The sequence below is a fragment of the Triticum urartu genome, chromosome 5A (assembly GCF_056163025.1).
Source record: "Triticum urartu cultivar PI428250 chromosome 5A, HENAU_Tu73, whole genome shotgun sequence".
Lineage (NCBI taxonomy): Eukaryota > Viridiplantae > Streptophyta > Magnoliopsida > Poales > Poaceae > Triticum > Triticum urartu.
Genome location: NC_141877.1, coordinates 51,081,378 through 51,369,735, shown reverse-complemented (window position 1 = coordinate 51,369,735; position 288,358 = coordinate 51,081,378). Strand labels below are relative to the sequence as shown.

Here is a 288,358-nt window from a genome sequence, read left to right as displayed (position 1 = left end):
TCAAAACTTCAGAAACATAATATACTGGGCGCTGAACTTTAAAGGCTTTCCCTTCTTCTTCCCGCTCGACCGTAAGTACTGTATTGACAACTTGTCTAGTGGCTGCAATGTAAAGCAGCAAAGGCTCCTTGCTGATTGGGGCAGCAAGCACCGGCTGGGTGGAAAGCAGGGCTTTTAGCTCTGCAAATGCTGCATCAGCTTTAGGGGTCCACTTGAACTTGTCTGACTTCTTCATCAGTCGGTAAAGGGGCAATACTTTTTCACCGAGGCGAGAAATGAATCGACTTAAAGCGGCCAAGCAACCAGTAAGCTTCTGGACATCGTGCACACGCACAGGACGTTTCATTCGGAGTATAGTACCAACTTTCTCTGGGTTGGCGTCGATTCCTCGTTCGGAAACGAGAAAACCGAGTAACTTTCCACCTGGAACTCCGAATGTGCACTTTGATGGATTAAGCTTGATATCATACCTTCTAAGGTTGGCAAAAGTTTCAGCAAGGTCAGTCAGCAGGTCGGAACCTTTCCGTGACTTGACCACAATATCATCCATGTACACTTCCACATTCTGACTGATTTGAGTGAGCAAACACTTCTGAATCATCCTCATGAACGTGGCTCCGGCATTCTTCAGGCCGAATGGCATGGTAACATAACAGAAGCATCTAAATGGAGTGATGAAAGCTATTTTGATCTCGTCGGGTCCATACAGACGGATCTGATGGTACCCGGAATAGGCGTCTAAAAAAGATAGGCGCTCACACCCCGCGGTCGAGTCGACTATCTGGTCGATGCGGGGGAGAGGAAAATGATCTTTCGGGCAGGCCCGATTGATATGTTTGAAGTCAATGCACATGCGAAGCAAGTTGTCCTTCTTGGGGACCATGACAACATTGGCGAGCTACTCGGAGTGGTAAATCTCTCGGATGAACTCAGCTGCTAAGAGTCGAGCTACCTCCTCACCAATGGCCTTTCTCTTCTGGACAGCGGACCGTCGAAGATGTTCCTTGACAGGTTTTATCTTTGGGTCAACTCGTAGGCGATGCTCAGCCAGCCCCCTGGGAACACCTGGCATGTCAGAAGGCTTCCATGCAAAGATGTCCCATTTCTCACGGAGGAACTGGATGAGCGCTTCTTCCTATTTAGAGTCGAGGGTTGTTGAGATATGAGTCGGAGCAGCATTGGGATCGGTCGGGTGAATATGAATCGGATTTGTTTCACCGGACGACTGGAACGCTAACTCCGTAGCGGGCTTCTTGGCTCACAACAAATCACTCGGGTCTGCAGTTTTCTGGTATTCCTGCAGCTCCTCCACTGCCATCTGAGCATCGGTGATTTTTGAGCCTTTCTGAAAACACTCTTCCGCTTTCTTCTGATTGCCGGTGACAGTGATCACACCTTTGGGGCCAGGCATCTTCAATTTGAGGTATACATAACATGGTCGAGCCATGAAACATGCATATGCTGGCCTCCCCAGAATAGCGTGATAAGCACTCTAAAAATCTACGACTTCAAACGTCAACTTTTCTTTGCGGAAATTCTTGGAGTCACCAAAAACTACATCGAGAGAAATCTAACCGAGTGACTCAGCCTTCTTTCCAGGAATGACTCCATGGAAACTCATGTTACTGGTACTGAGTCTGGACATCGGAATGCCCATCCCTTTCAATGTTTCTGCATATAATATGTTCAGGCCACTGCCGCCATCCATCAGAACCTTAGTCAACCGAGTGCCTTCGACAACTGGGTCGACCACCAGCGCCTGCCTCCCAGGGGTGGCTATGTGCGTCGGGTGATCAGACTGGTCAAATGTAATGGCAGTCTGAGACCATTTCGAATAGCTGGGTGTCGCCGGAGCGACCATGTTCACTTCTCGATTGATAACTTTCAATCAACTTTTGCTTTCAACATCAGCAAAAATCATCAGGGTGGAATTGACCTGGGGGTATCCATCATCACTATCCTCTTTGTCCTCAACTTTGTCCGACTCCTTTTCCTTCTCTTTGGGCGGTTTCCCCTGGAACTGCTGAATCAAGAGCCGGCACTGTCGAGTGGTATGCTTCGGGTAGATGAACTTACCTTCTTCATCTTTCTTTGTGTGAATGTGACATGGCAAATCCAAAACATCATTTCCGTCTTGGTCTTTCACTTTCTTGGGTTCCAGGGCCCCTTGGGCTTCCCCTTAAACTTTCCTTGAGTCATAGCGAAGGCTTCTCCAGGAGCAGCTGGCTTGGCTTTCTGCTTGGGCTTCCGACTGGAATTCCGTCCGCCGGTTTCGTGGGCGACTGATTTGTGCTTGCCACTCCGGAGTCTATCCTCTTCTTCACCATTAGCATATTTGGTGGCAATTTCCATCATTCGACTCAGAGACATGTCTCCGGTTCGACTGGATTTCAGGTTCAACTCTTTGTACTTAACGCCTTCCTTGAAGGCACAAACTGCTTGGTGATCAGACACGTTCTCCACCGTGTGATGCAACATGCTCCATCTCTGAATGTAATCCCTCAAAGTTTCATTTGTCTTCTGCACACAAGATTGTAACTCTGTCAACCCTGCTGGTTGTTTGCATGTTCCTTCAAACATTCTGACAAACACTCGGGCGAGATCTTCCCAAGTGTAAATGCTGCTGGGTGCTAACTGATTCAGCCACGCTCTGGCCGAGCCCTCCAACATCAAAGGCAGGTGTTTCATGGCCACTTCATCGTTTCCGCCGCTGATCTGAACAGCCACTCGGTAGTCGTCAAGCCAAGTGTCAGGCTTGGACTCACCAGTGAACTTGCTGACTCCAGTCGCCAACCTGAAGTTGGGAGGAATCACTGCGGCCCTGATGGCCCTGCTAAAACACTCTAGACCTGATACATGCACTCTGCTGCTGGTGGGCGCATCTCTGTCATGACCTTCTCGGTGAGCTCTGTTCCTGTCGACCAGACCTTGAACGAGAATGGATCTCGCGTCAAAGCCTGGTTCCCTGGGGTCAACTGGAATTCTTCGCCCACCGCTGTGAGGGTGCCTGTCATCCCGCTGTCGAGGCACGTGTGATCCACTCCTCGGGGGAGGGGTTGGCACTCGACGACGATCATCATGATCGAGTCGGTGATCATACTGCTCACGGTTTCTGTACTGATCATGTCGGTCTCCCCATCCCTCACGCCTTGGGGCGATCTTGGGCTGTGAGCCGACTGAACTATATCAACAACAGATCTGCTATGGATCCTATTTCGCGACTGAGATACAGCTGTATTTTGGTCGCCTGCTGCCCGGAGTAACGCCCTGATCTACAACAAGCCTCCACCAGCCTCTGATTGGGAAGGCTGAATTGACTCTGCTATACGGGCCGCAGCTGCTAAATTCTGAATCGGAGTTCGATATACCTGAGGAGGTGGAAAGAGCTGTCGTCGACTGGACTCTGGGACCCGCTGTCGAGCACGCTCGTCGAGTGCGCGCTGGAGGTTATCCAGTCGAGTGCGCTCGGCCAAGTTGGCCAGGTGCACCTCTTCCAAGGCCTGAGCCTCGGGATTTTCTCCAATGATAGGAGTGTGAAGTGCATCCATGTTGCGGCGGCGAAGATCTTCCCTCTGCTGAGAGGAGAGGGGCTCGGGGCGGTACTCTTCATGGATGCACGACGGTTCGCCTCCGCCATCGCCACCGTCCTCGGCGGGGAAACCTGGGAGACTGCGAGGTCCATCGACCATCAGGACTTCCGCCGTGGGGTCACTGCTGTCGTACTCGGACGCAGTCTCTATGGAGCGAGTCGACAGATCGAACAAGCCGTAGAGATATTCGTCGGGCTCGATTGCCGCGACTTGGGGGGTGGCCGACTGGCGAGCCACAGCGTGCCTCACCCATCGCTGGAGCCTCGACCGACTGGAACGCTTGCGCCGGTGGGCAGCGGGGAGCGAGGACGTCACAAAGGCCGACCGATACTGAGTCGACGACTGTCGTAGGAGGACGTCGCGGACGCATGCGCGAAAGTGCGTTGCCCCGCAGACGGGAAGCGCGTCGACAGCGAGCGGAGCCTCCTGAAGCCAAGCGGAGTCGTCGGCGATGAACACGAGCACGCCGAGACGGATCTCGCGGCCCTCAGCCAAACCTCCGCCTGAAACCATGATGATGAGAATCGGAAAAATTGCAACTTCTCCAACAAGTCGCTAAGACACCTGCCCCACGGTGGGCGCCAACTGTCGTGGTTCTAAGTTTGACAGTAGTGTAGGGCGTAGGAATGGAGAGGCAAGATCCTAGCTATGGAGTAGTTGTACACACGAGTTTTACGAGTTCAGGCCCTTCTCGGAGGAAGTAATAGCCCTACGTCTCGGAGCCCAGAGGCGGTCGACTAGATTATGTGTATGAGGATTACAGGGGTGCGAACCCTTTACACTGAGGAGGGGGTGGCTTATATAGAGTGCGCCAGACCCCTCCGGCCCTCAGTTATGCAGGGTTTAAAGTACATTAAGGTGGGAGTTACTGGTAACGCCACCAATAAAGTGCCATGATGGCCATAAAGACTACTTAAAGACCGACCGTTTGCACGCAGAGTGACTTTAGACCTTCCGGCCGTCGAGTGATGAACTTCATGGTCGAGTGATGGGATTCATGGTCGAGTGCCTCCAAGCCCGTCGAGTGAGACACTATATAGTCGATTGAAAAGTAATTCTTCCTTGAACGTCTTCTGGTGTTGGGGTGATGTCCTTGGGTAGGCCATTTAATTTAGTTCTATGACCCTACCCTAGGTACATATCTTCATCAGGCGCCCCCCCCCTCCCTAGTGCAATTCGGACCAGCCCATGGGGAGGGGTGCGGCCACCCTTTGGGGCCTTTCTCTCCTTTCCCGTATGGCCCATTAAAGCCCAATACGAATTCCCATAACTCTCCGGTACTCCGAAAAATACCCGAATCACTTGGAACCTTTCCGATGTCCAAATATAGTCGTCCAATATATCGATCTTTACGTCTCGACCATTTTGAGACTCCTCGTTATGTCCCCGATCTCATCCGGGACTCCGAACTACCTTCGGTACATCAAATCACATAAACTCATAATATAACCGTCATCAAAACTTTAAGCGTGCGGACCCTACGGGTTCGAGAACTATGTAGACATGACTTGAGACAATCTCCATTCAATAACCAATAGCGGAACCTGGATGCTCATATTGGCTCCCACGTATTCTACGAAGATCTTTATCGGTCAAACCGCATAACAACATACGTTGTTCCCTTTCTCATCGGTATGTTAGTTGCACGAGATTCGATCGTCGGTATCTCAATACCTAGTTCAATATCGTTACCGGCAAGTCTCTTTACTCGTTCTGTAATACATCATCCCGCAACTAACTCATTAGTTGCAATGCTTGCAAGGCTTATAGTGATGTGCATTACCGAGTGGGCCCAGAGATACCTCTCCGACAATCGGAGTGACAAATCCTAATCCGAAATACGCCAACCCAACAAATACCTTCGGAGACACCTGTAGAGCACCTTTATAATCACCCAGTTACGTTGTGACATTTGGTAGCACACAAAGTGTTCCTCCGGTAAACGGGAGTTGCATAATCTCATAGTCATAGGAACATGTATAAGTCATGAAGAAAGCAATAGCAACATACTAAACGATCGTGTGCTAAGCTAACGGAATGGGTCAAGTCAGACACATCATTCTCCTAATGATGTGATCCCGTTAATCAAATGACAACTCATGTCTATGGCTAGGAAACATAACCATCTTTGATCAACGAGCTAGTCAAGTAGAGGCATACTAGTGACACATTGTTTTGTCTATGTATTCACACATGTACTAAGTTTTCGGTTAATACAATTCTAGCATGAATAATAAACATTTATCATGATATAAGGAAATAAATAATAACATTTATTATTGCCTCTAGGGCATATTTCCTTCAGTCTCACACTTGCACTAGAGTCAATAATCTAGTTGACATCACCATGTGATTCAACATCGATAGTTCACATCTTTATGTGGCTAACACCCATAGTTCACATCGACATGTGACCAATACCCAATGAGTTTACTAGAGTCAGCAATCTAGTTCACATTGCTATGTGATTAATACCCAAAGAGTATTATGGTGTGATCATGTTTTGCTTGTGAGATAATTTTTAGTCAACGGGTCTGCCAAATTCAGATCCGTATGTATTTTGCAAATTTCTATGTAAACAATGCTCCGCACGGAGCTACTCTAGCTAATTGCTCCCACTTTCAATATGTATCTAGATCGAGACTTAGGGTCATCCAGATATGTGTCAAAACTTGCATCGACGTAACTCTTTACGACGAACCTTTTGTCACCTCCATAATCGAGAAACATATCCTTATTCCACTGAGGATAATTTTGACCGCTGTTCAGTGATCTACTCCTAGATCACTATTGTACTCCCTCGCTAAACTCGGTGTAGGGTATACAATAGATCTGGTACACAGCATGCCACACTTTATAGAACCTATGGCTGAGGCATAGGGAATGACTTTCATTCTCTTTCTATCGTCTGCCGTGGTCGGGCTTTGAGTCTTACTCAATTTCACACCTTGTAACACAGGCAAGAACTCTTTCTTTGACTGTTCCATTTTGAACTACTTCAAAATCTTGTCAAGTTATGTATTCATTGAAAAAACTTATCAAGCGTCTTGATCTATCTCTATAGATCTTGATGCTCAATATGTAAGCAGCTTTACCGAGGTCTTTCTTTGAAAAACTCCTTTCAAACACTCCTTTATGCTTTGTAGAATAATTCTACATTTTTTACGATCAACAATATGTCATACACATATACTTATCAGAATTGATGTAGTGCTCCCACTCACTTTCTGGTAAATACAGGCTTCATCGTAAGTCTGTATAAAACTATATGCTTTGATCAACTTATCAAAGCGTATGTTCCAACTCCGAGATGCTTGCACCAGTCCATAGATGGATCGCTGGAGCTTGCATATTTTGTTAGCACCTTTAGGATTGACAAAACCTTTTGGTTGCATCATATACAACTCTTCTTTAAAAAAAGACATTAAGGAATGCAGTTTTGTTTATCCATTTGCCAGATTTCATAAATGCGGCAATTGCTAACATGATTCGGACAGACTTAAGCATAGATACGAGTGAGCAAATCTCATCGTAGTCAACACCTTGAACTTGTCGAAAAACCTTTTGCAACAATTCTAGCTTTGTAGATAGTAACACTACTATCAGCGTCCGTCTTCCTCTTGAAAATCCATTTAATCTCAATGGCTCACCGATCAACGGGCAAGTCAATCAAAGTCCGTACTTTGTTCTCATACATGGATCCCATCTCAGATTTCATGGCCTCAAGCCATTTTACGGAATATGGGCTCATCATCGCTTCCTCATAGTTCGTAGGTTCGTCATGGTCAAGTAACATGACCTCCAGAACAGGATTACTGTACCACTCTGGTGCGGATCTCACTCTGGTTTACCTACGAGGTTCGGTAGTAACTTGATCTGAAGTTACATGATCATCATCATTAGCTTCCTCACTAATTGGTGTAGTAGTCATAGGAACAGATTTCTGCGATGAACTACTTTCCAATAGGGGAGCAGGTACAGCTACCTCATCAAGTTCTACTTTCCTCCCACTCACTTCTTTCGAGAGAAACTCCTTCTCCAGAAAGATTCCGAATTTAGCAACAAAAGTCTTGCCTTCGGATCTGTGATAGAAGGTGTACCCAACCGTCTCCTTTGGGTATCCTATGAAGACACATTTCTCCGATTTGGGTTCAAGCTTATCAGGATGAAACTTTTTCACATAAGCATCGTAGCCCCAAATTTTAAGAAACGACAACTTTTGGTTTCTTGCCAAACCAAAGTTCATAAGGTGACGTATCAACGGATTTAGATGGTTCCCTATTTAACGTGAATACAGCTGTCTCTAATGCATAACCCCAAAACTATAGTGGTAAATCGGTAAGAAACATCATAGATCGCACCATATCTAATAAAGTACGGTTATGACGACCGGACACACCATTATGCTGTGGTGTTCCAGGTGGCACGAATTTTTGAAACTATTCCACATTGTTTTAATTGAAGACCAAACTCGTAACTCAAATATTTGTCTCCGCGATCAGATCGTAGAAACTTTATTTTCTTGTCACGATGATTTTCCACTTCACTCTGAAATTCTTTGAACTTTTCAAATGTTTCAGACTTATGCTTCATCAAGTAGATATACCCATATCTGCTCATATCATCCGTGAAGGTCAGAAAATAATGATACCCACTGCGAGCCTTAACACTCATCAGATTGCATACATCAGTATGTATTATTTCCAACAAGTCAATTGCTCGCTCCATTGTTCAGGAGAACGGAGTCTTAGTCATCTTGCCCATAAGGCATGGTTCGCAAGCATCAAGTGATTCATAATCAAGTAATTTCCAAAATCCCATCAGCATGGAGTTTCTTCATGCGCTTTACATCAATATGACCTAAACGGCAGTGCCACAAATAAGTTGCACTATCATTATTAACTTTGCATCTTTTGGCTTCAATATTATGAATATGTATATCATTACGATCGAGATCCAACAAACCATTTTCGTTGGTGTGTATGACCATAGAAGGTTTTATTCATGTAAACAGAACAACAATTGTTCTCTAACTTAAATGAATAACCGTATTGCAATAAACATGATCGAATCATATTCATGCTCAACGCAAACACCAAATAACACTTATTTAGGTTCAACACTAATCCCAAAAGTATAGGGAGTGTGCGATGATGATCATATCAATCCTGGAACCACTTCCAACACACATCGTCCTTCACCCTTAACTAGTCTCTGTTTATTCTGCAACTCCTGTTTTAAGTTACTACTCTTAGCAACTAAACTAGTGTCAAATACTGAGGGGTTGCTATAAACACTAGTAAAGTACACATCAATAACATGTATATCAAATATACTTTTGTTCACTTTGCCATCCTTCTTATCCGCCAATTATTTGGGGTAGTTCTTCTTCCACTGACCAGTCCTTTTGCAGTAGAAGCACTCAGTCTCAGGCTTAGGTCCAAAATTTGGGCTTCTTCACTTGAGCAGCACCTTGCTTGTCGTTCTTCTTGAAGTTCCCCTTCTTCCCTTTGCCCTTTTCTTGAAACTAGTGGTCTCGTCAACCATCAACACTTGATGTTTTTCTTGATTTCTACCTTCGTCGATTTCAGCATTACGAAGAGCTTGGGAATTGTTTCTGTTATCCCTTGCATATTATAGTTCATCACGAAGTTCTACTAACTTGGTGATGGTGACTAGAGAATTCTGTCAATCACTATTTTATCTGGAAGATTAACTCCCACTTGATTCAAGCGATTGTAGTACCCAGACAATCTGAGCGCATGCTCACTAGCTGAGCTATTCTCCTCCATCTTTTAGCTATAGAACTTCTTGGAGACTTCATATCTCTCAACTCGGGTATTTGCTTGAAATATTAACTTCAACTCCTGGAACATCTCATATGGTCCATGACGTTCAAAATGTCTTTGAAATCCCGATTCTAAGTCGTTAAGCATGGTGCACTAAACTATCAAGTAGTCATCATATTGAGCTAGCCAAACGTTCATAATGTCTGCATCTGCTCCTGCAATAGGTCTGCCACCTAGCGGTGCATCAAGGACATAATTCTTCTGTGCAGCAATGAGGATAAACCTCAGATCACGGATCCAATCCGCATCATTGCTACTAACATCTTTCAACTTAGTTTTCTCTAGGAACATATCAAAAATAAAACAGGGGAGCTAAACGTGAGCTATTGATCTACAACATAGATATGCTAATACTACCAGGACTAAGTTCATGATAAATTTAAGTTCAATTAATCATATTACTTAAGAACTCCCACTTAGATAGACATTCCTCTAATCCTCTAAGTGATCACGTGATCCAAATCAACTAAACCATGTCCGATCATCACGTGAGATGGAGTAGTTTCAATGGTGAACATCACTATGTTGATCATATCTACTATATGATTCACACTCGACCTTTCGGTCTCTGTGTTCCGAGGCCATATCTTTATATACGCTAGGCTCGTCAAGTTTTAACCCGAGTATTCTGCGTGTGCAAAACTGGCTTGCACCCGTTGTAGATGGACGTAGAGCTTATCACACCCGATCATCACATGGTGTCTGGGCACGACGAACTTTGGCAACGGTGCATACTCAGGGAGAACACTTTTATCTTGAAATTTAGTGAGAGATCATCTTATAATGCTACCGTCAATAAAAGCAAGATAAGATGCATAAAAGATAAACATCACATGGAATCAATATAAGTGATATGATATGGCCATCATCATCTTGTGCTTGTGATCTCCATCTCCGAAACACCGTCATGATCACCATCGTCACCGGCGCGATACCTTGATCTCCATCGTAGCATCGTTGTCGTCTCGCCAATCTTATGCTTCAACGATTATCGCTACCGCTTAGTGATAAAGTAAAGCATTGCAGGGCGATTGCATTGCATACAATAAAGCGACAACCATATGGCTCCTGCCAGTTGCCGATAACTCGGTTACAAAACATGATCATCTCGTACAATAAAATTTAGCATCATGTCTTGACCATATCACATCACAACATGCCCTGCAAAAACAAGTTAGACGTCCTCTACTTTGTTGTTGCAAGTTTTACGTGGCTGCTATGGGCTTAGCAAGAACCGTTCTTACCTACACATCAAAACCACAACGATAGTTTGTCAAGTTGGTGCTGTTTTAACCTTCGCAAGGACCGGGCGTAGCCACACTCGGATCAACTAAATTGAGAGAGACAGACACCCGCCAGTCACCTTTAAGCAACGAGTGCTCGCAACGGTGAAACCAGTCTCGCGTAAGCGTACGCGTAATGTCGGTCCGGGCCGCTTCATCTCACAATACCGCCGAACCAAAGTATGACATGCTGGTAAGCAGTATGACTTATATCGCCCACAACTCACTTGTGTTCTACTCGTGCATATAACATCAAAGCATAAAACCTAGCTCGGATGCCACTTTTGGGGAACGTAGTAATTTCAAAAAAATTCCTACGCACACGCAAGATCATGGTGATGCATAGCAACGAGAGGGGAGAGTGCTGTCTATGTACCCTCGTAGACCGGCAACGGAAGCGTTGACACAACGTAGAGGAAGTAGTCGTACGTCTTCCCGATCCGACCGATCCAAGTACCGAACGTACGGCACCTCCGAGTTCAGCACACGTTCAGCTCGATGACGTCCCTCGAAACTCCGATCCAGCCGAGTGTTGAGGGAGAGTTTCGTCAGCACAATGGTGTGGTGATGATAATGATGTTCTACCGACGCAGGGCTTTGCCTAAGCACCGCTACGATATTATCGAGGTGGATTATGGTGGAGGGGGGCACCGCACACGGCTAAGAGATCCAAGGGATCAATTGTTGTGTCTATGGGGTGCCCCCCTGCCCCCGTATATAATGGAGCAAAGGGGGTGGTTCCCGGCCAAGGGAGAGGCGCACCAAGGACTCCTCCTTTCCTTGTTGGAGTAGGAGAAGGGAAGGGACAAGGAGAAAGAAGGAAGGGGGCGCCACCCCTCCCTAGTCCAATTCGGACCAGCCCATGGGGAGGGGTGCGGCCACCCTTTGGGGCCTTTCTCTCCTTTCCCGTATGGCCCATTAAGGCCCAATACGAATTCCCGTAACTCTCCGGTACTCCGAAAAATACCCGAATCACTCGGAACCTTTCCGATGTCCGAATGTAGTCGTCCAATATATCGATCTTTACGTATCGACCATTTAGAGACTCCTCGTCATGTCCCCGATCTCATCCGAGACTCCGAACTACCTTCGGTACATCAAATCACATAAACTCATATTATAACCGTCATCAAAACTTTAAGCGTGTGGACCCTATGGGTTCGAGAACTATGTAGACATGACTTGAGACAATCTCCGGTCAATAACCAATAGCGGAACCTGGATGCTCATATTGGCTCCCACATATTCTACGAAGATCTTTCTCGATCAAACCGCATAACAACATATGTTGTTCCCTTTGTCATCGGTATGTTACTTGCCCGAGATTCGATCGTCGGTATCTCAATACCTAGTTCAATCTTGTTAAAGCCAAGTCTCTTTACTCGTTATGTAATACATCATCCCACAACTAACTCATTAGTTGCAATGCTTGCAAGGCTTATAGTGATGTGCATTACCGAGTGGGCCCAGAGATACCTCTCCGACAATCGGAGTGACAAATCCTAATCCGAAATACGCCAACCCAACAAATACCTTCGGAGACACCTGTAGAGCACCTTTATAATCACCCAGTTACGTTGTGACATTTGGTAGCACACAAAGTGTTCCTACGGTAAACGGGAGTTGCATAATCTCATAGTCATAGGAACATGTATAAGTCATGAAGAAAGCAATAGCAACATACTAAACGATCGTGTGCTAAGCTAACGGAATGGGTCAAGTCAATCACATCATTCTCCTAATGATGTGATCCCGTTAATCAAATGACAACTCATGTCTATGGCTAGGAAACATAATCATCTTTGATCAACGAGCTAGTCAAGTAGAGGCATACTAGTGACACATTGTTTTGTCTATGTATTCACACATGTACTAAGTTTCCGGTTAATACAATTCGAGCATGAATAATAAACATTTATCATGATATAAGGAAATAAATAATAACATTTATTATTGCCTCTAGGGCATATTTCCTTCACATAGTTAGTACCTAGATGGCTTCTTCTCTCTTTTTGGATCTCAATACAATGTTCTCCCCCTCTCTCATGGAGATCTAATCGATGTAATCTTCTTTTTGCGGTGTGTTTGTTGAGACCGATGAATTGTGGGTCTATGATCAAGTCTATCTATGAACAATATTTGAATCTTCTCTGAATTCTTTTATGTATGATTGGTTATCTTTGCAAGTCTCTTCGAATTATCAGTTTGGTTTGGCCTACTAGATTGATTTTTCTTGCAATGGGAGAAGTGCTTAGCTTTGGGTTCAATCTTGCGGTGTCCTTTCCCAGTGACAGCAGGGGCAGCAAGGCACATATTGTATTGTTGCCATCGAGGATAACAAGATGGGGTTTTTATCATATTGCATGAATTTATCCCTCTACATCATGTCATCTTGCTTAAGGCGTTACTCTGTTTTCTTGAACTTAATACTCTAGATGCATGCTGGATAGCAGTCGATGTGTGGAGTAATAGTAGTAGATGCAGGCAGGAGTCGGTCTACTTGTCTCGGATGTGATGCCTATATACATGATCATACCTAGATATTCTCATAACTATGCTTAATTATGTCAATTGCTCAACAGTAATTCGTTCACCCACCGTAAAATACTTATGCTTTTGAGAGAAGCCACTAGTGAAATCTATGGCCCCGGGGTCTATTCTCATCATATTAATCTTCCATCACTTTATTATAGCTTTGCTATTTTACTTCGCTTTTACTTTACTTTGCATCTTTATCATAAAAATACCAAAAACATTATCCTATCATATCTATCAGATCTCACTCTCGTAAGTGACCGTGAAGGGATTGACAACCCCTTATCGCGTTGGTTGCGAGGATTTATTTGTATTGTGCAGGTACAAGGTACTCGCGCGTAGCCTCCTACTGGATTGATACCTTGGTTCTCAAAAACTGAGGGAAATACTTATGCTACTGTGCTGCATCACCCTTTCCTCTTCAAGGAAATCCAACGCAGTGCTCAAGAGGTAGCATCGTACTCCCCTCCGCGTGGGAAACAACTGCCGAGTCTTCCCTGCCTCCGTGTCATTCCCTTCCTAGGCCTCGCCACCGTCCACCGCCCTGGTGCTCTCGGCGTAGCCTGGTCAACGTGGTCAACGACCGACATGCATCTGAAGTGGACTGTACGTGGAGAGGCTGACAGCTGGGTCCACGGCCGCACGCAAGGAAATGCCTCCTTATTATGCGCAAAATAATGATTCTTTCACCTGACATCTGGGACCCACCGAAAGGGCCTCTGTATTTCGCGAAAAAAACATTACCGCCGCTGACAGCTTGGACCCACCAGCTATATATTCGCATGCAAGGAAGTGCCTCCTTATTATGCACAAAAAATGAATACTCCCCCTGCTAGCTGGGACTCAGTATAGTGGAAGGCTGACTTGTGGGCCTACTAAGTTGACGGGGATGGAGGGCTTTGTCAACTTAGTCAATATGCACGATTCTAGGACCATACGATGTCCATCCAACGGCCGTAGTGCTTCTTCCACCTCTGGTCTTCTTGCTCCAGCCGCCCAAACCAGCGCCGGTCGTGCCTCGTGCTCCTGCCTCCCGTGGCCGGCTGCGATGTGGCTGAGGCCTCACCGCCCCCTACTAATCCCACCGCTGGCCAGGCCATCCCTCTACTCACCCACACCCCCTGTTATTCTGCGGTGACGGCAGCCTCACACCGCAGCGAACCTGTGAACCCTCATACTCCTCTACGCGTGGGCATCCACTGCCGCGTCTTCCCCGGCTCCGCGTCGTCCCCTTCCTAGGCCTCGCCGTCGTCCACCGCCCTGGTGCTCTCGACGCGGCGTGGTCAAGGAACGGCTTCCATCGGACGTGGACTGTACGTGGAGAGGCTGACAGCTGGGTCCACGGCCGCAGCAAGGAAGTACCTCCTTATTATGTGCAAAATAATTATTCCTCCACCTGATAGCGGGGATCCACCAGACGGGCCACCGTATTTCGCGAAAAAAACGTTCCCCCTGACTGCTGGGACCTACCAGCTACATCTTCGCACGCAAGGAAGTGCGTCCGGGCAAAAAAAACGATTCGCCCCCTGACTGCTGCGACCCACCAGCTACATCTTCGCACGCAAGGAAGTGTGTGACAGTCGGGACCCACCTGGTCGAAGCGTACGTAGCGTTGTCATTCTGGTCGCGAACATGTACGTACATACTGGTCGATGTAAAGGTGCACACGTGTCATAGTAGAGGCGCGCACATAGCATGTACACGTACGTATAGCGGCCAGTGTGCAAGAAAGAAAATACGGCCACGTACGTACATACAGGCAGGGTTTCGAATTCCTACTCGCGCATACATACGGCCAGGGCTCGTGTACATGGCTGGGTCCGAACGGAGAAACAGCATCATCGTCGTGTTCATGGGGAGCCAACCGGCTGGGTCAAAACGGAATGCGTCGTCGTGTTCATCGGGAGGGCTTGGACGAAACAGTCGATGGAAACGAGGCATGTCGTACCGCAGAATGGAGGAAACAGCCTTGTGTTTGACCGGCCACGTTCGAAACGGGATCCTGTTCATCGGGAGGGGTCTGGCGTACCGCAAAATGGAGGAAACGTACCTCCTACGGTCGAAACAGGGGTCCTGTTTATCGGGAGGGGTGTGGCGTACCGCAAAACGGAGGAAACGGACTTGTGTTGGAGCGCTACGGTCAAAATGGGGGTCCTGTTCATCGGGAGGGGTGTGGCATACCGCAAAACGGGACTCCATGGGATACTGTTCATCTCCACAGATGACCCCCTCCAGCCTCCACGGGCTACTGTTCATCCACCGTCGACCTCCTCCAGCCTCCACCTGCGACTGTTCATCCACGGGCTCCTGTTCATCCAGCCTCCACCGCGCGCTACTCCACCGGCTACTGTTCAACCAGCCCTCTCCACGGGCTCCTGTTCAACCACCCCTCCACAGGCTACTGTTCATCCTGCCCTCCACCGTCTACTGTTCATCCTACCCTCCACGGGGTGGTCCTGTTCATCCAGCCCTCCACGGGGTCCTGTTCATCTAGCCCCAACCGGCTCGATCGATCGGGGTACTGTTCATCCAGAGGCAACACCACGGGGTCTTGTTCATCCACCCCCTTCGGGAACTGTTCATCCAACCCCCCTCCCTGCAACGCTCACTGTTCATCCAGATGCAGCATCGATCGGCTTCAGTTAGCAGCAGTAGCGAAGGAATCGCTCGATCGGGTTCAGTTAACAGCCATCGATCGATCGCTCGGGTTCAGTAATGCGTAGCCTGCAGTTCAATCGCTCGGGTTCAGTTAGAGCCCAACGCCTCGCACACACGTGCGTACGTACGAGAGAAACGCGCATCGCTTGGCCCACGACCACCCACCGTAACTGGGGACTCCCCGATATTTTCCGCGCCCTCGCTTCAACCACGGTTTTTTCCGTCATGGATGGCCCAAAGAATGTCATGCAGCTGACAAAAAGCCCATTTTCTATCATGATTTTTTGTCATATAAATAGGACCCCACCACATCTATGATGATACCGGGTTTTGTCACAATTATCGTCATAGAAGTGTCATAAGTATGACAAAAAAAAATTCGTTCGGCCCAAAATGTCACGGATGTGTCTTTTTTTTGTAGTGATACTTATTGCAAAAATATATTAGTTATCGAAACGAAGTACTACGCGCATGCTCATAGGGGGATAGATTGGTAGGAAAAGACCATTGCTCGTCCCCGACCGCCACTCATAAGGAAGACAATCAATAAATAAATCATGCTCCGACTTCATCACATAACGGTTCACCATACGTGCATGCTACGGGAATCACAAACTTTAGAACAAGTATTTCTAAAATTCACAACTACTCAACTAGCATGACTCTATATCACCATCTTCATATTTCAAAACAATTATCAAGTATCAAACTTCTCTTAGTATTCAATGCACTTTATAGTTTTTATCTTGGATGCCTATCATATTAGGACTAATTTTATAACCAAAGCAAATTACCATGTTGTTCTAAGGACTCTCAAAATAATATAAGTGAAGCATGAGAGATCAATAATTTCTATAAAATAAAACTACCACCGTGCTCTAAAAGATATAAGTGAAGCACTTGAGCAAAAACTATATAGCTCAAAAGATATAAGTGAAGCACATTGAGTATTCTAACAAATTCCGAATCATGTGTGTCTCTCTCAAAAGGTGTGTACAACAAGGATGATTGTGGTGAACTAAAAAGCAAAGACACAAATCATACAAGACGCTCCAAGCAAAACACATATCATGTGGTGAATAAAAATATAGCTCCAAGTAAAGTTACCGATGGACGAAGACAAAAGAGGGGATGCCTTCCGGGGCATCCCCAAGCTTAGGCTTTTGGGCTGTCCTTAGATTTTACCTTGGGGTGCCCTGGGCATCCCCAAGCTTAGGCTATTGCCACCCCTTGTTTCATAATCCATCAAATCTTTACGCAAAACTTGAAAACTTCACAACACAAAACTTAACAGAAAATCTCGTGAGCTCCGTTTGCGGAAAAAAAACACCACTTCAAGGTACTGTAATGAACTCATTCTTTATTTATATTGGTGTCAAACCTACTGTATTTCAACTTTTCTATAGTTCATAAGCTCCATTACTACCCATAGATTCATTAAAATAAGCAAACAACACACGAAAAACAAAATCTGTCAAAAACAGAACAGTCTGTAGTAATCTGTAACTAACACAAACTTCTGGAACTCCAAATATTCTAAAATAAATTGCTGGACGTGAGGAATTTATCTATTAATCATCTTCAAAAATAATCAACTAAATATCTTTCTCCAGTAAAAAGTTGAAGCTAATCTCGTGAGAGCTAAAGTTTCTGTTTTTTTACAGCAAGATCAAAAAGACTTTACCCAAGTCTTCCTAAAGGTTCTACTTGGCACAAACACTAATTGAAACACAAAAACACATCTAACCAGAATCTAGATGGATTATTTATTCCTAAATAGACCCAAAAAGCAAAAAACTAAAATAAAATTGGGTTGCCTCCCAACAAGCGCTATCATTTAACGCCCCTTGCTAGGCATAAAAGCGAGGATAGATCTAGGTATTGCCATCTTTGGTAGGCAATTCTTTAATAAGACACCTATAACCCCTAGGAGTTTCTTCCTTTTTATTAATTATCAAACTTCTAGGCACGAAATCGAGAAAATAATTTGTAGCAAAAGGTTCCTTAAGGATAGCAAGAAAGTTGGGGTGAACACTTATGGATTTGAGGTCCGCATTTCCCTTATTAGAAGTTTCACCCTTATTTTTAGGAACATACATCAATTTGGCAATCTTAGAATTAGAAGGAGTGTTTTTCACAGAAGAAAAGGCCGACCCTAGGTTGGTAATAATATCCTCCATTTTATCAATTCTAGTGGAATCTTGATCTATCTGTTCATTAACCGTAGGTTCCTTTTCTTTAAAAAAATTAAGAGCAACTCCTACCTTAGATCCGTATTGGGTAATTTGGTTGTGGATCTTGCTATAAAAATTTTCAATCAACTCTACAGTGGCAACCTTATTTTCAATAATTTCAAGCCATTGCATCACATGTTCCAAAGTTAAAATAGTTCCATTAACCAAAAGAGGTGATGGGCCGAACAAATCTATCATAGCATTATAAGAATCAAAAGCATGGCTACCCAAGAAATTCCCTCCAGTAATGGTATCAAGAATATATCTATTACAAGGAGTGATGCCTACATAAAAATTGCGAAGAAGAACGTAAGTAGATTGCTTCCTAGTAGATCTATTTTGCGCATTGAAAATTCTATACCAAGCATCTTTTAGATTTTCTTCCTCCCTTTGTTTAAAATTAAGAACTTCATTCTCGGGAGACAAAGGAGTAGATAAAGGACTAGCCATAACGAGGAAGCAAGCGGAAAAGAGGCGAACGGAAAAGAGGGCGAAATAAAACGGCAAGGGTGAAGTGAGGGAGAGGAAAACGAGAGGCAAATGGCAAATAATGTAATGCGAGGGATAAGAATTTGTGATGGGTGCTTGGTATGTGTTGACTTGTGCGTAGACTCCCCGGCAACGGCGCCAAAAATGGCTCGTTGTCGGGAGATCAAATCTTGACTTGACTTGGTGCACACCTCCCCGGCAACGGCGCCAGAAATCCTTCTTGCTACCTCTTGAGCATTGCATTGGTTTTCCCTTGAAGAGGAAAGGGTGATGCAGCAAAGTAGCGTAAGTATTTCCCTCAGCTTTTGAGAATCAAGGTATCAATCCAGTAGGAGGCCACACGCAAGTCCCTTGTACCTACACAAACAAATAAGAACCTTGCAACCAACACGATAAAGGGGTTGTCAATCCCTTCACGGCCACTTGCAAAAGTGAGATCTGATAGAGATGATAAGATAATATTTTTGGTATTTTTATGATAAAGATTAAAAGTAAATATTGCAAAGTAAACAAAGATAGAAATAGCTTGTTGTTGGGAGATTAATATGATGGAAAATAGACCCGGGGCCATAGGTTTCACTAGTGGCTTCTCTCAAGATAGGGTAAGTATTACAGTGCCAACACATTACTTGTCCGGCTGCAGGAAGCATTACATAGTACAAGGCGGCAAGTCCTCGGGTCGACTGGTCGAACCCGGTGCCAGGCGGACAAACGAAATAACACATTCATAGGCATAATACTTATCATATAGAAAAAAGAGGGCAGTCCCCGAGCTCTTCTCGGGGGACCCGGAGTCTTTGTACTTAATACAAAAGTTGGCGTGGTACATACTACATCAACTGTAAAACCTTCGGAGGAGATTTGCATTCCATGGTCGCTCTGTCTCCTTGCCGGAGTCGTCTCTTTTGCGTGCTCGAGGCTTCTGAGCATCGATCAGGTAGTAGGAGTCCTTGCCCAACACCTTGCTGATGATGAAGGGGCCTTCCCAAGGTGCCGAGAGCTTGTGTTGGCTCGCTGTTCGCTGGATCAGCCGGAGCACAAGGTCTCCCTCTTGGAAGGATCTTGGCTTGACCTTCCGGTTGTAGTATCGGCGCGGGCTCTGCTGGTAGATGGTGGACCGGCTGAGTACCAACAGCCGGCCCTCTTCCAGCAGATCGACGCCGTCTTCTCATGCTTCTTTTTCCTCCTCTTCGGTGTACATGGTGACTCGAGGGGAGTCGAAATCTATGTTCGTCGGGATGATGACTTTGGCACTGTAGACGAGGAAGAAAGGCGTGAAGCCAGTTGACTTGTTCGGAGTTGTGCGTAGACTCCAGAGGACGGCCGGCAGCTCGTCGAGCCAACAGCCGGCCGACCGCTCCAGAGGCTCGACCAGTCGGGGCTTGATGTCGAACAAAATGAGGCCGTTTGCTCGCTTCACCTGGCCGTTTGACTGCGGATGGGCAATGGACACTAGGTCTAGTCAGATGCCCTGTGTCGCGCAGAAACGGGCCAAGGCGCCTTTGGCAAAGTTTGTGCCGTTGTCGGTGATGATGTTGTGTGGTATGCCATACCGGATGGTGATGTCGGAGATGAAGGTCACATCAGTCGGACCGTTCAACTTCTTAATTGGCTTTGCTTCTATCCACTTGGTGAACTTGTCCACCGCGACAAGTAGATGAGTCATGCCGCCGCGTGCTGTCTTAAATGGTCCCACCATATCCAGCTCCCAGACAGCGAAGGGCCAAGCAATGGGGATGGTCTTGAGTGCAGAAGCCGGCCGATGTGGCTTGGAGCGGAACTTCTGGCACCCTTTGCATTTCTGGACCAAGTCTTTGGCGTCTTCTAGAGCAGTCGGCCAGAAAAAACCATGGAGGAAAACTTTGGCCACAAGTGCTCTTGAAGCGGCGTGGTGACCACACTCACCTTGATGGATATCTTTGAGGATTGCTTGGCCTTGCTCTGGCTCCACGCAGCTCTGGTAAACACCAGTGACACTGCGCCTCACGAGTTCTCTGTTGACGATGGTGTATGTTGCTACCCGATGTTGCACTTGCCGGGCCGAGATCTCGTCAGTCGGCAGCTCTTTGTTCACCAGAAAGTTGAGGATGGGCTGAGCCTAGGAAGGTGCTGCAATTTCTTCGACTGCTAGGACTGCTACTTGCACGAGGGCGGTTGGGCCGGGAGGCGGCGGGTTGGAGTCGGCTGCCGTTTGCTGAGTCGATGAAGTCCCCGAGCCGACTGCTGAAGTCCCCGGGCTGGGTGCGATTGCTGCAGTCCCCGAGTCACCTGCCGAGTTCCCCATGCCGGCTGCTGGGGTCCTCAAGTCGGATCCGACTGCTTCAGGAGGAGCCGGCACAAAGATGGAATCCGACTCTGGCGATGGCTTGACAGACAGCTTGAGGAGGCGTTGCAGGGCGACGCCGGCTGGTATTGCTTGCCGGGTAGAGCCGATTCGCGCCAAGGCGTCAGCTTGCTCATTGTCATTTCTTGACACATGGAGGAACTTGCACCCTTCAAAGTATCCACTAAGTTTCTCAACGAGGAAGCGGTAGCTGGCCATATTTGCATCCTTGGCGTCCCAGTCGCCAAACGACTGTTGGACCACCAAGTCGAAATCACCATAGCACAGGATCCGGCGAATGCCGAGTTCCTTGGCAAGCTGAAGCCCGTGAATGAGTGCTTCGTATTCAGCAATGTTGTTGGAGGCGGCAAAATGGATTTGCAGCACATATCTGAGCTTGTCGCCTTTGGGAGAGGTGAGGACGATGTCGGCTCCCAAACTGGTGCACATCTTGGAACCATCAAAGTGCATTCACCAATGGGTGGAGTCTGGCGCTGGCGGCAGGCACTGGGTCTTGGCCCAGTCGACGAGGAAGTCGGCCAGTGCTTGTGACTTGATGGCGGCGCGAGGTTGGTAGTAGATGGTGTAGGGGGCCAAATCTATAGCCCATTTGGCAACTCGGCCTAAAGCATCCCGGCTTCCAATGATCTCGGCAAGTGGGGCAGTGCAAACCACAGTGATTTGGTGCTCTTGAAAATGTGGCTTCAGTTTCTTGGCGGCAAAGTGCACGCCGTAGCACATCTTCTGGGAGTGGGAGTAGTTCTGCTTGGAGGCGGACAACACTTCACTCATGTAATACACCGACCTCTGGACTGGTAATGCTTTGCCTTCTTCCTTGCGCTCCACAACTATGACTGTGCTGACCACCTGACTGGTAGCGGCGATATAGAGGAGCATGGGCTCCTTAGGAGTCGGAGCCTCCAAGACAGGCGGATTGGTCAACATCTTCTTTAGCTGGAGAAAAGCTTCATCCGCCTTGTCGTTCCACTCGAAAAAGTGGTCTTCTTCATGAGCTGGTACAGGGGAAGAGCCTTCTCACCCAGCCGACTGATGAAATGGCTGATGGATGCCAAGCAGCCGGTGAATTTTTGCACGTCCGGCAGTCAGGTGGGCACCTCCATCCTCTCGATGGCCTTGATCTTCACAGGGTTGCACTCTATGCCACGCTCTGAGACCAGGAAGCCAAGAAGCTGGCCGGCTAGTACTCCAAAGACGCATTTCTCCGGGTTGAGCTTGATCTGGAATCGGCGCAATTTTTCAAAGGTCTCCTTGAGGTCTTCTAGCAGCGTTCCATGCTTCTCCGTCTTCACCACAACATTGTCCACATAGACGTGGGCGTTTCTGCCGAGTTGCTTGAGGAGACACTTCTGCATGCAACGCTGAAACGTGGCGCCGGCATTTCTCAAGCCGAACGTCATGGTCAGGTAACAAAAGGCTCCGAATGGCGTGATGAAGGTGGTCTTCAGCCTGTCGGCCGGGTTCAGCTTGATCTGATGATACCCTGAGTATGCATCCAAAAAACTCAACAGCTCGCATCCAGCTGTGGAGTCTATCACTTCGTAGATTCTTGGTAACGCAAAGGGGTCTTTGGGGTAAGCTTGTTTGAGGCTGTATAATCAATACACATCTGCCACTGCTTGTTCTTCTTCAGCACTAGGACTAGGTTGGCTAACCATTCTGGAAAGAACACCTCCATGATGAAGCCGGCTACTAGAAGCCAGGCTATCTCTTCTCCAACAACTCTTCTCTTCTCATCCGACAGGCGGCGCAAGGGTTGCCTGACTGGCTTGGCATCAGACCGGACATGTAGCTTGTGCTCGACGAAATCCGTCGGAACACCCGGCATGTCCTTGGGAGACCATGCAAAGATGTCCCGATTCTCACAGAGGAAATCAACGAGCTCGCTTTCCTATTTGCTGTCAAGGTTTGCACCTATGATAGCATGCCTCTCCGGGTGCTCCGGGTCCAAGGGTATCTTCTTCGTTTCTTTCGCCGGCTTGAACGAGCCCTCGGCTTCCGACTCCTTGGGGTTGGGCTACATCTCCGGCTGCTTGGCTGCCATTGCCACAACCCGGTCCAGGAGCCGCTTCACGGCCGCGATCACGAGGGACTCGGCTAGTCGGCTGCTGTGTGCTACACAGGCGGACGACTTCTTGTAGTCCCCGGTTATGGTTAGGATTCACTTGGTGCTTGGCATCTTCATCTTGAGGTAGGCATAGTGGGGGACCGCCATGAACTTGGCCAGAGCAGGCCGGCCAAGTGGCGCATGGTAGGGGCCAGGGCCGGGCGAGCAAAATCCGGGGCCCTGTGCCAAACTAAAAAATGGGGCCCTATCTCACTAAAAAATTAACCTAACAAGCAATTATAATGTATATATTAATATATATCAAGCATAATTTTTTCATAATATATATAATATAATGTCTTACATAACAATTGGACGTATAAAAAATCATACCTATTCAACTCCCGACTGCTATTTATTTGAAAAACTTCATTCTTTTAGTATTCTTTGATATGAAATCTTCAATGATATCCTCGTAATCAATCTTCTCCAACACTTCACTCTCAAGTGCTATTGTGGCCAAATCATTGAGTCTTTGTTGTGTCATAGTAGTACGCATATAGGACTTCAATAGCTTCAACTTAGAAAAACTTCTTTCTACCGATGCAATTGTCACAGGAATGGTCAACAGAACTCTATATGCAATACTTGCATTGGGAAAACAGTCATGCCACTTTAAAAAATTCAGAATTTCAACAGGTCCGATATTTTCTTTTGGCATGAAATTTTGAAGGAACTTCAACTCAACAAATAGATCATTGGCATCAATATCAGATTGTTTATCCTTCATAAGGGCGGCCTCAAGATTAACACAAGAAGATTTCAAACTATCCTTATCCAATGAACGCAATGTTTCAGAGGTAAATAAGAAACCAAAAAATTTATAGTAACCTTGATATTGCTCAAATCTCCTTGTGAGTGAGGAAATTGCTTGATCGACAATTGGTGTAAAATAGTTGATTCTAAATGATTCCTCTGCAGACCGTGTGGCAATATTTGTGTCGTCTGGGTTCTCATCATACTGTTTCTTTCTTTTAATTTCTCTCCTTTTACGAAATGTTGCACCAATATCCATCTCAAGTGCAATTTCTTTGGCTATCTCCAATGCTTCTAAGAAACCTGTTTCCCTGTACCCCTCGTAGAAAGAAATTAGCCCTTTCACTTTCTCAATAGCAACATCAATAAGCATATCCTTTGTTTGCAAGTTTTTGCTTACTAAATTAACAGCAAATAATACCTCATACCGAATGACTATTGCCATGATAAATTCATACTCTCCAAGTTCATTATTTTCCAAACCTAGAGCCTCACTGCTTGCCTTTGGATCACTATCAGTTTCAGATACCTGAAATTAAAAGGAAGTCCATAAATGTTATGGTTGGACGTAGTCAAAGCCTAAAGGAATTACATCACTATTAATATGAACATATTGGTTACCTGAAGTAGAGCCTCCCGAATGTTTGAACATTGAAATCTGATAGCTTTAACACTTTCAACAGGACTCTCCCAACGCGTAGCGGACACAGACTTGAGAGTCAATCCTGATACGTTTTCTTTCAAAATATGCCATTTCTTAGTAGAATTGGAAAAAATTGTATAGATGCGTTGGATGATTCCAAAAAAGTCCTTTGCTCTACCACAAGTCTTGGCCATATCACAAAGTGTTAAATTAAGGCTATGACAACCAAAAGCGGAATAAAAAGCTCTAGGATTTACATCCAAAAGTTTCCTTTGTACCCCTTGATGTGTTCCTTTCATATTTGATCCATTATCATAACCTTGTCCTCGCACATCATTTATATCAAGATCAAGAAGTTTTAGCTCCTTCTCTAGCACATCGAAAAGTCCTTGGTCGGTTGTATCATTTACATCTAGAAATCCTAGAAAGGAATCTTCTATGCAAACTGGACTTGAAGATGAATCCACATATCTTATAATTAAAGACATTTGCTCTTGGTGACTTGCATCAGGGGTACAATCAAGTATGATAGAGAAATACTTTGAGCTCTTTATTTTCTTGATAATTTCAGACCTAATAGAAGAAGCAAGCAAGTGTAGCAATTCATTCTGGATCTTATGATCAAGATAATGAGCATGAGTTTCTTCATTTGTAATACGACGAACATGCTCCTGAATAACAGGGTCAAATTCAGTCAACATCTCTACCAAACCCAAGAAATTACCATTGCTATCTTCATACAGCTTGCCATTAGTACCACGGAATGCTAGATTATGCTTTGCAAGAAATTTTACAATGCAAACAATTCTGAATAATACCTTTCTCCAATGGTCCTTCTCTTTCTCAAGTTGTCATTGAGCAGCTTTATCAATAGTTTGATGTTTTTCCAATCTACTACGCAACTCATACCAATTAGTCATACTCGAAACAAGATCCACACTTGTCTCATGATCTTTTAGTCTATTTGTCATATGTGACCAATCATTACGGCCCTCATTTGCCAACTGACCTTTCCGATGACCTTTTGTAAATAATTTACAACCAAAACAAAAGACTCTATCAAGTTGTTCAGAATATACAAGCCAGTCTCTATCACAATACTCTCCATTTGATAGGATTCTAGTATAGAATACTGAAGTAAACCTTTTACGATATCTATCTTTGGGACCTTTAACTGACTAGTCTGTTTTTGGACCCTTCTGTGCTAAGATATCAATCTGTTTAGAATTAAGAGAATCCCAGTTTCTTGGATCAAATATATCAGACCGAAAAGAATCATCAACATCCTCATGAGCTGAACTATTCAAGTTAACATCAATATTATCTTCCTCTACATCCATATTATTTGTCTCTGTATGACTATCTCTAGAATCATTGTAAGGAACAATTGCAAGTGCAAGGGTAGAAGGATCCGTAGACTGATTACCAGATGACACTTGTGGTGCCTTTTTTCACAATAACAAATCTGTCCATACCACCTTTATAAGATTTATTAATTAAATTTTCTTCTAATGCTTTTTTCTTGCGCTTATAGGCACCCGACTGATGTTTCCCCATGATGACTCAATCTGTATTATTGAAACACAAGATAAAGAAGATGAATAAAATAAAACTGAATTTATACGTAGCATATATCAATTGGACATCATGCGTCAATGCTTGGGAATTAGACGAACCGTCTAACTCACCTAATTTTCGGTCTTGTGACCTTTAACCGGGGAGGTAAGAACCAATCTCTAATGAAGTAACGATCCCTATCAATAAATAGTTAGAAAATTAAGAATTAAGATTTAGGAGTAGGAACCGAAGTTAACCAAAAAGAATGAGTCGCTAAGCACCTGAAGGCTAGCGTCGGTGACCGATCAATCCGATGAGATGACGTCGACGAGTCTGAAATTTAAGAAAGGAGTCAAGGAAGTCAACGGCGGCACCGCAGCAGTGGCCTGTCACTTAAGTCGGCCTGAATCCAAAATTGGATCGGTCTAAGGAGTAAGGACCAGGGACCGAGCGAGAGCTACCGAGGGAGGAGGCGGGATGAGGCATCGACGTGACGACGTCAAGGGCTCCAGGCGTCCAGCCGTCGAGGGCTCCAGCGATCCGATCCCTGCAGGCTATAGCGATCTAATGTTTCTTTTTTTATGGTAGCGATCTAGTATTTTTTAGATAACGTAGCTAATTAGTGATGCCCTCGTCGCCTTTTTTCTGAGTGTTGCCTCATCGCCTGATCACGTAGCGATCTGGAGGAGTCCCAGCGCTCCGTCCGCTCAATGGCCTCGCTCTCGCTCGATGGGCCTAGTCGCTTGCCGCTCGGCCCAGTTATGTTTACTGTTACTATACACCTATATAAAAAATATGGGGCCCCTCAGAATTTTGGGCCCTGTGCGGGCCGCACCTTTGGCACCACTGTGGGCCCGGGCTTGGTAGGGGCTCTCAAGGTCCACCACCTCAAACCAGACTGGCTCTCGGCAAAAGTGTTCTTTGTCTCCGAAGAGGACGTCGATCTGTGTTTGCCGATTGGTGAGCAGGAAAGGCCAAGAACTATGCCATGGAATACTGTCCGGTTGGGCTGAAGATGTCTCTGGTTGATTCCCAACTTCTCCATAGTGTCTTTGTATAGGATGTTGATGCTGCTGCCGCCATCTATCAGAACTTGGGAGAAGCGAGCAGCCCGCCTCTCCGTGGTAAAGGTGGCATCCAACATCGGAGCATAAGAGTCGGGAGAAGGCATCACCTCCGGGTGGTCAGCTCTGCTCTAGCTGATAGGCTTCTCAGACCAATGCATGAACTCGGGGGTCTCTGACACCACTGCATTTACTTCTTGTTGCTGCTGCCGTCTACTATGCCTGTCGTCGACCACGCTGGTGAACATGACATAAGCCCCATGCTCTTCAGGATATTCATCTTGTATCGCACCGACTGGCCGAACCGCCGGCTGCTGAGGAGGAGGAGGCGGCGGGCCGGCAGGCGGAGGAGGCTGGAGTCCATCACCCTTGGCGATCCTGGTGAGCCAGTGGCACTTCCGAGTGGTGTGGTTGGACGGCTTCGCACCGCTGTGGAACTTGCAGGGTGCATCGAGAGTCTGCTCGTATGAGAAGGCAGGCAACCAATTGGGCTTGCTGCCCTTCTGGCGTTTGTGAGGAGGCTGCCCCTCCGGCTGCTGGTCTTCGACTGCCGCCACCTGCCGGCTCGTGGAAGCCGGCTGCATGGCCTTGCGCTTGTTGTCGTTCGGTTGCTATCACCGACTGGTGTCACCAGCCGGGGTCCGAGGAGCTTGAGGGGCCACCTTGCCCGACGCATTAACTTGGATCTCTGCCTTCATGGAGGAGTCGGTCGTGGCGTACTTGTCTGCTATGATCAGCAGTTCGTCGAGGGTCGCCGGCTCATCGCAGAGAAGCTTGTGCTTGAGGAGGGTGCCCTCTCGGCACCTGGTAGTGAAGTACTCGATGGCATGCACCTCGTGCACGCCCTCGCAAGAGTTGCGCAGCTCGGCCCAGCGCGTGAGGTAGTAGCGGGTCGACTCGTTGGGGCCTTGGACGCACAAGGAGAGCTGGCGAGGCTTGGGCGACCGCTTGTACGTGCTGGTGAAGTTGCGGATGAAGGCTTCAGTGAAATCAACCTAGCTATTGATGCTGCGGGGCTTCAGGCTGTTCAGCCACGTCCGGGTCGTGCCCTAGAGCATGAGCGGAATGTACTTCATGGCAATGTTCTTGTTGCCGTTGGCGATGCTGACGGGTGTGGAGTAGTCGACCGGCCAGTCCTTCAGCTTCACGGATCCGGTGTACTTGGGCGTATCTCTCAGGAGAGTGAACCCTTTGGGGAAGGGCTCATCTCGGATGCGGGGGCCAAAGCAAGGCGGACCCAGCTCGTCTTCTTCTTCTAGCGCCAGGGATCGGTTGAGGCGGTCGATCTGGTGGCGTGCGTCGTTCTCTCCGACTCCTTCTCGACGACCAAGGTGGTTGCTGAGAGTCGGGTGGTCAACAGGCGGCGGGGAAATGCGCCTCTCCCTGCGGGGAGGGGGAGGCGGACAGTTCTCTCGTCGCTGCACTACTCTTCGGTGGCCGTCTTGGTCGCGCTCAATGGTGATGTGAGTCCGGTTGCGGCTGGCAGCCGGCTCCTTGTATCTTCTATCGCAGACGCCACCAGTCAGCGTCCGGGATGTCGCGCCTTGGTCCCGGCGAGGAGGCGGATCATCATTTCGCCGGTTGGGCGCTTCATTGCAGCAACCAGCCTCTTGCTGCTCAGCAGCCGCGTCGAGGAGCTGTTGGACGCGCTCCATCATGTGGCGAAGCTCGTCGCCCTCGAGCTTGTCGAGCTCATCTGCTGCTGCCTGGGCAGCTCGTATGTTCTCTGCGGGCGTGGCGTAGACGGGATGATCTGTCCCGAACATGCTGGCGATTGTCGCGCCATGCTGTCGGATTAGGCCAATGCAGCTAGGCCCACCAGGAGCTGGCGTGCTACTGACGACACAGTCCATCTCCCGCTAGTAGGCCTCTGAAAGGCGTCTCATGCTGGCCAGCCGGTTGGCGCTCTCGACGAGCTGGACACGGCGTGCCTCCAGTGTCTCAGCGCCGGCGTCTGCTGGGATCGGCGCGGTCAGGTCTTGCATCACCGCCTGCAATGGATCCTGGCCACCTCCGCCAGAGTGCTCGCCCAAGCTGATGATGAACACTTCCGTGACGGTGCTGCCACCGCTGTCCGCGCGAGGAAGCGGCTCGTCGTAGACCACCAAGTTGGTGGGGAACGCATCAAGCGACGTCGTGTCGGAGTCGACCAACATCGGGTCGGTGGAGCCAACCGACTCCAAGTCTGCAGCAGGCTCGCTGGCGACATGGAGCTGATCGAGGAGGCTCACGAGGCGGCTCTTGGGGCCTTCTGTGCCCGCATCGGACTCGGGCTCGCCGGAGAGGCAGATCTCACCAACAAGATCGGCGAGGCAGCTCGCCGCGCAGGCGACCTCCGCGCCGTGCAGCATATCGGCGCAGACGCCATTTGGCGTGCCGGGCTGGCTGCGCTCGCCAGGAAGGAACAAGGTTCCCGTCCAGAACAGGTCTCCGAGAGACGGTGCACCTCGCCCCACGGTGGGCGCCAAATGTCGGGGGTTGGGTGCGACATATGCCAATGGATGGCTTATCATGGTGGGAGCGAGTAGAACGTCGCCGGTGCCTGGAAGCGGGATGAGGCGTAGACACGAACGCCGGCGCACTTTACCTAGGTTCGGGGCTCTCCTAGGAGATAACACCCCTAGTCCTGCTCTGCGGGATCTCCGCAAGATCACTAAGACACTAGTGGGTACAGATGTGCTCCTCGAGCTGTTTGCTAGAGGTAGAAGGAGGCCAGGCTTGCCCTCTTCTCCCCTATGTGTAAATCTAATTCTAACAGCTTCCAACCCTTTGCATGGGTGCCCTGGGGGGTTTATATAGGACTACCCCCAGGGGTACAATGCTAATCTGGCCGGGGTTGGACCCGGCTGTCAGTGTCTCTGGTTGCCGGCTTCTTCGTCAGCTGCTGGGGCCAGCCACCTGGTGGGCCCCGCCGACTGGTCTGGTACGGAGGCGACAGGCCGCTCCCGCCGCTCGCGGGTCTTGCCGGCTGCTGATTACTGTTGTCGTGATGCTAATGACACATGCTTGGTCGGGGGAGCATGGCTACAGTCCCGCCGCCTGGAGGGAGATCACTGTAGCCACACCGGGTCTTATCTGGTTAATGCTGCACAGGCCCCGAGGAAGGAACGGGCCGCTTGCTAGAAGCCGGCCTCCCTCGGGTCCGACTGGTGAGGCTTCCACCGTCTTCCGGGCTCTCGCTGCCTGGTAGGGCCTGCCGTCTGCGGGCCGTACCGACAGGCCGTCGTGGGAACAGGGCTTCGCCTTCCAGCAGCGACGTCAAGGGCGGAGAGGCGACATTGCCGCGCCGGGCGGAGATCTCCGCCTGTACGGAGCACTGTGGCCACGCCCGGCCCTGGATATGGGGGTGATGGGCTACACTGTAGCCTCACCCTGTCTTGTCTTTTTAATGGGGGCGCGGACTCTGAGGGCTCTGTGGGCCGCCTACTGGAAGCTGGCCTCTCGGGAGGCCGCCTGTGAGGAGTCGGCCCATCTTGGTGCCGCCTTCTGGAGCTTAGCCGCCTTCTGGAAGCCGGCCATCAGAAGGTGGCGCTTCATCTTAAGGTTCTGAGGGGCGCAGCCTGCCCCGATGTCTTGAAAGGTTCAGGGACTCGGGTTAGGCTACTCGTGGCCCATTACTCCGACACTGCCGCACCCAAGTCCTCTCAATTCGGTGGCGCCCTCTATGGCACACCGTGCCCCTTAATCTCGACTATTGTCGGCTATCTCTCTTCAATGATTTTGAAATCCCTAGAGCCATCATCTCCTCCCACCAGGGCTCCGTTCAAAGCCTTTGCATCCCGTCATGTTACCTAAGCAAGCATACCATGCCCTGCTCGGTGGACGCCTGGCTGAAATCCCCTGAATTCACAGAACTACAGCTGCTTGAGTTCTACTATTCCCCTGGAAATCACCTACCAGATACCGAACGCCATCTACCTGTGCCCTCAGCACCGATGTCCATCTCATGGTTTTCCTCCTCTCTCCACACCGCCACCTTTGCGCGGTGCGACCTACCAGACAATTCGGTACTAAACCTTTGACTCCCATTTCCAGGGGCGGAGCTAGAAAATTTAGCCATTGGGTTCACTCATTTTGTGATAGCAATGAGACTACCTAGGTGGGCATTGCTTGCAGAAAATTGTCCCAGTGACACCTTCTTCATGGACATCTCAGCTTGTGGGGACAAAAAAAAATCCCATCCCCATCGAGGTTTTTCCTCCCCGAGGAACCCGATTTTTTGTGGTTGCTAGGTTAGAGTTTTTTAGGCCTTGGGCCCGATCAACCCTATTTTAGGCGCGGCAGCGGGTGGAAAAATTGGGTTTGTTTGGGGACCACATGTGAGGTGTTCATAGGTAAGGTGGGTGCCCATATAGGAATGCAGGGCATCGTCCCACATACGCCCGTAAAACTAGGGACTAATTTAGATTCAAACCAAGTCGCTAAAAAAGCATACAACTATGGTAATACGTTTTAACTACGAAGCGGGGTGGATCGGGCGTCGCCTTGCATCCCTATCGTCTGAATTAAAATTGCTTCATCCCCGTTCCATAGCACAGTAATTACCTGCAGTGAAGGGGTAAAGAGTACTATTTGCATCTGATCGATTTCTCTTTCAGAAATGTCGCCATAGTCAAGATCGATCAAAGTTTAGGGGAAAATCAATTAGAAAACTAGGGCAAAGATGTTGTTGTATTAGGCTACTAGGTTAAATAGGAGATGCATAAGAGGGAAGAGACATGGATGTGATTTGATTACCTTCAAATTTATATTGCAATTCCCGCTGCTGACCTCTCCTCGTCGGTGATGCTGGCGGCCGGATGATGAGCGAGAGATCTCATTTTTTTAGGGGGCACAGGAGAGATCTTGTGATGAGGATGCAAATAGGGGACAGGGGAGACGAGAGGCTTTTGTGGCCTGCAGAGTACACATATCGCATTTAGTTGTGGGCTCTTTTGTTTGTTTTTTACAACTATTTTGTGGGCTTTTGGTTGGGCATTCATTTGATAAATTTTTAAGGGACTGAGAAGCAGGCTGGTGCGTTCCAAGTCCCATGGGTTCAGGTGTGAGTTTCTATTGGGTTCATAACAAACTCGTACCCATATACACGTACATGCAGCAAAAAGAACATTGGGTTCAACTGAACCCAACGGCTGTACGCTAGCTCCGCCACTGCCCATTTCTGAAGAAACTTACACTTGTGCGGGTTTGTATATCGGAGGCCTCATTGCACAGCATCATCCACTCCAGTTGCCCTGCGCTGGAGTGATTGGTGCTTGTTTTCACAGTTAGAATTGGTTGTCTCCAAATAAAGTCGCCTAACCTTGTAAGAATTGGAATTTGTTTTCACGGAAGGCAGCTCATCATCCAAGATGCCCCTTCACTTCAAAGATTGATCATTGATTCTAGTTATTCACCGTTGCAAATAACCGTCATCTCTGCGCCTAAACTAGAGACCTTGGGTGTAATACATGATCTTTGTGCTCATTTCAATATGGTGTTTGGCTCCACAGTTCTTCAGGTACTTTACATTATCATCTACACTTGTAACCATAAGCTGCATTTTAAATTTCTGCGCATAAGTTATATGTCATCTTGGAGTACACATTTTGTACTAATATTATGTTCTATGCTCAATGAAGAGTTTCTCACTGGATGGCCTATCAATGGTGCTGGATTCTGTCAAGATCTTATATATCCAAATGAATAGTTTTGATTTGAACAAGATTATTGGCTTGCTGCAATGCTTTCCATGTCTGGAGAAGTTTTATATAAAGGTGATAATTTCACGCTGGAAGCCCGCATATAGTATACTAGAATTAACCGTTCAGCTGTTGCTCTTTCGACACTCCTTTTTTTAGACCTTGACTGTTTTCAATCTTCATGTCTATTTAGGCAATAGGACGGGGTAAGAAAGTTATAACCAATCGGTGGATTCGTAAGCATCAGGATTTTCTCACTTCTCATGAGATTCGATTGAAGACAATAATGCTAGAACGATATGTAGCCAACCGTGCAAACACTAGATTTGTCACATTCTTCCTGCTGAATGCGAGGTTACTATTGTCCATCAGGCTTAAGTTTATCGGCAGCATGGTTTTGACGGATGGGTATGTGGAAGAGCAAAAAAAGGAGTTTCAGGTGGGCAAAAGAGCTTCTGAACGTGCTGAGCTTCTATTTACAACATATTGTGGTCATAATCCAGTAAATTTTATGACCCAGGATGTTCATTCTATGGACCTGACCGGTCCATTTGACTGTGACTGCCAAAAACAGTGCTGGAGTTAGATGTTGTTGCCCTTTTCAACCTGGTTTTTTAGTAAACCTGATGAACAATTAACCCTCGTGCTTTTGTACAGTTTGTAAGCTGGAGTTAGATGTTCTTGCCCTTTTCAACTCGGTTGTGACTGTCATATTTTCTTTGAAGCAAGGCAAATGGCTTGCCAGTCGTTTAATTTAGAGTGAAATATTGTAACAACTAACAAATCCCAACCAAGGGAAATAACATCACTCTCTCCGGCTGCTTAAGCTCACTGTGCATTACAGAAGCCAAGTGATTAGGCCCCACCAACACCCACAAACTTATTTCTAACTAGCACATCAAATGGGCTATAAATTTTCATAGGAAGGGCTGCATGACCGTGACAGATTTGGATTCTGACATTTGGGACCCGCGAGGAAATAGCCTATCCAAGGTGGTGTCGACTTAGTAGCCAGTCAACAAACGATTCCGCCTACCAGCCGTTGGATTGACATCCAACATCTGTCGTGTATTTTCTATCTCTTGTCTTCTTCTTCCTCCAGCCACCCAAACCAAACCACCCCATCGGCTCCGCTTGCTCCCGCCTCCCTTGGTTGGTTGCGCCTCCGCCGCCCTACCGTACGTACCCTCCAACGTTGGCCGGTCCCTCCCTCTATTCCCCCACACGTCCTATTATTCTCTGGCAATGTCAGCCCCAACACGCACCCGCACCCGAACCAGTCAACCCTCGTACTCCCCTCCGCCTGCGACTGGACCGGCGCATCTTCCACGGCTCCTGTTCGTTCCGTCTGAGGCCTCGCCGTCGTCCTCCGCCTTGCGGCCTTGGTTTGCTCGCCGTGCACGGTGCGCCACCCTCTTGCGTTGTCAACGTCATCAACAACCGAGAGGAACAAGGAGATGACTGTACATGGAGAGGATGACAGTAGGGACCCACCAGCGTCATGGCAGTACGCAAGCAAGTGCCTCTATATTACAAGCCCAAAAATATGGTTCCTCCTAATGGTTGGACATCTGGGGCTCACGCCATTGTCAACGTAGTCAATAAACGAGAGAATTACGCTACGAGCGGCTGACACCAGGGACCCAGCAGGTCGCGCAGTTTTTTTTAGGAACAAGTAGTTGTTATTTATACTAGTTTTAGCGACGGATCAGGGTAACAGCGGGGCTGTGTGGGGGCTGTGGCCCGTCTAGCCAGGGTTTTATTTATGTTTACCACATCATGAGCCCAGTTGTGTTTTTTTCTTGCTGAAAATGGCTAGCCTAGTTCTATTTTTTAAAATAAATACCCAAACGAGGCCTACTTGCTTTATCAGCCCTGCTGGGCCGCAAATCTTTCAAGACGAGGAGAGTTTCATTCGGTTTGCCCAGAAATGGGCTGTACATTTTTAAAACACATCAAACCGGGAATTAGTTTCAATTTTTTTTCATTACAAGATTTTAAATTCCATTGATTTTTATGCTTGGACAATTATTTGGATTTTATATTTATATAAATTATTTTTCAAAATAGTTTGAATGTGAATCGATATTTCGGGATTAAAAACAGTTGACCGCACCGAAATATGAAAAAAATTCGTATACTTTTTAACCATGGCCACAATATGGGGTGTAATGCTAACAAAAAGAAGATGGGCTCCAAAAATATTCTTAAGAATTAGCAAATGGGTTGTACATTATTAGAAATAATGCACACGAGAGCAGCGACTGTTGGATGTCCATCCAACGGCTGTCGTGCTTCTTCAATCTCTGCTTTTCCTGCTCCAGGCGCTCAAACAAGCGCCGGCGGGACTGCCTGCTCCCTCCTCCCGCAGCCGGCTATGTTGCCGCGCAGGCCGCACCACCCCACCGTACTCCCATCGCTGGCCTAGCCATCCCTCTACTCACCCACACCTGCTGTTATTCTCCGGCGACGGCAGACGAACCAGTAAACCCTCGTACAGTCATACTCCCCTCCGCGTGGGAAACAACTGTCGAGTCTTCCCTGCCTCCATGTCGTTCCCTTACTAGGCCTCGCCGTCATCCACCGCCCTGGTGCTCTCGGCGCGGCCTGGTCAACATGGTCAATGAACGACATCCATCGGAAGTGGACTGTACGTGGAGAGGCTGACAGCTGGGTCCACGGCCGCACGCAAGGAAATGCCTCCTTATTACGCGCAAAATAATGATTCCTCCACCTGACAGCTAGGACCCACGGGAAGGGCTTCTGTATTTCGCGGAAAAAACATTCCCCCGCTGATAGGTCGGACCCACCAGGTATATCTTCGCACGCAAGGAAGTGCCTCCTTATGACGCACAAAAAATGAATACCCCCTGCTAGCTGGGACCCACCATAGTGGGTGGCTGACTTGTGGGCCTACTAAGTTGACGGGGACAAAGGGCTTTGTTAATTTAGTCAATATGAACGATTCTAGCTCAAGTGACCGTACAATGTCCATCCAACGGCCATAGTGCTTCTTCAACCACTGGTCTTCTTGCTCCAGCCGTCCAAAGAAGCGCCGGTCATGCCGCCTGCTCCTGCCTCCCGTGGCCGGCTGTGCTGCCGCGGAGGCCTCACCGTCCCATACTACTCCCACCGCTGGCCAGGCCATCCCTCCACTCACCCACACCCCCCGTTATTCTGCAGCAACGGCAGCCTCACACCGCAGCCGAACCAGTGAACCCTCGTACTCCTCTCCGCGTGGGCATCCACTGCCGCGTCTTCCCCGGCTCCGTGTTGTCCCCTTCCCAGGCCTCGCCGTTGTCCACTGCCTTGGTGCTCTCGGCGCGGCGTGGTCAATGTGGTCAACGACAGACTTCCATCGGAAGAGTACTGTACGTGGAGAGGTTGATAGCTGGGTCCACGGCCGCAGCTGGGTCCACGGCCACAGCCCAGTTTTTTTATGATTTGCCAAGTAAGTCACTTTGTCAGACCTGTTGGGCTGCAAATCTTTCAAGACGAGGAGAGCTTCATTCGGCTGGCCGAGAAAATAGCCTATGAGTAATGAGAAATGGGTTGTACATTTTTAAAACACATCAAACCGGCAATTAGTTTCAAATTTCCTTTTTTCATTTCAAGATTTTAAATTGCATTGATTTTTATGCGTGGACAATTTGTTGGATTTTTTATTGATATACATTTATTTTTAAAATCAGTTTGAATGTGACTCGAAATTTTGGGATTAAAAACAATTCGGACCGCACCGAAATATGCAAAATTTCATATAATTTTTTAACCGTGGCCACGATATGGGCTATAATGCTAACAAAAAGATTATGGGCTCCAAAAAAACCCTTAAGAATTAGCAAATGGGCTATAAATTATTAGAAATAAGGGCAGATGGGATGTATGCTGTTTTTCACAGATTTGAGGCTTTCCTAAAAAAAGGTTGACGCACAAGCAGTGACTGTTGGATTTCCATCCAACGGCCGTCGTGCTTCTTCAATCTGTACTCTTCCTGTTCCAGCCGCTCAAACAAGCGCCGGCAGGACTGCCTGCTCCCTCCTCCCCGCGGCCGCTTGTGCTACCGCGCAGGCCTCACCGCCCCACCGTACTCCCATCGCTGGCCTAGCCATCCCTCTACTCACCCACACCTGCTATTATTCTCCGGCGACGGCAGACGAACCAGTAAACCCTATTACAGTCGTACTCCCCTCCGCGTGGGAAACAACTGCTGAGTCTTCCCTGCCTCCGTGTCGTTCCCTTCCTAGGCCTCACCGCCGTCCACCGCCCTGGTGCTCTCGGCGCGGCCTGGTCAACGTGGTCAACGACCGACATGCCTCTGAAGTGGACTGTACGTGGAGAGGCTGACAGCTGGGTCCACGGCCGCACGCAAGGAAATGCCTCCTTATTACGCGCAAAATAATGATTCCTCCACCTGACATTTGGGACCCACCAAAAGGGTCTCTGTATTTCGCGAAAAAAAACATTACCGCCGCTGACAGCTTGGACCCACCAGCTATATCTTTGCACGCAAGGAAGTGCCTCCTTATTACACACAAAAAATGAATACTCCCCCTGCTAGCTGGGACCCAGTATAGTGGCAGGCTAACTTGTGGGCCCACTAAGTTGACGGGGATGGAGGGCTTTGTCAACTTAGTCAATATGCATGATTCTAGCTCCACTGACCGTACGATGTCCATCCAACGGCCGTAGTGCTTCTTCAACCTCTCGTCTTCTTGCTCCAGCCACCCAAACCAGCGTCGGTCGTGCCTTGTGCTCCTGCCTCCCGTGGCCGACTGCGAAGCGGCGGAGGCCTCACCGCCCCCTACTACTCCCACCCCTGGCCAGGCCATCCCTCTACTCACCCACACCCCCTGTTATTCTGCGGCGACGGCAGCCTCACACAGCAGCAAACCAGTGAACCCTCATACTCCTCTACGTGTGGGCATCCACTGCCGCGTCTTCCCTAGCTCCGTGTCGTCCCCTTCCTAGGCCTCGCAGTCGTCCAACGCCCTGGTGCTCTCGGCGCGGCGTGGTTAACATGGTCAAGGAACGGCTTCCATCGGACGTGGACTGTACATGGAGAGGCTGACAGCTGGGTCCACGGCCGCAGCAAGGAAGTGCCTCCTTATTACGTGCAAAATAATTATTCCTCCACCTGACAGCGAGGATCCACCGGACGGGCCACCGTATTTTGTGAAAAAAAACGTTCCCCCTGACAGCTGGGACCCACCAGCTATATCTTCACATGCAAGGAAGTGCATCCGGGCAAAAAAACCGATTCGCCCCCCCTGACTGCTGCGACCCACCAGCTACATCTTCGCACACAAGGAAGTGCGTGACAGTCGGGACCCATCTGGTCGAAGCGTACGTAGCGATGTTATTTTGGTCGCGAATGTGTACATACATACTGGTCGATGTAGAGGTGCGCACGTGTCGTAGTAGAGGTGCGCACGTAGCATGTACACGTACGTACAGCGGCCAGTGTGCAAGAAAGAAAATACGGCCACATACGTACATACGGGTAGGATCTCGAACGCCTACTCGCGCATACGTATGGCCAAGGCTCGTGTACATGGCTGGGTCGGAACGGAGAAACAGCGTCGTCATCGTGTTCATGGGGAGCCAACCGGCTGGGTCGGAATGGAATGCGTCGTCTGTTCATCGGGAGGGCTTGGACGGAACGACCGATGGAAACGAGGCATGTCGTACCACAGAACGGAGGAAACAGCCTTGTGTTCGACCGGCCATGTTCGAAACAGGATCCTGTTCATCGGGAGGGGTCTGGCGTGCCGCAAAATGGAGGAAACGGACCTCCTACGGTCGAAACGGGGTCCTGTTAATCAGGAGGGATGTGGCGTACCGCAAAACGGAGGAAACAGACTTGTGTTGGAGCGCTACGGTCGAAACGGGGGTCCTGTTCATCGGGGGGGGTGTGGCGTACCACAAAAAGGGACTCCACGGGATACTGTTCATCTCCACTGTCGACCCCCTCCAGCCTCCACGGGCTACTGTTCATCCACCGTCGACCTCCTCCAGCCTCCACCTGCGACTGTTCATCCACGGGCTCCTGTTCATCCAGCCTCCACCGCGCGCTACTCCACCGGCTACTGTTCAACCAGCCCTCTCCACGGGCTCCTGTTCAACCACCCCTCCATAGGCTACTGTTCATCCTGCCCTCCATCGTCTACTGTTCATCCAGCCCTCCACGGGGTGGTCCTGTTCATCCAGCCCTCCACGGGGTCCTGTTCATCTAGCCCCGACCAGCTCGATCGATCGGGGTACTGTGTCCATCCATAGGCAACACCATGGGGTCTTGTTCATCCACCCCCACCGGGAACTGTTCATCCACCCCCCCCCCCCCCGCAACGCTCACTGTTCATCCAGAGGCAGCATCGATCGGCTTCAGTTAGCAGCAGTAGCGAAGGAATCGCTCGATCGGGTTCAGTTAACAGCCATCGATCAATCGCTCGGGTTCAGTAACGCGTAGCCTGCAGTGCATTCGCTCGGGTTCAGTTAGAGCCCAACGCCTCGCACACACACGCGTACGTACGAGAGAAACGCGCATCGCTCGGCCCCGACCACCCACCGTAACCGGGGACTCCCCGATATTTTCGGCGCCCTCGCTTCTACCACGGTTTTTTCCGTCATGGACGGCCCAAAGAATGTCATGCAGTCGCGTCTCCAGCACACCCAAGACTAAAAGCCCATTTTCTATCATGATTTTTTGTCATAGAAGTAGGACCCCACCACATCTATGATGATACCGGGTTTTGTCACAATTATCGTCATAGAAGTGTCATAAGTATGATAGGAAAAAAATTCGTTCGGCCCAAAATGTCATGGATGTGTCTTTTTTTTGTAGTGATACTTATTGCAAAAATATATTAGTTATCGAAACGAAGTACTACGCGCATGCTCATAGGGGGATAGATTGGTAGGAAAAGACCATTGCTCGTCCCCGACCGCCACTCATAAGGAAGACAATCAATAAATAAATCATGCTCCGACTTCATCACATAACTGTTCACCATACGTGCATGCTACGGGAATCACAAACTTTAGAACAAGTATTTCTCAAATTCACAACTACTCAACTAACATGACTCTAATATCACCATCTTCATATTTCAAAACAATTATCAAGTATCAAACTTCTCTTAGTATTCAATGCACTTTATAGTTTTTATCTTGGATGCCTATCATATTAGGACTAATTTTATAACCAAAGCAAATTACCATGCTGTTCTAAGGACTCCCAAAATAATATAAGTGAAGTATGAGAGATCAGTAATTTCTATAAAATAAAACCACCACCGTGCTCTAAAAGATATAAGTGAAGCACTTGAGCAAAAACTATATAGCTCAAAAGATATAAGTGAAGCACATAGAGTACTCTAACAAATTCCGAATCATGTGTGTCTCTCTCAAAAGGTGTGTACAGCAAGGATGATTGTGGTGAACTAAAAAGCAAAGACTCAAATCATACAAGACGCTCCAAGCAAAACACATATCATGTGGTGAATAAAAATATAGCTCCAAGTAAAGTTACCGATGGACCAAAACAAAAGAGGGGATGCCTTCCGGGGCATCCCCAAGCTTAGGCTTTTGGGTTGTCTTTAGATTTTACCTTGGGGTGCCCTGGGTATCCCCAAGCTTATGCTATTGCCACCCCTTGTTCCATAATCCATCAAATCTTTACCCAAAACTTGAAAACTTCACAACACAAAACTTAACAGAAAATCTCGTGAGCTCCGTTAGCGAAAGAAAAGAAAACACCACTTCAAGGTACTGTAATGAACTCATTCTTTATTTATATTGGTGTTAAACCTACTGTATTCCAACTTTTCTATGGTTCATAAGCTTCATTACTAGCCATAGATTCATTAAAATAAGCAAACAACACACGAAAACAGAATCTGTCAAAAACAGAACAGTCTGTAGTAATCTGTAACTAACGCAAACTTCTGGAACTCCAAAAATTATAAAATAAATTTGGACGTGAGGAATTTATCTATTAATCATATGCAAAAAGAATCAACTAAATATCACTCTCCAGTAAAAAGTTGAAGCTAATCTCGTGAGCGCTAAAGTTTTTGTTTTTTACAGCAAGATCAAAAAGACTTTACCCAAGTCTTCCCAAAGGTTCTACTTGGCACAAACACTAATTAAAACACAAAAACACATCTAACCAAAAGCTAGATGGATTATTTATTCCTAAACAGAACCAAAAACTAAAAAACTAAAATAAAATTGGGTTGCCTCCCAACAAGCGCTATCGTTTAACGCCCCTAGCTAGGCATAAACGCGAGGATAGATCTAGGTATTGCCATCTTTGGTAGGCAATTCTTCAATAAGACACCTATAACCCGTAGGAGTTTCTTCCTTTTTATTAATTATCAAACTTCTAGGCACGAAATCGAGAAAATCATTTGTAGCAAAAGGTTCCTTAAGGATAGCAAGAAAGTTGGGGTGAACACTTATGGATTTGAGGTCCGCATTTCCCTTATTAGAAGTTTCACCCTTATTTTTAGGAACATACATCAATTTGGCAATCTTAGCATTAGAAGGAGTGTTCTTCGCAGAAGAAAAGGCCGACCCTAGGTTGGTAATAATATCCTCAATTTTATCAATTCTAGTGGAATCTTGATCTATCTTTTCATTAACCATAGGTTCCTTTTCTTTAAAAAATTTAAGAGCAACTCCTACCTTAGATCCGTATTGGGTAATTTGGTTGTGGATATTTCTATACAAATTTTCAATAAACTCTATGGTGGCAACCTTATTTTCAATAATTTCAAGCCATTGCATCACATGTTCCAAAGTTAAAATAGTTCCATTAACCAAAAGAGGTGATGGGCCGAACTAATCTATCATAGCATTATAAGAATCAAAAGTATGGCTACCCAAGAAATTTCCTCCGGTAATGGTATCAAGAATATATCTATTACAAGGAGTGACGCCTACATAAAAATTGCAAAGAAGAACGGAAGTAGATTGCTTCCTAGTAGATCTATTTTGCGCATTGCAAATTCTGTACCAAGCATCTTTTAGATTTTCTCCCTCCCTTTGTTTAAAATTAAGAACTTCATTCTCGGGAGACAAAGGAGTAGATAAAGGACTAGCCATAACGACGAAGCAAGCAGAAAAGAGGCGAACGGAAAAGAGGGCGAAATAAAGCGGCAAGGGTGAAGTGGGGGAGAGGAAAACGAGAGGCAAATGGCAAATAATGTAATGTGAGGGATAAGAGTTTGTGATGGGTACTTGGTATGTCTTGACTTGTGCGTAGACTCCCCGGCAACGGCGCCAGAAATGGATCGTTGTCGGGAGATCAAATCTTGACTTGACTTGGTGCACACCTCCCCGGCAATGGCGCCAGAAATCCTTCTTGCTACCTCTTGAGCATTGCGTTGGTTTTCCCTTGAAGAGGAAAGGGTGATGCAGCAAAGTAGCATAAGTATTTCCCTCAGTTTTTGAGAACCAAGGTATCAATCCAGTAGGAGGCCACACGCAAGTCCCTTGTACCTACACAAACAAATAAGAACCTTGCAACCAACACGATAAAGGGGTTGTCAATCCCTTCACGGCCACTTGCAAAAGTGAGATCTGATAGAGATGATAAGATAATATTTTTGGTATTTTTATGATAAACACTACAAAAAAAATACACTTTCGTGATGATACGTGTTTGTCACAGTTGGTCGCGTTTTCTGTCATGCATGTACATCCATGACAAATTTATGACAGAATCAAGATAGTCATACATGTGCTGTCGTAGAAGTGTTCCATGACATTGCCAAAATTATCATCACGGAAGTGTCCACTTCCATGACGATAAATTGCGCGTCACAGAAGTGCTTTCATCAAGGGTGACCGACACGTGGCATCCACCGTAACGGAACGCCGTTAAGCTATCGGGTCGGATTTTGGATCCGATAACCCGTTAACAGCCCCGACCAATGGGGATTTTCCACGTGTAAAATCATCATTGGCTGGAGGAAACACGTGTTGGCTCATCGTTGGGACAGATGTCATCCACTCATTGGACAGAAGGCGCCTATGATACGTCGACACGTGGCACGGCCCAACAGAGGCCCATTCCTGTGAAAAGGCCATCCCGTTTGACTTGGCCAAAAGGTGGCGGGCTGGCCCATGGAAAGCCTGTTAACGGCATGTTCGCATATAGCCCATTTACAGCCCACTAACCCAAGGCCCATTACGCCCTATCCTAATTAGGCCCAGTAGCATCATCTGGGCCATCCAATATGATTCTAGCCCGTTTTCACTTCTGGCCCATGTATGGCCCATGACGTCTTTCGGACCATATGAGGCCCTATGTAACTCTTGGCCTATTAACGGCCCGTGGTGAAACTGGCCCGTAATGAACAGTGTATCAGTTTACACCCATTAACGACCCGTGGTGAAACTGGCCCGTAATGAACAGTGTATCACTTTATACCCATTGACGGCCCGTTATTCCGTTGGGCCGTTTCCAGCCCATGTTATCTTTTGGCCTTCTCAGAGCCTATTTATTCTTGGGCTCATTTCCAGCATTCGTTTACTTACGGCCCGTTACTGTCATTTTCTGCTTGTGGGCCAAATTCAGCCCGTGGTTACAGTCGGCCCGTTTGTGGTCGGTTAATACGTTGGGCCGTTTTCATAGCGTCATCAAATACAGCCTATTAACGATGGCCTGTTATGGTCGGCCCATGAACGGACGATTCCAACTCTAGCCCGTTTACGGCCATAATGCGGTCTGTTTGGCCAATCGATCAATTGGCCCGTATAAGGCCCATTGATGATACGGCCCGCAGAAGGCCCATTGTTTCTACAGCCCGTAGAAGGCCCATTGTTTCTACGGCCTGTAGAAGGCCCACTGTTTCTACGGCCAGTAGGAGGCCCAGTGTCACTACAGTAAATATTAGCCCATGGTTATTGTGGCCTAGTTTTAAAAAATAGGTTATTGCAGCCACTAGCTAACTGCGGAAAAAGAACTGCAATGACTACAAGCAAACAAATAAACAAGACAACAAGGAAATAAATAAGCAAGCAACTAACACTAGGCTATCACGGCTATTACACATATTACATCCACTGGGCATCAAAGTTCGCCACCAGTGCAAATATAGGGAACAAAGCAGCATATCATATACACTGGTCGTCAAAATTGGCCACCAGTGCAAATAAACACAGCAGCAAAACAAGAGCATAACTAAAACAACTTCAGAAGAGCTCAAGAAACGTTATCCTGGGTATCCACCATGCTGGCAATAAGCTTAGCAAGCTGATTAGCTTTGTCCTGTTTGGCGCTAAAATCCTCCAACGCTTGCGGTTGCACCAGAAAGTATGCATCTGAATGCTCCAGGGACTTCCGCAGTCCTTCCGCTTCTTGTCGTAGCATAGCTGATCGATGTCTTTCAGCTTGTAGTTGAGACTCAAGAAACCGAACTGATTCAGACAGTGAGTTTGAGTAGCTTGTGCAAGCGGTAGTGGCCAGTAACTCGAACACTAAACCAAGACAAGATGTGTCACTATCCTGAACCTTATCTGCATTACTTCCTTTACCATTGCTTAATAAGGCACTCTTCCCCAATATTCTGTCAGCATTCTAAAAGAAGAAACAAGCAGACACATAACAGTTTAGCATGTACTAGTATATGAAACTCATTTCGATGAACAAGTTCATTAGTAAGGTGGACAGGATTAAACTACCAAGTCTTCTATTGCCAAGTACTAGTACATAATAAAAGCATCAAACAAACATATATCTATGTCCTATGCTCATTGCATTGTCTTGCCAAATCAAAATAGAGACACGGTTCAAATCATCTCAGTTCAAGACAAAGCAGCAGTGAAAGAATACAAAGCATGGGAAACTACACGGCACAACAAGATTTCAAATGGGTACCACGGGTCTACATGTACAACAACACTATTTGCTTTGTTGTGATGCTAGTAATGTGCATGATATGAGAAGTCAACTGTATACACAATTGAAATTGAAATCAATAGAGCTATTGATAAGGGCAAGCCTGTTAGAGAAACATGCGTGAACATACCTGTTGTGCCATTGGAGTTTTGATTGGATCCTTCAATTTAAAAATAAGTTTGTATGAGTAAATACAGTGATACAAGAGCAAAGCAGTATGCACAATAGCAATCATAGTTAAAAAAGTCGCGCCTAAGCGAGCGCTTAAGCGCGCCCAGGCTCTAGGTGTTGGCGAAACGCATTGCGCATAACTACGCTTAATCTGTGCATAACTGCACACAAGCATGCGCTTTGGTCAGTAAAGCGCAAGGCGGTGGCAAAACACACAATTAACGCCTAGCGCTTTTTGGAACTATGATAGCAATGGAATCTTAAATTAGAACAGTTGTTCTACAGGTTTAGGCACTTGTTCTACATGAACAGAGTACAGTAAGACACAAGAATATAGTACTTAAAAATAGAAAATGAGCTCATAGACCTTACCACATTCTTGGTTCGGGACCAGTACAGAACAAGGTGTTCCCAGTCATCGTCCAGTAAATGTGTCTCAGGTGAACGTAAGGGAATTTGATGAGTTTGTTTGCCGGTGAAGTACGTTTTCTTCAGGTAATTCTGATACTACCACCAAGCATTCTTGAAGATAGCAGAGGTATTAGCACAGGTTACCTCATCCTGAGTTTCCAAATCGGTCCTTCTCTATAGAGAAAAATGGGAAAATTTGTTGTATTATAACCATCATGGAGGTAGGATGTACGGGACGAAGCAAAGTAATTGCCATGAATAACATTACTTACACATAACTCCTGGACAAACACCTGCAACTGGCATTTTCCTTCATCTTCAGTATAATATTTCCAAGATGGGAAGATACGCACAAATGATTTAACAACATCAAATGCGATAGATGCTAAAGTAAACTAGCTGGTTGTGCTTCCTCCACAGGAATAGGCGTACTAACTGGTGGAGTTGGGGTTCGCCGTGGTAGTACTGGCCCTTTGGGCACTGGAGCTTCCTTACTAACTGCTCTTGTTTGGGAGCTCTGTGGTGGAGATGGTGTTGTGTCAACAGGAACTGGGTTACTATCGGCTGGGGTTGGGGTTAGATTGGGTGAAGCTGGTTCTCTGTCCATCGCAGTAGGGGTACAATCTGCGAGAGTTTAGGTTATGTGTGGTAGTGCTGGTTCTTGTGCATGTACAACCGGGGTGCTATCTCCACCAAGAGGTAGCACTATTTTATTTGAAGACCGTGTTTTTAGTCCGCTAGATACTGGCATCACCCGCTCCAATTCAAATGGCTGATAAACAGGAAACATAGTTGAATGTACAGACATTGTATGAGAGACAGATGCAATAGATAGTGTGGAAAAAAGAGAGCATGAAATAGTTGACATGTATATTGTTTAACTAAAACGGATAGCATGACATAATTTCACATATATGATGTCTATCTAAACTGGATAGCATAGCATAACATAATTCAAAGATATGATGAATAACTAAACAGGATCGCATGACATAATTCACCTACATGTTATGTAAGTAATCAGGTCACATATGTGATTTATATGCTAAACAGAGGGCATTCGATATGATGTCTGAACTAAGAACATGGTGTTGAATATTGTGTATATGATGTCTAAACTATGCAATGCAAGACACCGTATGCATGATATGAGCAGTATAACCATGCCAAGTTAGAGCATACACCTCAGTGGGGGAATAGGACTGGTCATCTGTCTCTGAATCCATCTCTGAGGAGCTATCGGGACCCAACAAGAGATCTGCTTCGACAGGTAGCACTGTCTGCTCTGAAGGCCTTGTTTTCACTCCAGATTTTTCCATCTCCCACCCAAATGGCTGATTCACAGGAAGAGTAGTTTAATGTACAAACATTGTCGACAAATGGAAATGTAATGAAGAAAAGGATGGGCAAGATATCATTCAAATATATGATGCCTGGTTAAACAGGATGGCATTGCACATTTCACATATATTATGGCTGGCTAAAAGACATGAGACTGCATAATTCCCATATATGATATAGAAACTAAACAGGGGGCATTACAGAACATGTCTAAACTAAGCAGATGACATATATGATGTCAAAAGTAGGCACTGCAAGGCAACATATGCATGATATGACTAACATCATCATGCCAAGGTAGAGCAAACACCTTGGGGGGTAAATAGGAGTGGTCAGCGACGTCTGAATCCGCCTCAGAACAGATATCTTCCTATGGATTACAATCTGGAGAGGGGTGGGGAGGGTTTGCCATTGAACCCACCATGGAGCGATGTCTGCATGACATTGTATTGCCACGCAAAACTCTTCTCTTTTTCTTTACATGTTCAGCATGATTGTGTACAATATATGACATGCATACGAAAAAAATATGGTGAGATTATGTAAGAAGAGCATGCAGAAATTTAGAGTGATGGTAACAACCAGTGGATCGACGTTTTTCCGTTGAACCAAAATAGCCCTAATGGATTGATGTGAATGTATAGTAATAAGTGATGCAACAAGTGTACAACCTATTTGCCATAGCCGTGTCGACCTCAACATCATTGGGTTGGTGCTGAAGCAGTTGAGGCAGAGGTGGTTGTCGGAGATGTGGAGGAAGATCTGAGGAATCTGTAGATGGCATCCAGGGCACTGCTCTGTTGTGATGGATCATTCTGTCGTTGGAGCAGCTCCGGTGAGCCGTAAGACGTCAAGGCTGAAGCAGCACAAGACAGACATCGTCAATCTCAAGTGGGATTATAATAGCATCTCCAATAGATGATGTAAAATGGATGTAAAATTAACTTCACCAAAAACCACCTGACTACAACAGATGAGGTAAAAACTGTTGACTCTGAACTTAACTGTCGAAACTGAAATTTACTGTGGAATCTGAATGCTATTGTCGAAACTGAACGCAATGGTAGCAGAGAGGCACTTGACATGTAGTTTAGGGAGGGCATGCAGTTCATCTTCAACTTGCACCCCCCCTGAGCCGCCAGCCACCACCGGCCGAACCGCCGGCCCCAGCGCCGCCTCGCCGCCCCGAAACAACTCGCCACCGCCGCCTCAGCCAGCCCTCTAGGCCCCCCGCCCCCACCCTGAACCCTAAGATAGATGGTGGGGTACCTCTCCGGCGAGCCCCCGTCCCCGCTGCGGGTGGTTGTTCCTTAACTCCGGTGAGCCCCCCCAACCCCTGAAATTGACTGACCCAAAAGTCAATTCAGTCGACTGAAGTGTGGCTTAATTGGAGTAGAGCAGCAGCATGAGCGAGGGGGAGAGCAGCAGCAGCAGCTGGGTGAGCGAGCGATCGAGCGAGAGCCGGAGCAGCAGCGCAAGCGAGCGAGAGCCGGAGCAGCAGCAGGAGATCCGGCTAGTATGGACGCCGCCGCCGAAGGGGCCTCACACTGGGGGAGAGCCGCCGTGGAGATGTCGCCCGCGGCGCCGGCTTCAAGGTAGTCGCTGCATGGGGGTGCGGGATGGAGCACCGTCGGTGCCGGGAGGTTGAGTTAAGGAGAAGGTGCGATGTGATGAGTGTACAACCTCTTTGGTGGCGCCGAGTAGGCCTCGGCTTCGTCCGAGGAGTCGGTGAGGATGTTGCGGTTCCGGTGGAGCAGGTTAAGACGGCGCTGTGGGGATGGAGCGGCCGCGATAGACAAGGCGATCGTTGGAGCAACTCCTTGGAGGTGGAGGACGGGGCGGCTGAACCGGCGGGGCGGCGAGATGGACGACGGATCCTCATCCGAGGAGGTGGACGAGGGACGTCGAGCTATTGCGGTGGATGACGTCATTGGGGAAGAGGCTCCGGCTGGGCAGCGGTGACGTGGTGGACGGAGGAGGGTGGGGTTTCGCGGCTGGAGCGGAGAGGTTATGGCGGCCTGGGATTTCGAATGGCGAAAAGGGGGCGATGGGAGGGGGTGAAGCATGACTTAGGAACGCGCTTGTCCAGAATGTAGGGTGTGTTACAAAAGTACCCCCCACCGATTTGAACTAGCGGCCCTTTCGGCTCAGGGTTAGAAGGGGGATTTCGCGTGTCGGGATTTGGCAGCTGGAGGGAGTTTTCGCGCGCGTTGTAATTTCAGGATAGCAAGGCGCAGGTTGTGAAGGCGCCAGTTTTGGGAGCACGATATCTGAATTTTCGGGATATAACAAGACGCGGGTTGAATTTTAGGGACAAGCCTAACGTGTAGTAATATTGTACTTGTACGTACCAAATCAATTCACACTTCCCTCAACCAAAAAGAAAACGAAAAAAATAAAACTATTCACACCACACAAAGAGAGAGAGTCTTGCCCCGTTTTACTATACAAATGCTATTCAAAGCTACTCCCTCCTTCCATCTATACAGGGCCTAATGCGTTTTTCGATGCTAACTTTGACCAAATGTTAGAGCAATCTTATATGACATGCAACTTACACAAAGCACACCGTTAAATTCGTTTGTGAAAGGTTCTTTCAATGATATAATTTTCACATTGTGCATGTCATGTACTATTAATCTTGTCAATAGTCAAAGGCGGTCTTAAAAATCTCATTACGCCCTATATAGATGGAAGGAGGGAGTATGAATCCATGTTATGTCCGATTAAATTTTTTTGCTTGCTGCATAATGCATGTAACCTACTCATACCAACATTTTAGTGCATTCCAAATGTCTATACTACCGCTGCAATTCGAACTAAATTTGAATTCGTTTCTCTATTTCAATAAGAATCTACAATCATGATTATTGCCAACTTCAACCATCATAGTTTCCTTGCTATCTGCCAGATATAAATCGGACGGCCTATAATGCAGGATGGCAGGCACACCATCATCAACAACTCCGTTTTTTATAAGAGTAGAGATAAAATATATTAAATGTAGTATAACATGTTCATAAACCATGTGTATCACCGTTATATATATTCACACATGCGTCGGTTTGGAACACTATGATAAATTCTTCCAATATCCGAATTCGCTTTTTATAATGAAGTATATATGATCTCTATTCGTCTTTTACACCCACACAACCCTCTTATCTTTGTAGCTAGCGCTAACTTTCTCTTGTGCATGCACACGCCCGCATCCCTCTCACCCTCCCTCGGCATTCTCTAGCTCCATTGCGCAAATTCATCTTTTCACTTTAGGTCGTTCACCCACGGTGTGTGTAGGCCCCCCAGCTCCTTCTTTACGACACACATCGATCGATATGCCTCTCTAGCCAGGTGTGCCTAGCACAAACACAAGCTTCCCCTCTTCTCTTGTCACCATCCATGCCTCACTCCCACCACTCTTTTCATCGTTCTCATACTCGCACACTCCTCCCCCCTCGATATAGTATGCCTCTCGTACCATCTCCTACGTGCATCCCTCTCTCTCTATCCTTCTCCTCGTGCTTCATTTGCTTCTAACACACACATGCATGTATACCGATTGATCTCCCAACATATACCTAGATCGACTTTAACTACCCCCCCCCCATCGATCGACGTACCTCACAAGTTATGTCTCTCCTTTCTCTTACAAAGGGCGATTGACCTTCCTATGTAGTTACGTCTGCTTACCACAGCCACATCGTCCCCCCTTATCATTCGTGCATGCCTCCTGACCCGTCTCTCACACGCACGTGCACAGACAACAAGCAGACATCTCCTCTCTTATTGATATTGCGGGCGTGCCCTCCGTTTGTCTAGCAAGCCTATCCCACCATTTGTTAGAAGCAACTCCACTACCACCCCCTCCAACACTCTAGCTCTGTCTCTCTCCCAACCTTATTCCTCTCCTGCACATATGCATGGATGCCGACCGATCTCCCTTAATACATGAGGCAGATCGATCTCCTTAATACATGAGGTAGGCCTCTCTCCTCCTCCACACATATAACAGCCATTGTACCTCTATAGTTAATTGGGCCTCCCTCTTCCCCCACCACACACCGATAGTCGAGCGCTGCAGGTAGGTATCCATGCCACAGAGACAAACTGCACATGTCCCATCTCACGTTCCAGTAGGCCAGCCACTCTATATCTTTGACGTGGGCACACACAAATTCGATGGCGCTCTTTATCGATCGCGCGCACACACACACACATCATCCCTCTCTTAGATTCTATGGACACCTCAAGCCGATGATACCACCACTCTCTTCTCGTGGATCGCCCGCTCTATATATATGTTATATCCAGGACTCTATTTCACACACATTGCATATGTTACATTTTTTGATTGACCCCCCCCCCAAAAAAAACTCTCAAGAACCCACACACTATATGTCTCTAGGTTTGTATCTCTCTCACACAACCCCACATAGGTGGTGTACGTATACAAGAAGAGAATAGGTGCATCGTGCACGTACTCATGCTTCGTGCCCAGCCACACCCGCGCGGGTACACAGTGGAGCTCATTTCTTTACGAAATGGCAGCCCACGTGCTAATTTGAACGCCTGTAGCGGTTGTTTACCTAGGGAGGTCGTGTACCACGCGTGCACGAAACAAAGTTTGACTTGACGCGTTGCCGCGTTATTTTTAAATAAAGTTATAGCGCTCAATGGCACGTACACAGAATATAAAACGATTTTTATGGAGAAAAAGGTAATCCTCTCACTATATACAATGGAGCCTGCCTGCCTGGTTTGTCGCTCTTCAGAGTATCTCACACAAGGCTGCGGTGGCCTGTCTCTCTCTCTCTCACCGTTGGTCACTGATCCGGCCGCATCCCGTCCGTCAGGGGAAAGGGAGTGCGGTGGCCTCTCTCTCTCTCTCTCACCGTTGGTCACTGATCCGGCCGCATCCCGTCCGCCGAGGGAAAGGGAGGAAGTGCATCGTTTCTCCGTTCGACGGCGCCGAGGCAGCACGTCCCGATCTGCGGTACACGCCGTTCTCTCTGACCAAGCTCCGGCGCGACAGGGCCTATGCCACCTGCTCGCAGATTCCGCCCGCCGCCGCTCACCTAGTTACATCCCGACGACCTCCAGGTATCCCCTCCGGCCTTGCTCCACTACCCGTCTTCCCACGTCGCTGCATGTGGATCTTCCATAGTTCTTTGCCCAAAACGTAGCTCGTCCGGCGTACTTTCCATATTGCATTCTCGTCCTCACACCGTTTTAGACAAACACAACCGTGTTGTTATCTTCCCTTAGGACAAGTAATATGCTTCTTTTTTGTCGTCGCATGTGTCATCAACTGTTATTGGTTAGTAATTGTTTCCTTTCTACCTCTTTTTTGCAAACAGGGCTATCCATTTCACCTCGTTGCTATTGCGACCTTTTGGTGAACTGCACAAATCACTTTTTTCTTAAAGAGTGTTTTGTGCAGTTGTACTAAAATGTCACACGGGCAACGTCTCTACATTTCAGTGCGACTGCACAAAGGGAGATTGGTTTTGCTCTATCCTCCTTATCCAACTCCGAGCCTAATCTTCTCCAACTAGTTAGTCTTAAGAGAGACTGCAAAGGTGACCGGCTTCTATTTGTGTGTTTATTGTTTCATCAGTAGTCCTCTATTATCGTAATCACACTTAATATCTTTGGAACAGGGACGCTCAGCTCTATTTTAGTGGAACTGCACAAAATGATCGGAATGTTGCATGCTCCAGACAGCTACTTTTTTTCCAACATGCCTTGTTGATTTAGACAGAGCTGGGGGGACGTTGCTGCCAATGAAAGCATGGATCAATTTTAATTTAACACATTCTCACAACTTTCTATTTAGTTGTGATGTAATTATTAGCTCTGATCTGCTAATAATTGACATGCATTAGCAAGGAAGTTAGTTTTTTATTGTTTCTGAAAGAGCATCAATGGCAAGACACGCGAAACAAAAGCTGAAAGCTCACACCATTGTACAATTTCATGTCGCTGGGAAATTATTTGTATAGTACGTCAATTATGTAAACAAATGATGGAAGCTTGATAGCATTGCCAGAAGCCTCTTCATCATCCGGGTCCATGTGCCATGCACAAAATTATACTCCTTCGTTCCTAAAAATTTGTCTTTTTACAAATTTCAAACGGGCTTATTTTAGAGTGTAGATTCACTCATTTTGCTTCGTATGTGTACTCCCTCCGTTCCTAAATATTCTATTCGTCTTTCTAGAGATTTCAACAAGTGACTACATACGGAGCAAAATGAGTGAATCTACACTCTAAAATATGTCTATATACATTCGTATGTGCTAGTCCATTTGAAATCTCTAAAAAGACAAATATTTGAGTAGTCACTCGTTGAATCTCTAGAAAGACAAATACTTCGGAGTATATTTAAGAACCGAGGGGGTAGTGCACAACCACATGGGAGACTCAGCCCGGTCGTTGCGCCGCATTAATAGTGAGTAATGAGCAGTCAAATCATAAGCCCCACCTTTCCCACTGTAAGTTGCTCTGAAGAAGCAACCATCAATACGCTCTTCTTTGAATCCGCTCATACTACTCCATCTCTCACTGTTTATACAGCGCGCTTCAGGAAAAATAAAAAAATATATGGGACCAAGGCGACTAGCGATCGGTCTGAAAAATAGCATTGGTAGTTATAGCACGGCGTCTATTAGTAGAGGGAATAATGCGTACACACATGCATGCAGTGCTTCCACCCCGGGTACAAACATGCATGCACTTACTCCACTCCGTAGTAGTACAGTACATGGAGAGAAAATTGTGGACTTGATTGTGGTTACCATGCCCTAATTAATTGAGCATTAAAACAAACGCGTCTAAAGTCTCTCTGGTGGTGGAAATGCATTGAGAGAAATGCATCATAATGAAGCGCGCCCTGTAAACTGTGACGGAGGGAGGAGTAGTATGAAGGTGCAAAACCAAGTACGCGTATGGCCAGTCGGTCAACGCACCTCCTCTTGGCATATCACTGACATGTGGGATAGGAGTGTGAGCAAACCGATCTCAATTGACGGCAAAGAGCCAACCCGCTGTTCCTTGAGAGAGACGAGGAGCGAGAACGCACAGACGGGCTCGCACGGAGGCCAAGATATATTCGAGCATGGTTGGTTGATCGGTATCATTCATTACATGTTGGGCTGCCGTTTTCCGCCCTTCTCCGGAATAACCGTGTACTTTATCAGAGATAAAAAATAAGAGTACAGACGCTCCACCATGCGGTTCTAGTAATAGTACTACTCGTACTACTATGCTTGGCTCTTAGCCTCTTCGTGAAGTCGAACAATGATGGTACTCCGCATGTTGGGTACTACAGTGTATGCCTCTGACAATCTGACACCGAATGGACTGATGCATGTCCACCGAGGGTAGGTTGCATTAGTCAAAAGGCGTAAGCGAGCTTCACCTTGTCCTGCAAGCTTCTCCTCGTTCTGCGAGTTGACGGGACACACCAAAAAGTAGTGCTAGTCCATACTCCCTCCTTTCCAGTTAATATGGCTTAATCTTTTTTGCGGGTAAATGAGAGAGCTTTATTCATATATAAGCATTCTTAGGATGATCAGCCAAGACACTGGTCACTAGGAAGCGAGGTACCCCGCAAAAAAAGTAGGAAGCGATGTGTTTCATCAAGCTAGCTCTCGGCCACATTCAAAGTGCAGCAAGCACGGTTCGCACGAAGATGCGCCGCAAGGTTTGCTGACCTGTTTACATGCTGAATAACAAAAAAAGAGAGGAAATATTACCGAGCGCTACTATTTGTAATAGGATATGAGCCAGAATTAAGCGAGAATTGTGGCGAGTGTTCCATGCAATCAACTTCAATTATCACATGCAAGAACCCTCGAAGAGAACCAAATGTGTTGAAAATTGCTTTATCACATTTTAAAATTATAATAAGAGTGCAGACGCTCCTCCATCCGGTTCCTAGTACTAGTATAGTACGTACCTTTATAGACTATAGTAGTAGTACTAGTAAACTTTGCGCTTGGTTGTTCTCCTATTCGGGAAGTCGAACAATAATAGCACTAGTAGTATAGTGTATGCTTCTGGCAATCTGACACCGAATTAACTGTTGCACGTCCACCGCCTGAGCGAGGGAGAGCTTGCATTTGTCAAAAGTTTCCCCTTGTCCTGCGAGCCACCGCGCGCAAGCTTCTCCCGTCCTGCAACCTTCTCCTCGTTCGGCAAGTTGACGGGACACAGCAAAGTAATGCTAGTCCATACTGCCTCCTCTCCGGTTAATATGGCTTAATTTCAAACGAGATAAATACACTGTCTGTCATTGTATATTTGTAAAAATACGGTTAGTGGACTTCATAATACGCTCATTGCGCTCAATATATATATTTTCCGGTGTTCATACGGTCACAAGCTCACCTTGACTGAGTATGTGTGTGCATGCACGTGTAGGTTGAGCACTTGAGCGTGACCGTGTGTGTTCCGTCGTGTGCTCGGACATGCATGCATTAGGGCATCGCGCGCGTTTTTGCGTCCATGTGTACGTGTGACTGATGCATACACGTAGGGGGAGTACGTGTAGGGGCCACTAAGGAGCAGTCAAATCACACAGTAAGTTAGTCGGAAGAAGCAACCATCATTTCACTCTTGAATGACATGTACGCAATATAAAATGGTTGATATGGAGAGAAAAAGAAAACCACTATATATACACTAGCAGGAGCCTAAGCTACAAGCCTGCTTGCTTAGGTTGCTCTATTCACAAGCATAGAACGACGGGCCTGATCCCGCAGCTGGGGGAAGGGAACAATGTTCTGCGTAGACGCGGTCGACATCGGCGAGGGAGAAAACCCACAGTCGGTGCGTCCCAATCGGGGGTCACCGCGGTATGGGCTGATGCCGCATCCCAACTGCCCTTCTAGCTACAGCCCGATGTCCCAGGTAGTCCATCTTCCTTTTGGATCCGGCTTGCTCCACTGTCGTAGCTCCATCTCCATGTCGATCTTTCTCTACTTCTACCGGCTTCTACTTGTGATGAGTTTATGTCTCATGAACTAGTGCCAGTACTATTATTCTAATCACACTTCTTCAATATCTTTGTCATCAGGGATGCTCAGGTCAATTTTAGTGGAAATGCACAAAAGCATCGTATGATCCGAGGGTGCCAGCCGTCTTTCCTTCGACAGGTTCTACCTGGCCAGGAAATTAAATCATGTTTAGGGTTTAGGGTTTAAGTCGTAGTGACCCCATCAGTAGTTTTTATTTCGTACACGCTCTCACAACTTTTTTCTTTAGTTGTGAAGTAAATATTGGCTATGATCTGTGAATCATTGAGATGCATCAGCATGCGTGTCAGTTTTCCTTTGTATTTGATGGAATGTTCTAACGGGGCAACCTTGGAATAGGAATGAAAATGGAGTGGAAAAGTTTCCGTTTTTCCAGAGAAAAAATGGAAATGGAGAGAAACCAACGTTTCGTTTCGTTGGATCGCGCCATCAAGCAAAACCAACGTTTAAATCACGTCTGTCATGTTCGTGTCTCACCCTCCTCCACGGCTCGACCCCACACGGTCGCTCGGCATGCCACTCACCGCAAACCGAGTATACGATAACTTTCTCGCCTGCTTGTCGATCGATCGCGCCATGGAGTACTAGCACTACTGGAAGAGATTGACGAGTTAGGGGAGGACAGCTAGCTGTAGCACGGAATCCCAAGAACTTTTTACATGCATGTTGTAGCCGGCTATTGCGACCTTTGAACGCGGAGTAGCCGCGTGCACCCGGAAGCGGCGCGGGCGACGCTCTCTCGGCCGGCGCGCCGCTTCAATGCCGGCGCCAGTGAGAGGTCGCGTCCGCTCTGGCCGGGCATGAATGCGGCACTGACCGTTTTGGGCGGGAAGCACGCGCGGGTGATGAAGAGGGTTCGGGTTGGTCAGGACCGGCCGTGGCAGCGGTCCGGACGTGCGCAAACAAGAGATGTTGTATGTTAATATTGCTGCGTATATAATTAACAACGTAAATAATGTGCCAGTTGGACAAATATGATTGGAGATGGAGATGGAAATGGAATTTTACGTAAACACGGATATGCATGTCTATGTCTGTGTGTGTGTGCGCGACGACTCTCGCGACCTGGAAGCGGGGGCGTGTTTTTGATCGAGTTTTCTTTCTTGGTACGTTAGAAAATCAATTTGTCTAATTCACATCTAGATGTTATTTAAGGATATCACATCTAAGCTCCCACAAGTATATAATGTAGCAACAAGAAATAAAAAAACTAGGAAAAAAATAGACCACAAACAGAGTGGACATCGACTTAGATGTGACATAACTATGTCACATCTAGATGTGTCCTAGACAAACCCTTAAAAAATTGTCCGCCAGTTTTCGTTTCTTTTTTCGGGAACGCGCGTATTCTATTTAAAACCACTGCTATGGAGAGATTTTTTTACTCCATTATAGCCTCTTGTTTGATAGAGTTTCTCGCGTCTCTCTCTCACCCTCTTCATATCAAAACAAAATGACAGTGTCCACTCTATCTCTCTCCTCACCGGTGGTCACAGATCCGGCCGAATCCCGCCCGCTGCGGGAGGTGAGGAGGTGCAGCATTGACGTTGTCGCCATCGGCGATGGAGGAAGCCGATGAGCACCGTCCTCTCGGAGCCGATGCTGGCGTGGACGAAGATCCTCGCGCCCTTGTTCGCTGCCGTCGTGTGGGCAGATCCCGCCCGCCCGCCTAAACGACATCTCGCCCATCTAAGGTATAACTTCTTGTACTGGTCCAGCTCCCCAGGTCGCTGCGTGCGGGTTTTCTTCTATGCAACTACTCCCCAGCTCCCCATGCATAGTAGCTAGGGTTCGTCGGCTGGTCCAACATCACCTACTAGTACTATTATAGAGGAAATGCCACTCGAAAAGTTTTCCTGATTTATGCCTCGGTGGAGGTATACATGTTGTTTTGACAAAAAGTACATGGTGGTTGTGCGGTCATTGTCCATATGGTGGTAGTACTATCACTGGTTAAATGAAGAAATGCTTTTTTTCTCAGGTATCCTGGTTTAGTTCCCATCAAGATAATTATGATGCTTCTGTTTGTTGGTGTACTTTTCATTAATTCTTATTGACAATTGAGATGTCGTTGCTAACCCTTTTTATATGTTTGGAAACAGCGATGTGTGTCTCCATACCCTGGCATGTCTTCCTCAATTTTAGTGGAACTGCATAAAATTGGATGGCCATTGTTGTTCCTCCTCACTGTCCTCTGCCACGTGGTTCTTCCTTCCTCGAGCTTGATTACTGAGAAGAAACAGACCACAGTGAGGATTTGTCGAACTTCATAGGTGCCTCACCCAAACTTGATGCCAAATGGATGATGCATCACCACAATGACCTATCGATGCTCATTGTTGCACCTCATGGTTGCATCGGCTGGTGAAGCTGATCGATTTTCAATGAAAAACAAGCTGTCTTCCATCAGTGCTCTTTGCTTGTTATGCACAAAGATGATATCCTTCGTCAGTTCACCTTGGTTGCGTTGGAGACGCAGTCGTCTTTCACGTTGGTGCAATTTTATCACACAATTGGCTATGAACCAAATGTTTCACACGTTGGATAATTTGGCGCATGTGTGGTTGTTCACTTAAGGGAGGGTAGTGTACCACACGTGAAGGACAGGAAGTGTGACCAGGACGCGTGGGTGTGGATCGTTAGTTCATCGGAAGTAGTACTAGTTTTCTTCACTGTACATTAAATAAAGAGTTTCATTTCGTACTTACACAATTTAAAATGATTGTTATGGAGAGAATAAGAAAACCACTCCACTATATATTAGTCGTATACACGAGAGTACTATATGGACGCAGCTTCATTGACTTAGTGCACCTGCCTTTGGATTTATGACAAGTGGGCCCAAAATGTGGCTGGCTCACCTGTCATACAGCCAAAAGCAGGTGCAGTGAAGGCACCGGAGCTCAATCCGTACTACAGTAGTATATATATAAGCGGGAGCCTCAGCACTTGTTCTCTAGGGTTTGCACTCTCCACACGCTCGCTGCACTACATATATGTTACATGCTGGAGGCTCAACGTTCATTTGCTAGGGTTTGCTATATTCACAGTCTCTCACCCTCTCTTCACCAGATCTAAACAAGACTGTGTTGGCCTCTTGTCTCTCTCTCCCCCTCACAGCTGGTGAAGGAGGCGTCCGTATCCCGTCGCACCGGGAAGGGGAGGAGGTGCAGCGTTCACTCTATCGCCTTCGGCGAGGGAGGCAATCCACTGTCGGCTGCGCTGTTCTCTTTCACCCAGCGCCTGTGCGGGAGGGCCACCGACCCCTTCTTCTTCGCTGCCGTATGTAGTGTGGGCAGATCCGGCCTCCCGCCGCACGCCTTGCCACATCCGGACGACCCTAAGGTATAAGTTTCTTTGAAACCATCATTGCTCTAGCTGCATGTGGATCTTTTTTGATCTGTAGTCGAATCTAGGTCTTGGTTCAAAGAGGAAAGAAGGGTGCGGTGGGCTGGAGCAAGAATCTAGGACGTGGTTCAATGAGGAAAGGAGGGGCAGAAAGTAGTATAGACTGGCTATCCAGCCTCCTTGTAGGTCGAAAAGGGAAAAAGGGGGTAACCTAGTACACAGATCTGTAAGGAACCGATCTCTTTGTTGAAAAGGGAAAGCAACTGGGGGGTCAGGTAGTTTGTGCAGGACTAGATTTGCTGCCCTCACATAGGAAGAAGGTTCGAAGAGAACAAATATGGGACCAGCGCATATATGCTGCTTGGCTACATACTCTGCATCACCCATTTATACGTGTGGACGCACATGGTGCTGGCATGTCCCATACAGCTATTTTGTTGTTGTTAATCTAAGAATGCCGCCAGAAAATTGAAGCAGTGCCACTGTTAAAAGTAAATTACATTTTTTAATGAATGTTGTTTCAAGAGAATGTCTCTCTTAATATGAATCAATGCAACCGTTTTAGAAATGCTACTGTCCTACTTTGTTTTCCATCCAAGATAAGTTAGATGCTTCTTTCTGTCACCGTTTGTTTCATCCTCCTTTATCGGCAACAAACTCTGCATCACCCCCTTTATAAGTAGATGGAAGGACATGTTGTTGCGCCCACTCTCCCCTAGAATTGTTTATGCTTTTTGTTAATCTAATGCCGCTGGTAAAATTAAGCAATGCCACTCTCAGAATTAACTACTGAATCTTAATTCAAAACTGCAACACTTGTTAGGGATTGGCGGGATTACCATTTTTGTGGCCACATGTTTCATCCTCCCTTATTGGCTAGTAATTGATTCCTTTTTTGCCTCTGTTAAAACAGGGATATCTATTCAACTTGTTGCTATTGCGACATTTTGCTTCGCTTAATTTTGGTGGAACTGCACAAAATGAGACCGGATTTCCATATATGTGTTGAGATCTCTTTGAGATCTTCCTCACGAGTTGTTTCAAATCTTGGTCTTGAAAGGTCAGTACCGACCTTCCTCAGAATTAACTATTGAATCTTAGTTCAAAACTGCAAACACTTGTTAGGGATCGGCAGGAGTACCATTTCTGTTAGGGATCGGCCCGGGTACATGTTTAAGAAATGTATTGTTCAGATAATGTCTCTGTTATTATATATCAGTTACAGACTTACAGTGTTTTACAAATGGTACTATCCTGCTTTGTAGTTCTTTCTACATGTTTAACCAAGGTATTGTTAAGATAATGTCTCTGTTAAAATGAATCAGTCGCATTGTTTTAGGAATGATACTTTTCTGCTTTTTCGTTCTTTATACATGTTGAAACAAGGCATTGTTAAGATAACGTCTCAGTTAATATGAATTAATCACACTGATTGAGAATTGCTACTCTCCTGCTTTGTTTCCCATTAAGATAAGGTAGATCAGTAGATGTTTTTCTTGTGGGAGTACAAGTCATCAACCATTATTTCTCAGTAATTGTTTCCCTTATACCTTTTGTTGCTTACAGGGATATCAAAATTAAAGCTTGGTTTTATTCCGACTTCAATTTTAGTTGAACTGCACAAAAGGAGCCAATGTGTCCAAGGCAAACTGCTGCATTACTGGGTCCAGTTGGTCGTTCCACTTTGCAGAAAGAAGCAGTCACTGTTTGCGCTACATTACAGAAGGAATGATCGAGAAGCTTTACAGAGTATTATTAGACACCGGTGACATGACTAATCTGCAGAGACCATTGGCAATTTAACAACACGTGGAGTGCCTCCATGATCATAGGCATTACATATTTTGAATGGGAAAAGCTTGTCAAAGTTTAATCATTTATGTTAGCAAGAAGACGTTAGTTTAATATATTGGAATTGGAAAACCTTGTCAAAATTTGCTCATTGATGTTAGCCAGAAGACATGCATTTGATATTTTTGAGTGGGACGCCCTTGTTGTGAGCAGCGTCGAGTGTTTTTTCCTATTCCTGTGTTCAGTTTAGAAGTAAATAGTTACTCTGCTGAGATATTCCTGTGTTAAGAGTTTGTTCTGAATATTGTCTATGTAATGCTAGGCCTTGTGTTTGATTGCAAAGTTGAGCTTGGAATGTTGTGGCATGCGGCATCACGAGCTGTTCACCGTGCCTCCTGAGAATAATGCTTCGTATTGTTTTGCATGTCGATCTAATGCCAGTGATTTGCTTGTTAATAAGATCATCCTCTTCTGTTGTTTCCGTGCTTAAGAAGTTCATCGTCTGATGTTTCATTCATAGCCTATACGACAAGTCGGGTAGGTTAGACGTGAAACCATATGATCTTCCGACCAACTCATGATATTAGGCCGTGATTGGATCGTCGTTTTCCAACCAAAACCGCTTGTAAAACTGATGCTTGTAAATTAAAGCAGATGGTCTCAGGCGAAGGTGCTTGGTTGGTCGATTTCGACTAGTAAAATATCGGAAGTACTTGACACACGATAAAAATGATGAACGACACTCGGACGATTGCTAATCCAGCCGTTAGCTGCTGTTTTAGCCTTGCCCATGGATGGCATGATACGCACGTATCGTCTGGTAATGTCGTCCATATAGAAATGCTTGTAAAATATACACTGGTCTCTCAAATTACACGCATAACCCGTCGGTTTTACTTACAGACCTCGGGCCCTCGGTTTCATTATGCCTGTATTTTACGCGTTGTTTCCAATGACGAGTAAATTACACTTGTATGTTAATACAGGTTTGAAATAAACCAGAGCTCCCAAGCGCGGCCTTACCGTTTCATGTCGTCTTAGTTTCTCGAAGGTGCTCATACGTGTCCGATGATCCTGGCTTCCTGAATGAGCAGCGGGCGCTGTATCAGACCATCCGTAGGGCCCGCGAGGCCCTCTCCGTTGTCCTTCGAGTTGTTGCGCTCGCCGTGGCGCCGAGCATTGTTAACATCGTCAACGAACATGAGGATTCAGGAGATGACTTTATTTTGACTGGATGACACTAGGGACCCACTAGGGCCATAGCCGTACGTACGCAAGTGCCTCCTTATTATGTACAACTACTTTTTTTTGCTTTCTCCTAGTTTCCTGACATCACGGTCCACACCATTGTCAACCTATGTAGTCAATATAAACGAGAGAATTGCACAAGGTGTGGCCGACAGTTGGGACCAAGCAGCTCGAGCAGTATTTGTATTTTTGAGGCGTGAGCACTACAGAGTTTTTCTTGGTGATGATTTCGTTGTTGTTTAGAGGAGAGCCGGGTATTAACTGGGCGGGCTGTGGCCCGTCTAGCCCAGGCCAGATATCCAGCCCAGATACTAATTTTTTCAAGATGAAAATGGCTAGCCCAGCTATACGTCTTTTTGAGGAATACCCAGGCAAGGTCAACTTGTTATTCTCCGCCCCGCTGGGCTGCAAATCTTTCCTAGGAGGGATGCATTAGGCTTAACAGGAAAATGGGCTTTAAAAAATAATAAATGGGATGTAATTATAAAAACTGGGCAGTAACTATAAAAAAATGCACCAAACACGAAATTAGTTTATAAAATATTATTTATGGATTTTGAAAATCTTAAATTTTCATTGTTGCGCGCGCAATGTTTTGTTGGATTTTTACGTAATACAAATTTGTATTTAATCTGACTAGAAATTTCGGGATAAAAATATTTCGGAGCCCATCAAAATGTGGGAAATTTTATTGAATTCTGTCTTCAACGGTTGGTTGAAATTATTAATCGTTGTCCTAGCTAGAAAATGGGTTGTACTTTTAACAAACTGTAAATGGTCTGTTGTAAATTCCATTATAATTCAAAAATGGGTTGTACATTCTTACAAAACGCAAATGGGCAATAAGTTCTCTGCCACACACTTGTGGGCCTACTAAGTGACGCATCCCCTAAAAAAATAAGTTGATGCGTATGCAAGGCTTTGCCAACTTATTATAGTCAACACACGGTTCTAGCAGCAGTGGCCATTGGATGTCTATCCAACGGATCTCGTGCTTCTTCTTCAATCTCGGATATTCTTAGCTTCGGCCGCCCAAAAAATGATTCCTCCCCCTGACATCTGGGGCGCACCGTTTCGGAGGCTGACCTATGGGCCTACTAAGTTGGAGCGTACCAAGGGCTTTGTCAACTTAGTCAATACAAATGATTCTAGCTTCAGTGACCGTACGATGTCCATCCAACGGCCGTAGTGCTTCTTCAACCTCTGGTCTTCTTGGTCCAGCCGCCCAAAGCAGCGCCGGTCGTGCCGCCTACTCCTGCCTCTTGTGGCCGGCTGTGCTGCCACGAAGGCCTCACCGCCCCCATACTACTCCCACCGCTGGCCAGGCCATCCCTCCACTCACCCACACCCCCTGTTATTCTGCGGCGACGGCAGCCTCACACCGCAGCCGAACCAGTGAACCCTCGTACTCCTCTCCGCGCGGGCTTCCGCTGATGCGTCTTCCCCAGCTCCGCGTCGTCCCCTTCCTAGGCCTCGCCGTCGTCCAGACCACCGCCCTGGTACTCTCGGCGCGGCGTGGTCAACGTGGTCAACGACCGACTTCCATCGGAAGAGTACTGTACGTGGAGAGGCTGACAGCTGGGTCCAGGCGGCCGCAAGGAAGTGCCTCCTTATTACGCGCAAAATAATTATTCCTCCACCTGACAGCAGGGACCCACCGGATGGGCCACCTTATTTTGCGAAAAAAAACGTTTCCCCCCTAACTGCTGGGACCCACCGGACGGGCCAGCGTATTTCGCGAAAAAAACGTTCCCCCCGCTGTCAGCTCGGACCCACTGGAAGTGCCTCCTTATTACGCACAAAAAAATGAATACTCCCCCTGCTAGCTGGGACCCACCATAGTGGGAGGCTGACTTGTGGGCCTACTAAGTTGACTGGGACGGGGGCCTTTGTCAATTTTAGTCAATATGAACGATTCTAGCTCCAGTGATCGTACGATGTCCATCCAACGACCGTAGTGCTTCTTCAACCTCTGGTCTTCTTGCTCTAGCCGGCCAAAGTAGCGCCGGTCGTGCCGCATGCTCCTGCCTCCCGTGGCCGGCTGTGCTGCCATGAAGGCCTCACCGCCCCCTACTATTCCCACCGCTGGCCAGGCCCTGCGGCGACGGAAGCCTCACACCGCAGCCGAACCAATGAACCTTCGTACTCCTCTCCGCACGGGCTTCCACTGCCGCGTCTTCCCCGGCTCCCCGTCGTCCCCTTCCTAGGCCTCGCCGTCGTCCACCGCCCTGGTGCTCTCGGCGCGATGTGGTCAACGTGGTCAAGGAACGACTTCCATCGGACATGGACTGTACGTAGAGAGACTGACAGCTGGGTCCACGGCCGCAGCAAGGAAGTGCCTCCTTGTTACATGCAAAATAATTATTCCTCCACCTGACAGCGGGGACCCACCGGACGGGCCACCGTATTTCATAAAAAAACGTTTGCCCCTGACTGCTGGGACCCACCAGCTACATCTTCGCACGCAAGGAAGTGCGTCCGGGCAAAAAAACGATTCGCCCCCCTGACTGCTGGGACCCACCAGCTACATCTTCGTAGGCAAAGAAGTGCCTGACAGTCGGGACCCACCTGGTCGAAGCGTACGTAGTGTTGCCATTCTGGTTGTGAACGTGTATGTATATATATACTGGTGGATGTAGAGGCGCGCACGTGTCGTAGTAGAGGCGCGCACGTAGCATGTACACGTGTGTACAGCGGCCAGGGTGCAAGAAAGAAAATACGGCCACGTATGTGTACATACGGGCGGGGTCTCGAACGCCTACTCACGCATACGTACGGCGAGGGCTCGTTGACATGGCTGGGTCGGAATGGAGAAACGGCGTCGTCATCGTGTTCATGGGGAGGCAAAGGAATGTGTCGTGTTCATGGGGAGGCAACGGAATGCGTCGTGTTCATCGGAAGGCAACGGAACGCGTGGGAGCCAACCGGCTGGGTCGGAACGGAATGCGTGGTCGTGTTCATCAGGAGGGCTTGGACGGAACAGATGATGGAAACGAGGCCTGGCGTACCGCACAACGGAGGAAACGGACCTCCTACGTTCGGAACAGGGTCCTGTTGATCGGGAGGGGTGTGGCGTACCGCAAAACGGAGGAAACGGACCTCCTACGGTCGAAACGGGGGTCCTCTTGATCGGGAGGGGTGTGGCGTGCCGCAAAACGGACGAAACGGACCTCCTACGGTTGAAACGGGGGCCCTGTTGATCGGGAGGGGTGTGGCGTACCGCAAAACAGACAAAACGGACCTCCTACGGTCGAAACGGGGGTCCTGTTCATCGGGAGGGGTGTGGCGTACCGCAAAACGGGACTCCACGGGATACTGTTCATCTCCACCGTCGACCTCCTCCAGCCTCCACGGGCTACCGTCGACCTCCTCCAGCCTCCACGGGCTCATGTTCATCCAGCCTCCACCGCGCGCTACTCCATCGGCTACTGTTCAACCACCCCTCCACCGTCTACTGTTCATCCAGTCCTCCACACCACGGGGTCCTGTTCAACCACCCCTCCACGGGCACCCCTCCACCGTCTACTGTTCATCCAGCCCTCCACACCACGGGGTCCTGTTCAACCACCCCTCCACGGGCACCCCTCCACCGTCTATTGTTCATCCAGCCCTCCACACCACGGGGTCGTGTTCATCCACCCCTCCATGGGCACCCCTCCACCGTCTACTGTTCATCCAGCCCTCCACCACACCACGGGGTCCTGTTCATCCAGAGGCAATGCCACCGCTCACTGTTCATCCCAGAGGCAGCATCGATCGGCTTCAGTTAGCAGCAGTAGCGAAGGAATCGCTCGATCGGGTTCAGTTAACAGCCATCGATCGATCGCTCGGGTTCAATAACGCGTAGCCTGCAGTGCAATCGCTCGGGTTCAGTTAGAGCCCAACGCCTCGCTCGGGTTCAGTTAGAGCCAACGCCTCGCACACACGCGTGTACGTGTACGAGAGAAACGTGCATCGCTCGGCCCCCGACCTCCCACCGTAACCGGGAACTCCACCAAATTTTCCTCCCCCTCGCTTCTACCACGGTTTTTTCCATCATGGACGGCCCAAAGAATGTCATGCAGCTGCGTCTCTGGCCTGCCCAGGACGAAAAGCCCATTTTCTATCATGATTTTTTGTCATAGAAGTAGGAGCCCACCACATCTATGATGATACCGGGGTTTGTCACAATTATCGTCATAGAAGTGTCATATGTATGACAGAAAAAAAATTCGTTCGGCCCAAAATGTCACGGATGTGTCTTTTTTTGTAGTGAAAGATTAAAAGTAAAGATTGCAAAGTAAACAAAGATAGAAATAGCTTGTTGACGGGAGATTAATATGATGGAAAATAGACCCGGGGGCCATAGGTTTCACTAGTGGCTTCTCTCAAGATAGCATAAGTATTATGGTGGGTGAACGAATTACTGTCGAGCAATTGATAGAAAAGTGCATAATTATGAGAATATCTAGGTATGATCATGTATATAGGCATCAGGTCCATGACAAGTAGACCGACTCCTGCCTGCATCTACTACTATTACTCCACACATCGACCGCTATCCAGCATGCATCTAGAGTATTAAGTTCATAAGAATGGAGTAACGCTTTAAGCAAGATGACATGATGTAGAGGGATAAACTCATGCAATATGATATAAACCACATCTTTTTATCCTCGATGGCAACAATACAATACATGTCGTTTCCCCTACTGTCACTGGGATCGAGCACCGCAAGATTGAACCCAAAGCTAAGCACTTCTCCCATTGCAAGAAAGATCAATCTAGTAGGCCAAACCAAACTGATAATTCAAAGAGACTTGCAAAGATAACCAATCATACATAAAAGAATTCAGAGAAGATTCAAATATTGTTCATAGATAATCTTGATCATAAACCCACAATTCATCGGATCTCAACAAACACACCACAAAACAAGATTACATCGAATAGATCTCCAAGAGAATCGAGGAGAACTTTGTATTGAGATCCAAAGAGAGAGAAGAAGCCATGTAGCTAATAACTATGGACCCGAAGGTCTAAGGTAAACTACTCACACATCATCGGAGAGGCTAAGGTGTTGATGTAGAAGCCCTCCATGATCAATGCCCCTTCCGGCGGAGCGTCGGAAAAGGCCCCAAGATGGGATCTCACGGGTACAGAAGGTTGTGGTGGTGGAATTAGGTTTTCGTGGTGCTCCCCGATGGTTTGGGGGTACATAGGTATATATAGGAGGAAGAAGTAGGTTGGTGGAGCCACGAGGGGCCCACGAGGGTGGAGGGCGCGCCCAGGGGGTAGGTGCGCCCCCTGCCTCGTGGCCTCCTCGGTGATTTCTTGACGTCCACTCCAAGTCCTCTGGATCATGTTTGTTCCAAAAATAACTCTCCCGAAGGTTTCATTCCGTTTGGTATTCTTTTTCTGCGAAACACTGAAATAGGCAAAAAAAATAGCAATTTGGGCTGGGCCTACGGTTAATAGGTTAGTCCCTAAAATAATATAGAAGGGTATAAATAAGCCCATTAAACATCCAAAACAGAATATATAATAGCATGGAGCAATCAAAAATTATAGATACGTTGGAGACGTATCATACCTCATTACGGATAGATGAAGCTTAAGATGCCCGGGCCTAACTGTATAATCACTCTCGCTAGTGATCCGGACATATCACTCAGTGCCGAAAACAAAACCGCATCCTTGGCCCTTGAGGCACTATCCGAAGCCCTCGCGGCCGAAGAATTAACCGCACTACGCTCCACAGTGGACAGGGACGATGTGATCCTAGACAAACAACCCAAATCCACCTCATTCAAACCAGCAGAAGAAATAGTCAAATTCCAAGTCCATCCAACGGACCCCAAGAAGACAACATTTATTGGGGCACAACTAGACCCAACTATTGATACCGCGCTACGGGAGTTCCTGCATGAGAACTATGATATATTCGCCTGGCACCCTTCCGGTATGCCAGGAATCCCACGCAAGTTGGCGGAACACAGCCTCAATATATTGAAGGGATATAAACCGGTCAAACAAACACTGCTGCGTTTTTCCGAACCCAAACGTCAAGCTATGGGGGAGGAGCTAGCCAAGCTAATAGAGGCCGGATTTATTAGAGAAATAAAACACCCGGACTGGCTGGCAAACCTGGTGATGGTGCCAAAGAAGGACAAATCCTGGCGCTTGTGTGTCGACTTCAAAGACCTCAATAAGGCTTGCCCCAAGGATCCCTTCCCCCTCCCCTGCATCGACCAGATCATTGATGCTACCACAGGACATGACTCGTTGTGCTTCCTCGACGCATATTCCGGATACCATCAAATTAAAATGAAGGAGTCCGATCAAGCTGCAACAGCATTCATTGCCCCATATGGGCCATTCTGCTTCAACACCATGCCCTTCAGGCTAAAAATCGCTGGTGCCACCTATCAACGCATGATCCAAACATACCTGGAGAAACAGATCGGCAAGACAGTTGAAGCATATGTGGACGACGTCGTCATCAAAACTAGACACGTCAAAACACTCATAGACGATTTATGTCTCACATTCGACAACCTCCGCGCATACGACATTAAGCTCAATCTGGAAAAATGCGTTTTCAGCGTTCCTGCTGGAAAACTGCTAGGCTTCATTGTCTCCAATAGAGGAATTGAAGCAAATCCAACCAAAATCCGAGCTTTGTCACAATTGGCTACACCAACGGACCTCAAACAGGTCCAAAAACTTGCCGGTTACATGGCAGCTTTAAGCCGCTTTATCTCCAGATTGGGAGAAAAGGCATTGCCACTCTATCGCCTTCTACGGCGCACCGATCACTTCGAGTGGACGGATGTGGCAACAGCCAGACTGGAAGAAATAAAAACTCTTCTGGCTAGCAACCCAATCTTGGCCGCGCTGAAGGTCGGCGAACCCATGTTATTATACATATCGGCAACACACCAGGTGGTGAGCACCGTGCTCGTCGTTGAACGAGCACAGGACGGACACAAATTCCCGCTTCAGAAGCCAGTATACTACGTATCCACTGTCCTCACACCATGCAAATCCCGGTACCCCCATTATCAAAAGATAGCATACGCGGTCTTCATGGCATCCCAGAAGCTACGACACTATTTCCAGGAGTGTTCGGACACAGTGGCTTCCGAAGTACCACTCAATGACATAATAAATAACCGTGATGCTATGGGCCGGATTTCCAAATGGGCCATTGAGCTCCTTCCATTCGACATAACATACAAACCGCGTCGAGCCATTAAATCCCAAGTACTGGCTGACTTCATCGCCGAATGGACAAAGGCCGAACTCCCTAAAGAGTACGGCACATATTCCAACTGGGTTATGTATTTTTATGGTTCCAAAATGCTGGCAGGACTAGGAGCGGGCGTCGTTTAAACGTCCCCCACTGGAGACGTCGTCCAGTACGTACTCCAAATATTATACACAGACTCTAATAACGCAGCCGAATACGAAGCCTTATTGCATGGCCTTCGGATGGCTGTCTCCATGGGCATACAACGCCTGGAAGTGCGCGGGGACTCAAACCTCGCAATATCTCAAATAAATGGAGACTTCGACGCCAAAGACCCAAAGATGGCGGCTTATCGTAATGCCGTCCTAAAAATGCCAGCTCGGTTCGAGGGGCTCGAGTTTCATCATGTGGCCCGAGAAAGTAATCAAGCGGCGGATGTCGTCGCCCGCATCGGCGCCAAGCGCGACCCTGTCCCACCTAACATCTTTATGGAAAGGCTTTTCAAGCCATTCGTGGTGTGGCAAGGGGAGAGCGTCAACACTAGTTCGGATCTGAACACAATCCCAGATTCCGAACACACCGATATCATCGGAGGCTCAAACACCGAAATAACACCGTCGGCCCATCTCATCATGGCAGCCATTGCCCCATGGACCGACCCCTTCTTGGCCTACCTTAGTAGGAAGGAACTCCCTGAGGATCAGAATGAGGCCCGCCGCATTGTCCGACGTTCGAAGGCCTACAAGGTTCACGACGGAGAGCTCTACAAGAAAAGCACTACCGGAGTCCTTCAAAGATGTATCTCCGAGGAGGAGGGGCGGGAGCTCCTATCTGAGATTCATGCCGGTCTCGGCGGGCACCACGCCGCAGCTTGGGCCCTTGTTAGCAAGGCCTTCCGTACACGATTTTATTGGCCGACGGCCCGAGCAGATGCACAGGACCTTGTCCAACATTGCGTCGGATGCCAACTCTTCGCCAACCAAAGCCATATGCCCCCCACTGCCCTACAAACAATCCCCATCACTTGGCCTTTTGCGATCTGGAGACTAGATATGGTTGGACCCCTTAAAGGAGGAGGCCATAAGAAAAAATATCTGCTGGTCATGGTGGATAAATTCACTAAGTGGATAGAGGCCAAACCTGTTAAAACGGCCGAGTCCGGGACGGTGATAGAATTCATATCCAGCGTGGTACACCGTTATGGGGTTCCACGCAGCATCATCACTGATAACGACTCTAATTTCACGGCCAACGAAGTACAAACCTGGTGCGCTAATCTGGGCATCAAGCTCGACTACGCCTCTATCTACCATCCACAAACAAATGGTCAAGTCGAACGGGCCAATGGTCTTATTATGAGCGGCATTAAGCCTAGACTAGTGCGGTCTTTGAAAGAATCAGACAAGCACTGGGTTGAGGATCTCGACTCCATACTCTAGGGGCTGCGGACCACGCCCAATCGCACCACTAGATACACACCTTTCTTCATGGTGTACGGCACAAAGGCAGTGTTACCTTGCGACATTATTCATGACTCACCTCGAGTGCGCATGTACGAAGAGAGAGAGGCCGAGCTTGATCGGCAGGACAGCTTAGATGCCCTGGAGGAGGAGCGCGACATCGCAAAAGCCCATTCCGCATTTTATCAACAGCAAGCTCGCAGATATCAAAGCAGAGAAGTGCGGGCCAAGACTTATAACGTTGGCGAACTCGTTCTACGCCCACCGGAGAAGAAAAAGGACAAACTCAAGCCCAAGTGGGAAGGGCCCTTCATCATTGATGAAGTTCTCACTGGAGGAGCGTATCGCCTGCGTGATGCGTCAGACAATCGCCTAGAGCCAAACCCTTGGAACGCGGCCAGACTCCAAAGATTCTATGCCTAGTGCCGAACTCTTTGTTTGTCTCCTTCTCCTTGTTGTTTCCATCATTTTTTCTCTCTTTTTGTTTTTTCTCTTTAGCCCTAGAGCTTTCGTGAGGTTAGACCGTGCACCCCTGACGCATACATCTCCAAATATGTACATCCATTATACCTGGGGGCTTCTTGGACGGAAGCTTGCTATTATTATTTCCCGAGCATCAAGCTCATCACATATGCGTTTTCCCCATATGTACCTTTTCTTCGCCATTATATACATCGATATGACTTGAGTTTTGGCCAAGCTGGGTTGCCTGCCTCCTGTGCTTATGCCATACGTTCCCGTTAGTTCGACTAGGGCATAAAGGGAGCACCTCTACGATTGTTACTGCTGGGTCATCCGGATGTGTACCTCAGACTGGGTGAAGCCGAAAGCCAGCGTTCTTAAGGGAATATTCGGTCGGTGAATTAAATATGTTTCTTGCATCCACTCCATCATGAAACCCCAGAAGTTAAATATACTGTGATTTTTCAATCACAGTTTGGACATGCACATCAACGCATGCACACCCAGGGAAAGGAACCCTTAACGAAACTATTCTCTCAGGAAGATGTATCTTACAACCTTAACGTAATATAACATAACTAGCTGGATACAACTTGTCTGTTCAAGCAACTATGACCCCTACGCCTGGTTCCCACGCATACCCCGGTCTATTCGGCCGCACTGGTATTCGGAAACATTCCGCACCTTCAGGTCCCGAGGTTGAAGCGAAAAGGTCTGCCATGACAATCGTTTTACAATTCAGCTAGAATTACATATATCAAGGAAAGTACACAGTCACTTGGACTCATAAATTTCCTCCTCTATACCATCCAACAGGCTGTCTAACATACAATCCCATTGAGAATATTTGGCCGCTACTGCTACTTGGTCATGCACCAAATTAACGGGAACTTCTTTTTCGTATGACCCTAGAGGTCCGACCCGGGCCATGTGATTCGGATCAAGCTTGGTATACCGTGTTTTCACCATGGCCTAGGCCTCTCGCGCACCCTCTCAGCAGGCCGATATTTTCCATAATCGGATACGCCGCCGCGCTCCCTTGAATAGCTCTACAAGTTCCTTCATACTTCCTGGAGGGGAGGCGGATGGCCATAAGGCCTTGGCAACACTCCGCATTGCCTGCCGAGCTTGCTCGTGCATTTGCGACAGCCCTTGCAGCAGATCATCCGACAATCCGAGCATCTCCTCTTCGGGACGGCCCGTTAGCATACCTGCAAACACAACTCTATCAGTTCCTTTTCTCTCCGAACTGTCATAAGGTAAGTTTGGCAACATACTGAATATGCCGCCTCGCAGCCTTTTATTCTCCTTCACGGAGTCGGCCAGCTGGGCCCGCACATATTTCAGCTCCTCGCCCAGCTGGGTGTTTGCATCCTGGAGTTTGTTTTTCTCCTCTCTGACTCGGGTCAAAACGCGCTCGCCTGCGGCGTGTAGTCTTTTCGCCTCTTTCTCGCCCGTCTGAGCGGCTTTCAGTTTCACCTCCAATTGGTCGGACGAGCCTGTTGTGATAAGCAACAGTATTAGCACAAACTGGTATATAATTATTATTTCTCGATAGAGGGAAATATTAACAGAAAACGCTGCTACCTCTTGAGCACTGCGTTGGATTTCCCCGAAGAGGAAAGGATGATGCAGCAAAGTAGCGTAAGTATTTCCCTCAGTTTTTGAGAACAAAGGTATCAATCCAGTAGGAGGCTACGCGTGAGTCCCTCGTACCTACACAAAGAAAATAACTCCTCACAACCAACGCGAATAGGGGTTGTCAATCCCTTCACGGTCACTTACGAAAGTGAGATCTGATAGATATGATAGATAATATTTTTGGTATTTTTGGTATAAAGATGCAAGGTAAAATAAAAAGCAAAGTAAAAAAGCAAAGCAATAATAAAGTGATGGGAGATTAATATGATGAGAATAGACCCGGGGGCCATAGGTTTCACTAGTGGCTTCTCTCATGAGCATAAATATTTTACGGTGGGTGAACAAATTACTGTTGAGCAATTGACAGAATTGAGAATAGTTATGAGAGTATCTTGGTATGATCATGTATATAGGCATCACGTCCGAGACAAGTAGATCGACTCCTTCCTGCATCTACTACTATTAGTCCACTCATCGACCGCTATCCAGCATGCATCTAGAGTATTAAGTTAATGAAAACAGAGTAACGCCTTAAGCAAGATGACATGATGTAGAGGGATAAATTCATGCAATATGATAAAAAAACCCATCTTGTTATCCTCGATGGCAACAATACAATACGTGCCTTGTTGCCCCTACTGTCACTGGGAAAGGACACCGCAAGATTGAACCCAAAGCTAAGCACTTCTCCCATTGCAAGAAAAACCAATCTAGTAGGCCAAACCAAACTGATAATTCGAAGAGACTTGCAAAGATAACTAATCATACATAAAAGAATTCAGAGAAGATTCAAATATTGTTCATAGATAATCTTGATCATAAACCCACAATTCATCAGTCTCAACAAACACACCGCAAAAAGAAGATTACATCGAATAGATCTCCATGAGAGAGGGGGAGAACATTGTATTGAGATCCAAAAATAGAGAAGAAGTCATCTAGCTACTAACTATGGACCCGAAGGTCTGAGGTAAACTACTCACACTTGATCGGAGAGGCTATGGTGATGATGTAGAAGCCCTCTGTGGTGGATTCCCCTTTCGGCGGAGCTCCGAAACAGGCCCCAAGATGGGATCTCGTGGGTACAGAAGGTTGCTGCGGTGGAATTAGGTTTTTGGCCCCGTATATGATCGTTTGGGGTACGTAGGATATATAGGAGGAATGAGTACGTCGGTGGAGCTTCGGGGGGCCCACGAGGCAGGGGGGCGCGCCCCCACCCTCGTGGCCGCCTCCCTTCTTTCTTGACGTGGGGTCCAAGTCTCCTGGATCATATTCGGTGAGAAAATCACGTTCCCGAAGGTTTCATTCCGTTTGGACTCCGTTTGATATTCCGTTTCTTCGAAATACTGAAATAGGCAAAAAACAGCAATTCTGGGTTGGGCCTCCGATTAATAGGTTAGTCCCAAAAGTAATATAAATGTGGAAAATAAAGCCCAATATGGTCCAAAATAGTAGATAATATAGCATGGAGCAATCAAAAATTATAGATACGTTGGAGACGTATCAGGCATCCCCAAGCTTAATTCCTGCTCGTCCTCGAGTAGGTAAATGATAAAAAAGAATTTTTGATGCGGAGTGCTACTTGGCATAATTTCAATGTAACACTTCTTAATTGTGGCATGAATATTCAGATCCGAAAGATTCAAGACAAAAGTTTATATTGACATAAAAATAATAATACTTCAAGCATACTAACAAAGCAATTATGTCTTCTCAAAATAACACGGCCAAAGAAAGTTATCCCTAGAAAATCATATAGTCTGGCTATCCTCTATCTTCACCACACAAAGTATTTAAATCATGCACAACCCCGATGACAAGCCAAGCAATTGTTTCATACTTTTGACATTTTCAAAACTTTTTCAATCTTCATGCAATACATGAGCGTGAGCCATGGATATAACACTATATGTGGAATAGAATGGTGGTTGTGGAGAAGACAAAAAGAGGGGAAGATAGTCTCACATCAACTAGGCGTATCAACGGGCTATGGAGATGACCATCAATAAATATCAATGTGAGTGAGTAGGGATTGCCATGCAACGCATGCACTAGAGCTATAAGTATATGAAAGCTCAACAAAAGAAACTAAGTGGGTGTGCATCCAACTCGCTTGCTCACGAAGACCTAGGACATTTTGAGGAAGCCCATCATTGGAATATACAAGCCAAGTTCTATAATGAAAGATTCCCACTAGTATATGAAAGTGACAAAATGAGAGACTCTCTATCATGAAGATCATGGTGCTACTTTGAAGCACAAGTGTGGTAAAAGGATAGTAACATTGTCCCTTCTCTCTTTTTCTCTCATTTTTTTATTTGGGCATTTTCTCTTCTTTTTTATGGCCTCTTTTTTTCGTCCGGAGTCTCATCCCGACTTGTGGGGGAATCATAGTCTCCATCATCGTTTCCTCACTGGGACAATGCTCTAAAAATGATGATCATCACACTTTTATTTTTCTTACAACTCAACAATTACAACTCGATACTTAGAACAAAATATGACTCTATATGAATGCCTCCGGCGGTGTACCGGGATATGCAATGAATCAAGAGTGACATGTATGAAAGAATTATGAACGGTGGCTTTGCCACAAATATGATGTCAACTACATGATCATGCTAGCAATATGACAATGGTGGAGCGTGTCATAATAAATGGAATGGTGGAAAGTTGCATGGCAATATATCTCGGAATGGCTATGGAAATGCCATGACAGGTAGGTATGGTGGCTGTTTTGAGGAAGGTATATGGTGGGTGTATGATACCGGCGAAAAGTGTGCGGTATTAGAAAGGCTAGCAATGGTGGAAGGAAGGAAAAGTGCATATAATCCATGGACTCAACATTAGTCATAAAGAACTCATATACTTATTGCAAAAATCTAGAAGTTATCAAAGCAAAGTATTACGCGCATGCTCCTACGGGGATAGATTGGTAGGAAAAGACCATCGCTCGTCCCCGACCGCCACTCCTAAGGAAGACAATCAATAAATAAATCATGCTCCGACTTCATCACATAACGGTTCACCATACGTGCATGCTACGGGAATCGCAAACTTTAACACAAGTTTTTCTCAAATTCACAACTACTCAACTAGCATGACTCTAATATCACCATCTTCATATCTCAAAACAATTATCAAGCATCAAACTTTTCTTAGTATTCAACGCACTCAAAATAAAGTTTTACAAATCTTGAATACCAAGCATGCTATTTAAGACTCTCAAAATAATCTAAGTGAAGCATGAGAGATCAATAGTTTCTATAAAACAAATCCACCACCATGCTCTAAAAGATATAAGTGAAGCACTAGAGCAAAACTATATAGCTCAAAAGATATAAGTGAAGCACATAGAGTATTCTAACAAATTCCAATTCATGTATGGCTCTCTCAAAAGGTGTGTACAGCAAGGATGATTGTGGTAAACTAAAAAGCAAAGACTCAAATCATGCAAGACGCTCCAAGCAAAACATATATCATGTGGTGAATAAAAATATAGCTCCAAGTAAAGTTACCGATGGAAGTAGACGAAAGAGGGGATGACTTCCGGGGCATCCCCAAGCTTTGACTTTTTGGTGTCCTTAGATTATCTTGGGGGTGCCATGGGCATCCCCAAGCTTAGGCTCTTGCCACTCCTTGTTCCATAATCCATCAAAAGATTTCACCCAAAACTTGAAAACTTCACAACACAAAACTCAACAGAAATCTCGTGAGCTCCGTTAGCGAAAGAAAATAAAAGACCACTTCAAGGTACTGTAATTAAATCATTATTTATTTATATTGGTGTTAAACCTACTGTATTCCAACTTTTCTATGGTTTATAAACTATTTTACTAGCCAGAGATTCATCAAAATAAGCAAACAACACACGAAAAACAGAATCTGTCAAAAACAGAATAGTCTGTAATAATCTATAACTAACGCAAACTTCTGGATCTCCAAAAAATCAGCCAAAATAGGACGAGCTAGGAAATTTGTTTATTGATCAGAAGCAATTGGAATCACTATTTTATCAAGTTCTGGTGATTTTTAACAATTGTTTTTGTGAACAGAAAGTTTCTGGAAATTACAGCAAGATCAAATAACCATCATCCAAGAAGATCCTATAGGTTTAACTTGGCACAAACACTAATTAAAACATAAAATCACATCTAAACAGAAGGTAGATGAATTATTTATTCCCAAACAGAAGCAAAAAGCAAAAAACAAAAATAAAATTGGGTTTCCTCCCAACAAGCGCTATCGTTTAACGCCCTTAGCTAGGCATAAAAGCAAGGATAGATCTAGGTATTGCCATCTTTGGTAGGCAATCCATAAGTGGCTGTCATAATAGATTCATATGGTAATTTTATTTTATTTCTAGGGAAGTGTTCCATGCCTTTCTTTAATGGAAATTGGAATCTAATATTCCCTTCCTTTATATCAATAATTGCACCAATCGTTCTAAGGAAAGGTCTACCAAGAATAATAGGACATAAAGGATTGCAATCTATATCAAGAACGATAAAACCTATGGGCACATAATTCCTATTTGCAATAATAAGAACATCATTAATTCTTCCCATAGGTTTTTTAATAGTGGAATCCGCAAGGTGCAAGTTTAGAGAGCAATCATGAAAATCGCGAAAATCTAGCAAATCGCACAAAGTTTTGGGAATAGTGGAAATACTAGCACCCAAATCACATAAAGCATAGATTTCGTGATCCTTAATCTTAATTTTAATAGTTGGTTACCACTCATCATAAAGCTTTCTAGGGATAGAAACTTCCAACTCAAGTTTTTCTTCATAAGATTGCATCAAGGCATCAATGATATGTTTGGTAAAGGCTTTATTTTGACTATAAGCATGAGGAGAATTTAGCACGGATTGCAACAAGGAAATACAATCAATTAAAGAGCAACTTTCATAATTAAATTCCTTGAAATCCAATATAGTGGGTTTAGCAACATCTAGGGTTTTAATCTTTTCAATCCCACTTTTATCAATTTCATCATCAAGATCTAAAAACTCTGAATTTTTGGAACGCCTTCTAGGTAAAGGTGGATCATATTCAGTCCCATCATTATCAAGATTCATAGTGCAAAACAAAGATTTAATAGGGGACACATCAATAACTTTTAGATCTTCATCTTTATTTTCATAGGAATTGGAAGAACATGCTTTAATAAAGGCATCTTTCGTAGCACGCATCCTAGCGGTTCTTTCCTTGCACTCATGAATGGAAATTCTCATGGCTTTGAGAGACTCATTGATATCATGCTTAGGAGGAATAGATCTAAGCTTTAAAGACTCAACATCAAGAGAAATTCTATCAACGTTCCTAGCCAATTCATCAACTTTAAGCAATTTCTCTTCAAGCAAAGCATTGAAATTCTTTTGCGAATTCATAAAATCTTTAACACTAGTCTCAAATTCAGAGGGCATCTTATTAAAATTTCCATAAGAGTTGTTGTAGGAATTTCCATAGTTATTAGAAGGATTACTAGGATAGGGCCTAGGATTAAAATTCCCTCTATACGCGTTGTTACCAAAATTATTCCTACCAACAAAATTCACATCCATAGATTCATTATTATTCTCAATCAAAGTAGACAAAGGCATATCATTAGGATCAGAAGAAACACTCTTAGTAGCAAATAATTTCATAAGTTCATCCATCTTTCCACTCAAAACATTGATTTCTTCTATCGCATGCACTTTTTATTAGTAGATCTTTCGGTGTGCCATTGAGAATAATTAACCATAATATTATCTAGGAGTTTAGTAGCATCTCCTAAAGTGATTTCCATAAAAGTGCCTCCCGCGGCCGAATCTAAAAGATTTCTAGAAGCAAAATTCAATCCGGCATAATTTTTTTGTATAATCATCCACAAATTCAAACCATGAGTAGGGCAATTACGTATCATTAATTTCATTCTCTCCCAAGCTTGTGCAACATGTTCATGATCAAGTTGCTTAAAATTCATAATATCGTTTCGAAGATAGATGATCTTAGCGGGAGGAAAATACTTAGAGATAAAAGCATCTTTGCACTTGTTCCAAGAATCAATGCTATTTTTAGGCAAAGATAAAAACCAAGCTTTAGCACGATCTCTAAGCAAAAAAGGAAAAAGCTTCAATTTAACAATATCATTATCAACATCTTTCTTCTTTTGCATATCACATAAATCAACGAAGCTATTTAGATGAGTAGCGGCATCTTCACTAGGAAGGTCGGCGAATTGATCTTTCATAACAAGATTCAACAAAGCAGTATTGATTTCACAAGATTCAGTATTGGTAAGAGGAGAAATCGGAGTGCTAAGGAAATCATTATTGTTGGTATTGGTAAAGTCACACAATTTGGTATTATCATGAGCCATCTTTGCAAGCAAGCAATCCAACACACGAGCAAACAAAAAGCAAGCGAGAAAAAGGCAAACGGAAAAAGAGAGGGCAAATAAAACGGCAAGGATGAAGTGGGGGAGAGGAAAATGAGAGGCAAATGGCAAATAATGTAATGCGAGAGATAAGGGATTGTGATGGGTACTTGGTATGTTGACTTTTGCGTAGACTCCCCGACAACAGCGCCAGAAATTCTTCTTGCTACCTCTTGAGAACTGCGTTGGATTTCCCCGAAGAGGAAAGGATGATGCAGCAAAGTAGCGTAAGTATTTCCCTCAGTTTTTTAGAACCAAGGTATCAATCCAGTAGGAGGCTACGCGTGAGTCCCTCGTACCTACACAAAGAAAATAACTCCTCGCAACCAACGCGAATAGGGGTTGCCAATCCCTTCACGGTCACTTACGAGAGTGAGATCTGATAGATATGATAGATAATATTTTTGGTTTTTTTGGTATAAAGATGCAAGGTAAAATAAAAAGCAAAGTAAAAAAGCAAAGCAATAATAAAGTGATGGGAGATTAATATGATGAGAATAGACCCGGGGGCCATAGGTTTCACTAGTGGCTTCTCTCATGAACATAAATATTTTATGGTGGGTGAACAAATTACTGTTGAGCAATTGACAGAATTGAGCATAGTTATGAGAGTATCTAGGTATGATAATGTATATAGGCATCATGTCCGAGACAAGTAGACCGACTCCTGCCTGCATCTACTACTATTACTCCACTCATCGACCGCTATCCAGCATGCATCTAGAGTATTAAGTTAATGAAAACAGAGTAACGCCTTAAGCAAGATGACATGATGTAGAGGGATAAATTCATGCAATATGATAAAAACCCCATATTGTTATCCTCGATGGCAACAATACAATACGTGCCTTGCTGCCCCTACTGTCACTGGGAAAGGACACCGCAAGATTGAACCCAAAGCTAAGCACTTCTCCCATTGCAAGAAAAACCAATCTAGTAGGCCAAACCAATCTGATAATTCGAAGAGACTTGCAAAGATAACCAATCATACATAAAAGAATTCAGAGAAGATTCAAATATTGTTCATAGATAATCTTGATCATAAACCCACAATTCATCGGTCTCAACAAACACACCGCAAAAAGAAGATTACATCAAATAGATCTCCACGAGAGAGGGGGAGAACATTGTATTGAGATCCAAAAAGAGAGAAGAAGCCATCTAGCTACTAACTATGGACCCGAAGGTCTGAGGTAAACTACTCACACTTCATCGGAGAGGCTATGGTGATGATGTAGAAGCCCTCCGTGGTGGATTCCCCTTCCGGCGGAGCTCCGGAATAGGACCCAGGATGGGATCTCGTGGGTACAGAAGGTTGCGACGGTGGAATTAGGTTTTTGGCTCCGTATCTGATCGTTTGGGGGTACGTAGGTATATATAGGAGGAAGGAGTACGTTGGTGGAGCTTCAGGGGGGCCACGAGGCAGGGGGCGCACCCTAGGGGGGTGGGCGCTCCCCCACCCTCGTGGCCGCCTCCCTTCTTTCTTGACGTGGGGTCCAAGTCTCCTGGATCATATTCAGTAAGAAAATCACGTTCCCGAAGGTTTCATTCCGTTTGGACTCCGTTTGATATTCCGTTTCTTCAAAACACTGAAATAGGCAAAAAAACAGCAATTCTGGGCTGGGCCTCCGGTTAATAGGTTAGTCCCAAAAGTAATATAAAAGTGGAAAATAAAGCCCAATATGGTCCAAAACAGTAGATAATATAGCATGGAGCAATCAAAAAATATAGATACGTTGGAGACATATGAAACGCCTTCTTGGACTCTTCCAGTTCGGCGGTAGCAGCAGTTAGCTGTGTCCGACATTTTTCCAGCTCTTGGGCTAGCAGGTCGTTCTTCTCCGTAAGAACCTGGTTATACAACGATCCTTAAATCACTTGTACCAACTGCTTCAAGTCTCGGGGGCTACTGGCATATGGTTAGCATATTCAGACGAATTAAATTTACATGTTCATCTTTTAAATACTGCTCCGTGGCCCTGTTAAGACCATCTCGAGCAGCCCGGATGTATGCATCAGCCGAGCTGAAGGAACTGAACGCCTCTTTTGAGAAGCGAGGATCTCATAAAACGGCCCTCCGGCGCCGATGATTCATGGCGCTCTCCACTTCCGAGTTGGTGGTGGACGTATCTTCCGAGCCCTCAGCCGAAGGACAGTCCGGCGTCGCCCCCATATCGACCCCCGTCTCCTCGGCTGGGACCGAATCCCAGGTGTTGGGAGTACGACTGGCCGGATCCCCGTCCGGCAAACCCTTTTCCTGATGCGTGGCGAACATAAAAGTCACAGTTGGATGCGATTGTTAAAGAACATATTTGTGAATCCATACCTCTTAGATGAAGGCTCGGCCGTATCTTTGTTTGCCTTCCGCTCTTCGAAGGCTTGCCCAGCGTAGGGACCGCTCTCTTTAGGGATACCCCTGGGGCAGCATGGTGCGCCGAATGCCTCCCCTTTTGAGCATAGGAGGGTGCGTGGGCGAGGTAGAATGAGAGAACTTTTGGGGATAAGGTGTCTCCTGAATACTTACATGTGAAGTGGGGAGAAGACCGGGATAGTCGGCGATGATGCCCACTTCTATGTCGTCATAGCTCGCCTGGTAAAACACCCCACCCTCGAGCACCACGAATATATCCGGATCCTCTTGGAATAATGTGGCCCTCGGGCTGTGGGGCGGGGCTGTGAAGCCCTTCGGAAATCTTTCGCCAGTGCTATTATAAAAGGACGGGTTAATATTCATTGAAAGTAGTTCAGGGGGTGGAATGAGTAGAGCAAAGGAGTTGGGGCTTACCCAGCTAGGAGGACTATACATGGAATATCCATCTCTGCGCTTGATGTGCAAGAACTCCTCTTCCTCCCCTTTGAACAATTCGGACAATATTTTGGCCAAAGCGGCGGGGGTGTCCAGACCCTTGGTGTCGCAGCTAGAGGCGTTGTCCTCCCCATTGTAGTGCCACATTGGAAGCCCTCTATATTGGAGTGGCTGAACCCCCCATACTATGGAGGTCGCCATTACTTCGACTATCGATAATCCGGACTGAGCGAGCGTCCTTATCTTGCTCAAGAGTTGATGAACTTCCGCACTATCTTCCTCCTCGAGGCTCCGAGGGCGCTAGTTGTGGTGTTTCTTCAAAGGAATGCTTGTGGACTTGGGGAGGTCCCTCCGAACTGGGTCTAGAAGTGCGACGTCCTCAATATAGAACCATTCGGAAGGCCACTCTTCGGATGCCTTCTTTGGTGTGCCGGATAGGTATCCGGTCTCGGCGATGCACCATATTTCAGCTCCGCCCACTTCAAATATTGATCCCTCGTGATTACGCGGGACGAGGCAGAATAGCCTTCTCCCTAGTTCAAAGTGGGCCTCACAATCCAGGAATAGCTCGCAGAGAGTAACGTAACCCGCGATGTGCAGAATGGAGGCCAGCGTGAAGTTGTGCAGTTGGAGGCCATAGTACTCCAGAAGCCCTCTGAGGAACGGATGAATTGGGAACCCGACACCTCTTAGCAGGTAGGGAACAAAGCACACTCGTCCCCCCTCAGATGGATTGGGGAAGTTCTCCGTTTGAGCCTCGCTGTTGAAGGAGGTCAACCCCGCTCGAATAGGGACCAGATCCGCGGGCGGAAGAAATCCTTGCGTTTGCAGCTTCTCCAGCTGACTATGGGGAACGGAGCACCTCTCCCACTCGCCTTTTTCTGGGCCGCAGGGACGGGAGGAGGAGCTGGGAGCATTAGCCATGTTGGAGTGGTCTTTCCTAGCAATCTTTGAGGATTTTTTTCGCGTGGTGCTGAATGGATCTGAGATCCAATCTCTTTATAAACATTCTTTCTCGCATAGCCGGGGTGTTATGTGTAAAAAATGCACTGACCTCTCGCATTCACTTGACACGTGGAAGCTGAAGTTGTTGATACACAGAAGCCGAGGGGTACGATATTAAATGGAAGGCCGGATACATCACTTTGAAGTCATCGGAGGAGGAACCCGCCTTGCAATGCCGAATACAATCTACGCGCCGGACACCTCGTCATTGAAGTCTGGTTCAGGGGCTACTCAGGGAGTCCTGGACTAAGGGGTCCTCGGGCGTCCGGCCTATTAACCATGGGCCGGACTGATGGGCTGTGAAGATGCGAAGATTGAAGACTCCACCCGTATCCGGATGGGACTCTCCTTGGCGTGGAAGGCAAGCTCGGCAATTGAATATGAAGATTCTTTTCTCTGTAAGCCGACCTTATGTAACCCTAGATCCCCCCGGTTTCTATATAAACCAGAGGGTTAGGTCTGTAGAGCCGAAGACAGATAGCCATAGTCAAACATGCTAGACTTCTAGGGTTTTAGTCATTACGATCTCGTGGTAGATCAACTCTTCTAATACTCATATTCATCAAGATCAATCAAGTAGGAAGTAGGGTATTACCTCCATAGAGAGGGCCCGAACCTGGGTAAACATTGTGTCTCCCGTCTCCTGTTACCATCGACCTTAGACGCACAGTTCGGGACCCCCTACCCGAGATCCGCCGGTTTTGACACCGACACCGCACACGGCTAAGAAATCAACTTATGTGTCTATGGGGTGCCCCCTCCCCCGTATATAAAGGAGGGGAGGAGGAGAGGGCTGACCCTCATAGGGCGCGCCCAAGGGGGGGAGTCCTACTCCCAGTAGGAGTAGGTTTCCCCCTTCCTAGTTGGAGTAGGAGAAGAAGGAAGAGGGAGAGGGAGAGAAGGAAAGGGGGGCACCCCAATTCGGATTGGGCTGGGGGGTGCACCCTCCACCTTGCCGCCTCCTCCTCTCTTCCACTAAGGCCCAATAAGGCCCATTGACTCCCCCGGGGGTTCCGGTAACCTCCCGGTACTCCAGAAAATGACCGAACCATCCGGAACCATTCCGGTGTCCAAACATAGCCTTCCAATATATCGGTCTTTATGTCTTGACCATTTAGAGACTCCGTGATCACATTTGGGACTCGGAACAACCCTCGATACATCAAAACACATAAACTCATAATACCGATCGTCATCGAATGTTAAGCGTGCGGATCCTACGGGTTTGAGAACTATGTAGACATGACCGAGACACATCTCCGGTCAATAACCAATAGCGGAGCTTGGATGCTCATATTGGTTCCTACATATTCTACAAAGATCTTTATCGGTCAAACTGCATAACAACATACGTTGTTCCCTTTGTCATAGGTATGTTACTTTCCTGAGATTCGATCGTCGGTATCCTCATACCTAGTTCAATCTCGTTACTGACAAGTCTCTTTACTCATTCCGTAATGCATCATCCCGTAACTAACTCATTAGTCATATTGCTTGCAAGGCTTATAGTGATGTGCATTACCGAGAGGGCCCAGAGATACCTCTCCGATACACTGAGTGACAAATCCTAATCTCGATCTATGCCAACTCAAGAAACACCATCAGAGACACCTGTAGAGCATCTTTATGATCACCCAGTTACGTTGTGAAGTTTGATAGCACACTAAGTGTTCCTCCGGTATTCGGGAGTTGCATAATCTCATAGTTATAGGAACATGTATAAGTCATGAAGAAAGCAATAGCAACAAACTAAACGATCATCGTGCTGTGCTAACGGATGGGTCTTGTCAATCACATCATTCTCTAATGATGTGATCCCGTCAATCAAATGACAACTCATGTCTATGGCTAGGAAACTTAACCATCTTTGATTAACGAGCTAGTTAAGTAGAGGCATACTAGTGACACTCTGTTTGTCTATGTATTCACACATGTACTAAGTTTCCGGTTAATACAATTCTAGCATGAATAATAAACATTTATCATGATATAAGGAAATATAAATAACAACTTTATTATTGCCTCTAGGGCATATTTCCTTCACCACCAACACCACTAAAGACAATGACACTGTCATGGCTGAAGACAATGTGGAGCTCGAAGTCAATGCTACAACTGAAGACATTGTGCAGCCAATCGTTCCTCCACCAGTGCCACACACTATGGAATGTGCTTACAATCATGGTGAGTTGGTGACTGTCAAATGGCCCATTCTGGTACCACCCACTGCTCTAGGCCCTCAGTATGATTATCATGTGGAGGAAAGGCCTCAAGTTCAGAAGCCAAAGCCAAGATTGCCAAGGCTTCCTAGTGCTGCAACAACTCAAGGCTCATTCAGTGTGCTCAGCTTTAGAGAGCACAACACATTCTTTGAAAACGCCAACAACCCCTACAAGAAGCCCAAGATCTCCTCTGACAGATTTTGGAGCCATCAGCAACGAAGCTACTACTCATGCATCTTATACAACCAAGACCGGATTTTTCCTCATAAGCGTCTGGATTGTGATGCTATTGCTGGGCTGCCATGCCTTGAGGAGGCTCTGGACTACTTCAGAGACGTTGGGTTGCTTCCATTTGTAACTGACAAAGAGCACTAGAACGAAGAGCTTTTGCTGCAGTTTTATGCCACATTGCACATTCGAGGCTACAACCGGGATCCGAAGACTTGGATCCTTGAGTGGATGACAGGTGACATTCATTATGAAGCCAAAGCTCAGGACATCATTGAGATCACTTCCCTGCCCACTCCTGGTGAGTTGTTTGAACCAGGTTGTCAGCTTCATCAGAATGAACTGCAGAGCATATTCCAGAAGCCAGAGCCAAACACGAGCCAGATGTTAAGCATGATGAAGCCTTTGCCCCATGACGCCGAATACCCCAAGGAGTCCTTTGTAAAAGGACCTTGAGTACTTGCCCCGCACCGTTTATCACATTCTGGGGCGTACTATGTGGCTTATCAAAGGCAACTCTTCTGAAGCCAAACTCGAAGGCACCATGAAGACATTGGTCTTCTACATCATTAATGGCATCAGATTCAATATGCAAGATTTCTTCATCCGACAGCTTGTAGCTTCTGGCATTGATCTCTTTGGTCTGAAATTCTATGCTCCCTGGGTTATGTGCCTGATCAAGCTTCATTTCACAGTCAACTCTCAACCTTCAACTCGCAACCACGTTGTATTCTTGCCTAATGTTGACATGTCTCATGAAGCCATCTACCCCGAGCCTACTAAGAAGCCACTTCACTTGCAAAATGCAGAACATCAAAGCTTCACTCAGCCAATCGAAGGGATTCATGTGCCAAATTCTGCTACTCCTGCTTATCCTTTGGCTGGCAACTTGCATCTGTTGCATCGTGCCAACACTGAAGTCACAGCTAGTACAATTGCTCAAAGGCCTCAGAAGCGTCCCCGTGTCCTCAACGACCGTGAGCTTCTGGTATCCCTACATCAGAAAAAGGATAGGCATCATGACTAGCTAAAGCGCCAAATGCAGAGTCTTCTCGTTGACGTTAATCGCATTCGCAACTTAGCCACAAAGAACTCATTCTTTGCGCATGAAGCCTGTTGGAGGTCCTGGAAGAGCCTCACACTACTCTGCTCTGAAGATGATCTTCGCGAAGATGGCTTCACAGAGAAATTCAAGTTTGACTCCAGGGCACCACAGTCTACAAGTTGGCGTCCAACACCTTCTATTGAAGATTCTGATTTTTCATCTTCGGCTGCAACTGTTGTTGCACGAGTTGTCGATGAAGAAGACGACGCCACTTCACCCGCAATGGCTTCGCTGCACCACAACTCTGCGGCAGGCCCGTCTACACCTCCCAACTCCAACGTCGACCCTGCTGCTCCAGCATCTTCTCCAACTAGGAACGAGTAGATCCTCTATGTCTTCAAACCTTTTTGGTCCTTACTGACAAAAGGGGGAGAAGCATATGAGGTTGATAGTCTTCAAGTGGGTCCATATGGGTGGTTGCCTAAATTTTTGCTAAGGTCTTACAACTCTCATTTTGAAACTATTTGGCTCTTGAGTTGTACCACTTAAACTTGATGGTCGTCTACTACTTTGTGATGTGATGATAAATTTCGCATGAAGTCATTTTGCAGACGCCCCTCATTATGCATTTCATTATCTTCACTATTCTTATGTATGCATGATGAATTGTCTTCATGTGTTGAAGAGGATCTCCACAAAGTAAACCTGCCATGTGCATTTGCATTCAAAAGCAAACTACTCATATGCACATCTTCGGGGGGAGCCTCTTCAACTTATGAAGACAATGCCTATGATCGCAAACTTTCACATACTTTTATCCCCGTTGAGAACTTCAACCAGTTTGTCATCAATCACCAAAAAGGGGGAGATTGTAAGTGCATCTAGTGCCACCCCTAGTTGGTTTTGGAGTATTGACGACAAACTTGGTTGAAGGACTAATGTGTTTGTGAGAATTGCAGGATAACACAGGTAGTAGTCCCTTATTGATTCGGTTTACCTACCAGAGATGACCCCTAAAAATGTGTGAAGACATTGAAGACAATGGTGGTTCGTGAAGACATTCACGATGAAGATAATGACATGTGAAGACATTCACTTGAAGACTATGGAGTGCAAAGACATAGTTGTTTTATAATTTCCTTTTCTTCTTTATTGAGTCATAGGAACCACCGTACTGTTAAGTGGGGCCCAAGTGAACAAAGTTAGAGTGACTGATGTGATGCTCAACCAAAATCCTATGTCTTCAAGCAAAGATAATGAGAGCAAATCTTATCCAGAGCTGGATGAGTCAGCTTTGCTTGTAGCCCAAGCCAAGTTGTCGCGTGTGTTTGAAATCCGACCGTTGGACACGTGTCGGTTCCTTAGTGACCCAGGGTCATTTTGGACATATCATGTCGGGTTGCCTCCAGGCTATAAATAGCCCACCCCCACCATAAATTGGTGGCTGCTCAGAGTTAGTGCACGGCTTTTGTCGTTTGAGAGCAACCCATCTCTGAAGCCTTTGAGAGAGAGATCCTTGCGAGGACAAAGCCCAAAACACCCAGAGCCAAAGAGTGTTAGGCGTCACTGAAGTCTTTCTCTTCGCGTGACCTGAAGACTTGTTACACTTGAGGATTGTGAATCCTCTAGCCGGTTAGGCGTCGCGTTTTGAGCATCCAAGAGCCATTGTGGATCGCCGGTGAACGAAGTCTGTGAAGGTTTGGAAGTCTACCTTGAAGACTTACCAGAGTGATTGGGCGAGGATTGGTTGTCCTTAGCTCAAGGGGAATAAGGTGAAGACGCGGTCTTCTGAGTTCAATCTCAGCCTCCCTAACCAGACGTACAATTGTCACATCAACTGAAACTATGGTATACCAAATCCCTGTCTTCACCAAGCAACTGGTTCTATCCCCAACTTCCTTTACTTTTCAGTTTGTCTTCGTGAAGTCATTGCTTGCTTGTCTGATCTGATTAACTTCACGGTGTGAAGACTTTAACCTGTTTGGCTTCATACTGTCTTCCATTCTGATCCATACTACCTAGCTGCTGATAGTCTTCGTACTTTCACTGTATTGCTTACTTGACTATGACTTGTCTAGTGTAGTCTATCTTCCGCTGCATATCAATAGGTTCATTTCATCTGTTTGTCTCCAAAGACCTCATGTTTTGAAGACCTCATGTTTTGACTATGAAATGTTTGTCTCCAAAGATTTCATGGTGAAGTGGCTGCTTACATGTGGGACCAGACAGTGCTGACGTGACTGCTTACATGCGGGTCGCAGCTCCGGCATAATGTATGTAGCAAAATCCATCACCGGTAGTACCAAAATCCAACAACGGTTGCAACAAAAAAGGCACCGCCATAGTAGGTCGTAGCTCCGCCGCGATGGATGTAGCAAATCCAGCGCCGGTAGTAGCAAAAAATGGCGACGGTTGCAACAAAAAACTTGGCCGTTTCCAGCAAAGTTCTTTCGCCAGTTGCCTCACTTAGTTTGCTTCTCCTTTGCTGCCGTTGACGTGGGGTTGCAATTTTTTTGCATACGGTTCCAGCACATCAGCGGGGGGTTGTAGCTTTTCTGTGCTCCTCGTCGGCCGGTAGAGTAGAGTTGCAACATCTCGCTGGCCGGTGGTAGCACTTCGCCGCCGGTGACAGAGCTTGCACAAGTTGCGAGAGGCATGGAGGGAGGCTGCGGTCTGTGAAGGAGCAGAGCCGCGTCGGCTGGGGGTTGAAGAAAGAGGAAAGGAGAAGGGCAGTTTCGCGCGCGGGCCCACCCATGTACACTTGGCTCGCGCGAGACGATTGTTTACATGTGTGCGTGCGCCAGCGTGGCGTGCGGGCCAGCGGAAAGTCCGGCCGGACTGCTGGCTCCAAACGTTTTGTTTTTTGGAAAGAATCATTGGGGGTGATGCATTGCTTCTACTGGCAGGGGTGCGGGGTATCTTCTTTAAAAAAGAAAAGGAAAAAGAGTAAAAAGCGAAAAAAAAAAGAGACAGAAAAGAAAAAAACGGGTAAAAGAGCCGGAAGCTTCACAAAACCGGGCCGAGAAGCTTATGGAAGCTTCCCATAGATCGGGACCTGCAGAAGCTCACTGGGCTGGCCCATAAACAACAGGTGTGGGCGCCGTCAAACGAACGGCCTGGCATCCCGAATAAAATAAAAGGAACCGAGTCTCCGCAATCGTCGAGCCATTCGCAACTAGAAACCCTAGCCATCTCCCCACGCCGCCGCCGTTCCCCTCCGGTAACCATGGCTGGGATGGCATCACGCTGCGAAGGCAACACAACCGGCGACAAAGGCTACTGTAGTGTGATTTATTCACCCTATCCACAGTCGTCGCCTCTTCCTCCTCGCCTGACCGACCTGTTCCAACACTTTGGTCTGGACAAGATCCGCGCGATGGTAAGACGTTCTGAGAGGTGCGCCCAATCACTCACTTGTCTTTCGTCGTCTAGTCTTTCCTTCCATCCAGATTTCAGGCCTCCCGTGCTGGATCTGTATACCTCAGTTAATCCTTAGGATATATTCTCCTTATATTTATTCAGGAAATGAGTGCTTTCGAACGTGCTCGTGATGTATTCTACATCGTCGAGGGCGAGGATGGCGACGAGGACGACGAAGACGACGAGGACGACGACGTGGATGTGGACGAGTCGGATAGAAAGGTAGGGAAGGTGGTAACAAGCTTCGTTCTATCCATATGTAATATGTTAAAATATGCACTATATTCTTTATGTTGGGCGAATTTGTCTCTCCATTCTTTGACTAATACCTGCTTCTGATCTCCACCATGTTTCTGCCTGTTCAGCTCTTAGATGATGAAAAGAAACCCGATATCACGAAACGACCACACACTCCTATTGGAGATGAGGTGGAATGCAAGAAGCCAAAGATAGCAGAAGGCTCAAGGTGCCAAGGAGAAGAACCTGAGGCTGGAGGGATAAAGAATTCCTCCTGGTAGGTAGTGTTTTATGTGTATGAAATTCCAACCTTTGTTTTCTAACTTAACATTGCACCAACACTAACACATTTCAAATATGCACTTGGTTTACTCTCGAGTAAGCTGCAGTTTCTGCAATCTCTGATGTTTAATGTTGCATCAGCCAGTTGAGCAGTGACCACTTTTATCCAAATGGTGTCGGACTGTTGTTTTATGCAACTTGAGAAAATAAATAGATAGCTTTTATCATTAAAAAAATCAGGTTGCTCATACTGCAGTTTACTCTCAAGTTGCAGTATTAATTTTTCCAATACATTTCGGCATTGGCAAAACCAGCACCTTAGAATTGCTGTCATTAACATCCTTTTATTGATGAGGTATTAACAATAGATGGCTGTTAAAATGACACCTAGTTTATATATATAGCATACTTATGTAGCTTCACCTGTCGTCTGAACTATGATTATATGGAAGCCCTAAAACTTCATGGAATAATTTGTACCATCTAGCAAACTTCTAAGCCCATGCTTAAATTGGGAAAATTGTATTTTTCCCAATGCAATTCTGCAGCGCCCAGTAAATCTGTTCTTTGGACTCAAATACTTATCCTCTAAAGCATCAGGTCAAGTTACCTTGTAGAAAAACTTGTCTCTTCAAATGGTCTCTACTTTGTTATTTTAGCACAGTAGAATTCATACTGTGTATTTTCTAATTAATTATATTGGTGCTTTCCAGAGCTCGCTAGTGCTTCTGTTGACTTAGCTGTCCCTACTTTTTGAGGAAACGTTCAATTGTTCTTGAACACAGAAAAATTTCAGATTATCCCCTCTTATACCTAACCCACCTATATTCTTTAACTTTAAAACGAGTTAATGCGCAACCAACTATATAACCTATCTTTGTTTTTGGGATTTTTACCTGCATGTCTTAACTAGATGAACCTGTGTAGAACTCAAACTCATTAGGAGTCAGGTGGCCTGTAGCCGCTGTACCTACGTTTCATACTGTAGGTATGTTGTCCGAGAGTGCCCTTTGGGCAACTCGAATGCTGATCACGTAAGGGCAACTCCAACTGGCCGATGCAAATGAACTTGGTTTTTGTTTGTTTGGATTGGTTTGGTGTTGGGGTGTTTTTGTTTATTAGCAAATATGCCCGAACGGGAAAAATAATGTTCTTTTCCATGTCTCTTAACTCAAGTACCTATGCATCATCGCAACCGGAGAACAACACATGCAGATTAATATAGTTAGTGATGCTACCAAGATTCGTCACTACGCAACTTTCTCATTTTTCAATTCAACCTAGGCACATTGACTCGCTTAACTCACATTTTCTGAATTCAACCGGCTTCCTTCCAAATCGACTTGCACCCCCACGTAGAACTATTTTGGGCCACTTACTGCAACGAGTGTTGAGCATGCAGGTTTTGACTGTCTAATCACTATCACCATCCCCTTCCTCTTTCCACCATTTTCCAGTTAGCATCAAGCTTATCTCTGCCCACATGGTCATCTTGGCTCTTTCGTGCCTCTTTGTTCACCCCAACTCTATGTTGGCTGCGCCGTTAGAAAATAAATTTAAAACAATAGAACTCAGACTTATCTAGATGCCCCTCCCTCTCATCTCTGAGCACATCGTGCTCCGTCAGCGGCAATGGCGGCTCCTTCTGGCTGGATTGAGGCGCGGAGACCCATGCTCCCCTCATTTGGTAGGATTCCCTCCTCCGGCGGGATCTCCTCTCCGAGCTGGATGGTGGGCACAAGATCCCCTGCTCAAGCCTCCAACCACGCGGCAAAGCACCAGCAAGAAATTTTGTTTGTTGGGGAATGAACGAATTGAATGCAAGATTGCATTGTTACAAGGACGGAGAGTGGAACACCATCTTCAATTTCTCATTTGATCCCACCTTCTCTACTTGATTCCCTGTTTGCTCCGTGTTGAAGTTCATGAACAAATAAAACTGGAAGATTATGCGATAGGTTTTATCCTGTACTGAACTTTTTTTCTCCAATCTTCGTATTTGTTGTGCTTGAAAATATTAGGACTGGTCTTTTGGTCCGTTTTCTGTCAATGAGTAAATGTTGCGTATAAAAAATCAGTGCTCGAGACTACGATTGCTTCATATATAATAACAAACTTGCTACAGGAAGAAGATTTGGGGCTGCGCTTTGGTCTGCGGCGAGGTGGACAGGGGAAGCGTCGAATCCAATCCAGGCCACCTAGACCAGAAGAATTGAATAGCTCTTGCTATTTGTTTGCCACAGGAATCCTTAATTAGTTTTAATTTCCTCTGCAAATTGTATGGTAGGTAGTTATTTGGTAATACATGAGCCTGACCTGAACTTTGGCATCCCGAAGTCTCTCAATCTTGATTGTTAGTTCCTTGCCCCTGATATTCTTAATGCCACGTAAGGTTAGACACAACCATTACAGTTTTGACAACAACACTGAAACATCAATGATATAATTTGACATATTTGTATGAGGATGACTATTTCGTTGTTACTTTTGCAGGAGAGTTCTATTATCAGACCAGGGTAAGTGCCGTTGATATGATGGATGCCATCAGGTTGGAGTTTGAAGCTGTTGTCAACAATGGATGCATGCCAGTTCTGCGCGCAAAGCTATTGTCAACAAAGGGATGCCTCCGTGTCCCACAGGAACCTTGAGAAGCTTGTGCCGACTATATGGCAGCAATTGTATGTTGCAAGACATGTGCTAGACAAACAAGAACTGGATGCCGACATGTCCACATAGATGGTGCAAACATCGACGAATTAAGACTAGTGTGAAAATAATCCTTCCAAGTTTTTCAACAAAAGAGAGATGAAATACTTTAGGCAGTGCTGTAATGTAAAATACTACAGCAAAAGAAAATGATTATGGTTCACTAGATGGTTCTGTTTCAGTTATTGGAATGGTTTCCCTTCTATATTCATCAGGTTCGAGTGGGAAGCTGCTATTGACAATGGATGCATGCAAATACTGCACACAAAGGTATTTTCGACGAAGGGATGCCGATGTGTCTCAAAGGAAGCTCGAGAAGCTGGTGCCGACTATAGGATGTTGCAAGATATGCGCCAGACAAACAACAACCGGATGCCGACATGTCCGCGTAGAATCTGCAACCAACGACATAATGCATCAAGGCCAGTGTGAGAAAAATGATTGTGCTTCAGTTATTGGAATGGTTTTCCTTCTATGTTCATATCATCATTATATTATTTACGAATTTTGCATTCCACTATGAATTTAATATGAACTAATGCAGTCACGACACCCTATTTCTTTCCCTGCTATACACCTATATATCACTATACCAATTTAAATACAGGGAGCTGCCTATGGACTTGGAAGCCTGAAAAAGGCAAATAGTAAACAACTTTGAGTTTCATAATCAAAATTGAGGCAATATTGTATATATTTAATTGGAATTATGTGAAAATTGTAGTGTGCCTTATCTATTTCCTTATCTATTGTTATGTATTATTTGTACAGTTATTGTTCAATGTTTAATTTAACCTTATGTAATTTCTGAAGAAAAAAAAAATGAAAGATGCATAAATGGATAAGCAGGTGAAGATATTATTGTTATGGCTGATCATGGAGGATGCCTATTCCTTTGAGCTTCCATTGTCGATAGGGACGTTGTAGTGAGATTTCTATCGAACTGAAGATATTGAAAGTTGAAGGTTGGCACTGGTGGGGTTTGCTTCTATGAGTACTGTTAGGTATGTGGTGTCAACAAGTTATGCTTAGAAGTACTAAACTTATGTACGCAAATAGCACTATCTTTCATTGCACACACACCTGGATGCTAATTCTTCCTTGGATTTTTTGTACGCAAATAGCACTACCTTTCATTGCACACACCAGGCTGCTAATTCTTCAAAGTATTATGCTATAAAATATGAATTAAATTTAGGCAGGTCTATCTTACATATGCGAACTCATCTCAGGCATTTTCCTTTAGCTACACAATTTACTCAAGTTCTCTTTTTGTATTGCCATTCAGCGACCTCTATATTTGATTACTCGCCTAACCAAGAGAATGAGTTACTATTTAGTTTCTTCTGATCTGCTCTGTTGCAAATTAGGCATCTTATACACTAGCTTGAAATGATATTCTTTAATGTTTATAAGAATAATAATTGTAATATGACATCAATTTGGGCGTAAATGTGAAGTTAATGTAGAGAAATTTATATAGAGAAAATCACAGTTTTTTATTATCATACAGAGAAACCATAAATCAAGAACCACCTCTGAAGCTCTGACACCCCCCCTGCACCACCCTAGGTCCGACTAACTCTGTCCTAGCTTCGCCTCTCCACTTCTCCAATCACCACAGGTCGTTGTGTTCTTATGTATGCATCCATTGCATCAGAGACTCTTACCACCACATCTAGGCTAAGCTCAAGGATCCTTTTTTTGTTTACAAAATTAGGTATTTGATTATAGTTATTTTATCTCTAAATAGGAGGGATTTTTCTTTTTTGTAATAATTAAGTCATGAAAGTTGGTTGTACATAATAAAACAAACAGATCTGCGTGGAGCTGCATGCATTATACATAATTAGCTTAATTAGCATTATAAGTTTTTGTACTGATGTTTCCACCATATAATTAAAGTGTACCTACCGTCATCTTGCCTGTATCCGAATTGCAAAGTTTTATAGTTCATATGTGGGCTTGCATACTACATAAAACTGGGTGGTGCTACCAATTTCTGAAGCAATGCAATCTATTGTTTTCTTTTATTCAAATATTCAGTCTGACTTCGCACTCTCTGTCTCTCTTGATTTCTTAGTAGTTAGTTATGTTCTCTCTAACTTTTAGCAATTATACGGCTGATCGGCACCATTCCGCCCTCAACTCGCTAATGATTCGTCTATTTAGTTATTTTAGGATCATTTATATTTATACAGTTTACGCTCCAAATAATCTTCATACAGATGGTCCAAATTTGTGATTACATGAATCATATTTCTATGTTCACCTTTTCCAGAATTTGCATTTTTCTGAAGTCATCAACGTGTCAGAGTGGGAGTATGGGGCACATATAAGTGTGTATTCTGCAGGTGAGAAAAATGGTAAGCTTTCAAGGGTCATCAACAACAGTGTGATGTATAGTACTACTAGTATTTAACTGAAATTAATTACAAATGGTCCATCTTAATTACATGAACTTCATTTCTAGGGTCCCCTTTTACCTATGATTGAATATTAATCAAGTAAAGAATGTGCTGGATTTATAATCATATTCCACGACATCAGATGTCTAGATTTCTTGTGATTACCTATTGCCAATATCCAGCATTTCATCTTTAGATATAGGTGAACCCCTTTTATGAGCAACAACGTAAGTATCTGCATTCTTATCTTCCACTGTGTCCTTTACAGACCTTTCATCTTTACCGCCTCCATTACCTCTATCAGATCTTCTTTTATGAGCGGCGGCACTCGTCGGTCACTGTATGATCATCGATGGGTCGTCTATCAGATCTTCTTTTGTCATCCCGCATCTTGGGTTGTAAGATTTAGTAGACTTTTGGAAGGTTTGGTGTAAGCTAATATTATTTTTGCTATTTTGCTATTTCTCTCTTTGGTCTGTCTCCTCTTACTTCTACAACAATGAAAGTTTCAGTTAGATGCCACGGTTGTCAAAAGCACTCACACTGCATCATATAATATTTTTAGCGAAGATTATGCTATCGTTATGGATGATCTTTTTTTTGCAGGGGCATTAAGGATGCTTTTTTCTTGCAGGAGCACTATGGATGATCTTCAAGGCTATGTATTTTGACTGAATTTTTGTTTATCCCCGTTGCAACACACGGGTAATGTTTCCTATGAATTTGTAAAATTAATGCACAATCCAGGTCGCATCCACACCAATTAATAAATTCAGCCTCAAGTTCCTACAGCCACATCAATTTGAAAAATCGAGAGGAAAATCCAAAGCCGAAATCCACTATCGCAAATTTTGAGAATTTTACAGTAACATCTCTCTCTCAAATAGTACTTTATCAAACCAGAGATGATTAAGAACTTGCAGATTTCCCGTTACTAAGTTCTGCCTAATTTATTTCTATTTAAGATTGGCATTTGACAAATCCCACGAGAGCTCCTGTTCGGCGCCTGTTGCCAATATCCAACATTTCATCTTTAGATATAGATGAACCCTTTTTATGAGCAACAACGTAAGTATCTGCATTCTTATCTTCCACTGTGTCCTTTACAGACCTTTCATCTTTACCGCCTCCATTACCTCTATCAGATCTTCTTTTATGGGCGGCGGCACTCGTCGGTCACTGTATGATCATCGATGGGTCGTCTATCAGATCTTCTTTTGTCATCCCGCATCTTGGGTTGTAAGATTCAGTAGACTTTTAGAAGGTTTGGTGTAAGCTAATATTATTTTTGCTATTTTGATATTTCTCTCTTTGGTCTGTCTCCTCTTACTTCTACAACAATGAAAGTTTCAGTTAGATGCCACGGTTGTCAAAAGCACTCACACTGCATCATATAATATTTTCAGCGAAGATTATGCTGTCGTTATGGATGATCTTTTTTTTGCAGGGGCATTAAGGATGCTTTTTTTTTGCAGGAGCACTATGGATGATCTTCAAGGCTATGTATTATGACTGAATTTTTGTTTGTCCCCGTTGCAACGCACGGGTAATGTTTCCTATGGATTTGTAAAATTAATGCACAATCCAGGTCGCATCCACACCAATTAATAAATTCAGCCTCAAGTTCCTACAGCCACATCAATTTGAAAAATCGAGAGGAAAATCCAAAGCCGAAATCCACTATCGCAAATTTTGAGAATTTTACAGTAACATCTCTCTCTCAAATAGTACTTTATCAAACCAGAGATGATTAAGAACTTGCAGATTTCCCGTTACTAAGTTCTGCCTAATTTATTTCTATTTAAGATTGGCATTTGACAAATCCCACGAGAGCTCCTGTTCGGCGCCTGTTGCGCCCGAACAGTTTCGGGGCGCACACTGCCGCGCCCTGTTGGGCCGGCCCATGAAGGCTGAGCGCAACAACCTTTATAATAACAAAAAACCGCAAAAACAGTGTGTTCTCCAGGATTCAAACTCGGGTGGTCGGTTCATTAGCCGACCTCTAATAACCACCAGAGCAACTGCACATTGGTTACTACTAATAGCGCCAACTCTATAAGAACAAGCGGGGCCGCGTCTATTATATAGCTTTGATTTTTGAATTATTTTTAGAACATCATGGATTTGAAAACGTTCATCATTTTTGAGGAAAAGTTCACAAACTTTAAAAAAGTTCATCGATTTTGCAAACAGTTAAGGAAAAAATTGAAAAAAGTTCAATGCATTTGAAAAAGAAGTTCACCGAGTTTAAACAAAGTTCAAATTTTTTGAAAAAAGATCATCAAATTTGAAGAGAACTTCATCAATTTTGAAGAAAAGTCCATTGAATTTGAAAAAAGTTCATCAAAATTGAAAAAAATTTCATCGAATTTGAAAAAAGTTAATCAAATTTGTAAAAAAAAAGTTCATCCATTTTGGAAAACTGTTCATCGATTTTGGAAAAAATAATTTTGAAAAAGTTCATTGAACCAGGAAGAAGGAAAAAAGAAAAAGAAAAAAAGAAAAAGGGAAATTCGAAAGAAGAAAAGAACGAGGAGAGGTACCTAAGCACGTGAAGTTTGTTGGTGTGGTGGTTGACTGGTAGTACTCCTAACCAGGATGTCGCCGGTTCGATACACCATAGCCTCACATTTTTTGCGTTTTGAAATGTAGGATAGGAGAGAAGGATAGATGGGCCGGCCTAGCGAGGATGAGGGGTATGCGCCCGTTTTGGAAAACGCCTATAACGGGCGTTAGGCGCCGAATAGGGTTTGCCAAATCCCACAGCCAAGCCAACATCTAGCAGTGGCACTGAGAGCACAAAAGTATAAAATTGTACCCCTAAGATACATCCGTAACGCTCTCATTGATGCAGCCAGTGTCATTGTCAAGGGTGAAGGACACCTATGTATTCCTCTCCATCTTGCCAGTCACCATCCCAACGAGCCTGGCCAGCAGGCCACCCAACTTGGATAGCCATGTAAGAAGCCAATCTTGATGAACACAAAGCCGAGGAGATGCATATAGTGGGCACTCACTTTGGTCATCTCGACGCGAGCCACCCCTTCTCGCCAGTGCCGGACAGCGGCACAATGACGATCTGCTTCATGGTGATGAAAGAGGGTGAAGACCACCACCGCAAGGAGGCCAGCCGCTTGGATGTGAATCGACAGCGGGGTGGCGGCGATGTTCGCTGGGTTTCAACAGGTGCCACCGCCAATGTAATCAAAACACTTGTATTCTTTCACTGAGCAACATGCAGATTACATGAAGTAAAGCTGGATGGCAATTATATGCTTCATGTAAAATTATATGAAGTAAAGCTTGATGGCTATAGTAGAGGGAGAAGACTGGATGCAATGTAAATATCTCATCTCTTCAAACATGTTGTTAGATGTGTATAGTCCCCTTTTCTGTATATCCCCCATTGTATAAGGGGTTTCCTGCACTTTACCACACATGTATATGTATTGGCCTTTGACGCTCTGTCAATACTAGTTGCTCATTATCCGACATGGTATCAGATGCTAGGTTAGTCTCTCTTTCCCGCACGATGCAACTCCGTGCTCCCTGTCCATAATTTCCTCGTTTCCGCTGCTTCTAGCCACCCAGCCGCCGTCTCCTCTCTGCAACCTGTCGCCGCCGTTCTCTACAGCGGGCCGCCGCCGTCCTCTGCAGTCCGGCTGCCGCCAGCTCTTGTCCCCGGTCCGTCCGGCCCCTGCATCGCCTGCCTTCCGCTTCCGCCAGGCTCGTCTAGCCGCCGCCGCCCCGGGCTCGTCTGGCCGTTGCCGCCCCTGGCTGTCTGGCCGTCGCCGCCCCTGGCTGTTTGGCCGCCGCCGCCCCTAGCCGTCTGGCCACCGCCGTCGTTCTCGGCCTGCCAGACCTCCGCCATCCCAGCTTCTGGCAGCTGGCGGCCCGGCTTCTCCTTGCCTCTGCTCACATGGGATGATCCCGCTTGAGCGCCTGCCTCGAGTGAGGCAGTGCCCGATCCAGATCGGGTCCTCTTTGTCCGTTGACTCCAAAAAATAGAGTGACTTCCTCATGTCCTCTTCGGGCTATGTCGCGGTCCCTCGGTGCTCGGTGATCTTCGATCGCACCAACTATGCTGAGTTTGCGGGTTCATGCGTATCCATATGCGCGGTCTTCTTCTGTGGGGCATTCTCTCTGGCGAGGTCCCCTGTCCGCCATGCCCTATTGCTCCCGTGGCTCCTACCCCGCCGGTGCCGCCGGTTCTTGCCGCTGATGCTTCTCAGGCTGATCGAGATGCAGCCAAGGCACTCGATGATGCTGCAATTGATACTTATGATCAGCAGGTATCCGCTTATTCAGATGCTCTTGCTGTCTACGGGGATGATCTGTCTGCTTACACTCAGCGGTGCAATGATGATGCCCGTGTTGCTGCTGTTCTCACTGCGAGTGTCCTCCCTCAGTTTGCTTCAGAGTTCATGGGCCTCGGCATAGTTGCAGCGATGTGGTCTTATCTCTGTCAGCGCTATCAGCCCTCTGGTGATGCTCTCTACTTATTTGTGGTGCGTCAGGAGCACGCTCTTCAGTAGGGTGACTCATCTGTTGACGAGTTCTACACATAGAGTTCTGCTATCTAGCGCCAGCTTGACTCTCTTCGGACAGTTATTTGTGGATCTTGCCGCTGCTGTCAGACCATGCGGTCTGACTTGGAGTTTCAGCGTGTCCATGAGTTCTTATCTCGCCTCCGCTCCGAGTTTGAGCCTCGACGTGCTCACTTGATTGCTCGTGGTCGTGTCCCTATCTCGGAGGTACTTGCTGAGCTTCATGCTGAGGAGACCCGCCTTCGTTCTACTGGATTGCTTATGCTCCCTTCTGTGTTGGCTGCCCGAGCTCCTGTGTCGTCTGCTCGTCTCACTTCGCCACCGCTCCTGCCCACACCTTCAGGGGGTGGGTCGCCCTCCTTATGTTGAGAAGGGTCGGTCGCGCTGTGACACCTTCTGTGACTAATGCTCCAGGCTAGGTCACCCAGAGTCTGATTGTCACCAGAAGCAGCGAAACCAGAGGCGCTCCTCTTCCAGTGGTGCTCCCGTGTCGTCATCGACTCCGTCACTCACCGACCAGGACATTGTGCGGCTCAAGCGCCTTCTGGCTTCCTCTGGCTCTTCATCAACGGGTTCTGTTGCTGTTGTGACTGCTTTCACCACTTCATCATCGCCGGCATCTACACCGTCAGGTACATCTTCGTGGGTTTTGGACTCTGGAGCTTCCTTTCATATGTCCTCTGATTCTTCAGCGTTGTCTTCTCCTCGCTCTCTTGATTCTCCTATTAATGGTCTTACTGCTGATGGCACATCTCTTCCTGTTGCTAGTCGAGGTATTATTTCCACTCCATCCTTTTTCTGTTCCTAGTGTTTCACATGTTCCTCGCCTTACCATGAATCTTTTTTTCCACTACCCAACTTACTGATTCTATTTGTCGTGTCATTCTCGATACCGACTCTTGCTCCATTCAGGATCGTCGCACCAAGGTTTTGGTTGGTGCTGGCCCCCGGCATCGTGAGCCAGAGGGCCTTTGGGAGGTTTACTGGCTTTGTGTTCCTTCCGCAGCTACCACTTATGCCAGCTCTCATGCTCTTGCTGCCTCCTCGTATGCATCCTTCCAGCAGTGGCATCATCGCGTTGGTCACATCTGTGGCTCTCGCTTGTCATCATTAGTGCGCCAGGGCCTCTTAGGGTCTGTATATGGAGATGTTTATTTACATTGTAATGGTTGTAGACTTGGCAAACAGATCCAGTTACCTTATCCTACCAGTGAGTCGGTATCTCAGCATCCTTTTGATTTAGTTCATTCTGATGTCTGGGTTCCTGCTCCCTTTGATTCGAAAGGTGGTCATCGCTACTATGTTTTGTTTATTGATGATTTCTCTCGCTACACTTGGCTCTGCTTCATGAAATCTCGTAGCGAGGTTCTCTCTATATACAAACGATTTGCTGCCATGGTGAAAGCACAAGTGCTCCCTAGGTGGTTTTGATAATTGATGACAACATATCTCCTGTTGGACTAACATTTCTATCTAGCATGTTTCAGATAAGTTCAACAATGGAGTGGCATGGACTAAAGGTTGTGGGAACTCCTTCAAGATGCTAAGGACAAAGGATTGGCTAAAGCTTCAAGCTCAAGATTCTTCATTTTACATTTTAGTGATCCAAGATCACATTGAGTCCATAGGAAAAGCCAATACTATCAAGGAGGGATGAGGTGTTGCTTAATGAGCTTCTTGCTTCATGTGCTTAGTGATATGCTCCAAAACCCTCAGCTACTTTCCCACTTCCACATATGACCTAAACCCTAAGCCAAACTCGGTCCTACCGATTCTTCCTATCCGGCGCCACCGAGTTTCACTTGTCATAAGCCTCTGCCAAACCCTAGCAATTCGGTTCTACCGATAAGGATCTTGGTCTCACCGAGATGGGGTTGCAAACTCTTTGTTTCCCTTTCATAACTTTTCGGTCTCACCGAAAGAGCGAATCGGTCCCACCGAGATTGCAATGTAAACTCAGTGTTTCCCCTTTGTAACTTTTCGGTCTCACCGAGTTCCACTCGATCCCACCGAAAGAGCAAATCGGTCCCACCGAGTTTGCCTGACCAACTCTCTGGTTAGCTAATTACCAAATTCGGTCTCACCGAGTTTGTGTAATCGGTCTCACCAAGATTACGTTATGCCCAAACCCTAACCATATCGGTCCTACCGAGTTGCATGTCAGTCCCACCGAAAATCACTAACGGTCACTAGGTTTACATTTTCGGTCCGACCGAGCTTATTGATTCGGTCCCACCGAGATTGGAAAACTGTGTAACGGTTGGATTTTGTGTGGAGGCTATATATACCCCTCCACCTCCTTCTCATTCCGAGAGAGAGCCTTCAGAACGCACACACCATTCCAACTCATATGTTCTGAGAGAGAACCACCTACTCATGTGTTGGGACCAAGATATTCCATTCCTACCATATGAATCTTGATCTCTAGCCTTCCCAAGTTGCTTTCCACTCAAACCTTCTTTCCACCAAATCCAAATCCTATGAGAGAGAGTTGAGTGTTGGGGAGACTATCATTTGAAGCACAAGAGCAAGGAGTTCATTACCTACACACCATTTGTTACTTCTTGGAGAGTGGTGTCTCCTAGATTGGCTAGGTTTCACTTGGGAGCCTCCGACAAGATTGTGGAGTTGAACCAAGGAGTTTGTAAGGGCAAGGAGATCGCCTACTTCGTGAAGATCTACCGCTAGTGAGGCAAGTCCTGTGTGGGCGATGGCCATGGTGGGATAGACAAGGTTGTTTCTTCGTGGACCCTTTGGGGGTGGTTGCTTCTTCGTGGACCCTTTGTGGGTGGAGCTCTGTGTGGACTCGCGCAACCGTTACCCTTGGGTGGAGCCCTGTGTGGACTCGCGCAACCGTTACCCTTTGTGGGTTGAAGTCTCCATCAACGTGGATGTAGGATAGCACCACCTATCCGAACCACGGGAAAAACATCCGTGTCTCCAATTGCGTTTGATCTATCCAAACCCTCCCCTTTACATTCTTACAAGTTGCATGCTTTACATTCTGCTGCTCATATACTCTTTGCATGCTTGCTTGATATGTATTGTGTGTGCTGAAATTGTGCCTAAACTCCACTTAAACCGAAAAAGTTCAAAAAAATTGCAACTTTAGCACTAAGTGTCTAATCACCCCCCTCTAGACACATCTACTTCTAGATCCTACAAGTGGTATCAGAGCTTTGGTCTCCATTGCCTTGGTTTAATCACCATTGGAGGAAGATGGATGTGTCTACATTAGGGAGTCTTAGACATAGAGTGCCTATTCTTGAGGGAGAGTATTTTCATTAGTGGAAAAATGAGATGCTTGTAATCTTCAATCAATATCATTTGAACAAGTATATTGCTAGCCCTTGTGCACCCCATATTGATCCCTTGTATCCTACCCTAGATGAAGATATTGACATGATTCGCAATCTTAGAACTATTGAGCTCATCATTAGAGGATTGCCCAAAAATTTGGTTGCTAGTTTGCCTACTCAAAATTGTGCCTATACTATATGGAAATTTCTTGAGGAACGATTTCCCGATCATTCCTTGAAAACTCTGGATGAAATTCTCCATAAATCTATTGCCTTGAGTAAGATGAACCCTAGTGATCCTAGTTTTGGTAAATGTCTATTTGAACTTACCAATCTTAAGCATGCTAAAGGAGATGTTGGAATCATTAATGATATCATATTGAAAGCTATAAGAATTCATAAAAGTGACCACTTTGATAATCATTTATCTAATGAATTACCCTCTCTAGGAAATGATGAGTCACAAGATCATGATGAACATGAATATTATGATGATGATGATAGTGACTTCGATCTTGATGATGCAATGAGACATTTTGGTCTTATGGCAAATCTTCGGGGATATGAATCAGGAGGAAAGGAATGGGTTCTTGATAGTGGATGTACTGATCATATGACCGGAGATGAAGAGATGTTTCGTGAGCTTGCTGAAAATGACGGCCCTCAAAAATATGTCACCTTTGGTGATAATTCAAAGGGTAAAGTGGTTGGCCTTGGTAAGGTGGCCATCTCACATGATAGTTCCATTCAAAATGTCATGCTCGTTGAATCTCTTGGCTACAACTTACTTTCAGTATCTAGACTTGCTGATTTCGGTTTGAATGTCCTATTTACTGAGGTAGATTGCCAAGTATTTCGTCGAGACAATCATAAAATGGTCTTTATGGGTATGCGTAGAGGTGATCTTTACATTGTCGATTTCTCTAAAAAGGCACAACCTAAAACTTGCTTTGTTGCTAAATCCTCAAAAGGTTGGTTGTGGCATAGACGACTAGGTCACGTTGGCATGAGAAACCTTGACAAGCTTATTAAGGGAAATCATATCCTTGGAGTTAACGATGTCATAGTTGATAAGGATAGACTTTGCAGTGTTTGTCAAGCAGGTAAACAGGTTGGAGGAAGACATCCCGTGAAGAACATCATGACTACAAGGAGGCCACTCGAGCTACTTCACATGGATCTTTTTGGTCCCAACGCCTACAAGAGTCTCGGTGGAAATTCTTTTGGTCTAGTTATAGTTGATGACTTTTCAAGATTTACGTGGGTGTTCTTTCTTAATGACAAGTCGCAGGTCCAGAAGATCTTTAGAAACTTCGCTAGGAAGGCCCAAAATCAGTTTGATGTGAAGATCAAGAAGGTTCGGAGTGACAACGGAACGGAGTTTAAGAACGCAAATGTGGACACCTTTCTTGACGAAGAAGGGATTTCACACGAGTTCTCGGCTACGTACACACCTCAACAAAATGGAGTTGTTGAGAGGAAAAACCGGACGCTCATCGAAATGGCAAGAACGATGCTTGATGAATACAAGACGCCAAAGCACTTTTGGGCAGAAGCGGTTGAGACAGCTTGTCACGCAACAAATCGCTTGTATCTTCACAAGCTACTCGGCAAGACGGCATACGAGCTTCTCACCGGTAACAAACCCCAAGTTGGATACTTTCGAGTATTTGACTCAAAGTGCTACATTCTTGATAAGCACCATCGTTCAAAGTTTGCTCCTAAATCTCATGAAGGTTTTCTACTTGGTTATGGCTCAAACTCTCACACTTACCGTGTCTACAACAACTTCACCCGAAAGGTAGAAGAGACGGTATATGTGAAGTTTGATGAATCTAATGGCTCGCAAGTAGAGCAATTGCCAATTGATGTAGGAGACAAAGACCCTTCAGAAGCAATTCAAGACTTGTCCATTGGCAAAATTCGTCCAACGAAGGTGAATGAGAGTACTTCATCCGTCCAAGTGGAAGCTTCTACTTCACGACAAGGTGAACCAAGAATCGACACGGAAGCATCCACAAGTGGGACACATCAAGATGAAGAAAACGAGGAAGTACGTCAAGATGAACATCAACAACCTCCTTCTCCACCATGACAAGAGAACGACGACGTCAACAATGAAGAAGGACAAGAAGAAGAACAAGATGAAGAAGATGTTCAACGAAGACCCAAGCAAAAGCTCTCACGAGTTCGAGCAAGAATTGCCAAAGATCATCCCGTCGAGCAAATCCTCAATGATATACAAACAGGGAGAATCACTCGCTCAAAAACTCGTTTAGATAACTTTTGTGAAAACTATTCATTCATCTCTAGTATTGAACCTATGAAGGTTGAAGAAGCATTGGAAGATCCGGATTGGATAAACGCTATGCATGAAGAGCTACATAACTTTGAGAGAAACCAAGTTTGGACATTGGTCGAGAAGCCCGACAACAACCACAACATCATTGGTACCAAATGGGTGTTCCGCAACAAGCAAGATGAAGATGGACAAGTGGTTCGCAACAAAGCACGTCTCGTCGCCCAAGGGTACACACAAGTCGAAGGTATGGACTATGGTGAGACATATGCTCCCGTTGCTAGACTTGAGTCCATTCGCATCTTACTTGCCTATGCTAATCACCATAATATCACCTTGTACCAAATGGACATTAAAAGTGCTTTTCTAAATGGTGAAATAGAGGAGGAAGTTTATGTCAAACAACCTCCCGGCTTTATCAATCCTAAGAAACCAAATCATGTTTACAAACTTCACAAAGCTCTTTATGATCTTAAACAAGCTCCTAGAGCATGGTATAAATGCTTGAACAAGTTCCTTACTACAAGTGGTTTTGAAATTGGTAAAATTGATTCTACTCTTTTCACTAAAAGGGTTAATGGAGAACTATTTGTATGCCAAATCTATGTTGATGATATCATATTTGGTTCAACTAACCCTCTCTTTAGTGAAAAGTTTGGAAAGCTAATGTCAGAGAAGTTTGAGATGTCTATGATGAGTGAACTCAAATTCTTTCTCGGGTTGCAAATCAAGCAAACTAAGGAAGGTACATTTGTCTCTCAAACAAAGTACACCAAGGACTTATTCAAGAAGTTCAATATGCAAGAATGCAAAGGTATGTCTACACCCATGCCTACTAGTGGACATAATGATTTGACCAAAGATGGTGAACCTGTTGATCAAAAGGTTTATCGCTCTATGATTGGGTCATTGTTATACCTATGTGCTTCACGTCCCGATATTATGCTAAGTGTGTGCATGTGTGCACAATATCAAGCTGCTCCTAAATATTGTCATCTTAAGGCTGTGAAAAGGATAGTGAGATATTTAATCCATACACCAAATTTTGGCATTTGGTATCCTAAGAGGTCTTCTTTTGATCTTGTTGGCTATTCCGACTCGGATTATGCCGGAGACAAGGTTGATAGAAAGTCCACTTCGGGTACTTGTCAATTTCTTGGCAGATCTCTTGTGTCTTGGTCTTCCAAGAAACAAAACTCGGTATCCTTATCCACCGCTGAAGCGGAATACATTGCCGCTGGTTCATGTTGCGCTCAATTACTTTGGATGACCCAAACTCTTAAAGATTATGGGATTTATGTGAGACATGTTCCACTGCTTTGTGACAATGAAAGTGCTATCAGAATTGGTCATAATCCTGTACAACATTCTCGAACTAAGCATATTGAAGTTCGTCATCATTTCATTCGAGATCATGTTGCTAAGGGTGACATCAATCTTAAGCATGTTCGCACCGATAAGCAATTAGCGGATATATTCACTAAACCGCTTGATGAGAAAGTGTTTTGCAGGTTGAGAGGAGAATTGAAAATCATTGATGCTTCGAACTTGGAGTTGAAACTCCATTGGATACATGCAAGACATGAGCTTATGACTAATCCATGATATATCTCTTATGATAACTATCTTATGTCTTGGATATATTTGCACCTTGCATGTTGTCTAACCCATGTAGGTGCTTGGTTGAATCTAATTCCATGAGATTGCGACTCACTCATATCTTGAGCAATCTCTACATCACCAAGACTCTACACAATAGTGGTTGAAGATAAGGAAGCACAAAACCATTCAAACATATCCTTTGACAAATTCTATATTAAGCTTCATGATTGTCATTTTTGGATACACAAGTGCTTTTCCTTGCAAGAACTAACCCATGTAGGTAGATGAACTCAAACTCCAAATGGTGCTCCCAACTCTCGATGAGCTACATCAACCTTGAGCACCCACACAAGTTCAACTACATGAGCAAGAACCACATCACCACCCAAGGTATGTTATTCCATCTTAGAGAAGCTTTACTCCAAGACATGAGTCAAAGCAACTCAACAAGATGTGAATACATCAAGATGCTGAAACGAAAGATGGTAACCCCATTTTGAGCTTAAACGATGAGTATGACCTATGATCAAGTGTTCTCACTTGACTCCTAAGTCAATATACTCTAACATAGGTGACTATGTCACCGCCCAATTCTGAGTTATTGCATTTGTCCCTTGCATATTCGTTTCTTTCTTTTTCAATCAAAAAAAAACTTCATCTAGAAACTTTCACTCTTTTCTTTTTGGTTTTTGTTCTGCATATTTCTGCTTCAAATTCCTTGCAAATCTTTCAGCTAATTCATTGCAAATCTTTGTGAGATCTTACTTGACTAGTGAGCTGAGGTGACAAGTGTTTTTCTCTGTGATGAACTCGGTTTCATCGAATTGTAATTTTTGGTCCAACCAAATCCCTTCGGTACTACCGAAACATGCCACTCGGTGCCACCGATTTCGCAACAGGAAAAATAGTTTGCCACATATTCTATATTTCTTCTGATCCGGCTCCACTCAATGAATCTTGTCCTCTACAAGCATCACAGTTTTATTCACTGCCTTGTGCTGAATCTCAAGGACCAAACCTATTCGACGGATTCCAGGACAAACCTTCTTGGAAATTGATGTCAAAGGGGGAGATAGAGATCACATCAAAGGTTATCATCAGGGAGAGAGAGAGATCTACAAAGGAGAAAGTACAAAGGGGGAGAGAATACTCAAGGATCCCAGATGCTTGATGTTCAAGAGGAGAGATGCCACATGTCTTTTTGGGGGAAAGACATGTTCATATGAACTCATTTGAATTAAGTTCTATTCATATCTTTCAGCTCTGATTTTCTGTTTCCTATCTTCTCCCAATATCCCATGTACGATTTAGGGGGAGCAAGACACCTAAGGGAAAGAAATCAGTCAAATTCATTGCATATCTTTATTCTTGGGGACATGTTGAATTCAATGTGGTACCTTGTACTCACTCTCTACATGTCATCCCAGTCTTGGTATTCTTGTGGTTTCTTTTGTTTGCTCTAGCTAGTGGACGTACCTATGTTATCTAACCTTGTTTGTGGAGGTTCATTCCATCCTAAGCCAACTCAAGACCACAAGGTAAGTATATGCATCAAAATCATGAGTATGAGGAGTTCTTGCTTATGTACATACTGTTTGCAAGAAGGACTCATGAGCATGAAGGTATTTTCCTTGATAATCTTTTGCTCAGATGCATATGGCCAAGATGCATGTAACACTTTGCCTACTCTGTCATGGTTATGCTCTCACATGTCTCTATATTTCATATTTACATGAGTGCATACATGTAGGGAGAGCCTATGCTTGTTACATGTCTTTCCAAAGCTTTACTTGCTGTTCTTTATATCTTTATCTAAAACTTCGATGTATGTTGCCATCAATTACCAAAAAGGGGGAGATTGAAAGCACAAGTGCTCCCTAGGTGGTTTTGATAATTGATGACAACATATCTCTTGTTGGACTAACATTTCTATCTAGCATGTTTCAGATAAGTTCAACAATGGAGTGGCATGGACTAAAGGTTGTGGGAACTCCTTCAAGATGCTAAGGACAAAGGATTGGCTAAAGCTTCAAGCTCAAGATTCTTCATTTTACATTTTAGTGATCCAAGATCACATTGAGTCCATAGGAAAAGCCAATACTATCAAGGAGGGATGAGGTGTTGCTTAATGAGCCTCTTGCTTCATGTGCTTAGTGATATGCTCCAAAACCCTCAGCTACTTTCCCACTTCCACATATGACCTAAACCCTAAGCCAAACTCGGTCCTACCGATTCTTCCTATCCGGCGCCACCGAGTTTCACTTGTCATAAGCCTCTGCCAAACCCTAGCAATTCGGTTCTACCGATAAGGATCTCGGTCTCACCGAGATGGGGTTGCAAACTCTCTGTTTCCCTTTCGTAACTTTTCGGTCTCACCGAAAGAGCGAATCGGTCCCACCGAGATTGCAATGTAAACTCAGTGTTTCCCCTTTGTAACTTTTCGGTCTCACCGAGTTCCACTCGGTCCCACCGAAAGAGCAAATCAGTCCCACCGAGTTTGCCTGACCAACTCTCTGGTTAGCTAATTACCAAATTCGGTCTCACCGAGTTTGTGTAATTGGTCTCACCGAGATTACGTTATGCCCAAACCCTAACCATATCGGTCCTACCGAGTTGCATGTCAGTCCCATCGAAAATCACTAACGGTCACTAGGTTTACATTTTCGGTCCGACCGAGCTTATTGATTCGATCCCACCGAGATTGGAAAACTGTGTAACGGTTGGATTTTGTGTGGAGGCTATATATACCCCTCCACCTCCTTCTCATTCCGAGAGAGAGCCATCAGAACGCACACACCATTCCAACTCATATGTTCTGAGAGAGAACCACCTACTCATGTGTTGAGACCAAGATATTCCATTCCTACCATATGAATCTTGATCTCTAGCCTTCCCAAGTTGCTTTCCACTCAAACCTTCTTTCCACCAAATCCAAATCCTATGAGAGAGAGTTGAGTGTTGGGGAGACTATCATTTGAAGCACAAGAGCAAGGAGTTCATTACCTACACACCATTTGTTACTTCTTGGAGAGTGGTGTCTCCTAGATTGGCTAGGTGTCACTTGGGAGCCTCCGACAAGGTTGTGGAGTTGAACCAATGAGTTTGTAAGGGCAAGGAGATCGCCTACTTCGTGAAGATCTACCGCTAGTGAGGCAAGTCCTGTGTGGGCGATGGCCATGGTGGGATAGACAAGGTTGCTTCTTCGTGGACCCTTTGTGGGTGGTTGCTTCTTCATGGACCCTTCGTGGGTGGAGCCCTGTGTGGACTCGTGCAACCGTTACCCTTGGGTGGAGCCCTGTGTGGACTCGCGCAACCGTTACCCTTTGTGGGTTGAAGTCTCCATCAACGTGGATGTAGGATAGCACCACCTATCCGAACCACGGGAAAAACATCCGTGTCTCCAATTGCGTTTGATCTATCCAAACCCTCCCCTTTACATTCTTGGAAGTTGCATGCTTTACATTCTGCTGCTCATATACTCTTTGCATGCTTGCTTGATATGTATTGTGTGTGCTGAAATTGTGCCTAAACTCCACTTAAACCGAAAAAGTTTAAAAAATTGCAACTTTAGCACTAAGTGTCTAATCACCCCCCTCTAGACACATCTACTTCTAGATTCTACACATGGTTCACTCCCAGTTTTCCATGCCTATTCGTACTTTTTGTGCTGACTCTGCTGGAGAGTTTATCTCCCAGCTGTTGCGTGGTTTTCTTGTGGAACAGGGTACTCTTGCCCAGTTCTCTTGTCCTGGTGCTCATGCTCAGAATGGCGTTGCAGAACGCAAGCATCGTCATCTGCTTGAGACGGCTCGTGCGCTGATGATTGCCGCTTCCCTTCCGCCCCACTTTTGGGCTGAGGCTGTTTCTGCATCCACCTATCTCATCAACATTTAGCCTTTGACTGCCCTGCATGGTGGTATTCCTATGGAGTGTCTCACTGGTCGTTCTCCTGACTATTCATCTCTTCGTATGTTTGGATGTGTGTGCTATGTCCTTGCTCCGCGAGAATGCACCAAACTGACTGCTCAGTCCGTTGAGTGTGTTTTCCTTGGCTACAGAAGTGCATGCTCTAGCCAATGCAACCAAAAGACCGATCTGATGGAAGAGACTAGGCAACACATTATACGTCAACACTCCCCCTCACGTGTGTCTCCCTCAGGCCTAAACATGGACCGAAAGTGGGCTGCAATTTAATTGCGCCAGCCGGGTCTTGAACTCAAGAGCTCTTGGCTCTGATACCATGTAGAAGTGCATGCTCTAGCCAATGCAACCAAGAGACCGATCTGATGGAAGAGACTTAGGCAGCACATTATACGTCAACATATGTCAACTGGAGTATTTCTCAACAATCCCTTGGATCTGCTCCAGAGTCAAGATTGACAACACTTAGCAAGAATGAGCTACCTACAAATGACCACGAAACAAAGCAAAAATGGTGCTGGAGTGCACTGAGTCTTTTTAGCAAACATATGGTGTGCACCTCGCGAGCTGGCGGTGGTTGAAGTCAATGGGGGCAGAGCAGCACTGAACTGCATGCAGCCTGGGCAACGACCATCGAACTGCTCCGCCGATCTGTGCGTGATGGGAGGAGCAGGTGCTCCGGCCAGGTGAAGAAGAGCGTCAGGGAGGAGAGGAACTGGCTCCTGTCGGCTCACAGGAGCAGGTGCTCCGGCCAGGTGAAGAAGAGCATCGAGGAGAGGAACCGGCTCCCGTCGGCTCACCTGTGATTGAGAGGTGAGGCAGACAGTTTGGAAATGTCTTTTGTCGTCACCGGAGCACATCGGGGAGGAGAGGAACCGGCTCCCGTTGGCTCACCTGTGATTGAGAGGTGAGGCAGACAGTTTGGAACTATCTTTGCCGTCGCCGGAGCACTGGATGCCAGCCAAGGGAGGAGGGAGGGTGGGTAGCGTCGCTGGAAGAGGAACACGCGAGGGCTGGGCTGGTGGTGGAGGACGACGACGTCGAGTCATGGCGAGAGAGGGGTTGGGGGAAGGTGCGGCGTCGGCATCAAGTGTCGCCGCTGGTGGACAGCCGTAGGGGTGGGGAAGGTGGACGACGGAGGGGTGTTGGCGGTGCGTGGCGGGGGCCGGCGGCTGATAACCCACAAGTATAGGGGATCGCAATAGTTTTTGAGGGTAGAGTATTCAACCCAAAGTTATTGATTCGACACAAGGGGAGCCAAAGAATATTCTCAAGTATTAGCAGTTGAGTTGTCAATTCAACCACACCTGGATAACTTAGTATCTGCAGCAAAGTATTTAGTAGCAAAGTAGTATGGAAGTAACGGTAACAGTAGCAAAAGTAACAGTAGCAGTTTTGTAGTAATTGTAACAGTGGCAACGACAAAGTAAATAAGCAAAGCACAATATGTGAAAAACTCGTAGGCATTGGATCAGTGATGGATAATTATGTCGGATGCGATTCCTCATGTAATAGTTATAACATAGGGTGACACAGAACTAGATCTAGTTCATCAATGTAATGTAGGCATGTATTCCGAATATAGTCATACGTGCTTATGGAAAAGAACTTGCATGACATCTTTTGTCCTACCCTCCCGTGGCAGCGGGGTCCTATTGGAAACTAAGGGATATTAAGGCCTCCTTTTAATAGAGTACCGTACCAAAGCATTAACACATAGTGAATACATGAACTCCTCAAACTACGGTCATCACCGAGAAGTATCCCGATTATTGTCACTTCGGGGGTGTCGGATCATAACACATAATAGGTGACTATAGACTTGCAAGATAGGATCAAGAACTCACATATATTCATGAAAACATAATAGGTTCAGATCTGAAATCATGGCACTCGGGCCCTAGTGACAAGCATTAAGCATAGCAAAGTCATAGCAACATCAATCTCAGAACATAGTGGATACTAGGGATCAAACCCTAACAAAACTAACTTGATTACATGGTAAATCTCATCCAACCCATCACCGTCCAGCAAGCCTATGATGGAATTACTCACGCACGACCATGAGCATCATGAAATTGGTGATGGAGGATGGTTGATGATGACGACGGCGATGAATCCCCCTCTCCGGAGCCCCGAACGGACTCCAGATCAGCCCTCCCGAGAGAGATTAGGGCTTGGAAGCGGCTCCGTATCGTAAAACGTGATGAAACTTTCTCTCTGATTTTTTCTCCGCGAACGCAATATATGGAGTTGGAGTTGAGATCGGTGGAGGTCCAGGAGGCCCATGAGGCAGGGGGCGCACCCTAGGGGGGCCCCCACCCTCGTGGACAGGGTTTGGCCCCCCTGGTGCTGATTCTTTTGCCAGTATTTTTTTATTAATTCTAAAAAGTTGCTCCGTGGATTTTCAGGTCATTCCAAGAACTTTTATTTCTATACAAAAATATCACCATGGCAGTTCTGCTCAAAACATCGTCAGTCCGGGTTAGTTCCATTCAAATCATGCAAGTTAGAGTCCAAAACAAGGGCAAAAGTGTTTGGAAAAGTAGATACGACGGAGCCGTATCAACTCCCCCAAGCTTAAACCTTTGCTTGTCCTCAAGCAATTCAGTTGACAAACTGAAAGTGATAAAGAAAAACTTTTACAAACTCTGTTTGCTCTTGTTGTTGCAAATATGTAAAGCCATCATTCAAGTTTTCAGCAAAGATTATGAACTAACCATATTCACAATAACACTTAGGTCTCATGTTTACTCATATCAATGGCATAATCAACTAGCGAGCAATAATAATAAATCTCGGATGACAACACTTTATCAAAACAATCATAATATGATATAACAAGATGGTATCTTGCTAGCCCTTTCTGAGACCGCAAAACATAAATGCAGAGCACCTTTAAAGATCAAGGACTGACTAAACATTGCAATTCATGGTAAAAGAGATCCAGTCACAGTCATACCCAATATAAATTAATAGTAATGCATGCAAACGATAGCTGTGCTCTCCAGCGGGTGCTTTTTAATAAGAGGGTGATGACTCAACATAAAATTAAATAGATAGGCCCTTCGCAGAGGGAAGCACAGATTTGTAGAGGTGCCAGAGCTCGATTTTGAAATAGAGATAAATAACATTTTGAGCGGTATACTTTCAATGTCAACATAACAACTGAGAGATCTCAATATCTTCCATGCTACACACATTATAGGTGGTTCCCAAACAGAATGGTAAAGTTTATACTCCCCCGCCACCAACAAGCATCAATCCATGGTTTGCCCGAAACAACGGGTGCCTCCAACTAACAACAATCCTGGGGGAGTTTTGTTTGCAATTATTTTGATTTGATTTGAGCATGGGACTGGGCATCCCGGTGACCAGCCATTTTCTCGTGAATGAGGAGCGGAGTCTACTCCTCTTGAGAATAACCCACCTAACATGGAAGATACAGACATCCCTAGTTGATACATGAGCTGTTCGAGCATACAAAACAAAATTTCATTTCAAGGTTTGGAGTTTGGCACATACAAATTTACTTGGAACGACAGGTAGATACCGCATATAGGAAGGTATGGTGGACTCATATGGAATAACTTTGGGGTTTATGGAGTTTGGATGCACAAGCAGTATTCCCGCTTAGTACAGGTGAAGGCTAGAAAGAGACTGGGAAGCGACCAACTAGAGAGCGACAACAGTCATGAATATGCATTAAAATTAATCAACACTGAGTGTAAGCATGAGTAGGATATAATCCACCATGAACATAAATATCGTGAAGGCTATGTTGACTTTGTTTCAACTACATGCGTGAACATGTGCCAAGTCAAGTCACTCGAATCATTCAAAGAAGGATACCACCCTTTCATACCACATCACAACCATTTTAATAGCATGTTGGCATGCAAGGTAAACCATTATAAGCTCCTAGCTAATTAAGCATGGCATACGCAACTATAATCTCTAATTTTCATTGCAAACATGTTTATTCATAATAGGCTGAATCAGGAATGATGAACTAATCATATTTACAAAAACAAGATAGGTCAAGTTCATACCAGCTTCTCTCATCACAATCAGTCCATCATATATATCGTCATTATTTCCTTTCACTTGCATGACCGAATGGTGTGGATAATAATAATAGTGCACGTGCATTGGACTAAGCTGGAATCTACAAGCATTTAATTCAAGGGAGAAGACAAGGTAATATGGGCTCTTGGTTAAATCAATAATCATGCATATGAGAGCCACTAAACATTTTCATCATGGTCTTCTCCTCTCGACCCCCAAAGGAAAGAAAAGAAATAAAACTATTTACACGGGAAAGCTCCCAACAAGCAAAAGAAGAACGAGAAATCTTTTTGGGTTTTCTTTTAATTACTACTACAAGCATGGAAAGTAAACTAGCTAAAAGCTACAACTAATTTTTTTGGTTTTTCCTAAGGTTTATCAAACACACAAGAAGAAAGCTAGAAAAAGAAAATAAACTAGCATGGATAGTACAATGAAAAAGTATGAGCACCGACAACTAGCATGAGTGTGTGAACCTGAATGTAATGTCGGTGAGAAATACGTACTCCCCCAAGCTTAGGCTTTTGGCCTAAGTTGGTCTATGCCCATGGATCGTGGCTACTCTCTCTGGTGTACTGAGGAGTGTCATCATACTGCCACTGGCTGGCGATCTCCTCCGGATCCCACTAATAAAATGATGGACGATAAGGGTCAAGTGGTGGTTCCGGCTCAAGCTCTGGGGCTGATGTCTGGCCCCGGTACGCATAAATGGCCTTCGGCAAGACGAGGTAAGTGCCTGCAGTTAAGTCAAACAAAGAGGGTGCAGGCAGGATAATAGTCTCACTGTATTTCTTATGAAATCTCAAATTATACTCAAGCGACTTCTCATCATTTTTAACAATAAACTCATGTGCTACCATGCTCTTATAATCTAGAAAAGTAGGGGGCAGCAGCTTTTCCTTTCTCATAATGCCTAATAGGTATCTTGAAGTGTTTAGCAAGGCGTGAAACATAGATACCTCCAAAGATGGGGCCCTTTGTACGATTAGACTTAATCATTTAGCAATAATGGCGCCCATACTAACAGAGTTATCGCGAAATAAAGCATGGAACAGAAATAATATCCAGAACACTAAGGTTTCCACAGTTTCCGCGACCAATTAAGCATCTACTAGCAAATATTGCAAAGTAATGTAGAACAGGAAAGTGTATGCTAGTAATTCTTGCATCGGAAACCTTCCCCGTTTCCCCTACAGTAATAGTATCAATAAATCCATCCACATGTTTACGATGTGGTTCCTCTAAGCTGCCCCCGAAGGGTATCTTGCAAACCACACAAAATTCATATAGTGACATCTCCCTAGCCATATCATATAAATGAAACTCTACTAAAGGAGGCGATTTCTTAGGATGAAAGTAAAAAATTTGCACGGAAGTACTGGTGAGTAAGAGATACTATTCGAGCTGGTCGTGGAGGAAGTTGGTGAGGCTCGCACTATCAGCCAACGAATAAAAATCATCATGAATCCCGACTGCTCTCAAGAAATCATCAGAAGGCCATTCACACGGCTGCACTTCCGCGACGGGAGGGAGATTATACTTGGGCTTTTCATTCTCCTTACTTTGTTTATCCTTCGAACCTTGGGTAGAAGAGCCCCTCAAAAATCTCTTAATCATTTCATGAAAATTTCTGAATTTTTAGTAACTCAAAATAAAAGTGAACCAAACTCAACAAAATTGATAGCAACTACTCCCACAAGTGCCTAGAGACTACATCATACATTAGAACTACTTGGGACCATATAAATTTGACATGCAAGCTCAAGAACAGGGTCACCTTAGCAGCAAAAATTTGCAATGAATAAAGCACTAGAACAAAAACTAATTGGACCATTGGAGGAGTCACATACCAAGGAACAATCCCCCAAAGCAGTTTTGTGAATGGAGCTTTGAGCAAGGAGATCGAAAATGGCAGCAAAATGAGCTAGAATTCGTGCTTGAGCTGGATAGTGATTTTTTGGGAGGAAGAAGAAGAGCATGGGTGCAGGAATAAGTGGAGGGGGCCACCATGGGCCCACGAGGCAGGGGGCACGCCCAGGGGGGTAGGGCGCGCCCCTGACCCTCGTGGCCAGGTGCCAGCTCCCCCTGCTGTGTTCTTAGTGTCAGATATTCTCAAATATTCCATAAAAAATCATACTAAATTGGCAGGGCATTTGGAGAACTTTTATTTTTGGGGTATGTTTTTATTACATGGATAATTCAGAAAACAGACAGAAAATACTATTTTTACTTTATTTAATCTAAATAACAGAAAGTAAAAGGAGGGTATAGAAGGTTGTGCCTTCTAACTTCATCCATCTCATGCTCATCAAAAGGAATCCACTAACAAGGTTGATCAAGTCATGTTAACAAACTCATTCCGAATAACATGGAATCGGAGAAATTTCGAATAACACTAGGTTACCTCAACGGGGATATGCACATCCCCAATAATAAGAATATCATATTTCTTCTTGACAGTAGGAAGAGGAAATTCAAAACCTCCAATAATAATAGTTGGAATTTTTCCAATAGAATTGATACTGTGAACTTGAGGTTGTTTCCTCGGAAAGTGTACCGTATGGTCATTACCATTAACATGAAAAGTGACATTGCCTTTGTTGCAATCAATAATAGCCCCTGCAGTATTCAAAGAGGGTCTACCAAGGATAATTGACATACTATCGTCCTCGGGAATATCAAGAATAACAAAGTCTGTTAAGATAGTAACGTTTGCAACCACAACAGGCACATCCTCACAAATACCGACAGGTATAGCAGTTGATTTATCGGCCATTTGCAAGGATATTTCAGTAGGTGTCAACTTATTCAATTCAAGTCTACGATATAAAGAGAGAGGCATAACACTAACACCGGCTCCAAGATCACGTAAAGCCGTTTTAACATAGTTTCTTTTAGTGGAGCATGGTATAGTTGGTACTCTTGGGTCTCCTAGTTTCTTTGGTATTCCACCCTTAAAAGTATAATTATCAAGCATGGTGGAAATTTCACCTTTCGATATCTTTCTTTTATTTGTAATAATATCTTTCATGTACTTAGCATAACGATTTACTTTAAGCATATCAGTCAAACACATACGTAAAGCGCTCAAAATCCTCATCATCCTTTTCCTTGGATGGTTTAGGAGGAAAAGGCATGGGTTTCTGAACCCATGGTTCTCTTTCTTTACCGTGCTTCCTAGCAACAAAATCTCTCTTATCATAACGTTGATTCTTTGATTGTGGGTTATCAAGATCAACAGCAGGTTCAATCTCTACATCATTATTACTAGGTTGAGCATCAACATGAACATTATCATTAACATTATCACTATGTTCATGTTCATCACCAAATTGTGTTTCAGCATCAGAAATAGAAATATCATTGGGATTCTCAAATGTGTCTACAACAGGTTCACTAGAAGTATGCAAAGTCCTATCATTTTTCTTTTTCTTCCTTTTAGAAGGACTAGGTGCATCTACATTATTTCTCTGAGAATCTTGCTCAATTCTCTGAGGGTGGCCTTTAGGATACAAAGGTTCCTGAGTCATTTTACCCGTTCTAGTAGCCACTCTAACAGCAAAGTCATGTTTATTATTTAATTCATTAAGCAAGTCATTTTGAGCTTTAAGTACTTGTTCTGCTTGAGTGTGAACCATAGAAGCATGTTTGCTAATGAGTTTAAGTTCACCTTTAACTCTAGCCATATAATCACTCAAGTGTCCAATCATATAAGCATTTTGTTTCAATTGTCTAAACCATAAGCATTGAAGTTTTTTTGTCTAGCCATAAATTCATCAAATTCATCCAAGCATTGGCTAGCAAACTTAGTAGACGGGATTTCAACTTTATCATATCTATAGAGAGAATTTACCTTTACTACCTGTGTCGGGTTATCAAGACCATGTGTTTCTTCAATAGGTGGTATATTAAGACCATGTATTTCTTCAACAGGAGGTAAATTCTTAACATCTTCAGCTTTAATACCTTTTTATTTCATAGATTTCTTTGCCTCTTGCATATCTTCAGGACTGAGAAATAGAACACCTCTTTTCTTCAGAGTTGGTTTAGGAATTGGCTCAGGCAGCGTCAAATTATTTTCATTAGTCAACATATTATTCAATAACAATTCAGCTTGATCGACTGTTCTTTCCCTGAAAACACAACCAGCACAACTATCCAAGTGGTCCTTGGAAGCATCGGTTAGTCCATTATAAAAGATATCAAGTATTTCATTTTTCTTAAGAGGATGATCAGGCAAAGCATTAAGTAACCGGAGAAGCCTCCCCCAAGCTTGTGGGAGACTCTCTTCTTTAATTTGCACAAAATTATATATTTCCCTCAAGGCAGCTTGTTTCTTATGAGCAGGGAAATATTTAGCAGAGAAGTAATAAATCATATCCTGGGGACTACGCACACAACCAGGATCAAGAGAATTAAACCAAGTTTTAGCATCATCCTTTAATGAGAATGGAAATATCTTAAGGATATAATAGTAGCGAGATTTCTCATCATTAGTGAACAGGGTGGCTATATCGTTTAACTTAGTAAGATGTGCCACAACAGTTTCAGATTCATAGCCATAAAAAGGATCAGATTCAACCAAAGTAATTATCTCAGGATCGATAGACAAATCATAATCCTTATCAGTAACAAAGATAGGTGAAGTAGCAAAAGCAGGGTCATATTTCATTCTAGCATTCAACGATTTCTGCTTCAGTTTAGCTAATAACTTCTTAAGATCAGATCTATCATTGCAAGCAAGAACATCTCTAGCAGTTTCTTCATCCATAACATAACCCTCAGGAACAACAAGCAATTCATATTTAGGGGGAGAACCTTCATCATCACTATCTTCAATAATATCAGTTTCAAGAATTTCATTCTCTCTAACCCTAGCAAGTTGTTCATCAAGATATTCACCTACGCAGTAGTATCAAGCACAGAAGTAGTTTCATCATAAGTATCATGCATAGTAGAAGTGGCATCATCAATAACATGCGACATATCAGAATTAATAGCAGAAGCAGGTTTAGGTGTCGCAAGCTTACTAATAACAGAAGGAGAATCAAGTGCAGAGCTAGATGGCAGTTCCTTACCTCCCCTCGTAGTTGAGGGATAAATCTTAGTTCTTTCGTCTTTCAAGTTCCTCATAGTGACCAGCAGATATAAATCCCAAGTGACTCAAAGAATAGAGCTATGCTCCCTGGCAACGGTGCCAGAAAATAGTCTTGATAACCCACAAGTATAGGGGATCGCAACAGTTTTTGAGGGTAGAGTATTCAACCCAAATTTATTGATTCGACACAAGGGGAGCCAAAGAATATTCTCAAGTATTAGCAGTTGAGTTGTCAATTCAACCACACCTGGATAACTTAGTATCTGCAGCAAAGTATTTTGTAGCAAAGTAGTATGGAAGTAACGGTAACAGTAGTAAAAGTAACAGTAGCAATTTTGTAGTAATTGTAACAGTGGCAACGGCAAAGTAAATAAGCAAAGCACAATATGTGAAAAGCTCGTAGGCATTGGATCAATGATGGATACCTATGTTGGATGCGATTCCTCATGTAATAGTTATAACATAGGGTGACACAGAACTAGCTCCAGTTCATCAATGTAATGTAGGCATGTATTCCGAATATAGTCATATGTGCTTATGGAAAAGAACTTGCATGACATCTTTTGTCCTACCCTCCCGTGGCAGCGGGGTCCTATTGGAAACTAAGGGATATTAAGGCCTCCTTTTAATAGAGTACCAGACAAAAGCATTAACACATAGTGAATACATGAACTCCTCAAACTACGTTCATCACCGAGAAGTATCCCGATTATTGTCACTTTGGGGTTGTCGGATCATAACACATAATAGGTGACTATTGACTTGCAAGATAGGATCAAGAACTCACATATATTCATGAAAACATAATATGTTCAGATCTGAAATCATGGCACTCGGGCCCTAGTGACAAGCATTAAGCATAGCAAAGTCATAGCAACATCAATCTCAGAACATAGTGGATACTAGGGATCAAACCCTAACAAAAATAACTCGATTACATGGTAAATCTCATCCAACCCATCACCGTCCAGCAAGCCTACGATGGAATTACTCACGCACGGCGGTGAGCATCATGAAATTGGTGATGGAGGATGGTTGATGATGACAACGGCGATGAATCCCCCTCTCCGGAGCCCCGAACGGACTCCAGATCAGCCCCCCGAGAGAGATTAGGGCTTGGCGGCGGCTCCGTATCGTAAAACGCGATGAAACTTTCTCTCTGATTTTTTTCTCCACGAACACAAATATATGGAGTTGGAGTTGGGGTCGGTGGAGGTCCAGGGGGCCCATGAGGTAGGGGGCGCGCCCTAGGGGGGCACGTCGCCCACCCTCGTGGACAGGGTGTGGGCCCCCTGGTGCTGATTCTTTCGCTAGTATTTTTATTAATAATGAAAAGTTGCTCCGTGGATTTTCAGGTCATTCTGAGAACTTTTATTTCTGCACAAAAATAACACCATGGCAGTTCTGCTGAAAACATCGTGAGTCCGGGTTAGTTGCATTCAAATCATGCAAGTTAGAGTCCAAAACAAGGGCAAAAGTGTTTGGAAAAGTAGGTACGACGGAGACGTATCAGCGGCGCGCGACAGGCAGAGATGCGCTGGAGGTGGAGAAGGCAGGTCGTCGTGCGGATTCTTTATAGGAGGACTGCGCGTTTGAATACCTAAAATACCAGGGCAGAATCAATAGCCTCTTTATTATTAATAAAATAAATAAATAAATAATATATATATATATTAGCAAACATGCTCGTGCGTTGCAACAGGAGAAAAATAATAATTAATTAACATAGTATATCAAATTATGCAATTTCCTTATTGATATTCCATGAAGTCCACTTAACATTACTTAGGCTCGACTTTCAGATTAGTAACAGTCAAACTTGTGAAACAACAATCATGATCACATCCTGAAGTGGTCTTCAAAAATTAAGAGGGGATATCTATGCTCATAGTCATAGGTGCAGTAGTATTTATTCACCTTTGCCAAAAGATGCTAATCATCCATGTGACCATTTCTCTGCAACATACATGTATATATTTAGTGAGCACAATAGACTGAGTCCAGTAGGTGTGAAACACTGCACTAATTATTATTTTTTCTTCTTGCCGGGAAGGCACTACACTAACTCTAAATTGAACTCTTTTAAATTCATTTTGCCTTCACCGCAAAGCCACAAAAGATTAAATAAGAATTAGCCAAAAATACAAAAAGATATTAAATATATTAGTTAGATGAGAACGAACGGATGAAGTAGCGATGATCCTACTGAATTAGTTGAGGTGCAGCACCGTGACCTTGCAACAACAGCCCATGCGGAGGGGATCCAGCTTGCATTCCTGGTCCACAATTGTTGTGACCGCACACTGTTCCTGGTGGATGGTTCTCCAATCAAATCCAGGCTTGTCAGTAGCACCTCTATGAATGTACATAACTCAACTGCATGAACGCGTCCTGCTTGAATACTGTTCATATTGGCCAGTGCAGCCTCAGCTCTGCTGCTCTTGCAAGGAAGTCCTGCTAAACCCATCAACTCCTTGCTAGCACCCACCACTTTCATGCCTGATAAAACTAATCACAACACTGTTAATTAGTTATCCTAAAAGATCACCACATTCGGACTGTCGTAGTGCTAGCGGCCGACCGGCGTTTAGGGGTATGTTTTATGTTATTTTCATACATAAGAAAATCCAACAGAAATATGTGCGTAAATAACACCTTTTTTGGCACCAGATCCTTGTATATAGTTCTATAGACCGACTAAATAGCTTGTTCAAAATGATCTTGTCTGCATAAGCAACTTGCTCTACTGCTTCATTGACAACCCACCTTCCTTTCATCAAATGTTTCATGGCCTTCTAGTCAATCAACCACAGCACCACAGCATCAAGTTTCACATACTTTCAGACCCATTCATCATAAAAAAATATTTTAATAACAAGACCAAGCTTCGCAAGGCCTATACTGTGAGTGGGTCTGTTAGACATTAGAACTTCCACTAGTAGAAAAAGGGTCAAATGTGAAGCACATTAGTCCCGGTTTGTAACAGAACCGGCACTAGTGAGATCAATAGTACCGGTTCGTGGCGGTTATCAATAGTACCGGTTCGTGGCGTATCTTTAGTACCGGTTCATGCCACGAACCGGTACTAAAGAAGCTGTGGCAGGCTGCGCTCAGGCTGTGGCCCCACCATCACCCTTTAGTGCCGGTTCGTGCCATGAACCAATACTAAAGAGGTTGTTGCAGGCTATTTTTAGTCCCACCTCGCTCCCCTAACAAAGTTTTTACCACCTTAAATATGTTATTTCTCAAACTATCACAAGCACTTGGCCTTCATTGAACTCTATGTGTAGAATTTGTGGCTGCAATATGAGTCTTCACCGGTTTAACCGTTGAGGACTCATATTGACAATTCAGATTGTACACAAAAAGATCATTGATGATCAAAGTATTTTTGACAATTTAGACTGTAAAGAAATATAAGATCATGATCTGAATGCTCTTATATTTTTTGCATTCCGTATGCACCATTCAAAGCGACGTCATCAATTTTAAACCCTTTCAGACATCATTTGCTACTTCGTGTACAAACATAGCAGAAAAGAAAAAAACTATAGCACAAAAGAAAAAAACTATATAAAAAAACTACTCAGAAATAAACCATCAAGTTTTAACCATCAACTTGGCATGGTATATAAAAATAAATGAATAGAAGAAAATAAATAAAGCAGAAAAGAAAAAATAGCAGTAAAGAAAAAAACTATAGCATAAAAGAAAAAAACTATATAAAAAAACTACTCAGAAATAAACCATCAAGTTTTAACCATCAACTTGGCATGGTATATAAAAATAAATGAATAGAAGAAAATAAATAAAGCAGAAAAGAAAAAATAGCAGAAAAGAAAAAAACTATAGCACAAAAGAAAAAAACTATATTAAAAAACTACTCAGAAATAAACCATCAAATTTTAACCATCAACTTGGCATGTTATATAAAAATAAATGAATAGAAGAAAATAAATAAAGCAGAAAAGAAAAAATAGCAGAAAAGAAAAAAACTATAGCACAAAAGAAAAAAACTATATAAAAACTACTCAGAAATAAACCATCAAGTTTTAACCATCAACTTGGCATGGTATATAAAAATAAATGAATAGAAGAAAAATAAATAAAGCAGAAAAGAAAAAACTACTCAGAAATAAATAGAAGAAAAAATAAAGCAGAAAAGAAAAAAACTATATCAAAAAATTTAGGGCGCTGCCCTGTGGGCCTGCAGGACCACGGGCGTGCAATTTCAGGCCCACAAGGCCCAGCAGACTCACAGGGCAGCACGCCGTATTTAGGCCTAGAAGCCTGCTTTATAGAGGAGTTCGAAAGGGCAGCCGCAGCTGGGTTTATAAACCAGTGCAGCTGCCCTTCGCCCGACGAGGTGGGACTAAACTTTGCGCAGGCAGCGCACCACCTTTAGTACCGGTTGGTGGCTCCAACCGGTACTAAAGGCCTGCTCTTCCCGCCTCTTGGCCTTTAGTACCGGTTGGTGGCTCCAACCGGTACTAAAGGCCTCTCCTATATATACAGAACTTACGAAAATTTTCAATTAGTTCCTCTATTTGTTTCGTGTTCGTCGCCGCGCGCCCCGTCCCCGTCGCCGTCGCGCCCCGGCCGTCCCCGCCCCCGTCGTCTCGCGCGCCCGGCCGTCCCCGTCCCCGTCGTCGCGCGCGGCGCCCCGGCCGTCCCCGTCCCCGTTGCGCCGCGTCGATCCCCGTCGTCGCCCCGCCCGTCGCCCGCCGCCCGTACGCCGCCACCCCCGTCGCGCCGTCCCCGTCGTCGCCGTCTCGCTCCGCCGGCCGCCCGTACGCCGTCGCCGCCACTCCCGCTCGTACGTACACACACACATACACACACAATTTTTCTGTTTTCTGGTTTTTAGATTAATATGCATGTCAAATTGTTAATTAGATGAATGCATGTCAAATTTTAGATATGAATATTAGATAGAAAAGTTAAATATTAATTAGGTATATATATATGCATGAGATTTTTGAACTAGTTGAATTAATTAATATAACTAGCTAGTTTATTTTTAGTAAATGCTTAGTTGAATTAATTAGTTGAATTAATTAATAGAACTTGTTGAATTAATAGAACTAGTTGAATTAGTTGAAATAATAGAACTAGTAACGTTTCACCTATATATATATATAGAACTTAACTAGTTTATTTTTTCTGTTTTTTTAATTATATATATATTTAGTTTATATAAATGTTATATTAATGTCAAATGTTAGATGAATATTAGAGTTAGTTAGATGAATTAGATAGAAATATATGTTAGATATTAATGTCAAATGTTAGATGAATATTAGAGTTAGTTAGATATTAATTAATGTTAGATAGTAAGTGTTTAATGTTTCACCTATATGAACATATAGGAAATGTCATCTGACGATGAAAAAGATTTCATTATGTGCGAACACTGTGAAGACGAACGCGGCATGTGCGACAGAAATTTCTTTATTGATAATAGGCGCTTCAGCATCAAGCTGGATGAGACATTCGAAGTGGATACAGTAAGTCACAGCGGCAAGTATTTTTTCATAATAAAGCATGACTTATGCTTCATTTGCTTGAACTTATAATTTTTAATTTTCACTATTCTACTAGCGCATCCCCTGCCATGCTCTAATTTTTGTCTTGGATAAGGTAGGTTTTAGTGCTATAGATGATATGGAGGTAAAGAGAGTTTACTTGAAGACCGAGCATGGGTATACTTTCAACGCCAAATTATACAATGGAGACACATACACCCATTTTGAATGCAAAACTTGGCAAGGACTATGCAAGGCTTATGCATTTGAGCCTGATATGGTTATCACCTTTGATATTCGTTCGGAAGATGATATTGAAGGTAATAGAGACATCTGGGTCGATGTGCAAATGCCTCCAGTTCTACCATTATGTGAGTTTTTCTCAACCACATGCATGCATATGTTTATGTCTTTGATATTGTTTATTCAAAAATAGTTGACAACTAATTTGTATTGTCAGCTTATTTCGGTTTAACCAAACATGTCCGACGCTTGGTAGACAGGACCTACTACTGCCCCGGGGCTGAATTAAACTGCGAGGAGATAAGTCATTATGTTTCATGGCTTGAGGATCTTCATACTGTCAAGACAAATTTTCTTCCTGCACTTAGAAATGTTAGTACTCAAAACGTGCGACCAATAGTGATTGTATTGAACTACTGTCACATCTATAATGGAAAGATGGTAAGATTTTTACTATTTGTCCTTAGTGCATCTTTTGCATACATTATTTTTAAAGCTAACTTTCATTGCTAAGTATATTAATTACTATACGATGTTAACAGGGACTCCCGATGACAGTTGTGCCTCAGTGGATCGACACTAAAGGTATCATGTCAATGGTTAGCTTACGGCCAAGATATCCTACATGGCACACGAGTGGATTCAGGATTTCTGAAAGCAATGATTGCTTAGTAGTGGAAGATTGGCGCAAACTTGTTAATGATCCCAGAGAAGTACTAGGGGGCAGCAATGACAAGCGCATGCCATGCATAGGTGACAGGTTCATCTGCATGCTCCAGTATGATCAATCAGGAGAGCTATACATGTTCTATGCTATTTTACCTGAGAGGGAGCAGCAGGGGTGATTTAGCTAGTTCATGCTCTTAGTACTTCGATCTCATGTCGTTTCTTCGTCCTTAACTTAATCTAAGAGTGATTTGCTTTTGTGGTGTTATATGAACGCGATGAAATTAAGTGAATGACCATGTTGAACTCGATGATATCTTTGCTTCTGGTATAATTAAGTGAATGTTTCTGCCTTAAGCTAGTGTTAGTGCATGCATGTGGATCCTAGATAGCTAGCTAGCTAAGTGATCAAATATATGCCATATCCATATTATTACTTGATCACTTTAGGCGGTGATCAAGTATATATAATATATGGCTATGGCATATATACTTGATCACTCTTAGCTATATATAACTAACTAGCACCTAATGATTTAACAACTCATTATAACGTAAAACAATCTAAATTAAATTGAAAATAAAAATTTAAAATAAAAATAAAAAATAAAATCAAAACCCACAAACATTTAGTACCGGTTGGTGTTACCAACCGGTACTAATGATCTACCGCACCCGTGCCCTGGCTCGTGCCACGTGGTGGCTCTTTAGCGCCGGTTCGTGCCGAACCGGTACTAAAGGGGGGGGGCTTTAGTGCCCACCCTTTAGTGCCGGTTACGGAACCGGCACTAAAGGCCTTTACAAACCGGGACTAAAGCCCGGTTCTGCACTAGTGTTCACACAACTTAAGATTAATTAATGAGATTTACTTTTTTTAGAACGAAGACGCACGATGCGTCCGGCTTTAAATTAATAAAGCCCACCATAGGCAGCATCCAACATGTTTAACAGAGAGGTTCAACAAGAATGAAAAAAGGCCGGAGCCCATAGTATGGAACATGCAACTGGCCTTAGCCTGATAGGAAAGATAGCAACAAAAGAACCGAAGCAGCCAGTCCAAAAAGCGCCACGAGCGGAATCTTAGTGTCGAGCTTCGAACTGAATCGTGTGGATCCGCTCCATGGCCTCCATCATCCGATCTGCATCACACCGTTTCCCCAACGGTGTCCATGTCTGGAGAAACAAGTGGCATTTGAAAATAATGTCAGCAGGATGAGCAGGGAACTTGTGTTCGATAGTCATCTTATTACGGGTGGTCCACAGTGACCAGCACAGCGCCCCTACGCATCGCCACAGCATGCGCCCGAAGCTACCTCGATGAGCGAGAAGTATCCCACGTAGGTCCGAAACTGTTTGGGGATTCCAGTTTTGCGCAAACGCCTCACGGACTGCACTCCAAGCAAAACGAGATAGGTGACATTGAAAGAAGATGTGGTTCGCATCTTCATGCGCTCCACATAGCGCACAAGACCCATCCGAAGGGCCGTGTCTAATGGCAATGTTGTTAGACGAGGGTAGGCGGTCACGGAATAATCGCCAAAGAAAAACTTTGATCTTCAGAGGAATAGACGCTTTCCATAGCCCCCTAGCTATGTCAAGAGTCGGTCCCTCAGTCAGCTTGTTGTAAAGCGATTGGACCGTGAACTTTCCGGAACTCGAGAGGGACCAGGAGACCGTGTCAACCTCAGGGCAGAGAGAGACACCCTACAAGGCAGTTAGGAGCCCATCCCAACTTGACCGTTCATGGGCGAGGAGTGGTCTTTTGAAAGATATGGCTGGAGGGTTAGTTCTGAGCGCGTCGGCCACCAAAATTTCAACGTTAGTGACTAGTTGGTAGATGTCAAAGTGGCTCCGCCAAAGAGGTTCCGACCCAAGCCAATGGTCGAGCCAGAACCTCGTGGAGTTCCCATTCTTAACGCAGAACTTGGCCCCTAGCGTGAAGGCAGGCTTAACAGCCTGAATTCCGTTCCAGAAAGGCGATCCCTTCGCCTTTGAGGTGAGAAAATTCCCATCGGGGAAATATTTGGCGCGAAGAATATCGGCCCAAAGCCCCTATTCGTTCTGGGAAAGTTTCCATATCCACTTGACTAGGAGCGCTACATTCATGAGTTTGGAGTTGAGGATCCCAAGGCCACCGAATTTCTTGGGGCGGCAAAGCGCCGCCCACTTGTTCAGGTGGTATTTCTTTTTTGTCCCAGTCCCTTCCCAAAAGAACTTAGACCTAGGGGTGTCAAGCTTGGCGTGAACTCCATCAGCCAGCAGGAACATGCCCATAGTAAACAAGGGCAGGGAGGACAAACTAGAGTTTGTCAGGATCAGCCTTGCCGCGGACGAAAGAAACCTGCCGCGCCAGGGGCTGACCCGGTTCGCCACCTTACTGTATAATGGTTCCCATTCGAGAATCGAGATGTGTTTGTCCGAAATGGGAAGGCCTAGGTATTTAATTGGAAAACTCCCTAGTTTACAATTAAGTAAGTTGGCAATGCGGTAGGCGCGAGGATTGTCCATCCCAATGGCAATCACCTCACTCTTCAAAAAATTAATCTTCAAGCCGGAAATGATCTCGAAAGCGAGGAGGATGAGCTTAATCGAGGCTATGCTATGGTCATCGGGCTCGAAGAGAAGCAGAGTGTCGTCCGCATATTGTAAGTGGGTGATCCCTCCAGGGCAAAGGTGAGGCACCACACCTCGAATATGGCCGGCGTTCTTGGCCTTGTTCACCATGGCCGAGAGAGCATCAGCAACAAAGTTGAAAATCAAAGGTGAGGAGGGATCTCCTTGTCTGAGACCTCGTTTGTTGCGGAAGAAGTTCCCCACTTCTCCGTTGATTGTAATCGCAGTCTATCCCCCCGAGACAAGTTGCATGATGCGATGAATGAAACCCGACTCGAATCCCTTCCGAGTCAGCACCTCGCGAATGAATTCCCAGTTCACTCGGCCGTAGGCTTTCTCGAAGTCGAGCTTGAAGAGCACGGCCGGCTGATGCGTGCGCTTAAGCTCGTGAACAATCTCTTCCAAAACTACCGGACCTTCTAGGATGTTACGCCCTTTGAGAAAACCCGACTGGCTACGGTCGATCACACGCTGTGCAACTGGGGAAAGTCTCGTAGTGTAAGCTTTGGAGCATAATTTGAAAGGCACGTTAATGAGGGTGATGGGGCGGTATTGCTTGATCGAGTCCGCCCCCTTAACTTTAGGGATGAGGCTAATGACACCGAAGTTGAGGCACGAGATGTCTACTGTGCCGAGCGCAAACCCATTGATAATATCATAGAAAATGTCCTTGAGCACCGACCAAAACCGCCGGAAGAAAGACACTGGCCAACCGTCCGGCCCTGGAGCGGTATCGATCTTCGTCGAGCCAAGCGCCTCATCGATCTCCCCCGTGGAGAAGGATAAGGCAAGGCCATCGTTCTCGACTTGCGACACACGTGATTCTTCCCCCCAAAAGTCTGCATGGAGGCAAAGGGGCTTTTCTTCCGCTGTTCCCAACAGGTTAAGGAAGAAATCGTAGATGTGCCGCGAAATTTCAGCTTGACTGATCAGTAGCCCCTGGTCCAATTGCAATCTCAGGATCGAACATTTCCTCTTGCGGCCGTTGGCGAAGGCATGAAAATAGCCCGTATTAGCGCCCCCCTTGGTAATCCACTTGACGCCACCCCTCCGGCACCAATATTCCTCCTCTTCCCTGAGGATGGCCATAATGAGATTTACTTGCTGGCTCGATAAATATGTGATCAAACTTCACCAACTTCAGAAGCTTTACAAGACTCCCCTTGGACAGTGCATCATAAAAAACCAGTATTCACCATCACAATGTCTTCAACAAAGGATGAACGAACATTAATCCTCTTCTCATGTTGCAATGTTAAAAGGTGATTCAGAAGGGTTGTCTCTAAAAGAGAGACTAAGAACAATTAGCTAATTTAATTTAAAAAAACATTGGGATTGTATATATTTTAGCATCATGGAAGTAAGCACATTAATCAGTTTAAATTGACACTGGTTATAATGATTTAATTGATAGTGCATCATTTTCTCAATTCTGAATTCATACGGCAATCGTCTATGCATTACTGGACAATCGTATCAGACTTCAGACTTGACTGGCTTCATGTTCAGTGGTGAAATTAAGGAACCTCAGAGGCTCAGATGCAGCTAAGAGGCTGTAAGATTCTGATAAATTACCTTCTGTACAATTGACAGGGGACCAAGGAGCAAGGATACCCAGTTAAGAACAGAGTAGAGAGCTATTAACATAACAAAAATAATCAAGCATAAAATTTATGTCAAGTTGTCAACATCTACATTCTTACCCTTGGGAAAAGATGTCTGGGAGTTAGGCACCAAACTTCAGAAAAAAATACGCTGAGTTGCGAATACAATATAGCTGACTGAGAGCTTGCAGGCTAAGAACTTTGAGATTTCTATTAGAACGGTTTACTGGAGGTTGTCTCCTGATGTTCATAGATAGAAAAGGAGTTTCAGTAGAAGATCTGAACTTCAAGGTTATTATTTTGAAGTGGGGAAAATTCTTAAAAGTTATCTAGCTCGCTGCTTAATTAAGAATAGACCTAGTTCTAATTGTATCTATGGGAGTACTTGTCGATTTGCGCAATCCAATTAGCTAGATGCCTTCAAAAAACATCTACAGTTCCATTCTTTTCTATGTATACATTGGCAAAAACGATGCCTTATCGCTTATTGGCATGAAGCACTATGTATAGAAAAATTTCAATGCTCAACAAATAATAAACATTTTGGAATTCATAAATGCCTAAACGTGTTGGACCATGTCTTCAGATACAGTCCAGTTATAGTTACCCAACCTTCAGAGGCCAAAAGCAGGGAGATGGCCTGCAGCAAACAGACCATGGCCATCGAATGCAGCACCCAGATCACCTCATATCATCCATCCACCATGGCCACTATCTGCACTGTATCGCCAGCATCAATAAATTAAAGAGACTAAATGCTTTTTCTACAATCAGCTATTGTAGTCCTTAGGTATCCATCTTTCTAGTTACTAATAATGAATCTGTTTCTAATAGCGCCACTTAAAACAACATGCCCAAATCTCGGGATTCAGTTCAGCTGAATAAACACCTGGAATTCTTTCAGTCTAAGAAAGACCTGGAGTCTCTATTGGAGAGAAGTCCACCCGGGATCTGAGCATGATTGACATGTCCATTCATTGAGTCATCCTCGCCATAGCGAGTTCGTATAGGCATTCCTTAGAGCTGCTAGTCTTCTTCACTCTTCTCATTCAACTCTTGAATTTCTCATGCCATCTTATACTCATCAGGCCTACAAAAATTATGCCGAAAAAAAATCAAGTATGAGATGTAGGATCCAGAGTACACATCTTTAGAAAGATAACTTTTCTTTCACAAAGAAAGCCATCTGAACCAAACTTTTCTTTCACGACAAAAAGCATCTGAACCAAGTCTGATGCCCACTAAAAAACACTATGTTTAATGCATACATCTCCCAGTGGAACTTATATGAAGATAAACGAAGCAACATGATGATAGAAATCAGGAGATGGAACTAATTGATCTAGTGGGTGTGATCTATAGTTCGTAGGTAAATAAGCACACCCATGTGAACTTGATGTCCTAGATAGTTTGTACAAATGCTCATATCTCCAGACTGCCCCTTTGAACCAAGCCGAAATACATATCGCCAATCCATGCGGCTGTACCAATCACATAACATGTGGAATTTAGATGGGCAGAAGAACATCATAAGGCGCTTCTAATCAAGATTTCGTAAACTGTGAACCACGCAGCTGCTGCGTTGTCATTAGTTACCAAATGGCAGAGCAGAGTAGAGGTAGCAGCAACAATCTGGATTCTAAATTAAATACTCAAACCATAACACTGCCCCCCAGCTTCTCATCTTATTAATCGATACTACCATCTGGATTCATTTGTCCTGACAACTAAGCAAGGATTGGAATCAGATCAGATGTAATGGAAAACTAGATGCTTAACCATGAATTAGATTCATTCATAAAAAACTTGTTCTTTCTTTCTTAATATATGGACGTGCAGGTCTCCTGCGTGTTCCCGAGAAGAAATTAGATTCAACCAGACGTAGAGCATGAAAATTGCATGCTCCCTTATGGACGCAATATTGCAACCTATCAAGATTAATGGCGTATATAATCATTTCGATTTATTCAAATAGTAAACAAACTAACTAATGTAGTAAGTCCTATTTCTACCTGTTGATAAGTCAAACCGTCCATTGTTAATTACACCATGATGAGGAATTGAGCGGGACAAACAAAGCAAAACAAAAGAGGCAATGTGAATTGACCAATTGATTGTTATCTTACTTCATTCATGGAGTCCAGCAAGTGGGATCAGATGAGAAACTGAAGGTGGTGTTCCACTCTCTGTCCCTAAAACAATGCAATCTTGCATTCAATACATTCATTCCTCAGGAAACAAAATTTCTTGCCGGTGCTTGCTGAATGGTTGGAGGCACGGGGAGGGGATCTCACCAGATGAGGAGATCCTGCTGGAGGAGGGGATCCCACCAGATTAGGGGAGCATGGGTCTCCGCGCCTCGATCCGAGCAAAAGAAGCCTCCATTGCCGCCGATGGAGCACGCTGTGCTTAGAGAGTTGGGAGGCGGGTTAGGGTTTTCGATCAGGATGGGGGAGGGAGCAGCGGGCTTGGTGGTGGTAGATGGTGCACGTAGGGGGGATGGAGGGATGGAGGGGGCACTAGTAGAAAACATGGCTTTGGTTCAGGCCAGATAAGCCCATTAGTTTCGGTTCAGTCACGAACCGGGACCCATGTGGGCATTGGTCCCGGTTCGTGAGGCCAGGGGCCCTGCCGGGCCTCATGTGGGCATTGGTCCCGGTTCGTCTGGCCCTTTGGTCCCGGTTGGTGGGAGGAACCGGGACCAATGGGCCTCGCTCCTGGCCCATCACCATTGGTCCCGGTCATGAACCGGGACCGATGATGTGCCTATATATACCCCCTCGCCGGCGAGCAGAGCACTTCACACTGCTCTATTTTTTCTGGCCGGCGAGGGGAGGGCTTTGTGGTGCTCTAGCTCACCTCCTATGCACATGAGGTGTTCGATGGAATGCCCGAGCCACACTACTTAATCTTTCTCCTCTGCAAGCTCGACCTCCAAACTCAATTTTCCTCAATATTTGTCTAGGTTTAGCGGTCTGTCACGTCCCGTCCCCATCTTCACCATCGTCGATCGCCCGTGCCGATCTCGTTGCCGGCACCACCGTGATGAGCCTCTTGTTCTTATCTTCTTTCTGAAAGGAAAAAAATTCTTACTTGTATGTTTAGATAGATACTTGTATAATTTTCTTGCTTTTATTATTGCTTCTTATTATATAGTGCGATGGTTTTGGTAGCCGCCCTCGTTGGCCCTCGTCCTGTCTATGATTCAGATGTGGTATATATTAGCTTTTATAACTATTTGGTTCATTTATTGTTTATGATAATTATGCCGACCAACGTGACATAGATTTTATTTATCTAGGAGGTATGTGAACCGGAAATTCCAACCGACCCTATTGTCGAGAGGTTAAATTTAGTTGAAGAAGAAAACAATTACTTGAAGGAAAAAAACAAAAAAAATGAGGAGGAGAAGATGATATTGGAGTTGCATGTTGCGGATGTCGTCGATGATCACAAGATCAAGATGGATGCAATGCGCTTGAAGATTAGAAAGATTAGAAAATATGCCATTCATACCGAGGCTTGGTATCATTATGCCGTTGGATCAATTGTTACCTTGGTTGCGATTATGATTGCATTTGTTTTCGCATTGAAATGTTTTACATAGTTTTAATGTATGGTTTAATTAGATGCTCTGGAGAGCTATATGTTGTTCAATGAGAACTATGTATGTACTTTGGTTTTAATGTGATGATGAACTTCTATTAATTTGGTCACTTAATTATCTATTCATGATGTCCTGTAATGGTTTTTGACACACTTAATTATATATAATGTTCGCAGATGAACCGTGTAGCGACCAGACCTCAAACAGTCTAGTCTCTGTGCATCAGTGTCATCCCTGGATCGGTAATGCTGACACGCACAGTACTTGAGGTTTTATAACAGAGTTTCAATCACACATTTATTACATCGAATGTCTCAAAAGAGAACTTATTACAATAATATGGCTTAAGGCCATCTAAAAACGATAACAACGGAAGGCTTGGAAGATAAAGTGAGTCCATCAACTCCAACGGCATAGCTGAGTGAATGACAACGACCTATGACACCTTACTCGTCGTCTGAAAAGTCTGCAACAAGAAATGTTGCAGCCCGAAACGGGTCAGCACATGGAATATGCTAGCAATGTAACACATAGAGTAATGAACAGAATGAATGCTATCACTACATGCATATATGGCTGGTGGAAAGCTCTATGGTTACAGTTTTGCATAAAGCCAATTTTTTCCTACAACAAAGGAATAAATTTCATTTAACTATCATGGTGGTTGTTAAACATTCAGAAGGTTCCTCCAACTCAATCCCAATTAAGCATCATCATTAAACCCAACAAGTTCCCAGATACTCAAGATGTCCATAACCGGGGACACGGCTAACCATGATTAGTTTATACACTCTGCAGAAGTTTGCGCACTTTTCCCCACAAGACTCGAACACATCCATGATCGGAGATTCGAGACACGGTCTTTCTGAAGCATTAACTCTCTACTCTGGGTAGACAATACCACCTACAACCCACTACATCTGCTAGTCTACCTCTTCAAGAGCTTCACGCAACTTACTCAACTATGCCAGAGCCCATATTGGCTTGTGGATGCACACGGAAGTTTCTAGCATGAATAATCTTATGATCCCTTTGAGCCTGGGTGGCGAACCGTAGGATGATCACACGGGTACTCCGGGATATCCTAGGAGAACACTGGATTCTCCAGGTGCCCTAACAACCACTGGGTACTCCAGGGTGACTGAACCAATCCACCTAGATGTGTATTTAAGTAGCCACCTTAAGTTAACCATTAATTAACAATACTCACATATGTCATGGATAAACTCACCCAAACCACATCTATGAGCATAGCATAGCAATATAAGCATAACGTAGAAGTAACTCCCAAAGGTTTGATGATAAACAGGGAAATAGGTTCTATCTCATCATCTACTTCCCAAAACCCACATGTTATTCAGATCCTAACCATGCATTGTTTGAGGGTTGATCTACTGCATAAAAACTGGGTAATAAAGAGGTATGATCAAAGTGTTACTTGCCTTGCTAATGATCCGCAAAACCTAGGGACTCGTAGTAGCATGCTTCGCACTCCGGGTACTCTATCACAAACAAACAATAACATACATAAGCACTCAACTAGAAGCACGGGTAAAACTCAAATAAGAGATATAACCAGAAAGTTCAACTGAAGAACTCCAGTTTGCAAAAAGAATCAAATCAAACGGAGCAACGAAACTCAAACTGCGAAAGAAACAAGATCCGATTACTAATCTGGACAGAAGTCAAATTTTACAGTACCAAAATCTTGTTCAAGTTGGTTAAACAGAAATAGGACTTCGAGACGAAGATCTAGGTGGTTGAATCACCTGATTCGGATAAACGAGCGAAAAGATAAACTAAAACGAAGATCAGGGCAGAAATCGCGATCGAAAATAATCGCGGAAAAACCCTGGAAAATAAAACGCGACGAACAGGCTAACGAACGGATGTTCGCTGTCTGCGGCTAACGGACGAACAGTGTTCATTAAAACGAACGTACGGACGAACGTCCGCTATTTAACTAAACCGGAAAAATAAACGGACCGATCTAAAAAAATAAACCTAGGGTTTCTTAAAAAAACCGATCGGTTTTCCGGGAAAAACCGGCGGCGGCGGTGGCTATACATCCAGCGAGGTCGGGTTCGGCGGCGGGGCGGCGGGAGGGCGGCTCCAGCGGCGAGCTGCGGCGGCGGGGCTCCAGCGGCGTGCTGCGGCTGGCGGCGGCGGCGCTGCGCGCGGCAGTGGCGAGGTGAGGCAAGGCAGCGGCGGCTGGCGGCTGCGGGACTGGCGCTAGGGTTCGGCGGGGCTGGGGGCCTCGACGGCTTATAAGGCCGGCCGGGTCGGAGTCCTAGTCGGGCACGGCCCGGCTAGGTCGATTTCTTTTTTTTAAATAATCCTGACATAGATAAACTAATAAAAGAAATACTAAACGGAGTCCACAAATCCCGAAACAAATTTTCACGGTCCTCTAATAATATTCCGGACATAGTGAACATTTATTTGAGCCTCTAATGCAATTTTGAAAAACACATTTTTTTCCTAATTCGAATAAAATAGCAATAAAATGACTCGGACAGCATAACGGCTGTAAATACTCAAAAAGATTTGAGACATCCTGCAAAATGGTGGCATAACCACTCAACATCACAATATTAAGGTTCCGAGATCAACTGTCAACACATGGAAATAGTAGGAACTGAACTGAGGCTTGAAACCAACAATCCTATGAGTTTACGGATTAGTAACACGTGAACCTGATAGAAAGATGAGAAGCCTAGTTCTTAACCCCGTAGGAAAGATAGGATGACTCAGATCAGAAGGACATAAGGTATAAGGAGTAAAAAGAGCCTTATGTTCCCTTCCACAATCAATTCCCTTATATAACTAAAGCATTTCTAGACACGACTTCGAATAGTTTGGCTTGGTAATCCTAGAGGCAGTCAGGCTCTGATACCAAAGCTGTCAGGACCCCGATCCTAAGTCACACCGATCTAGCATGTAACACATCATATCACTTTGCGGCCTCACGCACGGTATTCCCATGGATGCCACCTTACCTGGCCCGGGACCGTTTGCGCCTTTTGGCTCACGTATATGATAGTGTCGCTAGCATCCATATGACAAAGAACCCAGGCCAACATGACTAGTCGTAAACCCAAAGTGGCACTAACTTACAAGGACAGGCATACATGACCCAGCAACGGATGTGTCGGTCATCAACGTATGAACCCAAGTCGTAGCAAGCTACAAGGACTTAAAGGAGCAACACATGACATTTCCCCAAAGGGACAGACACAGGAACGAAGAAGGGCACATGCCGGCGAGCCTAAGTGTTCCAGAGCAGTAGGAAGCTACCATGGCTCAGTGGAAGCACTAGGAGACATTTCCCGGTAAGATAGGCTACCAAGAATAAACAACTAGGTTGTTGGATCCCACACATACCAAGCATTTCAAAATCATACACACAATATGCTCGATATGTGCACAACATGGCATCACAACGAAACTCTACGACTCAAAATATTTATTCATTAGGCTCCCTGGAGCCAGATATTACAAACATGGGTCTAATGACCCAGCATTCAAGTCATACAAGAAATAAGCACATGCGGAAGCTTAACTTGTCTGAGTATAGACAACTACAAATGAAAAAGGCTGAGAAGCCTGACTATCTACAAGACCCTGCCGAGGGCACAAGATCGTAGCTGAGGTAACAAGCTAAACGTCGAAGACCACGCAGAAATACTAGTGAGACTAAAGTCTCTCTACAAAAACATAAATTAAACAAACGTGAGTTCAAATGTACCCAGCAAGACTTACATCAGAACTAGCTACACATGCATCAGTATCAAAAAGGGGTGGTGGAGTTTAACTACAGAAAGCCAGCTTTGACTCGGTGGCTATCCTGAACTACGACTGCTGGTAACTCTTTTGAGGTGGCGCACACGAGTCCACATATTCACCATATCAATACACCACTATGGATCCGCTCCCGTCTCCCTACGAGAAGGCCATCCATAGCACTCACGCTTATCTTGCACATTTTAGGGTATCCACTTCAAGTTATCTATGAACTGTATAGGCAACCCAGAAGTCCTTTACCACGGACGCGGCTATTCGAATAGATGATGTTAACCCTGCAGGGGTGTACTTCTTCACACACGCTCTCGCACTTACCACCATGTACACATCGTGTATCTCGGCAACCTTCAGGCAGAAGCCTGGCGAGGGAGTCGGCCATGACCTTGTTGGAGAACATAGCAGAAATTCAAAATTTTCACGCATCACCAAGATCTATCCAGGAGTATTCTAGCAACGAGCGGGATAGGAGAGCATCTACATACCATTGTAGATCGCGCACGGAAGCGTTCAAGTGGACGGGGTTAATGGAGTCGTACTCGCCGTGATCCAAATCACCGATGATCCTAGTGCCGAACGGACGGCACCTCCACGTTCAACACACATGTAGCCCGGTGACATCTCCCACGCCTTGATCCAGCAAGGGGAGAGGGAGAGGTTAGGGAAGAATCCGTCCAGCAGCAGCACGACGGCGTGGTGGTGGTGGAGGAGCGTGGCAATCCTGCAGGGCTTCGCCAAGCACTGCGGGAGAGGAGTACTTGGGAGAGAGGAAGGGCTGCGCCAAGAGAGAGATCTAGTGTGTATGGCAGCCCAAAACCCCCACTATATATAGGGGAAAGGGAGGGGCTGCGCCCCACCTAGGTTTCCACCCCTAGGGGTGGCGTCCAGCCCTAGATCCCATCTAGGGGGGCGGCCAAAGGGGGGAGAGAGGGGGGCGCACCACTAGGTGGGCCTTAGGCCCATCTGAGCCTAGGGTTTCCCCCTTTTTCCTTCTCTCTTCGCCTTGGGCCCTGGTGGGGGGGGGGCGCACCAGCCCACCTGGGGCTGGTCTCCTCCCACACTTGGCCCATGCAGCCCTCTGGGGCCGGTGGCCCCACTTGGTGGACCCCCGGGACCCTCCCGGTGGTCCCGGTACATTACCGATAACACCCGAAACTTTTCCGGTGACCAAAACAGGACTTCCCATATATAAATCTTTACCTCCGGACCATTCCGGAACTCCTCATGACGTCCGGGATCTCATCCGGGACTTCGAACAACATTCGGTAACCACGTACATCTATTCCCTATAACCCTAGCGTCACGGAACCTTAAGTGTGTAGACCCTACGGGTTCGGGAGACACGTAGACATGACCGAGACGTTCTCCGATCAATAACCAACAACGGGATCTGGATACCCATGTTGGCTTCCACATGTTCCACGATGATCTCATCGGATGAACCACGATGTCAAGGATTCAATCAATCCCGTATTCAATTCCCTTTGTCTAGCGGTATTGTACTTGCCCGAGATTCGATCGTCGGTATCCGATACCTTGTTCAATCTTGTTACCGGCAAGTATCTTTACTCGTTCCATAACACATCATCCCGTGATCAACTCCTTGGTCACATTGTGCATATGATGATGTCCTACCGAGTGGGCCAGAGATACCTCTCCGTTATACGGAGTGACAAATCCCAGTCTTGATTCGTGCCAACCCAACAGACACTTTCGGAGATACCTGTAGTGTATCTTTATAGCCACCCAGTTACGTTGTGACGTTTGGCACACCCAAAGCATTCCTACGGTATCCGGGAGTTGCACAATCTCATGGTCTAAGGAAATGATACTTGACATTAGAAAAGCTTTAGCATACGAACTACACGATCTTGTGCTAGGCTTAGGATTGGGTCTTGTCCATCACATCATTCTCCTAATGATGTGATCCCGTTATCAACGACATCCAATGTCCATGGTCAGGAAACCGTAACCATCTATTGATCAACGAGCTAGTCAACTAGAGGCTTACTAGGGACATGATGTTGTCTATGTATCCACACATGTATCTGAGTTTCCTATCAATACAATTATAGCATGGATAATAAACGATTATCATGAACAAGGAAATATAATAATAACCAATTTATTATTGCCTCTAGGGCATATTTCCAACAGTCTCCCACTTGCACTAGAGTCAATAATCTAGTTCACATCGCCATGTGATTAACACTCACAGGTCACATCGCCATGTGACCAACATCCAAAGAGTTTACTAGAGTCAATAATCTAGTTCACATCACTATGTGATTAACACTCAATGTGTTCTGGGTTTGATCATGTTGCTTGTGAGAGAGGTTTTAGTCAACGGGTCTGCAACATTCAGATCCGTATGTACTTCGCAAATCTCTACGCTATATTTGGAGCCATTTCAAATAACTGTTCTACTTGGAGCTATTCTAAATTGTTGCTCCATTATACGTATCCTGTATCTCTACTCAGAGCTATCCGGATAGGTGTTAAGTTTGCATTGACGTAACTCTTTATGTCGAACTCTTTATCACCTCCATAACCAAGAAACATATCCTTATTCCTCTAAGGATAATTTTGACCGCTATCTAGTGATCTACTCCTAGATCACCTTTGTACCCTCTTGCCAGACATGTGGTAAGGCACACATCAGGTGCGGTACTCAGCTTGGCATACCGTATAGAGCCTATGACAAAAACATAGGGGACGACCTTCGTCCTTCCTCTTTCTTCTGCCGTGGTCGAGCTTTAAGTCTTAACTTCGTACCTTACAACTCAGGCAAGAACTCCTTCTTTGGCTGATCCATCTTGAACACCTTCAAGATCATGTCAAGGTATGTGCTCATTTGAAAGTACCATTAAGCATTTTTTGATCTATCCTTATAGATCTTGATGCTCAATGTTCAAGTAGCTTAATCCAGGTTTTCCATTGAAAAACACCGTTCAAATAACCCTATATGCTTTCCAGAAATTCCACATCATTTCAGATCAACAATATGTCATCCACATATACTTATCAGAAATGTCGTAGTGCTCCCACTCACTTTATTGTAAATACAAGTTTCTAAAAAACTTTGTATAAACCCATAAACTTTGATTACTCCATCAAAGTGTATATTCCGACTCCGAGATGCTTGCTCTAGTCCATGGAAGGATCGCTGGAGCTAGCATACCTTTTAGCATCCTTAGGATCAACAAAACCTTTCTGATTGTATCACATACAACCTTTCCTTACGAAAACTGGTAAGGAAACTTGTTTTGACATCCATCTGCCAGATTTCATAAATGCAGCTTATGCTAACATGATTCCGACGGACTTAAGCATCGCTACGGGTGAGAAAAACTCATCGTAGTGAACTCCTTGAACTTGTGAAAAACTCTTTGCCACAAGTCGAGCTTCATAGACAATAACATTACCGTCCACGTCCGTCTTCTTCTTAAAATCCATATGTACCTAACAGCCTTACGACCATCAAGTAGTTCTTCCAAAGTCTATACTTTGTTTTCATACATGGATCCTCTCTCGGATTTTATGGCCTCGAGCCAATTTTTGGAATCCGGGCCCACCATCGCTTCTCCATAGCTCATAGGTTCATCGTTGTCCAACAACGTGACCTTTAAGACAGGGTTACCACTTAGAAGTTGCACACACCCTTGTCAACCTATGAGGTTCGATAGTAACTCGATCTGAAGATCCATGATCATCATCATTAGCTTTCTCTTCAACTGAGGCAGGTGCCACAGAAACATTTTTCCTGTGCTGTGCTACTCTCTGGTTGAAGTAAAGGTTCATCAACCTTATCAAGTTCTATCTTCCTCCCACTCAATTCTTTCGAGAGAAACTCTTTCTCGAGAAAGGACCCGATTCGAGAAACAATCCCCATTGCTTTCGGATCTGAGACAGGAGGTATACCCAACTGTTTTGGGTGTCCTATGAAGATGCATTTATCCGCTTTGGGTTCGAGCTTATCACCCTGAAACTTTTTCACATAAGCATCGCAGCCCCAAACTTTTAAGAAACGACAGCTTAGGTTTCTCTAAACCATAGTTCATACGGTGTCGACTCAAACGGAATTGCGTGGTGCCCTATTTAAAGTGAATGTGGTTGTCTCTAATGCCTAACCCATAAACTATAGTGGTAATTCGATAAGAGACATCATAGTATGCATCATATCCAATAGGGTGCAGTTATGATGTTCGGACACACCATCACACTATGGTGTTCCTAGGCTGTATTAGCTGTGAAACAATTTCCACAATGTCTTAATTCTGTGCCAAACTCGTAATTCAGATATTCATCTCTATGATCATATCATAGATATTTTATCCTCTTATCACGACGATCTTCAACTTCACCCTGAAATTACTTGAACCTTTCAATAATTCAGACTCGTGATTCATCAAGTAAATATACTTAGCATCTACTCAAATCATCTGTGAAGTAAGAATATAACAATATCCACTACATGCCTCAACACTCATTGGACTGCACACATCAAGATGTATTACTTCCAACAAGTTGCTTTCTTGTTCCATCTTACTGAAAACGAGGCCTTTCAGTCATCTTGCTCATGTGGTATGATTTGCATGTCTTAAGTGATTCAAAATCAAGCGAGTCCAAAGATCCATCAACATGGAGTTTCTTCATGCGTTTTATACCATTGTGACTAAAATTGCAGCGCCACAAATATGTGGTACTATCATTACTATCTTATATCTTTTGGCATGAACATGTGTATCACTACGATCGGGATTCAATAAACCATTCATTTTAGGTGTAAGACCATTGAAGGTATTATTCAAATAAACAGAGTAACCATTATTCTCCTTAAATGAATAACCGTATTGCGATAAACATAATCAAATCATGTTTACGCTCAACGCGAACACCAAACAACAATTATTTAGGTTTAACACCAATCCCGATGGTAGAGGGAGCGTGCGATGTTTGATCACATCAACCTTGGAAACACTTCCAACACCTATCGTCATCTCACCTTTTGCTAGTCTCCGTTTATTCTGTAGCCTTTTATTTCGAGTTACTAACACTTGGTGGTTCCGCTTCAGTGACCATTCCCCTTATTACAGAAGCACTTAGTTTCGGGGTTGGGTTCAACTTTGGGTTTCTTTACTAGAACGGCAACTGATTTGTCATTTCATGAAGTATCCCTTTCTTGCCCTTGCCCTTCTTGAAACTAGTGGTTTTGTTAAACCATCAACACTTGATGCTCCTTCTTGATTTCTACTTCTGCGGTCTTAAGCACCGCGAACAGCTCCGAGATCATCTCCATCCCTTGCATGTCATATTTCATCACGAAGATCTAGTAGCTTAGTGATAGTGACTAGAGAACTCTATCAATCACTCTCTTATCTGGAAGTCTAACTCCCACTGGATTCAAGTGATTGTAGCACCCAAACATTCTGAGCACATGCTCACTAGCTGAGCTATTCTCCTCCATCTTGTAGGCAAAGAACTTGTTAGAGGTCTCATACCTCTCGATACGGGCATGAGCCTGAAATCCCAATTTCAGCTCTCGGAACATCTCATATGTTCTATGGCGTTCAAAACGTCATTGGAATCCCGATTCTAAGCCGTAAAGTATGGTGCACTAAACTATCAAGTAGTTATCAGGACGTGTCTGTCAGGTGTTCACAACATCTACAGACGACGTTGTAGGGGATTGCACATCGAGCGGTGCATCAAAGACGTAAGTGCCTTCTGTGTAGCAGTGAGGACACTCCTCAGACAACGGACCTAGTCCGCGTCATTGCTACTATTAACTTTCAACTAAATTTTCTCTAGGAACGCATCTAAAATAGTAGAACTAAAGCGTAAGCTATGGCATAATTTGCAAAGTCCTTTCGACTATGTTCATGATAATTGAGTTCATCTAATTATTTCATGAACTCCCACTTAGATAGACATCCCTCTAGTCATCTAAGTGATACATGATCCGAATCGACTAGGCCGTGTCCGATCATCACGTGAGACGGACTAGTCATCATCGGTGAACATCTCATGTTGATCGTATCTTCTATACGACTCATGTTCGACCTTTCGGTCCTCCGTGTTCCGAGGCCATGTCTGTACATGCTAGGCTCGTCAAGTCAACCTAAGTGTTTTGCTGTGTAAATCTGGCTTACACCCGTTGTATGCGAACGTAAGAACCTATCACACCCGATCATCACGTGGTGCTTCGGAGCGACGAACCTTAGCAATGGTGCATAGTTAGGGAGAACACAATCTTGATATTTTAATAAGGGATCATCTTATTTATGCTACCGTCGTTCTAAGCAAATAAGATGTAAAAACATGATAAACATCACATGCAATCAAATAGTGACATGATATGGCCAATATCATTTTGCTCCTTTTGATCTCCATCTTCGGGGCTCCATGATCACCATCGTCACCGGCATGACACCATGATCTCCATCATCATGATCTCCATCATCATGTCTTCATGAAGTCGTCTCGTCAACTATTACTTCTACTACTATGGCTAGCGGCTTAGCAATAAAGTAAAGTAATTACATGACGTTTATGTTGACACGCAGGTCATAAATAAATTAAGACAACTCCTATGGCTCCTGCCGGTTGCCATACTCATCGACATGCAAGTCGTGATTCCTATTACAAGAACATGATCAATCTCATACATCACATATATCATTCATCACATCCTTCTTGGCCATATCACATCACAAAGCACTTGCTGCAAAAACAAGTTAGACGTCCTCTAATTGTTGTTGCAAGTTTTTACGTGGCTGCTATAGGTTTCTAGCAAGAACGTTTCTTACCTATGGCAAAACCACAACGTGAATTGCCAATTTCTATTTACCCTTCATAAGGACCCTGTTCATCGAATCCGATCCGACTAAAGTGGGAGAGACAGACACCCGCCAGCCACCTTATGCAACTAGTGCATGTCAATCAGTGGAACCGGTCTCACGTAAGTTTACGTGTAAAGTTGGTCCCGGCCGCTTCATCCCATAATGCTGCGGAATCAAGATAAGACTAGTAACGGCAAGATAATTGACAATATCGACGCCCACAACTGCTTTGTGTTCTACTCGTGCATAGAAACTACGCATAGACCTAGCTCATGATGCCACTGTTGGGGAACGTAGCAGAAATTCAAAAATTTCTACGCATCACCAAGATCTATCTAGGAGTATTCTAGCAACGAGCGGGATAGGAGAGCATCTACATACCATTGTAGATCGCGCACGGAAGCGTTCAAGTGAACGGGGTTGATGGAGTCGTACTCACCGTGATCCAAATCACCGATGATCCTAGTGCTGAACGGACGGCACCTCCGCGTTCAACACACATGCAGCCCGGTGACATCTCCCACGCCTTGATCCAGCAAGGGGAGAGGGAGAGGTTAGGGAAGACTCCGTCCAGAAGCAGCACGACGGCGTGGTGGTGGTGGAGGAGCGTGGCAATCCTGCAGGGCTTCGCCAAGCACCGCGGGAGAGGAGGAGTACTTGGGAGAGAGGAAGGGCTGCGCCGAGAGAGAGATCTCGTGTGTATGGCAGCCCAAAACCCCCACTATATATAGGGGAAAGGGAGGGGCTGCGCCCCACCTAGGTTTCCACCCCTAGGGGTGGCGGCCAGCCCTAGATCCCATCTAGGGGGGCGGCCAAAGGGGGGGAGAGAGGGGGGCGCACCACTAGGTGGGCCTTAGGCCCATCTGAGCCTAGGGTTTCCCCCTTTTTCCTTCTCTCTTCGCCTTGGGCCCTGGTGGGGGGGGGGGCGCACCAGCCCACCTGGGGCTGGTCTCCTCCCACACTTGGCCCATGCAGCCCTCTGGGGCCGGTGGCCCCACTTGGTGGACCCCCGGGACCCTCCCGGTGGTCCCGGTACATTATCGATAACACCCGAAACTTTTCCGGTGACCAAAACAGGACTTCCCATATATAAATCTTTACCTCCAGACCATTCTGGAACTCCTCGTGACGTCCGGGATCTCATCCGGGACTCCGAACAACATTCGGTAACCACGTACATCTATTCCCTATAACCCTAGCGTCACCGAACCTTAAGTGTGTAGACCCTACGGGTTCGGGAGACACGTAGACATGACCGAGACGTTCTCCGATCAATAACCAACAACGGGATCTGGATACCCATGTTGGCTCCCACATGTTCCACGATGATCTCATCGGATGAACCACGATGTCAAGGATTCAATCAATCCCGTATTCAATTCCCTTTGTCTAGCGGTATTGTACTTGCCCGAGATTCGATCGTCGGTATCCGATACCTTGTTCAATCTCGTTACCGGCAAGTCTCTTTACTCGTTCCGTAACACATCATCCCGTGATCAACTCCTTGGTCACATTGCGCATATGATGATGTCCTACCGAGTGGGCCCAGAGATACCTCTCCGTTATACGGAGTGACAAATCCCAGTCTTGATTCGTGCCAACCCAACAGACACTTTCGGAGATACCTGTAGTGTACCTTTATAGCCACCCAGTTACGTTGTGACGTTCGGCACACCCAAAGCATTCCTACGGTATCCGGGAGTTGCACAATCTCATGGTCTAAGGAAATGATACTTGACATTAGAAAAGCTTTAGCATACGAACTACACGATCTTGTGCTAGGCTTAGGATTGGGTCTTGTCCATCACATCATTCTCCTAATGATGTGATCCCATTATCAACGACATCCAATGTCCATGGTCAGGAAACCATAACCATCTATTGATCAACGAGCTAGTCAACTAGAGGCTTACTAGGGACATGATGTTGTCCATGTATCCACACATGTATCTGAGTTTCCTATCAATACAATTATAGCATGGATAATAAATGATTATCATGAACAAGGAAATATAATAATAACCAATTTATTATTGCCTCTAGGGCATATTTCTAACAGACCTGACTAACCACACATGTCTCTAGTCCGGGTTTATCGCCTATTCGGGTTCCATCCGCAAGGAGATCCGACCGGGGTGTCGCTTATGGCCCCAAACAATGTGAGCAAGGTTCCCAAGCCCACCAAACAAGCGACGCTTGGTACACCGTGCCACTGCACCTAGTATGTCCCAAGCCCACCTGTACCGGGTGCCACTTGGTAGACTACTAGCACTACCTACAAACACCGGAAACTAGTTGCAACTCCTGGACAGAGATCAGGTTGATTAATAAGTCGAGAGGGGCACTTAAGCATTCCAATGCGTGGTAGTAGCTGTTCATGGATCACAAACACAGAACTCAGTTCCTGAGGACGGTTTCAATGAGACAACCCACCATGTACTCCTACATGGCCTCTCACCGCTACCTTTACCAAATCATGTTCACACACTTAGCTCTCAACAGTAGGACATGGTCACCACATTCCAATTCATCCCCGATGAATCATACCTGACTCAACTCTAAGCAGTAGCAGGCATGACAACAAGCATGAATGAGTAGGCACATCAGGGCTCAAACAACTCCTACTCATGCTAGTGGGTTTCATCTATTTATTGTGGCAATGACAGGTCATGCAGAGGAAAGGGGTTCAACTACCGCAGCATGTAACAGTTAAATCATTGTTGTCCTAATGCAGTAAAAGAGAGCAGGAGTGAGAGAGTGGGATTGTACCAGAATGAACAAGGGGGTTTTGCTTGCCTGACAGAGTGGTCGAGGGTACTGCCCTTCAACTGGATACTCGTGAATATCCTCGGGAGCAGAACGGTGAGGACCCCAATTCCAAGTCACATTGATCTAGTCGGTAACACCTCATATCACTTTGCGGCCTCACGCACGGTATTCCCACGGGTGTCGCCTTACCATGGCCCGGGACCGTTTGCGCCTTTTGGCTCATGTATATGATAGTGTCGCTAGCATCCATATGACAGAGAACCCGGGCCGACATGGCTAGTCGTGAACCCAAAGCGGCACTAACCTATGGGGACAGGCATACATGAATCAACATCGAGCATGTCGGTCAGCAGCGTGTGAATCCGGGCTATAGCACTGGGCTAACAGGACTCCGAGAACCCGGGCTGTAGCAGGCTAGGCAGGACTCCGGATGTCACCGCGTGACATTTCCCCGAAGGGACAGACACAGGAACGAAGTGAAACACATGCCGGCCAGTCAAGCGTCCAGAGCAGTAGTGCTGGGCTAGCAGGACTCCGGTGATCCAGGCTGTAGCGGACTACTATCGCTCTTAGAAGCACTTAGACTACATTTCCCCATAAGAGAGGCTGCCAAGGAGAAACAACTAGTGTTGGATCCCACACGTACCAAGCATTTCAATCATACACACAATATGCTCGATATGTGCAAATACAACATGGCATCACAACATAACTCTACGACTCAAGTATTTATTCATTAGGCTCCGAGGAGCCAAGATATTACAAGCATGGGTCTCATGACCCAACATTCAGAGCATACAAGTCAAAGCACATGCGGAAGCTTAACATGTCTGAGTATAGACATCTACAAATGAAAAAGGCTGAGAAGCCTGACTATCTACCAGATCCTGCCGAGGGCACAAGATCGTAGCTGAGGTATCAAGCTAAACGTCGAAGTCCACGCGGAACTACTAGCGAGACTGACGTCTCTCTGCAAAAACATAAAATAGGCAAACGTGAGTACAAATGTACCCAGCAAGACTTACATCAGAACTAACTACATATGCATCGGTATCAACAAAGGGGGTGGTGGAGTTTAACTGCAGCAAGCCAGCTTTGACTCGGTGGCTATCCTGAACTACGACTGCAAGTAACTCTTTTGAGGTGGCGCACACGAGTCCACATATTCACCATATCAATACACCACTATGGATCCGCTCCTGTCAACCTACGAGAAACGCCATCCATAGCACTCATGCTTATCTTGCGCATTTTAGAGTATCCACTTTCACTTGTCTATGAACTGTTATAGGCAACCCAGAAGTCCATTACCGCGGACACGGCTATTCGAATAGATCATATTAACCCTGCAGGGGTGTACTTCTTCACACATGTTTCCACCACTTAGCGTCTGCACACGACATGTGCTCGGCAGACTTCAAGCGAAAGCCGACGTGGGTGTAGACCACGACCTGACTAACCACACAAGTCCCTAGTCCAGGTTTATCGCCTATTCGGGTTCCATCCGCGAGGAGATCCGGCCGGAGTTTCGCTCACAGCCCCAAACGATGTGTGCAGGGTTCCCAAGACACCAAACGGGCGAATCGGTACACCATGCCACGTGCCTACCGCAACACAACCCACCCCTCGGTCAGCGCTGCGCCCGGCCCCCAGCATACTACAAACACCAGAAAATACTTTCAACTCCTGGACAGAGGACAAGGGGGCTAAATAAGTCGAGCGGGGTCATATTTCAGGGCCCAATGTGTGGATGTAGCTGGTCATGGATCACAAACACAGAACTCAGTTCTTAAGGACGGCTTCAATGAGACAACCCACCATGTACTCCTACATGGCCTCTCACTAATAACTTTACCAAATCGTGTTCACACACTTAGCTCACACACAGTAGGACATGTTCACACACCTCCGATTCATCCCCGATGAACCAGACCTAACTCAACTCTAAGCAGTAGCAGGTATGACAACAAGCATGAATGAGTAGGCACATCAGGGCTGAAACAACTCCTACTCATGCTAGTGGGTTTCATCTATTTACTGTGGCAATGACAGGTCATGCAGAGGATAAGGGGTTCAACTACCGCAACATGTAACATTTGAATCATTGTTGTCCTAATGCAGTAAAAGAGTGCAGGAGCGAGAGAGTGGGATTGTATCGGAATGAACAAGGGGGTTTTGCTTGCCTGGCACTTCTGAAGATAACAATGAGTCTTCATCGGTGTCATCGAGCTCATCGTCGAAGAGCGTCTACCGAGAGGGGACAAATACCGGCAATAGAGAAAGAAACACAATCAATGCAATGCATAATATGATGCATGATTATGGCATGGCAATATGCTGTGGTTTGAGCTAATGCAACTAGCAGCAGGTTAAATGAAGTTGGTTTGAACCTAAGATTCAAATTCAAACTCCACATGTGGTTATTTAAATTCCATTCATTCCATTTGTCCTAAACAGTAGTCATAAATTGTTCTAACATGCATGAAAATGGTACAGATGGATAGATTAGATTTTTCTGACCATTTTTCATATATAAATTATTTTAATCTGAGTTATAGATTATTTTCTATGAATTTTAGAAGTTAGCACTATTTTCTGGAATTTCCTGAATAAAAACAAATCCAGAAAAAGGTTAACTGCGTCAGCATGACGTCAGGGTGACGTCAGCAGGTCAAAGGCGCCAGCCCAGGTCAAACCTGACGGTTGGGACCCACACGTCAGTGAAACGACTAATTAACAGGGTTAAGTTAATACTAACTAAACTGTCAGTGGGGCCTGGGCCCGTATGTTAGTGACTTAGTGGGTTAACTAAAAGTTAATTAGTGCTAAGCTAAAATTAGCAGGGCTCTGGGCCCACCTTCTGTTGACCCAGGGGAGTCAAACCCCAGTTAAACGAGGTCAACTCACCGGCGGTTTGACGCCGGTGACGACAGACGCGGCGGAGGGCTTCGGCAAACTCCCAGAGGGCTCGGTTTTGGACGCGGTTTGCGGCTACGGACAGCTGAGAGTCTCGCGCATCCAACGGCGGCATCGGCTGGAGCTGAGGTGGCCGGAGCTGACGGCGGCGAGCTCTTTTGCAGTCGCCGGAGTTCGGCTGTTGGTGGTTTGCTGCTGCAGCGAGCTAGCGGGGAAACGGACGCACTGGCGAGGTGCTACGGGGTGCAGTGAGAGTGTTAGGCACACACGCGTGATCAAATGGTCACCGGAGTGACACCGGCGTCGAGCTCGGAGGCGGCGTGTTCAGACGTCCACGGAGCAGCGGCTACTACGCACCAGGGAGGAAACAAAGAGCGGGGTTAGATGGAGAGGCTCACAGCGAGTGCGGTGGCGCCGGAGTTAGCTCGGGGGAGAGGCTGGTGCGGTCGGAACGGCGAGGGGGATCTCCGGCATCCGACGGCGAGGATGAGGATGATGGCGTCGCTTTGGGCGTCCCGCGGGCGCGTGCTTCGTCTTGGGGCTCCGTGGCGTCGAGGAGGAGCCTCTGGACAACACGGAGAGGCGAGGGAGAGGCGATGGCCGCGGTTGTGCTCGTCGGCGGCGGCGACAGCGCTCGGTGGTTTGCGTGCGAGAAAGCTAGAGGAGGAGAGGAGCTCGGGGAGAGGCTGAGAGGGCCTGGGGGCGCGTGGCATCTCCAGGGCGACGTCGGGGAGGCGGCAGCAAGAAGGAGGTGGCCAAGCGCAACGTCGGCGCTCGCCACCGAGCTGCTTCGTGCGCTGGCATGGGGAAGAAGACAGGCATGCCCCTGGTGGGCTGGGCTAGCCAGCTAGCCGTCCAAGTGGGCTGCACAGGAGAAAGCCCAGGTAGGTATCCTCTCTCTCTGCTTTTTCTATTTTAGTTTCTGTTTTCTATTTTTCTGCAACTGTTGGGCTTTAGTAAAAATACTAAAACGTTTCCAGAAATCCTGAAAATAATTGTGGGCTCTGTTGGGATTATTCCTAACAGCCCTCACTTAAATCCAGAATTATTTGGGCATTTAAAATATTTATTAGCATTTATATGCCCAAATGCAAATACTATATGATTTAATTCAGATCCCAAATATGTCATGGAAAAATGTGCATCACCTCTGGTTACTGTTTCCAGCATTTCCAAAAATGATGAACATTTTTTGAAAGCCATTTGGATTTACTGAAAATATTTTAGTTGGACCTAGTGAATTCCTTTGATGCTAGGGTTTAGGAAATCCCCAATTCAAATTAATTTGAATTAAAATATGATGCATGGATGCTCACAGATGCAACTAACTACTAGCAATTCTAGGGCTGTGACAACTCACCCCCACTAAACAAGAATCTCGTCCCGAGATTCAAGACGTGAGGTAAGAAGATAGAGGGGGCACAAGACCAACACAATCTTCGCGATCCAAGTTGCACCTCATAAGGTGTTGATTCATTGCACCATATAGGTCTCGACGTCTTTGCTTTCGAGATCTTCATCCAACATGATGACAACGGAAGGAAACTCTATAGGAAACGATCTCCTCGAAGATCGAGCACACAAGATCAACTCACGGAATGAGATATAAAAACATCTCTTGAGCTGTGAGACAACACACACATGAGGAGTGATGGGAAGAAGCAGATAGGTAGACAACAATTCCACGTTTGGGTAAGATGGTGCACGGTCACAATGTAGCGAGGGGTTAACTGCCACGATTACCTAACAGGGCACCTCAGGGAGGGAGACTCGTAGAATTATTACCTTAAGTGGCAAAAGGAATTACTTTTGACATAGTGATCATTGAGACTCTTTATGCCAGCCTAAGGCAATCACAAACGATTGTTTGGCGGAGTTCGAATGGATGATGTGGACTACCTTGTTGAAGACAACCTGATGGATGATTTCCGCTTATCATCGGAAATGGAAGGGACCCATGGCAGACTGACACAATGACGGGTGCAAGCTGGGAACGAAATGCAAATACTGGGAATGACCCAGCCATCATATCTGCCTGAGATTCAGATCTGGTTGGTAACGGGATATTTCGGACAACATGTCTGGAGAGGAAAAATTTGCAACACAAACCGACGAGATGACGTTGCGAGATTCTCGGGAAATGAACTATGATAGCAAGCTCCAAAACATGAGCTGGTTCTGCTACATACATGTGAACACACTGTCCCAGACAAGCATGACCACGTAGTAGTCTTATAATAAAACACTACCGAGTTCAGGTGGGGAACCGTCATTTCGGAGAGCGAAGCCCTTGCATAAGTCATATGATTAGCTCTTATGAAGGAGCTTCTTCTCCTTGAGCAAATCAGTCAGTGGCTTGGTGTGCTAGGAACACATATGGAGTGGAGGCGGCCAACCTATCAAACCATAGAGCACTTCATACGTGCATGACTAACTTGGGATGATTCCAGAGGAGGCAAAAACAATCTTTCTCGAACTCACGGCGGCAGCTTGCACCAAATGCACATGAATTCGAAGAAGTCACTTCTTCCATCCAAGCATAAGCTTCATGAATGGAACACGAAGGCATTGCTTACAAAGTTTTCAACACTAGGTTGATGTTCAACATGAATCATGGGGGAGACAAAATGCTGCTGATGGGCTTAACAACAACTCATCGAAATTTCCATATCACTGGACTTCCACCATCATGTGAACACGGTGATAGCATTGGTCAGACCAAAAGATGTAATGGTGTATGCTCGAGGGATCAACCACGAGTAAGACAACATTACGAACATCATTGGTTCTGATTTGACTTGACAATAGCCCATACTCAAGTCAAAGTTTTGACAAGGCAATAGATCCAACAACTGATCACGAGGACCAATCGATGGAGATATCATCTTTCTTCAACACACACACAAAAAGATATCCCTTAAAATGAATTAAGTCAGACAAGCTTTTATCTTCCAACTCTCCAAGTTGTTCTCTAGCTCAACCAACTAGCTCAGGGATATCCAACACAGATTCTTGGAGAAGGGGTGGTTTATAAGAAAACCAACTTGATCGCGAGCTCCACATACCAGTCAGGGGACAACCCGGTGATATTTCTGAGAGGATATTCAGAAAATCACGAACCACCGATATGTTATTAAGCTCGGGAATAACCCTGCTTTTCAGGGCAAGATGATATGATCAAATAAGCGAGGGATTGGCACAATCCTAACTCATTGATCGAAGTGTGCACCGGAAATAAGGACTAGGTAGCACGGTTAATCTTAGAATGATGATTCAATAATCAACACGCAAAGAATGAAGTTATTGTCCATTAACTACCAAGCAACGGAGTTGCTAGGAGTATTGATTTCACACATCATGGTTCACTTGTCGGCATTCCGGTTGCGACAACACAGGACCGAGGAATGAAAAATGATGGCAAGAAGTATCACTGCGTCAAGAATTCATGAGAGATGGTGCAATTCTCATGACAATCCTGACATAAAGGGGGTAATACTCCGAGGTAGAACAGAACAAAAGCTGGATTGGCATTTTGATCTGTGAAATACAACTACTTTGACCCAATCCTAGATATGGATGAGGTATTGGAGTTTGTTTCTCCTAGTCATTCTGAAATAGAACGGCTCGACGGACCACAAGAATAATAAGCATCGATAACACGAATGCACACATACCCTTGCCTATCAATTGATAGACGAAGGTCAAAAAACAACTAAAGAGGGACAACTCAAAGGAACATATATCTTTCTGAGTTGTGGATACATAGATTAGTATGTCGAGCAAAGCTCATCATGTCTTCCGGATAACCCATGCAGAAAGGTAGAACTGGCAGAGTCACAATATGAACGGAGTTCTCTTCACGAGCACTCTGGTTGTGATCTTTTGATTCAAACGAATTTCTGTCAAGGATGGTTCATGGTACTTGGAAGAAGGAGAATACCACGGACATCGAGGACTATCGCAAAGGTTACTAATATCAAAGGAACTAGCAACACTATCAACATGAGGTAAGTAGGGTGAAGCTCGGGTTCAAGAACCCAGGAGTAGAATACCTACTACTAAGTAGCATCACGGGGTGCTTTCGGGAATGATGGCCAGATTCATCACACTGGGAACACAGAACATTGCTAGATTACTGAGTGGTTCTCGAAGACACCTAGGGTCATAATACTAACTCCAACATACATGTCAAGGCAACGGAGTACCTCAACAGACCGATTAGTGTGGTTAATCTGGCCCAAAAGGACATCAGGACAGAAAGAAGAATTTGCAAATGCATCAGACTGTTTAGAGACCTGGGATGACTCGGACAGCATAACGGCTGTAAATGCTCAGAAAAAGATTTGAGACATCCTGCAAAATAGTGACATGACCACTCAATACCACAATATCAAGGTTCTGAGGCCAACTATGAACGTACATAAGTAGCAGAAACTGAATTGTGGCTTGAATCCAACAAACCTATAAGTCTACGGATTAGTAACACGTGATCCTGATAGAAGATGAGAAAGCCTAGTTCTTAATCCCCGTAGAAGAGAAGAGGTTGACTCAGATCAGAAGGCCATGAGGTATAAGGAGTAAAAAGAGCCTTACGTTCCCTTCCACAATCAATTCCCTTACATAACTAAAGCATTTCTAGACACAACTTCGACCATTTTGGCTTGGTAAACCTACAGGCAGTCAGGCTCTGATACCAACGCTGTCAGGACCCCGATTCCAAGTCACATTGATCTAGCCGGTAACACCTCATATCACTTTGCGGCCTCACGCACGGTATTCCCACGGGTGTCGCCTTACCATGGCCCAGGACCATTTGCGCCTTTTGGCTCACGTATATGATAGTGTCGCTAGCATCCATATGACAGAGAACCCGGGCCGACATGGCTAGTCGTGAACCCAAAGCGGCACTAACCTATGGGGACAGGCATACATGAATCAACATCGAGCATGTCGGTCAGTAGCGTGTGAACCCGGGCTGTAGCACTGGGCTAACAGGACTCCGGGAACCCGGGCTGTAGCAGGCTAGGCAGGACTCTGGATGTCACCGCGTGACATTTCCCCGAAGGGACAGACACAGGAACGAAGTGAAACACATGCCGGCCAGTCAAGCGTCCAGAGCAGTAGTGCTGGGCTAGCAGGACTCCAGTGATCCGGGCTGTAGCGGACTACTATCGCTCTTAGAAGCACTTAGACTACATTTCCCCATAAGAGAGGCTGCCAAGGAGAAACAACTAGAATGTCGGATCCCACACATACCAAGCATTTCAATCATACACACAATATGCTCGATATGTGCAAATACAACATGGCATCACAACATAACTCTATGACTCAAGTATTTATTCCTTAGGCTCCGAGGAGCCAAGATATTACAAGCATGGGTCTCATGACCCAACATTCAGAGCATACAAGTCAAAGCACATGCGGAAGCTTAACATGTCTGAGTATAGACATCTACAAATGAAAAAGGCTGAGAAGCCTGACTGTCTACCAGATCCTGCCGAGGGCACAAGATCGTAGCTGAGGTATCAAGCTAAACGTCGAAGTCCACGCGGAACTACTAGCGAGACTGACGTCTCTCTGCAAAAACATAAAATAGGCAAACGTGAGTACAAATGTACCCAGCAAGACTTACATCAGAACTAACTACATATGCATCGGTATCAACAAAGGGGGTGGTGGAGTTTAACTGCAGCAAGCCAGCTTTGACTCGGTGGCTATCCTGAACTACGACTGCAAGTAACTCTTTTGAGGTGGTGCACACGAGTCCACATATTCACCCTATCAATACACCACTATGGATCCGCTCCCGTCAACCTACGAGAAACGCCATCCATAGCACTCATGCTTATCTTGTGCATTTTAGAGTATCCACTTTCACTTGTCTATGAACTGTTATAGGCAACCCAGAAGTCCATTACCGCAGACACGGCTATTTGAATAGATCATATTAACCCTGCAGGGGTGTACTTCTTCACACATGTTTCCACCACTTAGCGTCTGCACATGACATGTGCTCGGCAGACTTCAAGCGAAAGCCGACGTGGGTGTAGACCACGACCTGAATAACCACACAAGTCCCTAGTCCAGGTTTATCGCCTATTTGGGTTCCATCCGTGAGGAGATCCGGCCGGAGTTTCGCTCACAGCCCCAAACGATGTGTGCAGGGTTCCCGAGACACCAAATGGGCGAATCGGTACACTGTACCACGTGCCTACCGCAACACAGCCCACTCCTCGGTCAGCGCTGCGCATGGCCCCCAGCATACTACAAACACCAGAAACTACTTGCAACTCCTGGACAGAGGACAAGGGGGGTTAATAAGTCGAGCGAGGTCATATTTCAGGGCCCAATGTGTGGATGTAGCTGGTCATGGATCACAAACACAGAACTCAGTTCTTAAGGACGGCTTCAATGAGACAACCCACCATGTACTCCTACATGGTCTCTCACCAATACCTTTACCAAATCGTGTTCACACACTTAGCTCACACACAGTAGGACATGTTCACACACCTCCGATTCATCCCCGATGAACCAGACCGGACTCAACTCTAAGCAGTAGCAGGCATGACAACAAGCATGAATGAGTAGGCACATCAGGGCTCAAACAACTCCTACTCATGCTAGTGGGTTTCATCTATTTACTATGGCAATGACAGGTCATGCAGAGGATAAGGGGTTCAACTACCGCAACATGTCACATTTGAATCATTGTTGTCCTAATGCAGTAAAAGAGAGCAGGAGCGAGAGAGTGGGATTGTATCGGAATGAACAAGGGGGTTTTGCTTGCCTGGCACTTCTGAAGATAACAATGAGTCTTCATCGGTGTCATTGAGCTCATCGTCGAAGAGCGTCTACTGAGAGGGGACAAATACCGGCAACAGAGAAAGAAACACAATCAATGCAATGCAATATATGATGCATGATTATGGCATGGCAATATGCTGTGGTTTGAGCTAATGCAACTAGCAGCAGGTTAAATGAAGTTGGTTTGAACCTAAGATTCAAATTCAAACTCCACATGTGGTTATTTAAATTCCATTCATTCCATTTGTCCTAAACAGTAGACATAAATTGTTCTAACATGCATGAAAATGGTATAGATGGATAGATTAGATTTTTTTGATCATTTTTCATATATAAATTATTTCAATCTGAGTTACAGATTATTTTCTATGAATTTTAGAAGTTAGCACTATTTTCTGGAATTTCTTGAATAAAAACAAATCCAGAAAAAGGTTAACTGCGTCAGCATGATGTCGGGGTGACGTCAGCAGGTCAAAGGCGCCAGCCCAGGTCAAACCTGACGGCTGGGACCCACACGTCAGTGAAACGACTAATTAACATGGTTAAGTTAATACTAACTAAACTGTCAGTGGGGCCTGGACCCGTATGTCAGTGACTTAGTGGGTTAACTAAAAGTTAATTAGTGCTAAGCTAAAATTAGCAGGGCTCTGGGCCCACCTTCCGTTGACCCAGGGGAGTCAAACCCTAGGTCAAACGAGGTCAACTCGCCGGCGGTTTGACGCCGGCGACGACAAACGCGGCGGAGGGCTTCGAAACACTCCCACAGGGCTCGGTTTTGGACGCGGTTTGCGGCTACGGACAGCTGAGAGTCTCGCGCATCCAACGACGGCATCGGCTGGAGCTGAGGTGGCCGGAGCTGACGGTGGCGAGCTCTTTTGCGGTCGCCGGAGTTCGGCCGTTGGTGGTTTGCTGCTGCAGCGAGCTAGCGGGGAAACGGACGCACTGGCGAGGTGCTACGGGGTGCGGTGAGAGTGTTAGGCACCCGCGCGTGACCAAATGGTCACCGGAGTGACGCCGGCGTCGAGCTTGGCGGTGGCGCGTTCGGACGTCCACGGAGCAGCGACTACTGCGCACCAGGGAGGAAACAAAGAGCGGGGTTAGATGGAGAGGCTCACAGCGAGTGCGGTGGCGTCGGAGTTAGCTCGGGGGAGAGGCTGGTGCGGTTGGAACAATGAGGGGGATCTCCGGCGTTCGACGGCGAGGATGAGGATGATGGCGTCGCTTCGGGCGTCCCGCGGGCGCGTGCTTCGTCTTGGGGCTCCGTGGCATCGAGGCGGAGCCTCTGGACAGCACGGAGAGGCGAGGGAGAGGCGATGGCCGCGGTTGTGCTCGTCGGCAGCGACGACAGCGCTCGGTGGTTTGCGTGCGAGAAAGCCAGAGGAGGAGAGGATCTCGGGGAGAGGCTAAGAGGGCCTGGGGGCGCGTGGCGTCTCCAGGGCGACATCGGGGAGGCGGCAGCAAGCAGGAGGTGGCCAAGCGCAACGTCGGTGCTCGCCACCGAGCTGCTTCGTGTGCTGGCATGGGGAAGAAGACATGCATGCCCCTGGTGGGCTGGGCCAGCTAGCTGGCCGTCCAAGTGGGTTGCACAGGAGGTAAGCCCAGGTAGGTATCCTCTCTCTCTGCTTTTTCTATTTTAGTTTCTGTTTTCTATTTTTCTGCAACTGTTGGGCTTTAGTAAAAATACTAAAACTTTTCCAGAAATCCTGAAAATAATTGTGGGCTTTGTTGGGATTATTCCTAATAGCCCTCACTTAAATCCAGAATTATTTGGGCATTTAAAATATTTATTAGCATTTATATGCCCAAATGCAAATACTATATGATTTAATTCAGAGCCCAAATATGTCATGGAAAAATGTGCATCACCTCTGGTTACTGTTTCCAGCATTTCCAAAAATGATGAACATTTTTTGAAAGCCATTTGGATTTACTCAAAATATTTTAGTTGCACCTAGTTAATTCCTTTGATGCTAGGGTTTAGGCAATCCCCAATTCAAATTAATTTGAATTAAACATGATGCATGGATGCTCACAGATGCAACTAACTACTAGCAATTCTAGGGCTGTGACAAGAACCTACCACGGAGATTACACCGGTAACACAATTAATACATGGCGATATGCAACAATATGATGCATGCACATGACATGGCAAAATGAGTGTGCTGGGCTAATGCAACTACAACCAGATGGATTTGAGCGATTTTGAACCAAAGATTCAAAGTTCAAACTCATTTGTGATCTTAAATAGTGCTTTATCATGTTTTGCACTAAACAGCAAGTTAACTTGTTTAAACATGCATGAAACTAGTACAGATGGATAGATTGGATTTTTCTTATAATTTTTCATATATAAATTATTTCATTTGGAGTTACGGATGAATTTCTATGACTTTTAGAAGTTTGAAGTATTTTCTGAAATAAATAAATCATTTATGATTTATTTCAAATCCATAAAACAATTATGATGCCAGCACTGTGTCATTGTGATGTCAGCAGCTCAACTGGGCGGTCCAGGTCAAACCTGGCCGGTGGGACCCACACGTCAGTGACACATGGTTAACAGGGGTTATTTCTAATCTAACTAAAAATTAGGGGCGCTGGGGCCCACTATCAATGAGGGTGGGGTGTTTAATTAGTGCCTAACTAAGTGGCCGCGTCAGCCCACCGGGGTTTGGCCGGCGACGACCAATACGGCGGCGGCAACGCGCCGGACTTGCGCTAAAGGCGACGGGGGCAGCGGCTGAGGGCACCGGGGCGTAACTCGGGCTCGCCCGCATCCAGGGAGGTAAGTGGGAGGCCGCGGGGCTGGCCTAAGCTCGCCGGAAATAGGCTCGCAGCGGCGCCCGGAGCTCGGCTTCGAGCGGCGCAGGCTACGGCTCGGGATAAGCGACGAGGAAAGAGGGGGGATGCAGAGGAGCTCATAGCGATCTCGGGGGCGTCGTCAGTGGCTCGGGGAAGGTCTGGTGCGGCCGGAATGACGACGGCGATCTCAGGCGGCCGACAATGAAGACGACGGCGGTGGCGATGTTCCAGGTCCTCCCGGCTCGCGTGGCTCATCGAGGATGAAGAACACGACGTGGCGGAGCTCTCAAACACGACGGGCGGTCGAGGGGACGGCGTGGAGCGCGTGGGCAGCGGACGGTGGGGACGGGGATGTTCGGTTTCGGAAGAGAGAGAGAGAGCGGCAGAGGAGGGGATGAGGATGGAAGAGAGTGAGCGAGGGGGTCATGGGGTGCGTGGCGTCTCCAGGGCGTCCCGGGGGAAGAGGCAAGCAGGAGCTGGCGGAGAGCGTGCGCGCGTGGGGCGACCACGTGCCCAGTCTTTCTGGCAGAGTAGGAAGATGACAAGGGGGCGCTGGTGGGCTGGGCTGGCCACTTGGGCGGCAGGTAAGCGCCAGGTAGGTCTTCCCCTTTTTATTCTTTTCTATTTCTGTCTTTTGTTTTGATTTGAATCTTGCCACCGTTTGAAATTCCAACAGTTTCAAACCAGTGCCAAAAATCCTCTGAACAATTTTATGTTGCTAGATGGACTTTTCCAACAGCACACAAAACATTTCAAAGTTATTTGAAAATATATCCCATATATTCTGAATATAATTCCAAATTCAGATACAATGATGATTTAAATTCAGTGCCAAAATAATTCCTTAAAAATCTTCACTATTTTTGGTTTGGATCCAAACCCTTGCCAAAATTATCAAACATGAATGAAGGCCATTTTGGTTTCACCGAATGCAAGTTTAAGGGTTCTTGCCCCTTTTTTAAAAGGATTTTTCCGAGGCTAGAGAATTCCCTCAATTCAAATTTCACTGGAATTTAGACATGATACATGATGCACTCTGATGCAACTAATACAAGCAATAATCTAGGGATGTGACAACAGTGGCACGTAGGAGGTGGAAAATTTGTACTGTATACAAGTCTATCGCCAGGCACCGTAGGACAAACGCATTTAATGCGCTGCCGACGTGCCCTCTCACTTTAGCGGGGACGGCAAGGAAACTCGTCCTGTCCGCCACCGCTTCGCCTCGCTCCGACGCGCGTCCAGGCTGACTAGGCGTGCAGCGCCACGCTGGATGGCTGGCTGGTGAGTTGGTGTGGTGGCAGAGTCTTCATGAAGATCTGCATGGCACCACGCAGGTGCTTCCTGAGTTGGCCTGGAAGCTGCACGTCGCCACACAGGTGCCTGCCTGGTTGGCAGGTTGACTTCTGTGTTGGAACGGTGGTGGAGCCTTGGCAGGTGGGGGCCTGGCTGCGGCCCTGCAAATGTCTCCTGCAAGGTCTTGCCGGGGCCCCGGCAAGGTCCCCAGCAAGGGTCTTGTCGGGGGTTTCTGTCTTCTGGTTCTCATCTAGTATTGTATGTCCTTGGTCTTCACAAAGATCTGCATGCCACCATGCAGGCGCCTCCCGAGCCTTGGTTCAGGTGTTTGTCGATGGTGTCAGAACTCTTAGGCTCAAGGGTGGCGGCTCTGCTGGTGTTGGGCAAGTCCCCCCAGCAAGGCCCTTGCCGGGGCTACGTAAGCTGCCCCGGCAAGGCTCTTGCCGGGGAGAGCCCACCTTGTCCCTTTGCTCCTTGTGCCTTTGTCTTGGCGTTGCTCTGGTAGTCTTGTGTCTTCGCTTCCTCTGCCCCGCCAAGCGTGGCCATGGGCGTGTGGATGCGACTGCCCGCGCACAAGTAAAGGGGTACCAAAAGGACCCCTACTTTTGTACACCGACAGGAGGGTCAGGAACCACGCGTGGACGAATCAAAGTTCGACCATGATGCGGTGGCGTGTTTGTTTTTAATTTTTCTTCTTCAATGGAACGTACGTAGTTTTTTTCTTGAATAGCACGTCAATCGTGCACATACTCAATGATGGAGCACGGGATGGGATGGTAGCCATGGACATGGTCGGCCCTTTTTGGAGACTACTACACTGGTACTTTGATGTACATTTAAAAAAAAACTACTACTCTGATGTGTCATGTCAACTCGCAGAACGATGAGAAGCTTGCTTACTACGCCCTCTACATAGCCCACACTTTGTACGGCTAGTTATAGTGGGAGTCACTTGGCGCACTCCAAGAAAATTTTGCTTATGTGGCAAATAGTTAATGAGAAGTGGTAACATAGTGTTTCCCAAGACAAGATGAGTCTACAAGCTAATAAATGAAGCCATCATAACATTACTGTACTACCCCCTCCTTTCCGATTTATAGGGCTCCCTCCTTTCTGGTTTATAGGGCTCCCTCCTTTCCGGTTTATAGTGCTCAGTTCGAAAATCTCACCAACCAAGGTAGATGATGAGTGGTGGAATACTTTTTGTAATTTGCAAAAGCACTCAATTAATGCTCTTGTTTTGCTCAAAATTTATGTTTACCATTGTATTAATTGCAATGCATGCATGCATAAAGTACATGCATTAGTCAATTTTCTCTTAATACTTGTGTGCAATTATTTAATGCACCTTGAAATCTAAACTTGTGATGGGGAACAACCAAATTGATCCTTATAAAATGGAAAACTAAGATTTTGAGATAAGCCCTATAAACCGGAAAGGAGGGAGTAGTAACATAGACTAGTGTCATATGCATGAAACTAGTGAGTATGGGAGCACATGATATTTCCCCGTCCGGATCGATCCCAAGTTGGCTTCTCAACTTCTTGGCCCATCAAAAACCCCTCCCCCTCCCGCGCGCGCTTCTCGCCCGGCGCCAGTTGAGCCCGCCGCTCCACATTATGGCAAGTCAGGGCGACGCGACCTCTCACCGCTTCCGCCATTGAAGCGGTGCGCCGACCAAGGGCACCGCCCGCTGCATGCCCGACATTTCAGACTACACAGTGGAGAGTAACTTTAGAGCAAGTACTACAATTAGATGACATAAGCAGGCTATAAGGATTTAAATATAGTATTTGTGCTTAGTTGAAGGAGAGAGAAGAGGAGAGAGAAGAGAAGCAGGTTGTAAACTTGTAGCCGGTTGTAGCAGGAGCTCCAACATACTTTGTGAGACAAAAGGTGGGGCCATTACTAATGATATAGTATTATACTAAAGGGACTAACTATTGTACTAGCAGGCTATTAGGTTGGTTCTAGATGATGTGTCAACTTCATATAGCCGGATGTTGGCGATACTATAAACCATGCTCTAAGTGTGGTGTGAGTGGGACTAAAGTTTAGTCCCATACTGCTAGGTGAGTGTGAGTTGCACCACTTTATAATGTGATCTATTCTAGCATTTTCATGAGCATGATAATAGGAAACCTACACGCACGCTCTTAGGGAATGAGCCTGTCCAAGGACAAAAGCTATCCACGTGGTCTATATTTTTGTTTGTCGGAAAATTTATTAAGTCATTAAATAATAATTAATGGACACCTTAATTACTCAGCCATTTCTAGTTCTTTTGGATAATGGGGCTATTATTGACTTGGACGTGGGGTTTGGGCCAAAGGCCTACTATTATACTTGGTCTTACTCGCACGACCGACCTGACAGGCTCTACCCTAGTCACCGCTGTATCATATGGTTTCGCACCGTTCTAGATCTTAGCGCCACCACACAATTCTTCTCCAGCCCTCCTTCCGGCGCGCACCGCGAGAAGGGACAGCAGTCCTCCGAACCCTGCCTTTCGTGATCCTGTACGGGAGAGGGGCGATCAGGTTTTTGGGGAGCACACTCCTGTGACTGCTGCCAGCGACGAGTTCCTCAACGACCGCCTTCTTCCCCGACCTCGGTAACCTCTTCATCAACGACATGAGTGACAACATCAACCACAGCGGTTCTGCTCCCGCTATATAGTATGTGATTCTGTCCTCCTGGTTTAGTCCGCATCATTACTTTGATCTTTGCAATTGTCGTCATGATCTATTTACTGTTGACTCGGATTAAATCTCATAGTAAATTGCTCATATATTCAACAATCCAATCCAAAAACCTGATTATACGCAATTTACTCCGAGTGGTTTTGCTGCGCTTTTGAAGCCGCCTACTTTTAAGGGGGTGCAATATAAAAGGTGGCGCACAAGAGCAGTATATTGGTTTCAAATCATGTACTGCTATGACACCACTAAGGGTAAGCCTAAGGGCGATCTTAATCCTACACAGCAGGAAGCTTTTGAGAACATGGATACCCTCTTCAAAGCCGCCCTGCTGAGTGTTCTTGGCGATTCCATTGTGGATTCAAATATGTCATTTGACAGCGGCAAAGACATGTGGGATGCGCTCGAGGCCACGTTTGGGGGCTCGGGCGCTGGCAACGAGTTGTACATCATGGAGCAATTTTGTGACTACAAGATGACTGATGAGCGCTCTGTTGTTTAGCAGACTCATGAGATACAGTCACTCACTAAGGAACTTGAGTACTTTAAGTGTATATTGCTAGACAAATTTGTTGCTGGGACCATCATTGCCAAGCTTCCACCTTCGTGGAACGATTTTGCTACTTCTCTGAAAAACAAGAGACATGAGTTTTCCGTTTCGGTTCTCATTAGCACTCCTGATTTTGAAGAGAAGGCGAGAGCAAAAGACACGCGTGCTCGGGTCGCTGAGGGAGCTTCTAGTGCCCACATGCTACATGAGAAGAACTTCTAGCCCAACCAGCCCCAAAACAACAAGAACAAATCTCAGGGGAAAGGCAAGTTTGATGCAAAGAACAAGCCGTCACATTCTAACAACTTCAAGAAGAATTCTCATAACGGGAAGGGATACAAAGCTCAATTTTGGTAGCACCACACAAAATTTATATGGCTGCATCTACCTGCTGTCAGCTAACCTCATGGTGCTCCAGGTATTCCTACATTCGTAACTAGGTACAATGACCACCGCATGATGGAATAAGCTTATTCGTACGTTGACTTGCTGGTTGCAGTGTGGAACGATCCTGCCATGTGTGGAGGAGCAAACAAGTTGTGCAGCCGAAGGTGGAAATCAACCAAGGACTTATGAAATTATATATAATCTTCCTCAGGCAGGTCAGTATCCCCTTTGTCCAGATGGTCGTGTTTTGTCATGCCAAGCTATTGATATGTGCTACTGTTTTGCAACACCATTTAAGTATAGCTATTGTTTTCCTATCTTTTCAGATTTAGGAAAATGAAGATAATTTCAGGGGAACTACACAATATGGACTCATGTTGAGTCATCTCTATTGCTTCATGTGTTTGCTGCAAATGTGTCAGCATCAATTGCAAGATGAGGCAACTAGCTAGCTGTGGAGTTGCCAACATGCTCAAAGTGCTCGCAACATTGAAAAGAAACAAGCATGCCCAGGAAATTAATGCGTGCGCAGGGAGGCCCTTTGCTCAGAGAAGCATCGACCAATTTTATTTATTTCCACACCTTCTCATAGCTTTGTATTGGTTATAGTATGATGAATCATTGAGATGCATAAACATGCTGAACTTTTGTTCTTCTGAATGTTAGTATGCATACCGTATCTTCTGAAGCTTAGTTTAATGTGAATGTTGACTAGCCTATGAACCTTCACAATCTAGTAAGCATATTGTAGGCCTGTTATTTGACACCTCACTTTGCCGCGCTACGCGACCAGTGTGAGTGTCTGCATCCAGTACCGCATCCTCTAATTTGGTGGATGCCAAGTTGAAAAAGGTTACCGATGAGTAGCCATAAGCTGGAGGCGTCTCCTTTTTTTTCGAATGGGCAATAAGCTAGAGAGTGTCTCGGGCTGCCTCTAGCAAAAGGCCCTCTAGTACGAAACATGGGCAGCCGACTGGGCTGACACAAAAGCCTATCCATCTTAAAGCCCATTTGTTTTTGTTTTTTGCGAGGAGAAGCCCATATTTCTTGAAGAGGGGGCGATCCTAGAATAACCCTCCTTCCTCCTCGCTTCCACTTATACTGCAGCTCGCTCTCCCGCTTTCGTCTCCCCCCAATCCCCCCCGCTCCCCATCTTCCTCACTCATCCAGAAAACCTCCGCTCACCTTCTTCCTCACTCGTACAGGAAACGCCTTCTCCTCTTCTTCCACTCCTACAGAAAACCCCGGTCCTCCTTCTTCCCCACTCGCACTACCACTAGGCTCATGTATGGCTACTCTGCTCAAACCCGTGAGCTCGACGCGACACCCACAAGGAAAATGGAGTCGGCTGGCCCCAGCGCCAAGAAGATGAGGCTCCCGCTAGCGGCGACGCCGGTTGTAGATCCCGCACCCGGCAGCGCGGGCAAAAGTGGCAAGGCCCCCCCCACTCGGATCTGAGGAACCGGTAGAATCTCCGGTGGACCGCATCAGCGATCTCCCGGACGTCATCCTTGAGGAGATCATCTTGCTTCTCCCCACCAAGGATTGCTGCCGCACACAAGTCCTCTCAACTCGGTGGCGCCCTCTATGGCGCACCGCGCCCCTCAATCTCGATTGTCGTCAGATATCTGTCCTTCCTGAATTTGATATCCTCAGAGCCATCGTCTCCTCTCACCAGCAGGGCCCCGTTCATCGCCTCTGCATCCCGACATGCTACCTCCTGTCCATACCCAGCGTGGTGGACGCTTGGCTGACATCCCCTGAATTCGGAAAACTCTAGCAGTTTGAGTTCTACCGTTACCATGAAAGTTTCATACCACGAACACACCAAGAATTCGTGCCCACACCACCGTTATCCATCTCGCGGTTTTCCTCCTCTCTCCACACCGCCACCTTCGCCCGGTGCCATCTACTAGATGATCTGGTACAAATGCCTCGACTCCCACTGCTAAAAAAACTTTCGCTTGTGGTGGTTTATCTGTCGAAGGCCTCACTGCATAGCATCATCCACTCCAGTTGCCCTGCCCTGGAGCGCTTGCTGATTGTTTTGGGAATAGAAATCCCTATCAGTTGTCTCCCAATAAAGTCGCCTCACCATAAAAGCATTGGAATTTGTTTTGAAGGACAGCACCTCATCATCGAAGATGCACCTTCACTTCAAAGTTTGCTCCTTCATAATTGTTATAAACCTTCGCAAATAACTGTCGCCTCTGCGCCCAAACTGGAGACCTTGGGTCTAATTAGTGCTCCGTTTGATGATCGCAACAAGTTGGTATTGGGCTCCACACTTATTCAGGTACCGTATATTATCATCTACACATTTGTAATCATAAGCTGCATTTTTCATTTGTGCGCATAAGTTTTATATCATCTTGGAGTACACTTTGGGTACTAATATTATGTTATATGCTCAATGAAGAGTTCGTCCATGGATAGCCTATCAATGCTGCTGGATTCTGTCAAGATCTTATATATCAGAATGTTTTGTTATGATCTGAACATAATTATTGGCTTGCTACGATGCTTTTAGTCTCTGGAGAATTTATATATAAAGGTGATGATTTCATGCACATTGAAAGACCGTATATATTTTACTAGAATTAACCGTTCAGCTGATGCTCTTTTGACATACTCTTTTTCCAGACCTTAACTGTTTTCAAATCTTCATGCCTACTTAGGGACTGTAACCAGATGGAGAAAAACGTATAACCAATCGGTGGCGTAATAAGCACCAGTATTTTATCAATTCTCATGACATTCATTTGAGGATAATAACGATGGAAAGATATGCATCCAACCAGCCAAACAGAAGCTTTGTCACATTCTTCCTGTTGAATGCGAGGTTACTATTGTCCATGAGGCTTAAGTTTTACAGCAAGAGATTTCTCACAGACAGACACGTTGAACCGCAAAAAAAGAAGTTTCAGATGGAGAAATGGGCTTCTAAACGTGCTCGGCTTCTATTTACAACAAGTTGTAGTCATCCTCAAATTTTTTTTTGCACAGGATGTTGATTTTATGGATCGGACCGATCCATTTGTTTGTGACTGCGAAAAAGAGTGGTTGGGTTAGACGTTACTGCCATGTTCAATCTGGGTTTTGTCTAAAAATTTGATGAACAATTAATCCTTCGCCTTTTTGTACCGTTTGTAAGCTTGAGTTGCATGTTGTTGCCCTCGTACTCCCCTCCACCCGCCACTTCACTACCGCATCTTCCACGGTTGTTGTTTGTTCCCGTCTGAGGCCTCGCCGTCGTTCTCCGCCTTGGTTCGCTCGCTGTGCCTGCCACCGTCTGACGTTGTCAACATGGTCAACAACCAAGAGGAATCATGAGATGATTGTACGTGGATAGGCTGACAGTAGGGACCCACCAGGGTCATTGCATTACGCAAGGAGGTGCCTCGTTATTACAAGCCAAAAAAACACTTCCTCCTAATTGTTTGACAACTAGGTCCCACACCATTGTCAATGTAGTCAATAAACGAGAAAATTACACAACGAGCTGATAACACCAGGGACCCAGCAGCTCGCCCAGTTGTATTTTTAGTTTCAGAGATGGAGCTCAACTGCGCGCTGTGTGGGGGCTGTGGCCCATCTAGCCCACGCTTACGCTTTTATTTAAGCACATGACGAGCCCAGTTGATATCTTTTTTCTTTCTAAAAATGGCTAGCCTAGTTTGTTTTTTGGAGAATACCAAAACCAAGGCCTACTTGCTTTTCTCAGCCCTGCTAGGCTACAAATCTTTCAAGACGAGGAGGGATGTAAGTGGTAAGAAATGGGCTTCCCCAGAAAATGGGCTATAATTTGTAAGAAATGGCCTGTAAATTTTTAACCCAAATCCAACCAGCAATTACATTAAAATATCATTTTTCTGGATTTCTCTACTCTCTACTCTTATAAAAAACCAAAGCCAACTGGCAATTACATTAAAATATTGTCTTTTCTCCCACAAGATAAACTACTCATACAAATGCATCTTCATGTTCCGTGCAACGCACGGGCATCTTGCTAGTTAAGATTTTAAATTTCATTCATTTTTTGCGGAGAATTGTTTTTTCAATTTTGTTTTGATATAATTTTCTAAAATTATTTTTAACGTGACTCAAAATTTCGTGATTAAAAGAGTTCGGACCCCACCGAAATATGCAAAACTTCGTTGAATTTTTTAGCAGTGCCCAGAATATATGGTCTGTAATGCTAATAAAAAGAATATGGGCTTCAAATATCCTTAAGAATTAGCAAATGGGTTGTAAATTATTGAAAATAATGGCTAATGGGCTGTATGCTATTTTCCATAGATTTGGAGGCTGACTTCTGGGCCTACTAGGTTGACGGTGACATTGTCCTAAAAAAATTTGACGCGTACGCAAGGCTTTGTCAACTTAGTCAACACAGAGCAGTGACTGTTGGATGTCCATCCAACGGCTACCGTGCTTCTTCAATCTCTGATCTTCCTGCTCCTGCCGCCCAAACCAGCGCCGGCGGGACTGCCTGCTCCATCCTATCGTGGCTGGTTGTGCTGCTGCCAGGCCATCCCTCTACCCACCCGCACATCCTGTTATTTTCCGGTGACGTCAGCCTCACCCCGCAGCCGACCAGTCAACGCTCGTACTCCCCTCATCATGGGAATCCGCTGTAGTGGCTTCGCCGGCTCCTGGTCTTTCCCTTTCTGGGCCTCACCCACCGCGTTTGTGCTCTCGGCGCGGCAAGGTCAACAGGTCAACAAACAACAACCATCGGAAGAGGCTGACGGTAGGGACCCACACAAGGAAATGCCTCCTTATTACGCGCAAAATAATGATTCCTCCACCTGACAGCTGGGACCCATCGGAAGGGCCTCTATATTTCGCGAAAAAGCGTTCCCTCCACTGTCAACTCGGACCCACCAGCTATATCTTCGCACGCAAGGAAGTGCCTCCTTATTACGCACAAAAAATGAATACTCCCCCTGCTAGCTGGGACCCACCATGGTGGGAGGATGACTTGTGGGCCTACTAAGTTGACGAGGATGGAGGGCTTTGTCAACTTAGTCAATATGAACGATTTTAGCTCCAGTGATCGTATGATGTCCATCCAATGGCCGTAGTGCTTCTTCAATCTCCGATCTTCTTGCTCCAGTCGCCAAATCCAGCGCCGGCGGGACCGCCTGCTCCCGCCTCCCATGGCCAGCTGTGCTGCCGCGCAGGCCTCATCGCCCCTACTACTCCCACCGCTGGCCAGGCCATCCCTCTACTCACCAACATCCCTTCATTGTTGTGGCTTCGCCGCCTCCGGGTCATTCCCTTCCTGGGTCTTGCCATCGTCCATCCCGCTGGTGTTCTCGGCACGGCATGGTTAACGCTATCAACGAATGAAAACATCGGAAGAGGGATGTACATGGAGAGGCTGACAGTTGGGACCCACATGGTCCATGGCCGCACGCAAGCAAGTACCTCCTTATTATGCCAAAAAGAATGGATACTCCCGCTGGCAGCTCGGACCCACCAGCTATATCTTCGCACGCAAGGAAGTGCCTCCTTATTACGCACAAAAAATGAATACTCCCCCTGCTAGCTGGGACCCACCATAGTGGGAGGCTGACTTGTGGGCCTACTAAGTTGACGCGGGCGGAGGGCATTGTCAACTTTATCAACAAAAGATTCTATCACCACTGACCATTGGATTGTTAACATCCAATGGGCATCCTTCTTCTTCAACCTCTGATTTTCTTGCTCTAGTCGTCCAAACCACCGCGTGCTCTTGCCTCCCGTGGCCGGCTGTGCTGCCGTGGAGGCCTCACCGCCCCCTACTACTCCCACCACTGGCCAGGCCCTATGGCAACGGCAGCCTCACACCGCAGCTGAACCAGTGAGCCCTCATACTCCTCTCCGCGTGGGCATCCACTTTCGCGTCTTCCCCGGCTCCGCGTCGTCCCCTTCCAAAGACTCGCTGTCGTCCACCACCTTGTTGCTCTCGGCACGGCATGGTCAATGTGGTCAATGAACGACTTCCATCGGAAGAGTACTGTACGTGGAGAGGCTGACAGCTGGGTCCATGGCCGCAGCAAGGAAGTGCATCCTTATTACGCGGAAAATAATGATTCCTCCACCTGATAGCAGGGACCCACCGGAAGAGACACCTTATTTCATGAAAAAACATTCCCCCCTGACTGCTGGGACCCACCAGCTACATCTTCGCATGCAAGGAAGTGCCTGACAGTCGGGACCCACCTGGTCGAAGCGTACGTAGCGTTGTCATTCTGGTCGCGAACGTGTATGTACATACGATCGGTCTGTCTGCATGTTGCAGCGATGAACCGTGGCCGCGTAAGGAAGGGCATGTGTCGTAGTATAGGCACGCACGTGTCGTAGTAGAGGCGTGCACGTAGCATGTACACACACGTACATCGGCCAAGGTGCAAGAAAGTAAATACGGCCACGTACGTACATACGGGCGGGGTCTCGAACGCCTACTCGCGCATATGTACGGCTAGGGCTCGTGTACATGGCTGGGTCGGAAGGGAGAAACTGCGTCGTCGTCGTGTTCATCGGGAGGCAACGGAATGCGTCGTGTTCATCGGGAGGCAACGGAATACGTCGTGTTCATCGGGAGCCAACCGGCTTGGGCGGAACAGCCGACCGAAACGAGGACTGGCGTATGAGGGAATCCTGGATTAGGGGGTCCCCGGGCGTCCGGGATATGAGACATGGGCTGGACTGATGGGACGTGAAGATACAAGATAGAAGGCCTTCCCCCGTGTCTGGAGGGGACTCTCCTTTGCGTGGATGACAAGCTTGGCGTTCGGATGTGTAGTTTCCTTTCTCTGTAAACTGACTCTGTACAACCCTAGGCCCCTCCAGTGTCTATATAAACCGGAGGGTTTAGTCCATAGAGGCTAAGACAAATCATACATGCTAGACATCTAGGGTTTAGCCATTACGATCTCGAGGTAGATCAACTCTTGTAACTCCTATACTCATCAAAGTCAATCAAGCAGGAAGTAGGGTATTACCTCCATTAAGAGGGCCCGGACTTGGGTAAACATTGCGTCCTCTGTCTCCTGTTACCTTCGATCCTCAGACGCACAGTTCGGGACCCCCTACCCGAGATCGGCCGGTTTTGACATCGACATTGGTGCTTTCATTGAGAGTTCCTCTGTGTTGTCGACAGAAGGTTCGATGGCTCGTTCAATCATCTACAACGATGTCGTTTCCGGGGAAGTTTTCCTCCCTGGCTAGATTTTTGTATTCGGGGGCTTTGTCCTGCGTGCCAACTCGATTGGCCACCTCGAGCAGGTCGATAGCTACGCCCCTGGTCATCAGATTAGTTTCGGGAACCTAAACTGTGTCGCTGATATCCGAGGAGACTTGATCTTCGAAGGGTTCGCGACCCCAACCACCGCTCTGGCCTTAGTTCTAGGGCAGACTACCGGGTCCGAAGATGGGAGTTTAGAGCCCTTCGGACTCTCTACAACTATGGAGCTCGCAGCCAAAGATCCGGAGGGCACTGCGTCACCAGCAAGCCTGGAGTCAAACCGGCCTCCCCCTGTCGTTAAAAGGCCGGACTCGCCCCCGGACACCCGCTCCGAACTCTTGAGGTCCATGTTTAGTGAGCACGGCCATGAGGCTCCTGCCTCGCTTAGCTCCATGGACTCTTGCTTCCCCGTCCAAACCTCGCTTTTGAACGAGGCCCTGGACCTAATGCGATCTCTCGCCATTGTAGAGGAATCACTTCCGAACTACGCTCAACCCGGACTAGGGGCTGAGAGCGGGGAATTTTACGTCCCACCCACCACCCACTTCATAGCCACTGTCAAAGATTTAACCGACATGCTGGACTACGCCTCCGAAGACATCGACGACATGGACAACGATGCCGGAGACGATCAAGGCCTAGACCCGCCGCTTACCGGGCATTGGACGGACTCCTCCACATATGATGTATATATGGTGGACACACCCAAGTAGGATGACGACGACGACATGAAGGATCCGGTCGAGGATAAGCCTGCTGAAGCACCTCCAAAGCTTCGACGTTAGTGGCGCCGCTCAAAATCACGTCATAGCAAAGACAGCAACACCGGCACCGGAGACGATAACACTCCAGAGGATGCCAAAGACCCTGAAGCACCCATCAAGCCCACATCCGAACAAGATGATGTGGAGGCGCGGCAAGTTAACCCTGACGATCCAGTCAGGAACAAGGACTCGGAGGATAGTAACTATTTACCACTCTCCGAGGATGATGTGAGCCTCGGCGACGAAGAATTTATCGTGCCAGAGGAACCCCTCGAGCAGGAGCGCTTTAAGCGCCAACTGATCGCCACTACAAGAAGCCTAAAAAAGTAGCAGCAACGGCTCCAAGACGAACATGATACACTCAACGAAAGATGGACCCAGGTCCTGGCTGCCGAAGAGTATGGACTTCAACGCCCAGCAAAGACTTATCCGAAGCGTTGTCTGTTGCCACAATTCGACGACGAGGCCCTTGAACCCATACCATCAAGATATGACCGCGCCGACGATCCAGACTGGCCACCACGCTGGCGAGATAAAGCGGCTGCCTATGCCGAACACCAACCTGCACCACCTCGCCGCATAGGCAGAGAGACAGCGGCTCCAGAATACACCTACGACCTATGGCAGGACCTGGACAATAGAGCAGGCCAAACCAGATCAATCTATGGATCAAGGGGGCATGCCCCAATGCGAGAGGACGGCCAGCAGGCCTGGCGCGACAGGCATAACCTCACCCAGGGCGAAAACCGCATACGACTTCACCTGAACTGTGTCGCAATGTCGCCCGATACAAAGGCGCCGCACACCCTTTATGCTTCACCAATGAGGTAATGGAGCACCGGTTACTAGAAGGCTTTAAACCTGTGAACATCAAATCATATGACGGTACGACGGATCCCGCAGTATGGATCAAAGATTTTCTTCTCCGCATTCACATGGCTCGCAGTGATGATCTCCATGCCATCAAGTACCTCCCCCTAAAACTCAAGGGACCAACACGGCACTGGTTAAACAGCCTCCCAGAAAACTCCATTGGTAGGTGGGAAGATTTGGAAGATGCCTTTAGAGACAACTTCCAAGGCACCTATGGTCGGCCTCCAGATGCCGATGACCTTAGTCACATAATCCAGCAACCCAGAGAGTCAGCCTAGAAACTCTGGACCTGGTTCTTAATCAAAAAGAACCAAATTGTCGATTGTCCGGACGCCGAAGCCCTCACGGCCTTTAAACACAGCATTCGCGACGAGTGGCTTGCCCGACACCTCGGCCAAGAAAAACCAAAGTCCATGGCAGCCCTCACCGCCCTTATCACCCGCTTTTGCATGAGAGAAGACAACTGGCTCGCTCGTAGAAGCAACAACACCAGCAACACTAGCACCTCCGAAGCCAGAGACGGCAACGGCATGACACGACGCAACAAACACAAGCGTCGAATCAACAATGCAGATACCGAAGACACGGCGGTCAATGCCGGATTCAGTGGTTCTAAACCCGGTCAGCGGAAGAAACCATTCAAAGGAAACAAAGATGGTCCATCTAGCCTGGACCGAATACTAGATCGGCCCTGCCAGATTCATGGCACCCCTGACAAGCCTGCCAATCATACCAACAGAGATTGTTGGGTCTTTAAACAATCCGGTAAGCTAAACAATGAACATAAGGGGAAAGGGCAGCCCAGCAAGGACGATGATGACGAGCCTCGCCCACCGAACACAGGGCGGTAGAAGAAATTTCCCCCCGAGGTCAAAATGGTGAATATGATCTACGTCACTCACATCCCTAAACGGGAGCGCAAATGTGCATTAAGGGACGTCTATGCCATAGAGCCAGTCACCCCAAAATTCAACCGATGGTCAGCCTGCCTGATCACCTTTCACCGCAGAGACCATCCGACCAGTATCCGTCATGGAGGTTCGGCAGCATCGGTCCTCGATCCATTCATCGACGGATTCCATCTCACGCGTGTCCTTATGGATGGCGGTAGCAGTCTTAACCTACTTTATCAGGACAATGTCCGGAAATTGGGTATTGATCTATCAAGAATCAAACCCACCAAAACCACCTTTAAAGGAGTGATACCCGGCGTTGAGGCCTATTGCACAGGGTCCATAACACTGGAAGTAGTCTTCGGTTCGCCAGATAATTTCCACAGTGAAGACTTGACCTTCGACATCGTCCCCTTCCACAGTGGCTATCATGCACTGCTTGGACGAACTGCTTTCGCATGTTTCAATGCAGTCCCGCACTACGCTTATCTAAAGCTCAAGATGTCTGGACCATGTGGCGTTATAACAGTCAATGGAAACATGGAGCGCTCCCTCCGTACTGAAGAGCATACCGCGACCCTCGCAGCCGAAGTACAGGGTGGCCTCATTAAGCCAAATACTACATCGGCAATCAAGCCCCCGGACACTGTCAAACGAGTCCGATCAACCCTGTAGAATGGTAGTTCGGCTTGTCCAGAGCTAGATTAGCAATCCAGCCTCCGTCAAAGCCCCAACCCGGTAGCGGTATACGTACCGCGTGTACATAACTACGCACTAAAGATACCATGGGAAAAGACGGAGGCCTATTAAAAGTAAGGTCCACAATATGGATCGACCCTATCCAGACCCTCACACTCTCTCCTTTTCTTCTTATTTTTATTTTTCAGGTTCCCCACAACCCATATCACTTTTTGATGATACCAAGGGCCCTTTTCCAGGCTCCTCATGTATACTCGATCGATGATCCTATCAAAGGATCATACACCAAGGCGAAAAGCAGTGCAGACGTGCGGCAGAGTATCCAAAGGAACTTCAAGATCAGCTTTCCCTTTTTAGGACCTGTATACAGCTTTCCCTTGTGCTCAGCATGTAAAATAGCCTTGATGCTTATCGCATCCTCTATAAAATACGTTTTAACATATCAATCAGACTATGATGGAAATAGTTTTACCATACCTTAATCGGTATTGGTCTACTACGTCATCTTAATGACTAATTGACATATAACACTAGCACTAATTACCAGGGGATTTATTCGGCCACAAATGTCAAAAAACAAAAAAATCTGAACACTTTCATAGTACACTTTGGCGTCCTGAATTTCGCATTATATGCATCGGCTCCGAACCATATCTTGGGTCAATAGTTGGGTTGCCCGGCTCCTGTGGTTACCACCTTACGTTCCGCTTGTTTGGCTAAGGCAATAAAGGGAGAACTACTGCAATTGTGTTTCTGGTTCATCCGGTCAAACACCTCAGTATAGTAAGCCAAAAACTGACTGTCACGATACGGCGAGAGCTGGTCGGCTATTCAGCGACTTAATACAAATCTTTTACGAGTTTTTCCATATTATACGAAGGACTGACTTCCGCTCGGTCACGCGCCTAAGGCATCCCAGTTCGGATAGCCGCATGCGCACCAGGGGCTAGTCCTTAGCCCCACAGTCAAACTCCTATGGCTAAGTGAAAGTGCTAAAGCCGCATAGTCCGATTGCCTGGTTCACTGCGTAAATCACCTCCTTTATGGACCAAGACGTTGGGTCAAGAGTGATTACACTTTATTCCTAACACCCCCGTAGTATCCACGTGGGGGCTGAAGCCGACGACTGGCAAACTTTCAGAATAATAATATACGGCCGCACAGCAGGAAAGTAGTTCAGATAAATGCATAAAATATATTACACAGCCTTGGTTTATACAACGTCTGGGCAGTTCGGATACATTCACTCGAACATTATGTCCTTCGAGCACTGGACCTCTATCAAGCGGGCACCAGGACGTCTTCAAAATAGCGCTCCGGCTTGCGGTGGTCCTTGCCTCCGGGCGGACCCTCAACTGCCATGACGGCGGCCTTCATCTTCGCCGAGTGCATCTTGACACAGGCAAAGGCCAGCCGCGCACCTTCTATACATGACGACCGCTTGACCGCGTCAATTCGGGGTAGCGCGTCAATGAGTCGCTGCATCAGGCCAAAATAGCTGCTTGGGACGGGTTCGGCTAGCCACAGCCGGACTATGACGTCCCTCATGGCCAATCCGGACATCCTATGCAGCTCGGCCCACTGTGCCATCTGGTCATTCAACAACGATGGGCGCTCCCGCGCTGCCCCTCCTGGGCCCGGAAGAACTGCGCGGTGTCGGCGGCACTCTTCGGAAGATCCACAAAGACGTCTGGAGCACTCCACAGTCGAGTGAGCAAGACATACTTCTGATTACCGAATTTACTCTGTAAAAGAAAGGGCTTACCAGCTGCTATCTGTTCGGCCTGCTTGATCTCCTCGCGCGCCGCTCGGGATTCGGCCCGCGCCTCCTCGGCCTCTTGAAGGGCCTTGGCTAGGTCGATCGACTGGGCTTTATTCTTTTCCTCTAGGGACTCTGCTACCTCTTGAGCTTGCGTTGGTTTTTCCCTTGAAGATGAAAGGATGATGGAGCAAAGTAGCGTAAGTATTTCCCTCAGTTTTTGAGAACCAAGGTATCAATCCAGTAGGAGGTTACACATAAGTCGCCTTGTACCTACACAAACAAATAAGAACCTCGCAACCAACGCGATAAAGGGGTTGTCAATCCCTTCACGATCACTTACGAGAGTGAGATCTGATAGAGATAATAAGATAAATATTTTTGGTATTTTTATGATATAGATTGAAGTAAAGATTGCAAAGTAAAAATAGATTGGAAACTTATATGATAGAAGATAAACCCGGGGGCCATAGGTTTCACTAGTGGCTTCTCTCAAGATAGCATATGTATTACGGTGGGTGAACAAATTACTGTCGAGCAATTGATAGAAAAGTGCATAATTATGAGAATATCTATGCATGATCATGTATATAGGCATCACGTCCGTGACAAGTAGACCGAAACGATTATGCATCTACTACTATTACTCCACACATCGACCGCTATCCAGCATGCATCTAGAGTATTAAGTTCATAAGAATAGAGTAATGCATTAGGCAAGATGACATGATGTAGAGGGATAAACTCAAGCAATATGATATAAACCCCATCTTTTTATCCTCGATGGCAATAATAAATACGTGCCTTGCTGTCACTGGGAAAGGACACCACAAGATTGAACCCAAAGCTAAGCACTTCTCCCATTGTAAGAAAGATCAATCTAGTAGGCCAAACCAAACTGATAATTCGAAGAGACTTGCAAAGATAACAAACCAAACTGATAACCTCAATTTTCTTTTATTGATGGATGACTTGGACATGATGCATAGGAGAAAGAACCTGATCAAGATGAGGAAAACAGTTTGGATGGTATAAGATCTTTGGGCACACCTGATCCATGCCCCAACCTACTTGCTTCCGCTAGAGAGAGATGACCTGCAATTAGTGTGGTAGAAAGAACTTGATCGAGATGAGGAAAATAGTTTTTCGATGGAATAAGATCTTTTGGCACACCTGATCCATACCCCAACCTGCTTGCTTCAGCTTGATAGAGACGATAGAAATCCTATGGGAGCAGAAAGAGACGATGGACTCCATGGCAGAAGGGAGAGAACAATTTCCATCCGCAAAAGATTGGAAGAGGTCGTGGAGTTATATTTTTTTGAGGGGTTAGTTATAGATAGATTGAGTTAGCAGTTTCTCTTTTAAAATAAACATGGAGTCATGGATAAGTTGAGGTGAGAGGTTTTTACTTCTATTCATATGACGGTGAAAGCAATATGTGGGCCTTTGGAGTGTTTATTTTTGCCTAGGGTATTATAGTTAATCTACACCGTTATAATTCGGTCCCACCAGATTAACGGCCCATAAAATCTAATTAACGTGGGAATTTCTTGGGAGTCTATAATTAGTAGAGGTATAGATAGATATCTAGGCATGATCATGTATATAAGCATCACATCCACGACAAGTAGACCGAAACGATTCTGCATCTACTACTATTACTCCACACATCGACCGCTATCCAGCATGCATCTAGAGTATTAAGTTCATAAGAACATTGTAATGCATTAGGCAAGATGACATGATGTAGAGGGATAAACTCAGGCAATATGATATAAACCCCATCTTTTTATCCTCGATGGCAACAATACAATACATGCCTTCCTGCCCCTGCTATCACTGGGAAAGGACACCGCAAGATTGAACCCAAAGCTAAGCACTTCTCCCATTGCAAGAAAGATCAATCTAGTAGGCCAAACCAAACTGATAATTCGAAGAGACTCGCAAAGATAACAAATCATACATAAAAGATTTTAGAGAAGAATCAAATATTGTTCATAGATAAACTTGATCATAAACCCACAATTCATCGGATCTCGACAAACACACCGCAAAAAGAATTACATCGAATAGATCTCCAAGAAAATCGAGGAGAACTTTGTATTGAGATCCAAAGAGAGAGAAGAAGCCATTTAGCTAATAACTATGGACCCGAAGGTCTGTGGTAAACTACTCACACATCATCGGAGAGGCTATGGTGTTGGTGTAGAAGCCCTCTGTGATTGATTCCCCCTCCGACGGAGCTCCGGAAGAGGCCCCAAGATGGGATCTCTTGGGTACAGAAGATTGGAGTGGTGGAAATAGGGTTTCGTGGTGCTCCTCGATGTTTTCGGGGTATATGGATATATATAGGAGGAAGAAGTAGATCGGTGGAGCTGCGAGGGGCCCACGAGGGTGGGGGCGCGCCTCCCTGCCTCGTGGACTCCTCGCTTCTTTCTTGACGTCCACTCCATGTCCCCTGGATCACGTTTGTTCCAAAAATCACGCTCCCGAAGGTTTCATTCCATTTGGATTCCGTTTGATATTCCTTTTCTGTGAAACACTGAAATAGGCAAAAAAACAGCAATTTGCACTGGGCCTCTTCGGTTAATAGGTTAGTCCCAAAAATAATATAAAAGTGTATAATAAAGCCCATTAAACATCCAAAACAGATAATATAATAGCATGGAACAATCAAAAATTATAGATACATTGGAAACGTATCAAGCCTCCCCAAGCTTAATTCCTGCTCGTCCTTGAGTAGGTAAATGATAAAAACATAATTTTTGATGTGGAATGCTAACTAGCATAATTCTCAATGTAATTTTCTTCATTGTGGCATGAATATTCAGATCCGAAAGATTCAAGACAAAATTTTAATATTTACATAAAAATAATAATGCTTCAAGCATACTAACTAAGCAATTATGTCTTCTCAAAATAACATGGCCAAAGAAAGTTCACCCCTACAAAATCATATAGTTTGGTCATGCTTCATTTTCGTCACACAAGAATGCTCTCATCATGCACAACCCCGATGGCAGGCCAAGCAATTGTTTCATACTTTAGTAATCTCAAACTTTTTTCAACTTTCACGCAATACATGAGCGTGAGCCATGGATATAGCACTATGGGTGGAATAGAGTATAATGATGGGGGTTATGTGGAGAAGACAAAAAAGGAGAAAGTCTCACATTGACGTGGCTAATCAATGGGCTGGGGAGATGCCCATCAATTGATGTCAATGCAAGGAGTAGGGATTGCCATGCAACGGATGCACTAGAGCTATAAATGTATGAAAGCTCAACAAAACAAAATAAGTGGGTGTGCATCCAACTTGCTTGCTCACGAAGACCTAGGGCATTTGAGGAAGCCCATTGTTGGAATATACAAGCCAAGTTCTATAATGAAAAATTCCCACTAGTATATGAAAGTGACAAAACAAGAGACTCTCTATTATAAGGGATCATGGTGCTACTTTGAAGCACAAGTGTGGAAAAAAGGATAGTAGCATTGTACCTTTTTATTTCTTTTCTTTTTTCTTTCTTTTCTTTTTTTGGGGCCTTTTTGGCCTTTCTCTTTTTTTAGGGACAATGCTCTATTAATGATGATCATCACACTTCTATTTATTTACAACTCAATGATTACAACTTGATACTAGAACAAAATATGACTCTATATGAATGCCTCCAGCGGTGTACCGCGAAGGGAAATGAATCAAGAGTGACATGTATGATAAATTATGCATGGTGGCTTTGCCACAAATACGATGTCAACTACATGATCATGCAAGGCAATATGACAATGATGAAGCATGTCATAATAAATGGAACGGTGGAAAGTTGCATGGCAATATATCTCGGAATGGCTATGGAAATGCCATAATAGGTAGGTATGGTGGCTGTTTTGAGGAAGATATAAGGAGGTTTATGTGTGATAGAGTGTATCATATCACGGGGTTTGGATGCACCAGCGAAGTTTGCACCAACTCTCAAGGTGAGAAAGGGCAATGCACAGTACTGAAGAGGCTAGCAATGATGGAAGGGTGAGAGTGCGTATAATCCATGGACTCAACATTAGTCATAAAGAACTCACATACTTATTGCAAAAATCAACAAGTCATCAAAAACCAAGCACTACGCGCATGCTCCTCGGGGGATAGATTGGTAGGAAAAGAGCATCGCTCGTCCCCGACCACCACTCATAAGGAAGACAATCAAAGAACACCCCATGTTTCAAATTTGTTACACAACGTTTACCATACGTGCATGTTACGGTACTTGCAAACTTCAACACAAATATTTCTCAAATTCACAACTTCTCAACTAGCACAACTCTAATATTACCATCTTTATATCTCAAAACAATTACCAAGTATCAAACTTCTCATAGTATTCAATGCACCTTTTTATGAAAGTTTTTATTATACCAAAGTAAATTACCATGCTGTTCTAAAGGACTCTCAAAATAATATAAGTGAAGCATGAGAGATCAATAATTTCTATAAAATAAAACCACCACCGTGCTCTAAAAGATATAAGTGAAGCACTAGAGCAAAATTATCTAGCTCAAAAGATATAAGTGAAGCACATAGAGTATTCTAATAAATTCCAATTCATGTGTCTCTCCCAAAAGGTGTGTACAGAAAGGATGATTGTGGTAAACTAAAAAGCAAAGACTCAAATCATACAAGATGCTCCAAGCAGAACACATATCATGTGTTGAATAAAAATATAGCATTAAGTAAAGTTACCGATTGACGAAGACGAAAGAGGGGATGTCTTCCGGGGCATCCCCAAGCTTAGGCTTTTGGTTATACTTGAATTTACCTTGGGGTGCCTTGGGCATCCCCAAGCTTAGGCTCTTGCCACTCCTTATTCCGTAATCCATCAAATCTTTACCCAAAACTTGAAAACTTCACAACACAAAACTCAACAGAAAATCTCATGAGCTCCGTTAGCGAAAGAAAACAAACCACCACTTAAGGTACCGTAATGAACTCATTCTTTATTTATATTGGTGTTAAACCTACTGTATTCCAACTTCTCTATGGTTCATACCCTCCGATACTAGCAATAGATTCATTAAAATAAGCAAACAACACACGAAAAACAGAACCTGTCAAAAACAGAACAGTCTGTAGTAATATGCATCAAACGTAAACTTATGGAACTCCAAAATTTCAACCAAACTAGGAAAACCTGTGTAATTCGTATATTAATCTACTGAAAAAGAATCAGGGTAAAAGCTATTTTCTATGATTTATGAAAATTATTATCGTGAGTGTAGAGTTTCTGTTTTTTACAGCAAGATCAAACAACTATCATCCAAGAAGATCCTAAAGGCTTTACTTGGCACAAACACTAATTAAAAGATGAAAAAACATATAAACAGAGGCTAGATGAACTATTTATTACTAAACAGAACCAAAAAGCAAGAAACAAAAATAAAATTGGGTTACCTCCCAACAAGCGCTATTGTTTAACGCCCCTAGCTAGGCGTAGAGATTTCAATGATGCTCACATGAAAGACAAGAGTTGAAGCGCAAAGAGAGCATCATGAAACATGTGACAAACACATCTAAGTCTAACATACTTCCTATGCATAGGCATCTTATAGGCAAACAAATTATCATAGCAAGCAAAAACTAGCCTATGCAACGAAGCGGAAAGAAACAATAGCAATCTCAACATAATGAGAGGTAATTTATTATCATGAAAATTTCTACAACCATATTTTCCTCTCTCATAATTATTACATGTGGGATCATAAGAAAATTAAGCAAAATAGATATCACATAAAATATTTTCAACATGATCCACATGCATGCAAAGTTGACACTCTTCCAAAATAGTGGGATTATCATTAACTAAAGTCATGACCTCTCCAAACCCACATTTATCAAAAATACCATAAGATTGAACATTCTCCAAATATGTGGGATATAAAGTTGACACTCTTCCAAACCCACTTTCAATAATATTGCAAACACTATTATCAATCTCATATTCATCATGGGGCTTAAATAAATTTTCAAGATCATAAGAAGAACTATCACCCCAATCATGATCATTGCAACAAGTAGAGGACACAGCAAAACTAGCATCCCCAAGCTTATGGTTTTGCATATTATTAGCACAATTGACATCAATAGAATTTATAGTAAAATCATTGCAATCATGCTTATTATTCAAAGATCTACCGTGAATCGCTTCATAAAGTACTTCATCACAATTTTCAGATTCACGAATTTCAAGCAAAACCTCATAAAGATAAACTAGTGCACTCAATTCACTAGCAATAGGTTCATCATAATTGGATCTCTTAAAGAGATTAGCAAGGGGATGAGGATCCATAAACTTTTAGCTAGCGAAGATGCAAGCAAAAAGAAGGTACATGGTAACACAAGCAAACAAAAGATCAAACGGAAGAAGGGCGAATAAAACGGCAAAGGTGAAGTAGGGGAGAGGAAAATGAGAGGCAAATGGCAAATAATGTAGTGCTAGTGATAAGAGTTTGTGATGGGTACTTGGTATGTCTTTACTTAGCGTAGATCTCCCCGGCAACGGCGCCAGAAAATTGGCTAGTTGACGGAAGATCAAATCTTGACATGACTTAGCATAAGCCTCCCCGGCAACGGCGCCAGAAATTCTTCTTGCTACCTCTTGAGCTTGCGTTGGTTTTCCCCTTGAAGATGAAAGGATGATGCAGCAAAGTAGCGTAAGTATTTCCCTCAAATTTTGAGAACCAAGGTATCAATCTAGTAGGAGGTTACACATAAGTCGCCTTGTACCTACACAAACAAATAAGAACCTCGCAACCAACGCGATAAAGGGGTTGTCAATCCCTTCACGGTCACTTACGAGAGTGAGATCTGATAGAGATAATAAGATAAATATTTTTGGTATTTTTATGATATAGATTGAAGTAAAGATTGCAAAGTAAAATAGATTGGAAACTTATATGATAGAAGATAAACCCGAGGGCCATAGGTTTCACTACTGGCTTCTCTCAAGATAGCATAAGTATTATGGTGGGTGAACAAATTATTGTCGAGCAATTGATAGAAAAGTGCATAATTATGAGAACTAGTCGTGAACCCGTGCACTTGCACGGGCTAGTGGTTTAACATTTTTAATATTGTTGGTACTTCTCATATATCATGTTGAAATGCCCTTTTGCCTTTTTTGAACATGTATACCACAAATATAGTTCAACCATTTCATCTCAATAACTATTGAATAATTATGTTTTTGTTGTTCAAATAGTTTGCAGAACTGTATTAAATAGTGATAGCGTAGTTAATTAACTCTCCCTTAATGCCAATTTATGTTAGCCATCGTAGCATAGTAATGCAAGAAATAACTGGATTAGATGGATTGACGTATCTTTTATCATTTTTATTTTCCTTTGATCATAAGAATTTATTAAGTATGTAACTAAGAATATGTCATCCATGTATTTGACCTATCACATTAAAATGGCCATGTTCGTCAATCAATGCAGTCGCCAGGGCTACAACGACCTTTTTGAAGAAAAACAATCTGATTGATTTTACTTGAACTTTGAGATTTATCAAAAAACAGGTTTTTGCCTTTTTACCAGTTCGACTTTGGTAAAGGAAGAGCAAGTGGTTTATCTTAGTGTGCTAGTCGCTGCTTCATGTGCTAAAAAGAACTCAAAAGTAGTTTTCCTAATGCAAAAAGGACTTGCAAATTCTGCAAAAAAAAGAACTGCCAATATTTATAGTATACACAATTTCTTTGTCTCTTTATTATTTTCTTAGGTGACAACTGCATAATTAAAATTAAGTGACTAATTAAAAAATATCTGGAAAACATAGTCTAAAGCGCGATGAGTTAGGGCGGTTTCAACTCTAGAGTATCGAGCCAGTATAGAAAAAAAATTCTCTTACAATCTACACCATAATAATTCAGTCCCATCGGATGAACGGCTCTAATTATCTGATTAATGTCGTAATTTCTAGGGAGTCATGTTCATACGCACGGGGCAGCTATGTAATATTTTTTCTTTAAATCTATATGATGAAAAAGACTCATTTTCTGAAATTAACCACTATACCTCTCATTTTTGTGAAGGATATACCTTCAGAAACACAGAGAATTACATAGAATTTATGCATATATGTCAGATGAAATCATCATCTAATGCCACTACTAATATTTTTTCGATAACATAGTATCACATTATTTAATAAAGTTACTAAATGAAGACGAATCATGCGTGAAAAATTACCCTAATCATATGTTTGTTGGTCTCATTTGGGAGCGATGTAGAACCGCCTAATACACTTCTCATTTTCTTATGCATAGGGTGTGACCTTTTATACATGTAACTATTTAAAATATGCTTAAACAACACAAATTCTGGATTGTGAAGCAATTTGTTTTCCATTTCCCTAAATATTTGGCATGTATGTTAATATATCTTGAATGATATATAACGCAATTTTTAGTGTTAAACTATATAATATTAGAGTTACAATGCGACATCTTGTAATTAATGGTTGGCACATATAAAACGTGCATGTAAACTTGTCCAAAACATCGACTGTTTATATTATTATTTTCAAAATGGCCGAGTGTATTGTAAGAATTTCACGAAGAATAGTTTTGTAATATCATAACTATATAATTGTTTTCCAACGTTTTTTTTTCAATATCAATCATCAAATTAAACTATTGTTTTTTGCTTGAAATTAAACTATTGTTAATGTTGACTATGTATGCCGAAAATGTTTATAAATAATCTACTTAAAATATGATATTTTTCAGCCCGTGGTAACTAATTGGACTTTTGTCGAAATTTTCCCCAGAGTGTATAGAGTTTACAACTTTATATAATATTTTTTCCTTGAAAAAATATTTGTTATACCTTGGTGTTTCAAAAGAAGAAGAAATAGTTAGTTATATAAATCTAACTAATGAGTACGTAATAAGACTGTCAAATATTATGAAAAGTGCGGAAGATATAGGCCTCATGAAAATTTGAAGACACAAAATGAATGGTCAATAAAACCTTGGTAAAAACTCACTATGATGATGATGATCAAACATCTAGCAGTGTGCTGAACTTTCATAGCATAAAAAAATAAGGTAAATTTGAGCCGGTCATAAGAAGGCAAAAAAATGATTTACATGATTGACAAACCCTATAAACACAATGAACAAATGGACTCCCTAAAAACTATAATAAATCATTCGAGGATGAAAGTGAAATAATATCATGTTGTACGTTAACAATCTAAAAGAAACATCACAATAGTGCCTTTGAAGTTGCATAAAGAAATTATGTTTAGTTGTGGAAAAGGTTCCATCGAGCCAAGAAGAAAGGGATGTATTTAGAAATCTCAGAATCAGTAGCCATACAACACGATGCCGTTAACAGAAAATTAGTGTGCTACCTAAATGATAATACTGGCATATGTCAGATGAGCTCCTCACTCACATCTGAGACAACTAAGGAAATCAACCAATGTGATTTTCTGATTATTAATTTTGGTTAAAGAAAGCTTACTGGGGCACACAGGAGTAGAAGTACGTTGAGAATCTTATTATCTCATAATTACAGTGCTACATCAAGTTTGCTACGCAGAGGAGGAGGCTGCAACGGCTACATGTTCATGCATACCATCTCTCACTGGTGAAATTGGTAAAATCCACCTTACAATAATATCAATTATATTATCCCCCATGAAATTAAGAAAGCCATAAGAATTTATTAACATGATTCATGTGATGTAAGATCAAAAGGAAGGAGGGAACCAAACTCTGCTTAAGGAACTATGTTTGGGCTAGGGCCATGAAAACAAAACTAAGTTTCCCAATTCAAAAACTAATAGTGGTACTAACGAAAACATATCAACACATAATTGAGTTTATAACCATCTCCTAATCAAGCGGCAATTAGTCAATACGTCCCCATGAAACATGACCCAGAAGCCGTGCATTTTACATGCATGTAGAAGGAAAAAGCAAATAATTAAAACTATTTACACATGATGTATATGCATGCACTTTAGTCCAAAAGCAAATAAAGCTCGAGTCTAGATGCAAATAAATCAGAAAAAATAATGCAAACATTTTTTTCACTAAAAATATCAAAAAAAATGGTGCAATATAACAAACCTCTGGTTGCCCGAGCACTCCATGGTCGAGGTACCGTTTATTCTGACACTGATCACAATAAACTTCGAAATTTCAAAATCTAATCACTGTGCATATAGCATGCAAAAACCTTCAGCAGTAAAATCAGTCATAGATGCAGGCTACATAAACCCGTATATGATATGCATATACAGCTTTATCCTTAGGATAACAAAACGTGATTGATTAAGATGGAGTCTGGACACAATACATATACACATTCTTTTCAACTCTTTCTTTTTTGCATGGCCTTTGTCGACAACTCGTTCAAGTGGTAACCAAAGATACAAATCTGAGTTCTCTGTGGTTGTACTTGTAGAGTACACACAGATACAGACTGGTTTGATTGAACCTGTAACGTCCCACTCTATGGCTAATAGAATTGTGACCTCTAGTGCGTGTACTTTACTGAGCTAATCAAAGGGATTAGCTAGCTTCATATAGATGTATCTCCCCATGGAATAGATCTAGCAGTCTGTGCTTCTGTACATGCATGAATTCGGCCATATATTTTTGTCTCGTCCCAACACCAATCGGCTGCGAAGTAATCGAGCTAGCCTTGTACTCCCTCCGTTCCTAAATATAAGTCCTTTTAGACATTTTAAATGGACTACAACATACGGATGTATGTAGACATATTTTAGAGTGTAGATTCACTCAGTTTTCTCTGTATGTAGTCAGTTGTTAGAATCTCTAAAAAAACTTATATTTGGGAACGGAGGGAGTACATCTGTATCGCCGGGACGCAGCACCTGGCTGTATCGTCTGCATGGCCTTTGTCAACAACTCCTTCAAGTGATAACCAAAGATAGAAACCTGATTTCTCTCTGGTTGTACTTGTAGACTACACACACGTACAGGCTGGTTTGACTGAACCCAACACGTCCGACTCCATGGCAAATAAAATTGTGACCTCTTGTGCGTGTACTTTACTGAGCGGAACAAAGGGATTAGCTGCATATACATATGTTTCCCGGTGGAATTGATCCAGTAACCCGCGCTTCTGTACATGCATGAATTCAGCCATATATTTTCGTCTCCTCGTAACACCAATCGGCTGCAAAGTAATCAAGCTAGCCTTGTACGTCGAAAGAACCACCTGGTGGCTGTATCGTCAAGAGGTTGAGCCTGCTCCAACATTGGATTGATATTTGATACTGAGCACTGCAACATTGGTAATCAGCAACCAAATTGGCTTATATTATTGAGCTTGCAGAGGAGGTATGTTTGGTTGTACCTTGTATGCCTACATAGCAACTCTTGGTGGAAAATTCATCGACAACGGTAGACACAACCTCAATTTTATTTTATTGATGGATGACTTGGACATGATGCATAGGAGAAAGAAACTGATCGAGATGAGGAAAATAGTTTGGATGGTATAAGATCTTTGGGCACACCTGATCCATGCCCCAACCTACTTGCTTCCGCTTGAGAGAGACGACCTGCAATTAGTGTGGTAGAAAGAACTTGATCGAGATGAGGAAAATAGTTTTTTGATGGAATAAGATCTTTTGGCACACCTGATCCATACCCCAACCTGCTTGCTTCAGCTTGATAGAGACGATAGAAATCCTATGGGAGCAGAAAGAGACGATGGACTCCATGGCAGAAGGGAGAGAACAATTTCCATCCGCAAAAGATTGGAAGAGGTCATGGAGTTATATTTTTTTGAGGGGTTAGTTATAGATAGTTTGAGTTAGCAGTTTCTCTTTTAAAATAAACGTGGAGTCATGGATAAGTTGAGTTGAGAGGTTTTTACTTCTATTCATATGACGGTGAAAGCAATATGTGGGCCTTTGGAGTGTTTATTTTTGCCTAGGGTATTATAGTTAATCTACATCGTTATAATTTGGTCCCACCAGATTAACGGCTCATAAAATCTAATTAACATGGGAATTTCTTGGGAGTCTATAAATAGTAGAGGTATAGATAGATATCTAGGCATGATCATGTATATAGGCATCACATCCGTGACAAGTAGACCGAAACGATTCTGCATCTACTACTATTACTCCACACATCGACCGCTATCCGGCATGCATATAGAGTATTAAGTTCATAAGAACAGAGTAATGCATTAGGCAAGATGACATGATGTAGAGGGATAAACTCAGGCAATAACATATAAACCCCATCTTTTTATCCTCGATGGCAACAATACAATATGTGCCTTGCTGCCCCTGCTGTCACTGGGCAAGGACACCGCAAGATTGAACCCAAAGCTAAGCACTTCTCCCATTGCAAGAAGGATCAATCTAGTAGGCCAAACCAAACTGATAATTCAAAGAGACTTACAAAGATAACAAATCATACATAAAAGATTTCAGAGAAGAATCAAATATTGTTCATAGATAAACTTGATCATAAACCCACAATTCATCGGATCTCGACAAACACACCGCAAAAAGAATTACATCGAATAGATCTCCAAGAAGATCGAGGAGAACTTTGTATTGAGATCCAAAGAGAGAGAAGAAGCCATCTAGCTAATAACTATGGACCCGAAGGTCTGTGGTAAACTACTCACACATCATCGGAGAGGCTATTGTGTTGATGTAGAAGCCCTCCGTGATCGATTCCCCCTCCGACGGAGCTCCGGAAAAGGCCCCAAGATGGGATCTCTTGGGTATAGAAGGTTGCGGCGGTGGGAATAGGGTTTCGTGGTGCTCCTCGATGTTTACGGGGTATATGGATATATATAGGAGGAAGAAGTAGGTCGGTGGAGCTGCGAGGGGCCCACAAGGGTGGGGTCGCGCCCAGGGGGGCAGGCGTGCCTCCCTGCCTCGTGGCCTCCTTGCTTCTTTCTAGACGTTGTAGGATCGAAAGTATGTGTAGAGGGGGGTGAATTAGACTACTTGACCAAATAAAAATCTAGCCTTTTCCCAATTTTAGTTCTTGGCAGATTTTAGCAACTTAGAACAAGTCAAGAAATCAACCTACACATGCAATTCTAAGAGTATAGCAGTGGAGTGTAAAACAATTGCATATGAAGGTAAAGTGGAGGAGTTTGAGGGAGCAACCACAATGTTGACACTGAGATTTTTTACCCGTGGTTCCGATAGGTGGTGCTATCGTACATCCACGTTGATGAAGACTTCAACCCACGAAGGGTAATGGTTGCGCGAGTCCATGGAGGGCTCCACCCACTAAGGGTCCATGAAGAAGCAACCTTGTCTATCCCACCATGGCCGTCGCCCACGAAGGATTTGCCTCACTAGGGTAGATCTTCACAAAGTAGGCGATCTTCTTGCCCTTACAAACTCCTTGGTTCAACTCCACAATCTTGTCGGAGGCTCCCAAGTGACACCTAGCCAATCTAGGAGACACCACTCTCCAAGAACTAACAAATGTCGTGTTGATGATGAACTCCTTGCTATTATGCTTCAAATGATAGTCTCCCCAACACTCAACTCTCTCTCACGGGATATGGATTTGGTGGAAAGAAGATTTGAGTGGAAAGCAACTTGGGGAAGGCTACAGATCAAGATTCATATGCTAGGAATGGAATATCTTGGTCTCAACACAAGTGTAGGTGGTTCTCTCTTAGAAAATGTATGTTGGAAGTGTAGGCATGTTCTGATGGCTCTCTCCACGAAGGAAGAGTGGATGGAGGGGTATATATAGCCTCCACACAAAATCTAATCGTTACACACAACTTACCAATCACGGTGAGACCGAATCAAAAAACTCGGTCGGACCGATTTAGCAAATAATGTGACCGTTAGGATTTTCGGTGGGACCGACATGCAACTCGGTAGGACCGATATGATTAGGGTTAGGGCATAACGTAATCTCGGTGGTTAGATCGAAACGTTACGAAGGGAAATAGAGAGATTACAACCCCATCTCGGTGAGACCGAAATCCCTATCGGTGAAACCGATTTGCCTAGGGTTTGTGGCAGTGGCTATGACATCTGAACTCGGTGACGCCAGATAGAAAGAATCGATAGGGCCAAGTTAGACTTTTGGTTTGGGTCATATGTGGATGTGAGAAAGTAGTTGAGGGCTTTGGAGCATATCACTAAGCACTTAGAGCAAGAAAGCCATTAAGCAACACCTCATCCCTCCTTGATAGTATTGGCTTTTCCTATAGACTCAATGTGATCTTGGATCACTAAAATAGAAAATGTAGAGTCTTGTGCTTTGAGCTTGAGCCAATCCTTTTGTCCTTACCATTTTGAGGGATCCACTTTTCTCATCCATGCCATGCCAATCATTGAGCTTTCCTGAAATATTCATCTTGAAGTAGCATTAGCTCAATGAGATATATGTTGTTAGGAATTACCAAAACCACCCAAGGATAGTTGCACTTTCAATCTCCCCCTTTTTGGTAATTCATGACAACATATAGATCAAAGCTTCGACAAATGATAATAAGATTGAAAAATATTGTCGCTTTGAGAAGTATGTGAAAAGTAAGAGCCCCCCGTAAATTTGTGCATTATTTAAAATTTGCTTTGGACTGCAAATGCACAATGAGTTAGGATCATGGGTTACTCTTCCATGTCACATACATCTTGGTGGAGCGCTCAAAATGAAAATAATTAAATACATGCACTCATCACCAAGCAAAGTGAATGACCATATAGGGATAGAAGGATAATGTCATCCAACAAGCATTAATGTAGCATATGATCAAACACATGATCATCCAAGTATCTCACACAAGCATAAAGTATTAAGCAAACAAGCAAGCAACAAAGTTCAACCAAGAAGACAAGGGAGACCAAAAGCAACACTCTCTCTCAAAGCCTATGATCTATACATTTTCTCCCCCTTTGGCAACAAGTTACCAAAAAGTTCATAAAAAATGCATAGTGCTAAAATGACTCTCAGGCTTGGTCTTCATGGGTTGGTGTAGAGATGACTCCAAGAATGAAGGCTTCAGATGAAGTAGGTGGAGCTGGTGGAGTAGGTGCTGGAGGTGGAACTGGAGCTGTTGCTGCTGGTGCTGATGCTGTAGCTCTGCTGTCTGGAATAGGCACTACAACAGATCTCTGACCTCTGGGCACTCTAGCAAAAGCATCTATAGTTGATTTGCCCTTCTTCTCCTCCACTTCTTCCTGAAGTTGCTCAACTGTGGTTTGGATCTCAGTAATTTTGACATCAAGAGCATAAAACTTCTGCTCCATGATTCTCTCCAAGCTCCCCTGGTTTTGAGTCAGGGTGGCCAAGCCCTTCTCAATCCTCAGAGTGGAGGCAATCAAGTAGCCAAGCTGAGCTTGCTTTCTCTTCAGAAGAATTTGAGATGCCTCTTCAGCAGTTGGCATTTTTGCAGCCTTCTCAGCCCTTGCCTTCTCCTTCTTCTCTTGTGCTTGCACAGAAGATGGTTCATTGTCATCCATCACAACAGTGTTGTCCTCAAAATCAGGGTAGATGGGCAGGTGTTCCTTGTCCAAGAGATATGTGCCAGTGCCCATCTTGGAGTTTATAAGCTCCTGAATTTGTGGGGCATACCCACAACTCCTCTTTTGATCAGTAGCAGTCCTTTTGATTGTTTCCACAATCAGGCTCATGACTTTGAACTTTTGAGGCACATCAAATATATGAAGCAAATTAATTGCATGGCCTCTGACAATCTTGTGATCACCTAACTTGGGCAGCAAAGTGTGCCTTAAAATCCAGTTGATTGTAGGCAATCCTGAAAACAGATAGTGTACAGATCCAAACTTGTGGGTCTCAAGTGCAGCATCTGGGATCTCTCTGTACATATGAACCATGGAGTTATGATCTTTCTTCTTCTTGGCATAGACATCCAAGTCATCTTCATTCTCTTTTGGTGCATTGATCAATTCAGACCATTCTTCAACTATTGATTGGTACCTAGTACCCTCAGACATCCAGATTACCCTCCCATCTAGGTAGAAGTGAGCTGTGGAGTAGAACTGCATAATAAGCTCATCATTCCACTTTGTGAGCTTCTGCCCAACAAAGTCTTCTACTCCACAAGACTTGAAATTGTCATAAACTCTAGGATAGTGCTCTTCATTCTTCTTGATATACTCCCAGTCAACACCTCTCATATCACAAACTATGGGCTTCTTGTCAAGCAGCACTGTCTCATAGAAATCCTGTTGTTCTTTGGTATGGAACCTGTAGTCCACAGCAGTCCTTCTCCTGACTGCATAGGGGTCAGTCAATCCCCATTGTCTCAGACCTGCATCCTCCCTGAGCTTCATGTCTTCTGCAACTGGTTGAGCATTATTATGATCTGGGATTTTGGGCTTCAACTTTCTTAAGACAAGTGAGTCTTCATCATCTTCTTCAGCAGCTTCAGGCACTGGGGCCTTGTTCTTCTCTGCAGCTGGAATATTTCTGGTGCTTCTCTTGGGTGCAGACTTGGGTTTTGGAGCAGCAGCTTTGGGAGCATCTTTGGTCTTAGATGGAGCAGCCCCTGACCTTGTAGCATCTCCCATTAGCTTTTGAGCTTTAGGAGCTGGTGCAGCATCCTCTGCTTCTTCTTCTTCTTCCATCATTGAAGGCTTACCAATAACTCTGGCCATGGTCTTCTTGACCCTTTCTTTCCTTTTCTTCCCTTCTACAGCAGCCTCTTTGGGTTCAGATTCCAAAGATGCTTGAGTAGAGGCTCTGGCCTTAGACATGGGAGTTCTCTTGGCAGGAACCTTTGTCTTCACTCCTGGCTTAGTGGTAGCAGTTGTGCCATATTCTTTCTTCAGAACTTTCTTCTTTGAGGTGGCCTCATCCTCAACAGCAATGTAGTCCTCATCTTCAGACTCTGAGGTCTTCTTCTTTCTGGCTCTGGTGGCTGCCTTGGGCAGATTGCTGGGTGTGCTCCTGCTACCCTCATCAGAACTGCTAGAGGGACTAGTGCCCTCACTCAACTGAACTTGCTCCTCAGACTTACTCTGACTATCACTCTGATCTGACATGATGCAAACTCTGACAGCAGACCCTGTGAATAGATATAGATGAGGTAGAGTGGATGAGCATCACAAAGCACAGAGGTTTTTGCAAAAGATTGAGTCAAAAACTTAGTTTTCATTTTCCACAGAAAGCATTTCGGAGCTACCGATTTCTAAACTCGGTGATACCAAAGCAGCTTTTGGAACCTAAACTAGTGAACTCGGTCAGACCGAGTCATAGTTTGGTGGCACCGAGACTGCTAGGGTTTCATAGAGAATCGAACTCGATCACACCGATTTGCAATTCTCGGTCAGATCGAGAATCACTTGTGCACTGGCCTGAGCCAAATCGGTGGGACCGATTTCTACAACTCGGCCGGTCCGAGATGAGTTCGGCGGAAACCTAACCCTAAATTTCAATCCAAAACTAATCTATGGAGTGTTTTTGCTGGATAGGAAGATCTCAAACGTGGCAAGATACATGGCAATGCGATGTGCTAGGAATCGGAGTGAGGAATAGCACAAAGTTTCAAATCCATACCCTAATGCGGCGATGGACTTGCTACGGCGGCAACAGCGGAGTTGAATCCCGTTGACGGCGGCGGAGACCAGCGGCTGGAGGTCGCTGGCGATGAGGAGGACGATCCGGAGACCCGAGGAGGCAGAGCAGACAGTGCGTGGGCGAAGAGGTTCGGAAATTTTTCCAAATTTTGGCCCGTGGATATATATAGCCTGACCCTGTCGGTGTGACCAAGTGGAACAACTTGGTGGCACCGAGATGCATAACTGCAAGCAGTTACAGCAACTCGGTGTGACCGAAAATTTCAAATCGGTTGCACCGAGATTGAAAACCTAGATCAACTTAGTGATCTCGGTATGACCGAAATGGATGAATCAGTCAGACCGAAACGCACAAAGAGGTTTTGGAAGTTTAAGTCTATGACGAATCGGGGACTCCGAGTGCTCCTCACACGGAGTGGTTCGAATCTGACTTGATCAAACTTTGTGATGTAGCATGAATAGAGTTTGAGACAAGAAAAGCATAGATAGCTAGAGAAGGTTCTTAGGCATTCTTGTCCATCCACTTGGCAAAAGAAAAGAACCCAAACAATCAAAACTACAAGTGGATGTCCTCGAATGAGTAAAATATGCATCGAACATGCTCACACAATAAAATGGCAAATGAAATATGTGGCAAAGCATGCACAACCATTCTAGCATCTATCAAGTAGTTTGGCGATGACTAGGTCATCTACATATGAGTATATTGACTTAGGAGTCAAATGAGAATCATTTGATCATAGTTCATACTCATCGTTTAAGCACAAGTGGGGTTACCACTTTTACATACAGCATTGTTGTGTTCACACCATTAGAGTTGCTTTAGCTCAATTCTTAGAGTAAATCTCCCCCTAGATGTGAGATCCCCCCTAAGAGGGATGAACTAAGCTTGGGTTTTGTCGATGATGAATTCATGTAGGTGTTGAAGATTTGGATGCTCAATGTTGATGTAGATCATTTGGAGCAATCCTTTGGAGTGAGTTGCACTTTCAATACCTACACGGGTTAGTCCCACAAGGAAAAAACAAGGATATCCATAGACATAGAGTGATGCATACACAAGATGATGTCCATGAAAGCATTGGGTTACCTTGTCCCTTGTCTTACCAACAAGAGGGCTTGTGACTCCTTGAACTAGTGCAAGATGTGGAAGTTTATTGCACTTGTCCTTGCCAAAATGATAAGAGTGAAATATGTTGGTGGAGTCACCCTCAAGAACTCTCTAGTTCTTCTTCTTTGGGATCCACATCATCTTGATGGGAATCCTTGGAGTTGTAGTTGTACTTGATGAGGTAAAACTTGACGTAGTCTTGGGAATCCACTTGACCAAGGCCTTAGGAGCTTCTTCAAATGCATCAATCTCCTCTTGAAGCTTGTCCTTGCCTTTTTGCTTGTGGTCTTGTGGTGGAAGATCGTCTTGAGCTTGTGTCCCTTTGAAGGAAGTAGGATCATACTTCTCTTGTTGAGGAACAAACTTTGTCCTAGGGTATTGATCTTCTTCCCACTCAACTCCATTGGCATTGAACTTTCGTTCAAAACCAACACCTTGGTTCTTCCGGTGCCTTCCTTGCTTGCGTACAATTTCCTCGAATTGCTTACTCCCGGCAAGGCTCTTGTAAACACCTTTCTCTATAATTCCCTTCAATAAGCTATTTTCTTGATCAAGTGTAACTTGGCTAAGAGAATCATTAGTGGAATCAAGAGAACTACTAGAAGCAACAACATTGGATTTATCATGATTATTGTTACTACTAGAGGAAGAATCTTTCTTGTTCTTGTTACTAGACTTGACTTGAGGCACGTAAGTAGATAAGAGTAAACGCTTGGCAATGTAAGAAGAACTTTTCTTGCGAAGATCATCATTGATTGCCTTTAAGAACTCATGTTCTTGCTCAAGGTTGAGCTTTTCGAAACGTAACTTCTTATGAGTCCTTAAAAGTTCTCGATGATCTTCTAAGATAGTTTCATGAGCTAACTTAAGAGTGTTTAGTTCTTTAGTTAGGTGCTCAATCTTCTCCTTTTCATTGTCATTAGTTTTATCTTGATTAGCATGATTAAGTGATGTTTCATCATAGTATTCATCACTAGAGTTGTCAACAAGTAAATCATCATCACCTAACAAGTCATCTTCATCACTATTGAAATCAACATACTCGGGGTGTGATACCTTTGGGTCTTTAGACATGAAGCATCCTCCAGGTCCTTCATTTGGTGAATCAAATGTGTCATAGGAGTTGGTTGACACATGTGCTAGACCAGCAACACCTTCATCTTGAGTATATTCAGAGTCAGAGTGATAGCTTCTCTCGGAGTGATTGTCGGAGTCGGAGCCGGATACCCATTCACCAACATGAGCTTGATGTCTTTGTTTTGTGTAGCTCCTTGATGACTTGTCCTTCCTTTCTGAATCCTTGCTTCTCCGGGATGTTCTTCGTTCATAACGATCATCTCTACTCCTTCTCTCTCTTGATGGTGATTCTTCTCTTCTACTTCTTCTCTTTGGAGAATCTTCTCTTCTTTTGTAGGGTGCCGTACACTCATTGGAATAGTGTCCGGGTCTTCCACAATTGTAGCAATTATGCTCACGACTATAAGATCTTTTGTCATTGTATGACCTTGACTTGGAACTTCTTTCCTTGCTTCTACTCTTGTAGAACTTGTTGAAGTTCTTCACCATTAGGCTCAATTCTTCATTGAAGGTTTGTTTCTCACTTGATGATGTGGGAGCTTCACATGAGGCTTTGTAAGCACCACTTGACTTGTTGTGGAGCTCCTCCTTATCCTTGAGTGACATCTCATGAGCAAAAATTCTTCCAATGACTTCCGTTGGCTTGAGATCTTTGTAATTGGGCATCATTTGGATCAATGTGCAGACGGTATCATATTTTCCATCCAAAGCTCTTAGGATCTTCTTGATGATGAATTTGTCGGTCATCTCTTCACTTCCTAAGCCGGCAATCTCATTTGTGATGAGAGCAAGCCTAGAGTACATTTCAGCAACACCTTCACCATCATTCATTTTGAACTTGCCAAGCTGACTTTGAAGCACATCCAATTTGGATTCCTTGACGGAGTCGGTACCTTCATGCATATCAATCAAAGTATCCCAAATTTCCTTTGCATTCTCAAGACGGCTGATTTTGTTGAATTCTTCGGGGCACAATCCGTTGAAGAGGATATCACAAGCTTGAGCGTTGTATTGCAGCATCTTCAACTCTTCCGTGGTAGCTTCACGGTTCGGTTCTCTCCCATCAAAGAATTCACTTTGCAAGCCAATACACACAATAGCCCAAACGGCGGGGTTATGTCCAAGAATATGCATTTTCATCTTATGCTTCCAACTAGCAAAATTAGTACCATCAAAGTAAGGACCTCTACGGTGGTAATTTCCCTCGCTAGACGCCATACTCTCCTAGGTTGTGAAACCAAGGCTATGATCACAAAAAGCTATGGAGATCAAGGCAAATGGAGACGAAAGCTCTGCTACCACTTGTAGGATCGAAAGTATGTCTAGAGGGGGGGTGATTAGACTACTTGACCAAATAAAAATCTAGCCTTTTCCCAATTTTAGTTCTTGGCAGATTTTAGCAACTTAGCACAAGTCAAGCAATCAACCTACACATGCAATTCTAAGAGTATAGCAGCGGAATGTAAAACAATTGCATATGAAGGTAAAGTGGAGGAGTTTGAGGGAGCAAACGCAATCTTGACACGGAGATTTTTTACCCGTGGTTCCGATAGGTGGTGCTATCGTACATCCACGTTGATGGAGACTTCAACCCACAAAGGGTAATGGTTGCGCGAGTCCACGGAGGGCTCCACCCACGAAGGGTCCACGAAGAAGCAACCTTGTCTATCCCACCATGGTCATCGCCCACGAAGGACTTGCCTCACTAGGGTAGATCTTCACGAAGTAGGCGATCTCCTTGCCCTTACAAACTCCTTGGTTCAACTCCACAATCTTGTCGGAGGCTCCCAAGTGACACCTAGCCAATCTAGGAGACACCACTCTCCAAGAAGTAATAAATGGTGTGTTGATGATGAACTCCTTGCTCTTGTGCTTCAAATGATAGTCTCCCCAACACTCAACTCTCTCTCACAGGATATGGATTTGGTGGAAAGAATATTTGAGTGGAAAGCAACTTGGGGAAGGCTAGAGATCAAGATTCATATGGTAGGAATGGAATATCTTGGTCTCAACACAAGTGTACGTGGTTCTCTCTCAGAAAATGTATGTTGGAAGTGTAGGCATGTTCTCATGGCTCTCTCCACAAATGAAGAGTGGGTGGAGGGGTATATATAGCCTCCACACAAAATCTAACCGTTACACACAACTTACCAATCTTGGTGAGACCGAATGAAGAAACTCGGTCGGACCGATTTAGCAAATAATGTGACCGTTAGGATTTTCGGTGGGACCGACATGCAACTCGGTAGGACCGATATGATTAGGGTTAGGGCATAACGTAATCTCGGTGAGACTGATTACTCAAACTCGGTGAGACCGATTTTGGTAATAAGCTAACCAGAGAGTTGGTCAGGCAAACTCGGTGGGACCGATTCGCTCATCTCGGTGAGACCGAAACGTTACAAAAAGGAAACAGAGAGTTTGCATTGCAATCTCGGTGGGACCAATCGCTCATCTCGGTTAGACCAAAACGTTATGAAGGGAAACAGAGAGATTACAACCCCATCTCGGTGAGACCGAAATCCCTATTGGTGAAACCGATTTGCCTAGGGTTTGTGGCAGTGGCTATGACATCTGAACTCGGTGGCACCGGATAGAAAGAATCGGTAGGGCCGAGTTAGACTTTTGGTTTGGGTCATATGTGGATGTGAGAAATTAGTTGAGGGCTTCGGAGCATATCTCTAAGCACTTAGAGCAAGAAAGCCATTAAGCAACACCTCATCCCTCCTTGATAGTATTGGCTTTTCCTATAGACTCAATGTGATCTTGGATCACTAAAATAGAAAAATGTAGAGTCTTGTGCTTTGAGCTTGAGCCAATCCTTTTGTCCTTAGCATTTTGAGGGATCCACTTTTCTCATCCGTGCCATGCCAATCATTGAGCTTTCCTGAAATATTCATCTTGAAGTAGCATTAGCTCAATGAGATATATGTTGTTAGGAATTACCAAAACCACCCAGGGATAGTTGCACTTTCAGACGTCCACTCCAAGTCCCCTGGATCACGTTTGTTCCAAAAATCACGCTCCTGAAGGTTTCATTCCGTTTGGATTCCGTGTTATATTCCTTTTCTGTGAAACACTGAAATAGGCAAAAAAACAACAATTTGCACTGGGCCTTTGGTTAATAGGTTAGTCCCAAAAATAATATAAAAGTGTATAATAAAGCCCATTAAACATCCAAAACAGATAATATAATAGCATGGAACAATCAAGAATTATAGATACGTTGGAGATGTATCAGACTCGCACTTGCTGGCGGCCCCCTTGAGCGATTGCTCCACTTCGGTCACCCGCTCCTCGTATTGGCGGCGGGCAACCTCCTCGGACTTCAAGTCCTCGGCCGCTTTATCAGTGGCCGCTTTGTTCACTCTTGCCTGCTCCTTGGCCTAGGCAAGTTCACCCCTAAGGGTCTCGGCCGCAGCAGCATTGCCTGCAATCATACACATAGCAGCGCATGAGCTTCGACTCAGAATCTGCATTAATACAGGCATGAATGAGATATTCTGAAACATAACTTGCGCTTCATCAAACCGCTTGTTGATGCAGACAAGATCCTCATCAGCCAGCCCCAGCTTACGCTTAAGCTTGGATCCTTCGGCGGCTTGGGCGGTAGCCGCTAACAGTGAAGCCTGCTTCTCAAAATAGAGAAGTACATTATCTCCTGCGAATATTATCGATCCTCTGTTCGCCCTTTTTCAAAAGGCGAACAGAGTCTCAGGGGCTACTATAAATGCACAGGCATATTTTTTACACATGCAAAAGCGGCTAATAATATCACGTCGCATACCTCAAAGCCTGTTAGCAGGTTGGTGAAAGCTTCGTTCAGCCCGCTTTTTGCGGACTAAACCTTCTCAACCACAGTACCCATCAGGGTACGGTGCTCCTCCATGACAGAAGCACATCGAAGTGCTTCCCTCAACGTATCCGGCGCCTCCGGATTGATGGAGGTCGCCGGTGGAGTCGGCACTCCCCCCTCCCTTAAGGGTGGTTGCTCGCTCATTTCCGGAGCCATGTGGCTCTCCGGAATTGTATTCGGCTCGGGACTGGACTGGTTGGGGCCCCCGTCGTTAGTCTCCATGGGGGTTGTGCCCCCCATGTTTTCGGCAGCCGAGGTATTACCCTCTGGCGCCGTTTCCGCAGCCTTCCGCACCTCTCCCTATCCCGAAGATGTCCTTTGGGATAACACCTCGGTGTCGTCCACGGCATGTGGTGGAGAAGCTCGCGGAGGCGTTTCGCTCTCCATCATCTCCGGTGCCAAAGAGTTCCCTGAAGATGATGATTGTTCGGGGAGATCCGGGGCTGGACTAAAATATGTAGATGATGTGTTATCCCACAATATGTAAAAGACCAGATATATGTATAGTATCTTTGAATACTTACGATTCGGCCAGGGGCTTCGGCCTGGGGCGCCACTCAGGGACGGCTTCGGCGTCCGATACCGAGTCGTCTAAAAGGGTGATCTTCCCCTTCTTGGACGCCTCCACCTCTAGGTCCACGGAAGCCCCCCTTTTCTTCTTCCCCCCTTAAGAGGAGAATTGCTCTCCTCCTCTTCCTCTCCATATTAACCCCCCTTGTGGGAGGAGGGAGCTTCGGTATCTCTGGATGCAACATCCGAAGTACCTTATCGGTGAAGGCTGCTTCTGGCCCCCTTGCCCTTCTTCTTGGCCTTCTTCTCCGGTGCCTGGTACGGCGCCGGGACCAGCATCGTGAGTAGAGGAATGGCTGGGTCTTCGGGCAGCGGAGCCGGACAACGGATCCGCTCCTCCTTCTTTGTCCAGCCCTGAAGGAAGAATGGAAGGCTCAGCATACCCCTTGAGTTTACACATTGAAGTTATGATCCAGAAATGAGAAAACTTACTGGAGTGGCCGGATGATCACAGTCAAGGCCGATGTCTTCGGTCAGCTCCGGCCACGACTTCTGGTCCTTGAAAAGTAGCTTCCATATCTCTTTGTGTGTCGTGCCAAAGAACCGCTGCAAGGTCCGAGAGCCAGCCAGATTGAACTCCCACATGAGGGGCGTCCGGCACTGGTAGGGGAGAACCCAGCGAAAAAGCATCACTTGGACCACATCAGCTAGGCTGGTGTTCTTCTCCATTATATTTTTGATGCGCTTCTATAGCGTCATCACCTCGTCGGACAACGCCAAATCCAGGCCCTTGTTAATCCACAATGAAAGCCGCATCGGGGGTCCAGATCTGAACTCAGGAGTGGCCGCTCAGTCGGAGCCATGGGGTTCAGTGATGTAGAACCACTCATGCTGCCATATCTTGACAGACTCCACGAAGGCCCCTTTTGGCTAGGTGGCGTTCGGAAGCTTGCTCACCATGGCGCCTCCGCAGTCTGCGTGCTACCCGTCAACCACCTTTGGCTTCACATTGAAGACCTTAAGACATAGTCCGAAGTGGGGGGAATGCGGAGGAGTGGCTCGCACACGATGATGAACGCCAAAATGTGGAGGAAGGAATTTGGGGCTAGATCATGGAAATCTAGCCCATAATAGAACATGAGGCCGCAGACGAAAGGGTGGAGAGGAAACCCTAGTCCATGGAGAAAGTGGGGATGAACACTACCCTCTCGTTAGGCTCCGGAGTGGGGATGATCTGCCTTTTGGCAGGAAGCCGGTGGGCGATGTCCGCGGCCAAGTACCCCGCTTCCCGAAATTCCTTGACGTTCTCTTCCGTCATGAAGGAGGCCACCCACTTGCCTTGAGAGCCGGATCCGGACATGGCTATAGTGTTTGGTGGCGATGGGAAAGATTGAAGCTTGGGCGCTGGAGCTCAAGGACGGAAGGGCTGAGGAAGAAGAAGGCATAAGGGTTGTAACTGTTATACAGAGCCGGATATAGTTCTCTTGTTCAACAGCGTTGGAGTATTCGGAGGACGAACACGCCTTGCAATGTCGAAGACAATCTGCGTGTCAGACACATCGTCATTGAAGCCTGGTTCAGGGGCTACTGAGGGAGTCCTGGATTAGGGGGTCCCCGGGTGTCCGAGCTATGAGACATGGGCCGGACAGATTGGCCATGAAGATACAAGATAGAAGGCCTTCCCCCGTGTCAAGTGGGGACTCTCCTTTGCGTTGATGACAAGCTTGGCGTTCGGATGTGTAGTTTCCTTTCTCTGTAAACCGACTTTGTACAACCCTAGGCCCCTCCGGTGTCTATATAAACTGGAGGGTTTAGTGCCTAGAGGCTAAGACAAATCATACAGGCTAGACATCTAGCGTTTAGCCATTACGATCTCGAGGTAAATCTACTCTTGTAACCCCTATACTCATCAAAGTCAATCAAGCAGGAAGTAGGGTATTACCTCCATTAAGAGGGCCCGAACCTGGGTAAACATTGTGTCCTCTGTCTCCTGTTACCTTTGATCCTCATACGCATAGTTCAGGACCCCCTACCCGAGATTGGCCAGTTTTGGCACCGACAGCATACCGCAAAATGGAGGAAACAGCCTTGTGTTCGACCGGCCACGGTCGAAACGGGATCCTGTTTGCCGGGAGGGGTCTGGCGTACCGTAAAACGAAGGAAACGGACTTCTCTTGGACCTCCTACGGTTGAAACGGGGCACTGTTGATCGGGAGGGGTGTGGCATACCGCAAAACGGAGGAAACGAACTTGTGTTGGAGCGCTACGGTCGAAACGGGGGTCCTATTCATTGGGAGGGGTGTGGCATACCACAAAACGGGACTCCACGGGATACTGTTCATCTCCACCGTCGACCTCCTCTAGCCTCCACGGGCTACTGTTCATCCACCATCGACCTCCTCCAGCCTCCACCTGCGATTGTTCATCCACAGGCTCCTGTTCATCCAGCCTCCACCGCTCCTCCACCGGCTACTGTTCAACCAGCCCTCTCCACGGGGTCCTGTTCAACCACCCATCGACGGGCTACTTTTCATCCAGTCCTCCATCGGCTACTGTTCAACCAGCCCTCCACGGGGTCCTGTTCATCCAGCCCTCCACGGGGTCCTATTCATCCACCCCCAACCGGCTCGATCGGGGTCCTGTTCATCTAGCGGCAACGGCCTCTACTACCATGGGGTCCTATTCATCCAACCCCTCACCAGGAACTGTTCATCCAACCCCCCCCCCCCCCAACAACAACACTCATTGTTCATCCAGAGGCAGCATCGACTGGCTTCAGTTAGCAGCAGTGTGGCGAAGGAATCGCTCGATTGGGTTCAGTTAACAACCATCGATCGATCGCTCGGGTTCAGTAACGCGTAGCCTGCAGTGCAATCGCTCGGGTTCAGTTAGAGCCCAACGCCTCACACCCACGCGCATACATGTACAAGAGAAATGTGCATCGCTCGGTCCCCAACCACCCACCGTAACCGGGAACTCCCCGATATTTTCCTCGCCCTCGCTTCTACCATGGTTTTTTCCGTCGTGCATGGCCCAAAGAATGTCATGCAGCTGCATCTCTGGCCCGCCCAGGACGAAAAGCCCATTTTCGGTCATGATTTTTGTCATAGAAGTAGGAGCCCACCACATCTATGATGATACCGGGTTTTGTCACAATTATCATCATAGAAGTGTCATAAGCATGGCAGAAAAAAAAATGTTCAGCCCAAAATGTCACGGATGTGTCTTTTTTGTAGTGAATTTGTTTATCAAGAAATTCACCAAGTAGCACATCATCAATAAGAAAGGTACTAGCATCATCATAAGCATTATCCATAGCAGAGGTAGCATCATCAATAACTTGTGACATATCATAATTAATAGCATGTGGTGGTGTTGCAAGTTTACTTATAACAGAAGGTGAATCTAAAGGAGAACTGGATGGCAGTTCCTTACCTCCCCTCGTCTTTGAGGGAAATATCTTAGTCTTAGCATCCTTCATATTCTTCATAGTGATAAATTGATAATAATCCCAAGTGACTCAACAAATATAGCTATGCTCCCCGGCAATGTCGCCAGAAAAAGGTCTTGATAACCCACAAGTATAGGGGATCGCAACAGTTTTCGAGGGTAGAGTATTCAACCCAAATTTATAGATTTGACACAAGGGGAGCCAAAGAATATTTGAAGGTATTAGCAGCTGAGTTGTCAATTCAACCACACCTGGAGATTAATTATCTACAGCAAGTAATCAGTAGCAAAGTAATATGATATTTTTGATAGTAGTGACAGTAGTAATAGTAACGGTAACAGTGATAGCAGTAATTTCGTAGCAAGTGTAACAGTGACAGCAGCAGTAGTAACTTAGCAAGAACAATATAAGATAAATTTGTAGGCATTGAATCGGTGACTTGTTGGATGATATTCATCATGAGACAGTTATAACCTAGGGCGTTACGACACTAGCTCCAGTTCGTCAATATAATGTAGGCATGTATTCCGTAAATAGTCATACGTGCTTATGGAAAGAACTTGCATGACATCTTTTGTCCTACACTCCCGTGGCAGCGGGGTCCATATTGGAAACTAAGGGATATTAAGGCCTCCTTTTAATAGAGAACTAGAACAAAGCATTAACACATAGTGAATACATGAACTCCTCAAACTACGATCATCACCGGGAGTGGTCCAGACTATTGTCACTCCAGGGTTGCCAGATCATAACACGTAGTAGGTGACTAGAACCTGCAAGATCAGATCTAAAACATGGATATAATGATGAAACATAAACGGTTCAGATCTGAGTTCATGGCACCCGGGCCCAAAGTGACAAGCACTAAGCATAGCAAAGTCATAGCAACATCAATCTAAGAACATAGTGGATACTAGGGATCAAGCCCTAACAAAACTAACTCGATTACATGATGAATCTCATCCAACTCCTCACCGACCAGCGAGCCTACGAAGGAATTACTCACTCTCGGTGGGGAGCATCATGGAATTGGCGATGGAGAAGGGTTGGTGATGATGAATAATGAAGATCCCCCTATCCGAAGCCCCAAACGGACTCCAGATCTGGCCTCCCGGTGAAGAACAGGAGGTGACGGCGATTCCGTCTCGTGGATCGCGATAATTCTTTCTCCTTGATTTTTTCTGGAAACATAGGATTTTATAGTGTCGGTTTCAGGGTCTGTGGGGCCACCAGGTGGGGACAACCCACCTGGGCGCGCCAGGAGAGGGGGGCACGCCCTGGTGGGTTGTGCCCACCCAAGTGCCCCTCTCCAGCAGGTCTTGGCTCCGGAAATTCTTATTTATTATATAAAAATTCCTCATGAAGTTGAACTTTTATTTCTGCACAAAAACAACACCATGGTAGTTGTGCTAAAAACAGCGTCCGTCCGGGGTTAGTTTCATTCAAATCATGCAAATTAGAGTCCAAAACAAGAGGAAAAGCATTAGGAAAAGTAGATACATTGGAGACGTATCAAAGTCTGAGGAGGAGTCTGATTCAGGCGTGCCAAGACTGGCTCTAGCTTCGGCGTTCGTCGCCAAGTCTATCTTCAACACTAAAGACAATGGTCATGTCGCCGACACTGAAACCGACGATGAGGACGACTCTGCTCTTACCTACTGCTTCATGGCACGTGGTGCCAAGGGTACACGGCTCCGAAGGCTACTGAGTGGATTATGGACAGTGGATGCACTAACCACATGACTGGTGTTCGAAGTCTTCTTATGGATTCAACCCTACGTCGGTTTGACAAAAGTCACATCACATTTGCTAACACTGGTAAAAGCAAGGTATTGGGCCTAGGTAGAGTTGCAATCTCTAGGGATCAGCACATGGATAAAGTGATGCTTGTTGAATCCCTTGGTTTCAACTTAATGTCTGTCTCAATGCTTTGTGATCTGAACATGATTGTGATATTTGGAAAGTATCGTTGCCTTGTGCTTATGGAATATGACAAATCTCTAGTCTTCAAAGGGTATCGAAGAGACGATCTGTATATGGTAGATTTCTCTGCAGGACCACAACTTGTCGTATGTCTTCTAGAAAAAGCTTCAGAGTGCTGGCTCTGGCATCGAAGGCTAGGGCATGCAGGCATGAGGAACTTGCACACTCTCGCGAAGAAGAAGCATGTCATTGGCATCGAGGGCATCAAGTTCAAGAAGGATCATCTGTGTGGTGCTTGTGAAGCTGGAAAGATGACAAGGGCCAAGCATCCCTCGAAGACAATCATGACGACAACACGTCCCACTAGTAGAAAACAGGGCTTTGGTTCGGGCCTGGCCAGCCCATTAGTCCCGGTTCATTCACGAACCGGGACCCATGGGGGAATTTGTCCCGGTTCGTGAGCCCAGGGGGCCGGCCGGGGCCTCATGGGCATTGGTCCCGGTTCATATGGACCCATTTGTCTCGGTTCTAGGCACGAACCGGGACCAATGGTCCTCACTCCTGGCGCACAACCATTGGTCCCGGTTCATGGATTGAACCGGGACAGAAGGCTGGGCTCACTGGTAGAAAAAGGGCCTATAGTCCCGGTTCGTAAGGGCCTTTAGTCCCGGTTCCGGAACCGGGACTAAAGTGTCGGTACTAATACCTCCCCCCTTTAGTCCCGGTTCAATCCAGAACCGGGACTAAAGGCCCTCCACGTGGGCAGTGCGCAGAGCCCAGTCAGGAGACCCTTTGGTCCCGGTTGGTGGCACCAACCGGGACCAATAGGCATCCACGCGTCAGCACTTCTGTGGCTGGGGTTTTTGTTTTTTTTGAAAGGGGGGGGGGGTTTGGGGGTTTTGGGGGGTTAATTTAGGTGTTTCATATATTGTGTTAGCTAGTTATAATTAATAGAGAGAAGTGTCCTCTGTTATGTCCGTGCTTGGTCGACGCTACGTACTATACATACGTATAGAGAGGACTAGACACGCTAGCTAGCTAGTAAGCAAACGAAGGAAACAGAAGATCGTCATGAACATATATGCATATATACAGAGAGAAGTGATATCGACCACCTCTCCTTCTCCGAGAGATTGGTCGAACAACAAGTTCTCATATATCTATCTGACACTACCGGCTACATATATACAATAATTATCTCTTACAAATATAATCATAAGGACTTAGGGTCCACATAGAATTCTCCGTCTTCAGGGATCACGTGGTCAAGAAAGAATGCCGCCAATTCCTCTTGAATTGCTCGCATGCGAGCTGGTGCTAGGAGTTCATCCCGCTTCCGAAACATCTAATTTGAAGAAGGGGGTCAATACATATATATATATATAAATGAATGAAACTCAACACAAATGATGGTAATAAAATAAAATTGTGAATGTTGTTATTTACGTACTTCATATTGTTCGCTAGAGTACCCGGCCCGCTCATAGGTCATGTGGCGGATGGACTCGTAGATGTAGTATCCACAGAAATCATTCCCTTGTTCCTGCCACAACCACTTTACAAGAAATAGAGGTCAATCAAACTGATAAGCAAGAATGCTAAATGGTATTGATGAAACTAGCGCTTGAATCACTAGGAGATGCGTGGAACATGCTACTATAGTACTTACTTTCGGGTGTCTAAATTCCAGCTCCTTCGGTAGTCCCGGAACTATTTTGGTGAATTTTCTCCAAACCCTGCCGGACAAAGAAAACAATTACTTGATATCAGGAAATGAACAAAGTTACTGATATGGTGGATAATGATCGATTTAACTTACTTCTTGAGGATTTCAGTCATGTCCGCATACTCCTTGGGATCTTTTCATTTAGAGTCCAAGACGGTTACTACTCCCTGCTCAAGCTTAATCTCTAGGAGAATATAGTGGAAACTGCACACACATGCATAACTCATGAATTACATTACTATAACCTTGACTAATATATAAGGGAAACCGAATACGCACAAGACAGTAACACTCACCTGAAGTTGTAAGGAAAGAGTATTATATCTTTGTTTTGATTTATTATGAACGATCATAGCAAGTTGGCCTCGGTAGCTGCGGCCTGAAGTTTAACCTGAGTTGCATCTATGAGATTTGTGTTAATGAACCCAATATCACCGACTTGTCTTTTCTTCAATTCGGCGATCTTCAATCTGCATAATATAGTGAGGATGATTATAAATACATGCAATGAAAGAGCTAAGCTATATAGAGAAACTTAATGATAGAAGTAGTACTACTTACAGACAGTAGTAGGCGACCGTTGTTTTATCGAGGGCCAATTGATTGAAAAACTGATAGAACTCCTCAAATGGAACAGGCAACAGATCAATTCCAACGAGGTCATGCTCCTTTTTAACTTTCACATACAAAGTACTCCTCCCCCCAGAGTCTCTGCAGATTTTCAAGTACCAATCATGCAATCTTCGCATCATCATTGATAGAGATCTTTCATCTTTGATGAGAGGCTTCCCGTACTCGTATCTTTGTATCTGCACCTCCATGGGTTCATAATGTACTTCGTCGGGCAGGTAATCTGCAAGATTGCTATAACCGGGCACCATCCTCGGATCATTATCGACGTTGTGGCTAGGCACCTTGAGCGGGGGGCACGATTGCTTCGCTTGTTTGCCGAGCTGGGCAATTTTTTTCCCAGCTCGTCGTTCTTTCAGCCTTTGATCACTGACAGTACTTCCCGACCGCTCCGCTTCGGCAAATTCCTTTCCAATAATGCGGTCATAGTTTCCTTTCGGCGGATCAGACTTCGGTGGTTTTGTCAGGGCAGCCAGAGTGCGCTTCACTTTCACCCGATCTACCTTCTCCTCCGGAGGTGGATGTTTCTTTGCTTTCACCCCTTCAAAGAAGTTCCTCACTTCTTCTCGCGCGATCTCGTCGTTCTCCTCCAGGGTCCTCTCATATGGTAACTTCTCTGGAGTCTTCAGAGAAGGACCGAATCTGTATGTCCTCCCGCCTCTGGTTGTACTGCTAGACGCCGACCGAGGAGACGGAGCGGTTGTCTTCTTTACTTGCTTAAGCGGCGGAGGAGAAGGACTACGACGCGCCGGAGCAGCTGGAGCGGCGGCAGGTCTCTTCCGCCCTTGCTGACGAGGTGGAGAAGGAGGAGGCTGGCTGCTCGGGTGCGTCAGCACAGGCGGAGAAGGAGGCGGAGTGCCGCCACGCGCCGGAGAAGGAGCCGGCCGAGGGCCCTGATCGTCACTCGCCGGAGGAGGAGGCGGTGGAGGCGGAGTGCCCTGACTCGCCGGAGGAGGAGGAGGAGGCGGTGGCGTCTAGTTCGGAAGGTTGATGAGCTCCTTCCGCCATAGGCATGGAGTCTTCAGAGCAGACCCCAGCCGAGTCTCCCCTTCACCGGTAGGGTGGTCAAGCTGGAGGTCCTCAAATCCCTCCGTTATCTCATCCACCATCACCCTAGCATATCCTTCTGGAATCGGCCGGCAGTGAAAAGTTGCGCCGGGTTCAGTAGGATAAACAGAGCCAACAGCTGCCTTGACCTTCAAATTCATCCATTGCGTCATAAGGTGGCAATTTTGAGACTCTGTTATAGCATCCACGGGATAGCTGGTAGGAGCCGTCAAGGCATGCTCCAGCTGAAGCAGCTCGGTGGAAGCCACGCTGCTTCTGCGCTGAGATGGCGGGGTAGCTTTGGGGGAGGCTTCGGCAGTACGTTTGCTGCGATTTGCTTCTCGTTCCTCTATCGCGTCTACCCTTGCTTGCAGCGCCTGTATTTGGGTCTGCTGCACTTTTTTCCTCCTCTCATGGGATTTGTAACCGCCTGCGTTCAGAAACCCAACCTTCCACGGAATGGAGCCTGGCGTGCCTCGTGTCCGTCCAGGGTGCTCAGGATTCCCGAGGGCCATTGTGAGCTCGTCGTTCTCTCTGTCTGGAAAGAACGTCCCTTCCTGCGCTGCTTCGATATACTGCTTAAGCTTACCGACTGGTATGTCCATTTGATCGTTCGTCCAAATGCACTTCCCTGTTACAGGGTCCAGTGTTCTGCCAGCCCCGAAGAACCAAGTCCGGCAACGATCTGGCCAGTTAATTGTCTCTGGTTCGATCCCTTTATGAACCAGATCATTCTCAGTCTTGGACCACTTAGGCCGGGCTATGAGGTAGCCACCTGACCCCGTGCGATGGTGAAGCTTCTTCTTTGCAGCATTTTGCTTGTTTGTCGCCGACATCTTCTTACTCTTTTCTGATGTCTTGTGGGCCACAAATGCGGGACAGTGATCTCTGATCTTCTCATATCTGCCCTTGAATTCTGGTGTCTCATTATTTTTGACAAACTTATTCAGCTCTTTCTTCCACCTCCTGAATAGTTCTGCCATCCTCTTCAGAGCAAAAGACTTGATTAATTTCTCTTTAACTGGGTTCTCTGGATTATCCTTAGGCGGTAGGGTGAAATTTGACTTCAGCTCAGTCCAAAGATCATTTTTCTGCATATCATTGACATAAGACACCTCAGGGTCTTCTGTAGCCGGCTTAAACCATTGCTGGATGCTTATCGGGATCTTGTCCCTAACCAGAACCCCGCACTGAGCAACAAATGCGCTCTTTGTCTGGAGGGGTTCAATAGGTTGGCCGTCGGGCGCGATTGCTATGATCTCAAACTTTTCATCCGAGCTCAATTTTTCTTCGGGCCTCGTCTCTTTACCGAAGTTGTGCTCGATTCAGAGGGCTAGAAAAAAGAACAAAGACTTAATTAATATGTGTACATACCAAAACAATGAATGCATCAATCAGCTAGTCAGCATAGGCTTAACTAATATATATACCTGGCCGGACTCGGTTCGGTCACCGGAGCCGTCATCACGGTCTCCTTCTTGCACCGGCATTGGGTCACCAGAGCCGTCCTCATGTTCTTCTTCTTGCATCGGCATTAGGTCACCGTAGCCAGCTTGTTCACCCTCTCCTTCCAGACCATCGGTTTCGCGAGATGGCATCACTTCCTTCTGCGATTATGTCCCTCAACAACGCTTCTTTTGTTGCTTCGTCTAGGGCGGTGTCCATAGTTTCTACAAATATTTACAACATGGCAATTATTATTCAAACATGACAGATGGATATATTAGTGCCAAACGTAGAACTAGCTACCTAATCATAGTAAGCTATCGGGAGGGGGTATATATCGACAACGATGACACTACATCTATGTCCCTCGACGACCCTCGTTCCCGATAAAAAAAAGAGGAAGAAGAAGAAAAATAAGAGGAGAAGAAAGAATAGAGGGGAAGATCTCCTCTATTCTTTCTTCTCCTCTTTTTTTTCTTCTTCCTCTTCTTTTTTTATCCTCTTCTTCCTCTCATGTTCGATAGGATCGCCGAGGGGTCGGGAGGTTGCCTAGTGTCAAGGGATTCAACAAAACCATGTCTTCATCATTAGGCGAAAGTAACATGTGCATGATGGTACGAAGCTCTTCAAAGTTGTTCTGGAATGGAGTCCCAGATAGGATAATTCGCTTTTTGGTACAAAGTTCAGCAAGAGCCTTCAGAATATCGCTATTTGGAAGGCCTTTGCTGAATTCGTACCAAAAGGCGGATTATTCTAGCCGGGACTCCATTCCAGAACAACTTTGCAGAACTTCGTACCAATATGCCCTGGTTACTTCCGGCTAATGATGAAGGCATGGATTTCTTCAATACTTTGAAACTAGGAAACCTCTCTCTACTTCTGGCTAATAAGAATAAGAAGAAGAAGAAGAAGAAGAAGAAGAAAAGAAGAAGAAAAAAAAGAGGAGAAGAAGAAAGGAATAGTGGAGAAAAGAGAAAATAGAATATATTCTATTTTCTCTTCTTCTCCACTATTCCTTTCTTCTTCTCCTCTTCTTTTTCTTCTTTTTTCTTCTTCTTATTTATTTCTCCTCTTCTTTTCGGTAGAGGAAACCCTAAATAGCTAGCAAGTATCGTGGGTGTGAGATACATGTGGCCTTCGGTGTCGGACACTACATCCACGTCCCACAAGTGACGTGGGCGTCGAAGCCCGCGCCACTTGTGGGATGTGGGTGTAGTGTCCGACACCGACGGTACATGTATCTCACACCGACGATACTTTCTATTTAGGGTTTCTCCTCTACCGCTCCTCGACCTCTCGACGACCCTCGTTCCTGATAAAATAAAGAGGAAGAAGAAGAATAAAAAAGAAGAGAAGAAAGAATAGAGGAGAAGACTTCCTCTTCTTCCTCTCCTCTTCTTCTCCCTCTTCTTCCCCTTCTTCCTCGCCTCTCTCATGAATGTCCGGCGTTCTCGACCCCCCCCCACGTGTCGAAGAAAATAAAGAAGAAAAAAAAGAGGAGAAGAAGAAGGGAATAGAGGAGAAAAGAGAAAATAGAATATATATTCTATTTTTCTCTTCTTCTCCTCTATTCCTTTCTTCTTCTCCTCTTCTTTTTCTTCTTTTTTCTTCTTCTTATTTATTTCTCCTCTTCTTTTCCTCTCCTCTTCTTCTTTCTTTCCTCTTCTTATTTTCTTCTTTCCTATCCTTCTTTTTCTAAAATTGTAACTTTTGCATATATAAAACTCTTCTAAAATTGTAACTTTCTATATAAAACTTTCCTATCGGGAGGGGGAGAAGATCGAAGAAAAAAAAGAAGAAAAAAAAGAGGAGAAGAAGAAAGGAATAGAGGAGAAGAAGAAAAAATAGAAAAAAAATTCTATTTTTTCTTCTTCTCCTCTATTCCTTTCTTCTTCTCCTCTTCCTTTTCTTCCTCTCCTCGTCTTCTCCTTCTTCCTCTCCACTAACATAAAATGCACTAACCTAAAATGCAACAAACATAAAATGCACTAAATTGATCAACTAACCTAAAATCAGTGATAAAATGCACTAACCTAAAATCGATATCTACTAACAACTTAAAAAAATTAGTACATATATGAAAAAATGCATATACGAAAAAAAACATCATCATATCATCAACAGAAAAAAACATCATCATATCATCAACAGAAAAAAACATCATCATATCATCAACATCATCATATCGTCAACCTAAAATCAGTGATAAAAAGGGCGCCGGCGGCCGGACCGAAAGTGGCGGCGTGTGGTCGGGGCGACGGCGACGGGATTGGGGAAGGGGCGGCGCGCGCGGCGACGGCGACGGGGTCAGGGAAGGGGCGGCGCGCGGCGGGGCGGGCTCGGGGACGGGGCGGGGCGACGACGGGCTCGGGGACGGGGCGGGGCGACGGCGCGGGGACGGTGCGGGGCGACGGCGCGGGGACGGGGCGGTCTCGGGGACGGGGCGGGGCGACGACGGGCTCGGGGGCGGGGCGGGGCGACGGCGCGGGGACGGGGCGGGGCGATGGCGCGGGGACTGGGACGGGGCGGGCTCGGGGACGGGGCGGGGCGACGGCGGCGGGCGCGGGGCGACGGCGATGGCGACGGGGTCCGGGAAGGGGCGGCGCGGGGCGACGACGGGCTCGGGGCGGCGCGCGGCGGGCGCGGGGCGACGACGGGCTCGGGGCGGCGACGACGACGACGAATGGCCTGGGGGCGAATGGGAGCGGTTGGCCAAAATTTCACAAGTGCTACCTTATATACCCAGAGCAATGGTCCCGGTTCGTGGCACGAACCGTGACCAATGCCCCTCTTTGGTCCCGGTTGGTGCCACGAACCGGGACCAAAGGCCAATTTTCAGCAGCCCAAAGGGCGGGAAGCGGCGGCCTTTGGTCCCGGTTGGTGCCACCAACCGGGACGAAAGGCGGGCATTGGTCACGGTTGGTGCCACGAACCGGGACCAATGCCCCCTTTAGTCCCGGTTGGTGCCACCAACCGGGACCAATGGCCTTTGCTGCCCCGAGCCCAAAAGTTTAGTCCCACATCGCTAGCTGAAGGGCGCCGGCATTGGTTTATAAGCGCTGGTGTGCCTACCCATTCGAGCTCCTCTCTAATGCAGGCTTTCGGGCCTAAACTTGCTACTGCCTATGGGCCTATTGGGCCTTCTGCGGGCCTGAATCCTGGCCCATCTAGGGTTTCTAGTCGTATTCAGGCCGTGGAAGCCCAGTAGGAGGCATTTTTTTGGTTTTTTCTTTTTTATTTCTATATATTTTTGGTTTTTTATTTTTTTATTTCTACTTACAACTAAATACTTACAGTTTTTTAGTGATTTCTTTTTGCTTTTAGGTCACAAAAATTATAGACTTTCTGTTAGTGCCATTATTTTTAAATTTTAAATAGTTTAAATTTGAACTTTTAAAAATTTGTGTGAATCACTAGTTTATGAATAACTTTACTATAAAAATAGAATTTTTTTCTATTTATTTTTTTATTTCTACTTAAAACTAAATACTTACAGTTTTTTAGTGATTTCTTTTTGCTTTTAGGTCACAAAAATTATAAACTTTCTGTTAGTGCCATTAGTTTTAAATTTTAAATAGTTTAAATTTGAATTTTTAAAAATTTGTGTGAATCACTAGTTTATGAATAACTTTACTATAAAATTAGAAATTTTTTCTTCTTTGCTATTTATTTTTTATTTATACTTACAATTAAATACTTATAGTTTGATTTTAGGTCACAAAAATTTTATTCTTTTTGCTATTGAAGAATATTATAGTTTTATTTTAGTTGATCATAACATAACATTTTAATTGATTGTTTTTATTTTCATAAAAGTTTGTTTATTCTGTTTGCTATTAATTCATTCTTTGAGCTAAATGACTCTGAAATTGGAAAGCATTTCAAAATGAACTCTGAAAAGGTTGAAAGTTGGCATGGTATCATCATTTCACCCACATAGCATGTTCCAAAAAGTAGAGAGGGTTATGACAAAAACTTGATGCACTTCGTGTACAAAATGGACAATCATTTTCGAAGTATCAAAGTTTCAAACCATAAGACATGAAAGCATTTCAAATGAACTCTAAAAAAGTTGAAAGTTGGGATGGTATCATAATTTCACCCACATAGCATGTGCATGTACAAAACGGACAATGGTAGCATGTTCGTCTGTTACAAATTTGGCATGGTATCATCATAATAGTTGCGGGAGAAAGTCTTCACTTTTTCTTCGCTTGTGTCATTTGCTTATTGCGCCGTAACCATGGATAATCTTCATTGTTTATCAGGATGCTTGGGTCAGCCTTGACATTGAAGGGAGGAATTTCATGAAACTTTTCATAATCTTCAGACATGTCTGTCTTGCCGTCCACTCCTAGGATGTACCTTTTTCCTGAAAGAACTATGTGGCGCTTTGGCTCATCGTATGATGTATTCGCTTCCTTATCTTTTCTTTTTCTCGGTTTGGTAGACATGTCCTTCACATAGATAACATGTGCCACATCATTGGCTAGGACGAACGGTTCATCAGTGTACCCAAGATTTTTCAGATCCACTGTTGTCATTCCGTACTGTGGGTCTACCTGTACCCCGCCGCCTAACAGATTGACCCATTTGCACTTAAACAAAGGGACCTTAAAATCAGGTCCGTAGTCAAGTTCCCATATGTCCACTATGTAACCATAATATGTGTGCTTTCCGCTCTCGGTTGCTGCATCAAAGCGGACACCGTTGTTTTGGTTGGTGCTCTTTTGATCTTGGGCGATCGTGTAAAATGTATTCCCATTTATCTCGTATCCTTTGTAAGTCAATACAGTCAAAGATGGTCCCCTGGACAACAAGTAAAACTCATCACAAATAGTGTTGTCACCTCTGAGACGTGTTTCCAACCAACTGCTGAAAGTCCTGATGTGTTCACATGTAATCCAGTCGTCGCACTGCTCCGGGTGTTTGGAGTGCAGACTGTTCTTGTGTTCATCGACATACGGGGTCACCAAGGTAGAGTTCTGTAGAACTGTGTAGTGTGCTTGAGACCAAGAATATCCGTCCCTGCATATTATTGAGTCTCTTCCAAGAGTGCCTTTTCCAGTCAGTCTCCCCTCATACCGCGATTTAGGGAGACCTATCTTGTTAAGGCCAGGAATGAAGTCAACACAAAACCCGATAACATCCTCTGTTTGATGGCCCATGGAGATGCTTCCTTCTGGCCTAGCGCGGTTATGGACATATTTCTTTAGGACTCCCATGAACCTCTCAAAGGGGAACATATTGTGTAGAAATACGGGCCCCAGGATGACAATCTCGTCGACTAGATGAACTAGGACGTGCGTCATGATATTGAAGAAGGATGGTGGGAACACCAGCTCGAAACTGACAAGACATTGCGCCACATCACTCCTTAGCCTTGGTACGATTTCTGGATCGATCACCTTCTGAGAGATTGCATTGAGGAATGCACATAGCTTCACAATGGCTAATCGGACGTTTTCCGGTAGAAGCCCCCTCAATGCAACCGAAAGCAGTTGCGTCATAATCACATGGCAGTCATGAGACTTTAGGTTCTGAAACTTTTTCTCTGGCATATTTATTATTCCCTTTATATTCGATGAGAAGCCAGTCGTGACCTTCATACTGAGCAGGCATTCAAAGAAGATTTCTTTCTCTTCTTTCATAAGAGCGTAGCTGGCAGGACCTTTATACTGCTTCGGAGGCATGCCGTCTTTTTCGTGCAAACGTTAAAGGTCCTCTCGTGCCTCAGGTGTATCTTTTGTCTTCCCATACATGCCCAAGAAGCCTAGCAGGTTCATGCAAAGGTTCTTCGTCACGTGCATCACGTCGATTGAGGAGCGGACCTCTAGGTCTTTCCAGTAGGGTAGGTCCCAAAATATAGATTTCTTCTTCCACATGGGTGCGTGTCCCTCAGCGTCATTCGGAACAGCTAGTCCACCGGGACCCTTTCCAAAGATTACGTAGTGTAAATCATTGACCATAGCAAGCACGTGATCACCGGTGCGCATGGCGGGCTTCTTCCGGTGATCTGCCTCGCCTTTGAAATGCTTGCCTTTCTTTCGACATTGATGGTTGGTCGGAAGAAATCGACGATGGCCCAGGTACACATTCTTCCTGCATTTGTCCAGGTATATACTTTCAGTGTCATCTAAACAGTGCGTGCATGCGTGGTATCCTTTGTTTGTCTGTCCTGAAAGGTTACTGAGAGCGGGCCAATCGTTGATGGTCACGAACAGCAATGCCTTGAGGTTAAATTCCTCCTGTCTGTGCTCATCCCACGTACGTACACCGTTTCCATTCCACAGCTGTAAAAGTTCTTCAACTAATGGCCTTAGGTACACATCAATTTTGTTGCCGGGTTGCTTAGGGCCTTGGATGAGAACTGGCATCATAATGAACTTCCGCTTCATGCACATCCAAGGAGGAAGGTTATAGATACATAGAGTCACGGGCCAGGTGCTGTGATTGCTGCTCTGCTCCCCGAAAGGATTAATGCCATCCGCGCTTAAAGCAAACCATACATTCCTTGGGTCCTTTGCAAACTCATCCCAGTACTTTCTCTCGATTTTTCTCCACTGCGACCCGTCAGCGGGTGCTCTCAACTTCCCATCTTTCTTTTGGTTCTCACTGTGCCATCGCATCAACTTGGCATGCTCTTCGTTTCTGAACAGACGTTTCAACCGTGGTATTATAGGAGCATACCACATCACCTTCACAGGAACCCTCTTCCAGGGGGGCTCGCCGTCAACATCACCAGGGTCATCTCGGCTGATCTTATACCGCAACGCACCGCATACCGGGCATGCGTTCAGATCCTTGTATGCACCGCGGTAGAGGATGCAGTCATTAGGGCATGCATGTATCTTCTCCACCTCCAATCCTAGAGGGCATACGACCTTCTTTGCTGCGTATGTACTGTCGGGCAATTCGTTATCCTTTGGAAGCTTCTTCTTCAATATTTTCAGTAGCTTCTCAAATCCTTTGTCAGCCACAGCATTCTCTGCCTTCCACTACAGCAATTCCAGTACGGTACCGAGCTTTGTGTTGCCATCTTCGCAATTGGGGTATAACCCTTTTTTGTGATCCTCTAACATGCGATCGAACTTCAGCTTCTCCTTTTGACTAATGCATTGCGTCCTTGCATCGACAATGACCCGGTGGAGATCATCATCATCGGGCACATCGTCTGGTTCCTCTTGATCTTCAGCAGCTTCACCCGTGGCAGCATCATTGGGCACATCGTATGGTTCCTCTTGATCTTCACCAGCTCCCCCCGTTGCAGCATCACCGTATTCAGGGGGCACATAGTTGTCATCGTACTCTTCTTCTTCGCCATCTTCCATCATAACCCTTATTTCTCCGTGCCTTGTCCAAACATTATAGTGTGGCATGAAACCCTTGTAAAGCCGGTGGGAGTGAAGGATTTTCCGGTTAGAGTAAGACCTCGTATTCCCACATTCAGTGCATGGACAACACATAAAACCATTCTGCTTGTTTGCCTCAGCCGCATCGAGAAACTCATGCACGCCCTTAATGTACTCGCGGGTGTGTCTGTCACCGTACATCCATTGCCGGTTCATCTGCGTGCATTATATATAATTAAGTGTCCAAATTAATAGAAGTTCATCATCACATTAAAACCAAAGTGCATACATAGTTCTCATCTAACAACATATAGCTCTCTAGAGCATCTAATTAATTAAACCATACATTGAAACTATGTAAAACATTTCAATGCGAAAACAAATGCGATCATAATCGCAACCAAGGTAACAATTGATCCAACGGCATAATGATACCAAGCCTCGGTATGAATGGCATATTTTCTAATCTTTCTAATCTTCAAGCGCATTGCATCCATCTTGATCTTGTGATCATCGACGACATCCGCAACATGCAACTCCAATATCATCTTCTCGTCCTCAATTTTTTTTATTTTTTCCTTCAACAAATTGTTTTCTTCTTCAACTAAATTTAACCTCTCGACAATAGGGTCGGTTGGCATTTCCGATTCACATACATCCTAGATAAATAAAATATATGTCACGTTGGTCGGCATAATTTTCATAAACAATAAATGAACCAATAGTTATAAAGATAATATACATACCAAATCCGAATCATAGACAGGACGAGGGCCGACGGGGGCGGATACCAAAACCATTGCACTATATAAGATGCAATAATAAATGTAAGAAAATGATACAAGTATCTATCTAAACATACAAGTAATAATATTTTTCCTTTCAGAAAGAAGATAAGAACAAGAGGCTCACCACGGTGGTGTCGGTGATGAGATCGGCGCGAGTGATCGACGGCGGTGAAGACAGGGACGGGGCGTGACGGACCGCTAAATCTAGACAAATCTCGAGGAAAATGGAGCTTGGAGGTCGAGCTTCGAGAGGAGAAAGCTTAAGTAGTGTGGCTCGGGCATTCCATTGAACACCTCATGTGCATAGGAGGTGAGCTAGAGCACCACAAAGCCCTCTCCCCCTCGGCCAGAAAAAATAGAGCATTGTGCTCTGCTCTTGCGCGAGGGGGTCTATATTGTGACATTTTCTTATAATTTTATTACTTACCTCGAAGCCTGTTAGGAGGCTGACACAGGCTTCGGTCAATCCGCTCTTGGTGGACCGGACCTTCTCAATCACCACACTCATGATGGTGCAGTGCTCTTTGTCAATGGAAGCGTCGCGAAGCTCTTCTAGCAAGTTGTCCGATGCCTCTGGATGGACAGAGGTCATCGGCACAGGTGGCTCACCCTCCTTAGCAAGGGGCTGCCTACCTGAATCCGGAACCGTCGGAGGTTCGGGCGCAGTATCCGGCTAGGGGCCGAACTTACCGCGGCCCCCGTTATTAGAATCCATGGGGGTCTTTCCCCCCATGTGCCCGGCGTCGGGGATTTCGCCTTGGGGCGTCTCCAGAACAATCTCCCCTTGGTCCAGTATCCTTTGGGACAGCACCTCAGTATCGTCCGCGGGCCGGGGGGAAGTGGCCGTCAGAAGTGAATCGCTGTTCATCGCCGATTGACTCAAAGACCCGTCCGAGGAGGATACGTTGATGTGGTACTTGGCCGGACTGCACGATCGTATTTAACATGATAAGAATCAATAAAGCAATACATACCGGAAGTATTATAGTATCCGGATACTTACGACTTCGCCAGGGGCTTGTCCTTGGGTAACCACTCCTCGTCGCTGTAGGCGGCAGTGGTGGAGTGGTCCAGAGGGAGGGTTATTCCCCTCTTGGACCCTTCGGCCTCCCCAGCCTCAGACGATGAGTCCGATTCAACCTTGCACCGGAGACCTTTTCTGGTCCCCGCGGCCTTCTTATTGGCCTTCTTCTCCGGTACCTCATAAGGCATCGGAGACAACATCTCTAGCAAAAGTGTCGATGTTGTATATTCGGGTACTGGAGTCGGACAGTCAATCCGCTCCGCTAACTCTACCCAGTCTTGATAAATGGACATGGAAGTTTAGATTCCTACCGCGGATGTGCTGGTAAAAAAAGGTGCACGTCTTGCAGAATGTAAAAAATCACCGGATTGGCGGAGCGCCTCGCACTGAGTCCGCGATCTTCGGTAATGGGTGGTGGTACCTTGTTAGCCTTGAATAGCACTTTCCAAAAATCTTCGTGTGTTGTGTCGAAGAGCTCTTGCAGCGTCTGGTGTTCGGCCGGGTCGAACTCCCACATATTGAAAGCCCGTCTTCAACATAGAAGGATCCGGCGGGCGAGCATGGCCTGGACCACATTGACAAGCTTGATTTTCTTGCCTATCATGTTTTTAATACAGGTCTGGAGTCCGGTCAGCTCTACCGGTGAGCCCCGGGCTAAGCCCTTCTCCTTCCAGGAGGTGAGACGCATGGGGATGCCGGATCGAAATTCGGGGGACTGCCACCCAGTTGGTGTCGCGCGGCTCGGTGGTGTAGAACCACCCCGATTGCCAACCCTTTATGGTCTCCACAAAGGAACCTTCGGGCCAAGTGACATTGGGCATTTTTCCCACCATGGCGCCTCCGCACTCCGCTTGCTGGTCCACCACCACCTTCGGCTTCACGTTGAAGGTCTTCAGCCATAGGCCGAAGTGGGGCGCAATGCAGAGGAAGGCCTCGCACACGACAATGAACGCCGAGATGTTGAGGATGAAATTGGGGGCAAGATCATGGAAGTCCAGCCCGTAGTAGAACATGAGCCCGCAAAAAAATGGCTGGAGGGGAAATCCCAGTCTGCGGACGAAGTGAGGGAGAAACACTACCCTCTCCTGAGGCTCTGGGGTAGGGATGACCTGCCCTTCGATAGGGAGCCGGTGCGCGATGTCTGCGGCCAAGTATCCGGCCTCCCAGAGCTTCTTGATGTCCTCCTCCTTAACGGTGGAAGCCATCCACTTGCTTCCCGCTCCAGACAAGCTTGAGTGACTTTGCAGAAAAGGAGAAGGCTTGAGCGCTAGAGCTCGAGCGAGGGGAAATGGATCAGCAGAGCAAGAAGAAGGCGTGGGTGGAAAAAGGGTGAATCCTTATCTCTTTATAGAGGCGGTAGAAACCATGCGCCTCCCCACTTGCCCCGTAAAACTCGCTCGTTTCCCAAGCATCGTGTTAACGGCGTGGTTGGGTTACCCACACCCGCATTGATGAGAATCCCATGATAAGGGGACACAATCTCTACTTCGACAAGACGTGCCAATAAAACCGCCTCGCAATATGTGCAGCTGCTAGTTGAGAAAAACGGTTTGAATAATAACCGGGCCTCGGCATGATGTCACACCATGAAAAGTTGTCAGCAGATTAGATTTGTGGAATATTATTCTCTCTACGATGGTATGTGGAATTTGTTTTGTAGAGCCGGACACGATCCTTGTGTTCAAAATCTTCTATGGAGTATTCGGAGAAGGAACCCGCCTTGCAATGCCGAAGACAATCCGCGCGCCAGACTCATCGTCATTGAAGCCTGGTTCAGGGGCTACTGAGGGAGTCCTGGATTAGGGGGTACTCGGACTGCCGGACTATATACTTTGGCCGAACTGTTGGACTATGAACATACAAGATTGAAGACTTCGTCCCGTGTCCGGATGGGACTCTCCTTGGCGTGGAAGGCAAGCTTGGCAATTCGGATATGTAGATCTCCTTCTCTGTAACCGACTCTGTGTAACCCTAGCCCCCTCCGGTGTCTATATAAACCGGAGGGTTTAGTCCGTAGGACCAACATCATCAACAATCAGAATCATAGGCTAGCTTCTAGGGTTTAGCCTCTACGATCTCATGGTAGATCAACTCTTGTAATACTCATATCATCAAGATCAATCAAGCAGGAAGTAGGGTATTACCTGCATCGACAGGGCCCGAACCTGGGTAAACATTGTGTCCCCCGCCTCCTGTTACCATTAGCCTTAGACGCACAGTTCGGGACCCCCTACCCGAGATCCGCCATTTTTGACACCGACACCGGCCCTCATAGGGAGTGCCCAAGGGGGCTTCCTACTCCCAGTAGGAGTAGGTTTCCCCCCTTCCTAGTTGGAGTAGGAGAAGAAGGAAGAGGGAGAGGGAGAGAAGGAAAGGGGGGCCAGCCCCCCACCCCAATTCGGATTGGGCTTGGGGGGGGGTGCGCCCTCCACCTGGACGCCTCCTCCTCTCTTCCACTAAGGCCCAATAGGGCCCATTGACTCCCCAGGGAGTTCCGGTAACCTCCCGGTACTCCAGAAAATGCCCGAACTCATCTGGAACCATTCCGGTGTCCAAACGTAGCCTTCCAATACATCGATATTTATGTCTCTACCATTTCGAGACTCCTCGTCATGTCCGTGATCACATCCGGGACTCTGAATAACCTTCGGTACATCAAAACACATAAACTCATAATACTGATCGTCATCGAACGTTAAGTGTGCGGACCCTACGGGTTCGAGAACTATGTAGACATGACCGAGAAACATCTCCGGTCAATAACCAATAGCGGAACCTGGATGCTCATAATTGTTCCTACATATTCTACGAAGATCTTTATCGGTCAAACCGCATAACAACATACGTTGTTCCCTTTGTCATCGGTATGTTACTTGCCCGAGATTCGGTCGTCGGTATCCTCATACCTAGTTCAATCTCATTACCGGCAAGTCTCTTTACTCGTTTCGTAATGCATCATCCCGTAAATAACTCATTAGTCACATTGCTTGCAAGGCTCATAGTGATGTGCATTACAGAGAGGGCCCAGAGATACCTCTCCGATACATTGAGTGACAAATCCTAATTTCGATCTATGCCAACTCAACAAACACCATCGGAGACACCTGTAGAGCATCTTTATGATCACCCAGTTACGTTGTGACGTTTGATAGCACACTAAGTGTTCCTCCGGTATTCGGGAGTTGCATAATCTCATAGTCATAGAATCATGTATAAGTCATGAAGAAAGCAATAGCAACAAACTAAATTATCATCGTGCTAAGCTAACGGATGGGTCTTGTCAATCACATCATTCTCTAATGATGTTATCCCGTTAATCAAATGACAACTCATGTCTATGGCTAGGAAACTTAACCATCTTTGATTAACGAGCTAGTTAAGTAGAGGCATACTAGTGACACTCTGTTTGTCTATGTATTCACACATGTACTAAGTTTTTGGTTAATACAATTCTAGAATGAATAATAAAACTTTATATGATATAAGGAAATATAAATAACAACTTTATTATTCCCTCTAGGGCATATTTCCTTCAGTCTCCCACTTGCACTAGAGTCAATAATCTAGTTCACATCGCCATGTGATTTAACACCAATAGTTTACATCACCATGTGATTAGTTCACATCTCCATGTGAATAATACCCAAAGGGTTTTACTAGAGTCAATAATCTAGTTCACATCGCTATGTGATTAACACCCAAAGAGTACTAAGGTGTGATCATGTTTTGCTTGTGAGAGAAGCTTAGTCAATGGGTCTGTCACATTCAGAGCCGTATGTATTTTGCAAATTTCTATGTCTACAATGCTATGCACGGAGCTACTCTAGCTAATTGCTCCCACTTTCAATATGTATCCAGATTGAGACTTAGAGTCATCCGAATTAGTGTCAAAGCTTGCATCGGTGTACCTCTTGAAGACGAACTCTTTATCACCTCCATAACCGAGAAATATCTCCTTATTCCACTAAGGATAATTTTGACCGCTGTCCAGTGGTCCACTCCTGGATCACTATTATACCCTCTTGCCAAACTCATGGTGAGGTTCACAATAGGTCTGGTACACAGCATAGCATACTTCATAGAACCTATGACTGAGGCATAGGGAATGAATTTTCATTCTCTTTCTATTTTCTGCAGTGGTCGGGCATTGAGTCTGACTCAACTTCACACCTTGCAACACAGGCAAGAACTCCTTCTTCAGTTGTTCCATTTTGTACTACTTCAAAATCTTGTCAAGGTATGTACTCATTGAAAAACCTTATCAAGCATCTTGATCTATCTCTATAGATCTTGATGCTCAATATGTAAGCAGCTTCACCGAGGTCTTTCTTTGATAAGCTCCTTTCAAACAGTCCTTTATACTTTGCAGAAAAATTCTACATTATTTCTGATCAACAATATGTCATTCACATATACTTATTAGAAATGTTGTAGTGGTCCCACTCACTTTCTTTGTAAATACAGGCTTCACCGCAAGTCTGTATAAAACCATATGCTTTGATCACCTTATCAAAGCGTATATTCCAACTCCGAGATGCTTGCACCAGTCCATAGATGGATCGCTGGAGCTTGCACACTTTGTTAGTACCTTTAGGATTGACAAAACCTTCTTGTTGTATCATATACAACTCTTCTTTAATAAATCCATTAAGGAATATCGTTTTGACATCCGTTTGCCAAATTTCATAAAATGCAGCAATTGCTAACATGATTCGGACAGACTTTAAGCATCGATACGAGTGAGAAATTCTCATCGTAGTTAACACCTTGAACATGTCGAAAAACCTTTTTTGCGACAATTCGAGCTTTGTAGATAGTTACACTACTGTCATCGTCCATCTTCCTCTTGAAGATCCATTTATTCTCTATGGCTTGCCGATCATCCGGCAAGTCAACCAAAGTCCATACTTTGTTTACATGGATCCCATCTCAGATTTCATGGCCTCAAGCCATTTCGCGGAATCTGGGCTCATCATCGCTTCCTCATAGTTCGTAGGTTCGTCATGGTCAAGTAACATGACTTCCAGAACAGGATTACTGTACCACTCTGGTGCGGATCTTACTCTGGTTGACCTACGAGGTTCGGTAGTAACTTGATCAGAAGTTTCATGATCACCATCATTAGATTCCTCACTAATTGGTGTAGGAATCACTGGAACTGATTTTTGTGATGAACTACTTTCCAATAAGGGAGTAGGTATAGTTACCTCATCAAGTTCTACTTTCCTCCCACTCACTTCTTTCGAGAGAAACTCCTTCTCTAGAAAGGATCCACTCTTAGCAACAAAGATCTTGCCTTCGGATCTGCGATAGAACGTGTACCCAATAGTTTCTTTTGGGTATCCTATGAAGACGCACTTCTCCGATTTGGGTTTGAGCTTATCGGGCTGAAACTTTTTCACATAAGCATCGCAACCCCAAACTTTAAGAAACAACAGCTTAGGTTTCTTGCCAAACCACAGTTCATATGGTGTTGTCTCAATGGATTTAGATGGTACCCTATTTAACGTGAATGTAGCTGTCTCTAATGCATAACCCCAAAACGATAGTGATAAATCGGTAAGAGACATCATAGATTGCACCATATCTAATGAAGTACGGTTATGATGTTCGGACACACCATTACGCTGTGGTGTTCCAGGTGGCGTGAGTTGTGAAAATGTTCCACATTGTTTCAAATGAAGACCAAACTTGTAACTCAAATATTTGTTTCCGCGATCAGATCATAGAAACTTTATTTTCTTATTACGATGTTTTGCCACTTCACTCTGAAATTCTTTGAACTTTTCAAATGTTTCAGACTTATGTTTCATCAAGCAGATATTCCCATATCTGCTCAAATCATCTGTGAAGGTCAGAAAATAACGATACATGCCGCAAGCCTCAACACTCATGGGATCGCATACATCAGTATGTATTATTTCCAATAAGTCAGTTGCTTGCTCCATTGTTCCGGAGAACGGAGTCTTAGTCATCTTGCCCATGAGGCATGGTTCACAAGCATCAAGTGATTCCAAAAGCCCATCAGCATGGAGTTTCTTCATGCACTTTACACCAATATGACCTAAACGACAGTGCCACAAATATGTCGCACTATCATTATCAACTTTGCATCTTTTGGCATCAATATTATGAATATGTGTATCATTACGATCGAGATTCAATAAACCATTTATATTAAGTGTATGACCATAGAAGGTTTTATTCATGTAAACAGAACAACTGTTATTCTTTGATTTAAATGAATAATTGTATTGCAGTAAACATGATCCAATCATATTCATGCTCAACGCAAACACCAAATAACATTTATTTTGGTCCAACACTAATCTCGAAGGCAGAGGGAGTGTGCCTTGGTGAGCTTATCAACCATGGAATCATTTCCAACACACATCGTCACTTCGCCCATAACTAGTATGTGTTTATTCTGCAACTCCTGTTTTAGTTACTACTCTTAGCAACTAAACCATTATCAAATAGTGAGGGATTGCTATAAACACTAGTAAAGTACACATCAATAACATGTATATAGAATATACTTTTTTCACTTTGCCATCCTTCTTATCCGCCAAGTATCTAGGGCAGTTCCACTTCCAGTGACCATTTCCTTTGTAGTAGAAGCACTCAGTTCCAGGCTTGGGTCTAGCTTTGGGCTTCTTCATGGGAGCAGCAACTTGCTTGCTATTCTTCTTTGAAGTTCCTCTTTCTTCCCCTTTGCCCTTTTCTTGAAACTAGTGGTCTTGTTAACCATCAACACTTGATGCTATTTCTTGATTTCTACCTTCGCCGATTTCAGCATCGCGAAGATCTTGGGAATTACTTTCGTCATCCCTTGCATATTATAGTTCAACACTAAGTTCTAGTAACTTGCTGATAGTGACTAGAGAACTTTGTCAATTACTATCTTATTTGGAAGATTAACTCCCACTTGATTCAAGCAATTGTAGTACCCGGACAATTTGAGCACATGCTCACTGGTTGATCTATTCTCTTCCATCTTGTAGGAAAAGTACTGTCAGAGGTCTCATACCTCTTGACACAGGCATGAGTATGAACTACCAATTTCAACTCTTAGAACATCTTATATGGTCTGTGGCGTTCAAGACGTTTTTGAAGTCCCGGTTCTAAGCCGTAAAGCATGGTGCACTAAAGTATTAAGCAGTCATCATACCGAGCTCTGTCACCTAGCGGTGCATCAAGGACATAATTCTTCTGTGCAGCAATGAGGATAATCCTTAGATCACGGACCAAGTCCGCATCATTGCTACTATCATCTTTCAACTTATTTTTTCTCTAGGAACATATAAAAAATAAACGGGGAGCTTCATCGCGAGCTATTGATCTACAACATAGTTATGCAAATACTATCAGGACTAAGTTCATGATAAATTAAAGTTCAATTAATCATATTACTTAAGAACTCCCACTTAGATAGACATCCCTCTAATCATCTAAGCGATCACGTGATCCATATCAACTAAACCATGTCCGATCATCACGTGAGATGGAGTAGTTTTCAATGGTGAACATCACTATGTTGATCATATCTACTATATGATTCATGCTCGACCTTTTGGTCTCAGTGTTCCGAGGCCATATCTGCATATGCTAGGCCCGTCAAGTTTAACCCGAGTATTCTGCGTGTGCAAAACTGGCTTGCACCCGTTGTATCTGAACGTAGAGCTTATCACACCCGATCATCACGTGGTGTCTCGGCACGACGAACTGTCGCAATGGTGCATACTCAGGGAGGACACTTATACCTTGAAATTTAGTGAGAGATCATCTTATAATGCTACCGCCAAACTAAGCAAAATAAGATGCATAAAGGATAAACATCACATGCAATCAATATAAGTGATATGATATGGCCATCATCATCTTGTGCCTTTGATCTCCATCTCCAAAGCACCGTCATGATCACCATCGTCACCGGCTTGACACCTTGATCTCCATCGAAGCATCGTTGTTGTCTCGCCAACTATTGCTATCATGACTATCGCTACCGCTTAGTGATAAAGTAAAGCAATTCATGGCGATTGCATTTCATGCAATAAAGCGACAACGATATGGCTCCTGCCAGTAGCCGATAACTGTGTTACAAAACATGATCATCCAATACAACAATTTATATAATCACGTCTTGACCATATCACATCACAACATGCCCCGCAAAAACAAGTTAGACGTCCTCTACTTTGTTGTTGCAAGTTTTACGTGGCTGCTACGGGCTTAGCAAGAACCGTTCTTACCTATGCATCAAAACCACAACGATTTTTTGTCAAGTTTGTTGTTTTAACCTTCAACAAGGACCGAGCGTAGTCACACTCGATTCAACTAAAGTTGGAGAAACAGAAACCCACTAGCCACCTGTGTGTTATGCACGTCGGTAGAACCAGTCTCGCGTAAGCGTATGCGTAATGTCGGTCTAAGCCGCTTCATCCAACAATACCGCCGAATCAAAGTATGACATGCTGGTAGACAGTATGACTATTATCGCCCACAACTCTTTGTGTTCTACTCGTGCATATAACATCTACGCATAGACCTAGCTCGGATGCCACTGTTGGGGAATGGAGTATTTCAATTTTTTTGCCTACACACACGCAAGATCCATCTAGGTGATGCATAGCAACGAGCGGGGAGAGTGTGTCCACGTACCCTCGTATACTAAAAGCGGAAGCGTTTAGTAACACGGTTGATGTAGTCGAAGTCTTCGCGATCCAACCGATCCAAGTACCGAATGCACGGCACCTCTACAATCTGCACATGTTCAGCTCGGTGAAGTCCCTCGTACTCTTGATCCAGCTGAGGCCGAGGGAGAGTTTCGTCAGCACGACAGCGTGATGATGGTGATGATGAATCTACCGGCGCAGGGCTTCGCCTAAGCACTACAACGATATGACCAAGGTGGAAATCTGTGGAGGGGGGCACCGCATGAGGGAGTTCTGTACTAAGGGGTCCTCAGGCGTCTGACCTATTAGCCATGGGCCGGACTGATGGGCTATGAAGATGCGAAGATTGAAGACTCCACCCGTATCCGGATGGGACTCTCCTTGGCGTGGAAGGCAAGCTCGGCAATTGAATATGATGATTCTTTTCTCTGTAAACTGACCTTATGTAACCCTAGATCCCCCTGGTGTCTATATAAACCAGAGGGTTAGGTCTGTAGAGTCGAAGACAGATAGCCATAGTCAAACAGGCTAGACTTCTAGGGTGTTAGCCATTATGATCTCGTGGTAGATCAACTCTTGTAATGCTCATATTCATCAAGATCAATCAAGCAGGAAGTAGGGTATTACCTCCATAGAGAGGGCCCGAACCTGGGTAAACATTGTGTCCCCCATCTCCTATTACCATCGACCTTAGACGCACAGTTCGGGACCCCCTTCCCGAGATCCGCCGGTTTTGACATCGACATTGGTGCTTTCATTGAGAGTTCCACTATGACGTCAAAGATAGGATCAATGGCTCTCCTTGTTCTCAAGGACAATATCACCTCCGGAGGAGCACTAGCCCCAGGCCAAACCCTCTAGCTGGGCGGCTTTACCATGACCGCCCATTCGGCCGTTAAGCCGACGATGACCTCTCGGGTCATCAAAAATCCCCTTCATATCGACTCCGAACACTCCAAGAAGATGGATCCGGCAGAGCTTTCCTCTTTAAACGAGCTCCTAGATCGCATCGCCGCCCTGGGGGTCGCTATAGGCTACGATCGAATTGGGCTTAAACCCGATCAGAGAGAAATCAAATCTCCACCGATCACCCACTAGATAGCGGTAGCCGAGGAGTGAGACAACAACTCTTCCTCCATACTGGGGACGGACTGTGTCCGGATCTCCGACCTCGAAGAGCCGAACACCCACCTGCGAAGAGATGCATCCTGCCCTCCGAACATAGAATCGGACGATGGGCCTAAGAAGTCAGTGGATATCTCGGAGCCCGATCTGTTAAGTTCGGAAGACCATCAGACTCCGGATCCAAAATTGAGCCAGGGTTCGGATTTAAAACCACCCACCCACCCAAATATAAGTGCTCTCATGAGCATACAACAGTAGTCTCAGGAAACGGTCCACCACTTCTGGGCCAGATTCCTTCTTGTCAAAGACAAGATTAAAGATTGCAGTGATGAGGAAGCAATCTCAGCGTTCCGCAACAATTGCATGGATGAAGGAATCCTCAACGCCATCAACCGTCGTCGCATATTACACTTCACTGAATTGGCAACTATCATACAGAAGTACAGCGCAATGGAAAGCACCTGGAAAACTTAGGCAGCCCGTTGGGAACCATCGGTCCCCACTCAACCCCTCATTCAGGCGAAAAGGGCGCACCCTCGTGGCACGCCCGATCCAATAATAAAGAAATATAAGCCCATTACGGGGCGCGGAACCGTTCTGGAAGGATGGCTCGATGGGCCATGCAAAATACATACAACACCGGATAACATACCAACCCACAGCCTTAGAGCATGTTGGATACTTCGGCAAGTGGCCAAGAGCGGCGAGGATATCCTCACCAAGAACACCCCAGAACAACACCCCCCAGAATACGACGACCCCGTAGTACTGACGGTCTTCGAGACATTCGCTTCAAACAACAGGCGCAAAAGGGCACTCCGCGAACTCGCCGAAGTCTACCAAATTGCAGCAATAAACCCTTGGAACAGCTATAACTTTTAATGCCAATGACGAACCCAAATATAGGACAGTTCGGGCACCAGTCGCCTTGGTCCTCAGTCCAATTGTGGACGGCTTTCGGCTCACCAAGGTTCTCATTTATGGCGGCAGCGGACTAAACCTCATCTATGAGGATACACTCCACAAAATGGAAATAGCGACAAGAGCCGCATCGAGCAAAGCAACACAACCTTCCGAGGAATCATTCCTAGTCGGGAGGTGCGGTGTGCGGAAAAAATCACACTTGACGTGGTATTCGGCACGCCGGAGAATTATCGGTCCGAAGCGATAACCTTCCAAGTGGCCCCTTTCAATAGTGGATATCACGCCGTCTTGGGGCGAGAGGCATTTACACGCTCCCAAGCTATACCTCATTACGGATACATGAAGCTTAAGATGCCCGGGCCTAACGGTATAATCACTCTCGCCAGTGATCCAGACATAGCACTCCGCGCCGAAAACAAAATCGCATCCTTGGCCCTTGAGGCACTATCCGAATCCCTCGCGGCCGAAGAATTAACCGCACTATGCTCCACGGTGGACAGGGACGATGTGATCCTACACAAATGACCCAAATCCACCTCATTCAAATTGGCAGAAGAAATAGTCAAATTCCAAGTCCATCGAACGGACCCCAAGAAGACATCATCTATTGGGGCACAACTAGACCCAACGGTTGATACCATGCTATGGGATTTCCTGCGCGAGAACTGGGATATATTCGCCTGGCACCCTTCTGATATGCCAGGAATCCCACGCAAGTTGGCGGAACACAACCTCAATATATTGAAGGGATATAAACCAGTCAAACGAACATTGCGGCATTTTTCCGAACCCAAACGTCAAGCTATGGGGGAGGAGCTAGCCAAGATAATAGAGGCTGGATTCATTAGAGAAATAAAACACCCGGACTAGCTGGCAAACCTCGTGATGGTGCCAAAGAAGGACAAATCCTAGCGCCTGTGCGTAGACTTCAAAGACCTCAATAAGGCTTGCCCCAAGGATCCCTTCCCCCTCCCCCGCATCGACCAGATCATTGATGCTACCACAGGACATGACTCACTGTGCTTCCTCGACGCATATTCCGGATACCGTCAAATTAAAATGATGGAGTCTGATCAAGCTGCAACAGCATTCATTACCCCATATGGGCCATTCTGCTTCAACACCATACCCCTCGGGCTCAAAAATGCCGGCGCCACCTATCAACGCATGATCCAAACATGCCTGGAGAAACAGATCAGCAAGATAGTTGAAGCATATGTGGACGACGTCGTCATCAAAACTAGACACGTCGAAACACTCACAGAGGATTTATGTCTCACATTCGACAACCTCTGTGCATACGACATTAAGCTCAATCCGGAAAAATGCGTTTTCAGCGTTCCCGCTGGAAAATTGCTAGGCTTCATCGTCTCCAATAGAGGAATTGAAGCAAATCCAGCCAAAATCCGAGATTTGTCACAATTGGCTATGCCAACGGACCTCAAACAGGTCCAAAAACTTGCCGGTTGCATGGCAGCTTTAAGCCACTTTATCTCCAGATTGGGAGAAAAGGCATTGCCGCTCTATCGCCTTCTACGGTGCACCGATCACTTCGAGTAGACGGATGCGGCAACGGCCGGACTAGAAGAAATAAAAACTCTTCTGGCTAGCAACCCAATCCTTGCCGCGCCGAAGGTCGGTGAACCCATGTTATTATACATATCGGCAACACGCCAGGTGGTGAGCGCCATGCTCGTCGTTGAACGAGCACAGGACGGACACAAATTCTCGCTTCAGAAGCCAGTATACTATGTATCCACTGTCCTCACACCATGCAAATCCCGGTACCCCCATTATCAAAAGATAGCATACGCGGTCTTCATGGCATCCCGGAAGCTACGACACTATTTCCAGGAGTGTTCGATCACAGTGGCTTCCGAAGTACCACTCAATGACATAATAAATAACCATGATGCTACGGGCCGGATTGCCAAATGGGCCATTGAGCTCCTTCCATTCGACATAACATACAAACCGCGTCGAGCCATTAAATCCCAAGTACTGGCTGACTTCGTCGCCGAATGGAAAAAGGCCGAACTCCCTAAAGAGTTGGCAGGACTAGGAGCGGGCGTCGTTTTAATGTCCCCCACTGGAGACGTCGTCCAGTACATACTCCAAATATTATACACAGACTCTAATAACACAGCCGAATATGAAGCCTTATTGCATGGCCTTCGAACCTGGTGCGCTAATCTGGGCATCAAGCTCGATTACGCCTCTGTCTACCATCCACAAACAAACGGTCAAGTCGAATGGGCCAATGGTCTTATTATGAGCGGCATCAAGCCTATACTAGTGCGGTCTTTGAAAGAATCAGACAAGCACTCGGTTGAGGAGCTCGACTCCGTACTCTGGGGGCTGCGGACCACGCCCAATTGCACCACTGGATGCATACCTTTCTTCATGGTGTACGGCGCAGAGGCAGTGTTACCTTGCAACATTATTCATGACTCACCTCGAGTGCGCATGTACGAAGAGAGAGAGGTCGAGCTTGATCGGCAGGACAACTTAGATGCCCTGGAGGAGGAGCGCGACGTTGCAAAAGCTCGTTCCGCATTTTATCAACAGCAAGCTCGTAGATATCAAAGCAGAGAAGTGCGGGCCAAGACTTATAATGTTGGCGAACTCGTTCTACGCCTGTCGGAGAAGAAAAAGGACAAACTCAAGCCCAAGTGGGAAGGGCCCTTCATCATTGACGAAATTCTCACCGGAGGAGCGTACTGCGTGCATGATGTGTCAGACAATCGCCTAGAGCCGAACCCCTGGAATGCGGCCAGACTCCGAAGATTATGTGCCTAGCACCGAACTCTTTGTTCGTCTCCTTCTCCCTGGTGTTTCCATCATTTTTTCTCTCTTTTCGTTTTTTCTCTTTAGCCCTAGAGCTTTCGTGCGGTTAGACCGTGCACCCCTGACGCATACATCTCCAAATATGTACGTCCATTATACCTGGGGGCTTCTTGGACAGAAGCTTGCTATTATTATTTCCCGAGCATCAAGCTCATCACATATGCGTTTTTCCCCATATGTACCTTTTCTTCGCCATTACATGCATCGATATGACTTAAGTTTTGGCCAAGCTGGGTTGCTTGGCTCCTGTGCTTATGCCCTATGTTCCCATTAGTTCGGCTAGGGCATAAAGGGAGCACCTCTGCGATTGTTACTGCTGGGTCATCCGGATGTGTACCTCAGACTGGGTGAAGCAGAAAGCTAGCGTTCTTAAGGGAATATTCGGTCGGTGAATTAAAGATGTTTTTTGCATCCACTCCATCGTGAAACCCCAGAAGTTAAATATACTGTGATTTTTCAATCACAGTTCGGACATGCACATCAACGCATGCACACCCAGGGTAAGGAACCCTTAACGGAAACTATTCTCTCTGGAAGATGTTTCTTACAACCTTAACGTAATATAACATAACTAGCTGGATACAACTTGTATGTTCAAGAAACTATGACCACTACGCCTGGTTCCCACGCATACCCCGGTCTATTCGGCCGCACTAGTATTCGGAAACACTCCGCACCTTCGGGTCCCGAGGTTGAAGTAAAAAGGTCTGCCATGACAACTGTTTTACAATTCAGCTAGAGTTACATATATCAAGGAAAGTACAGTCACTTGGACTCATAAATTTCCTCCTCTATACCATCCAACAGGCTATCTAACTTACAATCCTATTGAGAATATTTGGCCGCTACTGCTACTTGGTCATATACCAAATTAACGGGAACTTCTTTTCTGTCTGACCCTAGAGGTCCGACCCAGGCCATGCGATTCAGATCAAGCTTGGTATACCATGTTTTCACCATGGCCCAGGCCTCTCGCGCACCCTCTCGGCAGGCTGGTATTTTCCATAATCGGATACGCCGCTGCACTCCCTTGAATAGCTCTACAAGCTCCTCCATACTTCCTGGAGGGGAGGCGGATGGCCATAAGGCCTTGGCAACACTCCGCATTGCCTGCCGAGCTTGCTCGTGCATTTACGATAGCCCTTGTAGCAGATCGTCCGACAATCCGGACATCTCCTCTTCGGGACGGCCTGTCAGCATACCTGCAAACACAACTCTATTAGTTCCTTTTCTCTCCGAACTATCATAAGGTAAGTTCGGCCACATACTGAATATGCCACCTTGCAGCCTTTTATTCTCCTTCACGGAGGTGGCCAGCTGGGCCCGCACATCTTTCAGCTCCTCGCCCAGATGGGTGTTTGCATCCTGGAGTTTGTTTTTCTCCTCTCTGACTTGGGTTAGAATGCGCTCGCCTGCGGCGTGTAGTCTTTTCGCCTCTTTCTCGCCCGTCTGAGCGGCTTCCCAGTTTCACCTCCAATTGGTCGGACGATCCCGTTGTGATAAGCAATAGTATTAGCACAAACCGGTATATAATTATTATTTCTCGATAGAGGGAAATATTACCAGACAACGCCTTCTTGGACTCTTCCAGTTCGGCGGTAGCAGCAGTTAGTTGTGTCCGACATTTTTCCAGCTCTTGGGCTAGCAGGTCGTTCTTTGATACGTCTCCAACGTATCTATAATTTATGAAGCATTCATGCTATTATATTATCTGTTTTGGATGTTTACGGGCTTTATTATACACTTTTATATTATTTTTGCGACTAACCTATTAACCGGAGGCCCAGCCCATATTGTTGTTTTCTTGCCTATTTCAGTGTTTCGAAGAAAAGGAATATCCAACAGAGTCCAAACGGAATGAAACCTTTGGGAGCATGATTTTTGGAACGAACGTGATCCAGGAGACTTGGAGTTGAAGTTAAGGAAGCTTCGAGGTGGCCACGAGGGTGGAGGGCGCCCCCTCCCCCCTACTGGGTGTGCCCCCTGTCTCGTGGGCCCCTCGTGGCTCCCCTAACCGACTTCTTTCACCTATGTAAGTCCATATACCCTAAAAACATCGAGGACAAGAATATATCTGGAGTTCCGCCGCCGCAAGCCTCTATAGCCACCAAAAACCTCTCGGGACCCTATTCCGGCACCCTGCCGGAGGGGGAATCCATCACCGGTGGCCATCTTCATCATCCCAGCGCTCTCCATGATGAGGAGGGAGTAGTTCACCCTCAGGGCTGAGGGTATGTACCAGTAGCTATGTGTTTGATCTCTCTCTCTCTCTCGTGTTCTTGATTTGGCACGATCTTGATGTATCGCGAGCTTTGCTACTATAGTTGGATCTTATGATGTTTCTCCCCCTCTACTCTCTTGTAATGGATTGAGTTTTCCCTTTGAAGTTATCTTATCTGATTGAGTCTTTAAGGATTTGAGAACACTTGATGTATGTCTTGCCGTGCTTATCTGTGGTGACAATGGGATATCACGTGATCCACTTGATGTATGTTTTGGTGATCAACTTGCGGGTTCCGCCCATGAACCTATGCATAGGGGTTGGCACACGTTTTCGTCTTGACTCTCCGGTAGAAACTTTGGGGCACTCTTTGAAGTTCTTTGTGTTGGTTGAATAGATGAATATGAGATTGTGTGATGCATATCGTATAATCATACCCACGGATACTTGAGGTGACAATGGAGTATCTAGGTGACATTAGGGTTTTGGTTGATTTGTGTCTTAAGGTGTTATTCTAGTATGAACTCTATGATAGATTGAACGGAGAGAATAGCTTCATGTTATTTTACTACAGACTCTTGAATAGATCGATCAAAAAGGATAACTTTGAGGTGGTTTCGTACCCTACCATAATCTCTTCGTTTGTTCTCCTCTATTAGTGACTTTGGAGTGACTCTTTGTTGCATGTTGAGGGATTGTTATATGATCTAATTATGTTATTATTGTTGAGAGAACTTGCACTAGTGAAAGTATGAACCTTAGGCCTTGTTTCCTACCATTGCAATACCGTTTACGCTCACTTTTATCATTAGTTACCTTCCTGTTTTTATAATTTCAGATTACAAAAACCTATATCTACCATCTATATTGCACTTGTATCACCATCTCTTCGCCGAACTAGTGCACCTATACAATTTACCATTGTATTGGGTGTGTTGGGGACACAAGAGACTCTTTGTTATTTGGTTGCAGGGTTGCTTGAGAGAGACCATCTTCATCCTATGCCTCCCACAGATTGATAAACCTTAGGTCATCCACTTGAGGGAAATTTGCTACTGTCCTACAAACCTCTGCACTTGGAGGCCCAACAACGTCTACAAGAAGAAGGTTGCGTAGTAGACATCATTATTCTCCGTAAGAACCGGGTTATACAATGATCCTTAAATCACTTGTACCAACTGCTTCAAGTCTCGGGGGCTACTGGCATATGGTTAGCATATTAGGTCGAATTAAATTTACCTGTACATCTTTTAAATACTGCTCTGTGGCCCTGTTAAGACCATCTCGAGCAGCCCAGATGTATGCATCAGCCGAGCTGAAGGCACTGAACGCCTCTTTTGAGAAGCGAGGATCTCATAAAACGACCCTCCGGTGCCGATGATTCATGGTGCTCTCCACTTCTGAGTTGGTGACGGACATATCTTCCGAGCCCTCGGCCGAAGGACAGTCCGGCGTCGCCCCCATATCGACCCCCGTCTCCTCGGCTAGGACCAAATCCCGGGTGTTGGGAGTACGACTGGCCGGATCCCCGGACATAGTCCGGCAAACCCTTTTCCTGATGCATGGCGAACATAAAAGTCACAGTTGGATGCGACTGTTAAAGAACATATTTGTGAATCCATACCTCTTAGATGAAGGCTCGGCCGTATCTTTGTTTGCCTTCCTCTTCGAAGGCTTGCCTAGCGTAGGGACCGCTCTCTTTGGGGATACCCCTGGGGCAGCATGGTGTGTCGAACGCCTCCCCTTTTGAGCACAGGACGGGGCGGTGGGTGAGGTAGAATGAGAGAACTTTTTCAGATAAGGTGTCTCCTGAATACTTACGTGTGAAGCGGGGAGAAGACCGGGATAGTCGACGATGATGGCCACTTCTGTGCCTTCATAGCTCGCCTGGTAAAACACCCCACCCTCGAGCACCACGAATATATCCGGATCCTCTTCGAATCCGGGGTCAAGGTCCCGATTGTGGCCCTCGGGCTGTGGGGCGGGGATGTGAAGCCCTTCGGAAATCTTTCTCCAGTGCTATTATAAAAGGACGGGTTAATATTCATTGAAAGTAGTTCAGGGGGTGGAATGAGTAGAGCAGAGGAGTTGGGGCTTACCCAATTAGGAGGACTATACATGGAATATCCATCTCTGCGCCTGATGTGCAAGAACTCCTCTTCCTCCCCTTTGAACAATTTGGCCAATAGTTTGGCCAAAGCGGCGGGGGTGTCCGGACCCTTCCTGCCGCAGCAGGAGGCATTGTCCTCCCCATTGTAGTGCCACATGGGAAGCCCTCTATATTGGAGTGGCTAAACCCCCCATACTATGGAGGTCGCCATTACTTCGACTATCGATAATCCGGACTGAGCGAGCGTCCTTATCTTGCTCAAGAGTTGATGAACTTCCGCACTATCTTCCTCCTCAAGGCTCTGAGGGCGCCAGCTGTGGTGTTTCTTCAAAGGAACGCTTGTGAACTTGGGGAGGCCCCTCCGAACTGGGTCTGGATGTGCGACGTCCTCAATATAGAACCATTCGGAAGGCCACTCTTCGGATGCCTTCTTTGGTGTGCCGGATAGGTATCCGGTCTCGGCGATGCGCCATATTTTGGCTCCGCCCACTTCAAATATTGATCCCTCATGATTACGCGGGACGAGGCAGAATAGCCTTCTCCACAGTTCGAAGTGGGCCTCACAACCCAGGAATAGCTCACAGAGAGTGACGTAACCCGCGATGTGTAGAATGGAGGCTGGTGTGAAGTTGTGCAGTTGGAGGCCATTGTACTCTAGAAGCCCTCTGAGGAACGGATAAATTGGGAACCCGATACCTCTTAGAAGGTAGGGAACAAAGCACACTCGTTCCCCCTCAGATGGATTGGGGAAGTTCTCCGCTTGAGCCTCGCCGTTGAAGGAGGTCAACCCCGCTCGAACAGGGACCAGATCCGCGGGGGGAAGAAATCCCTGCTTTTGCAGCTTCTCCAGCTGACTATGGGGAATGGAGCACCTCTCCCACTCGCCTTTTTTTGGGCCACAGGGACGGGAGGAGGAGCTGGGAGCGTTAGCCATGTTGGAGTGGTCTTTCCTAGCAATCTCTGAGGATTTTTCCACGTGGTGCCGAATGGATCTGAGATCCAATCTCTTTATAAACATTCTTTCTTGCATAGTCGGGGTGTTATGTGTAAAAATGCACTAACCTCTCGCATTTGCTTGACACATGGAAGCTGAACTTGTTGATACACAGAAGCCGAGGGGTATGATATTAAATGGAAGGCCAGATACATCACTTTGAAGTCATCGGGGGAGGAACCCGCCTTGCAATGCCGAAGACAATCTGCATGCCGGACACCTCATCATTGAAGTCTGGTTCAGGGCTACTGAGGGAGTCCTGTACTAAGGGGTCCTCTGGCATCGGGCCTATTAGCCATGGGCCGGACTGATGGGCTATGAAGATGCGAAGATTGAAGACTCCACCCGTATCTGGATGGGACTCTCCTTGGCATGGAAGGCAAGCTCGGCAATTGAATATGAAGATTCTTTTCTCTGTAAACTGACCTTATGTAACCCTAGATTCCCCTGGTGTCTATATAAACCAGAGGGTTAGGTCTGTAGAGCCGAAGATAGATAGCCATAATCAAACAAGCTAGACTTCTAGGGTTTTAGCCATTACGATCTCGTGGTAGATCAACTCTTGTAATACTCATATTCATCAAGATCAATCAAGCAGGAAGTAGGGTATTACCTCCATAGAGAGGGCCCGAACCTGGGCAAACATTGTGTCCCCCCTCTCCTGTTACCATCGACCTTAGACGCACATTTCGGGACCCCCTACCCAAGATCCGCCGGTTTTGACACCGACACCGCACACGGCTAAGAAATAAACGTGTCTGTCTATGGGGTGCCCCCTCCCCCGTATATAAAGGAGGGGAGGAGGAGAGGTCTGACCCTCATAGGGCGCGCCCAAGGGGGGGAGTCCTACTCCCAGTAGGAGTTGGTTTCACCCCCTTCCTAGTTGGAGTAGGAGAAGAAGGAAGAGGGAGAGGGAGAGAAGGAAAGGGGGGGGTCAGCCCCCACCCCAATTCGGATTGGGCTTGGTGGGTGCACCCTCCACCTTGCCGCCTCCTCCTCTCTTCCACTAAGGCCCAATAAGGCCCATTGACTCCCTGGGGGGTTCCGGTAACCTCCCGGTACTCCAGAAAATGCTCGAACTCATCCGGAACCATTCCGGTGTCCAAACATTGCCTGCCAATATATCGATCTTTATGTCTCGACCATTTCGAGACTCCTCGTCATGTCCGTGATCACATCCGGGACTCTGAACAACCTTCGGTACATCAAAACACATAAACTCATAATACCGATGGTCATCGAACGTTAAGCGTGCGGACCCTATGGATTCGAGAACTATGTAGACATGACTGAGACACATCTCTGGTCAATAACCAATAGTGGAACCTGGATGCTCATATTGGTTCCTACATATTCTATGAAGATCTTTATCGGTCAAACTACATAACAACATACGTTGTTCCCTTTTTCATCGGTATGTTACTTGCCCGAGATTCGATCGTCGGTATCCTCATACCTAGTTCAATCTCGTTACTGGCAAGTCTCTTTACTCGTTCCGTAATGCATCATCCCGTAACTAACTCATTAGTCATATTGCTTGCAAGGCTTATAGTGATGTGCATTACCGAGAGGGCCCAGAGATACCTCTCCGATACACGGAGTGACAAATCCTAATCTCTATCTATGCCAACTCAACAAACACCATCAGAGACACCTATAGAGCACCTTTATGATGTGATCCCGTTAATCAAATGACAACTCATGTCTATGGCTAGGAAACTTAACCATCTTTGATTAACGAGCTAGTTAGGTAGAGGCATACTGGTGACACTCTGTTTGTCTATGTATTCACACATGTACTAAGTTTCCGGTTAATACAATTCTAGCATGAATAATAAACATTTATCATGATATAAGGAAATATAAATAACAACTTTATTATTGCCTCTAGGGCATATTTCCTTCACCACCAACACCACTAAAGCCAATGACACTGTCATGGCTGAAGACAATGTGGAGCTCGAAGTCAATGCTGCAACTGAAGACATTGTGCAGCCAATCGTTCCTCCACCAGTGCCACACACTATGGAATGTGCTTACAATCATGGTGAGTTGGTGACTGTCAAATGGCCCATTCTGGTACCACCCACTACTCCAGGCCCTCAGTATGATTATCATGTGGGGGAAAGGCCTCAGGTTCAGAAGCCAAAGCTAGGATTGCCAAGGCTTCCTAGTGCTGCAACAACTCAAGGATCATTCAGTGTGCTCAGCTTTAGAGAGCACAACACATTCTTTGATAGCGCCAACAACCCCTACAAGAAGCCCAAGATCTCCTCTGACAGGTTTTGGAGCCATCAGCAACGAAGCTACTACTCATGCATCTTATACAACCAAGACCGGATTTTTCCTCATCAGCGTCTGGATTGTGATGCTATTGTTGGGATGCCATGCCTTGAGGAGGCTCTGGACTGCTTCAGAGACGTTGGGCTGCTGCCATTTGTAACTGACAAAGAGCACTAGAACGAAGAGCTTCTGCTGCAGTTTTATGCCACATTGCACATTCGAGGCTACAACCGGGATCCGAAGACTTGGATCCTTGAGTGGATGATAGGTGACGTTCATCATGAAGCCAAAGCTTAGGACATCATTGAGATCACTTCCCTGCCTAATCCTGGTGAGTTGTTTGAACCAGGTTGCCAGCTTCATCAGAATGAACTGTAGAGCATATTCCAGAAGCCAGAGCCAAACATGAGCCAGATGTTAAGCATGATGAAGCCTTTGCCCCATGACGCTGAATACCCCAAGGAGTTCTTTGTAAAGGACCTTGAGTACTTTCCCCGCACCATTTATCACATTCTGGGGCGTACTTTGTGGCTTATCTGTCACGACCGGTTTTCCAATAAAAAATATTTATTGAGAAACCAATCTTTTGAGTCCAGTATGAGAGAAATCCTCCTCACTGGTAGACAAATTCTTGATACAATAAGCCAGTAGCATAGGATATATTACAGGGTTGAGCTAGGGCTGCTCAACAAATTATTACAAGCGCGCCAATAATTATACATAATGGCGGATATAACACAATGGTGTGGTGGCATACTACTGACTCGAGGATAAAGTGATGGTGGAATAACACAGTGGGGAGTGTGATAACACGACTCTCAAACTGGCATCTCATCGAGCGTTGAGGTGAGGCTCGATAAATTTATTCGGGTTGCGGAAGCGGATATAATACAGTGACCAAATCCAGGGTCGCACGAAACTGACTGGGATTCCTCTAGGCGTCGGACTCGCTATCGAACTCTTCATCCATGAGATCGCCTTCGTCAGCATCTGGACAAATCAACAAGCCAGTGAGTACTTTGAAAGTACTCGCAAGACAGTTCGGACGTAAGATATAACAAATGCATGCATGAATGCGTCATGATTAATTCACCAATGTATATTCAAAAATTAACACAACGAAGTAAGTAAAAAGGGAAACGGCGGTAGTCCGCCTGAAATCCCAAAAAAACATAAATGATAACCGATCGGGTGTCTGAAGCGACGCCTCGAAAGGTGAATAAATAAATAGAAGGAAATGATGCCACAGTCGGACGTCTGAGCGACATCGCAGAAAGGGCTTTAAAAGAAATGCCACAGTCGGGCGTCTTAGCGACACCACATAAAGGGCTTTAAAAGAAATGCCACAGTCGGACGTCTGAGCGACATCGCTGAAAGGGCTTTAAAAGAAATGCCACAGTCGGGCGTCTTAGCGACACCACATAAAGGGCTTTAAAAGAAATGCCACAGTCGGACGTCTGAGCGACATCGCAGAAAGGGCTTTAAAAGAAATGCCACAGTCGGGCGTCTTAGCGACACCACATAAAGGGCTTTAAAAGAAATTCCACAGTCGGACGTCTGAGCGACATCGCAGAAAGGGCTTTAAAAGAAATGCCACAGTCGGGCGTCTTAGCGACACCACATAAAGGGCTTTAAAAGAAATGCCACAGTCGGACATCTGAGCGACATCGCAGAAAGGGCTTTAAAAGAAATGCCACAGTCGGACGTCTGAGCGACATCGCAGAAAGGGCTTTATTCACAGCTAAATAATACTCATAATAAATATTCAATTCATGATAATAAACAGGTTAGTCCATCCACAGGAATAACATTTAGCCGGACTTAGCACTCATGGGATTCACCGGAGTCTCTGTCATCAAACTGGCACTTGTCAGGATAAGATGATACTGATCTTGGACATAGAATAGATGATTCAAGGAATATACGACTCTGCAGAGTTTGTACAAAAATTTCCCACAGCCAACGGATTTCCGTAGTCACGAAGGACTAGTTCCGTTTACGGTATTTCGGAAGAAACACAGCTAACCAGTACACACCCATCCTACCTCTCGATGCTAGGATTCACCCTAGACATCGTCCAAGAAAAACTTTTGAGACGGGGAGATCACAATCTCGAATAGCATGGGATCAAATTTATATACGCGCGCTCTAAGGGGTGCCACCCTCTCGGTCCCAACCGGAAACACCCATGCCCGCTGACCGGATGACTGGCTTTAATCCAGGGCCATGGAACCATCATCCCGGCCTCTCCTTTTGGTGTGTACCAGGAAAGCGGTTTGCAACTTACTAAACCATATTCCTTGCGGAAAACATGTGGTAGTACAGGGAAGGAAATGGGAGGAACTGGACCGATACGGCTTGACGCTGCAGTCACTTAGCCTAGCATAAGACTGGCATGCTACAACACTGCCATCTTACCCATCCTCATGCCAACACATGGCCATTCATACTCACATCCATCCACTTATCGATCATCGAACTCACTTACCTCAACATTGCATAAAATAACGTTCATCGGTATGCTCATCAACATGCCAAGAAACTAACTAAATGCAAAACATGCCAAGACACTCATCATATCAAAAGTTCAAACATGCTTGCCTGGTTCAGAGTAGTCGGAGCCTAGCTCGGTGAAGTTCGCGGCTCCGTCACCTCCTTCGGTATCTACGGTATAAAGAAAATATATGCGCTATCGTAAATACCAAGGGGTGCACAAAAAGTATTCCACATATTTTTCAAATAAATCTGATAAAAAACTAGACAAAATTTTAAAGAGAACAGAAAAAGAATCAATCAAAAATACCTTTCTGTTTAAAAGTTATAAGGGTTTTTGTCCAGGGACTCATCTGTAATGGGAGGGACGAGGCTCGTCGGCGCCCGAGGGCTGCGGTGGTCGCCGGCGGCAATCCACGGCGAGGTAAGGGGATCGAAGGTTACCAACGTGCTCACCGTGTCCTTCCGCAACGGTGGGTGGTGGTGTTGGTCGCCGGGGAGCACCACGTCGACGGCGGTCTCAACTCCGGCGGACGGTGGTTCGGGCGTTGATGGAACTCGCCGAGGAGGGCTGCAAGGATTAAATTGAGGAGGGGGTTAGCTCACTGGGTGCTAGAGAAGGCTACGGACGAGGTTTGGGCGCCGGAGGTGGCCTCACTGGAGTGAATCGAGCTGGAGGCCGAGGCGGAGCAAGGCGGCCGGAGTCGAGGAAGAAGGGCCCCTCGAGGCTCTTCTAGTTGCTGGTCGGGGTCCAGTGAGGTGGTGGAGGTGTGCGGGGGCGAGAGGGAGCTTAGGGGCGCTATATATAGCCGGCCCGAGGCGGTTGCCGTGAACGGGATAAGTCCGGTGAGCGATTACGGTGGCGCTGCGGTTGGGCAGTGGAATTAGGAGCTTGGGCATCACCTAGGTGGAGTAGTGGTGCCATTCCAGGGTCCAGCTCAGCACGGGAGGGGGTTTTACGGCCTGTCCCAACGGAACGGCCGTGCGGCACGTCGGCGGCAGGGAGCGCGCCCTGCGCGTGCCAGGCCACGGCGGCGGTGCTGCCCGCGTGCGCTGGCAAGCATGAGGCCACGCGGAGATCCAGGGGGCTTTCGGCGGCGCTGAACGGCGTTCTGCCGTGGTGTGCCTTCTGTCGGCCGCCACGGGAGGTCCCGACGCCGCAGAAGACGCCGGCGGGGGCAGGCCAGCGCGCCACCGACGCCAGGAAGGCTCCACGCACGCGTGTGAAGCTCCGGACAAGAGGGAGGGGCTACGAGCATCGAGCCAAGCGCACTGTGAGCTTGTGACTGAACTCTGAAGAAAACGACACTGTAAAACTGAATTTTACTGAACTTTACTGAAAATGCAAAGAACAGTGCAGCTCAGGTGCTCGACAGAATGCTTTTGGCATCTAGGGATTTTTCCTTGAGCTGAAATTTGGTGGAGTGGCTTCTCATTGCTCCAGTAGGCTGCATGATTTTTGGTGGAATTTTTGGAGGAGTGTAGATATGAATTTCACCAAATTTGGCAAATCTGGTCCAAACTTGCAGTGAGTGAAATTTGAAATTTTTGAAAAGAAGAAGAGTGGATCAAGATGGTTCTAGGTTGTGAGTACTAAAGACAATCCAGGGAAGTTGGTTTGGGACAAAAACTCAAAGGCAAAGTGGTACTTGCTTTGAAAATTACTTAGGCTCAAAATAAATGGCAGAAAAGTTTTGGGGAGATAAAATAATTGAAATAAAATCCAAAACTTGTTTGGACTTGTTGAGATAGAGAAGTTAGATTGTCCAAAGGTGGAGGGAGGGGTTTTGAGAAGTTTTACTATAGGAGACATGGTAAAACCATGGGTGGTTTCCAAGATATGAAAATCCCAAATTTTCATAGAGTTACTTTTTGAAAGAAAAAGATTAAACTCCCAAAATAATTTGAGGGGGAACCAACAGAGAAGAAATTTCAAAAGATCAAACACCATAGTTTTGAAGAAAAATAAAATCCTTGCCAAAGAAAAGGAAGTTTTTAAGATGAAGGATTTCTGGAAAAGAAATTTTTAAATGCCCACAAAAGGAATTCAACAAAGTTTTTGATGAAAACCAATTAAAATTTTTGGGAGTGTCACAGCACCTACCCCCTTAGGAAAAATCTCGTCCCCGAGATTTCAGCTGATCCTTAAATAAGTGTGGATGCTCTGTCCGAAGAAAATCCTCCCTTTCCCAAGTTGCTTCACTTTCGGTGTGATTGCTCCACTGAACTCTGAAAAATTTGATGGTTTTCTGTCGGGTCCTCCTTTCAGACTCCTCTAATATTTTTACTGGGCGTTCTCGATAAGTGAGGTCTGGTTGCACATCAATGTTCTCATGGGATACTTGCTTCTCTGGTTTGCTTACGCACTTCCTTAATTGAGAGACGTGGAACACGTCGTGGATGTCGGACAAGTCTTCGGGTAAGTCTAGCTGGTAGGCTACAGTGCCTCTTCGTGCCACTATGCAGAATGGTCCAATGAATCTTGGTGCTAACTTCCCTTTAATCTTGAACCGTTGTAGTCCCCTCATAGGTGATACTCGTAGGTACACAAATTCACCGGGTTCAAAATTGACCCCACGATGTTTCTGATCGTAATAACTCTTCTGTCGGCTTTGAGCGGTCTTGAGTCGGTCCCTGATTAGCTTGACCTTTTCCTCGGCTTCTCTGAGCATGTCTGGTCCGAAGATGCGGCTGTCTCCGGTCTCTGACCAATTTAACGGGGTACGACACCTCCGTCCGTATAGGGCTTCAAAAGGTGCCATTTGCAGGCTGGCCTGGTAGCTGTTGTTGTATGCGAACTCGACATATGGCAGACTTTCCTCCCAACTGGTTCCATAGGTGAGGACACATGCTCTCAACATGTCCTCTAAAATTTGGTTAACGCGTTCGGTCTGTCCATCAGTCTGGGGATGGTAGGCTGTAATGAAGGCCAATTGAGTTCCCAGAGCCTGTTGTAAATGATCCCAGAATTTCGAGACAAATTGAGTGCCTCGGTCAGATATTATAGTCTTCGGGACTCCATGCAGACAAACTATACGGGAGAGATAAATCCTGGCAAGCTTCTGAGTGTTGTAGGCTGTCCTTACTGGAATAAAATGTGCCACCTTGGTTAATCTATCGGTGATGACCCATATGGCATCATTCCCGTGTCGTGACCGAGGTAGTCCGACAATGAAATCCATCCCTATTTCATCCCATTTCCACTCAGGTATTTTGTTCGGTTGCAGTAGTCCGGCTGGTTTTTGATGCTCAACTTTTATGCGTTGACAAGAATCGCAGCATGCAACGAATGTGGCTATGTCCCTCTTCATACCATGCCACCAAAATCTTTCCTGAATATCCCTATACATTTTGGTTCCTCCAGCGTGGATTGAATATGGGGTGGTGTGTGCTTCAGCTAGGATTTTCTGTTTGAGGTCCTCTATGTTTGGCACGCAGAGTCTATCTCCGTACCATAGTATTCCATCATCGCCTATGATGAACTCCGAGGCCTTGCCCATACTCACCTTTTTTTTAATTCCTTCAATACTGGGGTGACCAGGCTGAGCTTCTTTAATCCACTCCACAAGGTCGGGCTTTATTTCCAAGTTTGATATGGTGCCTTCCGCGATCATTAACAAGTTGAGTTTGGCAAATTCTTGTTGGAATTCCGGCCTTAAGCCTTGTAGACTGTTTTCGTCGAAGCTGGGGTTCCGACTAAGAGCATCGGCCACTACATTTGCTTTTCCTGGATGATAATGGATACCAACATCATAATCCTTTACCAATTCCAACCAACGTCGTTGCCGTAAGTTTAGTTCTGGCTGTGTGAAAATATATTTGAGACTTTTATGGTCCGTGTATATTTCACATCGATTCCCAAGTAAGAAATGCCTCCATTCCTTAAGTGCATGAATGACTGCTGCCATTTCTAAATCATGAGTGGGATAATTTTCCTCATGCTTGCGGAGTTGTCGTGAAGCGTATGCGACAACCTTGCCTTCTTGCATCAACACGCATCCAAGACCCTTTCTGGACGCATCACAATACACTTCAAAATTCTTGTGTATGTCGGGTACAATTAATACCGGTGCTGTAGTTAGTTTCCGTTTTAACTCTTGGAAACTCTTCTCGCAGGCTTCTGTCCATTCAAATTTCTTGTCTTTCTTGAGTAACTGCGTCATTGGCTTGGCTAGGGTGGAGAATCCTTCAATAAATTTGCGGTAATATCCTGCCATACCCAAGAAACTTCGTACGTCCGTTACGCTGGCTGGTGCCTTCCAGCCAAGTATGGCCCTAACTTTCTCTGGGTCCACTGCGATACCGTCTTGGGTCAGCATGTGACCTAGAAAGCCTACTTGCCTTAGCCAAAATTCGCACTTGCTGAACTTGGCATACAATTGATGTTTCCTGAGTTCTCCTAGCACAATCCTGAGATGTTCCGCGTGCTCTTCTGGTGTCTTGGAGTATACTAGAATATCGTCGATGAATACTACAACGAACTTGTCCATAAACTTCATAAATACTTTGTTCATGAGGTGAACAAAATATGCGGGGGCGTTTGTTAATCCAAAAGGCATAACTGTTAACTCATATAGTCCATATCTGGAGGTGAAGGCTGTTTTGGGGGTATCTTCTGTTCGCACTTTTAATTGATGATATCCTGACCTTAAGTCAATCTTTGAGAATACCTTGGCTTGAGCGAGCTGATCAAATAAATCATTTATTCGTGGCATCGGGTATTTGTTCTTGACTGTGACCATGTTAAGTGCTCGGTAGTCTATGCACAATCTCAGTGTTCCATCTTTCTTTTTGGTAAATAAAATTGGTGATCCCCAGGGTGAGGAGCTGGCTCGAATGTATCCTTTGTCTAGCAATTCTTTTATTTATTTCTTCAACTCAATTAATTCAGATGGTGCCATTCGGTACGGTTTCTTGTATATGGGGGTGGTTCCTGGTGCGAGCTCAATGCTGAATTCTATCTCTCGGTCTGGTGGCATGCCGGGTAGCTCTTCAGGGAATACGTCTGGAAATTCACACACTACTGGAACCTTGTTCAGCTCAGAAATGTCCACCTTATTCAATCTTGGTTGTCGGGGTATTTTTCTTTCCTTGGATGATACTTTTATTGTCTTCCCGTGGTGGTGCGTGAGAATTACGGTCCGGTTGAAACAGTCAATAAAACCTTTGTTGGTGGTTAACCAGTCCATCCCTAGTATGACATCCAGTCCTTTATTTTCCAACACAATAAGATTGGAGTAAAATTTCAATCCTTCGATCTCAATAACCACATTCTGACAGTAACTCTGAGTAACTTGCTGAATCCCAGGGGACTTGATGATCATGGATTTTTCCAAAGGAAGCATCGAAAAATTATTTTGCAAAGCAAAACTTTTCGAAATGAAAGAGTGAGAAGCTCCAGAATCAAACAAAACCGTTGCAGGTATTGTGTTGACAGGAAACGTACCGAGTACGATATCCGGAGCATTTTGTGCTTCTTCTTTGGTCACGTGGTTTAGATGACCCTTCCTGTGGTTGTGGTTGGGGTTGAAATTGTTGCGCTTGGGCGCTGAATTATTTCCACCATTGTTTGGCTTCGGGGTCGAGTTCCTTGGCTTGGGGCACTGTTTGGCGTAGTGCCCTTCTTCTCCACAAGCGTAGCAAGTAACGCCTGGGCGATATGTGAACTCCTTGTCCCTTGCATGAAAATTCTTGATTGGGCGTGAGACGTTGGATGAGGTTTTGTGCGTCCCACCCTTTTGAAAATCTGTCTTGCTTCAGTGATTGCGAGCATGGTTAGTCTGGTCCCTTTTTCGCTTGCGGATATCTTCCAGACTGCGTCTCTCATTTTCCAGAGTAATGGCTTTGTCCACCAGTGTTTTAAAATCAGGAAAAGTGTGCACGACCAGTTGGCATTTAAGCGCGGGCGCCAGACCGTCAAGGAATTTCTCCATCTTCTTGCTTTCAGTCATACGTTCTTCACTGGCGTAACGGGACAATAGAGTAAATTGACTGTGGAAATCTGACACTGTCATATTCCTTTGCTTGAGATCATCGAACTCTCTCTTCTTGATTTTCATAATACTCTTAGGAATGTGTGCACCACGGAAACCTTTCTTGAAATCATCCCAGGTTATGTCATTTTCGTTGGGATGCATGTGCAGAAAATTCTCCCACCACGATGCGGCTGCTCCTGTGAGATAGTGCGGAGCATACAATACCTTTTCGGGGTCTGAACATTTTGCAATAATTAATTTCCTCTCCATATCTCGAAGCTAGTCCTCGGCTTCAAGAGGTTTGTCAGTGTGAGAAAATGTTTGGGGACGTGTCTTCTGAAGCTCAGATAACTTGGATTGCTGCTGATACTGTCCATGGTGATTCCCCATGTTGATGACTTGGTTCATCATTTCACGATGTTGTTGCTGACTCTGTTCATAAAGGCGGCACATTTGGGAAAGTGCCGTTTCACTGTTCTGTTGACTCGACTGCCCTTGTGTGAAATTGTTGCCTGGTTGAGTGTCATAATCTTCCTCTAGCGGAGTAGGCATGGAGCGAGTCCAAGGACGAGACATTTTTCACTCTGGGGATATATTTTGTAAAACTCATAAGAAAAGCGAAGATGGTCGCAAAAACAAATCCAAATATTACACAAGGATGGCGAATAATTTAAATGACCAAGATCACTTAAGAAAACAATTCGAATTGCGCACGGAGAAGGACTGTTCATTACATATCTTACACGCGGGTGATAATTATACAATACATCACTCAGGATATGCGTACATAATCCTGACATGTTATTTAGGCTAGTGCACTTCTCCAGTTCCTACATGATGCGCAAACAGGCTACTCCTCACAACCTATGTACATATCTTACAAAGCGGTACATCGCATGACGGGCAAGCGTACTCAGCCGGAAATGTTGACGATCTCCTTGGCCCTGCCAAGGGTGAGGCGCAGTGAGGCTGGGGACTCGACCTCCTCCTCACTAATAGGCTCCAGACGTGAAGAGATGCGTCGGGTAGATGGAGCGGGTGCCAGGGGCGGAGCAACACGAATAGGAGTAGGCACAGCGGGTGGTGCAGTGCGCGCTGAAGTGGGCGCAATGGCCTGGTTGAACTCTTCGGTGGTAGGCAGGCGACGAGTAGGTGCATAAGATGCTGATGACGAGACAAAACTCAGTGGCGGTGCGGCGGGCAGGAGCTCCCTCCTGTTGGCGGCACAGCCATGGACTGAGTCCATGCGGGCAGCTACGAAGTCGTCCACCAGGTTGTCGAAGGCTGCCTCCAGAGCCCGGAGATACTCAATAAGCATCGCAAAAGCCTCATCTCGTTCTCCTCTGGGGCAGGAGAATGCGTAGTGACATGTGTAAGGCACATGGCATGGAAGATAGCGGTAGCGACGAGTCTTCATCGCGGGAAGGACATCCCTACGGCGAGCTATCGCCTCACGGGCTGCCATCTGCATAGCATGCCTCTCCGTAGGCATGGCTCTTCCCACGAACCGGAAGCGGCGTAACTCACCACGCCCTCCCCTGAACTGCACCGTGACCTGGTGCATGGTCAGACTGTCGTTGACCTTGCGCTGGTAGAGTGTGAAGACTGGGCGCACAGACGGCCCCATCGCGACCTGAACGATGAAGGAGAGAAGCTTGACGAACCCATCGGGCACGTTGGCGAAGGTCTGAGACTCGCAGCTGTTGTCGGCCATCTACAAAGGTAAGCAAAATTCTGAATGGTCAGATCATAAATTTATGCTGACAGTCAGAAAATGACTACAATTGCAAAAATATAAATTAGCTCTATCATGCTAATAACCAATTAGCGATCGCACCTAGTGGCTTCCTACAGTCAGCCTGGCTCTGGTACCAAGCCTGTCACGACCGGTTTTCCAATAAAAAATATTTATTGAGAAACCAATCTTTTGAGTCCAGTATGAGAGAAATCCTCCTCACTGGTAGACAAATTCTTGATACAATAAGCCAGTAGCATAGGATATATTACAGGGTTGAGCTAGGGCTGCTCAACAAATTATTACAAGTGCGCCAATAATTATACATAATGGCGGATATAACACAATGGTGTGGTGGCATACTACTGACTCGAGGATAAAGTGATGGTGGAATAACACAGTGGGGAGTGTGATAACACGACTCTCAAACTGGCATCTCATCGAGCGTCGAGGTGAGGCTCGATAAATTTATTCGGGTTGCGGAAGCGGATATAATACAGTGACCAAATCCAGGGTCGCACGAAACTGACTGGGATTCCTCTAGGCGTCGGACTCGCTATCGAACTCTTCATCCATGAGATCGCCTTCATCAGCATCTGGCCAAATGAACAAGCCAGTGAGTACTTTGAAAGTACTCGCAAGACAGTTCGGACGTAAGATATAACAAATGCATGCATGAATGCGTCATGATTAATTCACCAATGTATATTCAAAAATTAACATAACGAAGTAAGTAAAAAGGGAAACGGCGGTAGTCCGCCTGAAATCCCAACAAAACATAAATGAAAACCGATCGGGTGTCTGAAGTGACGCCTCGAAAGGTGAACAAATAAATAGAAGGAAATGATGCCACAGTCGGACGTCTGAGCGACATCGCAGAAAGGGCTTTAAAAGAAATGCCACAGTCGGGCGTCTTAGCGACACCACATAAAGGGCTTTAAAAGAAATGCCACAGTCGGACGTCTGAGCGACATCGCAGAAAGGGCTTTAAAAGAAATGCCACAGTCGGGCATCTTAGCGACACCACATAAAGGGCTTTAAAAGAAATGCCACAGTCGGACGTCTGAGCGACATCGCAGAAAGGGCTTTAAAAGAAATGCCACAGTGGGGCGTCTTAGCGACACCACATAAAGGGCTTTAAAAGAAATGCCACAGTCGGACGTCTGAGCGACATCGCAGAAAGGGCTTTAAAAGAAATGCCACAGTCGGGCGTCTTAGCGACACCACATAAAGGGCTTTAAAAGAAATGCCACAGTCGGACGTCTGAGCGACATCGCAGAAAGGGCTTTAAAAGAAATGCCACAGTCGGACGCCTGAGCGACATCGCAGAAAGGGCTTTATTCACAGCTAAATAATACTCATAATAAATATTCAATTCATGATAATAAACAGGTTAGTCCATCCACAGGAATAAAATTTAGCCGGACTTAGCACTCATGGGATTCACCGGAGTCTCTGTCATCAAACTGGCACTTGTCAGGATAAGATGATACTGATCTTGGACATAGAATAGATGATTCAAGGAATATATGACTCTGCAGAGTTTGTACAAAAATTTCCCACAGCCAACGGATTTCCGTAGTCACGAAGGACTAGTTCCGTTTACGGTATTTCGGAAGAAACACAGCTAACAAGTACACACCCATCCTACCTCTCGATGCTAGGAATCACCCTAGACATCGTCGAAGAAAAACTTTTGAGACGGGGAGATCACAATCTCGAATAGCATGGGATCAAATTTATATACGCGCGCTCTAAGGGCTGCCCCCCTCTCGGTCCCAACCGGAAACACCCATGCCCCCTGACCGGATGACTGGCTTTAATCCAGGGCCATGGAACCATCATCCCGGCCTCTCCTTTTGGTGTGTACCAGGAAAGCGGTTTGCAACTTACTAAACCATATTCCTTGCGGAAAACATGTGGTAGTACAGGGAAGGAAATGGGAGGAACTGGACCGATACGGCTTGACACTGCAGTCACTTAGCCTGGCATAAGACTGGCATGCTACAACACTGCCATCTTACCCATCCTCATGCCAACACATGGCCATTCATACTCACATCCATCCACTTATGGATCATCGAACTCACTTACCTCAACATTGCATAAAATAACGTTCATCGGTATGCTCATCAACATGCCATGAAACTAACTAAATGCAAAACATGCCAAGACACTCATCATATCAAAAGTTCAAACATGCTTGCCTGGTTCAGAGTAGTCGGAGCCTAGCTCGGTGAAGTTCGCGGCTCCGTCACCTCCTTCGGTATCTACGGTATAAAGAAAATATATGCGCTATCGTAAATACCAAGGGGTGCACAAAAAGTATTCCAAATATTTTTCAAATAAATCTGATAAAAAACTAGACAAAATTTTAAAGAGAACAGAAAAAGAATCAATCAAAAATACCTTTCTGTTTAAAAGTTATAAGGGTTTTTGTCCAGGGACTCATCTGTAATGAAACAGAAAGTCTCCAGGGGCTAGCTTATAAAAACAGAAAACGCTTCGGCAGAAACTACGCCAGCCCAAAGGGAAAGCGCATTTGGCAGAAGGCGTTTTCAGAAAACGCTTCGTTTAGAAAGGACAGAGAGGCTGACAGCGGGTCCCACTTGTCATGTTTAAACTTTCAAATGGGAGGGACGAGGCTCGTCGGCGCCCGAGGGTTGCGGTGGTCGCCGGCGGCGATCCACGGTGAGGTAAGGGGATCGGAGGTTACCAACGTGCTCACCGTGTCCTTCCGCAACGGTGGGTGGTGTTGTTGGTCGCCGGGGAGCACCACGTCGACGGCGGTCTCAACTCCGGCGGACGGTGGTTCGGGCGTTGATGGAACTCGCCGAGGAGGGCTGCAAGGATTAAATTGCGGAGGGGGTTAGCTCACTGGGTGCTAGAGAAGGCTACAGACGAGGTTTGGGCGCCAGAGGTGGCCTCACCGGAGTGAATCGAGCTGGAGGCCGAGGCGGAGCGAGGCGGCCGGAGTCGAGGAAGAAGGGCCCCTCGAGGCTCTTCTAGTTGCTGGTCGGGGTCCAGTGTGGTGGTGGAGGTGTGCGGGGGCGAGAGGGAACTTAGGGGCGCTATATATAGCCGGCCCGAGGCGGTTGCCGTGAACGGGATAAGTCCGGCGAGCGATTACGGTGGCGCTGCGGTTGGGCAGTGGAATTAGGAGCTTGGGCATTGCCTAGGTGGAGTAGTGGTGCCATTCCAGGGTCCAGCTCAGCACGGGAGGGGGTTTTACGGCCTGTCCCAACGGAACGGCCGTGCGGCACGTCGGCGGCAGGGAGCGCGCCCTGCGCGTGCCAGGCCACGGCGGCGGTGCTGCCCGCGTGCGCTGGCAAGCATGAGGCCACGCGGAGATCCAGGGGGCTTTGGGCGGCGCTGAACGGCGTTCTGCCGTGGTGTGCCTTCTGTCGGCCGCCACGGGAGGTCCCGACGCCGCAGAAGACGCCGGCGGGGGCGGGCCAGCGCGCCACCGACGCCAGGAAGGCTCCACGCATGCGTGTGAAGCTCCGGACAAGAGGGAGGGGCTGCGAGCATCGAGCCAAGCGCACTGTGAGCTTGTGACTGAACTCTGAAGAAAACGACACTGTAAAACTGAATTTTACTGAACTTTACTAAAAATGCAAAGAACAGTGCAGCTCAGGTGTTCGACAGAATGCTTTTGGCATCTAGGGATTTTTCCTTGAGCTGAAATTTGGTGGAGTGGCTTCTCATTGCTCCAGTAGGCTGCATGATTTTTGGTGGAATTTTTGGAGGAGTGTAGATATGAATTTCACCAAATTTGGCAAATCTGGTCCAAACTTGCAGTGAGTGAAATTTGAAATTTTTTAAAAGAAGAAGAGTGGATCAAGATGGTTCTAGGTTGTGGGTACTAAAGACAATCCAGGGAAGTTGGTTTGGGACAAAAACTCAAAGCCAAAGTGGTACTTGCTTTGAAAATTACTTAGGCTCAAAATAAATGGCAGAAAAGTTTTGGGGAGATAAAATAATTGAAATAAAATCCAAAACTTGTTTGGACTTGTTGAGATAGAGAAGTTAGATTGTCCAAAGGTGGAGGGAGGGGTTTTGAGAATTTTTACTATAGGAGACATGGTAAAACCATGGGTGGTTTCCAAGATATGAAAATCCCAAATTTTCATAGAGTTACTTTTTAAAAGAAAAAGATTAAACTCCCAAAATAATTTGAGGGGGAACCAACAGAGAAGAAATTTCAAAAGATCAAACACCATAGTTTTGAAGAAAAATAAAATCCTTGCCAAAGAGAAGGAAGTTTTTAAGATGAAGGATTTCTGGAAAAGAAATTTTTAAATGCCCTCAAAAGGAATTCAACAAAGTTTTTGATGAAAACCAATTAAAATTTTTGGGAGTGTCACATTATCAAAGGCAACTCTTCTGAAGCCAAACTCAAAGGCACCATGAAGACATTAGTCTTCTATATCATCAGTGGCATCAGATTCAATACACAAGATTTCTTCATCCGACAGCTTGCAGCTTCTGGCATTGATATCTTTGGTGTGAAATTCTATGCTCCCTAGGTTATGCGCCTGATCAAGCTCCATTCCACAGTCAACTATCAACCTTCATCTCGCAACCACGTTGTATTCTTGCCTAATGTTGACATGTATCATGAAGCTATCTACCCCGAGCCTACTAAGAAGCCACTTCACTTGCAAAATGCAGAACATCAAAGCTTCACTCAGCCAATTGAAGGGATTCATGTGCCAAATTCTGCTACTCTTGCTTATCCTTTGGCTGGCAACTTGCGTCTGCCGCATCGTGCCAACACTGAAGCCACAGCCAGTACAATTGCTCAAAGGCCTCAGAAGCATCCCCGTGTCCTCAACGACCGTGAGCTTCTGGTATCCCTACATCAGAAAAAAGATAGGCATCATGACTAGCTAAAGAGCCAAATGCAGAGTCTTCTGGTTGACGTCAATCGCATTCGCAACTTAGCCACAAAGTACTCATTCGTTGCGCATGAAGCCTGTTGGAGGTCCTGGAAGAGCCTCACACTACTCTGCTCTGAAGATGATCTTCGCGAAGATGGCTTCATAGAGAAATTCAAGTTTGACTCCAGGCCACCATGATCTGCAAGTTGGCGTCCAACACCTTCTATTGAAGATTCTGATTTTTCATCTTCGGCTACAACTGTTGTTGCGAGAGTCGTCGATGAAGAAGACGACGCCACTTCACCCGCAATGGCTTCACTACACCACAACTCTGCGGCAGGCCCATCTACACCCAACTCCAACATCGACCCTGCTGCTCCAACATCTTATCCAACTAGGAACGAGTAGATCCTCTATGTCTTCAAACCTTTTTGGTCCTTACTGACAAAAGGGGGAGAAGCATATGAGGTTGATAGTCTTCAAGCGGGTCCATATGGGTAGTTGCCTAAATTTTTGCTAAGTTCTTACAACTCTCATTTTGAAACTATTTGGCTCTTGAGTTGTAACACTTAAACTTGATGGTCGTCTGCTACTTTTGCTGCTACTTTGTGATGCAATGATAAATTCTGCATGAAGTCATTTTGTAGACGCCCATTTCTCATTATGCATTTCATTATCTTCACTATTCTTATGTATGCATGATGAATTGTCTTCATGTGTTGAAGAGGATCTCCACAAAGTAAAACCTGCCATGTGCATTTGCATTCAAAAGCAAACTACTCATATGCACATCTTCAAGGGGAGCCTCCTCAACTTATGAAGACAATGCCTATGATCCTAAACTTTCACATACTTTTATCCCGTTGAGAACTTCAACCAGTTTGTCATCAATCACCAAAAAGGGGGAGATTGTAAGTGCATCTAGTGCCACCCCTAGTTGGTTTTGGAGCATTGATGACAAACTTGGTTGAAGGACTAATGTGTTTGTGAGAATTGCAGGATAACACAGGTAGTAGTCCCTTATTGATTTGGTTTACCTACCAGAGATGACCCCTAAAAATGTGTGAAGACATTGAAGACAATGGTGGCTCGTGAAGACATTCACGATGAAGATAATGACATGTGAAGACATTCACTTGAAGACTATGGAGTGCAAAGACATAGTTGTTTTATAGTTTCCATTTCTTCTTTATTGAGTCATAGGAACCACCGTACTGTTAAGTGGGGTCCAAGTGAACAAAGTCAGAGTGACTGATGTGATGCTCAACCAAAATCCTATGTCTTCAAGCGAAGATAATGAGAGCAAATCTTATTCAGAGCTGGATGAGTCAGCTTTGCTTATAGCACAAGCCAAGATGTCGCGTGTGTTTGAAATCCGACTGTTTGTCACGTGTCGGTTCCTTAGTGACCCAGGGTCATTTCGGACATATCATGTCGGGTTGCCTCCAGGCTATAATTAGCCCACCCCTACACCATAAATTGGTGGCTGCTCAGAGTTAGTGCACGGCTTTTGTCGTTTGAGAGCAACCCACCTTCGAAGCCTTTGAGAGAGAGATCCTTGCGAGGACAAAGCCCAAAACACCCAGAGCCAAAGAGTGTTAGGCGTCACTGAAGTCTTTCTGTCCGCGTAACCTGAAGACTTGTTACACTTGAGGACTATGAATCCTCTAGCCGGTTAGGCGTCGCGTTTTGAGCATCCAAGAGCCGTTGTGGATCGCCGGTGAACGAAGTTTGTGAAGGTTTGGAAGTCTACCTAGACGACTTATCAGAGTGATTGGGCGAGGACTGGGTGTCCTTAGCTCAAGGGGAATAAGGTGAAGACGCGGTCTGCTGAGTTCAATCTCAGCCTCCCTAACCAGACGTACAATTGTCACAGCAACTGGAACTGGTCTACCAAATCCCTGTCTTCACCAAGCAACTGGTTCTATCCCCAACTTCCTTTACTTTTCAGTTTGTCTTCGTGAAGTCATTGCTTGCTTGTCTGATTTGATTAACTTCACTGTGTGAAGACTATTACCTGTTTGGCTTCATACTGTCTTCCATTCTGATCCATACTACCTAGCTACTGATAGTCTTCGTACTTTCACTGTAATGCTTACTTGACTATGACTTGTCTAGTGTAGTCTATCTTCTGCTGCATATCAATAGGTTGATTTCATCTGTTTGTCTTCATAGACCTCGTGTTTTGAAGACTTTCATAAAAATCGCCTATTCACCCCCCTCTAGTCGATAACTAGCACTTTCACCACCCCCGTCGACTACTACTACCCCTATGGTGCCTATTTCTACATGGAGACCGCCGCCGACTAGGAGTAGTTAGGAGGTCCCAGGCAGGAGGCCTTGCCTCTTCGATCGTTGTTGTTTTTGTGTTTGCCTTCTTAAGGCAGTCCTGTTTAACCTTATGTATGTACTTAGATATTGTTGCTTCCGCTGGCTCGTTTGTATTTGAGTTTCTGTATTCGAGCCCTCGAGGCCCTTGGCTTGTAATATGAAGCTTGTATTATTTTTAATTTGTGTCTAGAGTTGTGTTGTGATATTTTCCCGTGAGTCCCTGATCTTGATCGCACATTTGCGTGTATGATTAGTGTAAGATTGAATCGGCGGCGTCGCACCCGGGTAGGCTCAAGGAGAGGAAACGACACTTCATAACTTTGCCAGGGGAGTGACCCAGGGAGCCCATTTTCTCTCAGGATCACACTCCCTCTCTTCCCTTCCGGTCAATGGTGCTGACATATGGGCCTGGTAGATGGTGACGTGGCTGCTTACATGTGGGACCAGACAGTGCTAACGTGACTGCTTACATGCAGGTCGCAGCTCCGGCATAATGTATGTAGCAAAATCCATCGACGGTAGTACCAAAATCCAACAACGGTTGCAACAAAAAAAGCCACCGCCATAGTAGGTCGTAGCTCCGCCGTGATGGATGTAGCAAATCCGGCGCCGGTAGTAGCAAAAAATGGCAACGGTTGCAACAAAAAACTTGGCCGTTTCTAGCAAAGTTCTTTCGCCGGTTGCCTCACGTAGTTTGCTTCTCCTTCGTTGCCGTTGACGTGGGGTTGCAATTTTTTTGCACACGGTTCCAGCACATCGGCGGGGGGTTGTAGCTTTTCTGTGCTCCTCGTCGGCTGGTAGAGTAGAGTTGCAACATCTCGCTAGCCGGTGGTAGCACTTCGCCGCTGGTGACAGAGCTTGCACAAGTTGCGAGAGGCATGGAGGGAGGCTGCGGTCTGTGAAGGAGCAGAGCCGCGTCGGCTGGGGGTTGACGAAAGAGGAAAGGAGAAGGGCAGTTTCGCGCGCGGGCCCACCCATGTACACTTGGCTCGCGCGAGACGATTGTTTACATGTATGCGTGCGCCAGCGTGGCGTGCAGGCCAGCGGAAAGTCCGGCCGGACTGCTGGCTCCAAACGTTTTGTTTTTTGGAAAGAATCATTGGGGGTGATGCATTGCTTCTACTGGCAGGGGTGCGAGGTATCTTCTTTAAAAAAGAAAAGGAAAAAGAGTAAAAAGCGAAAAAAAAGAGACAGAAAAGAAAAAAAACGGGTAAAAGAGCCGGAAGCTTCACAAAACCGGGCCTAGAAGCTTATGGAAGCTTCCCATAGATCGTCGCCTCTTCCTCCTCGCCTGACCGACCTGTTCCAACACTTTGGTCTGGACAAGATCCGCGCGATCATGAACAGTTCTGATGGTAAGACGTTCGAGCAAAAGATCGACAAGTTACGAGAGGTGCGCCCAATCACTCACTTGTCTTTCGTCGTCTAGTTTTGTCCTTCCATCCAGATTTCAGTTTTGTCCTTCCATCCAGATTTCAGGTCTCCGTCTGTTTCAAGATCGCTATAATTCGTAATCCCGTGCTGGATCTGTATACCTCAGTTAATCCTTAGGATATATTCTCCTTATATTTATTTAGGAAATGAGTGCTTTCGAACGTGCTCGTGATGTATTCTACATCGTCGAGGGCGAGGATGGCGACGAGGACGACGAAGACGACGAGGACGACGACGTGGATGTGGACGAGTCGGATAGAAAGGTAGGGAAGGTGGTAACAAGCTTCGTTCTATCCATATGTAATATGTTAAAATATGCACTATATTCTTTATGTTGGGCGAATTTGTCTCTCCATTCTTTGACTAATACCTGCTTCTGATCTCCAACATGTTTCTGCCTGTTCAGCTCTTAGATGATGAAAAGAAACCCGATATCACGAAACGACCACACACTCCTATTGGAGATGAGGTGGAATGCAAGAAGCCAAAGATAGCAGAAGGCTCAAGGTGCCAAGGAGAAGAACCTGAGGCTGGAGGGATAAAGAATTCCTCATGGTAGGTAGTATTTTATGTGTATGAAATTCCAACCTTTGTTTTCTAACTTAACATTGCACCAACACTAACACATTTCAAATATGCACTTGGTTTACTCTCGAGTAAGCTGCAGTTTCTGCAATCTCTGATGTTTAATGTTGCATCAGCCAGTTGAGCAGTGACCACTTTTATCCAAATGGTGTCGGACTGTTGTTTTATGCAACTTCAGAAAATAAATAGATAGCTTTTATCTTAAAAAAATCAGGTTGCTCATACTGCAGTTTACTCTCAAGTTGCAGTATTAATTTTTCCAATACATTTCTGCATTGGCAAAACCAGCACCTTAGGATTGCTGTCATTAACATCCTTTTATTGATGAGGTATTAGCAATAGATGGCTGTTAAAATGACACCTAGTTTATATATAGCATACTTATGTACCTTCACCTGTCGTCTGAACTATGATTACATGGAAGCCCTAAAACTTCATGGAATAATTTGTACCATCTAGCAAACTTCTAAGCCCATGCTTAAATTGGGAAAATTGTATTTTTCCCAATGCAATTCTGCAGCGCCCAGTAAATCTGTTCTTTGGACTCAAATACTTATCCTCTAAAACATCAGGTCAAGTTACCTTGTAGAAAAACTTGTCTCTTCAAATGGTCTCTACTTTGTTATTTTAGCACAGTTGAATTCATACTGTGTATTTTCTAATTAATTATATTGGTGCTTTCCAGAGCTCGCTAATGCTTCTGTTGACTTAGCTGTCCCTACTTTTTGAGGAAACGTTCAATTGTTCTTGAACACAGAAAAATTTCAGATTATCCCCTCTTATACCTAACCCACCTATATTCTTTAACTTTAAAACGAGTTAATGCGCAACCAACTATATAACCTAGCTTTGTTTTTGGGATTTTTACCTGCATGTCTTAACTAGATGAACCTGTGTAGAACTCAAACTCATTAGGAGTCAGGTGGTCTGTCCTTTATGAAATGTAACCAAAATATGAACTTAGTTGTCATGTATATACCTTGTCTTGTCAAATGCTTACACCATGTTAAGTCGTATTGTTGTTTGTCTTCACTTTTGTTCTGTGGGGCATATGTTTACTATTTCTCTAGCATTGTTTTGTCTCTTGTCTTTTTGTTGGCCCACTTTCATGTACTCCCTCTGTATCAAAATATAAGATGTTTTTTGGCACTATGACTGTCAAAAACGTCCTATATTTTGATACGTAGGGAGTATTTTTATCCATCTAGTCCTTCTGTAATTGGTTATTAATTGCGTAATTCTGTTTGAAATTCGGAGCCACCGAAAAAGTATTGAGTTAACAGACCACCGCAGTGGAGTTCACATACTTAGGCCCTAATGACTTCTTCAGAACAGCCTGTGTAAATTTTGGGTTATAAATTGTACTCCCTCCGTCCGGAAATACTTGTCATCAAAATGAATAAAAGGGGATGTATCTAGACGTATATTAGTTCTAGATACATCTTTTTTTATCCATTTTGATGGCAAATATTTTTGGACGGAGGGAGTATCTTAGTAGTTAATGTGCACATGCTTGCTTAATTGTTGCACTCAAGCTACTGCTTTTCTGTGAAGTTCTTGTTTCTAATATGTTTATATGTATTTTGCTTCCTTAACCATTAATTGAAGTCTTAAATTTTCCATTAGTTTTGTTACCAATGCTTCATCTGTGAAACCGCTATTCATGGTGTTCTTTGTTCTGACAGGGTCTGATGACAGGGGAATGCAGTAAACACCAGAAGCATCAAAACTATGATCTGGAACAGTATCCTGAATAAACTATTTTCTGGATTATGAATGAATTCTGAAGCATGGGGCTATAAGTGAATTATGTAACATGGATTTGTAACTATGGTGGATGTTAAGTTAACGTTCTATCAGTGCATCGTGAATGCGTGCTGAATATGCTTCTGTTATGGTTTCGTAACTTCGAGACTGAGCATGTGGTACTGGGTTGCCGTAGGCCTGTAGCCGCTGTACCTACGTTTCATACTGTAGGTATGTTGTCCGAGAGTGCCCTTTGGGCAACTCGAATGCTGATCACGTAAGGGCAACTCCAACTGGCCGATGCAAATGAACTTGGTTTTTGTTTGTTTGGATTGGTTTGGTGTTGGGGTGTTTTTGTTTATTAGCAAATATGCCTGTGCGGTTGCAACGGAGAAATAATGTTCTTTTCCATGTCTCTTAACTAAGGTACCTATGCATCATCGCAACCGGAGAACAACACATGCAGATTAATATAGTTAGTGATGCTACCAAGATTCGTCACTACGCAACTTTCTCATTTTCCAATTCAACCTAGGCACATTGACTCGCTTAACTCACATTTTCTGAATTCAACCTGCTTCCTTCTAAATCGACTTGCACCCCCACGTAGAACTATTTTGGGCCACTTACCGCAACGAGTGTTGAGCATGCAGGTTTTGACTGTCTAATCACTATCACTATCACCATCCCCTTCCTCTTTCCACCATTTTCCAGTTAGCATCAAGCTTATCTCTGCCCACATGGTCATCTTGGCTCTTTTGTGCCTCTTTGTTCACCCCAACTCTATGTTGGCTGCGCCGTTAGAAAATAAATTTAAAACAATAGAACTCAGACTTATCTAGATGCCCCTCCCTCTCATCTCTGAGCACATCGTGCTCCATCGGCGCAATGGCGGCTCCTTCTGGCTGGATTGAGGCGCGGAGACCCATGCTCCCCTCATCTGGTAGGATTCCCTCCTCCGGCGGGATCTCCTCTCCGAGCTGGATGGTGGGCACAAGATCCCCTGCTCAAGCCTCCAACCGCGCGGCAAGCACCAGCAAGAAATTTTGTTTGTTGGGGAATGAACGAATTGAATGCAAGATTGCATTGTTACAAGGACGGAGAGTGGAACACCATCTTCAATTTCTCATTTGATCCCACCTTCTCTACTTGATTCCCTGTTGCTCCGTGTTGAAGTTCATGAACAAATAAAACTGAAAGATCATGTGATAGGTTTTATCCTGTATTGAACTTTTTTTTCTCCAATCTTCGTATTTGTTGTGCTTGAAAATATTAGGACTGGTCTTTTGGTCCGTTTTCTGTCAATGAGTAAATGTTGTGTATAAAAAATCAGTGCTCGAGATTACGATTGCTTCATATATAATAACAAACTTGCTACAGGAAGAAGATTTGGGGCTGTGCTCTGGTCTGCGACCAGAAGAATTGAATAGCTCTTTACCGATTACCATGGGAGGCAAGCCAAAATCTGACAACAAGCACAACTATTGTGGCGCCTGACTACATCCCTTGGTAATTGTTTTACTCTGCTTTGGTGGTTCCATCGATCTTCGTTGGAACATTGGCTAATTATATTTGGTAACGGGACATGGCAAGGGATAGAGACTGGCATGATTTTCTTTTTCTGAACAGCAAATAGGCTCAACCCTTCGTCATTTTTGAAGTTTGGACAGAGTTATGAACCCTTCATCACCTAATCCCTAGATTATTGGAGGATCAAGATGGTGGCCATCAGGGATGTATGAGACATTGAAACAGTATTACTTTATTCAACTACAAGATCTGATGATTGTTGTGGTAGAGTAGAATGTCACACTGGCAGTTGATTTGATGAATTTTGCATGTAATCTCTATGGTGTCCAATTACAGAAATCTGGAACATATGCCTTCAATTGTGCATCCTTCACTGTCCTGGCAACGCCCCCGTTGTGGTTTTCAGATGTCATACAGTCCAAGTGACGCAACATGATGGCGGTTTGGATCCCGCTGGAGATGCATCAAGCATGGGTAGAAGCAAAGAGTGGATGAGGCTAATGCTAGCAAGTAGTCTCATCTCTTGCTATTTGTTTGCCACAGGAATCCTTAATTAGTTTAGTTTCCTCTGCAAATTGTATGGTAGGTAGTTATTTGGTAATACATGAGCCTGACGTGAACTTTCGCATCCCAAAGTCTCTCAATCTTGATTGTTAGTTCCTTGCCCCTGATATTCTTAATGCCACGTAAGGTTAGACACATCCATTACCGTTTTGACAACACTGAAACATCAATGATATAATTTGACATATTTGTATGAGGATGACTATTTCGTTGCTACTTTTGCAGGAGAGTTCTATTATCAGACCAGGGTAAGTGTCGTTGATATGATGGATGCCATCAGGTTGGAGTTTGAATCTGTTGTCAACAATGGATGCATGCCAGTTCTGCGCGCAAAGCTATTGTCAACAAAGGGATGCCTCCGTGTCCCACGGGAACCTTGAGAAGCTTGTGCCGACTATATGGCAACAACTATATGTTGCAAGACATGTGCTAGACAAACAAGAACTGGATGCCGACATGTCCACATAGACGGTGCAAACATCGATGAATTAAGACCAATGTGAAAATAATCCTTCCAAGTTTTTCAACAAAAGAGAGATGAAATACTTTAGGCAGTGTTGTAATGTAAAATACTACAGCAAAAGAAAATGATTATGGTTCACTAGATGGTTCTGTTTCAGTTATTGGAATGGTTTCCCTTCTATATTCATCAGGTTCGAGTGGGAAGCTGCTATTGACAATGGATGCATGCAAATACTGCACGCAAAGGTATTTTTGACGAAGGGATGCCGATGTGTTGAAGGAAATATGCCCTAGAGGCAATAATAAAGTTATTATTTATTTCCTTATATCATGATAAATGTTTATTATTCATGCTAGAATTGTATTAACCGGAAACATAATACATGTGTGAATACATAGACAAACATAGTGTCACTAGTATGCCTCTACTTGACTAGCTCGTTAATCAAAGATGGTTATGTTTCCTGACCATAGACATGAGTTGTCATTTGATTAGCGGGATCACATCATTAGGAGAATGATGTGATTGACTTGACCCATTCCGTTAGCTTAGCACTTGATCGTTTAGTATGTTGCTATTGCTTTCTTCATGACTTATACATGTTCCTATGACTATGAGATTATGCAACTCCCGTTTGCGGGAGGAACACTTTGGGTGCTACCAAACATCACAACGTAACTGGGTGATTATAAAGGAGCACTAAAGGTGTCTCCGAAGGTACATGTTGAGTTGGCGTATTTCGAGATTAGGATTTGTCACTCCGAATATCGGAGAGGTATCTCTGGGCCCTCTCGGTAATGCACATCACTTAAGCCTTGCAAGCAATGCAACTAATGAGTTAGTTGTGAGATGATGTATTACGGAACGAGTAAAGAGACTTGCCGGTAACGAGATTGAACTAGGTATTAAGATACCGCCAATCGAATCTCGGGCAAGTAACATACCGATGACAAAGGGAACAACGTATGGTTTTATGCGGTCTGACCGATAAAGATCTTCGTAGAATATGTGGGAGCCAATATGAGCATCCAGGTTCCGCTATTGGTTATTGACCGGAGACGTGTCTCGGTCATGTCTACATTGTTCTGGAACCCGTAGGGTCCGCACGCTTAACGTTACGATGACAGTTTCATTATGAGTTTATATGTTTTGATGTACCGAAGGTTGTTCGGAGTCCCGGATGTGATCACGGACATGACGAGGAGTCTCGAAATGGTCGAGACATAAAGATTGATATATTGGAAGCCTATGTTTGGACATCGGAAGTGTTCCGGGTGAAATCGGCATTTTACCGGATTACCGGGAGGTTACAGGAACCCCCCGGTAACCTAATGGGCCTTGTTGGGCCTCGGTGGAAGAGAGGAGAGGAGGCAAGGGCTGGCCGTGCACCTCCCCTCCCCCTAATCCGAATAGGACAAGGAGAAGGGGGCGACGCCCCCCCTTCCCTCTCTCCCCCCTCCCAATCCTAGTCCAAGTAGGAAAGGGGAGAGTCCTACTCCTGGTGGGAGTAGGACTCCTCCAGGCGCGCCTCCCTAGGGCCGGCCGCACCTCCCCCTCCCTCCTTTATATACGGGGGCAGGGGGGCACCCCATGACACAAGTTGATCTTCGTGATCGTTCTCTTAGCCGTGTGCGGTGCCCCCCTCCACCATAATCCTCGATAATATTGTAGCGGTGCTTAGGCGAAGCCCTGCGACGGTAGAACATCAAGATCGTCACCACGCCGTCGTGCTGACGGAACTCATCCCCGACACTTTGCTGGATCGGAGTCCGGGGATCGTCATCGAGCTGAACGTGTGCTCGAACTCGGAGGTGCCGTAGTTTCGGTGCTTGATCGGTCGGATCGGGAAGACGTACGACTACTTCCTCTATGTTGCGTCAACGCTTCCGCTGCCGGTCTACGAGGGTACGTAGACAACACTCTCCCCTCTCGTTGCTATGCATCACCATGATCTTGCGTGTGCGTAGGAAAATTTTGAAATTACTACGTTCCCCAACATGTGTCTCATAGGAAGCTAGAGAAGCTGGTGCCGACTATAGGATGTTGCAAGATATGCGCCATACAAACAACAACCGGATGCCGACATGTCCGCGTAGAATCTGCAACCAACGACAAAATGCATCAAGGCCAGTGTGAGAAAAATGATTGTGCTTCAGTTATTGGAATGGTTTTCCTTCTATGTTCATATCATCATTATATTAATTTACGAATTTTGCATTCCACTATGAATTTAATATGAACTAATGCAGTCACGACACCATATTTCTTCCCCTGCTATACACCTATATATGACTATACCAATTTGAATACAGGGAGCTGCCTATGGACTTGGAAGCCTGAAAAAGGCAAATAGTAAACAACTTTGAGTTTCATAATCAAAATTGAGACAATGTTGTATATATTTAATTGGAATTATGTGAAAATTGTAGTGTGCCTTATCTATTTCCTTATCTGTTGTTATGTACTATTTGTACAGTTATTGTTCAATGTTTAATTTAACCTTATGTAATTTCTGAAAAAAATGAAAGATGTATAAATGGATAAGGAGGTGAAGATATTATTGTTATGGCTGATCATGGACGATGCCTATTCCTTTGATCTTACATTGTCGATAGGGACGCTGTAGTGAGATTTCTATCGAACTGAAGATATTGAAAGTTGAAGGTTGGCACTGGTGGGGTTTTCTTCTATGAGTACTGTTAGGTATGTGGTGTCAACAAGTTATGCTTAGAAGTACTAAACTTATGTACGCAAATAGCACTATCTTTCATTGCACACACACCTGGGTGCTAATTCTTCCTTGGATTTTTCGTACGCAAATAGCACTACTTTTCATTGCACACACCAGGGTGCTAATTCTTCAAAGTATTATGCTATAAAATATGAATTAAATTTAGGCAGGTCTATCTTACATATGCGAACTCATCTCATGCATTTTCCTTTAGCTACACAATTTACTCAAGTTCTCTTTTTGTATTGCCATTCAGCGACCTCTATATTTGATTACTCGCATAACCAAGAGAATGAGTTACTATTTAGTTTCTTCCGATCTGCTCTGTTGCAAATTAGGCATCTTATACACTAGCTTGAAATGATATTCTTTAATGTTTATAAGAATAATAATTGTAATATGACATCGATTTGGGCGTAAATGTGAAGTTAATGTAGAGAAATTTATATAGAGAAAATCACATGTTTTTATTATCATACAGAGAAACCATAAATCAAGAACCACCTCTGAAGCTCTGACACCCCCCCCCCCCCTGCACCACCCTAGGTCCGACTAACTCTGTCCTAGCTTCGCCTCTCCACTTCTCCAATCACCACAGGTCGTTGTGTTCTTATGTATGCGTCCATTGCATCAGAGACTCTTACCACCACATCTAGGCTAAGCTCAAGGATCCTTTTTTTCGTTTACAAAATTAGGTATTTGATTATAGTTATTTTATCTCTAAATAGGAGGGATTTTTCTTTTTTGTAGTAATTAAGTCATGAAAGTTGGTTGTACATAATAAAACAAAGAGATCTGCGTGGAGCTGCATGCATTATACATAATTAGCTTAATTAGCATTATAAGTTTTTGTACTGATGTTTCCACCATATAATTAAAGTGTACCTACCGTCATCTTGCCTGTATCCGAATTGCAAAGTTTTATAGTTCATATGCGGGCTTGCATACTACATAAAACTGGGTGGTGCTACCAATTTCTGAAGCAATGCAATCTATTGTTTTCTTTTATTCAAATATTCAGTCTGACTTCGCACTCTCTGTCTCTCTTGATTTCTTAGTAGTTAGTTATGTTCTCTCTAATATTTAGCAATTATACGGCTGATGGGCACCATTCCGCCCTCAACTCGCTAATGATTCGTCTATTTTGTTATTTTAGGATCATTTATATTTATACAGTTTACGCTCCAAATAATCTTCATACAGATGGTCCAACTTTGTGATTACATGAATCATATTTCTATGTTCACCTTTTCCAGAATTTCATTTTTCTGAAGTCATCAACGTGTCAGAGTGGGAGTATGGGGCACATATAAGTCTGTATTCTGCAGGTGAGAAAAATGGTAAGCTTTCAAGGGTCATCAACAACAGTGTGATGTATAGTACTACTTGTATTTAACTAAAATTAATTACAAATGGTCCATCTTAATTACATGAACTTCATTTCTAGGGTCCCCCTTTTACCTATGATTGAATATTCATCAATTAAAGAATGTGTTGGATTTATAATCATATTCCACGACATCAGATGTCTAGATTTCTTGTGATTACCCATTGCCAATATCCAGCATTTCATCTTTAGATATAGATGAACCCTTTTTATGAGAAACAACATAAGTATCTGCATTCTTATCTTCCACTGTGTCCTTTACAGACCTTTCATCTTTACCGCCTCCATTACCTCTATCAGATCTTCTTTTATGGGCAGCGGCACTCGTCGGTCACTGTATGATCATCGATGGTCGTCTATCAGATCTTCTTTTGTCATCCCGCATCTTGGGTTGTAAGATTCAATAGACTTTTGGAAGGTTTGGTGTAAGCTAATATTATTGTTGTTATTTTGATATTTCTCTCTTTGGTCCGTCTCCTCTTACTTCTACAACAATGAAAGTTTCAGTTAGATGCCACGGTTGTCAAAAGCACTCACACTGCATCATATAATATTTTCAGCGAAGATTGTGCTGTCGTTATGGATGATCTTTTTTTTGCAGGGGCATTAAGGATGCTTTTTTTGCAGGAGCACTATGGATGATCTTCAAGGCTATGTATTTTGACTGAATTTTTGTTTATCCCCGTTGCAACGCACGGGTAATGTTTCCGATGAATTTGTAAAATTAATGCACAATCCAGGTTGCATCCACACCAATTAATAAATTCAGCCTCAAGTTCCTACAGCCACATCAATTTGAAAAATCGAGAGGAAAATCCAAAGCCGAAATCCACTATCGCAAATTTTGAGAATTTTACATTAACATCTCTCTCTCTCAAATAGTTACTTTATCAAACCAGAGATGATTAAGAACTTGCAGATTTCCCGTTACTAAGTTATGCCTAATTTATTTCTATTTAAGATTGGCATTTGACAAATCCCACGAGAGCTCCTGTTCGGCGCCTGTTGCGCCCGAACAGTTTCGGGACGCACACTACCGCGCCCTGTTGGGCCGGCCCATGAAGGCTGAGCGCAGCAACCTTTATAATACCAAAAAACCGCAAAAAACAGTGTGTTCTCCAGGATTCGAACTAGGGTGGTTGGTTCCTTGGCCAACCTCTAATAACCACTAGAGCAACTGCACATTGGTTACTACTAATAGCGCCAACTCTATAAGAACAAGCGGGGCCGCGTCTATTATATAGCTTTGATTTCTGAATTATTTTTAGAACATCATGGATTTGAAAACGTTCATCATTTTTGAGGAAAAGATCACAAACTTTAAAAAAGTTCATCGATTTTGCAAACAGTTAAGGAAAAAATTGAAAAAAGTTCAATGCTTTTGAAAAAAAAGTTCATCGATTTTCAAAAAAGTTCAAATTTTTGGACAAAAAATCATCAAATTTGAAGAAAAGTTCATCATGATTTGATGAAAAGTTCATCGAATTTGAAAAAGTTCATCGAATTTGAAAAAAGTTCATCAAAATTGAAAAAAAGTTCTTCGAATTTGAAAAAAAGTTAATCAAATTTGTAAAAAAAAAGTTCATCCATTTTGGAAAACTGTTCATCGATTTTGGAAAAAATTATGAATTTTGAAAAAGTTCATTGAACCAGGAAGAAGGAAAAAAGAAAAATAAAAAAAGAAAAAGGGAAATTCGAAAGAAGAAAAGAACGAGGAGAGGTACCTAAGCACGTGAAGTTTGTTGGCGTGGTGGTTGACTGGTAGTACTCCTAACCAGGATGTCGCTGGTTTGATACGCCACAGCCTCACATTTTTTGTGTTTTGAAATGTAGATAGGAGAGAAGGATAGATGGGCCGGCCCAGCGAGGAGGAGGGGTATGCGCCCGTTTGAAAAAACACCTATAACAGGCGCTAAAGGTGCCGAATAGGGTTTGCCAAATCCCACAGCCAAGCCAACATCTAGCAGTGGCACTGAGAGCACAAAAGTATAAAATTGTACCCCTAAGATACATCTGAAACGCTCTCACCATCTGATGAAATTGATGCAGCCAATGTCATTGTCAAGGGTGAAGGACACATATGTATTCCTCTCCATCTTGCCAGTCACCATCCCAACGAGCCTGGCCAGCAGGCCACCCAACCTGGATAGCCGCGTAAGAAGCCAATCTTGATGAACACAAAGCCGAGGAGATGCATATAGTGGGCACTCACCTTGGTCGTCTCGACGCGAGCCACCCCTTCTCGCCAGTGCCGGACAGCGGCACAATGACGATCTGCTTCATGGTGATGAAAGAGGGTGAAGACCACCACCGCAAGGAGGCCAGCCGCTTGGATGCGAATCGACAGCGGGGTGGCGGCGATGTTCGCCGGGTTTCAACAGGTGCCACTGCCAATGTAATTAAAACACTTCTAGTCTTTCACTGAGCAACGTGCAGATTACATGAAGTAAAGTTGGATGGCAATTATATGCTTCATGTAAAATTATATGAAGTAAAGCTTGATGGCTATAGTAGAGGGAGAAGACTGGATGCAATGTAAATATCTCATCTCTTCAAATATGTTGTTAGATGTGTATAGTCCCCTTTTCTGTATATCCCCCATTGTATAAGGAGTTTCCTGCATTTTACTACACATGTATATATATTGGCCTTTGACCCTCTATCAATACTAGTTGCTCATTATCCGACATGGTATCAGATGCTAGGTTAGTCTCTCTTTCCGGCACGATGCAACTCCGTGCTCCCTGTCCATAATTTCCCCCGTTTCCGCTGCTTCTAGCCACCCACCCGCCGTCTCCTCTCTACAACCGGTCGCCACCGTTCTCTACAGCGGGCCGCTGCCGTCCTCTGCAGTCCGGCTGCCGCCAGCTCCTGTCCCGTCTGGCCGCTGTTGTCCCCGGTCCGTCCAGCCCCTGCATCGCCTGCCTTCCGCTTCCGCTGGGCTCGTCTAGCCGCCGCCGCCTCGGGCTCGTCTGGCCGTCGCCGCCCCTGGCTGTCCGGCCGTCGCCGCCCCTGGCTGTCCGACCGCTGCCGCCCCTGGCCGTCCGGCCGCCGCCGCCGTTCCCGGCCTGCCAGACCTCCGCCATCCCAGCTTCCGGCTGCTGGCGGCCCGGCTCCTCCTTGCCTCTGCTCGCGTGGCCTGATCCCGCTTGAGCGCCTGCCTCGAGTGAGGCAGTGCCCGATCCAGACCTGGTCCTCTTTGTTCGTTGACTCCAAAAATTAGAGTGACTTCCTCATGTCCTCTTCGGGCTATGTCGCGGTCCCTCGGTGCTCGGTGATCTTCGATCGCACCAACTATGCTGAGTTTGCGGGGTTCATGCGTATCCATATGCGTGGTCTTCTTTTGTGGGGCATTCTCTCTGGCGAGGTCACCTGTCCGCCATGCCCTATTGCTCCCGTGGCTCCTACCCCGCCGGTTCTTGCCGCTGATGCTTCTTAGGCTGATCGAGATGCAGCCAAGGCGCTGGATGATGCTGCAGTTGATACTTATGATCAGCAGGTATCCGCTTATTCAGATGCTCTTGCTTTCTACGGGGATGATCTGTCTGCTTACACTCAGCGGTGCAATGATGATGCCCGTGTTGCTGTTGTTCTCACTGCGAGTGTCCTCCCTCAGTTTGCTTCGGAGTTCATGGGCCTCGGCATAGTTGCAGCGATGTGGTCTTATCTCTGTCAGCGCTATCAGCCCTCTGGTGATGCTCTCTACTTATTTGTGGTGCGTCGGGAGCACGCTCTTCAGTAGGGTGACTCATTTGTTGACGAGTTCTACACATAGAGTTCTGCTATCTGGCGCCAACTTGACTCTCTTCGGACAGTTATTTGTGGATCTTGCCACTGTTGTTAGACCATGCGGTCTGACTTGGAGTTTCAGCATGTCCATGAGTTCTTATCTCGCCTCCGCTCCGAGTTTGAGCCTCGACGTGCTCACTTGATTGCTCATGGTCATGTCCCTATCTCGGAGGTACTTGCTGAGCTTCGTGCTGAGGAGAACCGCCTTCGTTCTGCTGGATTGCTTGTGCTCCCTTCTGTGTTGGCTGCCCGAGCTCCTGTGTCGTCTGCTCGTCTCACTGTGCCACCGCTCCTGCCCACACCTTCAGGGGGATGGAGAAGGGTCCGTCGCGCTGTGGCACCTTCTGTGACTACTGCTCTAGGATAGGTCACCCAGAGTCTGATTGTCATTAGAAGCAGCGAAACCAGAGGCGCTCCTCTTCCAGTGGTGCTCCCGTCTCGTCATCAACTCCGTCACTCACCGACCAGGACTTTGTGCGGCTCAAGCGCCTTCTGGCTTCCTCCGGCTCTTCATCGACGGGTTCTGCTGCTGTTGTGACTGCTTTCACCACTTCATCACTGCCGGCATCTACACCATCAGGTACATCTTCGTGGGTTTTGGACTCTAGAGCTTCCTTTCATATGTCCTATGATTCTTCAGCGTTGTCTTCTCTTTGCTCTCTTGATTCTCCTATTAGTGTTCTTACTGCCGATGGCACATATCTTCCTATTCTTTCCACTCCATCCTTTTTCTGTTCCTAGTGTTTCACATGTTCCTCGCCTTACCATGAATCTTTTTTTTCACTACCCAACTTACTGATTCTAGTTGTCGTGTCATTCTCGATACCGACTCTTGCTTCATTCAGGATCGTCGCACCAAGGTTTTGGTTGGTGCTGGCCCCCGGCACCGTGAGCCAGAGGGCCTTTGGGAGGTTGACTGGCTTTGTGTTCCTTCCGCAGCCACCACTTATGCCAGCTCTCATGCTCTTGCTGCCTCCACGTATGCATCTTTCCAGCAGTGGCATCATCGCCTTGGTCACATCTGTGGCTCTCGCTTATCATCATTAGTGCGCCAGGGCCTCTTAGGGTCTGTATATGGAGATGTTTATTTACATTGTAATGGTTGTAGACTTGGCAAACAGATCCAGTTACCTTATCCTACCAGTGAGTCGGTATCTCAGCATCCTTTTGATTTAGTTCATTCTGATGTCTGGGGTCCTGCTCCCTTTGATTCGAAAGGTGGTCATCGCTACTATGTTTTCTTTATTGACGATTTCTCTTGCTACACTTGGATCTGCTTCATGAAATCTCGTAGCGAGGTTCTCTCTATATACAAACGATTTGCTACCATGGTTCACTCCCAGTTTTGCACGCCTATTCGTACTTTTCGTGCTGACTCTGCTGGAGAGTTTATCTCCCAGCTGTTGCGTGGTTTTCTTGTGGAACAGGGTACTCTTGCCCAGTTCTCTTGTCCTGGTGCTCATGCTCAGAATGTTGCAGAACGCAAGCATCGCCATCTGCTTGAGACGGCTCGTGCGCTGATGATTGCCGCTTCCCTTCCGCCCCACTTTTGGGCTGAGGCTGTTTCTGCATCCACCTATCTCATCAACATATAGCCTTTGACCGCCCTGCATGGTGGTATTCCTATGGAGTGTCTCACTGGTCGTTCTCCTGACTATTCAGCTCTTCGTATGTTTGGATGTGTGTGCTATGTCCTTGCTCCGCGAGAACGCACCAAACTGACTGCTCAGTCTGTTGAGTGTGTTTTCCTTGGCTACAGAAGTGCATGCTCTAGCCAATGCAACCAAAAGACCGATCTGATGGAAGAGACTAGGAAGCACATTATACGTCAACACTCCCCCTCACGTGTGTCTCCCTCAGGCCTAAACGTGGACCGAAAGTGGGCTGCAATTTAATTACGCCAGCCGGGTCTTGAACTCAGGAGCTCTTGGCTCTGATACCATGTAGAAGTGCATGCTCTACCAATGCAACCAAGAGACCGATCTGATGGAAGAGACTTAGGCAGCACATTATACGTCAACATATGTCAACTGGAGTATTTCTCAACAATCCCTTGGATCTGCTCCAGAGTCAAGATTGACAACAATTAGCAAGAATGAGCTACCTACAAATGACCACGAGACAAAGCAAAAATGGTGCTGGAGTGCACTGAGTCTTCTTAGCAAACATATGGTGTGCACCTCGCGAGATGGCGGTGGTTGAAGTCAATGGGGGCAGAGCAGCACTGAACTGCACGCAGCCTGGGCAACGACCAGCGAACTACTCTGCCGATCTGTGCGTGATGGGAGGAGCAGGTGCTCCGGCTAGGTGAAGAAGAGCATTGGGGAGGAGAGGAACTGGCTCCCGTCGGCTCACAGGAGCAGGTGCTCCGGCCAGGTGAAGAAGAGCACCGAGGAGGAGAGGAACCGGCTCCCGTTGGCTCACCTATGATTGAGAGGTGAGGCAGATAGTTTGGAAATGTCTTTTTCCATCGCCGGAGCACGTCGGGGAGGAGAGGAACTGGCTCCCGTCAGCTCACCTGTGATTGAGAGGTGAGGTAGACAGTTTGGAACTGTCTTTTGCCGTCGTCGGAGCACTGGATGCCAGCCAAGAGAGGAGGGAGGGCGGGTAGCGTCGCTGGAAGAGGAACACGCGAGGGCTGGGCTGGTGGTGGAGGACGACGACGTCGAGTCGTGGCGAGAGAAGGGTTGGGTGAAGGTGCGGCGTCAGCATCAAGTGTTGCCGGTGGTGGATAGCCGCAGGGGTGAGGAAGGCAGACGGCGGAGGGGTGTTGGCGGCGCGTGGCGGGGGCCGGCAGCTGATAACCCACAAGTATAGGGGATCGCAACAGTTTTCGAGGGTAGAGTATTCAACCCAAAGTTATTGATTCGACACAAGGGGAGCCAAAGAATATTCTCAAGTATTAGCAGTTGAGTTGTCAATTCAACCACACCTGGATAACTTAGTATCTGCAGCAAAGTATTTAGTAGCAAAGTAGTATGGAAGTAACGATAACAGTAGCAATAGTAACAGTAGCAGTTTTGTAGTAATTGTAACAGTGGCAATGACAAAGTAAATAAGCAAAGCACAATATGTGAAAAGCTCGTAGGCATTGGATCAGTGATGGATAATTATGTCGGATGCGATTCCACATGTAATAGTTATAACATAGGGTGACACAGAACTAGCTCCAGTTCATCAATGTAATGTAGGCATGTATTCCGAATATAGTCATACGTGCTTATAGAAAAGAATTTGCATGACATCTTTTGTCCTACCCTCCCGTGGCAGCGGGGTCCTATTGGAAACTAAGGGATATTAAGGCCTCCTTTTAATAGAGTACCGGACCAAAGCATTAACACATAGTGAATACATGAACTCCTCAAACTACGGTCATCACCGAGAAGTATCCCGATTATTGTCACTTCGGGGGTGTCGGATCATAACACATAATAGGTGACTATAGACTTGCAAGATAGGATCAAGAACTCACATATATTCGTGAAAACATAATAGGATCAGATCTGAAATCATGGCACTCGGGCCCTAGTGACAAGCATTAAGCATAGCAAAGTCATAGCAACATCAATCTCAGAACATAGTGGATACTAGGGATCAAACCCTAACAAAACTAACTCGATTACATGGTAAATCTCATCCAACCCATCACCGTCCAGCAAGCCTACGATGGAATTACTCACGCACGATGATGAGCATCATGAAATTGGTGATGGAGGATGGTTGATGATGACGACGGCGACGAATCCCCCTCTCCGGAGCCCCGAACGAACTCCAGACCAGCCCTCCCGAGAGAGATTAGGGCTTGGCGGCGGCTCCATGTCGTAAAACATGATGAAACTTTCTCTCTGATTTTTTTCTCCACGAATGCAAATATATGGAGATGGAGTTGAGGTCGGTGGAGGTCCAGGGGGCCCACGAGGCAAGGGGCGGACCCTAGGGGGGGCCCGCCCTCATGGACAGGTTTTGGGCCTCTGGTGCTGATTCCTTCACCAGTATTTTTCTTAATTCTAAAAAGTTGCTCCGTGGATTTTCAGGTCATTTCAAGAACTTTTATTTCTGTACAAAAATATCACCATGGTAGTTCTGCTGAAAACAACGTCAGTCCGGGTTAGTTCCATTCAAATCATGCAAGTTAGAGTCCAAAACAAGGGAAAAAGTGTTTGGAAAAGTAGATACGACAGAGCCGTATCAACTCCCCCCAAGCTTAAACCTTTGCTTGTCCTCAAGCAATTCAGTTGACAAACTGAAAGTGATAAAAAAAAACTTTTACAAACTCTATTTGCTCTTTTTTTTGCAAATATGTAAAGCCAACATTCAAGTTTTCAGCAAAGATTATGAACTAACCATATTCACAATAACACTTAGGTCTCATGTTTACTCATATCAATGGCATAATCAACTAGCGAGCAATAATAATAAATCTCGGATGACAACACTTTCTCAAAACAATCATAATATGATATAACAAGATGGTATCTTGCTAGCCCTTTCTGAGACCGCAAAACATAAATGCAGAGCACCTTTAAAGATCAAGGACTGACTAAATATTGTAATTCATGGTAAAAGAGATCCAGTCACAGTCATAGCCAATATAAATTAATAGTAATGCATGCAAATGACAGCTGTGCTCTCCAGCGGGTGCTTTTTAATAAGAGGGTGATGACTCAACATAAAAGTAAATAGATAGGCCCTTCGCAGAGGGAAGCAGGGATTTGTAGAGGTGCCAGAGCTCGATTTTCAAATAGAGATAGATAACAATTTGAGCGGTATACTTTCAATGTCAACATAACAACTAAGAGATCTCGATATCTTCCATGCTACACACATTATAGGTGGTTCCCAAACAGAATGGTAAAGTTTATACTCCCCCTCCACCAGCAAGCGTCAATCCATGGCTTGCCCGAAACAACGGGTGCCTCCAACTAACAACAATCCTGGGGGAGTTTTGTTTGCAATTATTTTGATTTGATTTGAGCATGGGACTGGGCATCCCGGTGACCAGCCATTTTCTCGTGAATGAGGAGCGGAGTCCACTCCTCTAGAGAATAACCCACCTGACATGGAAGATACAGACAACCCTAGTTGATACATGAGCTATTCGAGCATACAAAACAAAATTTCATTTGAAGGTTTGGAGTTTGGCACATACAAATTTACTTGGAACGACAGGTAGATACCGCATATAGGAAGGTATGGTGGACTCATATGGAATAACTTTGGGGTTTATGGAGTTTGGATGCACAAGCAATATTCCCGCTTAGTACAGGTGAAGGCTAGAAAGAGACTGGGAAGCGACCAACTAGAGAGCGACAACAGTCATGAATATGCATTAAAATTAATCAACACTGAGTGCAAGCATGAGTAGGATATATTCCACCATGAACATAAATATCGTGAAGGCTATGTTGATTTTGTTTCAACTACATGCGTGAACAGGTGCCAAGTCAAGTCACTCGAATCATTCAAAGGAGGATACCACCCTATCATACCACATCACAACCATTTTAATAGCATGTTGGCATGCAAGGTAAACCATTATAAGCTCCTAGCTAATTAAGCATGGCATAAGCAACTATAATCTCTAATTGTCATTGAAAACATGTTTATTCATAATAGGCTGAATCAGGAATGATGAACTAATCATATTTATAAAAACAAGATAGGTCAAGTTTATACCAGCTTCTCATCACAATCAGTCCATCATATATCGCCATTATTGCCTTTCACTTGCATGACCGAACGGCGTGGATAATAATAATAGTGCACATGCATTGGACTAAGCTGGAATCTGCAAGCATTTAATTTAAGGGAGAAGACAAGGTAATATGGGCTCTTGGTTAAATCAACAATCATGCATATGAGAGCCACTAAACATTTTCATCATGGTCTTCTCCTCTCGACCCCCAAAGGAAAGAAAAGAAATAAAACTATTTACACGGGAAAGCTCCCAACAAGCAAAAGAAGAACGAGAAATCTTTTTGGGTTTTCTTTTAATTACTACTACAAGCATGGAAAGTAAACTAGCTAAAAGCTACAACTATTTTTTTGGTTTTTCTTAAGGTTTATCAAACACACAAGAAGAAAGCTAGAAAAAGAAAATAAACTAGCATGGATAGTACAATGAAAAAGTATGAGCACCGACAACTAGCATGAGTGTGTGAACATGAATGTAATGTCGGTGAGAAATACGTACTCCCCCAAGCTTAGGCTTTTGGCCTAAGTTGGTCTATGCCCATGGATCGCGGCTACTCTCTCTGGTGTACTGAGGAGTGTCATCATACTGCCACTGGCTGGCGATCTCCTCCGGATCCCACTGATAAAATGATGGACGATAAGGGTCAAGTGGTGGTTCCGGCTCAGGCTCTGGGGCTGATGTCTGGCCCCGGTACGCATAAACGGCCTCCGGCAAGACGAGGTAAGTGCCTGCAGTTAAGTCAAACAAAAATAGGTATCTTGAAGTGTTTAGCAAGGCGTGAAGCATAGATACCTCCAAAGATGGGGCCCTTTGTACGATTCAGACTTAATCGTTTAGCAATAATGGCGCCCATACTAACAGAGTTATCATGAAATAAAGCATGGAACAGAAATAATATCCAGACACTAAGGTTTCCACAGTTTCCACGACCAATTAAGCATCTACTAGCAAATATTGCAAAGTAACGTAGAACAGGAAAGTGTATGCTAGTAATTCTTGCATCAGAAACCTTCCTCGTTTCCCCTACAGTAGTAGTATCAATAAATTCATCCACATTTTTACGATGTGGTTCCTCTAAGCTGCCCTCGAAGGGTATCTTGCAAACCGCACAAAATTCATATAGTGACATCTCCCTAGCCATATCATATAAATGAAACTCTACTGAAGGAGGTGATTTCTTAGGATGAAAGTAAAAATTTTGCACGGAAGTATTGGTGAGTAAGAGATACTGTTCGAGCTGGTCGTGGAGGAAGTTGGTGAGGCCCGCATTATCAGCCAACGAATAAAAATCATCATGAATCCCGGCTGCTCTCAAGAAATCATCAGAAGGCCATTCACACGGCCGCACTTCCGCGACGCGAGGGAGATTATACTTGGGCTTTTCATTCTCCTTACTTTGTTTATCCTTCAAACCTTGGCTAGAAGAGCCCCTTAAAAATCTCTTAATCATTTCATGAAAATTTCTGAATTTTTAGTAACTCAAAATAAAAGTGAACCAAACTCAACAAAATTGATAGCAACTACTCCCACAAGTGCCTAGAGACTATATCATGCATTAGAACTACTTGGGACCAAATAAATTTGACATGCAAGCTCAAGAACAGGGCCACCTTAGCAGCAAAAATTTGCAATGAATAAAGCACTAGAACAAAAACTAATTGGACCATTGGAGGAGTCACATACCAAGGAACAATCCTCCAAAGCAGTTTTGTGAATGGAGCTTTGAGCAAGGAGATCGAAAATGGCAGCAAAATGAGCTAGAACTCGTGCTTGAGCTGGATAGTGATTTTTTTGGAGGAAGAAGAAGAGCATGGGTGCAGGAATAAGTGGAGGGGGCCACCGCGGGCCCACGAGGCAGGGGGCACGCCCAGGGGGTAGGGTGGGCTCCTGACCCCCGTGGCCAGGTGCCAGCTCCCCCTGCTGTGTTCTTAGTGTCAGATATTCTCAAATATTCCATAAAAATCATAGTAAATTTGCAGGGCATTTGGAGAACTTTTATTTTTGGGGTATGTTTTTATTACATGGGTAATTCGGAAAACAGACAGAAAATACTATTTTTACTTTATTTAATCTAAATAACAGAAAGTAAAAGGAGGGTACAGAAGGTCGTGCCTTCTAACTTCATCCATCTCATGCTCATCAAAAGGAATCCACTAACAAGGTTGATCAAGTCCTGTTAACAAACTCATTCCGAATAACATGGAACCGGAGAAATTTTGAATAACACTAGGTTACCTCAACGGGGATATGCACATCCCCAATAATAAGAATATCATATTTCTTCTTGACAGTAGGAAGAGGAAATTCAAAACCTCCAATAATAATAGTTGGAATTTTTCCAATAGAATTGATACTGTGAACTTGAGGTTGTTTCCTCGGAAAGTGTACCATATGGTCATTACCATTAACATGAAAAGTGACATTGCCTTTGTTGCAATCAATAACAACCCCTGCAGTATTCAAAAAGGGTCTACCAAGGATAATCCACATACTATCGTCCTCGGGAATATCAAGAATAACAAAGTCTGTTAAGATAGTAACGTTTGCAACCACAACAGGCACATCCTTACAAATACCGATAGGTATAGTAGTTGATTTACCGGCCGTTTGCAAGGATATTTTAGTAGGTGTCAACTTGTTCAATTCAAGTCTATGATATAAAGAGAGAGGCATAACACTAACACCGGCTCCAAGATCATGTAAAGCAGTTTTAACATAGTTTCTTTTAGTGGAGCATGGTATAGTTGGTACACTTGGGTCTCCTAGTTTCTTTGATATTCCACCCTTAAAAGTATAATTAGCAAGCATGGTGGAAATTTCAGCTTCCGGTATGTTTCTTTTATTTGTAATAATATCTTTCATGTACTTAGCATAAGGATTTACTTTAAGCATATCAGTCAAACACATACGTAAAAAGATAGGTCTAATATTTCAGCAAAGCGCTCAAAATCCTCATCATCCTTTTCCTTGGATGGTTTAGGAGGAAAAGGCATGGGTTTCTGAACCCATGGTTCTCTTTCTTTACCGTGCTTCCTAGCAACAAAATCACTCTTATCATAACGTTGATTCTTTGATTGTGGGTTATCAAGATCAACAACAGGTTCAATCTCTACATCATTATTACTAGGTTGAGCATCAACATGAACATTATCATTAACATTATCACTATGTTCATGTTCATCACCAAATTGTGTTTCAGCATCAGAAATAGAAATATCATTGGGATTCTCAGATGTGCCTACAACAAGTTCACTAGAAGCATGCAAAGTCCTATCATTTTTCTTTTTCTTCCTTTTAGAAGGACTAGGTGCATCTACATTATTTCTCTGAGAATCTTGCTCAATTCTCTTAGGGTGGCCTTCAGGATACAAAGGTTCCTGAGTCATTTTACCCGTTCTAGTAGCCACTCTAACAACAAAGTCATGTTTATTATTTAATTCATTAAGCAAGTCATTTTGAGCTTTAAGTACTTGTTCTGCTTGAGTGTGAACCATAGAAGCATGTTTGCTAATGAGTTTAAGTTCACCTTTAACTCTAGCCATATAATCACTCAAGTGTCCAATCATATAAGCATTTTGTTTCATGTCTACCAACATAAGTATTGAAGTTTTTTTGTCTAGCCATAAAGTCATCAAATTCATCCAAGCATTGGCTAGCAAACTTAGTAGACGGGATTTCAACTTTATCATATCTATAGAGAGAATTTACCTTTACTACCCGTGTCAGGTTATCAAGACCATGTGTTTCTTCAATAGGTGGTATATTAATACCATGTATTTCTTCAACAGGAGGTAAATTCTTAACATCTTCAGCTTTAATACCTTTTTCTTTCATAGATTTCCTTGCCTCTTGCATATCTTCAGGACTGAGAAATAGAACACCTCTTTTCTTTGGAGTTGGTTTAGGAATTGGTTCAGGAGTTGGCTCAGGCAGCGTCAAATTATTTTCATTAGTCAACATATTATTCAATAACAATTCAGCTTGATGGACTGTTCTTTCCCTGAAAACACAACCAGCACAACTATCCAAGTGGTCCTTGGAAGCATCGGTTAGTCCATTACAAAAGATATCAAGTATTTCATTTTTCTTAAGAGGATGATCAGGCAAAGCATTAAGTAACCGGAGAAGCCTCCCCCAAGCTTGTGGGAGACTCTCTTCTTTAATTTGCACAAAATTATATATTTCCCTCAAGGCAGCTTGTTTCTTATGAGCAGGGAAATATTTAGCAAAGAAGTAATAAATCATATCCTGGCGACTACACACACAACCAGGATCAAGAGAACTAAACCAAGTTTTAGCATCATCCTTTAATGAGAATGGAAATATCTTAAGGATATAATAGTAGCGAGATTTCTCATCATTAGTGAACAGGGTGGCTATATCGTTTAACTTAGTAAGATGTGCCACAACAGTTTCAGATTCATAGCCATAAAAAGGATCAGATTCAACCAAAGTAATTATCTCAGGATCGACAGAGAAATCATAATCCTTATCAGTAACAAAGATAGGTGAAGTAGCAAAAGCAGGATCATATTTCATTCTAGCATTCAGCGATTTCTGTTTCAGTTTAGCTAATAACTTCTTAAGATCAGATCTATCATTGCAAGCAAGAAAATCTCTAACAGTTTCTTCATCCATAACATAACCCTCAGGAACAACAGGCAATTCATATTTAGGGGAAGAACCTTCATCATCACTATCTTCAATAATATCAGTTTCAAGAATTTCATTCTCTCTAACCCTAGCAAGTTGTTCATCAAGATATTCACCTACACAGTAGTATCAAGCACAGAAGTAGTTTCATCATAAGTATCATGCATACTAGAAGTGGCATCATCAATAACATGCGACATATCAGAATTAATAGCAGAAGCAGGTTTAGGTGTCGCAAGCTTACTCATAACAGAAGGAGAATCAAGTGCAGAGCTAGATGGCAGTTCCTTACCTCCCCTCGTAGTTGAGGGATAAATCTTAGTTCTTTTGTCTTTCCAGTTCCTCATAGTGACCAGCAGATATAAATCCCAAGTGACTCAAAGAATAGAGCTATGCTCCCTGGCAACGGCGCCAGAAAATAGTCTTGATAACCCACAAGTATAGGGGATCGCAACAGTTTTCGAGGGTAGAGTATTCAACCCAAATTTATTGATTCGACACAAGGGGAGCCAAAGAATATTCTCAAGTATTAGCAGTTGAGTTGTCAATTCAACCACACCTGGATAACTTAGTATCTGTAGCAAAGTATTTAGTAGAAAAGTAGTATGGAAGTAACAGTAACAGTAGCAATTTTGTAGTAATTGTAACAGTGGCAACGACAAAGTAAATAAGCAAAGCACAATATGTGAAAAGCTCGTAGGCATTGGATCAGTGATGGATATTATGTCGGATGCGATTCCTCATGTAATAGTTATTACATAGGATGACACAGAACTAGCTCCAGTTCATCAATGTAATGTAGGCATGTATTCCGAATATAGTCATATGTGCTTATGGAAAAGAACTTGCATGACATCTTTTGTCCTACCCTCCCATGGCAGCGGGGTCCTATTGGAAACTAAGGGATATTAAGGCCTCCTTTTAATAGAGTACCAGAACAAAGCATTAACACATAGTGAATACATGAACTCCTCAAACTATGGTCATCACCGAGAAGTATCCCGATTATTGTCACTTTGGGGTTGTCGGATCATAACACATAATAGGTGACTATAGACTTGCAAGATAGGATCAAGAACTCACATATATTCATGAAAACATAATAGGTTCAGATCTGAAATCATGGCACTCGGGCCCTAGTGACAAGCATTAAGCATAGCAAAGTCATAGCAACATCAATCTCAGAACATAGTGGATACTAGGGATCAAACCCTAACAAAAGCAACTCGATTACATGGTAAGTCTCATCCAACCCATCACTGTCCAGCAAGCCTACGATGGAAGTACTCACGCACGGCGGTGAGCATCATGAAATTGGTGATGGAGGATGGTTGATGATGACGACGGCGACGAATCCCCCTCTTCGGAGCCCCGAACGGACTCCAGATCAGCCCTCCCGAGAGAGATTAGGGCTTGGCGGCGGCTCCGTATTGTAAAACGCGATGAAACTTTCTCTCTGATTTTTTTCTCCGTGAACGCAAATATATGGAGTTGGAGTTGGGGTCGGTGGAGGTCCAGGGGGCCCACGAGGCAGGGGGCGCGCCCTAGGGGGGCACGCCGCCCACCCTCGTGGATAGTGTGTGGGCCCCCTAGTGCTGATTCTTTCGCCAGTATTTTTATTAATAATGAAAAGTTGCTCCGTGGATTTTCAGGTCATTCCGAGAACTTTTGTTTCTGCACAAAAATAACACCATGGAAGTTCTGCTGAAAATATCGTCAGTCCGGGTTAGTTCCATTCAAATCATGCAAGTTAGAGTCCAAAACAAGAGCAAAAGTGTTTGGAAAAGTAGATACGACGGAGACGTATCAGCGGCGCGCGACAGGCAAAGATGCGCTGGAGGTGGAGAAGGCAGGTCGTCGTGCGGATTTTTTTAGGAGGACTGCGCGTTTGAATACCTAAAATACCAGGGCAGAAGCAATAGCCTCTTTATTATTAATAACATAAATAAATAAATAATATTAGCAAACATGCTCGTGCGTTGCAACAGGAGAAAAATAATAATTAATTAACATAGTATATCAAATTATGCAATTTCCTTATTGATATTCCATGAAGTCCACTTAACATTACTTAGGCTCGACTTTCAGATTAGTAACAGTAAAACTTGTGAAACAACAATCATGATCACATCCTGAAGTGGTCCTCAAAAATTAAGAGGGGAGATCTATGCTCATAGTCATAGGTGCAGTAGTATTTATTCACCTTTGCCAAAAGATGCTAATCATCCATGTGACCATTTCTCTGCAACATACATGTATATATTTAGTGAGCATAATAGACTGAGTCCAGTAGGTGTGAAACACTGCACTAATTATATTTTTTTCTTCTTGCCAGGAAGGCACTACACTAACTCTAAATTGAACTCTTTTAAATTCATTTTGCCTTCACCGCAAAGCCACAAAAGATTAAAATAAGAATTAGCCAAAAATACTAAAAGATATTAAATATATTAGTTAGATGAGAACGAACAGATGAAGTAGCGATGATCCTACTGAATTAGTTGAGGTGCAGCACCGTGACCTTGCAACAACAGCCCATGCGGAGGGGATCCGGCTTGCATTCCTGGTCCACAATTGTTGTGACCGCACACTGTTCCTAGTGGATGATTCTCCAATCAAATCCAGGCTTGTCAGTAGCACCTCTATGAATGTACATAACTCAACTGCATGAACGCGTCCTGCTTGAATACTGTTCATATTGGCCAGTTGCAGCCTCAGCTCTGCTGCTCTTGCAAGGAAGTCCTGCTAAACCCATCAACTCCTTGCTAGCACCCACCACTTTCATGCCTGATAAAACTAATCACAACACTGTTAATTAGTTATCCTAAAAGATCACCACATTCAGACTATCGTAGTGCTAGTGGCCGACCGGCGTTTAGAGGTATGTTTTATGTTATTTTCGTACATAAGAAAACCCAACAAAAATATGTGCGTAAATAACACCTTTTTTGGCACCAGATCCTTGTATATAGTTCTATAGACCGAGTAAATAGCTTGTTCAAAATAATCTTGTCTGCATAAGCAACTTGCTCTACTGCTTCATTGACAACCCACCTTCCTTTCATCAAATGTTTCATGGCCTGCTAGTCAATAAACCACAGCACCACAGCATCAAGTTTCACATACTTTCAGACCCATTCATCATAACAAAATATTTTAATAACAAGACCAAGCTTCGCAAGGCCTATACTGTGAGTGGGTCTGTTATACATTAGAACTTCACACAACTTAAGATTAATTAATGAGATTTACTTGCTGGCTCGATAAATATGTGATCAAACTTCACCAACTTCAGAAGCTTTACAAGACTCCCCTTGGACAGTGCATCATAAAAAACCAGTATTCACCATCACAATGTCTTCAACAAAGGATGAACAAACATTAATCCTCTTCTCATGTTGCAATGTTAAAAGGTGATTCAGAAGGGTTGTCTCTGAAAGAGAGACTAAGAACAATTAGCTAATTTAATTTAAAAAACATTGGGATTGTATATATTTTAGCATCATGGAAGTAAGCACATTAATAGGTTTAAATTGACACTGGTTATAATGATTTAATTGATAGTGCATCATTTTCTCAATTCTGAATTCATACGGCAATCGTCTACGCATTACTGGACAATCGTATCAGACTTCAGACTTGACTGGCTTCATGTTCAGTGGTGAAATTAAGGAACCTCAGAGGCTCAGATGCAGCTAAGAGGCTGTAAGATTCTGATAAATTACCTTCTGTACAATTGACAGGGGACCAAGGAGCAAGGATACCCAGTTAAGAACAGAGTAGAGAGCTATTAACATAACAAAAATAATCAAGCATAAAATTTATGTCAAGTTATCAACATCTACATTCTTACCCTTGG

General features: G+C 45.3%; 2 protein-coding genes across 38 annotated transcripts; one reads left to right on the top strand and one right to left on the bottom strand.

Moving 5' to 3' along the window:
* Positions 1-20,736: 20,736 nt before the first annotated feature.
* LOC147967955 (uncharacterized) lies at positions 20,737-21,180 on the bottom strand. Its single transcript, XM_087523329.1, has one exon. The coding sequence runs from the start codon at positions 21,178-21,180 to the stop codon at positions 20,737-20,739; it is 444 nt and encodes a 147-aa protein (XP_087379455.1).
* A 68,542-nt stretch (positions 21,181-89,722) lies between these two features.
* On the top strand, positions 89,723-263,842 carry LOC125507790 (uncharacterized). Of its 37 annotated transcripts, none has more exons than XR_007283011.2 (6): positions 89,794-89,946; positions 90,090-90,209; positions 90,353-90,501; positions 92,632-94,216; positions 95,494-95,566; positions 96,255-97,252. XR_007283011.2 is itself a non-coding variant. In XM_087525460.1 (4 exons), exons 2-4 carry the CDS (start codon positions 90,093-90,095, stop codon positions 92,720-92,722), a joined length of 357 nt encoding a protein of 118 aa, XP_087381586.1. In that variant the 5' UTR covers positions 89,723-89,963; positions 90,090-90,092; the 3' UTR covers positions 92,723-97,252. The 37 variants fall into 37 exon arrangements, 4 of the variants coding, with proteins under 4 accessions (XP_087381586.1, XP_087381585.1, XP_048528245.1 ...); XR_007283009.2 differs by having other exon boundaries at positions 95,925-97,252; XR_007283003.2 differs by having other exon boundaries at positions 95,889-97,252.
* Positions 263,843-288,358: the final 24,516 nt, after the last annotated feature.

Bases quoted from the DNA above. Each gene is read 5' to 3' on its own strand.
- LOC147967955 (XM_087523329.1), bottom strand. From the start codon at position 21,180: ATGGCCAGCTACCGCTTCCTCGTTGAGAAACTTAGTGGATACTTTGAA.
- LOC125507790 (XM_048672287.2), top strand. From the start codon at position 89,794: ATGGCTGGGATGGCATCACGCTGCGAAGGCAACACAACCGGCGACAAA. The intron at 89,947-90,089 runs GTAAGACGTTCT...ATATTTATTCAG, and splicing joins TGGACAAGATCCGCGCGATG to GAAATGAGTGCTTTCGAACG. The intron at 90,210-90,352 runs GTAGGGAAGGTG...CTGCCTGTTCAG, and splicing joins TGGACGAGTCGGATAGAAAG to CTCTTAGATGATGAAAAGAA.